General features: G+C 42.2%; 11 protein-coding genes across 37 annotated transcripts; 6 read left to right on the plus strand and 5 right to left on the minus strand.

Annotated features, from left to right (window-relative positions):
• The first annotated feature begins 31,750 nt into the window (after nt 1-31,750).
• C1QTNF4 (C1q and TNF related 4) lies at nt 31,751-50,661 on the plus strand. 2 transcript variants are annotated; one of them, XM_051621022.1, is made up of 2 exons: nt 31,751-31,880; nt 49,146-50,661. In XM_051621022.1, the coding sequence occupies exon 2, from the start codon at nt 49,151-49,153 to the stop codon at nt 50,252-50,254; it is 1,104 nt and encodes a 367-aa protein (XP_051476982.1). In that variant the 5' UTR covers nt 31,751-31,880; nt 49,146-49,150; the 3' UTR covers nt 50,255-50,661. The 2 variants fall into 2 exon arrangements, with proteins under 2 accessions (XP_051476982.1, XP_051476981.1); XM_051621021.1 differs by lacking the exon at nt 31,751-31,880 and adding an exon at nt 44,543-44,606.
• A 1,725-nt stretch (nt 50,662-52,386) lies between these two features.
• Nucleotides 52,387-57,150, minus strand: FAM180B (family with sequence similarity 180 member B). Its single transcript, XM_051621025.1, has 3 exons — nt 56,120-57,150; nt 54,203-54,282; nt 52,387-53,684 (listed from the first exon to the last, which is right to left on the minus strand). The coding sequence occupies exons 1-3, from the start codon at nt 56,184-56,186 to the stop codon at nt 53,241-53,243; spliced, it is 591 nt and encodes a 196-aa protein (XP_051476985.1). The 5' UTR covers nt 56,187-57,150; the 3' UTR covers nt 52,387-53,240.
• Nucleotides 57,151-62,707: 5,557 nt separating this feature from the next.
• Nucleotides 62,708-66,854, minus strand: NDUFS3 (NADH:ubiquinone oxidoreductase core subunit S3). The gene is made up of 7 exons (XM_051621024.1): nt 66,700-66,854; nt 66,504-66,578; nt 65,627-65,724; nt 65,216-65,365; nt 64,592-64,717; nt 64,167-64,286; nt 62,708-62,953 (listed from the first exon to the last, which is right to left on the minus strand). The coding sequence occupies exons 1-7, from the start codon at nt 66,758-66,760 to the stop codon at nt 62,786-62,788; spliced, it is 798 nt and encodes a 265-aa protein (XP_051476984.1). The 5' UTR covers nt 66,761-66,854; the 3' UTR covers nt 62,708-62,785.
• A 6-nt stretch (nt 66,855-66,860) lies between these two features.
• KBTBD4 (kelch repeat and BTB domain containing 4) lies at nt 66,861-74,775 on the plus strand. Of its 3 annotated transcripts, XM_051620999.1 has the most exons (5): nt 66,894-66,982; nt 67,832-68,038; nt 69,321-69,941; nt 72,469-72,575; nt 73,130-74,775. In XM_051620999.1, the coding sequence occupies exons 3-5, from the start codon at nt 69,350-69,352 to the stop codon at nt 73,988-73,990; spliced, it is 1,560 nt and encodes a 519-aa protein (XP_051476959.1). In that variant the 5' UTR covers nt 66,894-66,982; nt 67,832-68,038; nt 69,321-69,349; the 3' UTR covers nt 73,991-74,775. The 3 variants fall into 3 exon arrangements, with proteins under 3 accessions (XP_051476960.1, XP_051476958.1, XP_051476959.1); XM_051621000.1 differs by lacking the exon at nt 67,832-68,038 and having other exon boundaries at nt 66,861-66,908; XM_051620998.1 differs by lacking the exon at nt 67,832-68,038 and having other exon boundaries at nt 66,867-66,982.
• Nucleotides 74,776-74,938: 163 nt separating this feature from the next.
• PTPMT1 (protein tyrosine phosphatase mitochondrial 1) lies at nt 74,939-78,590 on the minus strand. The gene is made up of 4 exons (XM_051621026.1): nt 78,323-78,590; nt 78,173-78,253; nt 77,680-77,871; nt 74,939-75,202 (listed from the first exon to the last, which is right to left on the minus strand). The coding sequence occupies exons 1-4, from the start codon at nt 78,491-78,493 to the stop codon at nt 75,071-75,073; spliced, it is 576 nt and encodes a 191-aa protein (XP_051476986.1). The 5' UTR covers nt 78,494-78,590; the 3' UTR covers nt 74,939-75,070.
• A 57-nt stretch (nt 78,591-78,647) lies between these two features.
• On the plus strand, nt 78,648-138,020 carry CELF1 (CUGBP Elav-like family member 1). Of its 18 annotated transcripts, none has more exons than XM_051621013.1 (16): nt 78,648-78,775; nt 90,004-90,090; nt 95,365-95,405; nt 110,338-110,525; nt 111,302-111,384; nt 111,800-111,848; nt 114,872-115,006; nt 115,230-115,309; nt 115,668-115,829; nt 117,219-117,288; nt 120,276-120,404; nt 125,721-125,834; nt 126,020-126,205; nt 127,041-127,184; nt 128,742-128,910; nt 135,059-138,020. In XM_051621013.1, exons 4-15 carry the CDS (start codon nt 110,348-110,350, stop codon nt 128,867-128,869), a joined length of 1,458 nt encoding a protein of 485 aa, XP_051476973.1. In that variant the 5' UTR covers nt 78,648-78,775; nt 90,004-90,090; nt 95,365-95,405; nt 110,338-110,347; the 3' UTR covers nt 128,870-128,910; nt 135,059-138,020. The 18 variants fall into 18 exon arrangements, with proteins under 18 accessions (XP_051476973.1, XP_051476974.1, XP_051476970.1 ...); XM_051621014.1 differs by having other exon boundaries at nt 125,724-125,834; XM_051621010.1 differs by having other exon boundaries at nt 114,875-115,006; nt 117,207-117,288.
• A 4,270-nt stretch (nt 138,021-142,290) lies between these two features.
• RAPSN (receptor associated protein of the synapse) lies at nt 142,291-153,938 on the plus strand. Its single transcript, XM_051621027.1, has 8 exons — nt 142,291-142,772; nt 145,229-145,567; nt 146,844-147,002; nt 147,404-147,502; nt 147,599-147,721; nt 152,038-152,091; nt 152,730-152,929; nt 153,675-153,938. The coding sequence occupies exons 1-8, from the start codon at nt 142,521-142,523 to the stop codon at nt 153,745-153,747; spliced, it is 1,299 nt and encodes a 432-aa protein (XP_051476987.1). The 5' UTR covers nt 142,291-142,520; the 3' UTR covers nt 153,748-153,938.
• Nucleotides 153,939-154,127: 189 nt separating this feature from the next.
• PSMC3 (proteasome 26S subunit, ATPase 3) lies at nt 154,128-161,369 on the plus strand. The gene is made up of 12 exons (XM_051621028.1): nt 154,128-154,254; nt 154,329-154,409; nt 157,554-157,679; nt 158,422-158,526; nt 158,621-158,683; nt 159,118-159,255; nt 159,380-159,523; nt 159,736-159,884; nt 160,378-160,474; nt 160,615-160,760; nt 160,942-161,023; nt 161,146-161,369. The coding sequence occupies exons 1-12, from the start codon at nt 154,228-154,230 to the stop codon at nt 161,254-161,256; spliced, it is 1,269 nt and encodes a 422-aa protein (XP_051476988.1). The 5' UTR covers nt 154,128-154,227; the 3' UTR covers nt 161,257-161,369.
• A 588-nt stretch (nt 161,370-161,957) lies between these two features.
• Nucleotides 161,958-173,797, minus strand: LOC127385345 (transmembrane protein 178B-like). Its single transcript, XM_051621029.1, has 4 exons — nt 173,387-173,797; nt 166,484-166,597; nt 165,079-165,216; nt 161,958-163,506 (listed from the first exon to the last, which is right to left on the minus strand). Exons 1-4 carry the CDS (start codon nt 173,766-173,768, stop codon nt 163,262-163,264), a joined length of 879 nt encoding a protein of 292 aa, XP_051476989.1. The 5' UTR covers nt 173,769-173,797; the 3' UTR covers nt 161,958-163,261.
• A 2,223-nt stretch (nt 173,798-176,020) lies between these two features.
• SLC39A13 (solute carrier family 39 member 13) lies at nt 176,021-196,601 on the minus strand. Of its 7 annotated transcripts, none has more exons than XM_051621522.1 (12): nt 196,500-196,601; nt 191,050-191,167; nt 190,860-190,919; nt 189,678-189,977; nt 189,282-189,395; nt 187,676-187,794; nt 186,293-186,445; nt 181,257-181,346; nt 180,837-180,887; nt 180,502-180,634; nt 180,269-180,368; nt 176,021-178,788 (listed from the first exon to the last, which is right to left on the minus strand). In XM_051621522.1, the coding sequence occupies exons 4-12, from the start codon at nt 189,943-189,945 to the stop codon at nt 178,713-178,715; spliced, it is 1,104 nt and encodes a 367-aa protein (XP_051477482.1). In that variant the 5' UTR covers nt 189,946-189,977; nt 190,860-190,919; nt 191,050-191,167; nt 196,500-196,601; the 3' UTR covers nt 176,021-178,712. The 7 variants fall into 7 exon arrangements, with proteins under 7 accessions (XP_051477482.1, XP_051477479.1, XP_051477483.1 ...); XM_051621519.1 differs by having other exon boundaries at nt 190,860-190,926; XM_051621523.1 differs by lacking the exon at nt 191,050-191,167 and adding an exon at nt 191,168-191,272 and having other exon boundaries at nt 190,860-190,926; nt 196,500-196,598.
• Nucleotides 196,602-230,130: 33,529 nt separating this feature from the next.
• On the plus strand, nt 230,131-250,178 carry SPI1 (Spi-1 proto-oncogene). Its single transcript, XM_051622494.1, has 5 exons — nt 230,131-230,480; nt 236,913-237,006; nt 244,243-244,430; nt 248,475-248,631; nt 249,326-250,178. Exons 1-5 carry the CDS (start codon nt 230,436-230,438, stop codon nt 249,640-249,642), a joined length of 801 nt encoding a protein of 266 aa, XP_051478454.1. The 5' UTR covers nt 230,131-230,435; the 3' UTR covers nt 249,643-250,178.
• The last annotated feature ends 4,588 nt before the right edge of the window (nt 250,179-254,766 follow it).

Below are 254,766 nucleotides of genomic sequence, written 5' to 3' on the forward strand. Positions count from 1 at the left end.
AGCTCACCTGCTTCAATCAGATGCTGCTGGCCTGTTACAAGGGCAGCAGGAGCCAGAGCAGCAACACTACTTCAGTTGCATTGTCACACAGTTAGCAGTGAAAAGGCAAGTCCTCAGGATTTGTGAAGTGAAAATCCTAGCTCTCAGAAGTAATCTGCAGAACTGGAAAGGCTAGAGGGTGGCCAGCCATGTATTGTTTCAGGCTCTCCTCAGAGAAACCAGCTGCAGAAGCATTACAGAGAGTGGAGGAACAGCAATGAAACTTCATCTGTGCCTTTAATTATGTCTGACTCTGTCTTTCTCTGTGATTTCTCTAGTGGTGGACTTAGCAGTATGTCATGGTTTGGACTGTTGCTCTATCACCCCACCCAGGAAAGGGAATCAGGAAAAAGAAAGGAGACCCCTAGACTGAAATGAAAAGAGATTTAACAGAATAACACGAATGAGCTAATTTTGACCCTAATGCCAATCTAAGACACAAAGTTATGCTCAGCTGAGGCAGCAGTGACAAGCTGTGCACTCCCAGCAGCGCAGCCCAACGCTGCCCACACAACAGCTCCAGTGAGAACATGGCAGCCACTGCAAGCTGAGGAGGAGGCCTCAGGTACGGGATGACCAGTGAGACAGACGGGACCCTCTCAGGAAGGCAGCTGTGGTAGAAGCCCCCAAACACCTCCACAAACTTCCTGATTTATAGTGAGGGTAACATTAATGGTATGGAATGCATAGGTTGGCCGGCTTGGGTCAGCTGCCCTGGGCTTCACCCCTCCCAGCCCACTGCACCTGCCTGGGTCAAAACTACCCTCCACTTTGGTCGGTACAGAAACCTACCTACCAGGGCATCTTATCTCTTGTGTTCTCACAGAACTGGACTCTGCAGCCTTTCAAAACTACAGATTCTCTAAACAGAAAATTTATTTTAGAATTCTGTCCCAGTGTCCCAGCAAAACCAGGACACAGTGCTAGGTTAACAGTTAGACTTGATCTTGAAGGTTTCTTCCAACCCAAACAACTATATTATTTTTGTAAGGAAAAGGGTGGTTTCAGACTCACCAGGATGGGAAGGGGTCGGGAGGCAGAAGGGCTGGATGGAGGGTCCTGGGGCTGCCCTCTCCCCTCCTGCCACCCCTGCCCCTGAGGGAAGGAGTGCAGAATGTACTCATCTGCTTTTCCGAATCTTCCAGCGAGCTAGACAGTGGTCTTACCATTTCCGCAGGGATCTCCTCCCACTCCAGCCCTGCCCTGCCTCCCCACTCCCCCGCCCAGCACCTGTGGGGCCAAGGAGCGTTTCCACGCAAGTGGTGAGAGAAGGGCAGCAGAAACTGTCCCATGGCTCAAGAGAGCACTTCACTGTGTCTCGTCTGGTAAAACGCGGTTGGCTTTTCTCTCCTTCCCTGTCTCTTCATCCTTGCCCTTTCCTTCCCTCACAGCGTCAGGTGACTGACAGCAGTGGGGTCTTCCAGGAGCCATCTCTGCTCCCTCCCTCCCAGCCCTACAGCCAGCCCTCGGGAGGGTGAAGCCCTGCTGCAGCAGTGCCATGGGGTGGCACAGGGGACACCAGGTGCACCAGGGACACTGAAGCAGCTGATGGGGAGGAGAGAGGCAAAAAACTCTGGGCTGGCAGCACATCACGAATGTCTGTGCCAAGTGAGCCAAGCAGACATGGGGACAGCACAGCACAAGCTCCATTAATTTGGAGAGCTCAGAGGAATATGAAAGGTCCACTATGAGGCAATGCCATAAATACATGGTCGTGGCTTGGTCTCAGCTGGGTTGGTGGCAGGGGCTGATGTGACATTAGCTGCTCCCTGAGAGTAGCACCCTGCTACCCTCACCCCTCAACAGCATGTCACAGATTGTACCATTCCAGGGACAATGTTCCCTGTCAGGTCTTTTCTGCATCTGCCTGAGCTGGCAGCTGGCCTGGGACCAGTCCTTTATCAACTCAGACATCAGAGTCCTTCAACCCCTACCATTCTCTGATTCTGTGATTAATACAAATTACTAATGGCTGAAGTTTTTAGTATAGATCGCTCTCCATTGTAAAATGTTATCCAGTCATGAACTTCTTTTATTTTCACCGGTGACTCATCTGGTAAATCCTGAGTCTTTTCCTGTTGGGAGAATTCAGGAGTAATAGAAAAGGCTTCTCCAGTTAAATATTCTTTAAAGTAACAAACTGAATCATCTGTAAAAAATTCACAAGTACTGACCTGTGAGCAGTAGAATAGTAATTTATTAACATGGTATTTGACATCCAGAAAATTAATGTAAGTCATAACAGTCCTTAGTATAACTGGAAGGTGAGTAACATAAAATCTACTTATTGGAACAAGTTCTTGGTCAGTCAAACAATGTTATGAAAGGGTGATAGGATGAATCCCACTACAATATGCCTTAAATTTCTGTAGGAGTAGCAGCCAAGACATCAACTGATTATGCTAAACTCTTTCTTTGCTGCTCTGCCTAGTGCTCCAAGCAATAGTTGTAGGAACTTAACATTCATAGTCAGCTTTTTTCTGTAATGTCCTTGGAGTGAAAAATTAGCTTTGGTGAGAAAGCAAAATGACAAACACAAACCATTGGCACTTACTCTGGTTTTCTTATAGTTACGCAGTTACATAGTAAGCATTTTCACTGCTGTTTCTACAATCTGTTCCAAGAATCTCAGGAATTTGCAAAGCAGGCTGTTGGGTTTTTTCCCTACAGTCAGGAATCTGAGGAATCGATTCTTATTCCCCATGTACCTAATAATCCTCGGCATTCTCAATTAACAACAGGAACAATAGCTGATGTTACAATACTTATGATGATCCAAGATTTTTTTTCAACGTCTCTAAGCTGTTTTTTCGCCCTTTAACCCATCTCCCACCAATTAGGTAAGTTGGGACTCAGGTTTGGTATAATCTACATTTAAAAGAATGGTGGTAGTATCAAGGATAATTACATTTCTACACGTCTTGTGCAAGGCAGGAGAAACCCAAGGGAAAGACAGTAAGAACAGAACCATGATATATACTGTTTGTCAGCAAATGGCTCAAAGCCAACCAATCTCTGGACCAGACACAGGGCTTGGGGACAGCTCAGGCTGTTGCTGGGTTAAGAGGTAGAATTTAGGGGTACAAAGTATATAGATCCATGAGAATTCAGACTTCTGCTTATTCTGTAGCTCTTGGAAAAAATTGATTTAGCTCTGTATTTCACTAAAAGGTTTGGTGTATCTGCCAGATAAGGGTTTTTATCTTCTTTTTCCTCCATTTTTAAATGCACATCTAGTATTTGGAGGTCTATTGCAAAGTAAAATCCATATTCATCTTACAGATCTACATAGTAGTAAAACTGAATTTTGTGTTGTCATGCTTGGTTTTCTTTCAGTGATTTCTCTCAGCTTTCTCATTATTCTAAGGACACCTTGACAAGGAAAGGCTGTGCTGGAACTAGCAGACACTGGATGTCTGAAACTGTGCCTGAAAAGTGGTGCTTCTGGCCAGTCCTCAGAACCTTCCAGTTTTCCTGCCTTGTAAACTCTGATTTTACCTCAGAAATCAGCATTCAGTAGTTCTGACAACCTCATGACTTTAGAATATAACTCAATTAGCAATAAATTCATTTCTCTGTCATAATCAGAATAAGCCCTCTCTCCAGATTTTGCTGTGATTTGTGCAGGCACTCATTACTATAGGTCAGTTCTTTGTTTATTCTCTTCAGAAGCAATTACATATATCATATTGAGTTGCCCTGTAGCTTACATGAATGGTCCTTTCAAGTGGAATGAAATGCTAGATCTCATTTGATTACGTTTTGCTTTTCCTAGATGGCCAGTTTGTATGTCAGCAGCTACTTCTTTTCTCTGTGCTACTAAGACAATAATTCCCTCTTCTTTTAGTAAAATGCCCACCTTAATAATTTCTTCCTTAAAGTGCTGACATAGTACCAGTTTGTGCTCTAAATCTCTGCTTTCTTCTGATCAACCCTGTGAAATTCCAGTTTATGCCAAAGAAAATCTCTCTGTGTAAGTTGCAGTGTGAAATTCTGTTAATTTTGAAATTATGAAAGGAGCATGCTTCACTAAATAAATTTCATACCCATCAATATCTCTTTCATGTAGTATTGATCTGTTTATCACCCTACTCAAGAAATCCATATTTCCTCCCTTATTTATATTCTACAGAAAAATCATGTCCCTGTGGCTTTCACGTCATATGTACAACTTTAGCTGGTGGTAAATGGAAAATTTCTTCAATGTGAGCAAATCTGGAATTCTTGCAGGCTTGGTAGGTACACTTGAAACAACCAAACTGGAACTAGTTCTTACTAATTCCTTTTCAAACTTGAAACAGTTTCATTCACAGTAAAAGAGATGTCAGGGAATATACAACGGACTGTTCTGGCACATGCCATTGCTGAAAGTGTATCTGACAGGGGCAGATCCTTTGCACTTGCTGTTTGCTAGTGTGTTAAGTAAATCCTCCATCTGTCTTCCCAATATCAACAAAGCCCCTCATACGCCTCCGTTATATGAAAGGATGTGAAGACGTAATTCATTAAATGTGCTTATCAGCACATAGTTCATCCAATAGATCAGAGAACTGAAAGTTGCTCTTCAGTAGCCTTTAAGGTAAGACATATTTTTTCCGGGGTGTGTGTGTCTGTGTGTGTGTGTGAGAAAGGTGTTTCAGCACTTCCATCACTGCCTTAGATTGTCACCCTTGCTATGATTAAAGACTACCCCTACACAGACAAATCTGTTTCAATATTACTTTCACGGGGGAATGGGTTTGGGTTTTTTCACAAGCAAAGGTTTCTGAGCACCAGGGGATTTAGTTGCTACTCGATTACATAGAAGCTTCTATTGCTGCTTTGGCTCCTTGGATTCCATAGGCAGTGACTATCATTGAATGGACACAATTCAGAACAGCTTCTGTGGTGCTGTCCTTGTGGGAACCAACACAGTTACAAAGGCATTAGGGCCAGCTGCAGGACAGGCAGGGAAGAAAGTGAGAAGTGAGAAGATGTGCTAAATTGACAATTCAGAGGCAAAGATTTCAAGAGTAATCACCCCCTTTAACCTGCATCTCTCCATCATTTTCCCTTCACAGCATGCAGAGAGGAGCCAGCAGACCTAAAAGAAGAGATGCTGTTCCAGGCAGCTCCTGACATAGTTTTAGATCAAATCTATATCTGCAAAAAACAGTCTATGTCCCATCTTTCTACTAAGATCAGAAATGCATTTCAACACAGAGGTTTAATGAGCCATTTGTAATTGCCCAGAATTCACAGGTGTCATTGTATTGCCATGTTGCTTTACTTGGCTGGATGAGCCACCACTGCACAACCAAGTTGCTACCCAAGGTTTATCATTTGCAAGCCACATTGAAGATACAATTAATACCAGCCTGGACTCAGGCACAGATTATTCTGAACGAGGTACAAGCTTGTACTCAGGAGAATCCAAAGAAAGCGGAACTTCTCATGTAGACACTCAGTCTCACAAGTCAGACAAATAGACGAAGTCAGAGAGAATTTTAAAATATATTTTCCTTTACCATTGCTTTCTTTCCTTTGGTACAATGAAATAAAATAGCTACAGGCAGCTGGCTGCACCTTTTTGACGATAGCTTAAAGCTCAATGTTCTGGTAGAACGCCAAGTCTTTGGTTCTGTAAAACCCAAAATATATAGAACAGTCTTCAGGAACTAGCTCTTACTCTGTAATTCCATGGAGAATCTAATGCGAATATAATTTTCTGCTGTGTTTGCAGCCTAGTCAAAGTGGCCTTGTTCTAATACAAAAGAATAAAAAAGTGAAGTCTTAAGCAGAAGTGAAACTTACTGGTCTATTTTCAGCATGCATGCCTCAAGATGAGTGAAAAACCAAACACTACTAATTATGAGGAGCACATAATACTCATTCTTTCAGGACTAGCTTGTGATTTTAACATTTTAGTATTATTTTTATAGTGAGGGCACCTGCTTAAAATAAAATAATATCTTAATTAAGAAAGTGTGTCCATAAATATATGCATAAAAATTAAATGGCCCCATATTTCTTTGTGAGTAGGAATTAAAGAGAAAAAAAATGTACAGCAAGGGGTTGACCCGTACCATTTTGATAAGCTGCTATGAGGTGGAGGAAGAGGAAAGTGGACAGCATCTATTGCAGTGTGTACTGCAATATCAAGCCCATTGGATAAATATGCCCGTAAGAAAGAGAGAACAGGATTTTTGAACTGTGGCCTCCTTGCCATACTCTGGCCATGTAGAGAGGACCTCCCATGTCCTCCAAAGTGCAGAGGAGCAACTGGGAGGTTCCTGTCTAACAGTGTCAAGACAGCAGTGTAAGGGAAGTACTTATGTCTCCTGGATCCTCCCTGCCACCTTGGGGTTGAGAAGGGTGTCTAACGTCTTCTGACTTCCAAGGCAAGATAATGGCACAGGAAATGTCTAAGCAAATACCTGCCAGTTTCCTACAATTATTCTGGCTGCTCCTCCAGCTGCTCCCAAGGAAGTTAGTTTGAATCTCAGCTTGGTGTCTTTGGTTTGATTGAATATGCCTGCCCACATCTTCCCCTGGTTGTTTTGTTTGGCTCTCAGGATGGCAGGGCCCCACCTCCAGTCTTCTTCAGCCTTTGCACTGATCTGGAGAGATCACCTGTAAGAAGATAAAAAACATTTGTTCTCCATGGTCTGTTAAGCTTCTGGCCTCTGCCAGGGGCTAAGATACAATTAAGTAATACCAACTTTGATGATAGCTCTCAATTTAGAAGTTGGGCATTGACCTGTTAGAGCATTGAGGTGTGAAAATTTAATATAAATTTATCAGTCCTTTCTCCCTTGCATTTGTCGGTAAATATGGCCTTGCCAGTCACCTCAGCGAAAGTGAGCTGATTTGTCTGTAATTATTACTGGAGGAAGAGCAGACAGCTTTTTGAAAGCTCAAAAAGTTAGGGGAATAATTTAAATCACCAACTGATTTAGTTACACTCTGGCATATGAAGCTGAAAACACAAAAACTTTCTGTAATGTGCAATCATTATCCTCCTCTGATAGTGCTGTTAAATTGTGCACAATGGCAAGAAAAGCAAAGATCCCAAACCTACTGACTGCTGTGATAAGAGAGAAAATCCTGAAGTGAACAGGACTGCAGTGGAACTGTGACATTTTAATGATAGTTTAGAAATACAGTCTTCTATTCATCCTCTTTCTGTGTGAATAGCAGTCCTGATGGAAGCATGAGGCAAAATTCATCCACTAGTCTTTCAGTTTTGTAGACATAGATTTAAGAAACTATTTTAGATCAGAAATTATTTTTATGTGAACATAATGTCATGAGTTTTTGGTTTGCTTCTACAAAGCTTTGTCTATAACTAGTGATACAAATACACTTCACATGGCCATGTTTTCTCCTGGTTTTTTCCCCTGAAGTTCATAGAATCTGAGCTGTACATAACGACTCAGAAACCCCCATATGGGAAGGTAGCCCCCCTGGCACCAACTCACGACACCCCAAACTAATGGCTTCCTATATTTTTAAGATTTTACGGTAGATCTCATGGTGTAAGGTTAGAAATGCTGTCAGTGTCACACAAAGCTGTTATAATAGGCTGATCAATACAAAATTTTAGCTATCTGGATAAATTAGTAATAATTGGTTTGCCATTGAAATTGATTGAACTATGTAAGTAGATCAAGGTGGAGTGACAGGGAGAGAGCCTGAGTATAGGTGAGGAAGATCCAGGGTGGAAAGAGCGATCACAGCTCTGTGAGTCTCTTCCTCAACTGAGGAAGTAAATTCCGTTAAAAATGTGATGGTTTGGCCACTGCAGCCTCTAGGCTGCTTTCATGACTCATTAAAAAACAGTTTTCATCACTTCCACTAGGTCCTTAGGAAGTGTTTCGAAAAAGCTTTTTAAAAATACATCTTGTATCCAGGCAAGCTGTAGTTTTGAGAAAGTCACAGAAGGAGAAACTGCAGTAGAAGCTATTTCACAGAGTGCCAAAGGAAGGAAATCCAGTATGTGCATAGCAGTTTGGGGGAGGTTCTGTAGCATGAAGGCCTATTTGTGGAACATTTTATTTGCCTCACACCCAACCATACCACAAGACTGCTTGGTTTAGCTCAGGAAACAAAAAGTTTAGTAATATCTGGTTGCTTGAGATAGTTGCATAAAAATAGTAAAACAGAGATAATGGCAGCCAGTCTGCAGTTATTAGAAGGAATCAGGCTGGCACCAAGTCTGCAAGTAAGTTACACCCATCCAGTCAGGTGAAAATGGGCTGGCTTTCACCTCTCAGAAGAAGTAGCCCTCTGGACCATGCTTGTCCTCACCCATGCTGAAGGGCCTACAAACACCAGGGGCTAGAGGTCAGGACAAGATGTCCACTTCATTTCTAGTCTTCCTCATTAAACAGCTCTCAGTCCAGGCTAACTTCATCTTGGAGAATAAGAACCAAGACTTTGGCCTCCAGGACAAAATTGCATCAGATTCATGGTATACTATTCTGAAGACTTATCCAACAGGTTTGATAAGTGCTTGAACTTCAGCTGTTAACAGATGAACTGCGCAATTGGGTTTTTGACTTTGAGGTGTCTCGGTCTCTCAGGTGGTCCCATCACAGTGGCCCAAATTACATATTTGTAGTTGCAACAGATCCAGTGTGAGGAATTGTAAGGTTTTTGGGGAGACAGCTTCCATGTTTGAACAGACCATGAGGGAATTTGTGTATACGTGCTTGATTTTGAGGGACAGGATTTGGAGTTTGAAGGTGCTATGGCCAGAGACCTATATGGTTTCATTAGAACAGAGGAGCTGCAGAGCTCAGATATGTAAATTTTAACCAGTGTCTGCCTGTACGACTCAGTGTACCAGGCAGTAGTCAGTAGCTTCCTGAACTTGCAAGTAATTAAAAAAATAATAGATTTAATATAAATTAATAATTTATATATTTGGTAATAGAATAGATGTGACTGTTATTGATTACGTGTCCCAGGAGAAATACCATGGCTATGTATTAGAGGCTTTTGAGGTCTGCCTTCAGTTCTGCTCCATTGTATTGTGCTGTTATCAACTGTTCCTCAAATCATTCTCTCTCAAAAACTCCTACATTATTGTGCTAAAGCTAATAATGCTAATAATACATTGAGGTTCTAATAAATGTATCATATGAGATTTAAACAAATATGCCTCTTTTACCTCAAAGGAGGTTAGAGGAAGAGTAATCGTAGCTTTAAATACTCATCTTTTGTTTCCCTTTGCCTAGATGAAAGTTATTACAGCTTCTTTGTAGCATATGAATGAGAACAGGTACCTTCCTGTGCAGAGAGAACATAAAGGAAATACATTTCTGCCTTCAGCAGGTGAGCAACAAAATAAACAAAACAGTACTGGGATCCTGGCTGAAAAACAATGAAGTCAGGATTACTCAGTTTATCATGGATATTTAGCAGACTTAATCTAGGATGAGCACTTCCAGCAGCTTCTCAAGTGTTTTATTAACACCTTTTGCACTCTTACACTGTTGAAACTATGCTAGTTATTAGATATAAGTAACTACACTTTCTGTAATTGGGATTACATTTGCATTTCACTGTCTCACTGGGAAAGGCCCTTAAGGACTGGTGACAATGTCTTGGTGTGAGGGAGCCACAGAAGAGGGCTGCCCTGCAAGGAGAGCTGGGCACCAAGGGTGACAGCAGGGCAGGCAGGGCAGGGCAGGCAGGCAGGCAGGGCAGCAGAGCAGCAGGGCAGCAGGGCAGCAGCAGGGCAGGCAGGGCAGCAGGGCAGCAGCAGCAGCAGGGAAGGCAGGGCAGGCAGGGCAGGCAGGGCAGCAGCAGCAGCAGCAGTAGCAGGGAAGGCAGGGCAGGCAGGGCAGGCAGGGAAGCAGCAGCAGGGCAGCAGGGCAGCAGCAGGGCAGGCAGGGCAGTGTCCTCACGGGCAGGAGCGCTCCCTCCCCAGCGGGGCTGCCGGCACTAAGCCGGGTCAGCCGACAATCCGGCGGTTGCCGGACAAGTCTTCATGCATGTGACAGATGAAAGGGATTCAGATCAGCGGGTCTGTCTCAGGAAGGTAGATAGCCAGGCTACACAGCTGCAACCTGGCTCAGGCAAGGACTGAGGAAGGGCCTGAGCCTCAGAGGGGGCTCCAGGAGGCTCCTGGCAGCTCTGGCTCAGAGAGCTCCTGGCACAGCCTCAGCCCAGGTTACCCTGCAGGTATCAGACTGGCCATGACAAAAGCAGCCTAAGCCCCTGGGGGGCACAGGCTGTGTCCAGGGCCCTGACAAGTAGCTGAAGCCCTGGAGCGATGATAGAGTGGACTGATAAAGGGTGCACGTATGTTCAACAGAAAGTATGTTTTAAATTTTTGTACTTAAGAGGTGGAAATTGTCTGTCCTTAACTCCTCATTCACATTAAACCAGATTTACCAGTTAAGTTTGCATTGAAAAACTTATATTAACAGTCAATCCCTGGGTAATCCACCTTTTGGGAACTTTTGTTTATTCACAAAAACAAGCAGGGGTGGTAGCTCTTCCTTTCAGCCAGACATTTATGTGAGTCACACCACAGGTAATGATAATCCAGACAATGATAGCTGGAAAGAATGGCACTACAGGACTTCCAGATTCAGTTAAATGTACACTAATTTCAGTCCGTGCGTGGTTCCACATTTGCACAATTAATCACTTGTTCTTCAATATCTTAAAGCAAAACAGTTCAGCTCCTTCAGTAACACAGGACACATGGCAGTTGCCCAGGGCACACAGTGCTACAAGTGCTGGGCCATACTCCTGTGTGAGAGGAGGACTGCCTGAAGCCTAAATCTCTTCTCCCATGGAAATTCAGTCTTAAAACCCTCGACTTCTGCAAGCACAAGCTGATACGTTCAGCTGATTGGTCAAACAGCACACGCTGTGATCAAACACACACTTATCTCCTCGCAGGAAGCAGAGAAGGGCTGGGTGTATTGCATATAGTCCCTGGACAGCCAGCTGGACCGTGCTGAATTCAGAGGAGAAAGTCCCATAATCCTTATCTTTCTCTGCTAGATCCCTGTGGATTGCAAGATGTAATGAGCAACTAATTCTGAGAATAGACTTGTAAAGTCTTCATAGTTACAAGTTTGCTCATAACTGTTTAAAAAACATTAAATATTTCACTAGGAATCTGGAATGATAGTCAGAAAGCAAAATATTTTCTTTTTTATTAAACTTGGGAGGGTTAATTTAGGGGAAGGTTCATCCTTTGCAGCTCAATATTTGGATCTATGCTTGCTCTTTTTAGCTCTGAAAAGTTTTTTATTTCTCTTCTTTTAATGACTTAAGCATTTTTCTCTTCTGTTGTTTGTAATATGACTGATGGAATCAAATGCAAATAGCACGGGGGTAAATACTTCACATGTCATAGAACCAGAATCTTAAGTGTAGTTTAAGTTAATAAATTTATGAAACTTGTCTATTAGATCTCAAAGCCCATTAAAAAAAAATCTGAAATATCAACACCATTTTGAAAGACTGATCTTTTAATAATACAAGTTATATTAAAAATAAATAAATCTTGCAGCAGAAGAAATACTATATGCATTCAGAATGTCCAAAAACATAAAAGGCTGCCATAAAATGACTTTAAATTAAACATGAGAATCTAACAAAGATAAGTCTGATCACCTTCCTTCAACGAAAATTGCAGTGAAAGTTTTTGATTGGCTCCTGCCATCTACTGCATGGCGTAGGCAATGCAGCATAGATGTGTGGAAATCACTCGACGAGTATTTGCTGACACTGCTGCACAACAGAGATAGTCTCTAACACTTCCAAGGCTTAAATACCCTGCATGGCATGCTTTCCCTATCGCTGTGGATTCAGAAAAGAGTTTTCCAGTGTGTTGTCCATTCAGTGCATCAGAGTCATTCTGGTACCATGCTATGAGGTGCAGCTCAGTGAAACCACGTAAAGACTGAGAAAGAGTAAGAAATTGCATGCAGTCTTCAAGGCTGCACAAGTCCTGGAAAGAACATGGATCATCTCAAATGATGCTTGTGGCTCCAAGCTTTGCATAGTGTCTGACCTGATCTACTTCCCACTGTGAATTAGCAGTGTAGTCTGGACAAAGCTGTCTTGAAGGTAGGATGTAGAGAGCCATGGGTGTAGTGGGGCTGCTTAGAGCCACATTTCTTCATTTTGGCACTAGAAAAAGAGCGCACAGGGGAAGGAGGAGTCTGCTTCTTTGGTTCAGCAAGATGATGAAGTTTAATTCCAGATATCTTGCTCTAAGCAAACTCTCATGTTGCACAGTATCTGTCTCAGAAATATGTCAACTATTAAGGGAAGCACCTGTAAGATCAGTTAACATCTTTTTGTTCAGGAAACCATTGCCCCAGTTTTTAGAAAAGAAGGCAACATCTGTGTGCTGTTTAGACACTATCAAAACAAGTGGTGTTTTGCCTTAGGCATCCAGGTTTCATTTTAAAAAAAGTTTGTAATCTAGTTAATGGTGATCCAGCCCAATGCCCAGCCCACCAGCAGATCTTCAGAGTGTTGTGAACAGTCTTTCCATAACTGTCCTTACGTGACACCTAGTCACCTTTAACCTACTTTAACTGATACTCATTGTGAAAGACAGAAGATCATTTCTAAGGCTCGTAGACTGATAACCACCCAGACAAACACAGAAAAGGAAGCAACAGACCCTCTACTGCCTGTATGCAAAGTGTTGATAAAAGGACATCAGGACATCTGTTTCCAGGGAAGTACGTTATATGATTCAGGTGGCTTCTGTGGGGATGAGGTTAGTTTTGGTCTGTCAGGGCCAGTACACCATTAGGCCTAATGCACTTAATTGGCCTTAATGACTCTGACAGGTTTTACCTGGGGCCTCCACTCACAGCCCTACCCTGGGCCCTGGGGTCTGCATTTAACCTCAGGCCTGGGCGTTCAGTCCTGGTATGTCTCTTCCCAGTTTTGCTCTAGCTATGCCCATGGGCACTGTTATTCCAGGCCCTGGTAGCATGACTTCCCAGCTCAGCCAGGCCCCACCAGGTCCCCGAAGCTGCTGTGCTGCACCCCAGCACCCGTGCCTGTCGGGGAGCAGCGGCAGGGATTAGAGAAACCAGCCTCTCCCTTTCAAAGGTCAAGGAAAGCAACAGAGCCTGACTTCTTCAACTTGGAGCCCAGAAAATTCCCACCTAACTTTTTGTTAAATTATTATGCAAGATGGAAATGTTCAGGGATTATCTTGCCTATTAGCATCAACTGTTCTGTTGTCAGTGCCTCCTCTAAAAACTTGCTGTAAGTCTGTGGATTAAATTGTAAAATATTTTGCCTGACTACATCCCATAGACAACAGATTCAGCTATAAAGGGCTATGGTCTGGAAACAACTATATATGTGGCTCTCCTCAGGCAGAGATTAGACTCTGTTGAAGGCTCCATGTTGTCCTCTGGCTCTTGCAGAATTAGAGCCCTATGAGCATAGGACAAAAAAGGGCTAAATGGCTCATCAACTCTTTGATATTGCAATAGCCTTGTCGAAAAATCCTATGAATAAACTACTGTTCTTCCCAAGACTAAAGAAGAGGGAGAGATTAGAATTTCTTACCTCCAACTTTCCTCTATATTTTGAATTATCTTTTTCATGGAATGGCATTTCAGACTAAATTTTAAGTAGCTGGTTAATAGCACACTTTTGCTACTTTAGTGAGTTTCTAAATGAGAAATCCAATACTGAATAATTTCTAATACCCAAACTTGCAGGGCCCTCTCCAGGTTAATTTTTTTTTAATTATAAGCTCCCTATTGTATACTGTTCTTAAAATGTCAGCATTTAATGTATTAATAAGACTATAAATCTTGTAAATTCTGTAACTGCTTAAAATTAAAAGCAATTCAAGAAGCATTGTTAGAAATTGTCTGAAGACCTATTGACTAACTCTATGTAGTTGGGAACTGGTCACTACTATGAAAATCTATTAAAACCCACCACCATGATAAAGTATGTAATATAACTAAGAAGTTAGCTAGTGCTTCGATTTGGTGTGTGAAATTCAAACAGGAACAACTTCAAAACAGTTTGTTTGTTAGTGTTGCAATAAAGTGTGTGTGTCTGTGCAGATCTGCCTGCATGAAGGTGATGCTGTCTTAGAACGGTAAGAGCATTTTAGATCAGGTTAAGTCTCATATATTTGCAACCAAAGGAACTGGAGGACTGAAAGTAACAAAATACAAGCTGCAATGTCAAAGGTAGTTCACAGTAATTGTCCTGCAGTTCAAAGGGTAATCAGATTTCTTTGGGATTTCTATGTTTTTGGATGTCAGTAAGAGCCATGCATTAGGCACAGAACATGCTTTGCATTTCTACTCACTCCTTTGCAACAACGAACTCTAAAATGTGAGAGAAGCACCAAGAAAAGTCCTTGGCTTGCTATCTTTTTAGCAAAGAAGGGGTTTTTTTATCTGTAGCAGAAATAACGGGGCCTAGTGACTTGCAGAACTGTGTCCCTGGATTTTCCACCTCTCATCCACTCCCTCAGTACCTCCACATAGATTGCTTTCCCAATTCCTACTTGCTTAGCTAGAGAAAGGGCAGCATAGTTCACAAGGTTAGTAGTTTGCAGTTACATTTGAGGTGACTCTGCTCAGGACTACCAGGCTGACTCACTAGCCAGCTAATACCTTTTAAATAGGTAAGGAGGTGTCTCTCTCCTCGTGACCACATGATCTTTGTGGCATAACAAAACCAGATTAAAAAAAACAAGAGCAGTCACTAATTCAGACACCTCTATCTGAATTACTCTACCCTGCTGGTTCAAACCTTGCTGGTTCTCTATTTTCTCCCTTTCCAATAACTTGCAGGGAAAGACACCAGATAATTTCAGATTCAGGGTGTGTTAGGAAGAATTCCAGTAAGGCAAACCCTCATTTCTGTTCTTGATAACACTCACAATGTACAACATGAGAAATGTTATTACATTATCATTTGCATAAATAAAATTTTCCCCTCAAAATCACCACAATTCTAAAAGACAAAGGAGAAGCACTGATCTATCAGCTCGATAATTCTCTTGGAAGCCTTCCTTTTCTTTTACAACACACGGTGTGTCGCCTGGACATCTAGTTTGACAAGAAATACGAACTGAAGGATACAATATGTGGGAGGGATTGCAACAATTTTATGTGGCTGAGTTTGGAAGGAAGAAGGCATAAACTATCTGTGAGAATCTTAGCCTTTCACTTATGATACATTGTGAACTATTAGCATCTAAACTGTTTCTCCAGTTTTCTTATATGTTTTATTTGGAAAAGATAGCTGTGACTGGAAGTGTGACGCCAGGGTCCCTTCCTGGTAGTCCTGAAGAAATCCTGCATCATGTGCTGTAAGCCTGGAGGGGATTGGGAGATTTTTAATTTTTCCTGACAGCTCATCATCCTGCAGCATTAATGGATGCTTACTGTGCAGGGGAGTTGGAAAGATGAATTTGAATGCAAGATGACCTCTCCCTCACCTTTTAGGAACCTGAATCCAATGATCATTTTAGATTTATATGTTAAGGAGTTGTTTCTTAGCCTTTATTCCTAGGAAGCAGCATTTGTGTAGATACTGGAAGAGTGAGCCATTGTATATTAACTGCTCAAGGGTAACAGCTTTATTTGAGAGTAGATGTGACAAAATTTGAGATAGCTCACCCCAAAATGACCAGCTGCCCTCTCTTTCTGTTTTATTGCACATCATTTGATTCCTGACAGGTGTTCTCTGATAGTAATTTTTGGTACATGTTTGTATGTTTCTGTATTAAAAAGAAAATACATCTTCACTTCCTGAGAACTTAACCGAGTTCCTGTTTACCATCCAGAAGGAAGAAGCAGCAACAAAACAAAACTACTGACTGTTTTGGAGATAAAACACAGTAGTTTATTATTTAACCACAGACTCTTTGAAAGTATGATGTAGCAGCAAGAATTAAATTTGCATTACTCAAGATAAGTTTATGTAGATGACTGAATCATATTTTAAGAGGTTAAGAACTTTGACTCTGAAAGCTCTTTGTACCAGAAGCACTGCCTTCAGCTCCATTTTTAGCTTGTTTGTTGTTTGGTTTTGTTGTGGGTTTTTTTTTTCTCTCAAGGCAAAAGAGATTACAAATCCATTACACATCCTTCTGCATTTCTCTGTGTGTTGGTGGCAAGAACAGAAGTTTCTTTCTGCATCTGATGACTCATAAAGTTGTTGTCTGACCAGGCAGCCTTTGGCTTGAGATGCTCAAGAATCAAGCCAAACAGTAACTTTATGGTTTTACACCTAGGTGTTTTTTCCCCCTTGTCTCTAACCAACTGGTGTTTCAATTGTCACAAGAGTTCTCCAGTGGGTGGTTTTGATCTTACACATTAGTACATCATCAGTCTAGATGTCCACAATAATCCTTTCCTCCTCTTAAAAGAAAAATGACAGGCATTAGGTTTTTACACACTAACAAGCTATGTCAGACATATAAAATGACCATCTGTCTGTTTCCAAAACCTAAAGTATGGTCTGATTCTGACCATCATGGTTTCATGACTCATTGGCGAAAGGATGCCAATGAGAGGATGCCACGTAGCTCATGAGCTTGTACATGTGCCAGCAGGATGCCATTCTTTTGGACCTGTTTCCACTTCTGGATGGAAAAGACCAACAGCTTTGCCCTGCACAAGTGTCACTGCATGTTTTCCATCATGTGTTACAAAGCAGGCAGGAACAGCAATGCTGAGTTTAACTCACAAACTTTCCCCAGCTTTTTAAATGAGATCATCTTCTCTTGTGGCACTATACGTTACCTGTGCTAGTTTTCTGAAATTTCCACAAGGTAAGAGAAAAAAAAGAGGACCAATTATACATATCTGGAGACAGAATACAAAGCTCTGTTCCTCAAAGCTCACATGAAATACAGCTCTGCAATGTCTGAGAAAGAAACCACCACCAAATAAGTCCATTGGTCGAGTCCACTCCTTTCTTTATAGTTTCTACTCTTCTCAGGTTGGGGATTGTTATCAGGGTGGGAAGCTGTTAGTTATGAAAGATAGTGAAGGACAAAAGAGGTAAAGTCTCTTTTCATGCTCTCCTCATGCTATTTTTTACTTTCTTGCTTTGTGATACATTGTGTTGTACCACTGATGAGCTAGATGTTTCTGTTAGATGGAATGAGAAAAACAACCAAAGGAAGCAGCTGTAAGTAATACCTCGTTTTCCAACAGAGGATTACGTTTCACTGAGTTGGAAATCAAGACTCAGAAGCCTAATAGACTGTGCAAAACCTACTATAAATTCCATTTGCACCTTTGGCAAAAGATGCCTTTGAAAATTCTTACCTAAAGGACTTACCTCATAAAAAGAAAAATAAAAGGGAGAGGTGGCAAAAAGAAGTAGAAGGAGGGAATGTGAGTTCTCAGCATTACTCTTTATTAAACTTCATGTTGAAACCAAACTGAAAATTGGCAAAGCTTCCAGGAAATTTCAGCAAAGAAACAGCTTGCAGCAATCTAGCAACCAGGGTTACTATGGCAATAGCAGTACACTGTGAAATTTAGTAGATATAATTTTCCATGATTCACTGTATATTTTTAGCTAGTTTTCTTTTTGTTCTCTCATGCTAATTACCTTTCTGAAGAAAAGGAAGGACTGAAGGTCATGCCCTCAGAAAAGATAGAGGTGTCAGTGGATGCTTATGGGGAGCCTTTGTGTTCTAGCCTCAAATGATCAACAGTCCCAGGGAAATCTTAGGATCTCAACTACCCCATTCACCTTGTCTTGAGCCTTTAAGACCACTGTTCCCTGCTTCTTTAAAGCCTTGTTCACATTAATTTCCTTCTCTAATGCTTCTTCCTGCTAGTTCACAGTCTGAACCATAAGAATAATTTGTTTCCTTTCCTTCTTTTTAGCTGTTATCCAACATGATTTTTTTTCCATAACACCACCTGTTTTCTACTTGACGTGGTTTCAACTCAGGGACTCAAAAAAAAATCAGTCTCATCTCCTCACCCTCCCCCTTTGTGCAGTTCTCTCCTTGGCCTCTCTGTGGTTTGCTGATAACCTGGACTGACTGGCAATCACACTGCTTCAGTCACTTGTATAGCCATTTAGGTTTACAGTCATTATTTTACACACACACCATGATTTTTCTATGGCTGTAACATGCAAGCTGTCATGCTCTGTTTACCCTCATCATATCTCTAGTATCTGGCCTCCTCTCATTTGACAAAATCACAAAATCACAGAATCATAGAATGGTTTGGGATGGAAGGGACCTTAAAGATCATCTAGTCCAGCCCCCTACATAAGCAGCAATACCTCCCACTAGATCAGGCTGTTCAAACCTACCCTTGAAAACTTTCATGGTGGGGGTATCCACAACTTCCCTGGGCAACCTGTTCCGGTGTCTCACCACCCTCATAGTGAAAAATGTTTTTCTAATGTCTAACCTGAAACTTCCCTCTTCCAGTTTTAAGTCATTGCCCCTTGTCCTATCACTACATGCCCTTGTAAAAAGTCCCTCCCCACCTCTCCTGTAGGCCCCTTCAGGTACAGGAACACTGCTTATGGGTCTCCCCAGAGCTTTCTGTTCTCTAGGCTGTAAACCCCAACTCTCTCCATGTTTTTTCATAGGAGAGGTGCTCTAACCCTCTGATCATCTTCATGGCCCTCCTCTGGACTTTCTCCAGGAGTTCCAAGTTCTTCTTATGTTGGAGACTTCAGAACCAGAGAGAGTACTCCAGATGGGGTCTCACAAGACTGGAGTAGAGGAGGAGAATCACCTTCCTCTGCTATGCCAGGTTATAGTTCTGATCCTCAGCTGCATTAAGCACCCCTCTCTGTTATGGTTTTTTTATCATAAACCATCAGTGATCAACCGTTTAATTGTCTCCAGTTTTTGTTATTTTGTTCCACAGCTTGTGACACCGACCTTGATACATCATAGATGGGTCATGGAAGAAGTAAAGAATATCTCCTTTAGCTCTGTTTTTGCAGTTCACCTCTGCCACCTTCTATGAAGTAGTAGCATCAGAGGACATTTAGGCAACCAGAAAACTACACAGAATCACAGGCAGTCACCAGAACATGCTCACACTGTTACTACTTGACCTTCCTTACTCTTCACCTCTAACCATTTGTTTGTTGAATTCAGTTCTGTGTGGTCACTGTATTGTCAACAGTGTTTTTAAAAAGTGTGTCAGAAGTGTATTAAGGCTAGGACTGTCTGCCTGCTATATTGCTGTATATAAACAGCTCAAAAGAAATGAGGTTCTGTGAAGCCTCTGTGAACTTTGGAAGGAAGGCATAAATGGGAAGAGTGGCAAAAATGAAGAAAAAAAGCAATTCTTTAAGTCATTCGAGGCTGGGGAGGCTTACGAGGATCTCCAGCAGACTTAGTAAAGGACCAGAACTTGGATACCCACCATTCTCAGCTCCTACAGATTTTAGTCTTAGCTGCTAATATCAGCATACATAAATAAAAATTAACATGTAAAAAGTAAAAAAATATTCCTGGAAATTAAAAGCTAAAAACATACAGGAAAATAATTTTATTAAAGCATAATATATTTATATAGTCAAACTTCCTGCTGCAAGACACAGAAAAAAGGCTATATATTTGCTTCTGTATATTCATAAGAATTTAAAAGGACCACAGTGCTTCATTTCAAGGCACAGCTGATCAGTAGCTGAGACTATGGTGCAGTGTTATATAATGTAAGTTTATTACTTTGTAAGACATCATTTTCCTTTTCAGCATTTATGGGTTTGCTTTTTTCTGTGTTTAGAAAGTAAAGTATTTCAATTAAATACTCACTTTACGGGTTTTTTTTACACCATGTAGGACATACTAGATGCAATCACAGTATAAAATATAACAATACTAATCATCTTCTGTCACAGAGCATAACAGACTAAAGATGTCCTCATTTGTTCTGTAGCAGCATCCCTATGTCCCTAAAATTACAGTTTTCTTCTCTCTGAAACCCCCATGAACCATGGCAATATGGGCATAAGGAAAAGCAGAAGGAAAAGCTTCCCAGTTCTGAGCCACAATCTGTGCATGAGGAAGAAATGTTCCATCCCTCATAATTACCTGATTTAAGACAGGTGACTAATGCAAAACCCCAAAAATGCAGAGTGCCTCTCACAAGAATCAGCAGTAGTGGGGCTTCACTGGCTCCTCTGTAGCATCAGAGGACCCTCATATTGCAGCAGGCTCAGCTCATGGAGGGTCTCTAGTGTGGCAGGTGGCACCACAGGAGCAACTCTGGTTCAGCCCCCAGCACCACTGCCCTTCCCGAGGCACAGGGGCCTCCTGCAGAGCACGCAGCACTGCCCTTGCAAAGGAGCATATCCAGAAATGCAATCCTAACTGGTCTGTTTCCACTATCACTGTTCATGATTCCCAACATCTGTTCCTTTTTAGAGGGATTTAGAACAATCCCTGGTAGAGTTAGTTCTGCTGATGCTATTTTTCAAAAGTCTTTTCCATGCCCATGAAGTGCATCCCTCTTTCCATCCGCCAAATTTGCCTGACAACCCTTAAACCCAAGGCATTCAGAACTTCTATCTCCTACCACACTTCCTGTTTTTCTGACACAAACCAATTTTCCTTTTCCCCTCTAAGGTGACTTGGACTGCTGCCTTCTGTCTCTGAATTATTTTTCTGGGTTTCTTTGTAAAGATGCTCAAATTGTTCTACAGCTAAAGTAATTAAACCCCATTTAGTAAATGTTACATTTGCAATCAAATGCCAATATTGTAATTTCAAATGTCTTCTGCTCCTACAATTATTACTTTCTGCTACATGAAGCTAGGACTTTTTAGGCATAAAATCCCTACTTAAACCCCATGCTTTACTGAAGAAAAATCAAAATTCCAGAAAGAAAAGCAAATGTGAGGTGTTATTAGGAATAAAAAAAAAAAAAGTAAAAGAAAAAAAGGAAGAAAAAAAAAAAAGAGTTTGAACTGTTCTACCTATTCTGGATGGCTTGTCAAATACAATAAATATATCATGTGTAGTACTGCAGTTTCCAAACTGTATTACCTGCATCATCCAGCAGAGGATGCTAATGTATTACACATTATTCTGTGTTCAATTTTAGTCAGAGGAAAGAGGACCAGCTAAAAGATGTAGATTTGTCACATTCCAGACTTTTTTTTTTTATTGCCCTCTCTAATTCTTCTGTTTTCTAATATGTGTAATTCTGAGTCTCAGAATGTGTTATTTTTCTGAAACAGTTGTGTTACTAAAGGTAACAAGTACCTACCAATCTTTCATAAACCCTTTGACATTCCAGTGAGTTTCACACAAATTTCACCATTTTCAGATGTTCCTTGGCTATGTTTGCCATCTATTTATTCATATTTTGTGACATACAGCATTAGATTTTGTGCTGTGTTGAGGATTTATTCCTGTTTTCATTGTGCAGTAAATATGTGAAGCCAAATACACTAAAAAGACTAAGTTAGAAGGGAAAATAAAATATACCATGCCCATATATAAAGAAAAAGGCAGAACTGAGTTTCCATTAATATTCCAGGATCCTCAGCTTTCTAATATCTTTATTAGGATCAAGAACTTAAGCATACTTTAATCATAGACTATTAAAGGAAGCTTTATAATCACTTGCAATCCTCTCTCAGGGAGACTTGCTCCTAACTTCACAAGAAGCCTCCACAGAGGCGTTCAGAATTGCAGGAGCATTCTACTAATCATACATATCAGAGTCCAAGATATTTCAGAGTGACAGTACCTGCATGGCATTTATAGTCATTGCTTATATTTTGCTGCTGAAAGGAAAGTAGGGTATGAAGAGCAGGTTTGCCAAGGTGAGTTTTCTCTATCTCAGTCTTGACCTCATCCTCTGAAGTGGTGGGATGGTACCCAGCCTTCCTAAGAAGCTAGACAGCTAGTGACTGTTTCTCCTGTGCTAGCAGACTAGCACTTGTGGTCCCTCCAGCCACTGGATCCTATTGCAGTTGTTACCTGCTGGCTGAACTGCTGCACCAGTAGATGAGCCCAGAGGAACAAATCCCAACTTTCCAGGAGAAAAGAGAAGGTACAAAAGAGGGAATTGAACTGCCTTTCTTTGTCCTTTAATTGTTTCTCTGTCTCTTTTTTTTTAACTCTGCTCCCTTGGCAAAGGTATGAACCCCCAAGGACGTCGAGAAAGATGCAGCAAGCAGGTCTGATGTCTGTCCTTTCCAGGCTGTGAGGCTGAAACTAATTAGACCATTTAGCTTTTCTTATACGTTTTTTCCCCTAGGAGGGCTGAGTTATGTGAGAAAATTGAAGCTTCTCATGACACTCTGCAGCAGGCTCAAGGACAGGCAAAAGCCATTACTGATAATTGTATTGCAAGATTTGGCAGCATAGAGATCTAAGAATAGGCTGCCAACTGGCAGCTGGGACATGAAGTAGATAGGACACGCAGGATTCAAGGGTTTGTGTGCCTTTAAACTAGCAGCTGGGGAAAAAGTTCCTGAACTTACAGCACAACAGACTTCAGCAGAAGCATATTTAGTCATGTGAGTCATAGAGGCTCAGTTGTGCATTTAGTTGTGTAGTCTAAGAAGCCAGTGGGTGGGCAAACTGAACACAGAACACTCAGGAATCACCCTTTTTTGTTTCCCTGGCATCAGCTACCAACAAACACACCATGTGCAAGGCGAAGGGAAGAGACTAAGGGAGGGAAAGAGACAGGACAACACTTCAGCCAACAACTCGTGTCCTTTCTTTTGAACAGCAACCACTTGCCCAGCCAAAAGTCTGCCTCAGTCCTGGTTTTGTGATGTGTCTTTGGACATGAACTTCATTCAAGTGTATCAGAAGACATTATATTACTGTTAGAGATAAATCACTGGAGTACATAATACTTTGTACTGATAAGTGTTGAACACTTACATCTAACAATGCAAATGAGGTCCTACTACATGAAATACCTGCTTTTCTCCACAATGATGTGTTATATAGAGAGCTGGAGGGCATAACAGAAGAAGTACTTGAGTCCCCTTGTGCAGCAACTGCCTCAGTGAAGCAAGAAAAGGAAAAAACATTTTGCAAACATCTAAGAGAAAGGAAAACGTCCGAGAAAGCACAGACCTTAGAGGGAGTTGCCTTCAGCCATGGCAAGCACTAAAGTCATTGAACTGGAGTGACACATTGAAGAACTGGATTTGTGAGGTTTTTAATTTGAACTTTTGACACACCCTTGAGACAGGCAGACTCTTTTTATGTAATTGAGAGGAATTTTAACAGAGAAGTACAAATGGATGATAGGAAAGAAGCCACTGGTGGTTGTAGCTTAATTTGATAGAATTCATTATGAATTACTTTGCTTGCTGCAATAAGTAGGCACAGGAGACTTTTGATTGCTACTGTGGGGCTGGTTTTAATTCATTGGAGACATTCGGGTTTGGAGGCTGAGCTTTGTGAGCCATTGTCTTTAAGTAATTTGGGAAAATAGTTTGAAATATTATAGGGGAAGCTAGGTTTAGAGTATGTTGACAACTGAAGTCAGCCTGTATAAAGCTTTGGTCAGAGTAGTGTGCATAGCTTTGTGTGTGAGCTTCATTGATACATTGAGATGGGTAGTTTTTAGTTTAGTAGAACAGATTTGCCTTGAAATGGCCTAGCTTTAGGGTACACAAGCATGAATTGGTGGGCTGATGCTTGTATCTGGAGAAACCTTTATGTATTATGAAGATACAACCAAAGCAGCTAGGTGGTGGGAAATGAAATTAATTTCCAAACAATTAATAGGATTATAAATGTGCAAGAGATGTAATCTAAAATGGCCACAATGGAAAAGACGTTTCTCTCAAGGTATTAACTATTTCCTTAAGATAAACTGATTTTTTTACTGAGAAAAATGTTTACAATAGGCATCCAGTTCATGCAATATTAAGCATTGTGCTGGTTTGGTGGGTTTTTTGGTAGTAGGGGAGGGGCCCCAGGAGTGGCTCCTGTAAGAAGATGAGAAGCTCCCGCTGCTCCAAACCCAGCCAAGAAGCCATTAGAGGGACAGTAGATGATTAACATACAAAAGAACTGAGATAACACATGAGCAGAGCGAGCAGTTAAGGTAGAAGAGCTGTGCGTGCTGTGGTTGGTGGGGAAGAAGGTGCCCAAGCAGAAGTTTCCCTGCAACCCATGGCGAGATGGCAGCTGTCCCCCTGCACTCATGGAGGAACGTGGTGGAACATTCCCTGAAGGTGTCAGGAGGGGTGAACTTGGATTTGCTGCCAGTGGACTTGGATTACGCAGCTGTGGAAGACCCCGGCGCCAGGGGAGTTTGTTCCCAAAGCACCCGTGACTCTGGGAAGCCCAGGCTGGAGCAGCTCCGGACCTTGTGGGAAGGACTCATGAAGGAGAGGTTCGTGGAGGACTCTCTCCCATGGGAGGGACCCCGTGGGGAAGCAGGGAAGGACTGTAAGGAATCCGTCTTCCTGAGGAGGAAGGAGCAGCAGGAACCACCAGGCTGTGAACTGACTCTAAACCCCATCCCCTGTCCCCCTGTGCCGCTGGGGGGAAGGAGGGAGAGAAACCAGGAACAAAGTGATTTGGGCCCGGGAAGAAGGGAGGGGTGGGGGTAACATATGCAAGCCCTGCTCTGTGTGTTGTCTGTGTCCTGTGTGTGTTTGATTAGTGTGAAATTAAATTATTATTTTCCCCCAAGTTGAGTCTGTTTTGCCCTGGACCTTAATGGGTGAAGAACCTTCCCTGTCCTTTGTCTGGACAAAGGGTGGGGCGGGGGGTGGAGTTGGGAAGGAGGGGATGGAAGCTGAGTGAGCAGGCAGGGGGCTATTTCTTTGTTGTCCTGTTAGGCCCAAAACAAGGGGAAGGAAAACTGGGTTATCATTTTAAGCAGTGCACAGTACAAGTGAACACACTATAATTTCTATAACTTCTTGGTATGCAATCTCGGCATGCTTAAATTGCTTAGAAAATTATGTACCTAACAATCTGAGACTGCATAATTCATGTGTGAGATTTCAGAGGGGTTGAAACATACTGGTTAAGGAATTAAAACATTTGAAGGTGAAATTTTGGGATCTTGAAAAGAACTGTGAATGTTCTAAACAGATTAATGCAAGGAAATACTATGTACAGAGTTAGAACCTATCAAATAGAAGAAATCTGATCAGGCTTCCTTTTCCTAACGATGAACAAATCAAAAGCATTGCACTGTTTTTTTGTTTTTGTTGGCTTGGTTTGGTTTTTTTTTGGGGGAAGAAGGCAGAATTCCAAAGAAAGTAGGGCACGGTGACAGTTTCTGTTCAGTTATGTAGGATATTTGGAAGAACATGGAATGCAGTTTTTACTTAAATATTTTTGCTTCATTAAGTAACAAGAAAAGAAAGTTATCCGTGAATTATAATTAATGGAATGTGTGTTAAGTTCATCTTATGATTTCAATTAGAGATCTGAGTATCAGGAAAATTATTTTTTATTCAAATAATAAAGCTCTTTGTTTGCAGACTAATAAGCTGCCACAGATGGAAAGACAAAAGCACTTTCTTTAGTCTCCAGACTTAGATACTTATAGCTTACCATGGATAGCAGTTGTGTAGGAAATTTTTGAAGGAAAACTGTTTTTTGATTTATAAAACTGATGTAAAGCCATCTTCCATAGCACTGCAGTCTCAAGAATAAGAGAGAAGGGGGTTTCCAAGTGGAGAAATATGCTGTTCACTTAAAAAAAATGAATTGAGGTTGATGCTGCTCTCTGCTGATTCTCTTCAGAAACACATATAGTGAATGCCTTGGACTTTGTTACAGAAATCTGGGGTTATAGCAAATGTAGCTTTAACAGGGAAGGGGAAAAGAAGTCTGCTGTTTCACAGCACTGTTTGAAATAAAAAAATAGTGAAGAAATCGTCACTCAAGAAACGGGACTTATGGTTGTGTTCTGTTGAGTGGGCAGGGTAGTGCAGAGGGGTGATTTATTTCTGACACTTCTGTTGTGTCATTATTCACTCAAAATAATGTGACTTATCACACATGCAGACTGGTAGCTTATTCCAACAGAGTTAAGTGCTAACTTGAGAACTGTGGAAGTGAAAAAGGCTATCTTGAAAAGCTGGAGTTTTTGTGCCTGCTGATCATTGGTGTGGGATCAATTTTAGAGAAAGGGGAGTTTTGCAGCCATGTCTGACAGTTGAAGGAACTACCTAAGCACATCCAGAAGATTTATATAAGCCTTATGAAGAGACCTAACTTGATATTTGCAGGAGGCTGCATCTGTATTTGAGGATGCCAGGTGACAACTATTTCTGCGATGCTGCCTCAGGCTGTCCTTGCCCATGCCTGATTTCTGACAGATGCCAGGACAACAGTTTGTGGAAATGTGCTATAAACAGGACCAGGGAACTCATCCAGGTGATTAATTCTTTTTTTTTTTTCATTCTTTTTGCATTCTTTTTTTTTTTTCCTTGGACTGTTTTCCAGATAAATCCATTTCCTAATGTAAGTTACCACATGACAGCGGAAGTGTTTCATGCTGAAACATTTAAGAAGATATTTGAGGGACTAGAAAAGAATTGAAAAAGGTTAGAGGCTACTGCTTAGACCAGCACTGATTACTTTTATTCAGTGATATGTTCAGGTACCTTTGTTCAGAAATCCCCAGGTGTGTTGTTATCAGTTAAAAGAGCTTGGCAGGGTGTTTTCAGCTAACAAGGAGAGATCTTGAATACCAAGGATGCCTAAAGGAGAGTTGATAGTAATAAAAAAACTGTCAGTTTACAGAACTTAAAAACTGTGAAGGCTCAAATCTTAAACCCATGTAGATGTGAGGAATATGGCAGGGTTCTAATAATGCGTGGATTGTCAAATCGAAATATTGAAGAACTTAGTTACTGAAAAGGCTGATCGATCCTGTAAAGACTTTTCTCAGCTTCTATGACTTTTCTGTACTGGTTAGTCTCTTGGAGCGAGAATTAAGAGTTTAATATTCAGATTTTCAGGAAAACAGATCAGCTGAAAAGTAATTTTAGCTCCATGAAAACACCCACATAATTCAGAATTTAATTCAAGAAGCTTGTAGGAAAATCAAAGGTACAGATATATAGGTATATATCAGGCCTGTATACATGTTTGTAGGTGTCCCAGTGGGATTCAGATCTCTACACCTTTCTGACATATGTTAACTTCTTCAAATATTAAGGGAAAATGCTTAGTTTCTTTTAGGATGATTTTGACGTTCTTTTCGTATTTGGTCACAGTGAAATTCTTGGTAGAACTTTACATTTCATGGAATTATAACCACATCTTCCTTCCTACACAGATTATGTGAATCTTTCACATTCCTGTTTTGAGAATCATCCTGATGTTTCAGTGTTGTCAGTGATACAAAATTTATTTTTATCATCAAGAACGATAATTTTTTAATCCATATTTCTTGGCTCTAGCAGTAGGAGATAAAGAAGTGAAATATTTCTTCTCTTTAAATTCCTTGACACCATCTGTGTGCCTTGTACGGAGCTCAAAACAATGGCTCTTCTGCCTTCTTCCTGTGTCACTTTTGTGTCTTCCTGCCTGCATCTCCAATGAAAAGATCAGCATTCCTGTCTATCAAGTGCAGCAAAAAATGCATCATGCTGCCCTGTCGTCACGGTGCTTTTGGCTTCATCTGCCTTTTTTATCAGAGTCACCAGAAGCTATTGCTCACTTTCTTGCAAGATCTCCCATCAGGTGTCTGCTGCAACTGTCTTGTTAAATTTTGCCAGAGAAGTTCCTCAGTAGGTGACTTGCCTAGAGTCTAACACCTATTCAGTAACTTAAGTGTTTTCCAGATGTTTTTTCACCTCATGTCAGTCAGCTGCATGGGTTGTTTTTTTTTTGTGTGGTTCTCTGCTGCTGACCATTTTCTCTGTGTCCTCTGCCAGTGATTCCCAATCTAGTAATTAAAGGAATATTAATTTCCTCCCACTGTACCCAGGATTGCACTTCAATCACATGTACATAACTTACGCTGCATTTCTGATGGCCTGCACCACATGCACCCAAAATCTCTTTCCATTAGCAAAAAAGGAGTAGAGAGCACACCCAACACTGGTCACAACTGTTGTTCCTTCCTCCTTCATGCATGTGGCATAATGCTACTCCTCCACAAAGCATTAGTTTCCCTCTCTCCTGCCTTTTCTAGATGGACCTACAGCAGTTTTCAGCAATCTCAGAATATCTCCCCTCTTGGCTTTCTGCCATTATGACACACTCCAGATACCTGATATGATCAATGAACCCAAGACTCTAGCTCTTAATTTTTCTAAAGGAAACATGTATGTATCCCTCCAGAATTACAGAACTCCAGACTATGCCAAGAAATAAACCAAACAAAAGCTAGCCAGATTCCTCCATTTCCAAGAACAGGATTTGTAGATGGGCTCTCAAAAAAATCCTGTTAGCTATTTACCCATGATAGGCAATGTTGATATATTTTCTTTGCTGTTGAGAGACTTCCTTGTAAGTCAAGTGATGTCACCTGCTAACAGCTGGTCATTCTATTTCCAGGTTAGTAATAAATATACAAACCAGCAGTAGCCTAATACAGAATTCTGAGGCACCACTCTTAACTGTTACCACATCAAAAAATGAACACTCAGGTTTGTTACTTTTAGCCTTACTCTGTCCCACTACATGTTGGTTTACCTATTAGTGAGTCTTTATATATTTAGGGATTATCTTTTTAATTCTTAGCTTGTTTGAGTCACTACTTCCTTGAACATTCCTCATCTTTACAGTGATCATGGATTAAAAATATGGCAAGTATTGATTACCAAGGGTACAATCAAAGAAATAAGGTAATAAGGAACATGCATATATCCAGAAGGTCTGCACTGCAATAGAGCAACAGCAAAGATGACTTGGCAGCGGAAAGCCTAGGATCTGGTAACAGGAAGATGGAAACAAGGTTTCAATATGTCACATGGGCCATGCCTGTTATCTCAACAGGAAGGCAGCAATGATGATAGACAAAATAAGAAAACAAAGATGTTAGGCAGCAGCTTTGCCTACGGATTATGGAGGATGAAGAAAGCAAAACTGACTCAATAATCATGCCATAATGACTGTTTGACACCTAGAGGATATAAAGAGCTTGTCCAAATAGTAGTTTGTTGTGCCTTATCAATAAAAACCTAATTCTAAGGACTCAAAAGCTAGTGTCCCTTGTCGAGACACACCTCTTGGTGCTTGTGAGTAAAAGTGAATGAGTGAGTGAAACGGAAGTGAATGAGTGCACATGACTGAAACCAGTTTTATTTAAAATAATTACAAGCATCCTCTTCCATGCAATGTTGTACGGAGTTTCATCACACTAATACACTTCAAAGGCTATCATTTAGTAATGAGTTATGCCATGACAATTTTCATTACACTAACACCAAAAAAGCATCCCAGTACTCCCTTGGGGCTTCAAGGGATATGTCCTTCTGGGAAAGACTTGCATCTGCAATGCAGGCAGCAGTATGAGGTGGCACTAAGAGGTCTAGTACTTTTCCTTCTTCCTTTCTCCACTTTTGGGAAGTGTATTCATTTTCCCTAGCAAAACCCTTACCTTCTCCTGCCTCCTTCCTAGGGACCAACAGATAAGGCAGCTTTGTTCCATTTCAACACTTCCCCATGGAAGAAAATTAAATCCATTGGCTGCTACTGGGTAGAAGCACAGTTCACTTCTCAGCCCACTGCCTCCCCTCAGCTAGGGCAGGGAAGGCATGTAGCAGTATTGCCCCAGTGAGGAAGAAAAACTGATGGAGACAGAGCAGAGCTCATCTGGATTACACAGGACAAAGCAAAGTATGTGCTTAGTTTGTTACACTGTGAATCTTAGTTCTCAATCATTTTTACCCCAGTGGCAATGTCTGTAATTAGAATGGCAATTCTATCATACTGTTGATAAATTACTCGTCACTGTTATCTCTGTTAGATGATTAAAAGGAATGTGTTTGTCTCAGCTATGCTCAAGATGGGCATTCTCATCTCCTGGGAGCCAGTGGTCCATTCATTCCTCCAGGAGCCCTAAATGGGGTATTGAGTAATCTGTCCTCTGAAATGTGTGAAGAAGCTGTTAAGAGAGCACAAATATGTTTAGCCAGCAGTACCAGCTGGATGTGAGCCCATCCAGGATCCTCTGTTCAGCTGACAGCTGTTACCAGAACCACATGAGGGTTAGTCTCTAAGTCTCTCATGCCTCATTCTGCTTGTCATCATCCCCTTTGTTTTGCGCTGTAGGAGGGGAAAAGAAGAAAAATATAACATAGGGACAGATGCAGTTGCTGGTGGGTAGAGAGCTGAGCAGGATTTGCATGGTGGTAGGTAATTAATATGATGTGCACACCATGTTAGACGTGTTATTGGGGGGAAAAAAAAGTGGAAGGAGTTTCTTCCTATGCCACAAATTGCAACCTTGCACTAAAACAGAACATTACTTTGTGGTTATTCCATTTGCCAGTCCTCTTCCTCTCTGAGGAAAGCTATTCCTTTTTCTTTTTTTTTCCTTTTCATTCTCCCACTGTCTATCATGGGGATCAGCCTCAGGACTGGGTGCACCTGAGCTCTGACACCTTAGAAGGAAGGAAGGCAAGTGGAAAGGGGGGATGTGAGAACTGATTCAAATGTGTCACTGCCCAAGTCCAGCACTTGCTGCAACAGAGGAAGGTCCTGGTGCCTGCCACAAGACAGGGAAGTGGAAAAGGAGGCTGGGAAGCTGAGCACGCCAACACAGGGCAACAAAGGCTGTACTGTCCTCTAGGAGAAGCTTTACTAGGTGCCCCATCTGTACTCCGAAATGAGTACATTGGCATCTAAATTTCTCCTGAAGCAGGTGGCTATAGGATAGTGAAAGACCTTTGGTAATAAAGAGCTAGAACTTTTTTTAAACATTCAGATCTTTGCATTTTCTTTCTGGAACTCAACATTTGATTTTACAAGGCTAACAAAAAACTTGCTTTAAAAACCCCAAATTTCATCTTCAACATAGAAAGGTAACGTGAAAAGCTTGCTATTCTGTTGTCAGCAAAAATCTATGGCGACCTTCAAAGGAACAATGAGTAGCCTTGATGTTGTTATGTGATGATCTGAGGCAAGCCAAGCTTTCTAGAGAGAGCTTCTGTTGTACCAAATCCCAGTTGGTCTACAGACCAGCTTTTGGACTCTCAGTCTCCAGAGCAGGTCAGACATCAGCATGGCCTTGAGTAGCCAAAACCACGTCGTTTCCCGCGGTGACCTCGTCAGTTAGACTAAACCCTAGTCCCTCTCCCTCATCAGCGTCCCGAGGACCTCCGGGGTGGGAGCCCGGGGTTGGGGGTGCTGCTCTCCCGCCGCCCCACCGCGCCCCAGACGGGCCCCCCCGCCGCCCCTCACCGCCCGCCGCCTCGCCAGGCCTGCCCCGGGAGCGGTGCGGGGCGCTCCCCCGCCTCCTCTGCCGCCGCCACCGCCGCTCGGGTGCCCGGCTGGTGCACAATCCCACGGCGCAGGATTCCAGCGCCCTCTCCTCCCGGGCAGGCAGCCGGGAGCCCAGCTCCGCTTCCTCACCGCGCCGCATCGCCCCTTCCCAAGTCGGCGCTGCCGCTCCTCCCCCCCCGCAGCTCCCGGAGGCCGGCCCGCTGCCGGCTGCCGCAGGGGCTCCGAACCCCCGCGCCCGCCGCCCCCCGCCCCTTCCCCTCTGCCTCCCGCCCCCGGGCCCTCCTCCCGTCACTGATTCGGTGCCGGAGCCCCGGGTGCCCGAGCCCCCCTCCCCAGCGCCGGCCCCCGCCATCGCCGCGGCTCCCGAGCTGTCAGTGCGCAGGCAGCGCCGCGGCCCCGCACAGCCCCGCACGGCCCCGCACAGCCCCGCGCCGCCGACCGCCGCCGCGGAGCCGCCACCGCGGGGCGGCAGCAGGTACCGTGCCGGGGGAGCCGCTGCTGGCGGGGCCGGGCTGCACCTGACAGGGGAGGGATGGGGTCTGTGGGACGGGGCCCGGCGGCTGTGGGACGGGGCCCGGGGGCGGGCCTGCCCCGCGGCGGTGCCGGTGGCGAGGCCGTCGGTCCGGAGCGGCGCCGGGGGCGGCGGAGGGGCCGTCGGTGCTGTCGCGGCGGCGGCCGCGGTGGTTGCGAAGGCGGGCGCTGGGGACACGCGGCGGTGTCCGAAGCCGTGGCCCTCGGGGGCGGTGGGCAGGGCAGGGCAGGGCAGGGGCGGCCGCCCGGGCAGGCTGCGCTCCCTCTCCACCCCCGCTGAAATGCTGGACAATAGCGGGAAGTGCCCGAGTTACGCTCCGCTTCTCGCCCCTCTTTTATTTCTCCCCCAGGTATTAAATGGCTAGAGTTGATATGGGAAAGAGTATGACATTTTGGCCCCGCTTAGCATGCAGCCGAGGTAGGAGAACCTCCCAGGGGTCGGCCAAGGAGAAGGGCATCCTGGAAAATTTTCCCCGGGGCAGTTTCTCAGTAGGAAATAGCATTAATCTTGCCTGGATTTCTACTTTCCTGGGGGAACTGACTCTCAAGGGTTTTCCTGAGACAAGCACACAGGACTGATTCAGTAATGTACAATTTTCAGTCAGATAATGTAGCTTAATCTTTCCCTGTGTACTTGACAATCCCACTGTCATCTCCTCAACCTTCTCCCTAAAAGCTCCTAGGGAAGTGGGTCAGCATTGCCAGATGATGTTTCTCTCAGACACTGAGCTTCTGTACTGCTGGCTGATTAGAAGGCAGCATTGTGACCCTTCAGTTTATGCACATACTGAATGAGCCATGCTTCAATTATTCATTCTGATGCTATTGCAACCTTCTGCAGTTTCTCCTGTCCAGGGACATGATGTGTAACAAGACTTTGAAATACTTTGCCAGTGAAACTGCAAACCTATCTAGACTTATGGCAGCTGTTTGCTCGTCTAGCCATTCTTAAGGGTTAATTTACAGTAAAAGGTATGTCAAGGAAGAATAAGGATTCCCAGTGGGGCAGCATTACCCTCTACATTCCTTCTGTTCACCTCTAAAAATCCATAAAGCTGAGACCAGAGTAGAGAATGATTAGTGGACTAGGCTTTACAAATGGGCTTTGTATTTTCCACCTGGAAGAAGCAAAGCCTTCCAAGTGCATTTGGTCTCCACGATAGAGAACCTAATGGCTTTGACGTGGAATTGATTTAAACCTGATCATTTGTCAGCATGGTAGACATTTGGTCTTTTGTAGATGAAGAAACAGGTTCAGAAATTAAATACATTGGAACCAGAGATTTGGCGACCAAACTTGGAATCCCATTTGTTGTTATTTATGTTTTACTAGTGTGGTCATCTGTCCATTGTGCTGTGCTCTCCAGAGACTGCTCATTGATAAACTGAGATCCATTCATATTTTCCAATTATGGGAGGCTGGGTGGGCCCAGAGCGGCAGCAGCTATACTTGTGGAAATATAGGATAACTATACTGTGACCTGTGGTCAAGTAGGTTTGTGATAGATGTTATATTCTCTGTTTTATTAATAGGCATATTTCCAAATAGCAGCAAGGCCAATTGTTGAGCTCCAGATCTTGGAATACTCATTTCTGTATCATTAATCTAGATGAATGCAGCCACACGGAGAAATACTGTGTGTCTAAGGTGTATGGACCCAAAATAGTTTGAATCTTCTGTGCATAGCACCCAATAACACAAAGACCAAGAAAAAAAGGGACCAGTGCTGGAGCAAAGGGAATATGCAACAAACTTCTAAGTAAGTGATCACTGTTGTTCTGTCAACATTTCCACATTTTTGTGGTTAGTTCTAGGCAGAGAGCATTGAAATGAACTAATCAGGTAGTGACAGTAGGTTTCTAAACTGGAGAGTACCTCTGAGAATATAATATTCTTAACTGAGAAGTGTTTCCCTCCAAGAGATACAAATCTCTACGTTGATTCTAAGGCATGAGAATAGAGAAAAAAAATAGGGCTAAAGTCTTAAAATTATGAAGTCTATGGCTTTGTTAGCAGCATCGGAGGTCAAATGTTAGGACTTGGTGTGGTTTACTCCTGAGCTCTTCCATTCACCCATCCTTTTAATTACCCAAAGTATGAATTGTATATTCTACTCCAAGGTGCACAGCTAAGGAAAATTATATTCCATTTGCCTTTGAATTACTGACTAGTCTGTAGGGGTGAGGATCTTTGTACTACCTTGGAAGGCACACCAGGGCTTGGCAGTTTGATAGTCTGTCACACTTTCTTTGAAATAATCTAAGTGACTGACTTGGATTTTCACCCAGTAGAGATTAAAAGCTTCAGCTCTTCTTGATTGACACCCAGAAATTTAGTATAGATCCCATTGCCTAGCAGGTCCAAGCTGAAGTAAAGTCAGGACTTTGTTTTTCTTTCAGCTTTCCTTTACCTTTTCCTTTGCCCCTATCCCAGGAAGGGAAGTTTACACGATGCTCAAGTGAGACAAGCCAGTAATACACAACTGCTGTTCTGCTGGCTCTCTTGTCAATCCCTTGTCGAGTGCTTTCTTGCCCCTGTAAAGTCTCTCTAGTTTTATACTACCTCCAGACATGTTAGAGAACAAAGGCAGCATTCCTGCTGCATCTAATCAGAAGTCTGAGGTTTCCAGCAGAGGTAACACAGTCAGAATCAGGCAATGATCACAGAGCAAGCAGTAAGTAGCTACTCCGGAGGCTAATAATTGATTGTTAGAGCCCCACTGGGAAACAGTACAAGTGCATTAAGTCCTGTTTCTCCCTCTTCACCCTCCATTTGGTTAATTCATCCCATGCGTATTTTCTGCTGTGCCAGGGCCTCAGCTGCAGTGCCAGGAAAACTGTCCATATTGGGTTAAAGAATCTGGGGAAACTATGGAAGTGTTTACTAGAATGAGAGCCAGAGCCAGATGAGAGTCAAGCCACTGTTGTCAGGAGGAAAACGGGATCATCTTTATTCATATGTACACAAAGGCTTACTATCTGCTGGTGCCTGCTTGTGACCACCACGGCTGGCATTTGAGCTCTGGGGAAGGGAAATTGCAGTCCTTTGGTCAAGGGCAGATGCAAATAAAATATTTAGTCCTTTGAAATCAACCAGCTGCCTCAGTGCACCCCTTCTAAATGTGTGCTGCTCAGCTGACTACAGTGGATGTAATAAATGTTGACATTTCTAATATATCCCTAGGTCTATGAAGAGAGCTGCTCACATCTTTCCCATTCATTCTTTCAGTATTCCAACAGATTATGACAGAATTGTCTTTTGTTCATCTTACATATTAAAAGGTTTTTTGTGGCATAAGGGTGAGAGATTTAATTTGGTTTGGTTTTTGTTGTGGCTTTGTTTTGTTTTTAATAAAAGCTGTTTTCTTAATCATGGTTGTACATTAATTTTATATACTTACTTCGGTGAGGTGCAGGGCATAGAAGGTAAGAGAAGCTAAAAATTGGGTAAACATGATTTTCTGAACAGGAAGATCTTTAAATAATATCAGAAGCTTCAGAGCTCACAATCTGTATGATTTTATTCTGTTCCAGTCCTTCAGAGAGGCCACAAGCTGCTTAAAACTGATATGATAACTCCGTCAGTGTGTCCTGGATCTGCTTTTGTTCAGTGTTTTCTTAGATGACCTGGATGGTAATATAAAGAGTGGGTGTATCACATTTTTCAAGGACATAAAACTCTGAGATTTGAAATATGCTGGAGGAAATTAATTAATTAGAAATTATTCCAACAAATTGGATGAACTGCTAGGAAAATAACTGGGTGAAATTCAGTACGGATAAATGTAAGGTGCTACAATAAAGCAGGAATGATCATAAGCGAGAAGCAAATGACTAGGATGCAACTCTTCAGAAAAGAATCTGAGTGATATGATAGATCACAGGCTGAACATGAGTCAATGTCATGCTGTTGCATATGAAGGCAAACATCTTGCTGGGATATATAAAAGACGTATAGCCTGGAAGGCATGTGAAGCAATCCTCCTGCTTTGTTCAGCATTTCTAAAGCCTCAGCTTGGAGGCTGTGCAAAGTTTTGGTTATTACACTCTGAGATAGGTCCTTTTCAATCAGAAAGAGCCCAGAGAAGGGGAGCAGGACTCATCCAAAGTCTGAAAAATGTGACTTGCAATATTATTTGCAATTATTGAGCCTAAGGACCAGACAGCTGGCAGGGGAATATTACATTCTCCAGACATAAAATAGAGGAGGGAATTATCTTTTCTTTGTGCTCATGGTAGACGGAACAGAAAGCAAGAAGTAGCAGAAAGAAAGATTATTTTAGACTGTAGGAATTTTTTTTATAGGACCTAGGTTAATAAAAACTGATGAAATTTGGTCTGGGAAGGTTGTGAAGAGTCCATAATTTTAAGAACAAGTTAGACAATTATCTGTCAAGAATGATATTATGCTAGTGATCCTATCATGGGAAAGTACCATTGACTATTCAACATAATTTCTCTTCTAGACCATTCTTCTTTCTTTTTATGAAGGCAACATGCTCATTTCATGTAAACAGAAAAAAAAAGCTGTCTGCTGACCCTGTTCAGATGTTTGTCTGATATCCAAAGGGTAGCACAGCACCAAGTGCAGGACTTTCTGAAAAGAACCTGAAAGAAAAGTAAGAGCTTAGTAGAAGATGGTTAAAAGAGGTCTCTCCTTTTGGATGTGACCTATGGCACGGGACATTCTGATTTCCCTGGAGCAGGTGCTTAACTCAGTCTATGAACGTCGAAAACAAATATATTGAAGAAGAAAAATGAATGAGGATTAGCAATTAGCAAAATTATCTGAACTGAAAATACAAAGTATTCTAGTATTTTACTCCTCAAATGAAATATCGTAGTCCAAAACTGCTTTTGCAGAGACAAAATAAAATAATGGAATTCAGTATAGGAATAAAATAAAGAATAGTTCTACAATTGATGTTGTTAGGCATTTCCCTAGGGAGAGTAAATCTAGGTCCTGTAGCATTCATGCTTTAACATATATTGTTTAATGTAAATGGAACAGATGGTCCCCTGTGCATTGTGAAAAAATGCTGAATCTCTGTGAGGAGACAGGTAGAAAGAAGAGAGCCACGATGGTCTCTTTGGGATGCTGCAGTGGTGAGCTGCACGTAAGAACCTGAATCAAACACATTTTTAGTCCAACCAAATAATTTAATCCTCTAAAGGGAGAGGGATTTTTCTCTCTCCCCAGGTTTTAGACCTTTCCACTCAGACACAAAGAAAAGCTCTTAGGTAAGCTAAAGACATACTGGGAGGAGTGGAAGTGTTTTTAGATCAAGCAGGCAATAGGGATTTTTTTTTTTTTTTTTTTTTATGAAAACAGGTACTGTCTGGGACTTAGAGGCTGCAAAGCAACTGCTGGAAAGAATCTGTGATGAATGAACAAGACAAGGAGAAAATTAAGAATTAGGCTGTGCTTTTGAGAAGGCTGTTTTCATGGAGCTGTTAAGTGAACTGTAGCATATTAGCATTATTATCTAGTGTTGTTTAAACACTTTATACTGGAATTATCCATAAATTGATGGACATTCTCTTTTTTTTTTAACTCTGGGACATGTGAGCACTAACTGTGACACTAAGTTCTGATTGCTTCTCCCCCTGCGCTCATATTCCATAGCTGCTTGAACACTTAGGGAAAAATAATGATTGCTTAGAAAGCTGGTCACAGGTTTCAAAGTAAATTCACATTCCTTCCACCCAAGGACTGACCAGTGCTTCACATTAGCTTCTATTGCTTTGCCTGAGTTTATTTTATCACTCCTTCTCCCTTGGCTTTCTCCTTACATGAGCATATGAAACCCAGTCTTTATCTGGGAGACAGAAAGGATACCCAAAAGAAGGCTGACTGTGACCCAGTGCTAAAGTAGGTTCAATTTTGGAACAAGGTTGGTTCTGGAAGGAGGAGGCAACAAGGTGGAGAGGTTCTTCTCTATGAAACTTGGGGAGGAAATCTGGCAGAAAACTCCTGAACATGCTGGCGGGCATTCTGCAGATGGTGGTCTCCTGGAAGCTGTTGATAATTGTCTTGAAAAGGAAAGGTGCTCGAAGGAAAGTAAGGATCTGAAAGAGTTTGAGTAGTGGGAGCACTGGCATAAAATATGAACTGAATGTGAACATTTGGTTTTAGGGTGCATGGCTGAAATTTCTCAGTGTGGTTGTGAAGAAATTGTGTAGGCTATTGCAAATGGCACTTCTATCAGTATGAGCTGCATATTTAATGAAATATAATGATATCCAAGCCTGCTTTAAATAAAGCATCTGCATAACAGTGTTCAGAGCAGCCATATCCTTAATGTGAATTCATTTTTGTTATTTTATATTTTTTGTCCAGTTCGGGACTAAAAGTTACGTAGGGCCTGCCAGTGTGTTGCTGCAGTCTTTATTTTAGTATTTTAGCAGAATTCTTCTCCTATAAGCAAAAATCAGAAGCAGCAGCTTCAAGCTGTCAAAGGCAATTTTGCCTGCGAGGAAACTGGTTGGTCACGCAGATGAGCCTGGAATCTGTGAACACTTGACAGGCTCTCAGCACTTTCTCACTGTGAATGGGGAACTGAGGAGTGAACAGCAGCGTCCAGCAGCGCTTTCTGATGGTAATGCCAAAGCCTTTCACCGGCAGCTTCTCAGTGGAGATGGAGCTTTACAGAGAGAGTCACACAAGCATTTCAACTGCCATTATGAGGGGACTGGCATTTTTTAAAGACTGGAAACAACATAAAGCCAAAAAGCAGATATGGGGGAACTTCATAAAACTGTGTGTGTGTTGAGGAGATCATTCAGCAAATGCTTCTCTCTGTCCCCCCAGCCAGGGCAATAGACTCTGCCTTGAGGGCAGCAGCACTTGTGTGTTGGATTGGCACAGAAACATCAAAGTTCAAAAGCCCAACTGTGAAAACTTCACTTGTACAGGGTTTAAGGAAAGAACTTCATAGTTTGCTGTTGAAGAGGATGACAACCTGATTAAAACTATGGACCAAAATATACTCTGACTGTAAGCACAAACTGGGATTTTGCTGAAGACACCAGCGATGAATTCACACTCTTGGAATGTGTCATTTGCACCAGCTATAGCCTTCAGAGAAATAGTTGTTAGCAAAATGGCTAAAAAACTCAAAGGACCCAGGTTCCAGCTGCCTGTAGGCATTCCTAAGAGAGGTCTCATTACAAGAGATTTGGCAGGAAAGACCACTGGAAATGGGGAACTGCACATGGCTGATTGTGAAATCAGTATTAACAACTATGATAACTACTTACTTTGCTAACTTACTCTGCTACTTTTAATTGTGTATCTATAGACATAAAAGAAAGTATGCTACTGGCTCTAGAGTTTTATAAACCTGGTTAATGAAAAGCAGTCAAACTAAAGAGCTCTATGTGTACTGCAGAATTTAATAGTTAATTGATAACTCCTGTTCTCCCCAGGGCAAGACTGTTTCTCAAGTATCTGACTGTTCCTAAAATGTGGGTAGTTACATGCAATGACTGTTCTTTAAATGGTTGTTTCTTGATCTGTCTACCAATTCACTGCCTATGAAAGCAACAGGATTGTCATGTCAGACTTTTAGAGGACAGGACCAGAAAAAACCCTATTTAGCATACGTGGACTTGGACTGACACCTCCCTTTCCCCAGAGTTTGCCAGAGCAGTTTTCATTCTGGAGTAATACTGGTCTCTGCTTTGGTGTTGAGTGCACGTTTGTTTCTTCTCAGTTCTGTGTCTTGACCCAGAAGGAGGAGAAGCAGAAAGGAAGATGCCAGAGCAGAGATGGAAGATACACAAATCCTAGTGCCTTAGATCACCTTCTTCACTAAACCAGAGCTCAGTGATTTTCCAAATTGAGATGTTGCAGCATGTTGGCAGTGAAGAGCAGCACTGCAGTGCAATTTACAGTGTTATCTGAGTATCTTCACAGTAATTAAACAGCAGGGCATGAAACGAAGTGAAGGTGATGATTTGGCTGAGTGTGATGGCAGATGTTAAAAGGCAGCATGTTTTCACCTTACCTGTCAAGACAAGAAACAAAACTCCCAAGGAAAGCAGTATTCCTGTAGGCAAATGCCCCAGAACAGATAGTTTTTTCAGATGGATTTGCAGGGCCTACTGTCAGAAAATATCAGTCAATAGCACATGACATTTTCTCCACATATGTTAAAGTTCAGCCTTTGATGGATTAAAAAAAACCAAAGCAATTAGGTTTCCATTGATGAAACAGAGTGTTACAAGTTGATCTAGCAAGCAAAGGGAACTGGATCTCATCCAGTCTGAAAGTTGCTGTTAACTGTAGGTAATCAACAGGGGGACCAGAGCTACACAGCTTGTGAATATCTTTGGTTGCATTGCTAAATCAGCTCGCAGCAGTCACTGAGCTCAGACATGACTAGAAAACAAAGTGCTTTTTGTTGTCATTGCGTGTAATCCCAGCTGGCACTCCATGGTCCACTAATTCCCTTAGGGGATGATTACTGGACTCCAGAGGCTCGTCCTAACTTGTGATTTGATTATCAACCAGCAAGAAATGGCACAGTCCCTCTAGCATTTGCCCAGGCGGGTGATGTGGCAGGTCTTAGAGCAATGACTGGAGGGCAGCATTCGAGTGAGTGAGGGAACAGGTGGGAAGCAACTATTGCAAACATAGAGTTCCAGGAAAAATTAATTATGTTCCTACTCAACTGCAAGAGAGAAAGAGAAGGTGTGGTTACACAGAGAAGAAAACATACAAGAACAATCTAAAACTTGCTCTTTTTTTTTTTTTTTTTTTTTTTTTTTTTTGGACCTTACATAGCTGTTAAATGAAAATAATGTGTTGGCTGATACAAAGTACAGGAGCACAGACCCGCAGAAAAGAAACTGAGGACATAAAACCATTACAGAGAGGACAATGAACAGATTTTGAGAGTATGCCACAGATTCCAATATCTCTTATAATACCTCTGCAATGCTTTGTACAACAGTCTTCAACAGGAAGGGATAACACAAAAGTTGTAATTCCTGTAATGTGCAGACAATAAAAATTACTTTCCTATTTAGTGCACCTTCATGGGTGGCAGGTTCCATGGTTCCTGTTAGTTCCTGGACAAATAAACCTTCTATTAACTGTTGTTTTCATGCTTGATGAGGAGACAAGAGGAGAACATGAAAGATTATTCCCAACTGATGGTGCTCTACCTGACAGGTCTGCTGGACAAGTCATGTGAATGAAAGTGGCAGAATGGAACAGGAAACAAAGTCAGCATAGCTTGTGTTTAACTGTAACACTCTTATCCTGATGAAATTTTCTTTAATGTCTATTAGCATTTGTTCCAACTAAGGATTGAAAGAAAATTTATAAATAGGGCATCAACTCTGAGAACAGCATAGGAACCTCCTCTTCTCTTCTCCATGGTTGGAAGATGAAAATATTTATAGGGAAACTGCTGCTTAGATGCATGGAGGGAAATGTAACTTAAAAAAATATAAAACAATAACTACCTATACTTATGTCTCTAAACTGTTGCTAGACTTTCATTTGTTAACAGAAGGAGTGGGGTAGAGAGCTAAACTTTCCTTCACTGGAAGGAAATGGGGTAGAAAAAATGAGCCATGGTATGTAGCAATAAAAATGAAAGAATAAGAGGGTTAGAATCTGGGTTGACTCCAGAGTACTGATTCTAGTGTCATTCCACTCACCTGGTGTTTTCCCTTTGTCACTCACAGCTTAGTTTAATCTGTTGATCACAATGCAGAAATGTTTTTTAAAAAAATGTCCCTAAGGGTGTGAGCTACATGACCACTTCAGGAAAACCTAAGAACAACCTTGAGTTCAGTGGAGCTGCCTAAAAGGCCTTTTCATTCTTTATCAACCCTTTGAAGTCCCCATGCTTCAGTGTTTCTTGGGAAAAATATTCATCTTTTTCCTGCCCAAACTCTTACTAAATGAGAAAAATTACAGGAGTCTGTGATGATGGACCCATCTGTGTCTTCCTTAGGTTCACATTTTATGTTGCCAGCCCAGAAATGTCTTCTGCAAACATTTGTAAACTTTCTCTCTCATTGCCTCCTAAGAGAGTCTCTCATGGTCTGTATAGCCATTACCTTCCCCTTCCCATTCACCATTAACATTGCTGTGGTACTAACTGGATCTTGTCTGCTGAATTCAGCTGCCCAGATAATTAAATGGAATTATTGTGTTTGTTGACTCTTTCACTTTAGCACCTTTAATCCTGCATGGTTTGGTGTGGGGTTTTGTTTGGTTGGTTGTTTGTTTTGTGGTTTTAGTTTAGTTGTTTCTTTGGTTGTTTTTTTTTCCCCAGAGTTTATAATAGCATAATAAAAGGAAGAAATTTTATGCTACATTTGCTGGTTATTACCCATGTCCCCCATCCTATGTCTTCCAGACTGTAAGCATCTTTTAAAAGCTCTTTTACAGAGTCCAGCAATGTACAGTTCACGAGGCTGCCACCAGCTCCTTCTACCACAATTTAGGTATCGTAAGCAGGTTGAGAAGTTTAAAATAAAACCATCCCTGTAACTAAGTTGTGATAATTTTAAATAATAATTTCCATTTGCCTTTGTAATAGCTTGAATTGGGCTGCTTGTACTCGGCATGCTTCCTCGTAAAGTATCTGTCACCCCAGTAGGTCTGTTGCTGGGGCAGTCTGTCTGGCAGTGTCCCTGTGCTTCATGTGGTTTTACATCCACAGCCAGAGCAAAAATTAAACAGGACTGTCAAAAAGTCACCCTGCTACATGACTTCCAGCCCACTTACCTGAAACAATCAAATTGCCCCCTACTTGTCTGAGGTCTCTGTGCCTTTCTGTTGCTTTAGAGATAGCTTTGCAATGGCCAGTCTGCCTTCCCCTCTCTCAGTCTTAACTGAGATCTTTATGGTATATGCAGCCAAAGTGTCAGTTACTCCCTTTTACCTAGGAAAATACCTCCCAGTATTCCAGGACAAAACTGTCCCTGTTAATCCTTTATGCCAGTGTGATCTGCCTTCTGGTGCAGCAATCCCGTTCCTCTGGAGGGGTGGGATGCTTCAACAAAGCCTTGTTCCAGCTCAGCATCTCTTGTGCACACTAGGAGAAAGAAATGCACCCATAACCCAGGCTAAAAAAGGAAATTAGGTTCAGGGGTGGGAAAAGAGATGGTTTAACTTCTGCATTACTGTAACTGTAGCTAGATCCATGCATAAATTCCTACTGTTGAAATGGCTTCAGTGTTTTATGCCTAAAAGTAGCAGTGTTAAATGCTGTACAGCAACAGAGACTTCTGGGTTTCTTAAGCTGTGGTTTCCAGTCTTCCCTGGCCTGTCCTTTCACAGAAATTGTTTATCACTGAACTTACTCCCAGCAGTGGTTATGTTTTTCTCACTATTTATTGCTTTTGTTGTTTCAATGACAGATTGTCAACAATTTGTTTAACTGTATGTGCAGAATAACTTTACAGTATTCAATACATTTTATGAGCTACAGTTTAAACTCAGATGTTCTAACAATGTTTTCCATTATTCTACTTCTGATCAGTGTTAAAGTGTTTCTTTCCCATAGAGTTTTTAATCTTCTTTGGTTGAGAACTGTGTATGGGGGAGTGTTGGATATGTGTAATTTGTTAATTTAGAAAAAAATGTAAAAAAAATTAAAGCATTAGTCTGTTAGAATAACTCCTTGCTCACACCTAGGGTTTATTCAGCCATCTTCTTTACTGAAATACCACTTAGTCTAAATGAATATATCCACAGATCTTTGAGTTCACAGAAGCTGTAAAAGGACTCCCTTGACTCCAGGAAACATTTAAAATTGAGTACTTTCTAAATTAATGTGATATGATTCTGTCATTCAAAGTGTGGCTTTCCGTACCTAAAAAGCATCCCAAATGCTTCTGAACAGTGTTTTACCTCTCAGGGTTTTTCAAGAGTTTAAAAAACCACTTTCATCAGAAGCATAGAGAGGCCAAAGCCATAACTGAATCTCTGCTTTTGCCACACAGTACTCTTAATATATATTTTGCTTTTCAGGATCTGCTACACTTAAGTTCTCCTTGCTGTTGGAGTAGGTGATGCATTTGCATCATTATCTGATGCTCTTAATCTCTATGCAGTGAGTGGAGCAGACAGTGTGTGGTATCTAGGGAGAAAAAACACTGTGAACCATAGTCCAGGAAGGCTGTTCATTACACAGGTTCTCACTGATTCAAATCATTTCCAGCTGTCCTTAAATACTAGAGTGAGAGCTAGGAAGAGCAGAGCTTTGCTCTTGCAGCTTACAGGATTTTATGAACTTTTACTTACAGTTAATCCAACTGCACTGCTTTGCTTTTGTTTCATATCTCATTCTTCAGTGATCTTACAGGTAAAACTCCCACTGAAATTAAAGGGCTCTTGGTTAAGATAGGACCAGAGAATTTAGCTCATTAATATTTTGGAATGAAAAGAAACCCTTGTGAGTTTCACAGGATCTGGCCTACAAGTCTAGAAATGGGGTAACCTTTCTGTTATTGAAAGTCCTTTTCCAAATCCATGGATTTCAGTAGAAGAATGAAGCTAATTGTCTTTCTACTGGTGGATTGATTCTGTTCCAGGACAGAAAAATCACCTCCAGCAAGCGCAAAGCTATTGAAGTTTCCTGGGTCACACAAATTATGAATTCTGTCTCTTTCCAAAAAAGAGTTGCAACTCCTGCTCTGCTATGTGAGTCACTACCATTTTAGCCCCTTCTTTTCAGGTCATTAGTTTAATGTCAGTGCCTTTGAGAATTGTTTAGCTCCATCATGTGTTTTGTGTCTCCAATTCCAAAATTAGTTTCTTGACTTCTTCCCTGTGGGCTGCTGTCCCTGTTGGTACTGCCGAGATATCCTGTTCAGCCCTTGAGTCTGCTTAGCTTCATTGCATACTGCCATGGTGCTATCAGAGGGGAAAAAGGGGCCCAATTAATACGTAAATGTAGTAACACACATGCTGTGTAGGACATATGTATGACCCATGCAAAAGACCAGTTTCCACCTCTGGCCTGGGTCTTCCACCTTATTCTGCAGTTTTATAACTTATGGCATAGCATGAACTTAAGACTGATACCACAGTGTCCATGACCAGCCTCACATCCCTGGTGCTGTCTCTTTCCTGATAGAAGCAAGCTATCCCAGTAACAGGCTGGGGCACCAGAAGCATTTGTTGGGGGAGTAACAGAGAATTTTGAAGCTTTATCTTTCAGGCTTACTATGCTAATACTCAAGTCCAAGAGTTGTTGTGAGTTGCCTCTATTTATGGCACCCCTGTAGCTAGCTGAGTCTTCTTAATGATTGGCAAACTATTCTCAGACTAGTTTAGTGTGAAAGGCAGTTATTAGATACTTTCTAAATTATTTTAAATAGATAAAGAACCAAAATAGTTCTGAAAGTGGTGAGTGGGAGCTGTCAAGGAAACAACTTGCTAATGGAACCATGGAATAATTAACTGCCTTATTTAAATTACTTGCCAGGAAGTTATTGGGAAGAGCTGAGAAATAAGGGACTGCAGCAGCAAAGAGTCTGCAGCTGTGACTGAGTGATCCAACCTTTTTCAATGTGACCTTATTACAGAGAAATTAGCTTTGGGACAGAAACAAGAATAGTGGTCATCTGAAGGAGCAAAAGGTCAGGTTCACTACAGAGTTTATTAAGCCATTTTGTCTTTTTGTGGTTTTTTGTCCTGCAGTGAAATTCTTGCGATGACTCCCAGTTACACTGAGCAAACTCTGGAGTACAGGGAGCACTTTAAAACCGGGCTGGTTAGTGTGGCTAAAAACATAAATGCCAAATGCTCTCCTGTAATTTCTTGTCTTAAGAGTGTGCAGCCATGTCAGTCAGTTATTCTGGTTCTCCGTGAAGCCACACCATGGTGATCATTGGAATAATGATGGATGACTATTGAATCAAAAACATATAACAAATTTGTCTTTAGGGCTTGGTTATCTAAGCTGGAAGCTGAAATTAGCCTGCCATACTAGATGCAGCATTCTGCACTCTGCAGAAATAATACTGGTGAACCAGAGACTGAGCTCACAGTGTGACAGTTTGGGATTTACATCTGGGTGGGATGTTAGGGCCTTTAAGTATTGTTTAAATTGTAATAATGTCCAAATGCTGTACAGGCATAGGAAGAGAGAGAGACTTTGCCCTAAGGAGCTCACAAACTAAATGGCCAAGTGAGGAAAAATAAAGAAAGCATGGAAGCAGATGTGTGGCAATTAGCAATTAGCTATGGCTTAATAGTTCCATTGAAAATGCTTTCTTAAATTAATTTGCTGGATGAAAGATAGCCTGTCTGTCAGACCTGCCATTAGGTGGTTAGTTCCATGTGAGTGTTATGGATAGGGTGAGTAGCGAGTTAATTTTCAACTGTGAGAAGGCAGTAGCTTTGGAAATCAGTTGTAGAATCAGGAATCATGACTAAAGGGGGCTCCAGTCCAACGTTCTGCTGAAAGCAGGGCCCACTGTGAATGCAGACGAGGTTGCTCACAGCTTAATCCAGTCTGGCCTTGAAAACTTCCAAAGATGGAGATTTCACAGTCTCTATGGGCAAACTGTTCCATTCTTAATCGCCCTCAGCATGAACTTATTTTTGCTTATATCCTTTGGATTTTATGACTATTGCCTCTTATTCTCCAACCATGGACATCAGTGATGAATCTAGCTCTGTTTTCTCAGTAACCTCCTCATAGGTACTGAAAGGCTACTTCTAGGTCCTCCCAAAGATTTCTCTTCTCCGGGCTAAACAAGCCCAGTTCCCTCAGCCTCTCTTTGTAGGACAAGTGTTCCAGACCCAAACTGTCTTGGCTGCTCTCTCTGGAGTCACTCAGTTGTCAACTAAAGGGGAGTAATCACTGCCTGAAGTTACCGGCTACATTCTGTGGAGGTACCCCAGTGTGCTGTTAGTCTTCCTTACCTGAAGGGCAAAGTGCTAACTCCGATATAATTATTGTTCTCCAGGATCCTAGATCATTTTCAGCATCACTGCTCCCCAGCCAGTTACTTGCCACACAAGGTTAGTCCATCCCAGGTAGAGGAATTTATATTCATCCTTGCTGAATTTCCTTTCTGTCCATTCCTCCAGCTTGTCTAGGTCTCTCTGAATAACAGCTGTGCCTCCAAGAGTACTGACAAATCCCCTGTTTTGGTGTCATCCATGTTCTGGATGAGTGGGCATTCTGTCTCCTCCTCCAGGTCATTGATAAAAAAATATTGAAGAGGACATCTGACATTAAATATTAAACACTAGCCCTTGAGCCTGACAACCCAGCCAGTTTTTCACCCATCTAGTAGTCCACTTATCTGGATTCCAACATCACAACTTGGATATAGGAATGCTCTGGAAGACTGTAAAAAAGGCCCTGCTAAAAGGTAGATGACAACCACAGGTCTCTTCTTATCAGAAGGCTATCAGTTTCATTAGACATGATCTACCCTCAGTTGATCAACATATGCTAAATGTCTTGTCCTTTGCCTGGAAACGTGTTCCAAGAGTACTCTGTTATTTTCACAGGGACCAAAGTGAAGAGCTAAGTCAAGTCACCAACCAACCTATAGTTTCTCAGCTTGTCTCACTTGTCCTTTCTGAAGATGGATGCAACTTTTGCCTTCCTCCAGTCACCAAGGACCTCTTTGATCTCCATGACCCTTCAAAGATGATAGAGAGTGGCCCATGAGGACCCATGGATGTGTTCAGGAGAAGCAGGCTAAGTCAGGAAAACCATTCTGAATTCAGGGGCATGGAGGAAAATACTGAGATGTTTATGAGAGAAGGTGTCTGGTGTAAAATTAGGATATGGGTGGATATTTCTTTTTGTCTTGGCTAATGTGTCACTATCATGTCATTGAGAATAAAATTCATTCTTGGGTTCATATCTATTAGAGCTGCATTTCAGATTTCAGTTTTATTCTCAAGTGAGAAAGTGCAAGTGCAGGTCCAGTTGAATTCCTGTTGGTGAGTGATTCTATGTAACATATTTTGCCAAAACAGGATCTTTTGCCACCTCACAGCCTATGTGCAGTTCTCCTGGTTTACACCTGTTACAAAGTCAGCCCAGTTAATTCAAATATTTACCCCTTTATCCTTTTAATTCAGGATTTGTCTTCATCCCTTCCTCCAGTGAGCAGCATGTTTTGCTCATGTTCTGCTGGTCTGTGAATTCATTGGGGGCTGGCAAGGCACCAGTTCTCGGGTGACAGATGGGGCAGACTGCAAACCAAGCACTTGCCTCCCAGCCTGAATGATATTTTAATAAGCAAAGAGAGGTGACAGAGAGAGAAGCTTCTCACTTGAATGACTGGCAGTTTTGTTTTCAGCCTAAAGGCACTAAGAGACAATTTTTGGCCTCAGTCCAAAAAAATTAAAAAAAAAAAATTTAAAAATCCCATTAGTTCCTAACTTATCCCTCTTTATGAAGGGTCAAATAAGTGGGGTTTTTTTTGTCTCTCTCTGGTCTATTATCCCAGTAGGGAATTGTTTCCCTAGTTTTGGTATTTCAGCTCTCTCAGGGATTCTATACTTTGGCGGACTTGGTTTTTATTTATCTTTTGTTTTCCTTCTTTTTTTTCATTCATTTTCTCCATTGTCTTCCTTCCTTCCCTTAAACAACCCCTCTTTTTCTAGTTTCTTTCCACTCTTCACGAATTCATGGTGAAGTCTGTCTGAATAATGGGGTCTACCAACTGGCTTCCACATCCTGTGAAGCAGCTAGTGCAGTGCTAGGCAAGGGCATCTACATGGGAAGCTCTACAGCATATGTCCTATATTCCCTACCATCCAGCTATATCTCAGTTGCATAATACAGGGTCTGTGCAGGGCTTTGTTTCATCCTTGGTCTTAGGAATAAAGGCACTACAAAAGGGCTTTGCTCTGGCAGAGCCCCAGCAAACTCTGACATCCTGCTGCAGTGTGAGCAGCACAGCGTTTTGCAGACAAACTGTAGGACAGATAGGCTTTCAAAGGAGAAGAGTCTTTTTCTTCCTGTGAGTACAGGGGGAAAACAGGTCCAGCTCGTGGTAGGAAGATATCAAAATGGTGCTGGGATCTGAGCTGAGATATGGGCCTGTACACTGATCAGAGAAAGCACTGGAAACCTCTCAATATTTGGACATAGACCTTCATGTCTATTTAGCAAGTTTCAGGTTTGGGTTTTAACTAGAATATTAGAATATAAGCTGGAAATAGATGTGATTCCCGCTAAAATATGCTTCTTTTTCCTTCCAGGTACAATGATGACACTGAAAGTTCAGATCCCGTTTGTCTTCCTTTGCTGCATGTTTTTTTTGCCTACAGATGGCTTCCCAGCAGACACCAGTACTGAATTTCGCTCTGCCTTCTCTGTGGCCAGAACCAGCAGCATGGAAGGAAGCTCTGAGATGGTCATTACCTTTGACAAAGTGTATGTGAATATTGGCAATGACTTTGATCCCAAGACTGGATTGTTCCGCTGTCGGATCCCTGGAGCCTACTACTTCTCCTTCACTGTTGGGAAGTACCCAAAGAAAAACTTGTCTGTCATGCTGATGAGAAACAAGAATGAGGTGCAAGTGATTGTGTACGATGAACATCACCGCAAGGAGCGGAAGGTAGCCAGCCAGAGTGCCATGCTGCAGCTTGACTACGGTGACACAGTTTGGCTGCGTTTACATGGAGACCCCAAATACGCTCTTTACAGCAACGTGGGTCCCTATACAACTTTCAATGGCTACCTAATCTATCCAGACACTTCTGCTTTCTTCCAGAATGCTCTTAGCTCTCAAGAGCTGGGGCCACATCATCATGTTCTTCAGCAGCTTCCCAGAGAGCAGAATGAAGCTTCACAACGACACGTGTTATCTGATCAACCAAAGAGGGAACAAGACCCTCGCTCTGCGTTTTCTGTTGCCCGCTCACAAAGTCTCCTGGGGACAGATGACAAGCAAATCCAGCATGAGCCAATCACGTTTGACACAGAGTTTGTGAACATTGGAAAAGATTTCAATTCCTCCACTGGCATCTTCTCATGCCGTATACCTGGTGCATACTATTTCTCCTTCACCATTGGCAAAATGCCCTTTAAGACTATGTCAGTGAAACTTATGAAGAACCACAATGAGGTGCAGGCCATGATCTATGATGACAACCACTCCAAGAGGCGGGAGATGCAGAGCCAGAGTATCATGCTGCCTCTGCAATATGGGGACACTGTCTGGCTCTACAGCCATCAGCATGATGGCTATGGTGCCTATAGCAACCATGGCAAGTACATCACCTTCACGGGCTTCCTGATCTATCCAGAGGCTCAGACAAAGCAGCTTCCAGGTGGCAGCTCACCCCAAGGGTCAAATAATTAAATCAATGTGAAAGGAGCGTAAGAAAAGCCAAGATGCCATGAACTTGAATATAGCTCCTCTACCAGATATCATCCTCTACTTTGAGCATGCTATCATGTGTCCAGTGCTGTCCTTATGCTGCACGCTTGTCCCCTGTCTGCAGGGCCACTGCTGTGTCTGCATTCATCCTAGAAAGGTCTTTACAGGCTGTATGTGTGTGTCCTGTGTTGGTGTTTGATTTAAGCATAAAGCATGAGGTAGTTTTGGGGCAGGGGTGGGGCAGTGTAGTGAGATGCTGGGGATCAGAGAACCACTGCAGATCCCCAGCATCCAGAAAGCAAAGGATGTGGTAACTTTCCTTGCATACCTGGGGAGGGAATAAATGTAATGAAAATGAATGTAATAAAAATATAAAAGATGTAAAACTTTCTCAGACTGGAATTTGTTGTTATTTGTGCTGCTTGTGTGTGTGTCACTGGCTGAGGTACCAGTTCAGGAGAGAAAGAAGCAGGATGATCCAATGAGCTGCGGTATGTGAGCCAATCTGCCTGTGTACACTCTTTTTTATCATTCATGTGTGTGTAGTGCTGGTACCTCTCATTATTTTACTGCACGTTTCACAGTATTTGGTGCTTTTCTTCATCTGAAGTTGCTGAAGTAAAAAAGCCATGTTCAAGAATCTCAGTTTATATGTAATGAAAATAACACATTTAGAAACAAACAAACAAAAAAGTAGGCTTCTAGCCTTTTCAGTAAAGAATGAGGGCTCAGATCAATGAATGGACCCTTCTCTGGAAGACAAGAAGCAAAATAAGTAGGAAGAATTAAAAATGTGTTTTAAAATTTCTGAATACTTGGGTCAGGGGCAGGCTCATAATGTCTGAGTAGTATCATGCCATGCAAAGGCAGTGCTGACTGCAAGGGCACTAGGTTCTCCAGAAATCAGCTCCCTGAATACCAGGCTGTGGCTAATCTGCCACATGCTATGCAGGTAACGTAGTGCAAACGGGACCAAAGGTACCATTAAGTGATCTGTGCTCCTGTGCTTTCTTAAACAGCGTGTTCCACCGAGCCGCAGTGCTGCTGTTGAGAAACTGGTGTGGCTGTAGAGGGCACTGGTGTGTTCCTGCAGGACAGTCAGCACTGACGGCGTGACACACACAAGTGGGTAGTGGGAAAACAAGAGGCTGGAGGCGTCATCAAAGTGCGATTGGTGCTGTTTCAGTGTAGCTAAACTGTGGGTTGTCCCCCAAAATACATAAACTGCAAATGTGCATCATCCTGAGCATGCAGAAAACTTTGGAACATCACTTGGGTTTAATTTCTAATTGCTCAACAGATACCAATACTCTTAAACTGATTCTAACAAAATCCTGCATTCAAAAGAGTTTACTTGCACATCTGTGTCATCGAGTCAGCCTCCTCAGCCCTCAGGCATTCATGTAACTCAGACTGTATATTTTCCAGCAAGACAATATTTTCATGCACTCGTGTCACCCCAGCTCAGCCTTTGATGCATCATCGAAGCTCATCATCTGTGCTCAAACTGTACTTACCTGCAGCCACTCCCTGCTTCTGTCATTCCATCCATATCCTAGACATTAAAGCCTGGGGGCATATTTAGGAAAATGATGAAGGGTAAACATTGGAGTTATGTAAAAAACCCCAGTATAAGAATAGAAGAACATTAGGTGGGACACCAGTTTACTAGAAGTTGTTATTCAGATAAAATGCTGATCATAATTCCTACATCCTTTGAGAAAATCAGTAAATAAAACCAAGCACCAACCAACCTGCTTTATGAACTGTATAAATCTGTCTTCTGTCACAGTCCTAACCTGACCTCAAAAACCATTCTCTGTGGCATCTTGCCTTCAGGCTTCCTATCCCTGCCTCACCATTTCTCCTCTCCATCTGTTGGGCAACAATGGCTTAGAAAAAAATTAACTAGGTCAAAAGCTAGCAGTGCCCACTTTGAATGTCACACATGCCTCCTTTACTGAGCATGGAAAATTAAGAGTATATTGATAGGGAATTATGGATCCCACTATTCAAGTGCACACAATGAATGTTCAAAATGAATGTACCTATAATGGCAGCAGAACAACTAGTAGAGACAAAAAAAACCCCAAAAAAATCAAAGCAAAACCCTCCCAAGTAGATAATTGCATTTATTTAGTTCCACACTCCACTGTGTAAAACACAGAAAAGTTAATGGTCTCTTTCTATAAAATAACTCTATTTCTGATTTTGAGTTGTTTCTGATTTTAGGTTGTGTATTTGTTATGTTTGGCTTGAAAAGTGCCATAGCTGTACAAAATAACTTCATGGAAGAGGTAAAATCTGCAGAAGAAATAACTAGGTCACAATCCTTAGGAATTTAAATGAGATTTAAGGAAGTGTATTCCAAACTGATAACTGACACAAAGCTATGTCCATGTGTAAATATGATATGCAAATACTAGAAAGCTTCATAGGATATGTACATTTTCAGGTTACTTTTTAAAGAAAAATGAATACATGAGATGGGATATGGACATATAAAATGTGCTGCCACATGAGTGGAAAGCTGAAATTAAACATGTGACCTATATCATGCATCTGCTTAGCTGGTTACTAGACCGGAGAAAAGATAATGTAGTAGACTGAAAACACAGGGTGAATATAAAGAGGTTGAACTGAATTATCTGAAATTAAGTCAGCTAGGACACCAGTGTAACATCCTGGAAAAAAACTTTCAAGGGCATCTCCCCAGTAAGCATCCGTGATCATATCAGATAACACATCTAAATAGCACTGCCTCTTTCAGCACAGCCCAGTTTAAAAAATAAATAATAAAAGACAACAGGGGAAAGAAAAAAAAAAAAAAAGTGAAATGCACCTTACAGTTTTGTCCTGCTTCATTTAAAAATAAATGCTATTTGTACAAAGTCCTGAATAATGCAGAAAGCATTCAAAATAACCAAGGATGCAGCTAAAGTGTCCTTTCCTATGGTAGTTTCCCTTATCAAGTGTCTCTCTTGGTCCTGGCCAGGTTGGAATGATAGACATGTTTCAGGGATGCTAAATGTGAAGGCTTCTCCTTCCAGGGCCAAGAAGCCAGGAGTAGGGTGGTATTTGCTGGGCAGAGCCCCTTGCACAGATCACGAAACATTTCATCAACCAGTTGAGAGAAAAAACGAATCCAGATGTTTTTATCCACACCCTGCATGGAACGAACCTGGTAGGCACAGTAAACACTGGTGAAAAGGAGACGATCAAATTCAGTCAGAGGCAAAGGGGCATTGGTCAGTGAATAGTATCTCAGATGCTGCTCAATCTCTGTCGGTGTTTTAGGAACTTCATCCTCTAAAAGCTGCATGAGCCGCCGTGCTGGGCGCAGGGAGGCCAGCTCCTCATCCCGAAGCCACATTGTCCCATTGGCCTGAATATCCAGCCCTCCCCAGAGCATCTGGAAAAGAAGAGCAGCATGTGCACAGGAAACCTAGCACAAACCCTCCGCCAGTTATAGCTGAGCTGTAAAGCCACCTGCAACTCCGACAAATCTCAGGCCAGACCGAGAGGCGTCTGCTTCTTGACTCGCTGCCCACGTCCCGCCTAGTCCCACTCCATGTCATTGTCTGCCAGAACCACACCCTGTTTCTGACCAGCCCCATGCCTCGGTTTGCCCTTGGGACTTGTCCAGCTCTCACCTCCTGTTCTGCCTCTCCCACCACAGTCCCACCCGCAGCAGCTCCCTGGCACAGCCACCCTGGCTGAAGGGGGTCCCTTGTCCCACCTCAGAGCTGTGAGGTGCCATGGAGGGGGTTTAGAACTCCCTTCAGCTGCACCTCCCAGTGGCAGGGAGCACAAACATAATTAGGCCTTCATTGCCAAGGCATTTTCCAGGTGTTCCCAAAATCCAGCAGGGATGAGAAAAAGCAGAATGTGTGAGGTTTTATATGCAGGCAGGTAAACACCCCGGGAGACCTCTAACATGACGTTGGCGTCCTCTGGGCCACGATGGGGTGCGTTGGCTCTGGCACCATCTCTGCCACGAAGATGTTCATCTGGAAGAAACCAGGCAGAGTCTGGTAATGCAAGACCACGGCCCATCCCATGCATTTTTGTCATTTGTTTGTCAATAACATCCTCAGCATTTCTGAGCTGCTGCTGATAGTTTGCCAAACATGACAGATGTTTACCACGGGATTTTGATGAGCAAAACAAGATTTCAAGAGAAGTAGAGTGGTTAGGAGAAGCAAGTTTAAGTTTTGGATATGACGGCCCTTAATCCTGCCAGCAGAGCTGAAGCACAGAGCAGCAGAAGCACTTGCTTTGGCAGGCAGCAAGGAAGCCCTTCGTGCCCAGTATGGGTGGGTTTTGAACTGATGTGTTTTGGTTTCTTGGCAGTTTTTGCTGGAGAAGGTAATGCTGCCCAGTGGAAGGAGGGTGCTGGAAGGCTCCTTGACCCTCTGGTGTAAACATAGCCTGATGCTTATCCTGGTTTTATACTTCTTCCCTGAGCATCTGCTGCAGGTGGGGGGCATAGTGTGGGTATAAAAGAAACCTGATCAGATCCATTATGGCTCTTCTCCTGCCCAGCTAATTCCCTGCTGGGCCACCCAACATCATTTAAACTGAGAAAAATGGAGGAATGGGAGTTTATTAATTTGAGAGTCACATTAACCCTAAAAATTGTTCCATTTTAATTTACTCTCTAGTGCTTTAACTTTATGCATTTGTTTTGCCTTTATTATTTCTTTTTTTGTGTGAAAAAAGGAGTCTCAAGTACCCTCAGTCCAGGACTGCGGGAGGGAGGTTGCATCCTCTCCCTTCTCTCTGTCGATCAGCATAGTCATGTAGCCGGGACCCTCTTCTACTCCTTACAGACTCATCCTTCAGGTCAAGAAACATGAAATGGAAAAAGCTCATATAAAATAGTAAGCTCTCTGATGCATTATTTTATTTTTATATGGATTCAGGCTTTTTTATATAAAAAAGAGGGAGAATTTGTATTGAGCACTCCAGGTCAGCAGCTGCTTATAGAAAGAAGAAACATTACTTAATACTGTACGTGTGTAATGACTACTACTAAACCCAGCTTCTAACTTTCCATTCTTCATGAAAGCTTTTCAAGGAGATGTATGAGCTGCCTAAAGAAGTGCACTGCTACCCCCTAGGCTGAGGAGGTTTGTTTCTCTGCACAGCTGCAGGCTCCCTGATCCAAATCAGCTGTGGCTTTGGAATGTAAGCAGAGATGTAGCTGCTCTTTCCTACTCCTCCAAGGATGTGCCAGCAAGGCTTTTAGCTCAGGTAAAGATACTACATTATTTCTTTGCTGGTCTTCTCTCTGCTAACTGATCTGCTAGGTTCACAGACCTTCTACTGAGATACATCTGACTGGCTGCAAAGTCAGTTAATTCGTTGAATAGCTGCCAAGCTGTTCTTATCAGTAACTGGCTTACAAATTCATGCAGCATTAGATTTTCAAGTAGAGGAAAACAAAAGTTAAACAAAGCATAACAAATAATGTATTGAAATAATATATTTTTGGAGATGGGAAAATGGTCCCTTATTTACTTTATTATTCCAACAAGGTGTTTTCCTTCCAGAAAAGAATCTAGAAATCCACAAACATGATTGCAGGAGAAGGCTTTTTCAGCTAAAGACCTAAGAAAATCCTCCTCTGCCTCTGCCACCAAAGAAAGCATGGGGTCTTCATCCTGCAAGGAGGTACAAGTACCTCCCCACTGAGCAGCCCCAGCTGTGACCCCAGCTCCGTCCTGTCTCAGCACAGCTAGCTGAAGCATTTGACCACAGCTGAAGAAGCAGGCAAATGCTCCTGGTGTAGCGTGAACATTTGCCAAGCCAAGAAACTGCATCGCGAACAGGTGCAATTCCTACCTGTCAGCCTCTGGGATCCAGCCAAAATGCACAGGATCAGCCAGACATTGAGCTGCACCTGGGCCATGGCAGCTCTCCCCAGCGGCAGTCCCTGGTGGTGTCCACCACTCGGTGGACAGTGTCCTTTGCTGTGATGTCTCCCTGTGCTGTTCTGATCCCAGCAGCCTCTGTTGGGACAGATCCATCATCCTGTGTTTCTTGGTTGCAGTGCTGGGAAGGGCTTGCAGTTCAACTTGCTGACCCCAAGGGATATTTTCCATCATACTTTGGAAACTTGGAAGACATAGTTGTGACGTTTTTGGCAGAATTGTTTAAACTTCTTTTCCAAATACTGTTTTCCTGCTGCAATTTATTATATGAAGTTATTACTTAAAAGAGATTTCACTACACAATTGCCTTTGAAGAAGGGGGGACCCCCTGGTCCTTTCAGCCTCCACATGGTGCCTCTGTCATATTTCTGTGACACTTCTGCTCAGCTCCTTGGTTTTGTTTCCAGTTTTCCTTTTCCCTGAGTTTGAATGTCTGCAAACAATCTCACAATATCACAAACAGATAAGGCCATCAGTCTGTGCAAATTCATGGAAGGGCACTGACAGCCAAAATATACAAGCAGGCAGAAGAGATGTCATTCGTTCCATTCTGTATCAAACCTTCCAGAGGGAGAACTCCACATACTGACCTGGCAAACAGCAAGGGGCAGAGCCAGCCAAGTTTTAGCACTTCATTGTCCTCTCCTGTGACAAGACTTTTGGGTTACGATGAGCATGGTCTGCCTTAGACGTTGTGAATTACACAGACAAAACTTCACCTGATTCCTTCCACAGCAAATATTTGTACTCTACACATCTTTGCAGTTTTATTAGTGCCCCATCTCCAGTCAAGGTTTTCTCTATTTCTACTCCGTATGGCACAGCATTATCTTGGGTTCTCCAACAGGCTCTTGGATGGCATGATTATACACATAAATAATAATAAGTAATACTACCATCTCCCTCAGGCTAAAGGTGGTCTTTGTGGAAAGAAATCTGCCTAGAAAACTGATAAAGTGGAGCTGAAACACATACCTTTCTCAGCAAATTGCAGGGTGTCAGTTTGTAGTGCCCGTTGTGACCAGATAGGGTGAGGGTAGGGATGATGTTCCAGTTAGTGAATTGTCAGTGTGAAAGTGTGAGTCACCATCCTTGGAGGTATTCAAGAAATGTGGCACTACAGGGCATGCTCTAGTGGCCAAGGTTGTGGGGGTGAGGGGTTGTGGGTGTTTTTTGGTGCAGTGTATGTGGTTGTTTGGTTGGTTGTTGGGTTTTTTTGTGCATTGATGGTTAGACTCAGTGATCTCAGAGGTCCTTTCCAACCTTGACGATTCTGTAAAAACAGCAAGTCTTCTGAAACTTTTGGGATTTGCAGTTGTACCTGGCAACATGTTGACTCACACCAGCAAGGAAAAAGCAGCACAAGATTGAGGAGTCCCAAAGATTTATCAAGGAAGGAGTGGCTCTCAATATCCAGAGCCATTTTTACTCTCAGTTTGAATCAGAACAGAACCTGTGTTTCTGTCATGGCCTTGGCAATCTTCAAGGCAGACTATGCTTCTCTCAGTTTTCATTTTCTGCTGCTTATGTTTTAGTTGCATCCCTTTCTTCTGGGGTGAGACATCTTTGGTTGAACTCAATCACACCCTACTCAGGAGGCAGATGCTGATGGCCCATCTGTGTAGTGAGATTGATGTGCTTTCTGTTTTGTGCCAGAGTGCCCTACGATCCACATGAATTTGTCTAGAAGTTGCTATGCAAAAGACCTACATCTCATGGGCTATGAAATAGCCTCCCTTAGCATGCAGCATGTGACACAAGGAGGAATCTGGGATTTGGGCCAACACTTGCAAAGGCCATATATGACTTTGTCATAGGGAATCTTTCCAAGGAACTGCTTGCAGCTGAAGTGCCTAGAGGAGGACACCCAAGCTGGTGGGACGAAGAAGAGAGGAGGCTCAGAGGCTGTGCTTAGGTGATTGATACACTGGCAGGCATGAGAGAAGCATCAGTGGTAGATGCTGCCTTTGTAGAATTGCCTCACTATCCTGTACAGAAAGGTAATTGCAGGGTGATAAACATGCCTTAGCTGTTTGTAAAGAAGCAGTAATTATGTGGGGCATAGAAACAAGCTGGACTCCCTGACAGCTGCATGTAGTCCCCACACATGTGACTGCAAGGTTAGGGGTGCACCTGCTCCCCCTGAGGGGTTTTGTCCTTGCCAGATATTCACAGCAGAGTGTGCACAGCCCTAGCCCTCTGCAGCCTCCCTGGCCACATTGTCTGCTGCAGGAGCAGCTTCAAAACATCACACCCAGCCAGGTTTTGGCAGGGGCACCTTGCCTGGTTTCATGCTTTCCACCATGGCCTCCTGAAGGAAGAAGACAGGAAAAGGAAACACAATACAAGGGACAAAAAACTGCAGGAGCTGGTTGGATGCTGGTGCAAAATTTGCTCCCAATGGCTGAAGCTTTGCCTGTCATGGGGCAGCTAAGGCAACAGAGTGAGGAACTAGTAAGCAAAAAGAGCAGTGAGGCTGCAGCCACCCTAACCTCAGTTTGCCACGATCAAAGTGTCAGGATCAGCTGCAAAGAATTCCTCTGGTTCTCACATTACAAACTCCTGCAGGCCCTAATCCTCGTGTTTCTTGCCTTATTTAGCACCAACATCCATCGTTACATTATTTGTACAGACCTTTGACTTTGTTACCTCGTTTGGATCTTTGATTTTTCAATTGTAAACATACCCAGAGTGGTGGTTGCACAGCTGAAGCCACCTATCAACACAGCAGTTTTCTGCTGCTTCCTTGTCCCATTACAGATGACATCTGTATGCTGGGACATGCATCTTGCCACAGGGGACCTACACAGGCTGTTCTTAGAGACACATGTGGTCCAAAGCAGTGGCAGAAGGTACAAGGTGTGGTTAATACAGCACCAGAAGAGCTTCTTTAGGAGGTTTCTTTGAGATGGGACTGCAGAGAGATAGAAGCATCTTCACAAAAGGGTAACTGCTTACAGAACTGGAGAAATCTCTTGCTTCAAGCATCTTGCCCTGGACTTGGGTAGACCACAGGTTCCAGCCTGGGCCTGTCTGGCAGGTGGTTAGGGAAGGAAGATGGGAAGAGGAAGACTAAGGAAAGAGGAGAAGTAAAAGGACATACATGACTCCCTAGGAAGGTCAGGTTTGAGTCACAGTAGCCAAAGAAGAACGAACATTTTGAGGGAAGCACTGTCTGTAACCAGCTGGGACCTCCACTGTTGTACTGGTATTTTCCAGGTATGGTGCTGCTAGTCCTTACACAAATGCTTTCCTTATCTTTTTCTTTCAGTTTTAGAGCTGCATTCCTTGCTTGAAGGATTAATGGGCTGTGTAACAGTGACAGGGAGAGCCCCATTCCACTGGACCTACTGCATAAAAGGAACCCCCTCAGGCCTCACACAACTTGGAGAAGATGTACTGGGAGGTGGTGTGATGGGTGAGACATGGCATGGTGTCATCCAGCCTGCCCTACAGCAGTCCCCACAAGCTCTGTTCTGCAGAAGTGCAAGGCCCAGCTGAAATCCCCATCTGGATTTTGACTGGAGACCAATCATAAGGGCCTCTACAGACGGTGTGGCCGTGATGCAGGTGAATACCCTGACACCATCAACAGCCACATCCTCAGGGAGGAGAGTCTGCTCACCCAGCTGTAGGGAGAAATGCCAGAGTTCTGGAAAACAACAGCAAAACCTACTCAGCTGGGGAGGCTCAACATGGTGACTGTGAGTCATCACTGAAAGTCTGTCTCTGCAGTACCAGAGAATTTCTCTTCTAAACACTGTGTCTGGAAGTCAGTTACATCTGACTTGCATCTCATCCAACACCCTCCTACAGCTGGGAAATCCAATCCAGGCAAACAAGCTTCATGGAAGCTGGCAGTGTGGACCAGGCAGAAGCAGAGGATTTGGAAGACAGCTGTGTGTTTGACCAAGCTGACCACAGCCTTGAGCACCAGCCACAAGGAGCTCAGAGAGAGCAGGTTCCATGGGTAAGGATGGACCCTGGGGCTCAGGAGCAGTGGAGAAGGTAGCGTGTCAACACTGACAGCACTTTGGGAGGCTGAGTAAACTCTGGTGCCCTGGGATAATGCGTCTGGGTGAGTAAATTGCACTCTTCTTATGCTCCCAGGTTTCCCTAATGAGAAGAGATGTGGGTGCATTAGCAAAAATTCCACACATTAAATACCAGCTGGAGCAAATGTCTGTCCCCACAGGGCTGGCTACTTTGACTCCAGGACACCCATTCTTCAGCAAACCCTGCATTTTGTCTAACTTGATGGGGCATTGTGTCTAACTTCTTTTGATGTTACATCAATCAAATTCTCCCTTTTCACAAACGTTATGCTAAAATGGCAGTTTTTCTTTTGTTTCTGCTACCATCACTTTTCTAACTTACTGTACTGGAAAATACACATTTTTTCTGATACATAGGCTGTGAATCTTGGCACAGTGCCTCAAGCAACCTGGGATGGGGGAGGGAGAATCACAGAAAAGTTTGGGTTGGAAGGGACCATAAAGACCATCTAGTTCCAATCCTCCCTGCATGGGCAGGGACACCTCCCACTAGATCAGGTTGCTCAGAGCCCCATCCAACCTGCTCTTGAACACTTCCAGGGAGGGGGCATCCCCACCTTCCCTGGGCAACCTGTGCCAGTGTCTCACCACCCTCACACTAAAGAATTTTTTCCTTGTCTGATCTATATCTGCCCTCTTCTAGTTTGAAGCCGTTCCCCCTTGTCCTATCACTACACACCCTTGTAAAAAGTCTCTCTCCAGCTTTCCTGTAGCCCCTTCAGGTACTGGGGCTGCTATGAGGTCTCCTCAGGACCTTCTCCAGGCTGAACAATCCCAGCTCTCTCAGCCTGTCTTCAAAGGAGGTGTTCCAGCCCTCTGATCAACTTCATGGTCTTCCTCTGGAATAAGGGGGGGTGGCAGAAATGTGCTTTTTAAATCATCTTCATGATAACAGAAGTGGTGCCAAAACTTATCTTGTGCAATAGGCATTGACATGCAAAGAGCCACCACAACAGAAAACCACAGAACCAGCTGTGGAACACATAGGAAGGACTAAAAGTACACTTCCTATTTAATCGGCTCAATTGATGGCAGATCCAAAGTGGAGCTGAGAATTGTATAAAACTCGAGTTCTGCTGATTTGTATTCCCTTCTCTTTCCCATAAAAGAGCAGTAACTTCTAAGGTGAGTGGCAAATGCCATTAATTTTAACTAGAGAACACTGTTCTGAGTCACATCCCAAACACTGCCAGACACAGCAGCCTGAAACAAATTTAAAAAATAAAAAAATAACTAAAAATTTAAGCCCACGCTGACAAAGCTGGAGAGGAAAAAAACAAACAAACACGAAACCTGATTCTTACCGTACGGTTCAGCTCTTTACTCTTGCAAATGGATCAAATTCTAGTCACAATGAGTACCTGTCCCTTTTCTTTCTTGATTTAATTAATTATTTTCCTCTTCCTCCATTCCATTCTCTAACCTCCTCCAACCCTCTTTTTAATTAGTGCTCTTACAACTTAAAAAGCTTAAGTAGTGATTCAGGGAATCCCTACAAACAGCTTGTGAATTAGTTTATGAAATCTCTGGTACAATAGTTTTAAGATCTTTAAGGTCAGTCAGCTTTCTGATGCAGAACTGCATTACACATTTTCTGGACTAAGGACAAGGCACATTATTAATTGATGACTGCTGTAATGTCATCCCATTGAAACAGGTGGTGGCTGGACAGAAATGACAGTATTTGTGTTTTTTTTTCTTTTTTGGAGAGAGCTAAGATTTTCCACAGGATCAAAAATAGTGATAATGCTGTTATAGAATACAGCTCAAAATAAATGGCACAACAACAAAAAGGCAGACTCTTGTCTGTGGGACAAGAGAAGGGAGGTATTATTGACTGTAGGAAAAAGCACAGTCTAAAGATTCTGGAGAAAGTAAAGACAGCTTGATTGGGAAGAAAAAGCCAGCATGTGGAAGTGGCACATGAATGTTACCTGCAGCTCCTTCTGCCAGGAGAATAGGCAGTCACCTAATCCCTAAGGAAACAATGCAGAAATTTCAACAATTGTCTTAGTCTGGATACAGGTACATCTTGTGTGGTCCTAAGAACTGTACCAGAACCACTTATAGAACCATTTACAAGAGCTTTGCCTGTTTGCCACATTATTCTGGTCCTCCCAAAACCCATCTTGGAGCTGAGATACTGCTGTCCCATTGCTTAAGCTCCACAGCTGCTTCAGTCCAGTCTCCTAGGGAGTCCTCAGGTTAGGATTTGTGCCCGAGGGACAACTAGCAGCAGCAGGGTACACAAAAGCATCTTAGCCACACGGAATGCCTGGACTCCATTCAATTTGCTAACCAAAAAGACAAATCCAGAGTCCTAAAACTCAAACAGCAGGTAAGCATCTATCAGTTGGATTATCAGGATGCTAAATTAGCACTCCTCACCCTGGACTTTTCATCTAGTTTGAAAACATTATTCATGTGACAACAACAGGCAGGAATCTCATATGAATTTTTATTATTATAAATACTATGTCAGAACAGAAAGGATGGTGCCATGCATCAGCTCCGTTCTGTTGCTATTTTGCATCTTCTTTCTTGGCTCCTGCTTCTATTTTCAGGGGTTCTGGAGCTGCACGATAGGCAGGAAATGCTTCCCAAGGACTATTTAGATCAAACTTGCGAAATTCCTGAGATAGCTCCACAGGCTCTGCCACTACCCGTTTCACTTCATCATCATACCGCACCTACAAGAGCACAAAGAACTCAGGCCAGTCACTTCCACACAGTTCCCACAGCATCTCTGCTATTAGCTGTACCCAGCAATGACCCACAGCACCCCCTGGTGCAGGCAATCCTGCTTCTTATGCCATGAGTAGGCCACAGGCCTCCACCACAACTTCAGTTCTCCTCATTATTCAACAAGAGGCCTTCCTTCAGATGCCACCAAGATCTCTGGACTGTCCAGGAAAACCGTCCTCTTTGCTATTGCGTACCTCAGGTGTTTTGAGTAACCACCCTGAATACGGGGTGCTCAACTTACAGCCTGTATGAAGTTCACATGGAATAACACATTTTGTTTGTCGTATGACAAAGGAATTTCCCCAGAGTCACAGAAACATGGCAGCTTGTCCACCCAACGTAGCTGGGGACTGCTCTCATGAATCTTTACAATGTGGCAGTTTGTTGGGTTTTAGTTGCCCTTCTTAGCTAACACTCAGAACATGGGACAAAAAGACAACTGGGGTGAAGTGTAGATGAATGTCAAGACACTTCTCATTGGCTTGACTTCTACTCACTGTGCCAGTCCAGATCCCCAAACCACAGCTCAGGAGGTACCGTCCAGACGTCACTAGGATTTCTAGTTTTCTTAAAACCCTCTGTTGCCTGCAGAACCTCACTGTTTTCTCCTGAGACACAGCTCAGTCTTACAAGTGCACAAAATACAGCTGCTTCTGCAAGGCAGTCATTTGGGAACTAGGTAAGATACCGAATGCACTCATTTCACTTGTGGTTTGACACACAGAGGTCTGGCAAACGCCAACAGTCAGTTCAACTAGAGTTTTATAATCTGGGCCTACAAAACTTCACAAAGTGGAGTTCCAACTGCACCAAGATCAATTCAGTCCTTCATTCTTCTGGGACTTTCCAGTTTTGCAGTGGAAAGTTTAATCTTTCAGAAGACATGTTAAAAGCAGAAGCCCTTTCTCTGACAAGTGTCTTTGGTGATTAAGTTTCCTCAATGTCTCTGGCCTTAGGCTGCCTTATTACTGACACTACTTTGTGATGACTTCAAATTTCCATGCAGGAGACCTATACAACTCCTCTGGGATACAGACAAGTGAAACCTCCTTAATGCCTTTCAAAAAAAGGATTGCAAAGCAGTCACATTTCTGTACTGAAACTCAGGTGAGAGTATGGGAGATATTTGATAACTTCAGACATGAGCATATCTCCTACCTCCACATATCCAGACAGTGGAAAGTCCTTCCTGAAAGGATGGCCCTCAAACCCATAGTCTGTGAGGATTCGCCTTAGATCAGGGTGGTTGGCAAAGAAAACACCATACATGTCCCAAACCTAAATGAAAGGGAGCCAAGTAAGTTGTATTATATTTGAAAAACACAAAACCAAACAAACAAAAAAACTCTCATGTATAATGACCATAATATCTCAGTTCCATGTCTGGCTTTGTGCAATGCCAGAGAAATTTATGTAGCAACTAATTCCAAAGCAAATCAAACACCCTTTTATCTCCTATTCTGAAAAGGCAGCCAGGGAAACACTTTTCTCTTTCTTCTCCAGGGCATTCCAAGAACCAGTTTATTTAGGAAAACGCAGCCCCTCTCCACAAAGATTCTGCTCCCAGGTACACTGGCACTCACCTCTCTTTCATACCAGTTTGCTGCCTTGTGCACAGACACTGCTGAGTCAACAGGTGTCAGCTCATCCGTGTATGTCTTCACACGGATCCGACTGTTGAACCGCAGAGACAGGAGATTGTAAACAATCTGAAGCAGAATAAAAAAAGTCACTCGTCCTGTACAGTGTTTCCAGACCTCTTTGCAGTACAGTGCTGGCTAAGCAAAGGCACATAAAGATTATTTTAAATATTCTGTATCAGCAGAATCACATCCAGGAGTTCAGAGCTGGGCACTAAAAGACATGGTTGCAGCTGAGGTTCCAATAGCTTACCACTTTGATCTTCAGAAGTTGTCTTCATTTAGACAGCTGTTCTATCACCCAGTGACCCCTCCCCACCCCAGAAGGAGAACTGGGAAAAGGAAAGGAGACCCACGGGTTGAAATAGAAGCAGATTTATTAAAATAATAATAAAAACTAATACCAATACAAAACTCAGAAAGCTATAATCAGCCCATAGAGTGGCTGCAAGCTGTGTGCTTGGATTTTCCTTTTGCTGTCAGAAAGCTAAAGTGTAGTCAGAGCTGCAACAGCACCCACAGCACTTGTGAAACTCTCCAAGTCCTGCACCTGTGAGCAGTTCTTACCTCAAAGCGGTACTGCCGGGATGGGACATCAACAGCAGTCAAGTCAGCCAAGGATTTGAACTGGGCATTAGTGTGATCTCGAAGGAAGGTCAAAACTGGAATGATCCCATCTGGATGGATGAGAAGTTCCAGCTCATTGAAACACGTCACCTGATGAAAACAGTGGAAAGGGCATCAGTACAAACACCAACAGGACTGAACATTATGCTGAATCCAGCAGGATACCTAAACAAACAGAGTACAGCAGACACATAATGACATCAGAGAAAGGGGCTTAATAATAGCAGTAACTTTCATGGAATTCTGACATCTTTCTTCCCCTGAGCAACTTCTGAAAACAGCTAACAAACAAGCAGCGCGTTCACGGGGTCCCGTTCCCCCTCCAGGAACAATTTATTGAGCTGCACCTACCTGTACTTGCTGGATATACTTGGGCAGAATCTCAGCCACGTACTCCCCAAAAGCACACAGCTGTTTCTGTTCTACTTCATTTTTTGGTCTGACAGTAGCTAAAGAGAAAAATAAAGTTCCCAACATTAGGGCAGGGAATACAGAAAGTTACAGAAAGGAGTGACTCTCATCCCTGACTTAAAAATCTCTTCAAGCAGTCTCAGACCTGGTAGCCCTCAGCTGCTGCCTCTCAGTAGCTCTGGCAGAAGCCAGGCAGCTGCAGGCTCAGGTACCTGCAGAGTTTATTTATGGCAGATCTGAAGTTAAATACCACATATATGTATAGTGGAATACAGAGGCACTGTAACAGAACCATTGCAGGAGGAACACTCCAACAAGATGACAGAAAAGCAAATAACAAGATGAAAAAGAAAAGGCAGAAATGACAGAACAACCTGAACTTAGATACTGCTCGTGACGTTCAGCCTGGATCTAGAAATGATTTTTGCAGACAAAATAATCCCGGTTTTGTTTTAGGTGCCAGCACCTCAGCAAGGCCCCGAAATCACAACACACGTGGCTCTCGTATCGGTTTTCTGCTGCTGTTGCTTTTTGCTGCGGCTCCAGCTCGTTGCCAGCCCCCGGGGCGGCGAGGGGCAGGCTGTGCCGCCGGGCAGCAGGCGGGGGCACGGCTGCCGACACCGCCGCTCTCCTGCGCGGGAGCCGGGCCTCTCCCGGACGGGCGCCAACCGCTTCCCGACACACTCCCTGGGAAGCTGTGTCGCCCGGGAGCGCCCCGAGGCCCGGGCGGGACACGGGCGGGACACACACACACAAACGCGCACCCCGCGGCCCCTGCACCCCCCCCGCCACCGGCCCCGCCGCCCCGCTCACTCACGCCGAGTCTCCGCGGCCGAGCTCCCCGCCAGCCGGGCCCGCACCGCCGCCGCCGCCGCGCCCGGGCCTGCGCCAGCTGCGGGGAAAAACCGACACGTCTCAGCGGCCGCCCCGCGCCAGCTCCCCGCGGCGCCGCGCCGGCCCGGCCCCGCCGCTCCCCCGGGACGGGCAGGCCCCCCGGCCCCGCGCCGCCTCACCTCGCAGCGCCGCCCCGCCCCGCAGCGCGGCCCGCGCCAGCCCCCGCGCCGCCGCCAACATCCCCGCCGGGACACGGACCGGCAAGGGCACGCGCCGGAAGCGGAAAGCGGCGCTTCCCCCGCGGGGCGGAAGTGCGCGCGGGGCCGCCCGGGAACGCTTCCCGGTCGGCGGCCGGAAGCGGCGAGTGCCTGGCGGGGCCTGGCGCAGGGTGAGGGGCTGGGAGGAGCAGCCGGGGCGGCGGCGGGAGGCTCCGGGGCGGCGGCATGAAGGGAGGCGCCGCAGGTGGGTGTGGTGCGGCCGTGCGGGGACGCGGAGCGGGGACGGGGCAGCCACGGTGCTGGGGGGGGGGGCGGCGGGAGCAGCGCGGCCGCGCCCCGGGCTCTGCGGGGCGAGGTGACGCTCCCGCGGCTTTCAGAGCCTGGGTGCGGCCTCCGCCTCCCCGCGGGCCGCGTCCCGTGCCCCCGCGCCGCGCAGCCCGCAGCGGCTGTTGGGTGCGGGCGCTGCCGTGGCGTCTCGTAGCTGCGCCGGGTGTTGGTGCCCTGTGGGCTGGCGCACGGCAGGTCCTTGCTTCAGCAGTGCCAAACTTGGGCTGTAAGGTGTTGCTTTACGGGACGCTTTGCAGTTTGTGCACCTCTCTTTCTTTACAGTGGAGCTGCTATAGACACAAAGGGGAACTTCGTGTTTAGAAGGAAGGATGGGAGACTTATGTCAGCCTTACTTGCTGCTGGCATTTACTTTGTGACTTGGTACCAGTCCTCTTGGAATTGTGCAGGGGGGTGGGGACGGCTGGTTCTGCTGAGCCAAGAGGGCAGAGTGTTTCAGCCATCCGTATCATAGAATCATAGAGTGGTTTGGGTTGGGGGTTGGAAGGGACCTCGAAGATCATCCAGTTCCAACCCCCCTGCATGGGCAGGGATGCCTCCCAGTAGACCAGGTTGCTCAAAGCCCCATCCACCCTGGCCTTGAACAGTCCAAGGAACAAGGCTTCTCTGGGCAACCTGTGCCAGTGTCTCACCACTCTCACAGGAAAGAATTTTTTCCTAAGATCTAATATAAATCTATCCTCTTTGAATTTAAAACTATTACCCCATGTTCTACCACTACAAGCCCTTGTAAAAAGTCTCTCTCCAGCTTTCCTGTAGGCCCCTTCAGGTACTGGAAGGCTGCTATAAGGTCTCCCTGGAGCCTTCTCTTCTCCAGGCTGAACAGCCCCAGCTCTCCTGGTGTTCTGCATGGTTGCTTCGGCATTCTAGGCTGCAGCTTCTGGGCACCTTGGCTGTCAGGATCAAGAGCTTTAACTGAAGTGGGAACCAGTTTGCAGGATTAGGCTTGTACTTGGTAAGGCTGGAAAAGTAGTACTGATGTGTTCTGTGCTAATTGCAGTTACTCAGTTTCTTGCAGACTAATGTATAGTAACTTTTCAGACAGAACGATTGTAAAATCACACCAAAGGTACAATTAAGGAAGGTCATAATGAGGGATGGGACAGACTTGTCCAGCCAATTAGCAGAGTAGACAAAACTTCTTGCAAACGGAACTTGCACAAAGGACTTAGGAGCCCTCCTGTATCAAACAGAGCTACTGTAAGAAAATGCATGTTTGAAAAAATAAATCATGTAAGAAAAAGTATAAGTCTCCTGGAGAAAAATTCGGTCTTTGGGACACATTGTACTGGAAATCATCTTCAGCATTAATTGAAGAAATTTATTATAACAGTCACCATGGCTAATAGTTGAGGTGTAAAAATAAGTGTTAAGTTAATGTAGACAGGCATCTCTTTGCTCCTAATGCTGTCAAGAGCCATGTTTAAAAGGAGCTCTTTTCTACAGCAGTCCTTCTCTGGTTCAGAAGCATTTTCAACCCACTAACTGTGTGGACCTCTGCAAACAATGTCAGGTACCTCCTAAGAGGTGCTATCTTTTAAGCTGAGTTCTCTTTAGCAGTTGGAATTCAGTGGCTAGCAACATCTAACAGGTTATTTTGCATGCTGAAGGTGTCTGGCACATTAACAAACTGGAGTGTAACCATCAGTTACCTCATTTGATTAGCTTGGAGGACTGGTGGTTATGTCTGGCCGACTTCTCGTGCATCTTTTTGGTGAAAACAAGTTCACCTTACTTGTTTCCACTGCACAGACTCATCATCTTGATTTTAGATGGTAATTATCTCCTCCTTATTATATGAACTGCTGTCTGTGCTCTTTGTTAGTGTGGTACTGTAATCTTTTTTACATCTAGCCCAGCTCTGGTGCTGCCACATTCTTTTGGCTTCAAGAGTTTCCTAGGGCGGCTGCTGGACTTTCCACTTGAATAACTGCTGCTGCATTTCTTTGTGTCAGTGAAATGAGTGGTGAAAAGATATGCACATCTCCCACTCCTGCTGGGAGGTAATGCTCACTGTGCTGGAAGTTGGGTATATATTGTAATTTTAATTATGCCAGCTTCTCATTTGTTGTTTGAGATTCTGAAGCTCAAGCAGAAGTTTCTGGCAGCACTATTTATATTCGGTCTAAAATATGCTGGCCTCTTACCAATGTGTCTGATTTTTCCCTGTACCCTCAAGTACTGCATCATCTTGTTAGTTGGAGAGAGAAAGCCATCTAATTATTGTGATTTTACAGATTGCTGGAGGTCTGATCTGTGCAGCACCATGGACTCATCAGAAGAGACTGGAGGCTCCTCCACAGAAGAGAACTACTTTGTGAACTACACCTTCACCGACCGCTCCCACTCAGGCCGTGTGGCCCAGGGTATTATGAAATTGTGCTTGGAGGATGAGCTCTTTGCTGATGTTACAATATCAGTGGAAGGCAAAGAATTCCAGCTGCACCGTTTGGTCCTCTCAGCTCAGAGCTGCTTCTTTCGTTCCATGTTCACTTCCAACCTAAAGGAGGCCCACAACCGGGTGATTGAGCTGCAGGATGTTAGCGAGAGTGTTTTTCAGCTCCTTGTGGACTATATTTACCATGGGACTGTAAAGCTGAGGGCAGAGGAGTTGCAGGAAACCTATGAAGTGGCAGACATGTACCAGCTCACTGCCCTTTTTGAAGAGTGCTCTCGTTTCCTGGCCCGTACGGTGCAGGTTAGGAACTGTCTGCAGGTCATGTGGTTGGCAGATCAACACAGTGACATGGAGCTCTACACAGCTGCCAAGCACTGTGCAAAGTCACATTTGTCTCAACTGCAAGACACGGAGGAGTTCCTACACCTGCCTCTTCGCCTACTGACAGACATCCTTACAGGTAAGGAGTTGCTGAGACTAGCCAGGATGTGGATGTAGAAGGAGACTTTCAGAGAGTGTATCAGGGATTGAGCAAAATAGGTGGAAAGATCCAAGCTTTCATAATCACTGTCTGTTCAGAGGCTTAGTTAAGCAAAGCAAAATATTCTGGATAACTTAATTGGAAAAAAACCAACCCTATGAACTGTACATAAATCACCTAAGCTATAGAAGAGGGACATAGATGATGCTGGTAATTCTCAGCAGTTCCTGAGTCAGCAGGTCGGAAGCATTAGGGGTTTTTAAACATGGCTTACTGTCAACAACTTGTTGTATTTTTGTTTGTATTAAAAGTAAAACAAAGAGAAGCCTTAGCAGAAATTAACATCTTATGAAAGTCACTTTTTTTTTCCCCTTCAGTTTGTAATCATTTAACATAGTAACACAATAACCAAATGTTTGTAAGAAAGCTTGAGCACAAACAGTATTTTTAGACTATGTTAGTATTATTAACAATTGTATATAATTGTTAGGATTATCTAGGCTAGGCACTTGGCAGACTGAAATAGAGGCATTATAACATCTTAGGTAATACAGTAATTACCATTCTTGCAAAGGTTATAGCCTTCCACAGTAATGGAGGCAGTGACTCAGGGCTGTGAAGGATGTGTCAACACATCAACAACTGAGTCAAACTGCCAACAATTCCTGAAAGATTCTCTGCTACCCTAGTAGGTGCCGCCAGCGTCTGAAAACCACTCCAGGATGCTGCAGTGACAAATCCATTTTCATGCATTTATATATCATTGCTAAAGGAAGCAAGAATGTAGAAGCAGCTCATACATTCAGATGTACTGGACCTGGAAGCAGAGAAATTGCCCCTTCTGCCTTAAATTAAATAATTTTGTAAATGAGTAAATAGCTATGCTTTGTGTGTCATCTGTTTTATATCCTGTTACAGCAATGAACCTACCATGACTGGCTTCTTTGGAATACTGGTAAATCTGTAAGGCTTAAAATAGCCTTTAAAGTTTATGCTATGTATATGAGCATTTTTATAGATATTGAATTATGTTCTGTTGCATCTGAAGAAATTCAGTTAAAAACCTATTGAGATGTACTGGTAGCTCAAAAAAACTATGATAAGAGTAGTTTTGATAACTCTCTCTAGCTGAAGTTTTTTAACTAAGTTGTGTCTTCACTAAAGTAAATAAATGCCTAAAATTATAAAGTGAAGCTATAGAGGTCAATCACTCCATGTAGTAACACTATTTTTAGGATTGTGGCCTTTACTGCTTGTGGTTCTAAATTAAAACAATTGCTCAAGAGAACATTTTCCCATGCATCATCTATTTCCATATATAGAATAACATTACTCAATATTTATGCTGAAACTTAGCTTGTGAAATGGATTAAAATCCAAAATAGGTTTCCATTGCTTGTAGGGGAAATCTTACTGGTTTACAGTTCCTGCATCTTTATTTACTGAATGGACAGTTAAGCAGAGGAAGCTATTAGTGGCAAGGATTAAAAAAAAAAATCATGAAGGTAGTCATTGATTAGTATTACCTTTTGTTGCACTCTAGGACACATTTCAAAATCAAAGTTTTTCCATTCAGCCACTACATCGGATGACCAGCTGAAGTAAATCCCTTTTACTACTAAACAGAGGTGAAATACCTGCTTTTGTTCCATGCTTTTCCCCCTCCCTGCCAGTGGAGAGGAAAGTGTAGGAATTTGATGCCTTTAGCATCATTGAATTCAGGGTTTGTCATGAGAGGAGACTGCAAAATCAGAGAGCCTTCATAAGGAAGCCTCTCGGTGAATACAGGCATAATTGCTGGTGTTACAGCAGCAGGCTGGCTTTCAAACTGGAAGTAAATGCCTAAAATATTCTAGGTAATGTACCGATGATGATGATGCAATACTTTCTGGCATAACCAAAACTTCCAATTATGTGTGGAAACAAAACTGAAATCTGATGCAGTCTGTGGCGTGTTCCCTGCTGTCACACTGCTAAGGAAGGCTGTAGAGGCTCATTGGGGATTTCCAAATGTTAAGAGGATAGCAGCAACACCAGATGTTCAGTCTTGAAGGTCAGCTGTCTGACAGTGCTCAGAGAAGGAAAATTTCTGCAGATGGCTTTTGCTAGATAGGTTTATAGGACCAGCCAGAAAGAAAGGCAGGTGCTGAGAATCTCAAATAAGAGAATCTTTTTGTCAAAATGCTTAAATGAGAAAATATTTTTTGTTATCACAAAGCATGTAAGTTCTCTCACCCTCTTTCTCTTGGACATAGGTTCCTTTGTTGAAATTCATCCAAAGTGCTTAAGATTTGGCAACTCTGTCTTCAGATATTTATCCAAACTGATTTCTGGCTGGCAGTGCTCATCATGCCTGCCAAAATCTATAAACGTCTGTACCTCTTAACTCTCTACAAAGTACGGTTTGTGGTGGGAGTGGGGGGAGTGTGTTGCAGGAAAAGGATGTTCCTAAGCACATACACCTTTGTCTAGGTATCATAAAGGCTTTTCTGTCCCCAAACCACAGATGGCGTTCCATGTTCTCAGAATCCAACAGTTGCCATAGAAACCTGGATCAACTTCAACAAGGAGGAGCGCGCGGGCTTTTCAGAGACGCTACGATCAAGTCTGAAGGTATAAAAAGACCTTGTGTTCTGGGGTTGATGTAGAGCTTGCTGGTTTCACACTTCCCAAGGGAGGATATTCTGCTCACAGGTGTGACTTGAAAGTCACAAAGCACAAGTGCCATTGAAATTCATGGTGCTTATGTGAGGAATACTTTCATCCTCATAAACAGCAACTCCACTGACAACTTTTTTTAATTGAACCTGAGGCTGCTTTCTCTAGTGATTGGTGCAGGGCCACAAATAACTTATTTCACAGATGCTCAGTTATCAAAGGGACCATACAGAAATCGGAGTTTAGCATTGCCCTTATAATAATTCTACTCCATCAGTGATGTAACCAGTCCTTACCTAAACTACAGACACTTGGGTTCCAGTGAAGTCTGTTGCTGTTTTGCTATGTCAGACATTACTGGTATCTTGAAAAGGCTTTGAGGCTCTGAATCCTGAACACTGTAGGGTGTGGCAGGACTTGTGAAGCAGAAAAATTTGGTCTTAGGTGTCACTGGTGTTTGTGTAATCAGGTCCAGTTATGCTGGCTGACACACTCCTCCTTCCTCTCAGGTGATTGGAGAAAACGTTCACATCTACCTGATTGGAAAGGAGTCGTCTCGTACCCATTCACTTGCTGTCTCTCTGCATTGTGCTGATGATGACTCCATAATTGTGAGTGGCCAGAACAGCCTGTGTCACCAGATCACCGCAGCCTGCAAGCACGGTAGTGACCTGTATGTCGTTGGTGGTTCCATTCCACGGCGCATGTGGAAATGCAACAATGCGACTATAGACTGGGAATGGTGTGCCCCCCTGCCCCGTGACCGGCTCCAGCACACCCTTGTCTCCGTGCCAAGCAAGGATGCAATATATTCACTGGGGGGAAAAACTCTACAGGACACTCTCTCTAATGCTGTGATATATTACAGAGTACGAGACAATGTCTGGACAGAGACAAGCCAGTTGGAAGTGGCAGTCTCTGGAGCTGCAGGTGTAAACCTTAACGGTGTCATTTACCTGTTGGGTGGGGAAGAAAATGACTTGGACTTCTTCACCAAGCCCTCTCGGCTAATTCAGTGCTATGACACCAACACAGAGAAATGCCACGTGAAGCCATACGTGCTGCCTTTCGCAGGGCGCATGCATGCTGCCGTACACAAGGATGTGGTGTTCATTGTAGCCGAGGGGGATTCCCTGCTGTGTTACAATCCCCTACTGGATAGCTTCACCCGGCTATGCCTGCCAGATGCCTGGAGCTCAGTACCATCCCTCTGGAAAATTGCCAGCTGCAATGGCAGCATCTACGTCTTTCGCGACCGCTATAAAAAGGGTGATGCAAATACTTTTAAACTTAACCCAGCCACCTCTGTTGTAACAGTCACAAGTGGCATCAAAGTGCTGCTCACTAACCTGCAGTTTGTCCTGGCCTAAGCAGGAAAAATAGGGTCAGGGATAGGAAGGGCAGGAACGGTGTTCTGCTGTGTAGCTCAGAGGCACGCACCACCCTCGGCACCAGTCCCAATTGCCACGAGCTCACAACATCCAATGAAGACCCCATCCTCTGTACCTGTGCAGAGGAAGTACAGACTTTCTGGCTGTCGGCCTGTTCTTTGACATAGTACTATTAAAGTTGAACTGCTGCATCTTAGATTTCAGATCGACTAAATGCTATTACTTTGATCCCTTGATGGTAAGCTGCTTGTGTTTGAGACCCAAACTGCAGCAAATGGCTTTTTTATCTGGGAACCAATCTGCCAATAACAAATCCTTTAATACATGGACAATGTCCTCCTTGGCCCAGACTGCTAGTTTTAACTACCTGGGAGACTGTGTTGCTACCACAGAGTTAGATGTGTACTTTGTCCTTCAGGGATGTCCCCATTTAAACATTCCAGCGTCCCTACTGCAGAAGGAGGGACTGGCAGAAGTATTTACAGCAGACAGATTCCAGAGCTGACCCAAAGACCTTCAGTAGGTTGCATTATTCAGCACTTCTCCTAGAGGAGTGGTAAGAAACTAGGAACTTGCTTACTGCTCTAGCATAAAGGAGATCCTTTTTATAAGCATTGGCTTCCTTTACTGTATAGGGAATCTCCACCTGTAATGATAACATAGTGTTGGTGAAAGACAGAATTAAGATCATGTCCTCCTACACCTCTCTGTTGGCACTGTAACCATTTGGGTAACAATCTGAATAAAGTCTCTGATGAGACAAAGTTTTTTTTTTTCCTTTGCTGCAAATATTATAGAACTTCCCATGGATTGGAGTGTGGCTCACCACTGATATTGTGTGTGGGAGAGAAGAACTGTGGGGGTCTAAGAGAATTAAGATATATACCATAAGGAAAGAAAGCTTTAATGAAACAGCCCAACCTCACCTTTATCAAAATTTATGTAAAAACTTCTTTATTTATGGTCAAGAAGTACAGTGCTTAAGCCTTCCGTAGATCATTAAAAAGTAAGGTTTTTTTTAAAGCAGCCGAGATGAGATTTTGATAATTCTTACTGACATTATGCAGTTGTCCCAGCGATCACGTTCCTGTGAAATGTCTCCAGGACCTGGACTTGCTTCTGCCGAATGAGGATGTGGGAACGGATCTTGGCAATAGCCTCTATTGCTTCCTGAGGGCTCCAGTGATGCAGCTGAAAAGGCAGAAACCTTGCAAGTGAAAATCTATTCCATCCCTGCAACAGTTAATGGAGCGTTCCTGGCAGCTACAGGCACCATAAGAATTGTTAGAAAACTTGTTGCTTTGCTTGTTCCCTTTACTTCATGTTCCTTTTAGAGGGGCCTGAATGTCAATTAAAGTTCATGAAATGAGTTCCTCAGTTAAAGAGGGATGGTTGCTGCCTGGGACCTCAATTTTCTGTCTCACTCGTGTTTCCATGGTGTTGCCAATAGCTTCCTGCCCATGTCCCACCAGACAAGAGCAAATGTGCAGCTTGCTTTTTTGTTCGGTTTTTTTTTTTTTTTTTAAACTTTACTAGTACTCCCATTGCACTTCAGCACTTGGTGAGAAAATGTTCCCTTATCACTGAAGGAAATTTTTCCACTTAATAACACCAACAGAAGAATCCACAGGTGCAATGTTGTTGTTAGTGCTGGCTTACCCAGTTGGGTCTGTGGAGGAACTCGGAAAACAAAAATCACTTCTTTTGATCCTGAACTGTGTTTATTGAAAAGCTTAGAAAGCCATTTCAGTTAACCAAGGAGAAAATCTGAGCAACAAAAATGGATGTTCATCTGTTCAGTGAACCTACCCTCATGAACAATTTGTTATTCCCATCTCAATCTGTTCCTTCATAGAAAGAAGTAAGAACCACAGAATCACTCAAAACCTCTTGAGAACTGACTATATTAGTGAGCTTTCTGAAGTCTGACTCATCTGCCAGACCAGCAACAGATACTTAGTATCAGACCGGGTGTTTCAAAGCTTTGTTGCAACAACAGTTTGTCTTTCTTTTAAGATCAGAAGGTGTTTGCAAGTGCCTGTGCTAATAACCAAGCTGGGAGAGGCAGGCTGTAAAAATGAATTAAAAGACTACTTACAATGGCAGCTTCACCATTCTCTCCTTTCCAGGAAGCATTATCTTGACAGTTATCACAAGCACAAGGTGTGCAAATCACAGAATCACAAAATCATCAAGGTTGGAAAAGACCTTCAAGATCATCCAAGTCCAACTGTCCACCCTACAAACCCCTAACCACTAAACCATCTCCCAGAACACCACATCTACCTGTTTTTTTAACACCTCCAGGGACAGTGCCTCCACCACCTCCCTGGGCCACCTGTTCCATTGCCTCACCACTGTTTCTGTGAAGAATTTTTCCTAATATTCAATATGAACCTCCCCTGGTGAAACTTGACCCCATTTCCTCTTGTCCATTGCTGGTCACCAGGGAGAAGAGGCCAACACCCACCTCACCACAACCTCCTCTCAGGTAGGGAGAGCAATAAGGTCTCCCCTCAGCCTCCTCCAGGCTGAACAGTCCCAGCTCCCTCAGCCTCTCCTCATCAGGCTAGTTCTCCATACCCCTGAACAGACTAGTTGCCCTTCTCTGCACCCTCTCCAGCACCTCAATGTCCTTCTTACACTGTGGTGCCCAAAACTGCACACAGTACTTGAGGTGCAGCTGCACCAATTCCGAGTAGAGGGGCAGGATCCCCTCCCTGGTGCTGCTGGCCACGCTATTCCTGAGGCAGGTCAGGATGGTGTTAGCCTTCTTTGCCTCCTGGGCACACTGCTGGCTCATGTTCATCCAGCTGTCAATCAGCACCCCCAGGTCCTTTTCCTCTGGGCAGCTCTCCAGCCACTCCTCCCTAAGCCTGTAGCGCTGCTGCGTGTTGTTGTGGCCCAAGTGCAGGACCCGACATGTGGCCTTATTGAAACTCGTGCCATTGGCCTTGGCCCATCGGTCAAGCCTGTCCAGATCCCTCTGCAGAGCCTTCCTGCCCTCAAGCAGATTGAGACTTCCAGCCAGCTTGGTGTCACCTGCAAACTTACTGAGGGTGCACTCGATCCCCTCATCCAAGTCATCCATAAAGATGTTAACCAGGAGCAGCCCCAGCACACAGCCCTGGGGAACACCTCTCGTGACCAGCCCCAACTGGGTTTAACTCCATTGAGCACAAGTCTTTGGACCCGGCCGTCCAACCAGTTTACGATGCAGCAAAGTGTGTGCACATCCCAGCCACGAGCAGCCAGCTTCTCTAGAATGCTGTGGGAAGCCTTGTCAAAGGCCTGGCTAAAGTCAAGGTAGACAACATCCATAGCCCTTCCCTCATCCAGTAAGCAGGTCACCTTGTCACAGAGAAAGATCAGGGATCAAAGATAAACTAGATTATCAAAGAGAGCTTAGATGGCAGTTCAGGAAACATCAAGTTTCACTAGTGTATTTACCTTGCATTTGGGCCACATTCTACAAAACAGCTATGTAAGTTTAGGGCCTAGCTATGTATCTCTCCAAATGTGTCTCCAGTCCAAGCTCTGTAAAATCATGTAATATTACTGCCCCTGTACATGCTCAGGCTTCTTGAGAAAAAGCAAGCTGTAAAGGTTGGGTGCATTCATCCACACTGTATGAAAATAAACCCCATTTAGCACAGAATCTTTCTTACTTGAATTAAATATGCTGCCACCATGGTGGCACTGCGGGAACGTCCTGCCTTGCAGTGCACATAGACACTGTTACCGGAGGCTCGATGTTTCAGGATGAATTCAACTCCCTTGTGGAGGTTTTCCAAGGCAGGCACTCCAGTTAGATCCACAGTGCTGAGACGCAGTTGCTCCACGCCCATTGCCTCCCATTCCTGAAAGGGAGAGAGCAGGTGTGATCAGTTAACTTTTTGGGCTTATATTCTTGTATTTGCAGAGTGGTGTACGGGGAGTTAGTGCTCCCCTCCCCTCTCCCCACTGAACCTCCAACCCTTTATTGCCACCCTCACGTTTTACTGGTCTGTCGCACAGTTTTAGGAACCGGGTTACGAACGAGAAGGCCACTTCTTTGCTTTCAGAGGGCTTGGCGGTCGCGGCCAGGATCACGGCAGGGGCGGTTCGAGGCTCACCTGCGCCGGGACAGGCAGAGACCTTCCCGGGGAGCGCCTGCCTCACCTGGGCGGAGCAGCAGAGGAAGCGGGTCTCGTACTCCTCGTTCAGGGTGACCACGGCGCGCACGTTCTCCTCCGCCACCAGCTGCGGGCACAGGCACCGTCAGGCCCCGCCGGCCCGGCCGCGCCGCCCGCCCCGCCGCGCCCGCCTTACCCTGCGGCTGCGTCCCCGCAGCGGCAGCGCCCCCAGCAGCACGGCGCTGTCGATGCGGTGGAACCAGGGCCGGCGGGACGCGGGCAGCTCAGCCCGCACCGCCGTGTACAGCAGCGTCGGGTAGAAGAGCAGCCGCGCCGCCCCGGCGCCCAGCGCCGCCGCCAGCCCCATCCCCACCGCGGGCCGCGCCGGCCGAGGGGCGGGGCGGCGGAGGACGAGCGCACTGAGCGTAAGGAGACGGGGGAGCCCCCGGCGGGCTGGTGGCGGGGCGGGGCGGGGCGGGGCAGGGCGGGGCGGGGCGGGGGGAAGGCCGCCCGGGCAGGGCGGGCGCGCGGCCCCGGCCCCTCCACCTCGGGGCCGCCGTGGTCTCTCCCGGAAGCGCCGCCATCTTGCGGAGCCGGCCTGAGGCGGCGCAGGGAGGCGAGCGGGGCGCGGGTGGATCCCCGGGGGCAGGTGAGGGCGGCGGCCGCCAGGCGGAGCCCGGGCCGGGCAGGGACGGCGCGGAGCGGGAAGCACGATCCTCCTCGCGCGGGTAACGGCTCTCCTCTTCCCCCTGCTCCCCTGGGCTCCCGGCGGGAGGGCCACCCGCGCCGGGCCGCGGCAGCAGCCCGTGCAACGGCCGCCTCGCACCCGCCCGCCCCTTCCCCCCGCGGCGCGGAGGGGCTGGGCCCGCGGGGGAGCCGCCGCCCTGCCCGCGCCGCCCCGGGAGCGGCGGCCGGGAGCCTCCTCCGGGGCCCGGAACCGGAGGCTGCCGGTTGTCGTATCTGCTCCGGGCGCTGACAGCCTGGGGCGCCGCCGGGCGCTGCAGGGGGCGCTGCGGCTGCGAGCGCAGCCCCGGGCGGCGCCGCCGTGGGGGTGAGGGGGCTGCGGCGGCCCGGCCGGCCCTGGGGCTGGGAGCGGCTCCCCCGGGCTGGGCTGGGCTGGGCTGGGCGGCCGGAGCGCTGCGGGGCGGCCCGGGAGCTTATCCTGTGGAGGTGGCGTGCGGCGGGGGTCTGGTGTGGGCTAGGGAAATAGCTGCTGGTGTACGGGGGGGGGTGGGGGGTGGCGAGTCGTGTGTACCGGGCGCACGAGAAGGGAATGGGAGTTCAGCGCAGGGTGAGGATTTGCAGCCTCAAGTGTGAGAAGGAGTGGTGGGCGCTACTGGGAAGAAGTAACGAGGAAAAGAAAACAAACGGGAGAGGCTGAACACAAAGTGAGTTATAAAAGCGTGAAGAAGCAATAGAGGCTGATAACAGCATGAGATTTTTATAGGATTATTCATGAGTAGGGAAGCTGAGAGCCAGCATTACAATAAAGTGTTCAGCTTTCACTCCTTTAAATTCCTGAAGAGTTGTGGCCCAGACGTTTTCGCCTTTAATGCACAGGTATTCTTTTCTGCCTGAAGTTGTCGGGGAGCATTTTTCAGATGTTCCAGCTCTTTTGTATTGTACTGCTTGACTCTAGTCATTGGATGTGTTTTATGGGAAGCACACTTGATTTAGAAAAACGTTTGGTGGGGATTTACATCTTGAAATATGCTTTCCTTCGGGTCTACAAGAGTTTTGACTGAGTATCTTGAATTTATTTGTTTATTCGTGTGTGTGTCTATCCGTCCTTCTAGTCTTAACCTTTGAACTAGCAATCACAATCATTGCTAAATATTCTCCTGGTGCCTTTAGCCATCTTCTCTGTTGCATTTCTATAGATTAGTTCATCAAATGTTGCTGAACTGACTTGGCATTGCATATCCCTAAAAAACCCATCGCATTATTTTTTTTCCTTCCCCTCAGAGATGTTCTTGGGAGCTTGGCATAAGTGAGATACTGTACTTCCTAGAGTTGTGTCTGGACCCAAGTCTTTAAGAGGTAGCTTTGTTGGAAATACTACTGTTGTGGTAGGTGTTTAAAAACACTACTTAGGTCTTTACGCTGTGATAGGAAACGTTACAGTGTTCTTTTACTGTTCTCTTGCAGCCTGTCCTCACTTTCAAAGTTATTGCTGATATTTATTCTGGGAAAGTGTATGCTGTTTTGTAGAGTGGGTTCACCCTTTCTGCATGATCACTCTTGAGCGTCTGTGTTTTTCCTTTCTGATGTTACATGAGAAGAAATTCAGTCCCAGAGCCTAACTCCTTAGTTATGTGTCTGCCCTTATGTATCTGCTTCTTTTTTGTATATGAAACCAAATAATAGATGCAGGCTTAGGAAATTGTGTTTACATGTGAAAGAAAGCAGGAGCACAGCATTTGTAGGAAAGTATGTGGTTGAAAAGTGACTAATAAAATCAGGAACACTAAAACATTAAGATTTATGTGTTAGGTACTACAGTTTTGAAAGTATATGGCTTACAGCAATGAGAAGAACTTACCTGTCTTTCATAATGGGAGATATGGTAAAGAAGCCCACAGTAGTACTGTGTACATATTTGCTGTATCCACCTTTTGCTAGTCTTTCAAAACTAGATGCATTTGTAAGATTGCCATTACATGATGGGGAGAAAGTGTGTTTAACTTCTATTTCTTCTATCAGTAAGGATTCTGAAAACACATTGCCTGGCATTACCTCTCTGAAGGGAAAAGCAAGAGAGGTGACAGTATCATAGATTTGCAAAAATTGTGTATCTCATCAATAATAAATCCATAATTTGCAAGGTCCCTTGCAAGTGGCCTTTCCGTCAATTGAAGAATCACTGAATGAAACTAATTGTGGCTCTTGGAGTAAGAGAAGTATTTATAATATTGTGTAACTTCTCTTTTAAAATTACTGCAAATGCTATTATGCTGAATTAGTCGAATTTTGTGAAAGACAAATGTTTATGTGGTTCTTAAATATTTTAAACTTGCATTGAGTTAAGTAAAACAGTGCCTATAATACACTCTCTAACTGAACTTAGTAAGAAATTTTGTTATGAACAGGTTGTTACTTAACTGTTTCTTGCATCTTTCTGAAATGTTATTACTGATTATCAGTGACTACGTTTCTTAATTTCATCCGTTTATCTTCTGGGTTTTCTGCTGCAAATCTCTTTAGTGGACTTGCTCTAATTTTTTCTTTAGTGCTTTTTTTTAGGCTAGGTGGAAAATTATGCAAATTATCTTTCTTTTTTTTTTTTTTTTTTAGATTTCCTGATTATTAGTGTCTAACTTTATTATCCAAGAACCCACTGTTCTGACTTTTGAAATAGAGAATTGTTTGGCAATATGTCCATGAAGCAATGTAGTTTTCCAAATTACAGTGTGAGTTTTGCTCCTGGAACAGAACCAATATAGTCCAACAGGTGTATATTTCTGTTTCTTATTTATCAGTGTTGCCATGAATGTCTTAACAGTTTTAGTTCAGTTTAGGCGTGTTTAGTGTTGCTCCTTGTCCTTTAGTTTGCTATTTCCCCAGACTACTTGCAGAGTTATTCAGGGGCTTCAGGCAAGAAAGTAGCATTTTTATCCATTAATCAGTTATTTGGCAGAGGAAAAACCAGTATAAATCAAAGCAGAGTAAAATGCTTCAGGATGTATTAGAATGGGAATTGCAAATTGAGAAAAGTTATCTAGGTCCTCTAATGGGTATTTCTCTTGAAGCCTATGCTTCACCTTATCTTGAGTTGTGATTCTGTTACAAGTTTTCTTAAGGCAAGAGATTATCTTGTTTGGAAAAGGTAACCTGTAGTCTTGTCATTACAGATGCTTGTGTTATACGAAAAAATGCAAGACACCACCTTTTCTGCTGTTGCTGTCTACACCTAATTTAGATTGTCCTGCCAAGCCACTTTGGTTTTGGGACATAACAGTGTAAAGAGAGAGCTTTTGCATTCATGTGTTCAAGAGAAGATTTCACTAACATCAACTGAATGTCATCTTGTTCGCACCTGATGCAAGATTCAAGCATGTAAAGCTAAAATATATGTTAGGTCAAAGCAGGAAATTTGGGTAGAGCAAGGGAGAAAATGTAAACTGTGTTAAAGCTCCTATGCAAATTAGTCTGTAAATGCTTTCCTGTAGGGATGAATAGCTCACAAGTCTGAACTGTGATAGACAGAGCAGGGTTTTTTGTCTGACGGCAAGAAATTAGGGCACAGTCATCATCCCAGGTAACAGTAGACTTCTTTCTAACAGCTGGAGTAGCATAAAACTTCCAGCCATCTTAGCTCTGTGCATTTTAAAAGAGAAAGCATTGTTGGTAACTGAATTCAGGATGAGCAGTGAGCAACTAGATAGCTGAACAGAAATCTTCAGTACTTTTCAGTTCTCAGTGAAGAATTTCAGTTCAGGTGAGGCACTTTGTGGAATAGGTGTATGTGTGTGAAAGCTTTCTGCCAGAAGTAGAATCATTGTCCATAAGCCATCTTCTCTGTCCTGTGTACGCATGTTACCCTTTTACTTTCAGTATTTGCAGTCTATCATGGTCTGTTTTTTTGTTTTGTTTTAAGAAAAGAGATAAGAGGATATGTGTTTGTTGGGTATCTAATGTCAAGCTGGTAGGATATCTGGCGGGTGTTCTGGTTTTTATGGTTCTATGTTATGTGTTCTCTCAGAACTGAATTCTCTCCTGATTCTCATAAGAGCTCACATGAAGTTCTGTATTGTCTTACATTGTTTGTACTTGAAATTCATTTGAGTTTTTCAGGATGCTGGCTGTTCGGTTTGTTGTTTTTTTTTTCACCTCCATCAAAATTGTTCTTTCTGGTAGCTTTCACTTCCATCTGCAGGCTGTTTAGTACTACATCTTTCACCAAAAAAATGTACTTATCTTCTAGATCTCAGTATTTCACATGTCAGCGTAAAACTATTTTTTTTAAACATCTTTTTGTTTAAAATTCTGGTTTTCACTGAATCCATTAATATTTGCTATTTTTGCCTCAAACTATGCAGTTAAAAATATATTCCTACATATGCACTATGCACAAATCCTTCAGAATCTGTTGGAAAGGTAACACTCAAGTCTGGGTTTTGTTTTGTTTTTTTCAAAGAAGAGGAGCTGGTTGTTTATGAAGTCTGTAATTCAAATTAAGTATTTGTCAAACAACACCTGAGTCTACATACAAAAATGATAGCATTGTTCTTAGTTTACTCTATGTAAAGATTTGCGGGATGGACACCAGGCATCTTATTATCTCTGCAAAATCTTACAATATAGACCTTTGAAAAATTATTCTTCAGAAGGCAATGAAGTATTGGTCTTTCAGGGAGACAGAATACATTTTGAATATCACATCTAGCTCTTGTATTTCCTGTAGGCACAACACAGTGTAAAAGTCATTATTCTCTCATTTATAGCCTTAGATTCCTAAGCAGAACACCATCTCAAATATTTTTGCCAACTCACCTGCGCCTCCTTTTTATTTGCCTTCCAAAATTTCCTGGTTTTCCATTTCAACTTCTAAATTAAAAAATTCACACCTGAGGACAGGCCAGCAAGAATTGAATTTCTTTTGTTCTTTTTTTCTTGCCCATCATTGTGTTATAGCTGTACAGTATCAAGGACAATTTATAAGTGAAATAGTAAAGATTCCTTGCACAGTAGTAAAAGACATTAGACACTTGAAAATGACCAACATGCATTTTTGGGAAAAAAAAGGTTGTGCATTTACTTCTCTAAAGCAGTTTCAACTGCTCATAAATCTGTGCTTATATGCTTGATTACCTAGCAAAAGATGTGAGAATACTCTGATATTTGTGGAGTTAAGCCACCCATATTACATTTTGAATTGTGCATTCACTATCAGAGACTGGCTGTAGGTGGTACTATCTGTGTTTCACAGTGTGGAAGCTGCTATGACACTGATTCTCTGATGCAGAATTTTATTTAGGTTTTCTTTTAATTTTAAACAATTTTTCTTTTAATTCAAAACTAAGTTAAATGGGTGTTTCATTACTGCTTTCAGGGGAGTAGGAAATTTGAAAAATATAGAGATTGTTGGTTTAAATACCAGCACTTTTATGTCTACTTGCAAGTCACATAAACAAAACAATCTGACTAGTGCATTTCTAGTTCTGAATTGGTTACTACATTCCTTATACAGCTGAAAGTTGCAACTTCCACTTACTTGTATGACATAACTTTTCTGGTAACTTCTGTAAGATAGTTTTGTGTCACCACATAAATGTAGGATACGCCAAGTATAAGGAATAGGCAACAGCATAGGCTAATGAATCTCTCTTGTGAAAAATTATGCTTTTGTATATAAATGAAACAGTTTTCAAGTTTGCAGACTGCCATATCTGTGTATTAAAAAAACTATGCCAGTTTTATGGGGTTTTTTAATACCTAGGGATTCAGGTTTTCACTTTTTTTTACTTTTTTCTTTCTTTCCGGGCCAGAACATGAAAAGAGAAGGAGAGGAAAGGGAGAGGATGCTGCATAGAAATGGATTTCTTCTGTTTTTAAGAAGAGTACATAGAAGAAGGTTTAGCTTGTGTTAAAACACTGGCAAAAAGGATTACTAGGAAAGCAGACATGATACAGCAGGTCACCACAGTAGTTTGTATCAACTAATGGGAAAGGTCATGCTTACTGGTTTAGGAAAATACTTAAAAAGGGAGAAGGCTTTAACAAGATTAATTTAATTTGGGGTGGGGAGGTTGGGTGGAAGATCAAACCAAGTGCTTGGTATGTGGATGTGTGCATCCAAAAACAAGAAGGAAGACCTGGCCAGTTCAGTAGTTCTTGAAATGCTAGTGGATGGGGGGATTCCTTGGAAGAGATATTTTTTTTGTCTTGTGTCTGAGTTGCTGCTCAGATTCTGTTGGATGAAGAGTGTTGGATGTTTCTGCATTATTAAGGTGGGCTGAAGCAAAATGGACTTGGACCTCATATCAAAACTTCTTTAAGTCTGTATACTTTGATTCTTTTTTTCCCCTGCACAGTGTGACAGTGAGTGAGGGTGTGTGTGCATAAAGGAACTTGTCTTAGCAATGATCTCTCTCAGAGACCATGTATGGGTAAAGCAGTTTGGCTGGTTCAGCTCCCTGCTCCTCCCTCTCAGAGAGCTGAGCAGAATCTCTTCTACTGAAACGGTTGTTCCACTTTCTGCTTTCTATATTTGTACAGCAGCAGCATACTAGCTAGCTAGGTTTGTGTGCATTCAGCGTTTGCTGAGCAGAATTGAGAGCCAGGGCTTACAGTCTCTGTTGTTACGTCTGTCTGTCTGTCTCTGCGTCTCTGGGGAGGACTGGCATTCCAAGTGAAAGGTGATCTGTTTGTGGATGTTTTATTTCTTTTGTAAAATGCAGTTCAGGGAGTCTAGGGACAAGGAGTGGAGGAGGAAAGGCAATTATTGTGCAGGGTGACTATGTAGTGGATGGCAGTGGATTCAGAAAGATAAGAGTTTTAACCTCCAAAAGAGATGCTGTCTTCTGGAATGAGGATCTTAATGATCCTGCCTGCTTTGGGGAGTGGTTAGCCTGGACCTGTATCTTTCCATAAAAGGTATGTTGTCACTGTCTGCTATGAAGATAAATGAAAACTAGATCCTGTCCTGGGACAACTGAATGCTCTCTCTCTCTCTCCCCTCCAGCCAGAGGGGATTAATGAGCTAGACCCTGGCCAGCGTAGTTTGGAATAAGGAGTTGGTGCTGAGAGATGGTGTTGTAGGAAATACCTTGTTAGGAAGAGCTGTAAACTTGTAGCTAGGATGTCTGTGACTGCGTTTGCATGAATTTTGTATTAAGGCCCTGTACACGTTGGTATGACTGCTCACAATTGTTTTTCTTAAGTATTAGATCAGGTGAACGAACAGTGCAGAAAGTCTCTTAGTTGCTGACACTGTAGTAAACTGTTGATATGATGTTCTTTGAGTCACAGAAAGGTACTGAAAATAGCGACAGTACCCTTAACATAGGTAATACATTTTTTGAGAAGGAGAAAGAAGGAAATAGGTTATAGAGTGCTTTTTCTGTCTTTTAGGGGATGCTGTTCACCCACAAATTCTGCTGCCTTTTGAATATCTATGCAAATAGGCATCAGGCCTTTTGTTTCTATAATTTGTGAAACGGAAGGCAGCATCTTGCTAAAATCATTCTAGAGGACCATGTTACATACACTCAGACTGAATTATTTTTCTTTCCTACCACTGCAGTGTATTCAGCATATTTCTTCTTGAGAAAGCTATGGGCATGTCGAATTTGGAAGAAGTAAATTTTGCAGGCAAATTGGGGGATTTCAGTTGCCCGGCAATTTCTGAATCGCACTGTGCATGCAGGCAGAAAACTGTGATTGATGTGTGACAGAGGGTCATCTCAATCTTGACCTACTTGATCTCAAGCAACTTCATTGTGTGGCTATTTTTTGATAATTCTGTGTTTAACAGGGACACGTTGTAGTAATTGTTCCATCTTATCTGGAAAACCTATGGAATTCTTTGTGAATATGCAGCTTCTGGGACCTTAAAGCTTCTTGTCTTAAGTGCCCTGAATGTTTCCCAGTTCTTGCATTCTCTTAAAACCCCCTTCCCTTCCCTTCCCCGCTTCCTGACTCCTCAGTTGGCATCCTTTCACTTATACTAGCCAGAGGAAAGTGGCAAAAACATAAGCTAAACTCTTACTGACTTTGCAATACCAATTAAAAGCAAATCTTGCTACTGTTTGATGCCAGCTATTGTGCTTGTACAATTCCTATACTTTAAAGTGTTTTCTAGTAGCTTACTTAATTTGTGCTTGTAGTCTTGTAGCAGGAGTATGATTGGGCAATTTCGAAGGCCTCTTGGAAGTACATGATTGTATGTTGAAAAAAATACTGTTTGTCCATGCCATGGAAGAGATCATGATAAATGACAGAAGTATATGTTGACCAAGGGCATTGAGTAGATGAAAGATAAAGCCAGGCTGTAGAATGGCACTAAGGGATTTAAGTCTTCCCCATTTTGTAAGAATCTTCTTAAAGACAGTATGTAAGAAAGTGACATTATTCAGAGTTAACCTAAGCAGTCAGTTGTGTTTCTTGGAAGGCAGATGTTTTGAGCTACCGATACAGTAGATTTGTCTTGCACCTATAGTCCACAAATACAAAATGGTTAACTCGTCTGCCTGTTTGCAGGAGTTCAGTTGATTCATGTAGCAATATATAGTGATTTAGATGTAGAAGGACAGGGAATCATATTTGCTGTATCTACTTCAAGGGAGAATATCCAGGAATCCATCCTGGATTGCCTGCATTATTATTCTGTTTATAAAAAAGGTTTCATCAAGGTTGGAGACATGTCAGAAATTAACCTTTTTCTGACATCCCTTGAAGGTCCTGCAATTACACAAGAAAGAGTAATTTTTAATTTTCTTTTACATTACTGCTTTTATTCTTTATGAAAAGAGTTTGTTCTCTTAATGTTACAATCATGCAGCTGAATAAAAATTTAGGTTAAGGATGGAGATGTGGGAAGATGACAGGAATTTGGAATTTATTCCTGTGTTCATTTGAAGTTAGTTGAACTTAAAGCTGCTGTTGAAGAACAATTACTATTAAACTCCAGGAAGAACAAATGAAAACTGGAAGTTGAAAATAATTTTTATGTGGTTTTATAAAGCTGAATCATGTAGATTAATCAAGGATAGGGAGTGACATGTCTCTAAATATCGCGGGCAGTCCACTGACAAAGAAGTGGGACAGTGAAGGTGATTATATAGAAGAGCATACCCATGCTTCTTACAAGTATAGTGTTTTCTTAACGGAAGTAGGGGAAGACTTATTTCTCACTCAGGGCCTTTTAAAAGGATCAATCAGTAGATAATTAATTATGTGAAATTCAGCACCTAAACCTGATGGTGTAATCCCATGAGTAATTCAAATGAGCATCTGCCAGTTTTACTCTGAAAGAGACTTGCTCCGTCTTTCATGTGTTTTCTCTTTCCTTCGTGCTACCAAGATCATCTGTGTGGTGGTGCAGTGAACAGAACCAGGGAACAGGTCTGAGTTTAAACTATTGTTTTCCTGTTGTTGGTAGATGAAATCACACCTGGATAATTTCCTTTCTCAGGCTTGTTATACAGAGATGGGGATGGATAGCTGGTGAGGAAAGAGTTTGTGCTTCATTCCTTTTGTAAGAGCATCAGCTTAAACTGGATTCCTACAAATAGGAATATCTTGATCTATTCCTTTGTATTTCCATCCCCTTTCTATCACATCTTTATGGACAGCTTATATCTAGTCTTTTCTAGTAACATAGTGCAAAAAAATAAAATAAGAATTGTGTGTTTCAACTGTTGTGGCACATATTGTTAGGCTCTATATAGGGAGGTGCTAGATGTTGTCATAACAGACTTTTTATGAATGCTGTATTTGATACATGCTGAGTTTGCTGCTGCTGTACGGAGAAGCCTGCTCTTTATTTGGGAAGAAATTGGTAAACTTCCCTGATGTCAGGACAGAGAGAAGGTAATGTGCCATGTAGACAGTTACATGTGAGGTTTTGATTCAGGAAGTATAAGGTACCTCCAGAATCTAGATAAGAGGTATAGAAGCCCTGAGAATCCAAAAAGGTATGTAAGAGGGTATTATGTCCGTTTGGAGTCCTCATGTGGCCAAAACTGTATTTATAGCACTTGTTTTTGTCGTGAAGTTTCTGGAGTTGCCTCCTGCTAGCAGTGGAAACCAGCTGATGCCATACTGTGCCTTCCAGGAAATGTGAATGGAAAGAATTGATGGAGAAGTGTGTTAAGTGAAGAATGTCTGAAAATACGTGCATAAAGCTACAAGCAAGTACTTAAGTCTCTCTAGTTTTTGGCAAAATGATCCTTCCTACTCTCTTCTACCCCCACCAAGCTGAAGTCTAAGATTGGTGACAGATCTAGCCTTGTACAGCAGGGAGGGTTTATAAGGCCTTGGGAAGAGAATGCAAATTTGTGCTGGCATGAGAGTCAGTGAGCATTAATCACCACAGGCAAGCAGCCTGAAGGGGATGTTTCAGGGTCATGAAATGGGCCATGAAGGTAGTTTGTGGAGTAAAAGGCTGCTCATATCAGGACTAAAGACGTTTTGTTAATTGTCTTTAGATATTTGTAACTACAAATGAAAGTTAGGCTTCTTCAGACAGAGAAAAGTTAACCTTAGGTGTGGCGTTACATTTATGAAGGGCATTCGGACAAAAAGAATGCTTCAAGGTGCTGTGTGTGTTTATGCAGTGATGTTTTTTTTCTGTAGCTAATAGCTTGTAAATTAATTACAGATTTTTTTTCTGTTTTTTTATATTATTTACAGTGGTTTGTAAGCTTCAGATGGTATATAGAGATAACGAAGAGGAGGTAAATACTGCAAAAAGGAAACCAAAGTATGTGCAAATGACATTGCAAATGGTGACAGATGAAAAAACTTCAGAGATTTTAAGTAGAAGCTTAGGAAGAACTGTTTGCAGTGAAATGGTTAGATTTTATTTCACTTGGGTTTTTGAACAAAAGTCAGGACATTCCTAAGTTAACACTCCCACAGTGATGCCAGTGTTTGCCTCTGAAGAAATAGTATGAAATATATTGTAGAGCTTCAGCTCTATACACCCAATATTAGATCTCATGAAGCGTTATAGAAAATTATTTGCTGTTTAAAGTGATGTGATTCAATATTCTTAAAAATACAATATTGACTCCAGTTCTTTGCACATGTAAATGAGTGTAATTTGAAACTTGTATCCATTTACTTCTGCAAAGGATTTGACCATGTGTCTATTACCAAAAAAAAATAAAAAAGAAAAGAAAATTGAGCATATTTTTACTCTTTGGTTTGCAGGCGTGGCAATGGCAGATCCTGCACAGTAGAGTTCATGGCAAGTATTTGTCTAACATAAGCCAAGAAAGAAACACATACAATCTTAAGGTAAATCAGTCTTTCTTAGTTGCGCTTTGTTGAAATAAAATATGTTTATAATTAAACATTACAAATGCAGAATTTCAGGCCTACTCAGAATTTTGTATCTAGTTTGATTCTGATCTTTTAAAAATTTGGACACCTTAAAATTATTTTCTCATTGAAGCCATCAGTAGGTGCCGGAAATTGTCATATGCTTTGTGTCCTCTTTTAGTTTTTTAATTGTAATAGTACAGAATAGCAATTTAATTTGAGGATTTTTGTTGTAATACCTGCAATACATCTTTCTTCTCTGTTTGGATTTGAATCTATTACTTTTGTCCAATCAAAAGTAAGAAGTGAGTACTGTGGTACCATTATAAAAGACTTACTTTAACACAGAGCTGTGCAAGCTCTAAACACTGCACAGAGATGACTTTCCCCTTGAGGTTTTTTTATCTTGCCTTTAGTGATAGGTAAATTAAAGGATTTGAATCTTGTGGCTGAGATAGGTGAAGTTGTTAAAGTTCAGCTTAATGGTCTTAGTGGTCAAATTGAGAATATTGTTTCTGATCATTACACCTCAATCTTTTACCCATAAAGTGGAACAGGAATGTGTGTTATGTGAATATTTTGAATCCTTATTCAAAAAGTGAATAAAATGTTGTGTAGGTGCATACAGTCTATCTTTGCAACTCTTGAGATATTTTAAAAGTCCCTTAATGATTCAATCTGGAAGGATGTAGCCAGCTTAAATCTTTTGCTGGTGAGATTCTTTTGATTTTTATTAATAGACTGATGTTTTGTGGAAACTTTTTTTATGAAGTTGCTTACTAGGTTTGCAGCTGAGGTGCAGCTGGAACAAGATGATTATACTCTCTGACTCCTATTGAATACATTCTGTCAAGTTTCTGAAAATATCTTTCACAAAGAAAACAAGTAAGATGATAATACTGTACAAATGGAAACTCTTGAGACCACAAAGTGACTTGTCCAGTGCTATTCAGTCACACAGTAATAGAATGCATGTCTTCTAAGCCCCAGTTTCATGTTTTCAAGAGTAGACCATACAACTGTTTTGCATTCTCAAAGTGTGTTTCTTGATGTGTTCTTTATGGTTTGTAAGACTATCAGTCTTGGGAATATTTGAGTGGTAATTGCTGAATGGGCATGGAATGCACATTTTAGATATGGTCTACATCACAGATCTTTTAAGTATTTTAGGATGTTCTGGTTACAGTAACTTTAATCATGGCGTCCCTTTTTTTTTTCTTAATCTGCAGATGTCCTAAAATGTGTACCTCATCTACTCATTCTGTTCTTCCTATTATATCTTAAGTTCAGCAAACTTCCATTCTGAGAGTCAAACATACTGTCATGAGTAATTCAACTCGTCTGCTTACTGACTATACAGATTGTCAGCTAACCTGTATGCATATTATTATTTGTGCTGACAACATTGAGGAGAACATATTTGACAGCTCTGTCTGCAGAAATAAAGAGGGCGGGCGCAGTGACTCGGAGCTGTTGCCTTGCATTGAGCAAGTAGTTTCCGGTGCTGAGAGGTTCGGGTAGTGTAAAGATTGCAGTAGAAGACAGGCATTCCTCAGATAAGAAAGTATGGCTGGTTCCTAGGTAAGATTTTGACACTATAGGAATTTCTCGTTCTTGCTGTTGCTTTGCTCTTTCATAAGAAACATTGCTGGAAATTGATGCTTTGTGTGGGTTGTAGCCTAGGCTGTAGAGTAATTAATCTGATTTGTATGGGCACCTCTGTTCGTAATCTGACCTACCTAGTGCACTTGTTCCTTCACTCTGGTGCATCGTTATCTCCCTCCTACACTTCCTCCAGGGAAATAGCTGTATTTCCAAATTTTTATTGCTGGCCATATTGCTACTTAAAAGTATGTACATCCATAGTGAGTCAAGAGTGAATGTTGATTTATGTGAGAGACTGTTGACGCCAGGATGTATCTGAGGTTGAGCTATATGGTCTGTTTTACGTGTTGGCCTCTTTAATCATCAATGGTAATCTTGACATCTCACAAACATAAGTTCCTGGAACATGTAATAAGAAATCAGAACTGGTCTAGACAAGTGCTGACTGTAAGAGTAATTTCATTGATCAGAATCCATTAAATGATCCAGTACTCTTACAGACAATTCCAGGTGCTGGTGAGACACTAGGTATTAAAGCAGTATCGCTGGCTTTTTTGGTCTTGTATCCATTGTCTAGTACTTAGGGGCCCAAGCCACTTGTTTTAATTTCCACCTGCAGTTGTGTTTATATTATAAGGCGTACCAGAAGTTACAACTGTTTGCTCACCAATGAGAGTGTATTTTGCTACTCTTAGATCTGGCACGGCTAAGCGTTGAATCTAACTGTTAGTTGCTTGTTTTCTACATGGAATTGTCAGGTGGTGTCCTAGTTCCACCCAGCTTGTACAGAAGAAACGGCATGTGTACTCAGAAGCAGCACTTCAGCCAGGGGGGCAACTTCAGGAAAAATCTTCTTTGCAAAAGATGTGATGAGATGGCACAATTTATACCTGTTAAGTGTTTTGCTGTCCCCACTAAGAACCTACACTCAATGCAACTATGACAACAATTTGTTATCGGCGTCTAATGTTGGGCTGGGGTGAATCTGCAGTTTACACAAGAATTTATTGCTATGTCAGTTAATTACAGAAATTGCTATGCTATACACATTGCCAGCAGCACACCAGCTGCCTATACCTGGATCAGAGGTATCCAGGTTGTGATTTCTTCTGAGAAGAAATACAGTCACCAGGTTCCTTGGGCTAGGTTTGTCTGATGTATAAATTTGGATAAAGTATTCAGTGTATTTATGTTCTGCATGCAATTAAATGGACCATCCAATTTTGGTTTAAGAAACATTTATAATTTAAGAGCATTCACTCCAAGGCTTTCTACAGATGCTTGTCAGATTTGCTTCTTGCTTTTTAAAAGTTTTTATCATCTTGGATTTTACTTTTGACACAGTGAGGTGTGTATTTTTTCCCCAAGGTATACAAGAGATCTGGCCATGTTAGCTATACTTTTGGAGTTTGTAAATTAATTCTCTAGAGTGTTACATAGTTATATTAAAAAGTTGTTAGCAGTGAATTCCTAAGCTTTTCATAGAATGGTTTAGGTTCAATGCAACCTTGAAGATCATCTAGTTCCACCCCCCCTGCATGGGCAGGGACACCTTCCACTGGAGCAGGTTGCTGAAAACCCCATCCTACCTGGCCTTGAACACTTCCAGGGAGGGGGCATCCAAAACTTCCCTGTTTCTGTGTCTTACCACCATCAAAGTGAAAAAATTCTTCCTTATGTCTAACCTAAATCTACCGTCTTCCAGTTTGCTCACTACACTCCCTTGCAAAAAAGCCCCTCCCCAGCTTTCCTGTAGCCCCTTCAGGTACTGGAAGGCTGCTATGAGGTCTCCCCAGAGCCTTCTCTTCTCCAGGCTGAACAACCCCAACTCTCTCAATCTGTCTTCATAACAGAGGTGCTCCAGGCCTTTGATCATCTTAGTGGCCCTTGTCTGGACTTTCTCCAACAGCTCCATGTCTTTTGTGTGTTGGCAGGGGGTCCTTCCTGTGTTGGGGAAAGGGGTACTTCCTGTGTTGGGGGAAAGATTTACAAGATCAATGAGCTGTTTACTTAATTTTTTTTTTTTTTCTGAAAGTTGAATATCATAGAAATACAACTTCAATATTTATGACAACTTCCATTGAGCAACTTCCATCTGACAGAACCTTTTTTAAGGAAGGAAACAAAAGGAAGAAAACAAAAATTTTGTGTTACATAATGTTTTGAAGTTCCTGTTAGCAGGAATCTGAGACAATTTTTTGACCATAAACAAATATTCTTTTAATTAAACTTCAGAAAAGCAAAGGAATGTGGGTGAGGTTGTCCTCAGAGATGTCATCAGGTAACGTATTTCTCTTAATCTCTAGTAGGACCTTCATAATCCAGAACGTTATTGTGAAGCAGAACAAAAATAAGCATCTAAAGTGTGTCCTGACCAATAGTAAGTTCTCAGTAATATTCTAGAAAAGGTAATATAAAATTTTGAAAATAAACATTTCAGATAACTCAGTTATGTTTTCAGGATTCAGGATTGATTTCAGTTTGTAACTAGTATTATAAGAACAGTTATTGTTGTTGTTGTGTTTAGGATTCTGTGTTCCTTTAGAGGGTATAATATTTTATTAAATTGAACAAATTAGGAAGAAATTAGAGCAATTGAAAATTGCTATGAAGTAGGGATAAAAAATTCTCAAGAGATCTCCCTCTGGAAAAGAGGGCATGAATACATGTGGTAAATATCCAAGTATATTAAAACACAAGTTAGAAGAGGTTATGGATCACTTATCTACGGTTCTCAAAGAATATAGAGCAAAGGTAATGAAGTGGCTTGCAAAGCAGTGAAAGTGTGGGAACTCAAATCACCTCCTATAACTCTTCTTACAGATAGATGCAGGTTTTGATTTTGTACATAGAGGTAAGTAAATGGATTTGGGTTTTCTGTAAAATGCTGGTAGACAACCATGAGTGTAGTTCTGCAAAATAACCTCAGAGGAAGCAGAGAAGAAATTCCTGAAAACCTGAAAAATTGATAGTTTGTATTTAAATATATGCTAGCTTGTGTCTTGGGTCAGTTACTAAATCTGCAAAAAGAGAACTCTGAATCAGAGAGTAGCATCCCCTATTTATGAGGTGCTAGTACAGAAGTTCAATATGGTTCCTGGTTGTTGTAGAAGTAACATTAAGATGTAGAAATAACATCTTAATCTTGTGGTTTTAGTTCTTAGTGTTCCCTAATTTTGAGCTTTTTCATACATTTTCATTTATGCTGTCTTAAAGAGTTGCTGTGTGCAGATTTATTGTCATCTGTTAGCGTTGCTGCTGTCAAAATAATGGGATGTAGGACTTTAGGATTGTGTGTACTGCCAGTAACTCCACTTCTGCCATGAGAGCCAAAAAGCCAAATAGGTAAGGTAGGATAAGTCTACTGCCTCTTATTAGGAAGCTACAAGACTTTTGTTTTCATCCATGTTATGTTTGCAGTACTTTCTTTTGCACCCTTTCATTCATTCTGTGTTTTTGGAATATGCCACTTCATTTTTGAGTCTAATGAGGACTGTCACCACCTCATGGTGACTTCTATTATTAGAAATATGGTTAACTTCCTCAGTCCTCAGCATTTTACAAGATGGAGTTAATGTTGTGATGATTGTTACTACATTATTTTAACTCTGGAGTGCTCAATGTCTGATTTTCCTTATCTTTTAGAGTGAAGACTGGAACGGCTAGAGGGAGGTGCACAGCTGCAGGTATGAACCAGCTACAGTTTGTATCCTGCAGTTGTGTATTGGATCTTCCTTTCAGAGGTTTAGAGAGAAGCTGTTTTTACTTTCAGTGATGAAAGCGGTCCTTTTTCCACTGCAGTGAGCAGCATTCCCTGAACCCTAAACTCTTGGCAGTTTCCTGCCTTTGTACTTCTGAGGGGGTTGTGTTAACAACTTAGGACTGTGAGTACCAAGTCAGTAGGCTTCTTTAGCTCCATCTGTAGTGTAATAATTTTAGAAACTAACTACAAAGTAAAAATGAGTGTCTTCATATTAATTTATTGAGCAGAATATTTCCCAAGTAGTCTGTATAGTACATGACACCCAAAAGCTGAGTACTAGTGGAATAACTCTCTTTGGGCTGAGACAAATTTGATAATGAACAGCAGAATGGGAACATAGTCTAGTGTGAAAATGCTGGGAGCCAAATGCAGGGATCTTCTGATGCAGTTTTCTTATGCCTGATGTCCAGTAAGGATGTAGTTTCATGAGACAACTGAGACAATTCCCCCTTTCTCTGTTACTGTTGCCAACAAAGTAGTCCTCTGTCCTTGATTATTCTTGGTTCTTGTGATAGTCTGACTGAAAGGTGGACAAAGTCAGCTTGGCTACCAGATAAAAAGCTCTTTTGTGATAAAGTTATTATTTCTTTATTTTAGCAAGTTGGAATGATTTACTGTATTTCAGAGGAGTACCAAGAGAATAGATCAGACTGTGCACCTTAAAGAGTTTCAGTTCACTTTTGAGGACAGTTAACCTGTAACTGCTGCATTAAGTAACATGGCTATGCTCAAAGTGTGGTCTTTGTTGCTTTTCTGATGAATCGCCTCTGCTATGGCAGAAATATTTAAGGTGTGATTTAGTCTATAGGCAATCAGGGAGAGTTGAATTTTTATATTTTCCTGAGGAAATACTTGTTTTTCTACTATGGTCAGACAGTTGCTACAGTTTTTGTAAGTACATTGGAAAATATTTAGTTACGTCTATCAGAAAGAAAATCACATTTGTCTTCAAAGTGCAGATATCCTGTGTCTCAGTATGTTACTCATCAGGACAGAAAGAGCTGGTTGGATTAAGAAATCCAGGAACACCTTAATTTTCAAGTGATTTTTAGAGAATAGGTGATTTGCCTCTGTGTTTGGAAGTACAGTTTGAGGGTACTGATATCCATGCATTGTGGATGTTGCAAAACACTCAACTTATTTCCTAAATTACTGGTGCTCTGTACTTTGCCCTTTCTGCTCCTTTAATGCTCCATTAGCACCAAACAGAAGAGAGGAGAGAGAAAATACTGGTCATTATGTTTGTGGTTTTGTCTGGAGAGTTTGTATCTTTTGAGATAGAGTAATCTGTGATTTGACCTAGTTTTTCAAACTGATGGGATTCTGCCAGTTACAAAGCACATGTTCAGAATCAGTAGATTTGGCTCGTTTAACAAAATAATCAGATTATTTAAATAGCAAAGTAATCATCAACTTTATGATTGTTGAAAATAAATCATGAAACAGAACACTTCAATTTGTTGGAAGATCCATGATTTATCATCTGAAAAGCAACATAAAGTTAAATTCATATGCATTAATGTGAATGTAGAAAGATGTCCAAATTAAAGAGAACTGAGTCTTGGACAGCTGATGCTGGTTTATTAAATTGTATGCATCCTGGTATTGAATGCCTCTTCTGATTAATAACTCTATAAACTAACTCCACAGGGATATATAAAAATAAAACTGATGACATTCTGCTTCTGGAGTGATACAAAAAATAGAACTGAGGAGTGGTCAGTTTTGCTTTTAAAGAAGGAATCAATCAGTATTTGCAGTAACACTTGGTTTTGTTGCCCACTTTTCTAGTAGCTGGTATCTTTTACCAGTAATATTTTTTAATAGAGAATTTACCGTGAGATTCAACTGCTTCTTGTATTCAGAAATGTATATGCCACACTTTGCTGAAGCAGATTAAACAATTATTGTTCTGTCAAATATTTTTGTCATAAAAGTGTCTTGTAAGCAGTGACAGGTTCAAAATGGAGGAACTCCTATCTGTGTGTTGACTCGTCATATTTGTATTCACCATTCTGATACTGTGCTGAAGGACAAACAGCCTTCAGACTGTTTAAATGTCCTCTGAATAGGGAGCACTGTAGTGTTCATATTGTTCTCGCTGCTCTGCCCTTCATTTGTGGTGATACTGTTGTTTTCCTGAAGGGAAGCTCTAATTCAAACTTCACTGGAACAGATCTGTAGGGGTTGCAGATTATCTGTTTTTACCTGAACCTGTCTGTGTTCACATAAAATTTCTGCAGATCTGAGCCCCTTCCAAAATGGAAGTCTTTGACATGAAGATGCAAATGGACATTAAAAGATTATAGATTTGTCTACTTGGGAGGAACTTTGGTTCTTCTGCCGTAAGAGAAGTTCATTCTTTTTCAATACTTCTAAAGCTGTTTATGGTTCAGGAAAGTCAAAGTAAACTGTTTTGGTTATAGATTTATTTGTTTGTTTGGAGGGACTGTTCTGGATCAGAGGAATATTCTTTCTGGGTTTAGCTCTTCCTGAAGTTGAAACCTGCTGTCTAATCTAATGGCTATTTAGACCTAATTAATTTAGATAGGCATGGCTGCATTTTCTTAGCTGATTAAGAAAACCGAGGCACGTGTATGATACTGTTTCTATAATATTAACTGGTTCTCATTTGTATTTGTCACTATTAGTGGAAACAATTCAAGATTAAAGCACTCCTCAAAATGGCTTACATGTCTGTTCTGAAGGCTGCAAAGGACAATGAAACTTGAGACTTGTTGATTTGTTTAGTCCAAGAGGTCTCTTGAAACTTAACAGGTTAAGAAAAAAAAAGCCTCTGTCATACTTCAGGAAGTTTTCTACCAGATCTGACTGCTATTCTAAGACATTTCAGAAAGGAGAGGTTTTAAAATAATGTAATAATAGGAAGTTTGTTCCTTTGAGTTAAGATTGCATACTGTATTTCTTGAGAGGAAAAGAATAGTAACTGAGCAGTTCCTACTTTAAGGTTTTACTTTACACATGCACAAGGTATGTTGCTTGCAATAAACTGTAGTTAAAAGCATTTTTTATTCACTACAGTTCTTGTGTAGGTAATACAACAATCTTCCTATGTGATGTTGCCCTGGAATTATATAGCTGGTTCTGTAGTCTCCCAACATACAACCACTCAGCAATTCTCTGTGTAAATGTAGTTCCTTTGCCCACTCTAGTGCTTTGTGGCATGTTTGGCTTCAAGATAAGCAGACTGTTCAGAGCTTTCCAGGACCCAGTGGATTTCCAGTTCCTTAGCAGAATATTAACTTCTGTTTCAGAGGCAGAAAACTAACTTAAAATGTGTAGTTGATTTGTTAAAAGTTTTTCTATCAAACATTGCAGAGATGACAAAATGTTTTCAGCCTTTTTGACTAAGTAGAGAGGTGCAGACTCCTGTAGTATAGGAAAATACAGCAAAACAGAGGCCTAATTGAAACCAGATTTCTAGGTCTTGTGTTTGTATTTACAGAGTTTAAAAGTTGAAGGAAATCTAAAATATTCTTTTGCATAGAATTGCTTGCTGGGTTGTTTCTCAAACAAAAAGCTTGAAATACCCAAAGGTAAACTTCTGGCTAGTCTTAAGGAACGCAAATATTAAAGAAATTAAACCAATAGTTTTTTAAGCTCAGACAATATTTGAGAAGAGGAGAATGGCAAAGGTGATGTAAGTGGATCTGTACCTCTGCTTTCAGGGCATGATAGCTTGTAAGCATTGGTATTCTTATACTCTTCAGCTGAAGATTTAAGGGTTGAAATGCAAATAAAATTTATCATCCTTTGTGTGTGTGTCATGGTCTGAATTCAGTCAAACAAAAAAAAAGGGTAAAAAAACCCCCGAACCCTTAAACATTGCTGCTACTTTAAATGTTCCATCCTGTCTTCTTTTAGTAGTTCTCTGTCCTTTCATAGAATAGAAATGCGTGTCCTCACTTCTTATACTCTCATTTCCTGCCTTGTCTCCTGTTCTGTGTCATAATGCTGCCTTTATTTCCTCTTTCTATTGTTGTGACCAAGCCACTTTTCCTACTTTCTGAAGAATTTTTTCTTTCTACAGTGCCAAAGTGTCTACAGGTCTTTTAGATCTTTCTTAGGTACTTAAGATTTCTGTGGTTTGTCTCTCACCAGATAAAAGCATTATTGTGTTCTAGCACTGTACTGATGAAAACTCAAAATGTTTTCCAGACCATGTCTGCTGGAATGTTGGCAGATGTTTAAAAAAATAATAAATTTTAGCTGAAATTTTATTTTGCATACCTTCCTGTAGAGCTTAAGCAGTATCTGAAATACACATCTATTTACAAAAAAAACAACCTAAACCAAACAATTCACAACCTACAGATAAGGATAAAAAGATTAAATCTTTTACAGTTGTTGTTTTTAACATGTCTGTATCTTCCTAGAATGAGAGGAAGTAACCTATAGCATTCTGCTTTAAAAGCAATTGCCCTGAAATTCATACCTCAATGTTTCTTCCTCATATTTATTATTAATTTTAAAACTTCTGGTGAAGAGGGATAAGTGTGATGATTACTCCTTGTCTATGATTTGCTAAAATTAATTATTTTAGGGAGCCTCCATTTGAGGCATGTTGTTAGCTGTTCTGTGTAGACAGATGCTCTAATAGGTTGTCATGCATTTATTGCTTCAAATTCATGACTTGGTCTTTTGCAGTTTGTTCATCTGCTTCTTTACTTCCTGTCTAGTATATTTCATACAGTGTCTTCTCAGCCAGGACTTTATTACTGTCTTCTTTGCATCACAGTAAGTTTTACTGTGTTGTGGTTTTTTGGGATTTTTTTATATTCACTACTACTTCAAAGAAATAGCTGATTATACTGTTTTTTGTCTCCCTCTCTGTTCCCTTAGTCTGAAAAAAAATTAGGAAATATGCAAGATAAAGAAACAAAATTTAGCTGAGAAAGACAAATTTAATATACAGTTCAGATCACTATTCTGAAGGTGGCAATTGAGAACTTTGGTTACAAAATTGAGGTCTGAAGCTAGCAAAAGAAAATTTCATACACTATAAGAGAACGACAACAATCCAGGTACTTCTTGTACTTCTATGAAAATTTATGGAAGCATTTAATGTATCATTGGGGAACAGGAATAGGAAGGAGATAATTAAACACCACATAGAAGATGAAAAATAGTTTCTAGGAAAATATTTTCATTTTAAGATTTTACTTGCATGGACATATGTTTTATTTGTTGCACTGTGCACTGGTAGTAGACTACCCTAATGCTGTATAGATAAAGGGTGGGCAGGTACTGACTGCCTTTGGAAAAAATGGGTAAATGCTAACCAAAGTTGTCTGTTACTCTGTAAATGACACTGCTGCAAAGTGTGATATTTGAAGTTCTTTGGAGTTTCTGCTTATGTGTAAAAAAAGAATTAAATAGGGACAGTTCTGGAAATAATAATGCCTCAAAGTAATGCAAAATTTTTGGAGTAATCTCAAACCAGAGATCTTTGGAGGCTATCAGCTTTCTTATTCCTCATTGCTGTAATGAGAACTTTTATGATCGTAGTTGGTTTGAGGTCATTGTCAGGAAGCAGCATCATGGCTGGACTTTTCCATTTTTTTCTTTTTTTGGTCATGTCTGTGCGAGCCTCTGTAGCATCATCACAGAAGCAGCAGACACAGCTGCAGCAGGTCAAGCACTGGCGTAGCAGACTTATGCTGCCATGTTAGCTGACAGCTTTGCACTAAGAAGGTAAAACTCAGGATAGTATCATTGCAGCTGTTCTGCCCTGGAGAAGCAGATCATTGTCTGCAGAGCTGTGGGTCGTTCACACTGTGGAATTCCAACACCCACAGCCCTGTCAGCATATGCACAACACACATCTCCTCTCAGGCAAGCAGATGAAGAGGCAGTGTGACAGAGGGAGTTGTGAGGAACACTGAAGAAGTTTGGAGGCCACTGTCTTAAAGTCTGTGAACTTCATCTCTCTGCTGTAAGAGTGTCTGAAGACTGAGAATTGACCTTCTTCTGAGTTCTTGTTATGCATCCTGTTATTAACAGTTATTGGCAGAGCAGGACTTAGTTGCAGGGTTTTTGGCTTCTTGGATTTGAACAGATGTTGTAACTGTTCTCTGGTAGATAAGCTCTCATATTGCAGACTGCCATCTGCCACTTGGTGTAAGTTGTCCTCAAGAGTGAGTTAGATGTTTGTTGTACCACAGACTGAATTTGTTCATCAGTTATATAATAGCATATTGAAAGCAATTGCAAGTCATTTTAAAAAGAGGGGAAAGTTTATATACTGGTTACTATCTGTGCTGTGTGTAACATTTCCTGAAGTCCAGATGTGTGTTTTTTTGGGTTTCGGAGTTTTTTGTTTTGTAGTTCTGAGGTGGCTAAAGAGGGTTGGCATTACTAAAGCAATTGAATATAGTGATAATAATAGCTGAGCATTTTTAGTTAGCATTTACCTCGTATGTGTGTAGTTTGGTTCTTGAGTAGTTTTCACAGGACAACTCTTCTTATTTTCAATAATACTTTTGTCTGGACACAAATGCATAGCCATACTCCTGTTCTTTGGCATGTTTCAGACATATATTTTCCATAATCTGTAGTGTTTGTTTCACCACAAAACTGTTTCAGTGGTCTCCCAGCCTCCCTGTTTTCAACTCAGGAGAACCTAAGCTGTTGTGATTTATCTAATAGCTTCTGATGAGTCTCTTCCAAGTATTTATCCAGTCTGTTTTTGCACTCCTGTAAGTTTGTTGCGTCTGCATTATTCTGCCAACAAGGAGATCAAAAAACCTACTATCCTTTTATATGAAATGTCATCTTTCCTTCTCAGAGGAGGAATGCTGTTTTATCAGTTAAGATTTTTCTTTCTTAGCTGTCACTTGACAAGTTACTGTGGAGATACCAGCTGTGTAAGAAGATACTAGCCACACACAACCTGTTGCAGTTGATATGTGCATTGACTGTATTTCTTGTTTTTTGAAATGAGCAAGAGGGACATCTAGACTGGTCAAACGAATGTGTGACAGTCAAAGCAGAACTGTTTACATCATATTGGTATGTGGATAATACTGTAGGTACAAATCTTCCTTACTTGTTTTTGCTGTTGTATTAAAGTCAAATAAGTTTTTATCAGAGCATTAGTTGATTCCTGGACTTAACTGTTTGTACTTCCAGTGAAATGATGGCATAAAGTCACTGGTCTATTTGAATACCTGGTGTTCTAAACTACTTTGCTGGTGCCCTTTGCACTAATGCATGCAGCCTGGGGAACAAACAGGAAGAACTGGATGTCTGTGTGCAGACTCTGCTCTAATTTAGAAATATTTTGATTAATATGTATTGCTACAGAGAGCACAGCTGGATTTTTATTGGCCTGTATTTAAAAGAAACAATGCTCAATCCTTATACTGTCATTCCTTCCTGAAAATGTCTCAATCCACTGTTCATATTGAAATGAATTTGTCAGAGCAGTAATGGTCTCAAGGCATTAAGTTCCTAATAATTTAGCATTAAGTTGGGGGAAGACAAAACAGAGTATTCAGCTTTTGCACTTTGCCCATTGGTGCACAGGTAGCTCTGAACTAGTCTGTCTATTAGCTACAGTCTGCATAGCTAAACAGATGGTCTTGAGACTCATTGAATTTATTGTAAGGAGGTAAGACGCAGCCATAGGAACGGCTTTTGGTATGGAATAGTGTCCTTGTGTTAAGGGTTACCTATCTAGTGTATAGGTTTATTGTATTGCAAACTGTATTCTCGGTTCTCTGTGTCCCAGGAAAGCATCACTGCATCCTGGTTTGCCTGTGTGACACTTGGAAATGGAGGAGCTAAGGGAAGATGGGTTTTTGCACCAGCACAGAGCTGGGAACAGTGTGTGCTCTTCTATGACAGTTTACAATCCCTTGATGCCTGTCTGAAACAGCATGGTCAAGTTATAGGACTTTTCCAACTGGCATAGTTAATAACCCCTTCATACCTCCTCATAATTGTGATTTCAGTTGCCACAGACAACCAATAACTTTTGTCATTTTAATCCAAACAATGTCTTCCATACCTGTTTTCACATGAGGATTTTGCATTGGATGTTTTAATTTAGAAAGTTAAGAAGTTGTGACTAAGGAACATGAGAACTGCCACGCTGGGCACAGTGTAATTTGTGGTTTCCTTCTGATACTGCATAGTACTGTGTGCATTAAACAAATAAGGCTAAAATCCTAATAATTATTTGTTTGTGTTTAAATGTAAGGTTACTTAGTTGTTCCTTCCGAATGATATCTAGAAGGTGGTATTGTTTCATGTGCAGTATTTTGATGCGTGTAGCCCATGGATTATCTGTTTAAAAAAACCCACAAAAACAACAGTTGGGGTTTATGTAGGTGTGCAGTAAATAGAAATGGAAAAATGTATACCTCCAAGCATCCAGTTGTGCTCAAACGCTGTCAAGTTTTAACAGGATTACAGAAGTCACCACCACTAAATCTTTCTTGTATCTATGAATTTAGTAAGAAGTGTTCTCTCTTGCCAGTTTCAGGTTTGCCTTTGCCAGTCTCCTCCTTTGTTCTTATGAACGCAGGAAACTAAAACTGCTTTGTGAATTGTGTGGCTTTAGATTGTGTTTCAAGTGAATGATACTAACAGTAAGAAGGCAGGAAGAATACAAGTAGAGCTTTCAGAAGAAGCATATGAGGATGCCCATAGACATTAAAAAAAAAAAGGACCTGTATGTGTTTGTCTCTCTTATAAGTTCCACTGTTTAGCGTTCATTAGAATAACAAATTTGTTTGCTTCAGTGCAAAGTTTTATCTCGTTATACAGAAAAATGGGACTTCATTCACAAGCCAGAGATATAGGTCAAGAATGTATTTATTTACCTCAAATATTATTTTTTTTCCCCCCAGAAAACTTTTGAGAGAACACCATGAAGCTCTGCTATTTCTGAGATAAAAATTGTCATCCACTCCTGTCCTTTTTCTCCACCTGGGAACTTCTATAAAAATTTAATATAAATGCAAGTGTTTTCCAGTTAATACAGTCTGAATTATTGGCAGCCCAAAGCTTCATGTACTTGGATGGTAAATTCAACATTCTGAATGTGTCAGGTTTGTGTACTCACAGTGCATAACTGTCATAGAGATTGGCAGAGGAAGAAACTGCAGTTTTGGCAACTAGGTAAGGGGCTTTTTGTACCCAGCGAGGCATGGGGAGACAGTTTGGATTTCAACATAGGCAGAAAAAATTCTGACCACATGCTTACATTATCAACTATGAAATAATAAAATATTGACAAGTAGTTACTGTATTTTGATGCGTGTAGCCTCGGGGTTAAATGTTAAAAAACAAAACTGCAATTCAGCAACATTGTAGGGATCTGGATATGCATAGATAATACAAGGGGAAGTTTATTCTAGGACCTGTCTCCTTCAAAGCTTCACAGAGTCTGATTTCCCCATAGCCTGCATCCTTTCCCATAGTTCATGCTCATCATCCTGGTAGTCCCTCAGCTTCAGTTCTGTGTGTGTTGTCAGAGTTTCAGACTGTATAAAATAAAAGATGGTATTATTGTTAGGTTTCAGAGTTAATTGCTCATCGAAATAAACAAGGCTTTCTTAGGAAAGAAAGAAAGAGACATGGGGCTTTTTGTTTTGTAAGGGTTAGTTTGTTAGGGTTTTTTTGGTTTTGTGCCCCTGGATGTGATGTAATTCTGTAAACTTAAAAGCAAAATTTTTAGCATTCATATTCTGCAAGATCTGAGGAGCATATATAATGATGTGTTCTGCAGCATAATCTAGGGCTTCAAAAGTGCAAAAAAGTGAGATTTCATCTGTAGTATGTATAAATTTTTAATGTTCGCATTGTCAGATTAGCACCACATTTAAATGTGTAGTTACAGTCCATAGAGATTGGAATTTCAGACATTGTTTCTATTATCCTTTGAATAGAAACAGTCAAAGAATGGAAGCCAGCAGGAATTTGACATCTGAGCAAAAAATAAGTGTGTTTTGCTCACGTTTTGCTTGCTTGCTTGCTTTGTGAGCAATGGCTAGGATGACTTTTGTGATTTTTTTTTTTTATCATTTCAAAGAAACACTGCTTCCTCATTTAATTGTTATTTCTGTGCAGTAGAGAAATACCTTTTTTTACTCTTTCTGGTATTTTCACAAGTGAAGTCTGTAAGTCTAGTAAATTCTCTAGTCTGATGCCTTCACCTAAATAATCTTAAAACAAGCCTGTTAGTACACTAGTGTTTTGTGGCTGAAATTGCCATTGTTACTGCACAAGTATGGTGCCCTGAGGCACTGAGCCTTCTCTAACATACCTTCAGGTATTCACCATTCCAGTATTGACTCTTCCTTTCCCCCAGATTATACAGAACAGCATGTGAAGTGTTTTTGGCACTGTTCATTAAATGAATTGAGCACATCATGGGAGAAATTAGAAGTATGTATAATAAGAATCCAAAATTACTATGTAGCAGGGTAGTTGCACAAAATTAATATTTTAATTATCAAAGCCAGTAGACTGAATTTGATATGGAGTATAACAGTGTGACAATGCCTATAACTTGTTTTTTTTTGTTTTAATGGAGATATGACTTCCATTTTAGGAAGCAGAGATATGAGGGAAAGGGTGGGCATAGGATCAAATAATAATGACTTACTGATTTTCTTAAGTAAACAAATCAATCTCACTAATGCTTAAAAAACCCAACATTTCCAAGAGTAGTTGTTGCCACTGTCATCTTTCATTGAACCTACAGAGAATATGGCTGCTGGGGTATTTTACTTTCTGCTCAAAAAAGATAAAGATGACTGGAAGACCAGAAGGAATGAACTCTGGTCTTCCTACCTAAGACCAGAATGTACAGTGTTGGTCTGGAGATTTACGTGAACAGTGGAAAGAACTCCACAGTATCTTCTGCTGTTCTAATAATACAAATCTGAAGTGTGTATGTGGGCTTGTTTTAGAGAAATCCATAAAGTAGGCTCCAGGCTCAATTTAACATTTGAATATGATGATTTTTGCACAGCATGGCATTTGTCAACTGGGAAGCCTGTAAGATGTGCCTGAAAACAGATATAAACAATTCTCTGAAGGATAAAAAATTGACTTGTGCTCCCTAGTGCCTATTTGCATGCCCTTAGCAGTAGTGCTTAGCATGTAGCTTACACTTTTTTCATTAAAGAGTACACTTTCTTGCATTTACCGCATAATGAGGGTATACATGATATAGTTACTGATGAGTATCTGATGTGTGATAAATTAATGTCTTCTCATTTTGCAGTAACATGCATAACTCTTTGTATTATGAGGCCTAACTCCTTTTAATAACCTTTTAATTAACGTCAATGTAGGCAGAAGATCATAGAATCACAGATTGGAAATGTTATTTTTTTCAGAGGCTGAAAATGGTTATTTGTGAAAAAAAGAATTGACGTGCTGTAAGTGTGCAAGCACAAAGCAAGCTGTTTATAGTGGCCAGTCTAAATAACTACAAGTATGTGTTGCAGTCATTGATGGACAAGAAAGAAGTGATCACAGCTGCCCCAGCATGTTTATTTTGTGGTTACATTGACCGTATACGTAAGGCTTATATGGATTCACGTTGGGCTTGAATTGATCCTCCCTCCTGGAGTGCTCAGACACACCCAGCTGCCTCTGCAGCAATCACTCTCTGCAATCAAATTTATCTGCATTTCCCAATGCATCCAGTGTTACCTACATTATCTCCCCATTAGTTTGGGTACTGGATATTTAACAAGAGATCTGTATTATGTGTATAAATACACCTCATAGTTCTCTGGTCAACATACTATTCCTGCTTTAATGATGAAGCAGTTGAGGTGTTCTGATCAGTGTTTTCAAAGATTGTAAAACAGCTTTCAGCAAGTCACTGTTTTTCCCTTTCTTTAATCATCTATCTATAGGTTATGTTTATCTCTGTTACAGATGCATGATGGGCAAAATGATGTTTCCAGAACAACATATGTTTAGATCCTACAAAAAGAGTAGGTTTTTATGTTCTGTGGTAGCTAAGGAATTTTTGAGTCATCCAGTCTTCTTAGCTTTGACTTTTGTGAGATTCAGAGAAACATTTTAGTTGGCATTTTTCTCCCTAGAAGTTAGGAGAGTGTCAAAAATGGTGCACAAGGTAAAAAGAATGAGATCTCCCATTGGATTTGTTTATGGTGAAGGAAACTTTTGACTTTGCATCTCAATGTTGGAGATATGGGAAGTGACTGAACCTCAAGGCCTTGGACTGCCATTTTGGGAGGCAAGGAGTTAGTTGGGGATGGAAAGACTGGAGTTTGTATTCTTTCTGCTCTGTTACCCATTGCTATCTTCATGCATCTGACACTCTGTTTATCTGACAGTGCACTCAGTACTGCTTCGCCAGGGAAAATTGCACAAAACAAGCCCAGTGCATCAGCATTTTCATTGTGTTTTAAGCTGAGCCTCCCTTCACATGGTCACATCCCCTTTTTAATCTGGGATTCCATGTCCCTTTCCCAGTCCAGCCTGTTTCTGTGGTGTCTATTGCTGGTCTCCCTGAGCTTCTGTTTCTGTGGTTTGAGTGTTTTTTGTGTGGCTGAGTGTTAAGACCTGCAGGACTTTTGGAAGTGGTGTTGTTTGGGGGATAGGCAATACTGATTTAGTGTTAGTAGTTTGTCACAGACTGAGGTGATGGCTGCGTTCAAGTTGGATTTCCTCCCAGAGATGATGGTGGACCATTGCTCCTTGAATGCTAGCCCTGTGTAAGTACTTTTTCTTCATGTCTAAGTTTATCACTGAAGTGATAGTTGCATTAATTGGAATTGGATGGTCTCTGAAGTCTCTGCTGTCTGATGAACTCCCGTTGAGGGGGGAAAAAGTGAGATGGGAGAGCCTGTAGTTTGTTTTCTAGAAGTCTTGGGGCGTTGTCAGTTGATGCTCGATTCTGGAGGATGAGGGGGAGAAGATCTGATGATTTGGGGGATGACTGCTAAGGAGGAATAAAGCTATTCAGCAGTACTGTTTATAGCATGCTACAGGTGCTGATATTATAAAATTGGTTATTACATCAATTGTTGGGAGAACAGGTTTTGTTCTTCCCTGTTAGTGACTCTCAGACTAAACCTTTTAATTAGAAAAGAAAGATTCCTTGAATGTATGAAGTCTGGTTAAGAGTTGCCCAGTTAACAGGAGCCATGCTGTGCATTTGAAGGTACCCATGGCATAGAAAGCAGGACTGAAAATTATTATTGGAAGAGGGTAAATTATTTCCAATTGTTCTTAATTGGAATGAAAAGACATTGAATGAAAAGGGAGAGCTTACCTCTTCCTGAAAGGTATTGTTTACCTTGGATATTTGGAGAGGTGCTGACACTTTTTGAGTAGAAATGTGAGAGGAGTGAAAGGATTTATGACGATTCCTTTCCTTTCTAGTAAGAAGCTTTATTGTACCTGACTTCTGTTCCTACAGTTATAAAATTATGAGCTTTCCCTAGCATCAGTTTTTTTTCTTAGGCTCTGAACAACGGTGTATTAAGGGGAAAAATTACTAAACACTGCCTGGTTTGGAATATATATATATACACACACATACATTTATATATATATTTAACTCTATTTAGGGCTGAGTGTGATTGCAAGTGGATAGTGAGAGGAACACTGTTTACTGCAATGTGCAGTTAATAAGCTATTCAAAAACTACCTTTAAAGTAAAAAAGCAAAGAATAAGAGATCTTACTACTCTGGAAGAAAATCACCTGGTATTCTTCAACAAAGGGTTTGGGGGCAGAGGGAATCATTGTTTTTACTCTTCCACTCCCCATGTCCTTTCTAGATTATTCATGGGTTGGTCAGCAATTTTAACCTACTGATCACGATAGCTACAATAGGCAGTCATTACAGTCAGTCTTCCACAGAGATAGGTCCTGTGGTGTGCCAGGCCCTGACAACTGGCAACAAGACCTCACATTGCACTTGGCAAACAATGAGAAGTCAATACAAAAAGCAGTGTAGGACTGTCAACTTGTTGGGTGGAGTATAACACAGTGTTACTAATAGGCTGTAAACTGTTTGTATGGCCAGACGCAGGGCCTTGAAGCCTCTTGAAGATTCCCAGACTCAGAAGTTCTGTGTTGTTGGAGTCTAAGAGGTGACCTTTTTTTCTGTGTTAACACCCTTCTATTACTCACCTTGTCACTAACTAGATTGTCCAATCCCAATCTGTTCATGAACAACCTATGGCTGTTGTTTGGGGTTTTTTGCCAAATACTGTTGAAAACTCCCTAGTTTCACAAAGAGCTATTGCCTTGTAAACCTCTAATGACACTTCTAATCTGTTCAGTTGTACATTTTTCTCTGTTTTAAGCTGGATCTTCACCTCGGAGAACAGTTCCAAATAGTCACCTTTAAAAATAATGAAAAAATGTTATCCTCTCATTTTCAGTGATTACTGCTAACTTCAGGTCTGTGGGCAGACTATGAGTTTAGGTTCCTTCCTGTTCTGGCTTACTTTTCTGTAAAATTTTACATGGTTAAAATACTTCTATTTTTCAGTCATATCAACAGATTGATGTCCTGAATCCCAGATGTTGACTAAATAATAGAAACAAACGTGCCTATAATGTTCCTATAACTTTGTTTTAAACAGCTGTTTTGTTTCCAAGTACATAGCTTGCCAATGAATGCGAATGGTGTTTCTGAATGTGTCTGGTATGCAGGGCTGGGAATGTGCAAGAGTCTCTCTTTATATGTATTTTTGAATCATATATTTATATATGTGTAGAAATACAGTATTTTTAATCTCACTATAAGTATGCTGCTTCTAGCTGCAATAATGTCTAGAATCCGTGGAGAGTTATAAACCAGAAATTCCTTCTTGTTTTTCATAGTTCAAAGAAAATGAATGGCACACTGGATCACCCAGACCAACCTGATCTAGATGCTATCAAGATGTTTGTGGGTCAAGTCCCACGGAGCTGGTGTGAGAAGGATCTAAGAGAACTTTTTGAACAGTATGGTGCTGTCTATGAAATCAATGTCTTGAGGGACAGGAGCCAAAACCCTCCTCAAAGCAAAGGTCAGAACTTCTGTACTTCTCATGTGGGACTCAGGGTCCCTGCTGCTTTCACAGAGCTACAGTCTTAGCTGTTTGCTTATTCACAGATCCCTGTGTGTTGGAGCTCTGTGTAATCAGGTGTGCATGCAGACTCAAGCTTTATAGTCTTTAAGTGTATGTGTCTCGTTATACTTGGGCTGATCCAAGTCATTAGCTGAGCTGAGGAAATTCATAAATATTTTTTTAGACCTCAGAAGCGATGGGGATGTTTGAAGAGTATGGATTATAACTGCAAAGCAGAACTTCAATGTAATATTGTGATGCTATGATATGATGAAAATGTCGCTGGAAGCGTCACAGTTTCAGATAAAATATGAAATTGAGGTCCTAGTCATTTTTGTACATCAAATACTGTGTACCTCAAATCCCGACTAAATGCTGTACCTGAATTTGCAGTTCTGTTACATGCAGTATCTTTATTTCCTGTGAAACTAGATAAGGTTTTGGTACTAGCAAATAGTTGTTGAGTTTGATAATGGAAGTAGCCAACAATTATTTGGCAGATGTATTTACATGTTTGTTTTAACAGTGTGTTGGTGATTTTGTGTCAGTTCTGAATATATCCTGCTTTATTACTCTGAGAAATCTTTTCTAAACAATACCTACCTGTTGAAATATCTGACTTCTAATTCTCATATCTTTTGCATTGGAAGGATAGAAGTGGGACTTGCAATTTCTGTGCAGCACTTCAAGATTTGTAGTGTTCTTTCTTTGCTATCATTGTGTTTCAATTGCAGGGTGCTGTTTTGTTACGTTTTATACCCGTAAAGCTGCACTAGAAGCACAGAATGCTCTTCACAACATGAAGATCCTCCCAGGGGTAAGAGAAGAGCTACACTTTCTTTGCAACTTTATCTTGTTTTTCTGAGCTCTGGCACCGCTGATGTACAAACATGTTATCTTGCCCTCAAATCATGTTTTAAAAAAAAATGTTCAAAAACAGCAGTGTCCTGAGATATGTATGATAACAGATCTTAAGGGAATTTCAGAGCATTTGGGAGAACAATATGCCAGTGAAGTGGGTGGGCATGGCTCCTATAATACCCTTGGAGGAGGAATGATGTAATATCATTAGGAAATCTTTTCTGGCTTAGAGAAATTGATGTATCGTTACGGATGCATTTCTGAAGAGGCAATTTAGGCTACTGTTTCTTTCTTCCACAATTCTTATGGTTTGTATTTCATATAGTATAAAGTGAATGCATCTAGGACTAAATAACCTTTTTACATTTCAGATGCACCATCCTATCCAGATGAAACCAGCTGACAGTGAAAAGAGTAATGGTAAGCTTTATTAAAATCTGAGCTTAGTGGCATCGTTTGTGCTAATAGGGAAGCTTGAGGATTTTCCTTTTGTTGATTACCTTCTGATCAAGACTGCTTGAATTGGAGACTAATTCTTTTCAAGGAAAAAAAGGTGTGTTTTCAATATAGTAGGGTAGTTTAAGTGATGTCTCTAAAATTTCATGACTCAGTATCTCCCACTGCTGGTGCTTGTGGTAGAACCATGTTGTCAGTTAGGGAAACATCCAGTGAGTTCTTCTTTGTACAGAGGTGGTTTAAATCTTTGTTGGGGACATGGAGAGCAGAATTGAGTGCACTCTCAGCAAGTTTGTGGATGACACCAAGCTGAGTTCTGTGGTTGATGCTCTAGAAGGAACAGATGACATCCAGAGGCACCTTGACAGGCTCGAGAGGTGGGCCAGTGCCAGCCTCGTGAAGTTCAGCAAGGCCAAGTGCAAGGTCCTGCACTTGGGTCAGGGCAATCCCAAACACAGATACAAGCTGTGCAATGAGTGCATTGAGAGCAGCCCCAGGGAGAAGGACTTGGGGGTATTGGTGGATGAAAAACTGAATAAAAGCCAGCAATGTTTGCTTGCAGCCCAGAAAGCCAGTCATATCCTGGGCTGCATCAAAAGAAGGGCTAACAGGTTGAGGGAGGTGATTCTCCCCCTCTACTCCTCACTTGTGAGACCCTACATGAAGTACTGTGTTTAGCTCTGGGGCCTCCAGCAAAAGAAAGACATGGACCTGGTCAAGCAGGTCCAGAGGAAGGCAGTGAAGATGACTAGGGGGCTGGAGGACTTCCTCTGTGAAGACAGGCTGAGAGACTTGAGATTCTTCAGCCTGGAGAAGAGAAGGCTCCAGGGAGAGCCTTACAGCGGCCTTCCGGTACCTGAAGGGAGCCTACAGGAAAGATTCTGAGGGGTTCTTTATCAGAGATTGTAGTGATACGACAAGGGGTAACAGTTTCAAACTGAAAGAGGGCAGATTTAGAATAGATACCAGGGAGAAATTCTTCGATATGAGGGTAGTGACACTGGAACAGGTTGTCCAGGGAAGCTGTGGATGCCCCCTCCCTAGAAGTGTTTGGGCCACACTGGGTGGAGCTTTGAGCAGCCTGGTGTAGATGATCTTTAAGGTCCCTTCCAATTCAAGATATTCTATGAAATCTGGAAAAGTTTATTTAAGTGCTTGATCAATTTGAATCAAGGTCCTTTGCAGCTAGGTAACAACTTACTGTGGTGTATAAGGGAGATTGAGAATTCCCAGCAGTTCAGTAGAGAAAAAACTTTGGATATGTCTGCATGTTGACCATTTCAGTTGGATTAAGACATTTAGCATCTACCATTGGGAAAATGATCATTTATCCATGTATTTCCATGACTAGTATGTACATACATAGATACATGCTCAAATGTATGTGTGTATATATATTGCTGCAAGATAAGCAAATAAAGTGTTTAGCATTGTAGTTTCAGCCTTTTTAGGCTTGGCTGAATTTTATTCATTTGCTGTAGTTACTGTAGGATTAGCTTTGCATCACAAAGAAGATAATCCTCGCTCTAGAAAGCTTACATCTTAAGATAATTGAAAACAGAAGATGAGATATACAGTTAACATATAGTACAAGTAATTCCATATGCAAGTTCTTCCATGTGTATATAGAATGTTTCTGAGTAAATATATCTAGAAAGGAGTAATTCTTTTTTGAAGTATTGCTGGGAGTAGAACAAAGTAGGTTCTCCAAACTAAAACTGATCTTGCATTATACACATACACACACACAAATATCCTGGAAAAATAATGGAAAGAGAAAAAAAGTATTTAATGGAATTGTAGGGTGACAGTTCTGAGACTTATGTGAGTTTTACTAAAAAGGTGTACTTGAAAATATAAATAAAAAGGCATGAGCTAAAGTATTTTAATTTGCCATTAATAAAAGAGATTCTGGGTCTCTCATCCTAAAATGGACTGCAAGAAAGATTTGAAAGCAGCTTTCTGCTTTAAAAGCTTGAAAGTGAACTGCATTCAACATTAACATTTAATAGTCAAAGTCACGTTAGCTGGAATAGTTTGGAATTTTCCTCCACACCACAGAAGACTCAGCAAATAAGTTGATTTCCCCTCACCATGATGCTAAATAGAAGACTTTCTCTCTTGAAGCTTTGGATTGTGCTACAGCCTTCATCATATTATATTTATATTGTGCTGAATATTGCATTTGCTAACTGTTTTCTATTTCTGAATGTTCTAAATTTCTAAATATTCTGCATATTTTGCTTCAACCTTTAAAAGCAAGTATTTAAGTGGTGTTTAGCATCTTTAAATTAGTAAAATGAGGAATATTCTACTCTGGATTCAAGTTTACTCTAGCCCCTTAAGTCACCTTAAACTGGTGCTATTGAACTCCAATGTATGTAGTAGCATCAGCATTTAGAGGCAAGATACAATAGCACACAGTCCAGTGCTCTGATTTGATGTGTTATTTTCATGCATTCAGTACAGATAAAAATGGATGAATCTGAAACAGAACTAAAACTGTTCTTTTGCAGCAAGTGCTGTTTCTTCTACTGTTGAGACCAGAGCATGAAAAAACTAAATTTAAGTGATTGACGTGATAGAGGCTAGAAAGAAGCTTTCTGCAACTCAGTTGCTTGTTTTGATACAGCTAGGTATGTTGAAAATAGACCAATAAAACACATAAAGGCCTTCTCTCACTCACTAGGAGATGAGTGTAGGAGATACAGGGAAGTGCTGAATGTGATACTATTTTATTTCCTTTTCTTGCAAGCATGAGGATGTAAGAATGTAAGGAAGAAACAAGTCAGCAAAATGTTAACCTAAACCATCATATAACAGGCATCATTCAGGTTCATCAAGGTATCTCATATGCATCCTCTTTAATTGAAGAGATTCACCCCTACGCTAAATACAAGGGAAAACACTGCAGGTGATGGAGACGACAAAATAAGATCTAGTAAGCACGTATTTGCTGGTAATACTCTTATCCTTTCATTTCTTAGCAGTAGAAGACAGGAAGTTGTTTATTGGAATGATATCCAAGAAGTGCAATGAAAATGATATCCGAGTGATGTTCTCCCCCTTTGGGCAGATTGAAGAATGCAGGATATTACGGGGCCCAGATGGTCTGAGCCGAGGTAAGCAGGAAGCTTTTCCGACAGTTCAGGGTTCTCTACTGGATGCTGCATTTTGCAACTTAAGGTAGTATTTCAGCTCTTTTTGTGATTCATTTGCACCCCCTTGCCCTTCCCTCTGCCCTCCTTCCCACCACACCACCCCCTCAGGCATTTTAATTTCTTTATTCATCTCAGTAACTGTGGATATAGTGACTAAATTAGTTCCTTTTTGTTCTTTCCCTAGGTTGTGCATTTGTGACTTTTACAACAAGAGCCATGGCACAAACAGCAATCAAAGCAATGCACCAAGCACAAACCATGGAGGTAAAACAAGTTAGTGGTTGTCAGAAGGTGTAATTTGTCAGGCAGTCACTATGGAGTTCAGAGGACTAGAGAGCAGAGAAGAGGATAGGTGCAGTTTATGTTCTTTGCAAATACTACTCCTGGACCTTTGTGCTTGTTTGTCTGCTTTTAGAGCCCGAAATAGAATCTTCATCTGCAGAGAAGTAGAATTAAAAGCAAATGAGATTTTGAATCTTTAATGAAATGTTCTGTTGGAATATATCCATACATATGTATACATCTGGGGGAGGGGAATGCTTCCAATGACTGAGTCTTAATGCTATATTTTTGCGACTGCTGGGGCTAGCAAGTATGTAATTGTTTGAATTGCTGTTCGCAGGGTTGCTCTTCTCCCATTGTGGTAAAATTTGCAGACACGCAGAAGGACAAAGAGCAGAAACGAATTGCTCAGCAACTCCAGCAACAAATGCAACAGATCAGTGCTGCCTCAGTATGGGGAAACCTGGCTGGTCTCAACACACTTGGACCCCAATATTTAGCAGTGAGTTTCTTATCTGGATTCTTTTCAGCTCTTCAGGGATTACAGTGTCTTGACTGTCTTGTAGTGTTTAATGTATTCCTTTTTAGAAGGCTTCTGATATAGAAACAGAGTTCTTAATCCTCATTTTGTGGATGAGGAGGCTCAAATTAAGTTATGTGCTAACAGCTAGTCAGGATACATTTAAGTAAGGATTTCAACCCCAGTCACCAGCTACTGAATTTTTTTTTCTTATGTCTTTTGTAGAGTGACTTTGTGCTAGAAGGATTCTCTTCATATATTATGGCCTTAATGTTTATCCACATAAATGCCCTTTTCACATGTCTGACATAATTCTTGTATTCCTTTTTCAGCTTTTATTTATTTTACCCCCTACCAGTGAAACTTAGAACAGTACTTGTTGCTATCCAAATAGAAAAGGTCATCAGGTTGGAAGCACCAAGTATCTGACAGTGCACAGTTTAAAAAAAAACAAACACAACACAAAGTAAAAAAACCCAAGAACATAGAAAATAGAGAGAAACTAGTCTCTTTAGCAAAAATTACACAGCAGAGAGCAGTCTGTGGTTTGTCACTGATTTTAGTTGATATTGCTGGGTCCCTAAAGTGTGAACTTTTCATAAACTGATGTGCTCTGGCTCCTGTGTGTTGCCAGAGTAGCTAGGAGAATTGTATTCATGTCTGGAGAACAAAAAAGGAAAATTTCATCTTGGTATAGTGTACCATTGAAGTGGAGGCACTTTATCTTTTTTACTACTGGTTTGGTAGATTGAAATTTTTTATAGCATAGAATCATAGAATAGTTTGAATTGGAAGTGACCTTTAAAACTCATCTAGTACAACTCCCAGTTGGACAACACCACCAAATCAATGCAGAAAGGAATAGGAAATCCTTCTAAGTAGTGTCTGAGCTGAGGCTTGAAATTTCCCTCATGCCTGCTGTGCTTAAGGAGAGTGGAGTGGCTTTTTGGTGTTGGTGTGGCATTTGGCAGTGTCAGCTATAAGGTCTGGCTCGAGGTAGTATATCCATAGTAGTCCTTCCTAAGGCGCTTTGAATACTCCCTCACTACTGGTTCTGCTGGTTTTGTCTTGGTGTATTAGCTATGAAATTCCCTCAACATGGGTTGTGTTGAGTGAGGAACGCATTGTGCTGCTGCTTTGGCTGCAATGTGGTGCATGGGCAACCTGGATTTTCATTATGGTGGTGCTCTGGCTGTATTGTGTAAGGGGAATTCCCTTGATGCTTTGCTATGATGTGGTGCCTGGGCAGTGGGAATTCCCTTTGTGACGGCGCTCTGGCTGTGGTGTGATGCAGTTTCTCCCAGAAGCGGAGCCAGCCCTCACTCTCACTCTTGTTTTGTTTTTTGGTGTAATGTCTAGCTTTATTTGCAGCTCCTTCAGCAGACAGCAGCTGCGTCATCTGGGAACCTGAACACATTGAGCAGCCTCCACCCAATGGGAGGTGAGTTTTTTCCATCAGAAGACAAGTTCAGTGCCAAAGAACAGAGGAGGAGGGTAGAGAAAGTAGCAAAATGGCTGTAGACACATTAACCTCATTTGAAATAAATAGTTCTGAGTTTACCCACTACTTTGGAATGACAGGAATCCTCTGCTACAAGTGTGGATGTTCTTTCTTAATCTTAGTTAACCGTTGTCCCCAAGGTAAGTTGTGCTATGCAGGTAATCTCCCCTACCTCTGGCATTTAAAATTTCATACCCGTTTTCTCATGTGTATGAAAAGATGGCTCTGTATTTTCACCCAAACAGGTGCATATTTGAAGCAGTGTGTTTTGAAATAAGCACTAATGCATGTTTCAGTGATAAGGGATTTTTAGGGTTCCTGTTTTAAAATCAAAGTTGAAAATGCAGTGTTGGTATGAAAGTGAACCAGTAATTTATTCAAGTTCTTTTATTCCTTTGTTTGAATTACAATTGATTATACCATTGCTGTTAGAGAAATGTCAGCTTAATAGGTACGAGCCAAATTCCTTGCTGTGGACTGCTGCTACTCAGAATATTAACTAAATATAGCAGTACTGGAGCTGCATATGGATTGTCCCATCTGTTTTCCCAAGGTGGGGAATGAAAAAACACATGTTGGTACCTCCATACGCTACATTCTCTAAATTCTTCTGCTGGCAGAAAACCTAAGGTTTTGATTTTCATATTGAACATTTTAAGCTTTTAAAATTGCCTCCTGGAGTTACATGATAGCTCACAAAATTGCATGTCCTGTCTCTGCAGAGGTAGATCTAGAAGTCTTTAAGTGTCTTTGTACATCTGACTTGTGTTGGTGCACCTACCAGTAACACTTAAAAGCTCTTTTGCAAAGTGCCGTATTTTCAGCTGTAAGAATTTTAACTTATACTTTAGGTTAATTCTAACCTTAGGTTCCTCTGTGTTGACTTTTTTCATGTTAGACTTCTTCAGAGCTCTAAGACTCTGGCCAAAAGCATTTTTTTAAAAAATCAGTTTCACTAGCATCCTGTGTGGTGGTGATCTACAATAGATTTTGTTACGTGTGTGACTTCCCCCCTCCTTGTGTCTTTTTAAAAGCAAGTGGTAATAAAGGAGAAAAACACTGTAGCAGTTCATTTTAATTGTTACCACAATAAGGATTGGGCCAGGGAAAGGGGCTAACTAGCTGAGGTTGCCTTTGAAATTTCCAGTGTAATTCTGGCTTTGCTATTTAAAAAAAACACCTTAAAAATAGAGACCGCAGGCTCATAAATAGCATGTTGCATGGAGTTTTGAAAGAATTACTCCAAGTCTATGATTCTTCATAGAAATAGTTTTAGTTTCAAAGTCCTGTTAATATCTCAGCTGATATCCTCTCTGGAAATTCATAGGAAAAAAAAATGGGTAATTAGATCTAAAACTATATCAGATTTTGTAGACAGAATTTTATCTTGACCCTATTTGAAAGCAGATGGGAAAACAATGTGATGACAAGAGGACAGGTGCAACACACACATGCCAAACTGCTTCAGAGAGGAAGCAAGCTGCTCTCTACTTCACTAGCTCTAACACTTAAATTTTTAACCCTCTGTAGCATAAGAAATAAAAAAAAACCAGCAATTTTTTGGTTTTTACTTCATGCTTCTAAATTGCAATGGCACCTTTAGAATCTAACTAAAAGCCAGAATCATGTTGTTTCAGGCACTAAATGTGGTTAGGGAAACAGACTCTGTCACAAAGACAAAACAATTGAAAAATATTTAAAAACCCAAATGAACCCTTGCTAAAGATAGAAGTTTTTTAGAAAATAAGTAGTTTATACTTCATTGTCGCTTACATTCTTATGTTGTCTTATGTTTACGTACTTAAATTGCAAAACTTAAAATTTTCTTAATTTGAGATTTGTGCTTTTTCACCAAGTACTTATTAAGCATCCAAAAGATGAGACACCACATCTGCCTAAGATGTTTCGATACAAATAGTGATTAATTTAATTTTTGTTTTAATTTTGTAGGGTAGAATTACTAGGGATTGTCTGAAGTCAGATGAAAAGAGGAGGAATTGTTAGAATAAGCAAAGGTAGAGAGAAAAAGGGGGAGTAAGGAAAAAACAGGCTTAATTGGAAGAATGAAGCTAGCCTAGCAAAGGATGGCTAAAATACAGAATTCAGAAGAAGACCAACATTAATGATAATCCCATGGCAGGAAAATAGGGCAAACTAGTGTCAGTACTGACTGGTTTCGTCTAAAAATGGTTGCTCAAACTTAAGGTGAGTCAAATGAGTAAATTGACCAATAAAGTTCATCAACACAGGGATACCTTTCTCCCCTGCAATATTCCTGACTGCTTACTCACTCATAGTTTCCATTTTTTGTACCACTTTTGTTTGACCACCTGACTAGCCCGTGTGTACCTTAGCTGTTCTTGTTGTCAGGAGTTGCCACTTAACATTGTCTAACAATGGACTGTTGCTTCTTGGCCACCAAGGAGACCAAAGAAAACATGCTGATGCTCAGCTGATGGTGGGTTAAAGGTGTGGTTTTGTGGCCACAGTTGTGCAGGCCTTCTTGAAAGAATTCTGCAGCTGTTGCTGTTCCCATAAAAAGAGAGTGGAGGGACATGAGAGGAGGTTATTGGCCTGGTGACTAGACAAGTTCTATTGCTTACAGATGAGCTGTCAGACTTTCTAGCTTAACTCTCAGTTAAATCTGCTATGTTTTGTGACTGGAGAGAACACTACTTGAAAAATTCTGTGGTTTGGGATCATGACTACCTGGTCTTTTACATAAATCCATTTATCTGGGAAAAAAACCTCTGCTTTTTTAGTTATAATAAGGAATTGGAATGCAGAAAAGATCAGTAGTGATACTAAGCCTGTTCTTAAACACCTTCCCATTACTCCCTTTTGATGTGCTGAGGTTGCTCGATCTGTTAAGTTTGGATGATGGTGACTGTTATAGGAGAAACTCTGCATTCTTCACTGTGTTGCAGGACTGAACGCGATGCAATTACAGAACCTGGCTGCGTTAGCAGCTGCAGCCAGTGCAGCTCAAAATACACCGAGTGGTACCGCTGCACTCACTTCCTCCAGCAGTCCCCTGAGTGTGCTCACCAGCTCAGGTAAGAGACTGCCTCTGCTGTCGTGTGTTGTAACATGGGTTGTCTTAGGAGTCATTTCAGGATGAAAATCCACCTGTTGTGTCTGTCCCTTTTTGGCGCATTCGTGTTGATTCTTTAATAGGTAAGCAGTTTTACTGGTAGGTTCACTGGCCTTTGTTTAGGGTAGGTAGGTATCTTTGCCACCAGCAAAGGGTTTTTTCCCTGCTGTGTTCCTTCCTCCAAATGGTCAGTTATATTTAGAGTAAAAAGAGTTTTTGAGGTCGTCATGAAGGAGAAAGGTAGGTGACCTCTTTCCAGTCACATTATTACAATCTCATCACTTACTCAGTTTATCTGTGATTTTAGGAAGGTGCCATGGCAGATGTACCCTATTCCCTTGGACAGGGAGATATGAGATAACTTAAGCATGAAGTAATACATTCTGTGCACTAGAAGAGTACAGTTTATTTTATATTATAATTTTAATTTAATTTAATTTAATATAATTTTATATTATACAGTTCTTCTGGCATTAATAAAGACAAGGATGCTATAGCTAGCTCATAGAAGCAGAGTAAATAGACTCTAGCACATTCATTTGAATGTTATCTAGAATTGAGTGGATAAGTTGCACATTAAAATCTTGCTCTTCTGGGATTACTTTTTTTGTTTGGTTGGAGTTTTTTTGAGGGTTTTCTTGTTTGGTTTTTTGGTGGGGTTTTTTTGGTTTTTTGTTTTGTCTTTGTTTTACTTTAGGTTATGCACATTATAGAGAAAGGACAGAATGTCCAAGTAATTTTTGCTGTCTTAGCGTTTAAAATGATCATTAAATGCAACAAACAGGAAAACAAAATAGAAATTGTGCTTGCATCAGCCATGCTCAGTTTTTACCACAAATGAGGATCAGTGTCCTGCTCAGTTGTTTCTATCAGATTTTCGGTTATTTCAAAATCCTGACATGGAAAGGGATACCCTGTATTTTCAGGGTGTCAGTTTCCCAGAAGCTACAGCATGTTATGTGGGTTTGGTGTTGTGGGGTTTTTTTGTTTTTCAATAAAAGCCAAATTGCTTGTCCAGTTTTGAAATCCAGCCTACAGAATTAGCATCCTGAGCTGTGACTGTGAGAGACTGAAGCAGGTTGGGGGTGTTTTAAATTTCCACAGGTAGATTTTTGTATTGCGTAAGGAGCTGGAAAGACACTATAAGGAGATTACAAGGAAAAGCTCTTTAGAAAACCTTATGTCACACAATCAGGAGTTAAGCCATGGGTGCCTGCAGTTTTCTGCTTAGAGAAATTACCAAGAAATCAGTTCTAAAAGTGTTCTGTTGCTGAACAGGGCTTTTTTTTTTTTTTTTTTGCATAAAAACTTTGTGGTCTGCGATCCATAAAGATTAAAATCTCAGAATTCGTCTTGACTCCCAGCTATGGTATCTTATTCTATAATTAAAAAGAAACAACAAAGAGTTGAGGCTACAGAAGAGCTGCATTTGTAACCCACTACTGCTGCTTCATTGCAGAGGTGAATTTATCTGAGTATTCCTTGCATATTTCCTCATGCAGTAGCAGAGCTTAAATTCTCAGGTTAAAATTTGCTGTGGCAAGGTTTTTCTTGTTGGTGCTCTCATCTACTGACTGGGGCAAGTTTGTTCTCTGATTTGTTGAGGTGTGGAAAGGGACTGGCAGGTTGTGAAGTTCAAATGCCAGACGTGCTAGAAGAGGCAGAGACAGCCTATTCTCAGAAGTGTACAGTGAAAGGACATAAGTTGCAACAGAGAAAACTAACTGCATGTAAGAGAAACATGAAATTGATAGTGAGTGATTAAGCTCAGGAGCAAGGTGCCAGAGGGGCTATGGAATCTCAGGTTATTTCAGAAATTCACAATGCAATTGGAAAGGACCCTGAACAGGCTGACTTTAATCAGAGGTTAGACCAGCTCTGAGCAGACCGTCAGACTAGATGATCCACAAAGGTCTCTTTCAACTGAGCTTACACTTACTGTTGTATGATTCTTTGGGATAGGTCTCCCCTCCATTAATTTTGGCTGCATATAGTAACATAGAAGGCTGCTGGACTCGGCTCATTAAGAGCATCCTTCTGAAACCATATCTAGACCTTGAAAAAACTCAGTGTAGAGCTTGTCAGTACCATGGGTACTATAGTAGATGCCTTCATTGTCTGTGGCACATATGGCAACAGTTACTGTGGTAACCTCTTAAACCTAATTGCAGATGAGGTGACTACTGGCATTAACTTATATCCATCTGTCATCCAAATGTTCACCTCATGCTTCTTTGGACATCTCTCCCAGATTGTTCTCAAGCTGAATAACAGGTGGAAAAATCCAGACAATCATTATTGATTTTTTTATTATCTTTCATCTGCACAGGGTATTTTTTGTGTTTGGGGAACTTGGAAGTCCACACTGTGGAGAGTCTCTGAACTAGGCATAGGTTTCATGTCAGAACAGTTGATTGGAGAGGTGTGAGGTATTATTGTTGTCGTGTCTGTGCTGTCTTCCTGCTGACTTCAGGTGATTCTGTTTAGATCTTTCCAAGCAGTATTGTGTATTTTCATATAGAAAAAGGTGGAGCAAAATCTTCAACTTTGCAATAAGGCATCTATGCTTTAGAAATAAACAGACTGCTGCTGCATCCACCTATAGGTAATCTATGTTACAGGGACTGTGACCTTAGATAAACTCGTTTAAACTGCTAACTTGTGAAGGGAACATTCAATAAAATGTTAAAGAAGTTATTTCCAGATTGGAGTCTCGTCTGCCATCTTTTGAACTCGGACATCAATAAGAATTGTCTGCTTCAGAGCAAAACAGAATGGTGGCAAAACCTGATATATGTTTCTATTTCTCCTCCTTTCAAAGGCAACAATTAAAGGTCCAGCAAAGACTGTATGACTTTGCTGGCCTTAGTGTGTCTCCAGCATACTTGTTTTCAGAGGAATCATAGTCTTTCTGCTTTCACTGGAACTAATTCTGATACAGTTCAGTCAGACTCATTGCCTCAATTTTAGTGTTTTTTAGCTCATTGCTTGGATGCTAGGTGACTGAAATAAAACAGATTTACTGTTTCCTCAGTTTACCTATCTCCTCAAGTTGGTAGTTGATGTCCTTGTCCAAGTGTCATTATCGTTCCTGGATATTCAAATTTTCTGAAAAACTTTTCAAGTATTTTCAGCTAGTCCTTTTAAGAGTAAGCCTGAAAAACAGAAGACTGGCATAGGAGGAGGAAATGATTGAAGCCTACAAATACACTAGTGCTGTGATGAAGAAGGACAGGGAAACAAACACCAGTCATTAGATATTTCAAGATGAGAATGACAGGTGAAGTTGTCAGCTGACAGTTCAAAAATAACTTGTATTTAGATTTTTGTCTTAATTAAGCTTTGGGCTTAATTTATTTAAAATCATAAGCTTTTTAAAGTAGGCAAGGCATCCATTCTCTCTTTTACTTTGTTCTCTAGCCTTGGATTAATTTTTTTTCCCATATTGCTACTATTATTTTGCAGGTGGTTTTTTTAAGAAAAAATATGTTCTCATCCATCAATTGTAGTGTCTTTTTGAATTCTGTAGATTAGCAATGAAATGTTGCAGAAACAAGTGATACTGTAGAACTGAGGCAGCTGTATAATTTCTGATCACTGGTTTTTATTCAGCCAGCTGTGCTATTTTTTTCTACCAAGTTGAGTGTTATACTGTAATTTGTTCTCTGCATTTTTCCAATATTTAATATGCTACTTTGAGTAAGACTGGAAATGTCCCCTTGTCTTCAGAGTAAGCATCTTAAAATATAGTTTAGAATACTGTCTTTCAGTTTCTGGCTTGTTCAGAGAGTTTGTCTAGAACTTTTCCTAGAGAAGGTCTGTCATTTCCTGTGTCAGTACAAAAACTAAACAGTGATACAAAGTGCAGCTCTCTGGGTTCTCATATAGCTTTTGTTAGGTACAGCTTTTGCTGAAGCTAGTTAGGCAAGTTTACTGTTTTCCATTTAAATACTTATCATATTCCACTCCAGCAGAGACTTTGTGCCACATCTATGAAGCAGTGAATGTATGTAGTGTGTGAGTCTGTTTGAAAGATGCTAACAATTCTTGTCAAGGTTTTAGTGAATGTGCACACCATAACTGAGAAGCACAAGAACACTGAAGAAATTGAAATGCCTTAATTTCAGTTACTCTGTTACACACTCGATCAGGCAGATAAATTCCTCTTGAAAGCAGACTACAAGATCAAAGAATTGTAGGATGGTTAAGGCTGGAAGGGACCTTAAGGATCATCAGGTTTCTCTCAATTTGTAGAAGCCATAAATAATTTCCAGTGCATCTTGTGCAGTAAATTTAAACTTGTGGATTAATAGCAATATGCATAGCTTTTCTTCTTTGCTTTCTTCAGATTTCTTAGTCCACAAACCTCTTAGCAAAACCACTGCTATATAAATATTAAAAATACTGTTATTTTCTGATTTTTATTATGGCTGTGATCTTTGTAGATGACCTAAATTTGAACTTCTGTTTCTTTTGGTATACCAGGTTGGCAAACTTCTTTCTAGTGGTTTTAAGGTCTATTTCCATAGAACTAACTCCACCTGTTGTAGAATTTGGCAGGCCATGTGAGCTGTTTTTCTGCTGGGTACTCTATCTGTAGACTTCTCTTACTAAGTAAATGTGATCGGAGATGTCAGTGACACAGTCAACAGAAGACAGACCATGTATTTTGGATGTACATACCAAAACTTCTTTTGGCCCTAGTTCCAACAGCTGCAGTGGGATTTTTAATGGAAAAATATTTCATGTGTCAGAACAATCTGGGCATCTCCTTTTCCTCTTCTGGCGGTGTGGGAAAACCATATATGTTCAGTTTGACTGGAGCTTTCTTTCATGTCCCTAGTATATCTGTGTTTCAGGTCTTTTTCACCTTGTGTGATGTTTCAAGGATAAGTGTTAATATGTAGCAATTCTTATGTCAGTTAGCAGGAGAGGGGCATTGCTGCTGGTCACCTTACATTGAGGTACAAAGTTTAGCTAACATTGGTATATTGTCTGAATCTTCGTTGTCTTACAAGTAATAAAATTATTATTGGTACAAAGAGGAGATGTTGTAATGAACTAGACATTTTTAAAAATGTAGGAAGGGATTAAAAGATACAAGCAGTATGATCAATCAAGTTGTGTGGGTTTGGGATATTTATATTTTTATATAAAGCATGCTGTTTTGCCTTGATCTGTTCCTTACTAGCTTTTCCTACAGCAATAACTCAATGAAAAACTGGAATTATCAGGACCAAAAAATACTGCTTGAAGTCTAACTGTCTTATTTTAATAGCAGGTTCCTCACCTAGCTCCAGTAGCAGCTCTTCTGTTAATCCTATGGCTTCTCTTGGAGCATTGCAGACACTGGCAGGGGCTACAGCAGGCCTCAATGTTAGCTCTTTAGCAGGTAAGCTATGGGTTCTGGTGGGCTGGGGGAATACCTAATTATCATTCCTCAGGCTGTGCTAGTTCTGTGGGGGGTTTTCTGCCCCCTGCCTTTTTGTAATAGTGCAGAGTATTTGAAAGGTAATTGCTCTGGCTCAGTGGAAGAATCTTTATTTCGATCATCTTTATTTCCTCATTCTTATGCAGGAATGGCAGCCTTAAATGGAGGACTTGGCAGTGGTGGTCTCTCAAATGGGACAGGTAGCACAATGGAAGCCCTCACACAGGCTTACTCTGGAATCCAGCAGTATGCTGCTGCTGCTTTGCCCACACTCTATAACCAGAGTCTTTTAACTCAGCAGAGTATTGGTGCAGCAGGAAGTCAAAAAGAAGGTAGGTAGAAAGTTGTAGAAACAACTTGAGAGGGGTTCTCAAAAGGGCAAGTTCAGCTGCCTTATCTGCAGAGCTTTTCTTTGGTGGCATATTTTGAGAACCTGTGAGGTGTCTTTGTTGAGGGCTGTCCCAGGTAGTTTTTGTAGAGGAGGTTTCTTTCAGGATGTGTCTAGTCTTAAATGCTTAGTAGTAATACTCCCCCATTTTCTCAGAGGACAGGAGAATATGAGTCTGTAGCCTGATACATCTCACTGACAAAGAATCTGTTTTAGTTTTGTTAATTTTGTTTTCTTGGTCCTTCACCTCTTCCCACAGACAGTTAATGCCACTTTCTTCCCTCTTCAGATTCAGAATCAATTTAACCTTTAATGTAAAGTAATGAAGAATGTAAGAGTAAGTTTTCAATGGAAAGTAGGATGACACTTGAAAAAGAATCTGTTAGAATAAAAGTAATGCTATTACTTGCATTTTGTATTGAGATTTACTTAGTTTCTTTTGGCCACAGGCTTTGCATAACCATTTTTGGTTTAGTCAGCATCCAAGGCTCAAACTTAGTGTTCAGCTTTCATCACAGCAAAGATCTGTGAAACAGTTTTTGCATAATGTGGAAATTACAAGCAAAAATGGTGACAAAGAGCTAGAATTATTTGAATGATCAATCCCAGCAAAGGTCATGCTGATGTATTCTGGAATCAAGCATTCCACAGAAGTGCAAACAGCAGCTTAGTAGTTTTATCTAGAAAATGTGGCTTGAATAGCTCTTTCACCTTTTTTTTGTCAAGTGGGCTTATGTTATCCGTTTTCTTTCTGAATTTGTATTTCTGCTTGTTTGAAGGTCCAGAGGGAGCCAATCTGTTTATCTACCATCTCCCCCAGGAGTTTGGGGATCAGGATCTGCTGCAGATGTTCATGCCATTTGGAAATGTTGTCTCCGCCAAGGTTTTCATTGACAAGCAGACCAATCTAAGCAAGTGTTTTGGTACGTAGTCTACTCATTACCTCTAGAAAGGTGGCTTCTTTCTAGTAAACTCTTTTCCAACATATTGTCTAGTCTAGTTCTTAAGTCAACTAGTGGCTCTTTCTCTGTATCCATAAATAAATAAATAAATCTGAACTCTTTCAGCAATGAACTGTATTTCCCTAATTTTCATTGTGACTTTTTGCTTTTCCTGATTTCATACTATTATGCCTCATTATAATGTTGTGGCACTAGATAATTCAATGTGATTTGTCTTTGCAGACTGTAATCATGGTATGATTCCTTATCTTCCCCCTTTCTGTTTTTTCACTAATTGTTTACATTGCTGTATATACTACTTCATTATCATTATGAATTATTTCCATTAATATTTTATTTGTAATTATTGTGGCTACCACATAATACAGGAGCACTTTGTTCTGTAAAGGCTATAAAGGTGATTTTTAATTTTTCCTCCTAATTATGGAGAACTTTTAATAGTAAAACCAATTCAGATGTTATTTCCTGCCTAACTTTGGTTGCATCTCTTATTCCAGCTTTTCTCTGCTTATTGTATATTTAGATGGGAGGCACATCAGGGTGGGAAATGTATCCTAAAACTGTGAATCAACCTGTCGTGCTACTGTTACTATCCAAATAGATTATTTTTTTTAATTGCTTAAGTCTGTGTTGCCAGAAGAGCAAAGAATGTGTTCTTCCTTAGCTTGTATAGTAGGAGGCTGCACACATGGATTGAAAGATGAATGGTTTTATTTTCCTCACTTTGAGACCTAAGATTAAGATGTTGTAGCATTTTAGTAATGCTGTAAGTTCTCGTAACTATTTTGATAGGTGGGGATTTCTTGTGACCGTGTAGGAGAGATGAGCCTTTCTCTATGGTTTAAATAGCTTTGTGCCTACATAATATCCTATATTTTTTTAGTATTTGAGACAAAAGATGTGGACAAACTGATGTTTTGTGAAAACATGGAAGTCTGCTGAGCATCAGGCTGTAACACCTACTTATGGAATGATGTCCCCAGGTAGCGATGCCAGCCGTTGACTGGAGCTATTTAAAATGGGTTCCTTCAAAACCCTGGAAAGTTTATTTTGAGGATACTCTTTCCCTGGAATAATATACAACTTTTCATCAGAGAGAAACATAATAGTGGTATGAGTGCCACGGCACCTTTACAGCTACTTCACTCCAAACAAGTCTGCTCCCAAGAGGATGATTTCAGTCTTGTATGTTTAATTAGCTTTCAGATATAGATTAATATTTTCCAGGTTTGGTTTTATCCCAGATATGAATTCTTATAAAATAAACAGCAGTACTCTTTTAAAGACTAGAAAATGTTACTTCCTGAGCTTTGTATATCCTTTGGCCAGAGTTCCACAGGTCAGAAAGCAATGCTTTTTCTGAGAGCCCTTAGTAAGAGTTTTTTACGAAGAGTATAAAACACTAAAGCAGCATTTCATGCAAGTCTCTTTTACCCTGTAAGTACTTGCATTTCCAGTTGTGAGTCGTTGCTGTGGACAGCTTTGGCATGGTGTAATTATGTCTTTTCCTCTCTTCAGGTTTTGTAAGTTACGACAATCCTGTCTCTGCACAGGCTGCCATACAGTCAATGAACGGCTTTCAAATAGGCATGAAGCGTCTGAAAGTGCAGCTCAAGCGCTCTAAGAATGACAGCAAGCCATACTGAGCGCCCCTGCCCTCGGGGACTGGAGTGAGAAGGATCTTCTGGTAAGTTGGAGAGGAGCGCACTTAGTGATTCGAAGCCCTAAGGCTGTGTTTTTACAGTCCTGGAAGCTGATCATGCCTTCTGTCTGGCGCATCTTCCCCTGAAGATTCGGCTGCAGCCTCTGCTGAGAATCCCACTTCGGATGGAGGACAAGTTTGTGCTTTTGTTTCCAGTGTTTTATTTTGGAGTTTAGGTGCCATAACACTGAGGTGTTTTATTTTTGGGGGGTTGTTTGTTTTTTTTTTTTGGGGGGGGGGGGGTGTTTATTTTATTTTTTGTTTGTTTTGTTTTGTTTTTTCCCCTTATTTGAAGTTTGCTGTGTTTGTAACCAGTGTGTGTTGAGAAGGACCAATGCCAGCTCCTTGGGGGAGGGAAGGTTAAAGGGAGCAGCAGAAACTGACACCACACTGCCTTGGGCTAGAGAGGACAAGGGGAAGCAGAACTGACACTAAACCACCAAGGGGGGAGAGGCGAAGGGAAAGCAGAAATAACACAGAACAGCTGATGAAAACAAAGATGAGGAGGGAGAACTGAGTCGTCCAAAGTGGAGTGAGCAGAGAATAGACTCCATGTAGCCTTTGTCATGCCCCATCCACTCTGAGATTTCCTTCACTGTATGATATGGTGGCGATTTATTAAATCATCTCTAAAGCAGGAGACAGACTAGAACGCATTAACAAGCCAAAGGAAAACTGCAGTGATCTTTTTTTGATGTATATAAAGTAGTGTTTATATAGCACTGTGAATGTACACAGCACTTTATAAAATGAATAGATCATGTTCCTTCCCAGAAATTTCACTATCCATTTACAGTTGAATATTAATGACATGCAATGAATGTCTCTGTATTTAAGAAAACTTAACCTAAGTACTTTATCTAGATTTTGTGGAAAGGTATATAGAGGCAGCTTAGTCTGGATGAATACACCAGGGTATGGAAACAAGAAACTTTTGATTCCTGGTAACCTGCATAATTTTTTAATGATTTTTTTCTTAATAGTTCATCATATTCCCCATTTCTTTGGAATAATGTCCTTTTCTTTGCAGAGTATTTGCATTCATTCTGATAAACATCATGTAAGTGCTGTTTGTTTCTCTATTAAAATAACTTAAACTGAGATACAGAGCCCAGAGTTAGACTAACACAGCTCTTGAGGCTCTTGTTTCATTCATGTTCTCAGAGGATTTGATATCTCTCAGTCTCAAGTTTTAGCAAAGATAATTTTTTCTTAAAAACAAAAGATGAAAAAAAACAACCCAAACAAACCAGAAAACAATTAAAAAGAAAAAAAAAAACCACAAGCAAATTGTGCAGTGATTTGGTCTAGTAATTAGGTATTTCTTTATACTGCAGTTTTCCTTTAAGATGGTGTGTGCCAGTGCAAAACAGGCTAACACAAGAGGTGTGGAGCCAGGGTAGAGCATTGAGCCATTCAATCTTATTCTGCCTTTTGGTACTAGCTGTTATCTTCTATATTGATAGAAAATTGAACACACCCCTTCAGTGAACACACACTTTTTCTGCACACTGTGAAATTGCTAATTTCATTGCTAAGGGCCTTTGTTATACACTGGTTTTAGGGGGCTCAAAGGACTTTTGACACTCTGGCCTGAGTTGTTTTAAGTAATCAAGAGTGGAGTCCCCATTTTATGGCCACCAAAATCCACCTCTATCCCGAGAGGAAGTTTACAATTTCTGTACATCTTTAATAGAAGTTCCATTTACCTCATATTTTCTCCTTGTCCTTGTTTTCTTTGTATTCCTGGTTTGTGACGCTGTTTCCCAAGGCACCAGCTAACACTGTAATGTGGGAACCAGATGCTAAATAATGTGTGGGTCAAACACAGGGTTGGGACTTTCTGTTCTGCTCCAGCAGGAGGAGCACTAAACCCATCAAACCTGAGATCCCATTCAGAATCAGCACCCATGTGAGGTCATCTGTTGGGAATGTTGAGTGTTCTCAGGGACTGGGTCCCCTGGGATCTCAAACCTCAAAAATACAAGGCCTGACCTGTAGCATCCAAGAAGAGCCCTTTCCATTCTTAAATTGAAAATCAAACAGTTAGTTGATGCCAGTCTGTCTGTATTGATGGCAGATAGGTAAATCTAGCAGTATTATTTAAACTATTTTGTGGTGGCAAAGATTCAAAGGCCAGATTGCCAAATTTCCCAGTTATGCTGGCATGTGGTACCCTTCTATGTTAATTATTTGAATCTCCTAGAAACAAACATACATTTAAGTGAACCATGTACACTTGAATTCTGCACGATGGGAAAGATGTGTCCTGGTTTTCTGAGAAGAGTGTTGGAGTGTGAAGGCCTCCAGGGTGATATGGGATTTTTTTTTTAATAAATAATATACTTTTCAAAAAAAGAAAAAAAAAAGAAAAAAAAACACAACACAAATACAAAACCAAAAACAGAACATAGTTGGGAGCAACTGCTCCAAGTGCAACCTGCTGTAACCAAGAATGTTCTTTCTATTTTTATAGAAGTTTTATACTGCTCCAGGGTGGAGAATATTTATTGCCTAAATTATTTCACTGGAAAAAAAAAAAAGGCCAGGGTTTTGTAGAATCCTGAATGTGATTGTTTTACACACATAATGATGTGCATGATTGAAACTACTGATTTTCAGTGGCCTGTTTGCAGCCCAGCAACTGCTAAATGGGAAAGACGAATGCTGTGAACCAGTGGAGGAGAGCACTGTGCTCTGGGGTCTCTACAGTCACTCTTAGCTTCTTTGCACCCTACCCCACTGTACTATCCAAGATCTTTGTCCTGTTTTTCTTTTAACCTGATGCTGTGGCCTCTTAACTAGTCCTTTCAGTTACCCAAAATTAGATACTCAGTTTCTACGTCCTGTAGTGTCCTCAGTTCTGTAACTTTGGGATCAAGCTTGGCATTGTTGCAAGTAGGTGCAACTCCTGCTGACTTCAGGAGATTCACCCGTTTATGCTGTGGTGTAGTTTGATCAGTGACTCCTCCCAGACATAATCACCTTAAGACATCTAACTTGAGCTAGTTCTTGTGCCTTACTGGCATAACTATAAGTATTGCCAAAAAGAATCTATGCAGGTTAAATTTTAAAATGTGACCATCAGATGGTTTGAATCAATGCAGTTCTGCCCTCTTCAGTAGACCTGCATCAGTTTTCACCAGCTGAAGATGTTGCCCTTTTTGTGTATTTGTTTCAGATCTCCCTTTCTTTGTGTATCAATGTATATGTTGCCAAAGTTAATAAATGTATCAAGTTTGTGACCTGGGCAGATTTTTTTTTTCTGGTAACAGAACTGATCAGATAAAGTATCTGTTTGGTGGCTGCTGCTGACTCTGGAGATTTAGGCTCTTCTTGCCTTCCAGTTTTAAGCCAGTTTTCTTCCTCACTCATTGGCAGGAAAATCTGGGCTTTCGGGGACTTGGGGCTTTTACCTTTAAATTTGTTTTTAATTACTATCACAGTCTCATTCAAGCACAAATCAAATCAGTGTTAAGTGCTTTACTTTCTGGATAGTAGGGTGAGTTCAGATAAAGTGCGGAAGGATTGGCTTATGTAGCCACATGAACAAAGTATTCTGTATGCTCATAAACCAAAGAATCTGAATTTTCTACAACAAAAGCTGGTAGGACTTCTGATGAAATAGAATTCCTATTCTATGTGCCACCAGAAAGTACTTAGGTATTTTTGGAAGCAAAATGGAATGGTCTGGTTCATAGATTTCTTTTTTTTCTCAGAAGACATTAGATTTTACTAGATGTGCCATAAAAAGAAGAAGAATTATGAAGAATTGAAGTCTTAGTCTGATGCTACTTAGAAACAAGTACTGTAATAAACAAAATCATAGATTCTTTAGTCCCCTAGTTAATCAACAGTCCAAAATAGGATATCTCTTTGTAGTTTAGGGTTTTTTCTATCAGTAATACAAAGCTTACATCATTAGAAGATGCCTTTGATATGTAGTGATTAAATTTTAATCCTAAACAGAATGAGGATTGGAATTTTTCAGAAGTATTTGAAACAATGATTGTGAACCTACCTGTATTTTAATGGTAAGGCAGTTTGCTAGGTGTAGGTTCTACTGTCTGGAGAATAAGCGTCTCAAAAATTCTCACTGGAAGATATATCTGTCAGGATAAAGCTTTTCATTGGAATACTGAAGGTCACATAGCATGATAGATTCTTCTTGCACAATAGAATTAACAGAAGTGTTTCTTCTTGTTAATGGCTGTGAGTTAGGGAAAACCAGCCAAGCAGAATTAAATTATTCCTATTTCATTGGGAAATATCCAAAAGCAATTCGGATAAAACAAATTGCAAATGAAGGGAGCAACTATGAACATGTAAAATGCTTTGAAAGCTTCTTGTTGCAAACATTTAAACATAAGGACGTTGTACATCCCTGAGCATACCTACCAGAAAATATTAGAAACAGAAGGCAGAATTATCACAGTTGTGAGAATAAAATGAGGACAAACTGGAACAACTTTCCCAAGTCATTAAGTTCATATCCAGCATTTCATGGCTCTGCTTTTGTAGACCAGTCCTTTGTCAGGGCTTTAATGAAACTTAGTCTTTCCCCTCAAAATTGCTGAGCGAAATACTTGAAAAATCTCTGTCAAAAAACCCCAAACAAACAATAAAACCGACCAGACAAATCACACTGAATTTCTGTGGTGCATGCTTAGATGTCACTTGATTTCATGTCTCTTGGTGCTTCTCATGCCTCAGTGCATGATGGATTTGCCTTTCTGCCTTAGGACTGAAACCTTACAGCTATCTGCAAACTATCTAGAGTATTTCTAGAACTATAGAAATAACTGCAAGAGTTGCATTGTACTCTGTTTGCTGGAGTGGATTGAACTCCATACTAAGTCCTTTCTCTGAATTGGAAAGTAGGAAGAGCAAATTAATCTCAGCAGTTCTAATAAGTGGCGTATTGCATGTTTAGTGGACAATGAGCTTCTTGTTGCTTTGTAACTAGAATGCAACAGTTGCTATTCTCAAACATACTATGAATGCTGCAAGATACTATACAAGGCTTGCCTTGCACTAGCCTCTAACCTGCAGTTTTATGATGTGCTGAAGAATAAAGCCACAAACATGGAGATAAAGGGGAGCTGGGAGCAAGGAGGAAGCATGGGGAAGGAGGAAGAAAACAAAACAAAAACATGCTTCTTCTCTCCCCTACCTCCCACATTCCTTCCAAAATGTTCCTTGTGTCTCGTAGTTTACAAGCTGAGGGGAGGAAACAAAAGTATTTATATAACTTAATGTAAGAATTATTTTATTTTTAAACTCATCAAACTGGCGACAGTGACTGTAGAGCTTCTCAGAGCCCAGAATCCCCTCCTCATGAAGTCAGGTAGCTGGGGGCTGTTTATATAAAATACTGGGAATGGAAAATCCCTGTGCAGGTCTAATAGTATGAAAAGTGCTCAGCTAGGACAAGTCCTAACCTTGCAGTCAAGTCTTAAGGAATTATTTTCTAATGTGTGAAGGTTTTGGTTCCATTTACTTGTATGATTTTTTTTTTTCTCCCCTATTCCAAATCACCCACTCCCTGTTTCATGGGCTCCTAGGGAATGAGAAGGGACTATAGCTGAAGGAAGGAACATGAATTTCCTGGGCTACCACTGCCTAAAAACTTCCCATGTTAGGATGCAAGAAAAGTCTCAGCCGTCAAACCACCTGTGAATCCCTTGTGTCCTTTGTCTTATCTCTCATGGTCTCAGTCTCTGTGGGCAAATGTTAGCCCTGGAGCCATATTTTTTCAAGTCAGTCTCCTGGGGAGGGAGCTTGCTCTGTTCCTCTCAACAGAGCTAGTGGAGACACTGAGCATGGGGCAAAGTGAATGCATGCAAATCAGCATGTCGCTAGGCTGTGGAGTGCTCCACAGATTGGGTGTTGAGGACGAAGTCCAGGCCTCTGCTTCCATTTGGTTTCTGGCAGTTTGATGTTTACTTGGTGTCCTTCATGTACTTCAACTTTTACTTGTCCATCGTTGGCATGTCCTGCCCTTCCCTGTCAACTCCCTTCCCCAGGAGATCTCATTGTACAGTGCCCATTCTTGTTCTCTCTCTCTGTGTTTGGATGTACTGCTCTGTGTAACTCAGTGGGTCTCCCTCTTTCTGGTTTGTTTTTTTTCTAGATTCCTGCCGTTTGTTCATCGTTGTGCCTAAAGCATGTCGATGTGGCGTTCAAGTACATCGTCCAAATCCTTGTCTCTTCAGCTTCTCTGATGCTTGAACTCTCACCTTTGACCTTGTGTTGACCTTTGATGCTGATGTGTATTTTTATTATGTTTGTTTCTTTCTTTTTTTCTTTTTTTTTTTTGTGCTGCCAAATTGGTTTTGCTAGAAAGACTGCTGAAGGGGAATATTTAAACTTGCATTTGAATATAAAAGAATTTCTATTTTTCTAGACCTTCGTAAGATAACCACTTGATTTTGTGAATCTGATTCTTTGTAATTGTCTTCAGAGCAGCCTTGCTAGCATACCTTGTGGAGTATTTGTATTTCTGTGAACATACAGCCAATCACTTTCTAGGCTTAGTTTTTTCTGTGTGCTTAGTTTTAAAAACACAGTTTTGAAGAAAAAGTCAGTTATATGGTGTGACTCAATCTTTCAGGAGACTTCCTTGTCACATTTTGCTGATCTGGTTTCTGTGCTTGAGGAGACAGCATGTGTTTTCATGAGTTCAAACTTGTGACTTGAGTGGCATCAACAGAAAACACTTGAACTACATTTTCTTCTGATTGTAGCTACATTTTTGCCCTGGCATTTATTGATTTTTTTAATTATTATTTTTATTTTTTCTTCTGCTTCCCTGTGTGATTATCAGTCTGCAGTGAAAATTTGATCAAAGCTAATGTTGTATTTTGTTAAGCCCCAGCATGCTTGTTTTTTTTGTAACTACAATCTCCTCAGCAAAATGTGATGTTTTTGTTTTAATCTTTCAAACTAAAATAGTGCCCAGAAATGTTCTGCATGTTTCCTGCTGTTTTCTTCACACCCTCGTATATATCACCTTCACCTCTCTGTTTTCTATAGTTTGTGCAAAAACTGAGCAATTTAATGGGTTTCAAAGGTATCCTTTAAATTGGTGATTTTGGTATGACAAATATCTGATCAGAAGCCACCCTGAGGGCATCTACCTGTGCACTTAGACTGTCTGCCTGACAGAGCACCTGGACCTTGTTCCATCTCCAGTGCTGTCAGAGGCTCCCAGGGCACTTGGTTGCGCTGTTCCTGTAGTGGAAGAGTTGGTTGAAAGGGATAGCTGGGGAACAGGGAGGTGGGAACTTCACAGTGTTTCTGCTTCCAAAGTTATCTGAAGCTAGGGCTCCTTTGAAACACTCTTTGTGAGCCTTTTGTACAATCCAGGGCACATTTTTGTGAAGTCCAGCCCCAGTTTGATACCATCAGTCAGACCTTGGTGGCAGGATCCTGGAAGGATCTAGGTTAGCTCTTGAAATAAAGTGTTTGAAGTATCCCAGAGAAAGCATTTGTAAACCTGGTCCTGCAGCTGCTGGCTCTTTTCCCAAGTTACAAGCACAATACAACAGCCTGTGAAGCTGTTATGTGAACAGGGTACCATCCCCAGCTCTCTTCTCAAGGGCCTTAGCTGGGGAATCTCTACGGAGATTTTTTAGTTTTTGTTTAGTTTTTAATTGGGTAATGAGCCAGTTTTTCTGGCTTGCAGGATTAACTAGAACAGGTTACTGCTTTCTGGGTAGCAGGCTTCCCCATACCCTACATACCATCTGCACAGGTAGAAACTGGGATGTAGCTTCTAGATGAAAGCACCTGAAGAGTGTGTGCTGTGATGAAGTTTAAGTCAGAAGGAGAAGCAAGCTAGTGTAGGTATCATAACAGTAGAAAATAATGTGAAATTAAATCCCAGGAGAAGGGTTTTTGCTGAGAATGCAAATAGTGTTTAATCGGGATAATGCAAAGATAAAAAAGGGTTTTTTCCTGTCCTACTCTTGAGTTGGCTGAGGATACTATATTCTCAAGAGATACTGGCTGGACTTTTGCAGACAGACCTTAGTCTGCTTGTGAGACAGAACATACTTGGATATGGTTCATATACCTGGGAGTGAAGCATGAGGCTGGATGAAAAAAGGATAGAGGCCTGTTTCTTGGGGAGGTAGGGTTGTGGGCTGGCTGCTGTTAGTCCCACAGTCTGAATGCACAGGGCTGTGTGTCAGTGGGGGGCACCCCTACCCTGCGGGGTATGGAGCAACTGCCAAGCCGTTTCTGCACATGCGCGTTTGGTTCCGTAAGGAACTTCAGGGAAACCTGTGGAAAAATATCTGAAGAAAACCAAAATGCCAAACTTTGGATGTTTCTTTCCTTTCCTCTTTCCTTTTCTTCCTTTGGTTGTTTTAATTGTTCTGTGGTGGTTTTAATGGATTTGAGACAGTGGAGCAGCAGCTGCCTTTCTGAATTTTGGCTGCTTTTTGTGAATAATTTAAAAAGAAAATTTACATTTTGGAGACAAACCTGTGGGCTTTTTTATTGGTACAAACATTGTATTTAACACTAGGGGTTTTGTACAGTTTTTTGCCTTTTCTACTAGAAAACAATGTAAAGTGATTCACAATGTGATGAGAAAACAAATTGCCACTCTGACCAAATGTAGAGTCTGTTCTGCAGTAATGGGATTTAATCAACTCGAAGTCGTGGTTCAGTCGTAGAAATGCTTTTCTTTACCTTGTTTGAGCTGTTTGTTTTTTTTCTTGTTTTGATTTGCAAAACAAAATGTCTTTTTGTGTGAAATTGTGTTGTACTCTGTAGAGATTACAGATTTTACTTTAATGGTTTAAAAAGCAGAGGAGCACAAGTTGCTTTTCTGATCTGATCGCAGAGTTTGTGTAGTGGATTTAAAAATGAAAAGATTTGTTACAAGTTTGAAACGAGCGAGTATGTGTTAAAGGAATTTTCTTCCTTTTGTGTGTGTGTGTGTTTTTTTTTTTCTCCTTTTTGTCCCAGAGGGCAACTTAAAGCTGTTTTAATTGCACAGACACACCGACAATAAGTCATTTTGTATATGCCAAGTGTGGTACCTTCCTTTGTTTATTTGCTATTAAACTGTTTGAGAAGAGTCATTGTGTGTTGTATTTGTGTCTTAAACTTGAGGTTCTTTTTGGGTCTAAGTGTGGGATGGTAAAGAGACAGATCAAAAGACTATCTTTCCATTTCTTAGCTGTGAGCCAAAAATTTGTGGCCCAATACCGCTTGTTCTGAATGTATAATATAGCCTTTGTTTTTTAGCTCTATGCAGGTGAACTACTTTGAGTAGAAATGGAAAAGGTTTTTTGGTTGTTTAGCCTCCATTTTGTATAATTTGGTAGTCAGGTCCCCTCTAGACATTAGATACAGAGGAGCTGACAATCTTGGATAACGCAAATATGACACCCTGCAGGGTTAGATGTGGGCATATCCAGCCTCACAGAACTGGTGCTGTGTGTGGCCACTAGCCTGCTCATGCACTTTGCTTCCTGGTGCTTTAGGGGCTTAATAACTTTGGAGTAACACTAGACTTCAACTATATGGCAACAGCACATGTGCAAGGTAGTGTGGGGGACTTGACAGGCACCAGCTCATACTGCTCCTATGAGCCCCATTCCTGCCACTGCTCCCTCACCCCTTCCAGGAACACAGCCTAGCTCACTGAACCTGTCCTGGTTCTGTAGCATGAAGGTATCTGCAGTCCCCAGTGCTCCTGGTCCCGGAAATACAACACAGGGAAAAAATCAAATGGGTTGGGATTACTTACTAACTGAGGTTTAGTGATAAGTGCAAGTTACCTGCTTTCCATCTAGAACTAAGATATGTTAAAAATTTAAGATAAAAATAGTTGTAAAATTACATATATTTTTTGTGTGGGCAAAGCATAATTAATCTAGAAGCTTGCCACAAGTTTGACATTAATATTACCTCTCTCAGAAGGAAAATACCACAATGGCCATGACTTCACATTTCTGAAAGCTCCTAAAATTCAGTGGAGTTACTCCTTCCTTCTGCCATCTTGCATCTCAGAGACTTGCAAGCTTTTTCAGGACAGTTATGTTTCTCCTCCATGTCCTTTTCCTCTGTTATCTGACATACTCTGTTTCACCCCATTACTTCCTCCATGCCTGTAAATCTGAGAGCACTTTGCAAGCATCAGGATTCAGTGCTGCATTCCTCTCCCAGCAGCGCAGCAATTGCCAAGTGAGGCACTGAGCCACCTGTTGCAGAGTATGCTGGGATCCCTGCAGCTAATTTGCAGCTGTTGAGAAGGGAGGCTGGAGAGATTGCAGTTCAGATATGTCTGAAGTGAAAGATGGAGAGAAACAATTGAATCAGAACAAGGGTTTGTTTAGGTGGGAGGGAAGATTCCTGCTTGTGCAAAAAGCTGGCTAGCCTCATCTTGTGCAATCAAAGCTCTGTCAGTTGCATCCTACAGAACTGGTACTAGATCCCTCTGGGTAGGTGGCTTTTCTATTTTTTTAAGGTTTTTTCTTTAATTTAAAAGGCCACCACCAGTAAGTAGGCAAGTAAACTACAAATAAGAGCCAGTGTATTAATCTCTGAAATTCATCAGCATTTCACATGAGTTGTTGTATTTATCAACATCAATAGGAAATATACAAACCTATAGATTAAGTCCTGATGTTGAATGTTTCAGGAGAAATTGTATTCCTCTCACATCCACCTCCACCTTTCACTACTTGTTTTGACTCCAGTCTCCAGTCTTCCTGACTTTACCAGCCATGTTCTGCTGTCTTCATTATGGCCAGGAGTCACGAGGGATACATTATGAAAAGCAATGGGGAGGAAGACAAGCAGCTCAGTGTTGTCACTCTGAAGAAGTGACTGCATGATTAGCTCCACTGCATGACAGGTGAGATTCCCTGATTTGGTGTTTCCATGCACTTTGCAGGCTTACTTATTTGCAGTTCCTGAGAAGAAACTGAAGCAATTTTGGGCTGCAAACTGATGATCACTCTGCAATTATTTTCTCAAAGCAGCAGAGACAGTCAGTGTCTTGGTGATCCTACCCATTTACCCCTTTTTATTTAGACAGCTGTGTTGGGCTCAGAGTCATATGTTCTGTATCAGAGTATGTTTCTTTTTTTTGAAAATGACCAATTTGAGCTTGATGGTTCTAGCTTCTATTTTACTGGGGTAGTTTTTATCTCAATAGGTGAATGAGTTGATTCTTAAGAGATTAAGCACTGTTTCATAGATCTCAAAACTGAGGAAGTGCAGTGTGATCAACAAAATGCAGAACAGATCACTTCTCTCCTATTAGATGCGTCTTGTCAGACTACAAGGCAATCTTTTCTCACTTTGCCTATTCTTTATGGGGTATGAGACTGAATATTGAGGGGAGCAGTGCTTTGGTGAAATGGTCCAAAAGCATCAGGATGAGTTTGAGTTACAGGCAAGCTACTTGTGGAGGTTGAATTTTGCAAGCTAGTCTGCTCCAGCAATGAATGATATTATTTTTATTTTCCCCCTTTTTGAGTCCTGTCTTGATTATTTAATGGTTGCTGACTCTGGCCTCCAACTTCTCCAAGTCCAGAAATCTGACAGCCTCACCATTATCAGTGCATTCCATGGGGACTGGTTTTCTGCATCTTCTGTTCATCCCACCACCCACCTCCAGTCCAGTTCCATATGTGACCTAGTGCAAGGAGGAGAGACTTTTTAAAATTCAGAATCAGATTTTTATGGAAGCCCTGCAGTCTCTACCTAGATAATTTTATCTGTGCTGCTGAAGTGATTTTTTGCACATTAACCAGCTGTGCCTCAGTGCTACTTCTCTTCAGCCTTCTGTAGATTTTTTCACGGTTTCTGCTTCCAAAGTTTCAGAGTACAGAATCTCTGCTGAAACATCATCTACCACATTGCAGTTCTAAAACACACTGCTAAATTAAATAACGCAAATATCACAGAGTATATAAGCTTCCAAAAGAAAATTGATCTGATTGTAGTAAGACTTCTCTACCATTTAAAATGCTTCTATTTTTTAAATAAATTCCTGAGGAAAAAGGTATGGATGGCATATCTTCAGATCATGACTGCTACGATGTAAAGCCTCTGGCTAGACTGTGATTCCTTATTCTTTTGTGTCCTGCTTTCCTTAGGGATATTACCTTAGGAAGGCTTCCTTGGGTTTGTGTTTCCTTAGATGTGACATGGGCCAGGATGGTCCAGCTGGTGGCCTGTGAGATGATTCTGTTGGTATTTAGCTTTGCTTGGGGAAGAGCTGCCACCATATTCACACAGAAGCAGGGAAGCAGCTGGAGACATGTCTGGGTCTGTATGTGGGTCTGCTTTTAAAACTCTGAATTGCTATTTCTTCTCTTTGGCCTACAAAAGGATCCCAAAACAGGTGTCTGGGGCTTCTGCATCTGAAAAACATTAGATGTCCCTGAGGCATTCCCCCTGCCCCAAGTTTGGTATCACTTCATAAGAAGAGCAGTAAATCTACAGATAACCAAGCCTGGGTTAATTAAACATGCGGCACATCAAGAGGGTATGACTCCTAGAGGAACCAGTCAACCTTCTACTCTTTCAAAGGTGTCTGGGAGTCAAAGCTATCTTCTAATGGGGCTAACAATCCTCATAGGCAATCAGAAGGTGCAGAAATCTGTTGTTTTGGGTCATTACTGTCATTCCTCATAAAATATCAGCAAGTTCTGGATGCAGAACTAGCCATGCCTTTGACAGCTGTTGGTAACTCTTGGAGGACTGTCACAGGTATCCAATGACAGTGAGCAACAGTCCATCATGGACAGAGGTTTTCAGGATGGTTAGCTTCTTGTCCATGATATTATAAGTCGGTGCCATATTTGCAGCAAATCTATGACAGACCTGACCTTTGTCCAGAGAAATTTCCATATTGCCATCAGGTCCATGAAAGAGAGGCCGAATTTTGTACCTTGCAAAGTATCAGGCACACGGTTGCAAATGTAATAGTGCAGATGCGTACATGCCCTCTAGTTCATACCTGGCTTTTTAAGGCATGTGTTGTTCCTAAAGCTGCTCACTATCCTGGCAGAGGCTGCTGCCTCCTAGGCTAGCCCACCACCACCACTGCTTGTAAAAGGGGATGTCCAGAGAGAGAAGAAAGAGACAATGGAGGCATCCCTGTGACTGTAGCCAGTTGTCTCTCCCAGGGGTATTTATAAGCTGCATACTGGTGGGCAGGGGTGGGCAGCTGGCTAGCTGTGACCTTGGGAGCTGTGGAGCCTGACTAGCATTCCTGGAGCCACGTGAGCTGGACTGGCAGGCACAGCTGTAGCCAATGCGGGGGAGACCAGTGCTGGCTGCTCAGATTGAGTTTCACTCCTGTTGCTTCAGGTTTTTCTCTTTCTGTTGTGCTTTTCTCTTTGCTTACGGGACTGGACAGGCGAGTGCACTGACGGTGTCCTAGCGAGCAAGATGTTTGCCTAGTGGATTTGGGATTCTGCGCCTTCAGTGCTGAGCAACCACGTCCTGCCATTGCCTACCACAGCTTCAGCCCCCTGACATGCCTGGGCTTTTACAGCTCCAAGCCTTCTGAGCACACAACCCGCCCTCCTATTAGGGCATTTTACGTTGTGTTCTCTTCTATGTACTTCCTTTTTGCCGTCCTTAGAGGTTGGTGTATGAGGCTTTTTAATGCATGGGAGATGGGTCAGGACCAGACAAAGCAACAGATAGAGAAAGGACTGCATCTTTACCAGTCTAATCAGACTGAAAAGGCCCTGCAAGTCTGGATGAGGGTCTTGGAGAAGTCTGCGGATCCTGCTGGCAGGTTTCGGGTTTTGGGTTGCCTCATCACTGCTCATGCAGAGATGGGCAGATACAAAGATATGCTGAAGGTAAGGCAAACTGGAGATGAATGCATGCCATCGTGTTGCACCCATTACAGGGAGTGCCTGGAGATCAGAATGTGAAAATGGGGGGGTTTATCTTGTATGTAGTAGAACATGACAGCTATTGATGCATATTGTGGGCTGCCCTAATCACTGTGTTGACCAATAGCTCCAGCCTGCGACATACACAGAGTACTACTTTCCAGTGGGTCTGGTCCCTCAGCATTCCCAGGTTATTGAGGTTCTCCAGTTAATCATGAAGGCCTTTCACACAGGCACACCATGTTCCTGGATTTCAGAAAAAGGTGTGAAAACATTGTTGCTCCACTTAAAACTGGTTAATAGTGTGTATGTCAGTGTAAAATGAGATCTTCAGGTGGATTCTGTAGAATAAGCAACAGTCTTGTGGAGACATCTCTTATCTTGTTGCTCACCTGCTGTTTGATATCCATAGATCTTACATTGGATTTTATTACAATTATTTGTTTGCAGGGGGGCGGAATAAGAGGGGGAAAGAGGATGCTTTTTTGGCAGGGGGACTGAGAGATGTTCCAGTAGAGGTCTAACCATTGAGGTCAGAGAGGGTATCCCAGTTGTCAGGATGCCATAAAAGAAGGATATGGGGCTTAATGGAAGTAGTGGTAAAAAGAAGCTGAAGTTATGTTTCAAGACCATAAGGATAAATGTGTTTGATTAAATGAACAAAAAGATGACGTGAGTCTCAGAAGTAACAGGATGCATATAGAGAGCAACAGGCAGTGTTTGGGAGGGTGACTCAGGAATCTGGAAGACAAGGCAAAAGGATGTTGTAATAGTCTTAAGAAACTATCCCAGCTTGAAATAGGGTCTTGCTAAAGCGCCTTGATATTCTTGTCCTGATGCTTTTGGTTATCTCCTATGAGACTGCAATCATCCAGCGTTTAGCATGCAATGTGAAGGGCTGCCCACATCTCATGGAAAAGTTTTCAGTAGCTCTTCAGAATGGGGAGAGGGGCAGGAAGCACATCTCGCTAGTAAACCCATGCACGTATCAAAGCTCTGCCTTACAACCAAACACTTAGAATGAAGAAGAGGGATATTAATGTACTTGGAAAACTTTTGAAGAAAACCAGTTCTGTTAAGTGATGTGGAATTAGGTGGTGGCTGAAACAACAGGCTGATAGGAAAGAAAGAAGCAATAAAGGTAAGATGTACCTACCTGAAGGAAATATTGAAGGCTTCATGGAAAACAAGAAACAGGCAAAGGAGTGGATTCTGTATACCTGAACCTTAATTTGTTACCTGAGAAAAGAACAGGAACTGGGATCAGAGTAGGCAAATTTTAGTTCTTTCCAGTATTAGGAAGAAAAAATGGCTTAAGTCAAACTGAAGATTATACACCATGAGTGATCAAAGATGAAGGAAGGAGAATTTTAGCAATAAACCACTGGGAGAGGAAATAACAGGAGTGATTTAAGAAAGGTTATGATGCTTAACCTCTTCTGGAGAGAAAAATTACTTCACACCAAGGAAAGAGGCTGTGGCAATCAGGAAATAATGAAGAACTTGTACAAAGGTAAGGGAAGGGGAAGCATGAGCTAATGCACATTACTGGGTCCACACAGCAGCTTTCCTAAAGTGCTGAGAACATATATACCCAACTATACAGGTAATCAACTTACAGGGCTTTGTTCTGTTGGAATTTTTTGTTTGTTTTTTTTTCTTGTTTGTTTTTTATTATTTATTTATTTTGTGGAGAATGTAAGATGTCCTAGTAGCTTACATTATTACATGTTGCCATGATATGAAAAGGAAGCAGTTGCTGCTCTTGGGAATTGTTTTCCATAAATTGAACTGCTAACCTCCAATTTAAACACATTCAGAGAAAATGGTTACATGTTTAGTTTATCATCACAAATCACAGAAAGTAGTCCCTGCTCCTAAGAGTTTGCAGTCTAAAAGAAACACTTCAAGAGAACTGTATGCAATGAATTCTGAAGGTTATAGAACAAAAACTGTCAAGACTGCAATTTGTTAGTATAAAACTGATGAAAGAAGTAGCTTGCTTTCTTTCTGTTATTAATAGAGTACTTTAATATCTTAAGATTGTTTCAGAGAAAGTGGCATAGTTTAAACTGAGTGAAAGAAAACTATGCTGCATTGTGTCAGATGTTTCCTGTTTCACCTGCTTCTCTTCAGGGCCATGTAACAGCTTTTTTTCCACTAACTGCCAGCCTGGTTCATCTCCATTGCCCCAGAGGCTGTGTGGAGACAGGGAGAGGTTTCTTCAGACTGTTTGTAGGCCTTTTAAACCAGTGGATAACTGCTCAATATATATGGTGCTTCTCAGTCTGTGCTGCTGGACTTCTCTGCCCTGCTTAGAGTTGAGCCATTTCCCCAGTGCAGCATGATCCTCTGTGGGTGTTTGAGCTATATTTAAATAAACGACACACTTTTATAAACACCGTCTTTTCTACTTAAAGTTTGCAGTGGTACAGATTGACACAGCACGGGAACTGGAAGACCCGGATTACCTTACAGAGAGCTACCTAAACCTGGCTCGCAGCAATGAGAAACTCTGTGAATTCCAGAAAACAATCTCTTATTGTAAGACATGCTTGAACATGCAGGGTACCTCTGTGAGCCTGCAGCTGAACGGCCAGGTGAGCCTCAGCATGGGCAATGCCTTCTTGGGCCTCAGCATTTTCCAGAAGGCTTTGGAGTGCTTTGAGAAAGCTCTACGCTACGCACACAACAACGATGACAAGATGCTGGAGTGTCGAGTCTGCTGCAGCCTCGGGAACTTCTATGCCCAGATAAAGGTGCTGTAACCTAAGGGATGGAAGGGGGATGGTCTCCTTAGGGATTCAGGAAAGAATGTCAATGTTGTGAATTTCAGCTTACTTCTTTGGTACAGGAAGTGAAGTACTGAGAGGGCATTTTAAGCTAAAACCTCTTCTCTGTAAAATCATCAAGTACTCTCACTCACAGTGAGGATGGATTAGTATAATGTTTACATAGCACAGCAGAAGCAGCTGTGAATATGCCTGTGTGCTGAAAAGATCAACCTTAGCTTCAAAGAAGATCATATCAGAGGAGATACTGTCAGCACACAGGGCTGACAGCCAGAACTCATGGATTCTCTGTCTACTTCTACCACTATCTCAGGCAAATCGCTGTTTATATGAGCAAAGCCAGGCAGGAACTGAGGATGGGGGTGATTTGGCCAGTTCCAACTTTTATTACAAACAGCAACAAATAGATTTTCTTCACAAAGTCTTGATTTTTGTCACTAACAGAAGACTCACTGACTGAAGTGTTGAAAACTCTCGGCAAACTTCCCTCATACCAAAAATAAATACAAGAGCACTGTAGTTGATACGTTTAAGGTATGTAATAAGAAAGGAGAAAGGAAATTTTTAAAAACTTGTGGTTTCATTCACGCATCTTAGAGAATTAAAACATTTGAGGACTTCATCATTTCTGCAGTCTCATGTAAGTTACTTGTGAACGGCTTTAGATACCTAGATAATAGTTTTACATAATTATTGTAAAATAATATTTCTAAAACTTTCAATGCAGAATGATGCTTTAAAAATATTTTGTATTATTACTCATTGTGGATTCAGTGAGGCCATGTTTTTTTTGTTCCTGCTGCCTGCAATGATGAATAACCAGCCTCTTAGAGATTCTGACTCACTATATGGAGAACGTGAGGGCTCCATGTAGATATTGAAAGCAGAGAGAATGTAAGTGCAGAGAAAATTTTCAGCCTTTAGTTAGAGAGGCGGGGAAATGGTTCCTGCAGAGTGAAGCTGGTAGCATACTAGAAAAAAATTAATTTGTTGTGCCCCAGTGTTCTGAACCCAGAGAGTAATATGAATTCAGTATATTGCAATTCTACCTTCCACAGTTTGTTTTCCAGTGAAAACAACTACTGAAATAGGGCATGTAGAAAAGGAAACAGAGCATGTGGAAAGCTGTACAGAAATCTGCTAGCTGTTGCAGTGTTAGTAAACTAAATGGTTGGAGGTTTTTCCTTTTCTTTTTGCTTTATTTTTGGTGTAACTGCTCTCTTTCTGCTTGTTTGCCTTACAGGACTATGAGAAAGCCTTGTTCTTCCCATGTAAAGCAGCTGAGCTGGTGAATGATTATGGGAAGAGTTGGAGCTTGAAGTACCGTGCAATGAGCCAGTACCACATGGCCGTGGCGTATCAGAAGCTGGGGCGCTTGGCAGATGCTATGGACTGCTGTGAGGTACAGGGTGCAGGCAGATGCTATGGACTGCTGTGAGGTACAGGGTGCAGGCAGATGCTATGGACTGCTTTGAGGTACAGGGTGCAGGCAGATGCTATGGACTGTTGGAGGTCTCTGCAAGGGGATCTTGCCTACAGAATTGGGAGAGAGATACCATGGCATTCACACTTGACTCTAGATGTTCCTGCTGCCCCCCAATCTTAGAGCTGTGGTTTCAGGAGCCCAGGGGGCTCAGAAATTTGGCCTTGGTTTGGGAACATGTGAACAACAATCTACTTGCCTTAAAAAGATTGTGCCATTTCTTTAGAGCTAACCTTTCAGGGGCTGAAGTGCACAGTCCCAACCCTGCTCTTTTGAACCAGGACAAAGTTTTTTAACTGACCAAAGACAATTTCTTTCAGGAGTCCATGAAGATTGCCCTGCAGCATGGTGACCGGCCTCTGCAGGCGCTGTGTCTGCTGTGCTTTGCAGATATCCATCGCAGTCGCAAAGACACGCAGGTATGGCTCTTTTCTGCCATAACTACAGAGGGGCTGGCAAGACAGTGTGAAAAGCAGTCCAGAGCAAAACATGTGAATTCCTTCCTACTTCTGCAGACAGCCTTTCCTCGGTACGATTCCTCCATGAGCATCATGACAGAGATTGGCAACCGCCTGGGCCTGATCCAGGTGCTGCTGGGAGTGACTAAGTGCTGGATGATCCAGAAGGAGCTGGACAAGGTCAGTTACAAAGTTGTTTCTACAGAAATTTGTTAAACGAGATTACAGCATGCAGTCTTTTTCTGAACCACATGCCTTTCAAAGTGCAGTAGAGGCAGGTACCCCATGGTTCTGCCAACAGGGCCTGTTGTTTGTATAGTTGCATTTCTCTGAATGGTCCTTCTTGGCCAGGAATTTGTTACTAACCGTATGAACATTCATTCTGAGTCAGACTCCTAACTTACAGAATTGTCTTAGTCAATCCTGATGACTTCAAATACTGCACTGAGAAACCAGCACTGAGGGAAGGAAGCCTACTCCTGCTGTTGTAGGCAATCAGTTTATGCTCTGAAATAGATTCCACTGCATACTTTTTAGCTATGAGACCAAGCCTGTTGATGTGACAGTGATGATGATTAGACAGCTCTTCAGCTCCACCATGTGCTGCGCATACAAACACAGCATCAAATTCCTAGAGAAACTTTGAAGGTATATAAACTGTGATGTGAAACAGAGAGATGAGAGCAGAGCATCATTTGGGCATAAGCAACTGGTCAATATAATACAAGGGGGTGATATTAGTTACTTAGAAAATGCTTAGGCAGTATATATGTGTTAAAATGCAGATTACACTAGATGCAGCAAATAGCAGTACAGGAACATTACTGGGCTGCAGAATGAGATGGTTAAAGGTTAGCCTTGAACTAGTGCTGAACCTGGAATGCCTGCACATGAGGATGCTGTTTTGGGTGTTGATACAGTGAAGATTCACTCTTACCACTCATGTGAGATACAAAGAATTTTAGCTCAAACAAAGCATGTCAGATATTAGGAAATCAAGTATGTGTCTGTCAGAAAAGACAAGTTCAGGGTGCTATCAGCATCTGAGTTGCCTACAGCAGGGTGAGATACACTTTGCAATCTCTGTAAGTTTGCAGTGGAAGAAGAAACTGTGGACTTAAAAACTTTGCTCAGTGTAATCCCCTCCCAGCCTCATATTCAGACAGATGGGACAGGATACAGCTGGTCGGCCTCTACATAAGAGAATATTCAGAGCACTCATCACATTCCTACATCCGCTGACCTCACCTCCAGCCATTGCCACCCTCTGATATCATAAGCAGCTCTCGCCTATGAGAGCCTGGTGAGGGCTTTGCACAGAGGTCTAATCTCACCAAAACCCTCAAAAGAAGAGAATGAACACATGAATCTTGTAGTCTGCCCAAGCCATTAAGAGGGAAGTCTGCCCAGGTGGTCAGAGAGACCTTAAGCCCATTGCCCCAGATGTGACCTCCTCACAGCCCTGAATACTCATTCAAGCCTGTTCCTCAGCTTCCCTGCCCCAGTTTCCATTTCTCATGTCACTCATCCCAATATCAGTTATTTAATGAAGCCGCTTGCTAATTTTTCACTTGCAGATATCCTGCTCTTGTTGTAGGTTCTTCTGTCTTCCTGATCTCCTTAGCTAGTTAGGCCATTTCCTTTCATTTGCATGTAGTCAATACTATTGCAGATCCTCCCAGGCTGCTGTCACAACCTGCTTGCCCACACACTTGTGCAGGCTCCTATTCTTGCCAAAGGCTCTTGTGGACTTCTCAGCATCTCTTTCCCCCACCCTACGTGCTTCACTTTGATTCCTAGTCCCAGTCATTAATTTCAGGGTTGTCCAATACATAGTCACTCTTCCTAGGCACAGCTCTCAGTTATTTCTACCTACTAGCCTTCAGTTCCTGCTTCATAGAATCATAGAACCGTTCAGGTTGGAAAAGACCCTTGGGATCACCGAATCCAACCATCATCCCTGCTCTACAAAGTTTTCCCCTTAACCACCTCCACCAACACCACATCCAAACGACCCTTAAACACATCCAGGGATGGTGACTCAACCACCTCCCTGGGCAGCCTATTCCAGTATCTAACCACTCTTTCTGTGAAAAAAAATTTGTCCTAATGTCCAGTCTAAACCTCCCCTGTTGCAGCTTGAAGCCATTCCCTCTTGTTCTGTCGCTAATTACCTGTGAAAAGAGACCAGCACCAACCTCTCTACAATGACCTTTCAGGTAGTTGTAGAGACTGATGAGGTCTCCCCTCAGCCTCCTCTTTCTCAAACTAAACATTCCCAGCTCCTTCAAGCATTCTTCATAAGATTTATTCCCTAGGCCCTTCACTAGCTTCGTTGTCCTCCTCTGTACTCACTCCAGCACGTCGATATCTCTCTTGAATTGAGGTGCCCAAAACTGGACACAACACTCCAGGTGTGGCCTCACCCGTGCTGAGTACAGGGGGACAATCACCTCTCTGCTTCTGCTGGTCACACTATTTCTAAAACAAGCCAGGATGCCATTGGCTTTCTTGGCCACCTGGGCACACTGCTGGCTCATATTCAGCTGCTTGTCAATTAGAACCCCCAGGTCATTTCCTGCCAGACACTTTCCAGCCACACTTCCCCAGGCCTGGAGCGTTGCCTGGGGTTGTTGTGGCCCAAGAGCAGGACCCGGCCCTTGGCCTTGTTGAAGCCCAGACCATTAACATTAGCCCAATGATCTGATCTATCCAAGTCTCCCCACAGAGCCTCCCTATCCTCATGCAGATCAACATTCCTGCCTAGCTTGGTGTCATCTGCAAACCTACTGATAATACACTCTATGTCCTTATCAAGATCATCAATAAAGATGTTAAACAGAAATGGTCTGAACACCGAGCCCTGAGGAACACCACTTGTGACTGGCCCCAGCTGGATTTGACTCCATTGACCACCACTCTTTGGGCCCGACTGTCCAGCCAGTGCTTGACCCAACAGATTGTATGCTCATCCAGGCCATGAGCAGCCAGTTTTTTTTATGAGAGTTCTGAGGGGAACTGTGTCAAATGCTTTTTGGAGGTCCAGACAGACAATATCCACAGCTTTTCCCTTGTCCAGTAGCAGGGGCATCAGGTCATAGAAGCAGATCAGGTTCGTCAGGCAGGACCTTCCTTTCATAAACCCATGCTGACTGGGCCTGATCCCCTGGTTATCCTCTATATGTCTTCTAATAACATCCAAGATGATCTGCTCCATGACCTTCCCCGGTACCGAGGTCAGACTGACAGGTCTATATTTTCCCAGATCCTCCTTTCTGCTTTTCTTATAGATGGGTGTTACATTTCCTACCCTCCAGTCCATTGGGACCTCCCCAGTTAGCCAGGACTTCAGGTAAATCATGGAAAGTGGCCTGGCAACCACGTCTGCCAACTCTTTCAGCACCCTTGGATGTGACCCATCCAGTCCCACAGACCTGTGTGCATCTGACCACTTCCTCTTTAATTCTGATGACCTCATTCTGCATTCCCTCCCTGTCTCCTAGCTCATGTGGCTGGGCATCCATGAAACAGCTAGTTCCACTGCTAAAGACTGAGGCAAAGTAGGTGTTGAGCACCTCAGTCTTTTCCTCATCCTTTGTTACTAAGATTCCCTCTTCTTCAAGTTCCTTATCCTAGGCCATTGCTGCCACCACAGTTCTAATGCCATCTCCTCTACATTCAAAGTGCATTCTTTTATTCCACCCGGTCCTCTTCTCCTAGAATAGCAGTAATGCCAGATTATAGAGTAGAAATTTCATAATGTTCTTCCTGAAAAATACTGTATCATGAGAGAGACCTCTTCTTATCCTTGGACAAACCTGAAGCAGATCTCGATACTTCTGGAAAACAGTGTCACAGTTTGATCAGAACAGTAAGGAACCTTGTGGCATCTAGGGTGAAGTAGGGACTCATTTGATGTAACAGCTGCTGTGATAAATACTTTCCTTCAGATTGAAAAAGATGGATAGCAATACACTCCTACATCACACCATGTGTAAGTAGGATGAATTGGATACATAAACAGCAGGGAGAAAATGGAAGAGTGTGATGTGTTGGTAGTGCTGATCCCTTTCCTCCCCTCTAGTGCTACTGAAACTGGAGTTGCCCAAGAATTAGTGACCCTGTAGGGCACGACAGGGAGAAGACTCACTTTGCGTGTGCACCATGAATTTAAGTTGGTATTTTCTCTGCCTGGAAACACCAGCCTCTGCCAATAACATAACCCTACTTTGCAGGGTGTGGCTGCAGCAGAAATGCAGCTTTTGGATTATTTGTGGTCTTTCAGAACGAAGTTTTTCTTACAGATGAACTTTCAGGAGGGGAGGAAATCTGTCAGACACCTATCTCTGTCTCCAGAGTTTCAGGATGCTTTTTCATCCAAAATTTACTCTGTACCTCTATACCTCTTTCTTGTATGAATGCCCTAAGGGAATTATTAAAAATCTGGTTTTGATGTATCAGACTGAGAACTGATGATGCATGCTCTCCATCTACAGGCTTTGGAAAGCATTGAAAAGGCCCAGGAGCTGGCAGAGGGACTAGGGAACAAGGTAGGATCCTACAGCTTCTTTTGAGTCTGTAGTCTTCTGCTAGACAACTTAAGATGCCAAGCATTAAAGTATCCAGACTTGTTATTGCTTATTAATGTGTCTGTGTTAACGAGTTGGTGCTTGGGACTTGTTTTGTTACGAAGTGTTCAGCTGTGGGCAGTTGCACAGATGATCATCAGTGTGCAAATCTGAAGAGTGAGGGTGGAGTCACAGAGGGATAAACAAAGGGGAATGGTAAGCACTAAAAATGGGGTATGAAGCAACTGAAGAGCAAGAGTATAAGGGTCTCCTCCTGAAAAATATTATTGCCCTGAGCAGCAGCTGAACTATGTGCTGGCTGGAGACAAAGGGAAGTGAAAATACGGTGTGTATCACAGATAGGTCAGGAAAAACATCTTGATGAAAGACCTGCAGGGTGTCTCAAACTTGTCGTTCCCTTTTGTGATACAGAGAAGTAAAATTAATGGCAGGAAGGGCTGAGACACCAAACGTCCTTGTGACTGATCCTATCCCTTGGGCATCTGTGCTGATGTTTCTCTAGCTAGCTGATGGGGCTGTAGTGGTTTCCACTCTTCCTGTTACTGGTCTGTCTTCACCTTTTTGTTCACTTTTCTTATGTTTCTGCCCTTCATGTGCAGCTTGGCCTGCTGAAACTCCACTGCCTGTGTGAGAGGATCTATCGCACAAAGGGGCAGCAGCAAGAATTGCGTGACCATGTAGTGAAGTTCCATGAATGTGTGGAGGAGATGGAGCTGTACTGTGGCATGTGCGGAGAGTCCATTGGGGAGAAGAACAACCAGCTCCAGGCGCTGCCTTGCTCCCACTTCTTCCACTTAAAGTAATGAGCTGGAAGTCCTAAAGATCCTTGTCGTGACATCAGTAATAGGAAAGAGCTGTTCATGCCCAGAGCAGGGCAGTCGTATGCATGCTGTTCCCCAAGTCACTGTCCTGCTTACTTGTGCCCTGCAGGATCCCATTGCGGTGTTGTGAATCTCACAGCCCTGAAGGGTGAGATTTACCCGCAATATCCACCCTGCTCCTTCCTCTGTCCTCTAAATGATTGTTCAGTGATGTCCTCACCTTGTAGGTGCTTAGCTCAATTCACAGATTCTTATTTAATTCCTCTTGGGGAAAATCAGCCCTTGGCTCCCAGGGCCAGCTTGGATTTTTTTTTTTCCCCTGAAGGCCCCACTTTCTCTTCTCTGGAGGTGCGCTGAGGTGGAGCTGTTCAGTCTGTCGCGGTGCTACCGCCCTGAAGGGAGCTGGCTGTACCGCCCTCTCATTTTTAGAAGAAACACGAGTGTGAGAAAACACTTAGCTCAGAAAACAAAGCATTCAGAAGCACAGCCTCACAGTGACACCAAATCTAGGATCTAAGTACGGGCCCGCACCAGGTACCCCGGGAGCTGGGTGGATCTGTGGTTCAGAACCCCCCGCTGTGGAGGAGCTTGAAGCGCCTCCACGGAAGGGGTAGAAAAGAGGAGGCCTTTGCTTCTTGCCACGCTGTGAGAAGAGCAGGGGCGGGAGCGGGGGGAGCCCGGGGCCGCGGCGACCCCCAGACCAACCACCTCCTCCCTTCGCAGGTGCCTCCAGACCAACGGGACGCGGGGCTGCCCCAACTGCCGCCGCTTGTCGGTGAAGCCCGGCTACGTCTGACTGCCCGCGGGGCCGGGCCTCCAGCCGCCGGGACCGCGGGGCCCCCCGGGGCCCTCCCGGGGCCCTCCCGCCTCTGCGCTGGGCGGCCAAGCCCCCGGTCTCCCCTCCGCGCGGCCGCCTCGGGCGCGTCGCGGACCCGCTCCTCTGTACGGGGACTGACGGTAATAAACGCTACGGCCAGCAGAGCGCCCGCCTGCCTCCGCCCCCGGGCCCGGCCGCGGCCTCACGGCGGGGCCAGCCCCGCAGCGCCCGCCCCGCCCCGCCCCAAGATGGCGGCGCCGCCATCACTCAGCAGATTTGGCCGGTGACACGTGACTCCCCCCCCCGCGGCGGCAGGTCCGGCGGAGCCGGGGCCCGGGAGCCGCAGCGGGACCCCCGAGCCGCCCCCAGCCCGCCCCGCCCGCCCCGCAACCCGAGCCCCGAGGCCGCCCCGAGGCCAGCGCGGAGGCTGCGGCCGGAGTCCGCCGTGCGGCGGGGAAGATGGCGTCGGTGTGGGACGAGTCGGAGGTGAGGGCCGGGGCCGCGGGGCTGGGGAGCGCCGGGGCCGGGCCCGGGGTGACGCTGCCGTTGTGCCCCCGCAGGACGGCGTCGGCGAGGAGGTGCTGAAGATGTCCACGGAGGAGATCGTGCAGCGGACGCGCCTCCTCGACAGCGAGATCAAGGTAGCGGCCCAGGGCCCGCCGGGGGTCGGAGGCGCGGGCGGGCCTGCCCCGCGGGCTCGGCCCGGCCCGGGGGCAGCGAGCGGGCAGCGGTGCGCGGGGTGCCCGTGACTAGATCGAGAGCGGCGGGCTGAGCAGGAGCGAGCCTGGAAGGTAGGGAAGAAACGCTAAAATAAAGGACCCGAAGGAGCTGAGGGGGTGGTTGCTCGGCGGAGCCTCGGATGCTTCAGGTAAAGGCTCACAGGCCCTCACAGGTTCTGTGGAAGTCTGCCTGCTCCGCGGCCTGCGCCAGGTAGGCTCCTCAGGAAATTCAGGTCGGAAGATCTCGAGTGCAGCCTCCTGCTCAGAGCTGTAACCCAGGCTGCTCAGGGCTCTGTCTGCATGGATCTTGAAAGCTTCTGAAGCCAGAGCTTGCACCACTTCTTCCTGCGGCACTGCCTGACTGTCCTCTGGAGGATAAAGATTTGCGTTACCTACAATGCGAATGTCTTTTTCTTCAGCCTGTGTCAGTTGTCTCATCTGACCACCATGCACTGCTGTGAAGTGCCTGGCTTTGCCTTCCTCAGGAGTTCTCTTCTCCAGCTGGGCAATCCCATCTCCTTCTGCTGCTTTTCCCAGGGCCTGTGCTCCAGTCCCGTGGCTGACGTGGTGGACCCATGTTGAACTCAGTCCAGTTTATCATTGCTTTTGCTCTGCGGGCCCCCCAAAACTGGACGCAGTGTTTTAGATAGGATCTAACAAATGTTGAGTAGGAGGGAATAATCACTGTCCTTCATCTGCTGGCTGCACTCCTGCTAGTACAGCCCAGGGTGCTGTTTCCCACCCTTGCTGTCAGGGCACATTGCTGGCTCACATTCGGTTACTGTCCACGGGGACCCCCAGCTCCCTTTCCACAGAGCTGTCGTCCCAGCCAGCCAGTCAGTCAGCAGTGTGTGTCATTGCAAGGTGCTCTTCCTTCTCAGGTGCAGAACTTTGTGTTTGTCCATGAATTTTTTAAAGTTTCTGTGTCCCTGTTTCTCCAGTCTCTCAAGGTCCCTCTGAGTCGCAGCCCTGCCCGTGAGCGTACAGGCTGTTCCCCCCAGTTTGCTGTAATCTGCAAACATGATGAGAATGCTCTCCATCCCCTTGTCTAAGCCATTCATAAAGATGTTAGATAGGACAGGCCTGGGTAGGCTTGTCCCAAAGTAGACCCATTTCACATAAAAGAGCACTTACAACTTTAGTATATAAAGTTTGTATCTACTTCCTGATGTTAGCAGTACTGAGATCAATTATTTCATAAGTTCTACTGGGCAACTTCATCATACTGCCTCAGGCTGAAAAAGTAATTCTAACTTTTAACATACTTTCCTACATTTTAAAGACAGCAAAGCTAGCTGTGCATCTTATTTTTAAATTGCAGAATAGAATAAGGAGTAAAAGCAGCCTTCTCTATTTCATAGTAAGAGCATCATAATTGAGGTGGCAGAAATGTTTATTGGCATCTTCCCTTCATGCACTTGTCCTTGAATGTTTCCCAAGCTGTGTTAAATCAAATTTCTAAATTTTTGCGTTTTTATATAACAGATTCTGTATTGGCTGTTGTGATAGTTGGGCCCTGTGGATGATTGTGTTACAGCACAGCCTTACTGTTAGGCATCAAGAATTTCTAAAAGTGTTTTTTTTAGCAAGTGGACTTCCCATTAAACAGAATCATGTGAACCAGTTCGGGTGGAACTAGTTCTTCTGGGACCATTTGGTTGCTTCAGGGGGGATCACAAACTGTGTGACTAACCAGGAAAGGGAGGGAAGTCTAAGTGGGCGGTGTCAGCCAGACCACGCTGGGACACACCTACATCAGGTGCCTTAGTCTTGCCTGGAAATGTACCTACTGTTGGATGACAGTTGCAGTACTTTCTTTTCTTAAAGGTGTTCTCCCTTACAGTTAGTAGTAAAAGCATCAAAAAAGTTAAAGTTTATATATAGATGTAGGAATTGGAGCTTTCTGTCATGCTACTAAAAGCTGTTTGGTTTGTTTCTCTGGGTTTTTTTCTTATAGAAGGGTTTTCTACCTTATCAAAGCCTAGGCCAAGGTTTATTCAAACCATAATTTACTGGTCATAAATTGGAAAAGAGAGCTTCCACAGGGGTATGAAGATAACGTTACTGTGAGGGCAGTGAGACAGTGGAACAGGTTGTTCTAGAGAGATTGCGTAGTCTCCATCCTTGGAAGTTTTCAAGATTCAGTTAGGTACAGCTACCCTGCTTTGAGCAGGAGGTTGAACTAGAGACCCCTCGAGGGTCTCTTTCAACCTGAGTTCTCCCATCAGCCCACATTCCATTGTTTTCCAAGGGACCTGGCTGTCTTTGTGGGGTACAGGTACTGGATGTTACTCCAGTGATGAATGTTTTGCTTTTAAGGAAAACAAAAAGTGTTTTTCCTCTGCAGAAGCAGCTGATATGTTTATTTCTCATATGTAGGTCTTGATTTGTGTGGTCTTATCAAACATAATGGCTTTATTAAAACAGCACCTCTTTTTCTCTTTATGCCACTGGAAGCTGTGGTGGTACATCTCTTTGTAAAGGTGATACAAGTCCCACTGCTCTCGGCAGACACAAGTCTCAGTTTTGCTGTTGCCTGTTCATACTTTCAGTTCACTTTGATTTTATATGGGGATACTTCCAGTTTAGGGTTTTTCTGGCTGCTTGTTCCATGCTATTGCATGTCATTACTTTAGGGTTCCAGCACACAATTCTTCTTAAACCCAGCAGAACAACTTTGAAACAGGTGTATGTATAGGGATGCAGATAGATATACAGGTGTGTGTGTTTCTAGTTACCTGTGTGTCTGTATATATTAAAGGAAAAAACACACAGTTGCCTTATCTAGGTCATACTGCAACCCTGTGAACTGATGCATTGATGAGGCTACAGTTACACAGTGTCACTGGGATTAAATTACTTAAAGACATTGATTAGCTGGACTGAACTAACCAATTTTGGCTAATTTGTTGGCTTTTTCTCTTTTTATATTACCTTTTCCTTTATACCCACTGTTCCCTCAGACTTTTGTGTTTTTATAGCTGTTTTACTTCAGAATAATGTATGATTTTGATCTCTCCTTAGTCTTCTGATATGATTCCTGTCTCTTCTGACTCCTGATTCCAGATCATGAAGAGCGAAGTACTGAGAGTGACCCATGAGCTTCAGGCCATGAAAGACAAGATCAAAGAGAACAGCGAGAAGATCAAAGTGAACAAAACCCTGCCCTACCTTGTCTCTAACGTTATTGAGGTGAGGGCCATGTGCTCTTCTGTAGCAGTGTGAGAGCAATATCTATTGGGAAGGTGAAGAGCAGGGGAGCTCATCAGCAGTTTGAGACATGATATATTGTCAAACTACTGATGCTCCTGGAGCCAGGACCTTCAGGTTTTTCTGTTGGTTTTGTTTGTGAATGGGAGGTGTTTGTCACTTGCCCACCTCCTGTCTGGGTCGTTGGTAGGTGCTGGCTGCTGTTCATCTGTACATAACGTAGCCATTAGAGGGTGACACAGCCTTGCGTAGTGTAGACTTGGGCCTGGGAAATTCAGGATGTGCTTTCTGGATCTGTGACACAGTGAAAGAAAAGTGTCTCTTTTACTACATCACCATCTTTTTGTAATTCAGTAGATAGGCTTATAGACTCAAAAATGCTGACAGTTTTTAATTTTTTTAAAAAGGGGTTGTTTTTTACTAGTGTTTTGAAATTGAATTAATTTAGGGCTTAATGTGAGCTGTTGTCATGGGAGGAGAAATTTGTGCCATTAGTTACTACTTTGTTCTGAACTTTATAATGTCTTTCTGTGGCTGTCGTGTGCTGCTTCATGAGGAAAGGAAGAAGCTGATTTTTATAGGGGGACTTTAATGCTTTCAGGGTTCTGCTGTTGATGGATGATGGGAAGTTTTATTTCTCCTGCTGAATATCATTTAGAAGTGTTAATCCTGGGCTCATGCTGCCCATTAATGTTGTCATGAAACCATTCACTCTGGTTTTCAGCTGCTGGATGTTGACCCCAATGACCAGGAGGAGGATGGAGCAAACATTGACCTAGATTCCCAGAGAAAGGGCAAGTGTGCTGTGATCAAGACCTCTACACGCCAGGTACGACCCAGGTGTCCAGCCAGGAGTGAGGAATGCTGAAAAGGACCTTCTCCTAGTATGGCTTGTTTTGCTTACTTGGACTTCTTTTCTGCAGACATATTTCCTGCCTGTTATTGGGTTGGTTGATGCTGAGAAGCTGAAGCCTGGAGACCTAGTGGTGAGTGATACTGGCCAGAAAATTGCATATGTCTTCTCCTTTAGAAAGGAGACAGATCTGTCCAGATTTCTCCAAGACCATTTATGTACTAAAATCTTAATTAAAATATATTATGAGTTCAGTTGTATTTGTAGTATCAAAAAGTATTTTAGGAGTGGTTTCCTTATATATACAATTAGGCTTCAAATTTAGGTATTGCCTAGTAAGCTTTCTCAAACCAGTCTTTTGTATCATAAGTAAATTGGACTCCTGTTTTTAAGAACATGCTAGGTTAGCTGTGGCATCATCCACGGTGCCAGGCTGTGGTGATTTGAAGAGAGCCATTGTCAAAGCTGGTTATTCCTGTATTGGTGAGGTCTGGTGCATCATCTCTGATTGTGTGTTTAGTAATTGCTCTGGAGGGCCTGTGGAGAGCAAAGGACTTGTCTTTACAGGGGGTGAACAAAGACTCTTACTTGATCCTGGAGACTCTACCTACTGAATATGATTCCCGGGTGAAAGCCATGGAGGTGGATGAGAGACCCACAGAGCAGTACAGTGACATCGGAGGGCTGGATAAACAAATCCAAGAGGTGATACTTGATGTTTAGTTTCTGGTGTGACTGAGGACAAGTCTTTGATCTTCAGCTCAAAGCAGGCAGCCTGGATCTGTGGCATAGGTTGAGTTTACGTGTTAATATTTTTCTTCTGCTGTAGCTTGTGGAGGCCATTGTCCTGCCAATGAATCATAAGGAGAAATTTGAAAACTTGGGTATCCAGCCGCCCAAAGGAGTCCTTATGTACGGGCCTCCAGGAACAGGGAAGACGCTACTAGCTCGAGCATGTGCTGCCCAGACCAAGGTAAAAGGAACCTTTGAAAGCATGAGCTGCTGCAGAGCAGCACCTGGGAAAGAGTAAGAATGCCTGCAAGGGAGGAGGGTCGCACATCCAGACTGGTGGTACGATGGCAGGGCTTTTCCTGTCTGCTTGCTTACGTTAATGAAGGCCTTCTTGTAGTACTCAGAACTGGCCCTGTTGAGAAACGAAGCACAGGACTCTCTCTCACTTCCCAGGCTACGTTCCTGAAGCTGGCGGGTCCGCAGCTCGTGCAGATGTTCATCGGCGACGGAGCGAAGCTGGTGCGCGACGCTTTCGCTCTAGCCAAGGAGAAGGCTCCTTCCATCATCTTTATTGATGAGCTGGATGCCATTGGCACTAAAAGGTAAGGCCACGTTGTGAAGCTCTCAGGAGCTGCCTCGCAGCCCGCTTTGCCCATATATGTGAGGGAAGCCTAGCTTCAAGCATGGCGTATTCAGAAACAGAGCCTAAAGCCAGCAGACAGCAGTTGCCACAATCCTTGGGGCCATAAGTGAAGTACATGAGACTCAAGATCCATCTGATGGTCTCCTGCTGTAGAAAACCTGTTTTTTGGTAATTGTGTCAGGCACATGGAGGTGTTTACCCTCAATTTACTACTTAGGCCTGGACAACATTAGCCCCATTCAGCTCTAACATTATAAGACTTAAGCTGCTGCTGACAGTTATTCTAGTCACAGTCCTCATCAAGGTGGGAATTCCTGTAGTCTCAAGGAGGAACTTGGAAGACTGTGGCCAAGGAGTGTGATCTGCAGTTATTAGGTCTTTGATGTGATTAGAAACGTAAGGGCAGGGTGGGTAGGTTGATGCTGATAGTTTTACTGATGTTTCCTCCTCAGGTTTGATAGTGAGAAGGCTGGTGACCGAGAGGTGCAGAGGACCATGCTGGAGCTGCTTAATCAACTTGATGGTTTCCAGCCCAACACACAAGTCAAGGTTGGGATCTAGCAGAATGCTACTGAGGTCCAGGGAACTCTAGCAGGGGCTGGAAAAAAAGGGAGAAAGCTTGCTGAATCCATGGGGAGGAGAGACACCTGCCTTGGGTGCCTCAGACTGATGACCCTGCTTCTACTTAGGTGATCGCTGCAACCAACCGGGTCGATATCCTGGACCCAGCCTTGCTCCGCTCTGGGCGATTGGATCGCAAGATCGAGTTCCCGATGCCTAACGAGGAGGCCAGAGCCAGGATTATGCAGATCCATTCACGCAAAATGAATGTCAGGTATGGAAGAGGCATGGCTTTCTGGGGCTATGTTTGTCACTCATGATCGTACCTCAGGGCTGTGGAGTGGTAGGAGCTCTTTTGTTGAGTGCTCACTGTTGGGTTTTAAGGGAGATCCATACCTTGCTTTCTGTATTTGGTACATGTTCTCAGACTTTCCCCCCTCTCCTGTTTGTATCAGCCCTGATGTGAACTATGAGGAACTGGCTCGCTGCACAGATGATTTCAATGGAGCCCAGTGCAAGGCTGTGTGCGTTGAAGCGGTAAGTTTCCCCTACAGCCTCTGGCACTGGTAGAAGGGAAATGGGGAAGGGCAGCCTGGAGTAATTACTTTGAACTGATGTGGTGCTTACATGCCTTCTCTAAACACGGTCTTGTTGGGCAGGGGATGATTGCCCTCCGCCGTGGAGCTACAGAGCTCACACACGAGGACTACATGGAAGGAATCCTGGAGGTTCAAGCGAAGAAAAAAGCCAACCTGCAGTACTATGCCTGATCTCTGCCCAGTCAAGGTTGTGGCCTTGGCAGAGGACAGGACTAGACTGGACTGTACCATGCTTACTTTCTATCTGGAAAAAATAAAGTGTTTTTTTTCCCCTGTAAAAACAACTCCGTGATGTGTTGGGGCTGTCACCCTTGCTCAGTGGTTCTACATCTGCAAAAAGGAAGGTGAGAACCTCCTGTCCATGATGCCCATCGTGCTGCCTTTGGAGCTGTCTCCTGCTAGAACTGACTTAAATCCTGCTCTGCTACTTCTGGATGAGGACTAGCAGGTTCTATTGCAGTAAGTGTACTTCGAAATGGATTACCTGCAGCTCAGATAGCATCCCCTGTTTTTACCTGTGCAGCCAGTTAACGGACTGTACAGCTTTGTTAGAGCTTGAAACTTTTGAACTAATGCACACTTTGCAAGGGAGAAGTGAACACATTTCACACATGAATGATGTTTTGTCATTTAAACTTAACTCTGGAAGCTTTAACACCATTGCTGGTATGTATGTGAGCTCTGGTGAATCAGTCTGGTAATTAGGCAGAAAGAATTAAAAGTTTCATCCACTGAGCAAGTCTTTCAGTACTTTTAATGCCAGTTGAGAATTACAACTTCCATTTAAAAATTACACTTTTAATAAATACACTGACTTTAGCATTAGTTATCTTACATGCCACTGTATTGTATTTTAAATACAATGTAAACATCTCCAAATGCTGGCCGTCTCATCTTTACCTGTGCAGTTTTTGGACACTTGGGAGAGGGGTGGGGGTGTGAGGGAAGAAAGAATAGAGCAATGAAAGAAAAATATACCCCAAAGTACTTTGGCTGATGTTCCTGAGTTAGCCCTAGTACTTGCACTGGCTCCAAGGTCCTTACTGCTCATTTTGGAGAGGGAGCTTGTTCCAGTGGACCATGGTCTTGACATGCTGTGCTCAGGGGCCATTTGACATTAGAAAGGGGTGAGTGGTGAAGTGAGCAGAAGCCACGTGTTCCTGAGGAAGATTCTTTGTGGTTCCTTTGGACGTTAATATTAGAGGGGCTGTACATCTCTGCTGTTCTAGCAGTACTGCTGTTTGAGCTTGGGGAGAAGTACTCATCTCCTTTCACAAAACTTTTTTCACAAAAAAGAAGTTGCACCCACAGGTTAGTTGGAGGGTGAAGCTGATCCCTGCAGCTCAAACTGACATACTTTCAGAAATGTACTCTGACCTCCAGTGGACTAGTTAGAAGCTGCATACAGCTCCTTAGTAAAACAAGGGTATGTTTGTTAGCCAAATGAGTAACCTTACCTGTGTAAGAAGTTGAGGAAAACTTTCCCCTCCTTTCCTTTCCTTTCCAGTAAGAGATTTTTGTTTATGTTGTTGTTGTTTTTTTTTAAGAGGCTTGCCACTCAGTTACAGCTGGCTCCTTTTGGAAACAGCTTTAGTAGTAAATAAATAGCTGATACTACAGCATGGAATAGCACAGATTGCAGATTTAAATTAATTAATACTAAGAATGGGCTAATTCTTTGGCCTAAACCTCGGCTTAGATCAAGGTTCTTTTGGGAAATGATGGCCTGAGCCAACCTAGACATGCCTGTTGCAAAAGTGTTCAAGCTAACGTCACGTAGCTCCTTGCCCTAATTTGGGTCTGAATGACACAGACCTGCAGCAATAGAGTTGGTGCGTAAACATCCCTTACAACTGGACACTAACATGACCATGGAGGTACAGTTCAAAAAACAGCACAAAAAAGACACAGCCTTGGACTTAATCCCTTGTAAACAGAAGAAGAATCAAAAGAACTGTCCCCCTTAACCCATCGATGAGCAAATCAGCAATAATTCAAACCTGGAGTTACTCACAATGTCTGTCTGTGACTGGAGGCTGTAGCAGCGTCCCACAGCCTGGTACTTCCACAGCTATGGCACTGCTCTCCACACGCTGACATGCCACCTCTTCTTGGTGTTAACCCACAGCTCTGCCCAGGCTGTGCTACCCAGAGTCTCTTCTCACTCCCTCTGAGGTCACACGGCCCCATTTTCTTGTCTGGGTTTTTGTACAGATGCCCGAGAAGTGTTGAGTGATGGTGCCAATGTGCAGAGGAACCCAGCCAGCAGGGTGAGGCCCAGGCCTCCCCAGGCACAGAACATGGACCAGCCATAGCCATGACTGATGTCCTCTGGCAGCCCGTAGACGTAGCGAGGGTAGCGAGATAACTCAAAATTGATCCCAGCTACGCAGGTGCAGAGTGAGATGATACAGCATGTACCTGCAAGAGAAAAGCAAGAGAGTTCTACATTGCCCTCAGAGAGGTTAGTTTTGCTCTGGTTGGTTGGTGTGTTTGTTTTTTCCCTAGATATTTTTGAAGTAATGAGTTTTCAAAATCAATAATTACCCTTTTTTTAAAAAAGTAAAATTATTTAGTCCTACTGGTCTCTTCTTACAAGGCAGGGGGAAAAAAAAAAAGCATCAGAATTTTAGGACTGTAGGATACCTCACTGCCCATGTAACCTGTATTGCCTTAGCTCCCTAAGCTGCTATTTCAAGCGCAGTCATATGTCATTTGTCAGGCTTTGATTCTCCTGAGACCTTATTTCCTATGACTAATGTAATCAGGTCCCAGACAGTTCTTGGGCAGTCCCTCCTATGGCAGGTAAACAGCTGAAGGCCAGGGCTGCAAAGTGCACTGCTTGGTTTCTGCTAGGAACATCCAGACTCCTGCCAGCCATAGCCTAGGGCCACAGAAAGCGCCCAGGCTTTCTTCACCTGCTACACATTCACTAAGCACCTACATAGAGGAGTAAAAAAGCCAAAGAACCCTACAGTACAAAGCACTTTCCTATGTCTAATATACACTAGTACACTAGACTCAAGGTTGAGGTGAACATTTCACTCTCCAGCACTGGCTCTGTGTCGAAACACTAATGACAGCTCACCATGGTAAGGGCAGAGGCAGGACCAAGTCCACTTGCTCCACTTATGTTCTCACTGAGGTGTGATAAAAAATGAAAATGTTCCCAAAGGAAACTGCAGTTAAGCAGCACAGAAGATGATCAAGGACAGCACAAGCCTAATTTCCGGCATTCCTCGCATCACACCATATCAGCAGGGTGGTTTTTCTATGCAGCTGCCCAAAAACACTCTTTGAGAAGGCTTGCTTGTGGCAAGGGAAAATTCTGCCCTCTCCATCCCTCCCCAGAACAACAGCACTAAACCAGTGTCACACATACTGGTTTAATTGATAGAGATGCTGTTATATCAATGAGTTTCATGTTTGAGCTGAATGACAAGCTGAAAGTTCAGAAAAACCTTCAGCAATGCAGAAAGTCTGTTCCCAGCTAGGAGGAACAGATGTAACACCTCCAGCAAGCACAGACCTCATGTCCTTACCCCTGGGCCACTGTTCTCCAGGCTTGGCTGGGTTCGAACTTCATTGTTACCCAAAGATGTGAGCACCTTTGAGTGGCACAAAGGTGCCCTACATTGATTGTTTGTTAAGATTCCCTAGGGAAAACCCAGATGAGCTGTCAGCCAGGAGCCACAGGCTTCACACAGAGCAGGTGACTGTGCTCGTTGTGTACACGATGCCTGTGGCTACGCATCAGCTCTCCAGAGCAGAGGGTCCATGTGTATATACAGCAGGGTCTACTCAGAACCATGCCCATGCAGGCACAGGTCCTGCCCCATGCTGGAAGTGGTAACTCTGCAGTGTGCCAGTGGGTTGCTGCACTGAAGAACTGCTTCACCTGTTTGCTGTGGGCCAACTTTGCTTTTAAGAGCACCTCACTAGCCAGCAATACTGCCTGTGGTGACTTCAGGAGTAGAAGCAAAAAGCTCTCACCACCCATTAGGAAGAGCAGCCCAGCCACGTACTGCATGAGCTCCTGCTGTTTGCAGCAGCCCAGCACACCAATGATCCACCCAAACAGGATGATGGAGACTGCCATGCCAATGAAGCCAGCTGTCATCCTCCGCAGGTCTGAAGAAAGAGAAAGGAGAAAAGCAAGAAAGAAGACATGAAGATGGCAGAACCCAGACAGGACAGCCACAGGAGAGTTTGGGCAGATTTAGGTTTGCTGCTTCTAAAGTTTATACTTCACGCATTGACTCCTCCTCCTTAAGTAGATTCTTTGAGGTAGATAGTTTGCCTGTTACACTGTAACGAAGGGAACGCAGCACACTGGACTCCCTTCTGCTGGGCACTGTAAAATGAGAGCATTCCTGTCCTGACCAAGAGGAATACTCCAGTTGGCACCAGTTTGGAGTATTACCAAATACTCCACAGCACGGGACAGAAGGGGTGCATCATTATTTGGCAACAACTTGCAAATGTTAGTACTGCAAGGGCTGTGTGTGTGTGTGTGTGCGCGCGCGCATGTGCTTCTTTGGGATGGAATTTGTTGGGTGCCTCCTGAAAACAGAAAGAAAAGGAGTGAGAGGGGATGCTGAAGAGAAGAACTAGTGCATGGAAAACAGATAGTGTGAAGTGAAAAGAAAACTAGTGGGAGGACAGAAGCAGACAGCAGATCAATACAGTATGATGGGAACAACTGCAGTAACAAGCTCTAAAAAAGAGCTTGGACACCAGTGATACAAACAGTACTTTGTTATCCGTAATACAAGTGCTGCTTTTGTCTCCTAGTTCAGTCTATACCTGGATTTCCTCAACACTGAGGCTCACATGACAGTGGCTAGGCAGAATTAGTGAGGCAACAGAATCAGACAACAAATACAGAGAAGCAGAAGAGACTGATTAAATAATTTTCAGTGACAAGCTACAGATCAGTCATCCACATGGGAAGGACTTGGGGCATGAGGCAGCTTGTGGGTCAGAAGCTGGTAACATGAGGTTGCAAAGACAAACTGAGATGTCCTGTAAAAGAGCTGGTTGCCAGAGTTGCACCAGATCACTGGTGTGTACACAGAAAAACGCAACAAGCTCTGTATGGTAATGCAGCACCCTTGCTGTAAGTCAGCTAGGAATTGTCTGTCCCCAGATCCAGAATATGATTACACCTTGCAACATACTACACACATGCCTGTACTCCTGAGTTCACCCCTTAAGCCTCTCCAAATGTCATGTCCCCCTTCCAGTGACACTGTCAGCTGCTCGCCCTTCCTCACTAACAAGTAGGTATCTCTGCCTGGAGCCCAGTGGCAGCTACCTGACCCAGAGCCCACACGTGGCATGGCATTAAGGCATCAAGTAATCCAAACAGTCTGGGATGCTGCCCTGGGTTACTTACGGAGCGCGTGCCACTCGTCCTGCCGGATGGTGTTTGTGATGTTGATGGGCAAGTTGCGAGGCAGGGAGCTGGAGGTGTAGTGGTACTTCACAGCAGTGCAGCGCTGAATAACTCCTGGAAAAGAGACATCGGTGTGAAACCCCCGTGCTCTGCTCTTCCTGCTGTGCTGCCTGGCCCAGCAGAGCTCACACAAGGAAAGCCTGACTCGAGCAAGAGAACAGATGTAAACCGTTTTTGCTTCAAAGGCTTTGGGGATTCAGAGGGAAGGGATCCTTGCTACAGAGAAACACCAGCAAAGAGAGAATAAGGTGCTGACCCAGGCAGGCTCCAGGAAGGAATGACTGAAGGTAAACTGTAACAACAGTCATCAAAACCAGATCCAAAAGCTTCCAAGAGGAACTGGTACGATCTCTTAGGAATGGCTGAGGCAGCTACTTGTCTCTAAGAAGACAGCTGAATCACTTTGAAAATGTTGACTGAATGCTGGGAAGTGAACTGCATGGGAGAAAAGTTTGAATTTTCTCCAGTAGTCATTGTTTCTTTGCTTTACTTTTGATAAACAATAGGACCCAAGTAGGTTTGTTTCCATTATAGCTTAAAGAAAAGCATACCCCAGGGGCAAATCTGAACCTGTGTGCACACTCTTCTTGAAAGGGGTTTTTAGTTTAGAAAACAACTGATAACAGAGCAGACATAGGAGGTGGAGGGAGAGGAAAGTGCTTTGTCCTCCCTGTTATAAATAAAGCCAGGGCAGGGGGAGGGGAGAATAAATGTGGATGATGGGGTGGAAGAGAATAGCCAGAAAGGTAGAAGAACTAAACAGTACAAAAAGTTTCCCCTAAACAATGGCTAGAGGGTCATTATCATTATTTGAAAGTTGGAGAGAAAAAATGTTCAGAAACAATCAGTTGGCCAGTGAGCTAATTAAGCTGGTGCACAATCACTAGCAGGGAGCTGCAGGCTCAGTGATCAGCTTTGCAAAAGACAGTAAAAAAGCCCAGGAGAAGGAATGGGCTTTGTGCTGCTCCCACAGCAATGGGAAGCGTGATTTTGTTCACTGGGACTGTACTGACCCGGTTCCTGCCAGGCCCTGCAAAGAGGAAGTCCCCGCTTCACAGTACCAGGAGTTGCACAAAAGGGGCCCTGCCAATTCCAGCCATCAGGACAGGGAGGGACAGGTGATCTGAATTTGCCCACGTTAACAAAACAGTGAGATTTATTACTGAAGTGCAACAAGCAGCCATCCTCCAAAAGGGGAAAACTCAAAGCTAGAGTTCCAAAAGCCCCTGAACAGCAAAGCATTTAAAGAGGGCCTACAACCTTGGCTGTTCTTTCCACCAACTCTTTCCCCTGCTGTGGTTCCCTGCCACCTCCCTAGGCACCACAGAGCACTAGCAGGGACCCACAGGACACAGAGTTGCTGCCCTTCCCCTTCAGCCATTCCCCTCACCCTGCGGAACAATATGCCCTCCTTGTGGTTATTTCAGAACAAGCCTGTGGTGCTGCCTGGGCAAATGGATCAGCAAGACAACCCAGTAGCAGGAAGCCAGTTCATTTGAATTAAGAACTTAGGCAATACACATCACATCACAATATCTAATTAAATGTCACCTATGATTGTTAATTGAATTCAATTTCAATACTGACGTGATTTACATATGTTGTTGAAAATACGTGTATGGTACAAGCTAATGACATCAGACTAGATAAAAATGCATTGGATTCATTAGAAGTAAGATCTATGCACTTATATATTCTGATTATAAAAGTACTATGCATATGAAGCAGTATTTTATATAAGAGAGAGGATTACTCCTTTTATAGCTCATTAAAGAAAAATCAAAGACTAGAGATGTTCATCCCTTATGATCAAAGCTACGGACTCCTCAGCTAAAATGTCACCAAGAAAACCTTTGCTCTGTAATATTACATGAGTTTACATGTAGATTAAAAGTAAAACCTCTCCTCCTTCTTATACAAATCTGGTTATTCAGAAGTTTTCAAATATCAATTCATCCTGCCTCTGGTTTAAAAACTTTACTCCTAATTCCTTCTTCTCCAGAATTCAAAGTGCTAATTTTATGTAAGTAACACATAAAATTATATTAAAAGAGAGAGTTTGCAATGCAAAGAGCTCAGGAGTTAGCAAATTTTAGGGTTTCTGCTCAACTCTGACCTCTAATCCATGAGCTTGGTGACAGCCTTTGATGATCCCACAACAAGCTGTTTTTCCAATAAGAATCCTATTTCTCTGCAAGCACAGGCTGGACCTGCTCTGGTATGAGCCACCATAAGCAAAACAAGGGAGGGCTTCTGTGGGTCTGCTAGAAAAGCTGAAACAGGTAGGCTAGAGAGTCAGGAGATCAGGTAAGCAGTGAGGGTGATTTCTCAGCTGAACATGCACCCACCCTCTCCCAGAAAATTATCCTCAGTAGCCAGACTTTGCATCTGCAGTCACTAGTTCATGCTTCCCATTTTCTGAGTGAGTCTCTACGTCTAATTGGCAGAGATGCTATGCACTCAGATTATAGCCAGGTATTCCACAGGCTGCTTTTAGAGTGATATATTACCTTGTTCTCTAAGAACCAACAAAAATATAAATAAAATTTAAAAATTAGTTCTCCAGTCTCAAAGGTATGGCAAAATCAAAGGTATTCCAAAGGTACTCCAGCAGAAAATCCTTTGTTCTAAGCCCTTACATACCTTAATCCCAGTCTGTAAAACAGACAGCATCCTGCCCTCCATTTCCCTTTTTTTATAACACCCTCAGATGAGCACCACAAGAAAGCCTGCCATCATTAATAGCTTTGCCTTGTGAACAATGAGTAAGCGAGCATGGTCTTTTTTGGCACCCAAGTAAGTTGTGAATACGGGACAGAAGGTGGCAGGTGCTCATGTCATGAACTTACCATACAGCACAAGAATAAGGTTACAAAACCTGATCCTAGCACTTCTTTGGGGCATTAAAAGAATACTGTGAAAGCTGCAATGCATGTAGATTATTTTTAGTAAAAAACAAACATAAGAAGCAATGAACTGCCTCCAGCAGGGTTCCATAGACACTTCCATGGTTGAGGTACATGCCTGGGTCCTCCCATGGCCAACACGGTTTCTCACACTTTGTCCTCAACATGTTGGGATTTTTTTTTTCCTCAGGATTGCAACCACAGACAGGTTCCTCTCCTGTACCCTCTCACAACCTTTGGGATGCTGCATTTCAGTGCCCTGGACAAGTCTTTTCTGGCTGAACATGACAGCTGGAACAGATCAGAGAATGCTGGTTAGAAAGAACTTCTGTACCTCCAGATAGCCAGGCAGAACTCGGGCCCCTTGTCCCTGGGCTGCCAAACAGCTGGAAACCCAGATCCAGGCCTGCTCTAACACATTCAGTTTGTAATCCTGGGCTGAGCACACCCCAACTTTATCTCAGTTTAGTTCTCATCTCTCTGACTTTGAAGCATGTGGTTTTCTTCTCTGCACTGCTTACGCACCAGCATTATCAGGAGCAAAAAGGGGTCACCTCTCATTTTTAATTCTGCTACCTGGCTCAGTCCTATTTAGAGCAGTTTGGTTCTCATGCAGTTGGGAGAAGCCCTCTCCTGACCATGAGCAAGACCAGGGAGCAGTCAGGGGCAGATAACACTGAGCTGCCACATGAGGTCTGGCCCTGCCTTCCCTTATGCCCCAGGACCAAGTGGCTGCTGAAGCTCCCTGGCCTATTCCTACCCAGGGTTGTGGAAGAGCATCACAGCTATGGGTTCACTCTGTCCACATCATCACCCAAAGGCCACTAGATCTTGTAGGTCAACCTTCCTTTAAAACACCATGATAGCTCTTACAGATCATATTTACTGAGAGATCATACCAACAGCCATGATCAAACAGATGAAGCTTATTAAATATGCCACTCTAATAGATGCTCTACAGACCTCACAGTCATTCCTGTAACTCTTCCCATGTACCATCATTTGGAAAGGATGGGAAGTACAGGCACCAGGACTAAGTAGTTTTCCCTCAAGGGCCTCATTACTGATACAAACTGTTGTGTTCCTCTGCTTGAGCATCCAGTGGTTCTTCTCACTTTCTCAGCTACATCATGCTACTAAGAAGTAATTTATGCTCAATATCCATGAGACCTACTAGTCCCATCCCAGTCTTTTCAGAGCAGGCCTGAAATGCAATAAAATCCCCAGTTTCTGAAGAGTGATGAACCTTTTCTAATTCCTTCAATTTACTGGTGTTGAAATGTATGTTGTTCAAATGAACCCACCAAGCTATCCAAAGCAGCCTATTAGAATGGATCTTTCCTAATTTATCATTGTCTATTGTGACCACTTGGTAAGCAACTCTTCTTTCATATTAATAGAGAAGACCACTAAACAGCATATAATCAGTCCCTGCAGGACTTCACTACTCCAATTCTTCATGCAAAATATTTCTTGTTGCAGCATCAGTTATCCACTGTGCAAACCACAGAGCACAGGCTGTGCAAGACGATGTTTAGTGCTCAAGTTCCTACACCCACGAAGTCCCTCCCTACATGCAGATCTCTTAGTTTCCCCACCAAGTGCTTTAGCCCTTATCTGCATCTTTTACTGATTACTAATCTCATCTTTCCCCATTTGGTTTGTACATTATTTTTTCTTTTGCCTTCCTAATAATATTTTTTAAATGAAACTGTTTTTTTCACAGTTCCAAATTAGTGATTTTGCTCTAGGTTTTTTTTACTCCCTTTTAAATATATAAAGCAAATATATTTTTTTTAAAATATGTAAAATATATTACACATAAATGCATGCATGTATATGCATCCTTGGCTAAAATGCTCAAGTATTAAAGTTTCCACAGAACTTGCTTTGTATTAGTAGCAGTTGATAAATATCAGATTAGAAATCCATGGAATTACCTACACAGATATGGGCACTTGTGGATTTTAGTAGTTTATTCAAAACATAAGAGACTCAGAAAGGAAATAAAACTTATCCCAGAGGTACTAGAAAATGAAAAGTATAAATCCCAAGGAAAATAGCCACTGGACTTTTTATTAAAAAAAAGAAAGAAAAGCCTCTTCACTTGTCTGTCACTAAAAGCCTCTGAAAATCTCTAGTTTCAGGAATGTTAGGAACATAAGAAGGCATCATGTATCACCAAAGAGCTAGATGAAAACTTACTTACTTATGAGGAGAAAGTAAAGACTTTCAGAGGTGCATAGTTGTGATCTTCAGCTCACAGAAGGGAAAACAAAAACCAACACCTTTTTTTTTCCTCTTTGGAAGCCCCAGGAGGAGTATTGTGCATGAGAGAACAGCTCAGCAACCACCACACCTGACCATCAGCTGGAAAAGGCTCCTTAGTCACAGTTGGCAGAGAAAAGATAGACACAGCAGGAACAAGGAAAGGCTGCTAGTAAAGCAGGTCAGGGGAAAGGATAAAAGAGTCATATCTACTTAAACATCTAACTCTACAAGAGCTATTGTTAATAATTTCCCTCGATAAGATACATGTAAATCTTTACAGCCGCAACTGCAGACCTAACAGGCAAATAATATGAGGGAAGCAGGGCTTGTAGAGGGGCAGGGTCTTTTACTAGAACTGTTAAAGAAAAAAGAAAGTAGATGGAAAACCTTTTAGATTCAGAGTCTCTCCAGTTTTACGCATCAGACCCTGAGGAAGATAATTTACAACCCTGTGATGCCCTCATGCACGCAGAATGCAGACTGGCCTCTCTGATAGTTTTAGTGTTGGGAAAATACCTCAGAAACAGAAATACTGAGGATCAAACTCATATTCTTCCCAACCTTTCCCCCAACCTTTGCTGTTCTTAATGGGAGCTGAAAGCATGTGGATTGATGTGAAGCAAAAAAATAGATATATATTTTACATGACAGGCTTGATTAACAGAAATAAACTAACGATCTGCCTTTCAGTGAAATGAGATCAACATGGCAATAAAACAAAAAATGCATAAAATGGATCCTAGGAGATTAAATAGAGAAAGAAGCTAATCACATGGCACTAGAGTTTCTGAAAGTAAGAGTCGCTGCTGTGCCTTGGGAAGAACAGGCAAAGCCGAGCTCCACTTCCCAGTGCCAGCCTCTCCATCCTCTGCTGTGCAGGGCTGGCGTCACAGTTGGAAGCCACGCTGAAGAACTGCTCCCACTTTCTTAAGATAGCATTTCCATTTTGCGCCTCAATGGAAGCACTTCTCCCAACTCCTACTCTCCCTGTGCTAATACCTACCTGCTGGAACAGCAAGTCCTGTTATTTATCACTAACCATACATGGCATTTCTTACCCCAAGTAGTTCTAGATGTCATTTATTTTGAGTTAGTGGGTCAGCCAACTGCATTATTTGTATCACCCAAACCAAGATTTTTATTCATACTTTGTGAACCGCTTGGATTTATACTGTGCTCCACAGTCACAGAAGCTTCTCCCCTGTCACCCCCGGAGCCCTGAGTGACACCTGCCACCGTGAAGGCTCGGCAACCCACTGCAGCAACTCCCGCACGCCGGCACAGGGAAAGCAGGTCCCCCTCCCCTCGCTGCAGACACCACAGGGCTGTAAAGAATGCCGTACATTTCTCCATGCTCAGTACCAAGAAGGTGTCAGGGTTGGGAGAACGGCCAGCCCGAGCGCCAGGCCCTGCGCCAGGCCACGGAAGGGGCTCTCGGAGGACGCGGTCCCACCCAGCACTGCAGCGCTCGGAGCAGACACGAAGGCTCCGAGACCCCGGGACAGGCTCAGGGCCCCGCCGGCCGCCCCCCGCACGCCGGGGCGACGCGGAGCCCCGCGGCCCGGCCGGGCGGCGCCGCGCTCAGCACCACGGACAGCAGCGGCCCCGCCGCCCCCCCGCGCGGCCGCCCCGCACCCCGCGGCCGCCCCGCACCCCGCGGCCGCACCTTTCCGGATCAGCTCCTCGCTGTCCGGCTCGTAGCCCGCGCGGTGGCAGCGCCTCCAGAGCCCCGAGACGGTGGAGTTGAAGCGGCGGCCGCAGTGCGAGTCCAGCGCGGCGGCGGCGGCGGCGGCCGGGGCGGGGGCCGGGGGCCGCCCGGGCAGCAGGGCCCGCGGGGGCCGGGCGCGGAGAGGCAGGTGCGCGCTGGGAGCCGACATCGAGCCGGGCGGGTCGCTGCGCTTGTGCCCGAAGCCGCGGCAGCGCTCTCGGTGCCGCCGCGCGTCCGTCTCGTACCAGGAGTCGGTGCCGATGGCCACGGCCAGGAGGGCGAGGGCGGCGGCGGCCAGGAGCAGCCCGGAGCCGCTCAGCGCCTGAGCCGCGGCCGCCATCTTAGCGCGCCGGGGGCGGCGGGGCGGGCCCTTCCCCTGCAGCCCGGGGCCCCCGCCCGCCGCCGCGCCGCCCCCGGAAGGGGAGCGGGGCCCGCGTCCCCCGCTCCCGGGCGCCGGGCGGGCCGCGGCCCGAGGGCCGGCCTGCGGCGGGGCAGCCCGCGCGGCGCTCCAGGCCCGCTGCCGAGGCCGCTCGCCCGCCCGCCCGGCGGCTGCTCCGCGGCACCAGGGCCCTCGTGGCCCGCGTGGAACGGCGGCCCCGCGGCCGCGGGAGCAGCCCTGCCGGCCCGGGGCCCCCCGCGGCGCCTGCGGGGGAAGGGGCGAGCGGGGCCCCGGCCGGTGTCGCGGCCCGCTCTGGCCGGCCCCCGGGTCAGGCGCGTCCCAAAACCTGGGTGGAAAACCAACGCCCCTTGGAGCAGCGTTTGTTGGCATTTTGGTCACTGGGTCTCCTCACCCCCTCACTACACGTTGGTGGAAACCAAGGCCTTAAGCGCTGAAAAGATGTCGATTTCATGCAACGAGACGCAGGCCACATCCAAGCCCTTACCTAAACGCAGCATTTCCAAGGGCACAATTATCCCTTTGGTCTTGCTCGTCCTACGGGACTTGTTCCTCAAGCTGCAGCACTATCCCACCCCAAAGCCTTTTTTTAGGGCATCATCTTTTCAATTCTGGCCTCCAGATAAAGCGACCTGGTGATACAGTAAGTCTACCTTACAAATGGAACCCTTAGTCTTGTTAAAAGTACTTAAAATTGATTCCCAGGAGCAACTGTTCAACAGTCGGAGGCAACACACGCTTTCTTCCCTCTTTGCCACCTCCTGCTCTCTCAGCCACACCAAGCACAACCTACATGCCCTCCCCAGCACTTCTCCCGGGGACCCTGCCCAGACTAAGTACTACTTCCTTCCCCAGAGCCCTATGCCTGGTGGAAACGTGCAGCACCCACTGATAAAGCTTGTTTGAACCACATTTCAGCAGGATCCTCTTCAGCACTTCACCCTGGACAGATGGGATTACCATGCATGCAGCTGCACATTAGTGCCTGCAGGGCAGACAAACTGAAAGGACTGCTGTCAAAAGAATTTTCTTACACATACTACAGCCAAATTAAGTCTTCCACATCAAGAACTAGAAATAATTTTCAAATAAAATCACTGCTTTAGATAACGGGGGGGGGCGGGGGGGGGTGGGAAATAATCCTTCAATTAAAGCAGCTCTTTCTTGGAAATAGCCTAATAGTCATGTTTCCTAGGTCTGCAGTCCCTATTGTGTCACCTTACTCTTCACAACCTCAGGCCGTTGTTTCAGAAGCAAGACAATCACCTTAGAAAGTTCCCATGTACAAGACGCCTTCTTCTTCCTTCTACTACTGCAAGTGTGCCAGAGGCAGTTGTTGTGAACCCTATGAACCAAACAGCTGATTAATCCATATGCTTTTTTATTACTTCTAAGAAAAAGGAATGGGGGAGGGAGGCTCAGCCCCACACGCAGGGCTACCAGCACAGCCAAGACAGCAGCATGACAAAGCCACAGAGATTCCAAAATGTACATTGCTGGCACAGGCCTCAGACCATGAAATCATGCTCTTTATCATCTTCCAGCTCTGGGGTTATGATTTTTCATCTTCTTAAAGACAACTTCAAGTAAGAACTGAGAGCCATGTTCTACCATTAAGTATTTTGGGCTGAAAATCTTTTTTCAGCCCAAATCTTTTTTCTTTACTTCCAAGTAAAGAATGGAGTAAGACATGCTCTGAAGCTGTTTTTGAAGGGCAGAGAAAATCCCCTCAAGTCCTTTCTGGGCAATTCCCATATACAATGCTTGATGAGTGTGTGTTTATCCCACATGGCAGGTAGCCAGCATAGTGTTAATTGATATTCCATAGTCTTCCAGGTTCTTAGCACAACAAAGTACAGCTCAAAACTCTCTGGATAGTGAGCTACTATGGAAGTTCTCCCCTCAAAGAGGAACAACTCACTTAGCAATGCTTTTCAGAGAACCCACACCAGCAGCCACCACTTCTGATCAGACCACACCGCCCCTGGCCCACAGTGCAGTGGCAGCAAGAACAGCAAACCAGATCAGAACCTCTTCTGTCATCTGTGAAAGTCTGAGGAGTAGAAAGGAGAGCGAGACAGAGCCCAGACTCCTTTAGACTACTGTAGAGATACTGCTCTGTAATTCAAATGAAATCTGAATTGGATTTGTGGCTCAATGAAAAGTGGTAGCTTCAACAAAAAAACACAAACCCACAAAGGAAAACCATTTATTTCATCTCTATTGTCTCCATGCAGAGCAGACCAATACAGATGAAGGAGGAAAATGCATAAGAGCAGCTGAAAATATAGAGCAAGAATATACAATTCTCTCTGCATTTCCAAAAGTGACAAATGTGGTGGAGTGATGCTCCATTTCCTCTCCCATCTTCAGCCCTTAGGGCTGATGTAGTGGAAAACTAATGAGCCCCTCCCTCTCAGTAGCCCCATGCTACCTTCCCAAGAACTACAGACAGTCCAGGTCTGTGGTAGCAGCTAAGAAAAACTCAGAAATTCCTTCTTCACTATCATCCGTTTCACATTCCTGAACACTGAGCACAAAATCCTGACTGTGGTTTTCAGTCTTGGCAAGGCTCAATGCTGATGCAACAACGGCAGCTCATGGGCATTCACCTGGCAATGCCTCAACTTAAATGCCAGCACCATTTTGAGAAAGACATTTTGGGAAACAGCAGGCACATCTTTCTGTGCAAACCCACTTCCTCCATACCCCCACCACAGGGTCTGCTTAGCTTCAGTCCCTGGGGAAGGGGGAGGAAAAAAATGCCCCACAGCCAGAACCAGAGGGTTTGCATACTCCCCCAGTCCCTGCAGTCTAATCAGATTACTCTTCTTTCCAGGAAAGCAGGAAGCTGATGCTACCTTCAGACTTCGTGACAATTGAATGATGGAGCAGTTGGCAAAGGAAGGCAACTTGGTAAGGAGGAATTAAAAATTGCACTAAGCCTCCCTCACTGCTACCATGAAACTAGTTACTGATGTAAGCCTGGGGTAAGGAAAGCTGCAAAAAAAATTAAGACAGCCGTTCCTGGGCAGAGAGAACTGCAAGCATGAGCTCTCCAGCACTCTCTGAAAAGTAGGACAGGCGCTGTCATAAAAAAAAAAAGAACTGTGTCAACAGTTCAAGAATCTCTTAGGGAAGTAAATGCTTCTGCTGTGGGCAGCATACCTGCCTCGTTGCTCTGACCCAAATCGCTCTCTCAAGGGACAAGCCCTCTTGGTAAGGTCCTGTGCAGACTGGAGAGCTGTACTGATTTACAGAAGCAGTTTAAAGACAGAGTTGAGTTAGTGCAATTCACACTGTGGCACCTGTTCTGTGTCCAGTGACTCACTAGTTTAATCAGATCTGTTTTTAAACAGATGTAAGTGAAGTGAGGATAAGCTCTGCAGGAGGGATCAGCTAGTAACTCTGCACATCTCTGTGCACCCTCTGGAACGATGGCCTGGACAGCCCCCTCAGCTGGGGTGTGGGCAAAGCACTAGAAATGCAATTTATTTTTATTGGTTTCAAATGACCAAAATTTTTATCCCAAGCATCACACAACATTAAACTTATCTTAAAGCATACCTATTGTCACTCTTTCATATCCCTTTCTCTCCTTACTTAGCACACAGTTTTTCTAGACCTATCACCCTTCCCATTTCACCCTCCCTCCCGTACTCTTTGTTGTTGTGCCCCTTCCTTTAAGGGCTGTCAGTATTCCTTCTTATCTGTTAATCCCCAATAGACTAACTCCACTGTGAGGTAAGAAGCCCAGAAATAGGCTACCATCTATATTTTTGGTTATAGCATGCTCTGAAATAGTCTACACTGCACAGAGGAAAAGCTAACCAGGGGTTATTGGTTGCTGACCAGGCTGTAGTGTTCAACTATTGCCCAAACTGCCCAGACTTCTGCCATGACAGTCCAGGGCTGCTGTAGTGTGCCAGGCAGGGCCAACATGCTGCACCTTTGGAGAGCTCTAAAATGAGGTGTGGGTCAGATGTTGGCCAAGTCAGGTCTCAAGAGCAGGCTCAGAGCCATGTTCAGCTAATGGTTACGAGGGGAAGAAGCTCAGTCACAACAGCTACATGGCTTTCCTTCCAGATGTAGGTGTGTTGGTGGTATGGAAATAGAAGAAACATTTACTGACCATTTTTCAGATAAACAGTTAGGCTGTGCTGGCTATTAGAGTGATGAGGGCTGAGGCAAATAATCTCCAAGATGAGCCATTTAATTGTGGTGACCTATCCTAAAGTGCCTCAAGCTTTTGGCTCGATTTCAACATAAAGATACAAAATAAACCAAAGAAGTGGACTGCTGAGGCTAATGCTACCTTTAGGAACAAGTGACATCAATGAAAAGCTGGAGAGCAAGTCAGAAAGGGCCTTTTCCCCTCTATCTCATAGCACCGTAACTTCTCACGGGTAGGGAGCTCTGGCTAAAGCTATTAGTTTATTCTTGCTTTGCCATCCCTGTTCTGCCTCCAGCCCTTAAGAGTGGTAGAAAAAGTCCTTCCTCTTCATCAGCTACAGGTATCACCTCTGTTGTTTTCACACGAGAGCTTGGGAGGTGCAGTTCCATCAAAATTAACTGAATGAAACAGTGTCCTTTTGCTGTGGAGCAGTTGTTCAGTTCATCTCTGCTCACTGTATCTTTTGCTCCATTAAAAATAAACAAAAAAAAACAAACGGAAGCCCTGATGTGTGGATTTTAGCAGAACAGGGACAGGAGAGCCAGGGAACGAAGTCCTGCACACCCAGACCTCTTTCTCACCTGCTTCTCACACTAGCAGCCAGATCTGCACACACACACACATAGGAAGTAACATTAGTGTTCCTTATTGCTTTGTAACAGCTCAGCATCCCTGTGGTGGCTCTGGGAGGCATCGTGAGGTCTGCGCAGAGGTCACTCCGTTGTGAGCGAGAGTAGCACCATGACTGTAATGCCTGTACACAGGAGCAGAATTTGCTGCAGGGAGTTCCTGGGAACAAAAAAGCAAAATTAGGAGGAGCCACAGACCAATCCCAGTAGGCAGCAGTGCAGAGGCTCATGAATGTTTTTTACTTTGTCCTTCCAAATCTACCACAAGGAGAACACAACAGCTGTATGAAGCCACTAATACAGGTGAGAAGACTCTTTCCCAGCACTCCAAGCAAAGAAGCTGGCTATAAACTGACATGTATTTGTTCCACTCAGCTGCAAGGCCCAATTTCAGGTTTTAAAATCAATTTAAGCTGATTCAATCATGCAACTACAAAGGTCCTGTCCTCTCTCAAAATAGAAGCAGCACTTGTGCAGCATGTTTACAGATATTTTAGGGACTTCATCCAGCTAACAACTACAGTTAGGAAAATTAAATAATTTAAAAAGCTGATGAATTTTGCCACTCTTTTAGCTCTATCTCAGGTTTATGCTGGATTGAAGTGACTATGTATCTACCACCTCTACATACTCTGCTAACAACTCTGCCAGCACAAGAAGTTACCAACCCAAAAGCAAACTCCCAGCTGGTCATTAATATTTCTTCACCAAAGATTCCTGCCTTCTCAGATATAACTGTGGAGGTGTGTTTTGAGCACTTCCTTAACTGTTGCAGTCAAAATGAACGGGGTGAGCCAAGTCCTCTTGTTTAAACTACTGAAGTTATCTGTGTCATTGCAACTGAAATAGGAGGAAACATTCAGGGGCAGCTCTGCCAGCAGATCTGAGAGGGCCTTTACTCTGGCACAGCTGGATTTGGACCTGCTATAGACTTAATCAGGCTACAAGAAACTAGAATGATACAGATGAGGGGAGGTCAAATACACCAAAATATATAAACCAGTGTGTAAGACAGATGACTGAGGTGGGATACAAAAACAGACTATGAAATGCTGAATGATAACGAGAAGAAAACTGTTATTTTCTACTCACACAGCAACAGAGCGGCATCTAATCAAAATTAATAAGCAAGAGGCTAAAAAACAAATAATAAGAAGCATCATTTAACACAGTGCAGTCAAACTACACAAACTTGCTGCTAATGGGAGATCACAGAAGCCGAAAGTAACAGGCAGGGTCAAAAAGGGATGAGAAAAGCATATGAAGGATCAGTTCATGTGCAGTTATTGGACACACACACCTCTACAGGGCCCTGGCTCAGACAGTCCCTAAATTAGTACATGCCAGAAGCTGACAAGATGGACACAGATCACCTTACTGGACATGTTTCTGAGCAACGTGCTCGAGCTGGTCATGCCACATACTGCAATAGCACAATCTTTGGGACTGACCCAGTTGAAGTTTCTCATGTTTTAGAGGGTCTTCTTAGTCCCATAAACACATTAGCTAGCGCAGCAACCCATCTGATTCCAGCCTTGCCTGTGGAACTTGGAAAGCTGGCATTCATGTGCTCCCAGAACAGGCATGGGGAAGGGTTATATCCCTGCCCCTTGGCAGCAAGAACAGAAGGGAACACTTACCAAGGATTCTTTTCCTCCAAGAGATCAGGCACAACATTTACCAAGGCAATATATAGAAATCCTCCAGAAGTGAAAGGGAGGATCCAGGCTACTGTTTCACCTGCACAAAACCAGAAAGCTTTTGTTATTACTGGGACAAAGTCATCAGAGTGAACAGAGAAGGAAAAGAAGATGCACACATGGAGACAACAGGCTTCTCCTCCTATTCCTGCAGAGGTCCCAGGGAGCTTTACCTGCTCCTTTTGGTGACTGAGCACATATTGCAAAGCAGGCTCCTAGAACTCCCCCCAGAGCTGTGGAAAGCTGCATCTTGGCTGCACTCCAGCGGTCAAAGCCAGCCCGAAGTAGGATTGCAAAGTCTCCAACCTGAGAAAACCAAGAGCTGACAGTTAACTAACATTCTCAGTAACAAAGTCCACCAGTAACAAGACGTAACAACCCGTTGTAAGTCTCTTAGAGGGAGCAACTTTCAAAGGGAAGAGAAAATGTTAACCATACCCAGCCCTCCTCTTAGTAAATGAAGCACCCTTGTAATCCCTCATGATAGCAGGACACAGAGCCCCCTCACCTCATGTGGAATTTCATGCAGGAGAATGGCCATTGTGGTTAGGAACCCAACCTGTAGCAGAGGAGAGAAGGTGATTAGGAAACAGACCTCCAGCTTTGAGAGATGAGACGTTCAACAGCACATCAATACCCCTTCCTCCAAGTCAAGACCTGTTACTCAGAGTTCAGAACTATTCAACAAAAGGGAAGATGAGTTAACCCTTCCCCTAATGCCAGTACAAATGATTAACATGTCCCAAGCTTGAAGAAGCTCTGCATCAGAGGATCAGAATAGGGTTGCTTTTTACTGTAGTCTCCATTTTCTCAGAAACTTCCAGAAAATAGGAGGGAATTCCTCACATCTTTGGGGTTTTTTTGCACATTACCTCACACTTGAGAACAGGCCTCCAGTTCAGTACACAGCTGGAGACAGAAACCTTACCTTTCTGCTGACCAGGAAGCTGGCTGCTACCGCCAGGCCATGTGTAAAGTTATCAATGGTGTTGGCCAGCAGATTGAGGTACCCACTGATCTGCAAAGAGAAGGAAGAGCCCCATGATAAAGGAGGAGATAGAACATGATGAAAGAACACACAGGTTATACAGAGTCAGGATCCAATGGAAAAGGCCAGGACATGGCACTTCTGGTGAAGATCTTAAACTATGTCAGTGCTCAAGTATAAAGTAAAAGTTGCATTCTGTTTTAGAGTAAGACTTAGGGTAGGCAAGTCTTGTCTGAGATTAGGATAATCATCTTATGCAAATGACAAAAAGCTCTACAAACAGAAAAAGAGAAAGAAAAAGGAGAAAGCCAAAATGCAAGAATATATTCAATTCTAAATAAAATCAAATTCAGGTAACACTGACTAATTTATACAGGTGACTGGCTTAAAATATGATCTGATCTTGTTTTCTAGTCATGTACTTCAATATCCAACTGTTAAATATCTCCTCTTTGAAAGATGGCAAGAACAATGCAACAGAACAAATGCTGTTGAAATTGCTTTTTATAACTAAACAAATTTTCAAGCATTGTACTAAAAAAGCTTGTGCTTGTGGGTTTGCTTTCCCTTAAAGAAGAAGAAAAGAAGATAGTGATGACAGTCACAAAAAAAACTACCTACTAGAAGGCTGGACAGCATGTATGTGCATTTGTATGTAAACACATTTCTTAAAATTCTGAGCATAAAGCAGCTTTCTTCCTCACAAGTCCATCTCCATGTTAGACTTCCCTATCACGAGAACTAAGGTCACCTCCAGACAAATTCTGAGTATTTGACCTCAAGTGATTTATCAAAGTGCCACTCCAGCTCTTTTGTTCACAGGGTTTTTGGTTTTTTTCAATGAGATTTAACAAAAACTACTGCATGCAAGTCCTGAGATACTGCACTAAGTAAATTATCATCAAACCAGGTGTCAGCCAACACATCGGGCTGTGGCTGGACTGCAAGAACGAGGCTGGTATAGAGTAACTCCAGATACAGTGAGCCCAGAGACTATCTAGAAACTGTGAGGCACTAATCTCTTATTTCACCATAGCATCAGGTGCCCAAGACCAGCTGGAGATGTGTTTCAAGCAAGTGCTGATGGGTTTCAAGAACCCTTTTTTGTCTTCTGCTCTTTCCTCCTATCAAACTCTGCTTGGGGCACCTTTTCTTCCTGCTATCTAAATGCCAGAGCTCAGGTGGTACTTTCTGTCAAGTGTCTCTCTCCAAAGCATCACTTTTCTGCAGAGCATTTCTACTGAACAATCTCCGGACATCTTTATAGACTCTAAACTTTAAAAAGTCCATTGATTACTAATATTAAAATTAAGAATTAAGCAAAGCCTAACTACAGATCATGTTTAACTAATAAACTAAGTAACATCTCCACAATGGATGCAGAAGTTCCCTGCATGCTTTTGTAAGAACACAAAGGGATGCATGCAGGTAGACCCATGAACACAGCAGTTACACTCCTCATTCTTCATTTTTAGTCAAATATGACTGTCTAAAATTCCTCCTTTTCACTTGGGGATTTTACATGATTGCTTTTTCCCCCACTAGCTAGTAATAATTACTCACGTAAGTTTTACACAAAAATGCTGTCCTGTACCACTGATAGGGAAAAAATAGACCTGATGATTAAAACATTATGACTAGTCCTTGTCAGTGGCTTGGGCAAAAGCTGTCACTGAAAGACGCAAAACCTTGGAGAGCTCAGAAATAAATTGGGTTGATTTGGCAGTTATGAGCCTCTGACATTTACATTCTGTGAATTCCTAATAGGATGTTCTTGTTGCTCATAAAGAGCACAGCCAGATGAAGTGTTTATGTTCACGCTTCAGAATTAATGTCATTGTGCAATAAAACATACGTCTACAAATCGGCAAGAACTCCATGTGCCACAGGGAAAAAGAAAGAAGCAGCAAGGCAAAAGAACTGCAAAGTTTTCACTTGTGAGGGAATCAAGGCTGCAATGCAGGCCAGAACTGATCTATGTCTGGGTGCAAAGGAAGCCTCCTACTTGCAGTTTTCACACTAGGACTAATTAATACAGCAGTACCTGAAGAGCATAAGTTCTAACACATATGGACAAAGGATGACAGATTACAGCTTACTAATTGTTAAGCCCTAAAGGGTGACTTTGTCTCTTTAAATAGTGTATTTTCCCCCCCTCTTTTTTTTTCTGAAAAAAAAAGGTTACTGAGTGAATAATACAACCAAAGAAATCTGGCTTGCTATAGCTTGCTTTCTTTTCTTTGCAAGCACCTACTTTGCTCACTTCCAGGCAGTGCTGTTTCCCTGCATGTCCCTGCCCTGCCCTGCGTGACAGTCACTTCCCCACCAGGTAGGGGGGTACTTGCTGACCTGCCCACCAGGCAGACCTGCCCAGCATCATGCAGCATCTAAGTTCTGCCACAGTTTTTCAATGGGGCATTGGTTTGCATTCCTCCTCTACCACTAGGCTGATTTTTATGGAACTTGCTGAAATCTGATTACCCTCAAGACTTTTATCCTCTATTGAACTCAAGTAAAATTAATTATGGGTTCAAAAGTTATTGAAAGTGAAGGGCAGAACAGATGGACAGGCAGATGGAATGACTGCTTATGTTGTTGCCTAAGGAAACAGGCTAACAATGCAGAAATATCTTGCTAGTTTTGATAATTTCCCCCCTACCAGAAAGACTATAAAAATACTCAGATTATATGCTCAGAAGGTAGAAAGTTAAAACAACACACGTTAACTCCTTAGCTTCTATTTCATGCATATTCACAACAGCCTCTAAGACTGAACAGATGTGTTAGGATTTTAAAACTAAAAGGGCTCTCCATGGTTGTCTAGATCTCCTACATAACAAAACTGAAAGAATCTCATCCCATTTCTGCAAGAAGCCCATTGTTTCTTAAGCCACAGTGTACTTAGTAGAAAGCAGCTTCAATCACAGCCTAAAACCCACAAGCCACAAAGAATCTACTACATCTCTAAGGTAAGTTGTTCCACTGGAAGTTACCTTCAGTTACAGCTGTCCTTGATTTCTTGTCTGCTACAGTTTGGTATAGCCTTGACTATTCAAATATAGTCATGCCTCTTACATGGGTATTTATATACTTCAAGTCACTCCTGATCTGTCACATCTACAGATCTAGATAGTAAGTGGTTTTCTCTCGTCTCATGGGCTGCAAACCTAAAACAATTATTTCAACTCTTTCCTGACGCTTTTATAAATTATCAGTAGCATTTTGGATATTGTGAATAACAGTACTGGAAAAACTCAGATAGCTGTTTCATTACTGCTATATAGAAAGAGGAACACTTGCCTCCTCTGTTACATACTATTTCCTACTCACCCATTCTCCTGTCTGTACCATCACAATGGAAGAATGTGTTAAAAAAATTTCCTACTGTGATTCTCATACATTTTTCCAGGGCACTGACTTCCTAGAAACTGCTTCTATCTTATAAATATGATCTGCACTCTCTCTCTCTTAACCTATTCCTTAATACTTGCATGTATCAAAACATGTTAAAAATTCAGCTCTTTTGATGAAATTACTCCATTAAACTCGTATCACTGACCTCATGCAGTCACAATGTGCCATTTAAATAATATAGTAATATCTCCAAATGTAAGAATACAGTGTTTTTATAAATAGTCACTTAGAAAAATCATAAACCACCAAAGGTGGTTGCCCTGAGCAATTGTGGCCCCCATCAGTGTTTCATTTCCACTTGAAATCAATTGTAGACTAACTATCCTCTAAGTCTGTAGTTCCTTACATAAACCCTTCTAAAATAATGGCACAATGTTTCATAACCCAATAATACTGGTTTCTTCACCATTAGCACTTTTAGAAACACCTACATGGCATCTTGTAGTTTGTGCAGTGTTCTGTGCAGATTACATAAATGTGACAGATATCAAAATAGCCACTGACCTCAGCATATCTTTCACATTGTGTAGTAAGAACTATACTACAAAGTCACAGCAAAAGAAATTTAAAAGAGAAAGACTGAAGAGCCTCTGACTGACCACATATCCAGATTTGGGCCAGTTCATGCAACCACACTTTCTCTTCATAGTTACTCTCCTACAATCTTGCACATTTTCCTGGGCCTTCAAATTCAAATTATAGGTTTGAGTTTTTGAGTTTGCTTTAGCAAAGCAGTAATTTATTCTCTAACTTGTAATGCTCACTCAGACAGGGCTTCCTGCAGTGCAAAGATAGTAACATAAAACTGAAAGCAAAGCCAATCTAAAGGTTAGCCAGTGCCCCATGGTACAGCAGTCCCTTATCCCAGTGCTACAGGTGCCTGCCTACATGCCAAGCTGATTCAAGAAGTTAAGTTAGGAGAAAAACAAACCTATGGAAAAGGAAAAAAAAGAAAAAAAAAACTGAGAAAGCTAATTATGTGCCTGTTTAGCTCCCTGAATACGCATCCAGGGCAAAGGAAGTGATGGCAAATACACATTTGGAGGCACAAGTGGACAAGAAGCCCTTTTAGGTAGCAGATTAACAGCTAAACTGGGAAACTGAACTTCTGATTTACAGCAGATAGCTTCCACTGTCAAAACATTTCCAAAAGGTGCCTTAAAAGGACACATGCCACTCACAATCAGGACAATGCAGGCACTAGAGGACAGAGAAATCATGGCACAAAATTTTAAGCAAACAAATAAATAACAAAATGTGAAAGTATGTGCTTTGGCCTCAGGATTCAGCCAAAATGCACATCATCAGACTTATGCCTTCACAGTAGTGACTTTGCCTCTGTTGCATAAGCTGCAGTGCAGATTTTCTCCACATCTGCTGTTTCCTCACTGGTGGGACTTGGACAGACACTCTGACATAGCAAAATTAAGCACAACTCACTCAAACACTGAATTCTGCACTTAAGACACAGTTCTTAACACAGACAAATCATCTACCTAACTGACTTTTAAAATATGTGCCAAAAAACATAAGATGTGAAGGTAATTTTTTGTGTTTCTTACCTTGATTCTGTTGCCTGTTGGACAAGACTGGAGAGAGGAGCCATTACACTGAGTTGAACCTGCTCCTGCTCTTTGGGATTGGCCTGCCACCTTTGGCAGCGGGTAGCCACTTCCATTTGGAACCTTTCCACCTGGTGCTTTGGAATCACAGCCCTAAGTTAGAGGAAAACAACCTGTCACTGCCTTTTTGTCAGCAAAGAATGAGCATGAATCAGGGTCAGAAATCAAGTCTTCACCTTTAATCCTTTTCTCCACGCAATGCAAACCAGCAGCTTTGGTACCCCAGCTTAATACCAACAACTGCCAGAAACAAGACTGATTTCAGAGAGCATTGTGACATCTGCACTGTGAGACAACAAGAATAAGGACTTCCCAACCATCAAGAGAAGGAAATTAGAAAGGATGAACTGGAGTCACAGCCTGGCATGAGCTAGGTTCCACTGGGAACAGGACAGACTGAGCCTGCCCCTCCTGCTGGTGACTGCTTCCCAAAGAAATACAACTCCATCTGGGCAGGGGATGAGGGAAAAAGAGTCTTGCTCTCTACACCGCATCAGAATAACCGAGTCTAAGGATCGTAAGCTTCCAAATAACAAAACGTTTACCTCAGACTTCAGTCTCTCTGTAAATGAGAAGACTAAGTTCCTTTCAGATTTTAAAGTCTCATGTTGAGTCAAATTAACACCTAACTGCTCTTATGCAGTGCCTGACCTGCAGTTTCACCTCTCAAACATCATGGCACAGCAAGGACTGAACAGTCTACAGGAGTTGCTGCTAGGAGTTATGCAGATGTTAGAGGACTAGCTCTTTATCTCAGAATTACTTCTAGTACCTCTGTCTATGTTGTCCCTTTGTGGCCAAGTGAATCTCTTCTAAACCATTACTTAGTATTACCGGGTCAACCATAAACCCCTTCTACCACACGAAGTTACTCGAACAAATGCCTGGTCCAGGCCACACCCAAGAAGAGTGGGCAGTGAGGAACACCTTCCAGTGTCCTGACTAAGGACCCAGAAGGAGAGTGAGTCACGACGGCTTGAGAACATGCATCATCAAACCGTCATCCCTCAAGGCATACTTGAGCAAAAATCTCATCTGCAGAGCACTACAGCTCCCAGTCCCTGTAAAAGGGGAGTTATCTTTCACACATACCACATGAAGAACAAAACCAACCCAGAGGTGAGAAGTCTCAGCTAAAACCACAAAACCAAAGCCTGGAGATGAAACACCTTCTAGAGCCCAGTGTGAAAGCTCCCAAAGGGCACTGACAAGCTACTCACAGCTTCAGGATCATTCACTGAGCCTGTCAGATAAGGTAGATGAGGTGTTTAGTACAGTGTTCCAAACACAACAGCACTCCCTGCCCTCTGGCTGCTAACTTACCACACCGGGGCACTCCTCTTCTTTCTCTAGGAAGATCTTCTCCAGCACCAGGAAGGTGAGGAGACCAATGATCACCCAGAGACCCAGAAGCTTCTGCTGCTGAAAGCTCTGCCCTACTCCTGAGGGACAACAGAGAAATCTTCACATCATTATCAAGTACACAGTGTTTCCCATATGTTAACCCAACCCATCCCAGTTTAACAAGTGGTTTCAAAAATAAATAAATAAATAAATAAATAAATAAATAACGATGGAAACAACTCCTGTGAGGAATAAGGAGCAAACATATCTCACAGCAAAGTAATTTAACTTGATCATTCTTGATCTAACAGATATCCTTGTCACAGGACACTCAGAGTGAGATCCCCCCCAACTCCTTCTGCTTCAATAGTGCAGTCCAGAATATTTCCTGACAACACTGGGAATTTCCCTGAGCTCCACAGACAAGTGAAGATTACATCAACAAAAATCCTGCAGCTGCATCTACTGTGCAGCAAGTCCTGACATGAAATCTGCCATTAATGAAGCTGTTCCCCTTTCTGACACACCTGGATAAGTTATTAAGCCCAAAGCTATGAACTTTCTTTTCAATTACAGCCAAGCTTGTTAGATAATCATCCACTCAGCCTGACTGCAGAAATGGAGATTGCATTGCAGTGGAAGAACAGAACGACTCTGTAACGGGGCTTACATGGGTCAAGGAAACCTTTATGTTTCAGGACAGCCCAGCAGAAGCAAACAAGCTAGAGCAGGAAGACAGAGTCATTTGGGAACCATTGGAGAAAGGGGAAAAAAAGGACAACAGGTTCTGCTGGTAGTGCCAGAGCCATGAGAAAGAACATGACCGAAGGCCTAGCAGATTTGAAATCCCAAGACATGGGTGCAAGGAAGTCTGGGAAGCCCAGGGCATCCTTTTCCATCTCTCACATTTTCAGCAGGGAAATGATTTATTGGTTTCTCAGCAGGTGGGATGCAAGAGCACTTGCCTTCATTGCCATCAGCTCAGAGAGGTATCATCACTACAGGTTTCAGCTCTGGCTATCTGAGGCGTGCAGGAGATACACCGATACCACAAGCTCTGTCCCAACCCAAACAATGTTTAGTTCACTGGCAAATGCAGATTTCTGTCACCTGCATTTTCTTTTCCCCCCCCCGCCCTTCCTCCGCCATCTTAGTAATGGCTTCATGGACACTTTTCCATGAATTCTCCTTGAGCAAAGACTAAGAGGCAACACATTTGGATTCCCACAAGCTGAAGTGTCCGATGGAGGGGCCCCAGCTAGTTCCAAGAAAGAAGCTCTAAGAGTAACACTGTTACAGGGACAGATTTATAGACAAGATGCATCTGATGGGGCAGAATCCCCACCTGAGATGGTGCACATGTTCATGTACCAGACCACACACACATCCATGACCTCCCATGAAGTTCAAGAAGCATTCCCCTTCCTTACAGAAAGGACAAAGGAAAATTAAATCTCTGGAGGACTGCAGAGAATATCAGCCTAGGCTAGTTTCTGGGCTGATGCAGCCTGGCTGGTCTTATGTTTTCAAGATGGAACAGACTCAAAAAAGGTACCAGTAGGCATAGCACACACAGCTTTCATACCTGTCGTTGCACTGCATGTGTAAGCCCAGGCTTCAGGAAGCAGGTGCAGAAACACATTGCCCAGTAGTCCACCGATTGCAAAGCTCAACAACTGCTTCAAACGGTGTGAGCCAGCTGAAAAAAAACCAACAAAACCAAAAGGAAGAAACAAAAGCTGACCACAACTCAACCTGGAGCCAAGGCATCCCCAGCTGTGACCTAAACTGGAAGCATCTGCAAAGCAAGCTTGCAAAGGAGAGAGCCCAAAACAAATAGCTAAGAGTGCAAGAGAAAGCCCTTGTACCACTCAGCTGGGACAGCAGTATGTGGGAAGGTCCTGGAACAAGCAAACCAAACAATACTCTTTGTACAAGCTCTGTCCAGGGCTTGCATATGTCCAAGGACTCCCTATCTTACCTTCTGACCGCAAAGCAGCTCCCGTCTCAAATGGTATCACCAGCAAGGGGAAGACGCCACTCAGCCCCACCATGAACGAACCAATGAGGGAACAGATCCAAGCATCCAGCCGCTCACTGCTGAAAAGGTTTCCCCAGGACTCTGCCTCCTTCTCACACAGAGGACCAGAACTAGCAGTGACATGAGTCCTCGGGAGCTGCTGAGCTTCACAGGCCACGATCAGAAACAAGGAGAGAGTGCCATCAAGCAGAAGCTTGTGTTTTGTCATCGCTGAGTGGTCTCAGCTGGGCTGGCCGATCTCTGAAAAGAGCAGGGAAGAGCGATTCAGAGAGTGTGTCCAAGACTCCCTCCCACCACCCCAGGGGAAAGGCCTCAGTCACACCATCCCCTCCCTCAGCACAGGTACACCCACAGCAAGGAACACCTGAAACTCTTCCTGATTTCCACACAGCACTAAAGAACAGAGAGGCTGTTTATCATCAGCTGTATGAAACTGCACATGAGACATCTTGTGAAAGAGTCTGGCTTTCAGCATCTCCCCTCAGATGAACTGGACAAGGACTCCAAGTACCCTTGTCAATGTCCTTCAGTGTCCCAAGGCTTCAGAGAAAGGTACTGACCCGAGACACTACCCAGATAAATCTTCTCTTTGCTATGGAACAGCATCCTTGTAACAAATTAGGATGCAAGACAGGCAACATAACAGAAGTCCATAAAATAATGCATGGTGTAAAGATGGTGAACACAGGCAGATGATTCACCATCTCTTCAGACATAAGTGGTAACAGCCATTACATAAAGCCAATGAGGGTCAGCTTAAAAACAAACCAAACAAACGTGACTCTTCACTAGCAGGTAACTCATGTGGTAGTATTCAAAAAATGATGGAAAATTTTACATGGATTTAACAAAGACAAGACAAGTCTAAGACAAGAAAGACAAATCTATTGATTGCTCATGGTTAGAAAGTTCACATTAGACTCTTGAAATTCCTTTATCTGAAAGAGGTTGGAGGCTGCAAGAGTAGTTGGAAAATATATCTTGTTTTTATTTTTTCTTAGAAGGTTACTGGGTTAGATGGTCTCTTAGTCAAAATCAGCACAGCTGTTACTAAGATCTCATTAATCACAAGCAAACCAGAGAGAAGTGGGCATGTTAGAAGAAGAAAATAAAGGTACTTACACTCCCATTGCCAAACAGGAAAGGAAAGCAAATGATGCAAAGGCTGAAGCACAAACGCTCCTTCAGTCTCCAGAAGAAAAGTGACAAGTAAGATTAATTTGGAAAAGGGAGAAAAGAGCAGGTTAGAAAAGAACAGCTTAACAAATGTTCATGAAACAGCTGTAGATTGAGAGGGAATAAGAACATTCACCTGAAAGCATGTAAGAAACCAGTCAAAGTAATCTCTGAAGCATTAGTGACCATCTTTGAACATTTACAGGAATATGGGAAGGCCACAGAAGGCTGGAGAAGCATCATGCCTCACCTACCTTTATAAAAAGAAAAAAAAGGTTGGAGAAGACTTAAGTTACAGACCAGTAACTTCAATCCTCTGAAAGATTCTTGATCAAGTTAAATGATCAGTTTGTAGTTACCTACAAGATAAGAAAGTATAAAGATAGCAAAGCATTAAGTAACAGCCAGACAGAAAGGGGCCTGAAATTATCAAGACAAAATGCAGGGTGTTGGAACCAATCTAAGGGCTCACTGCAGCTGAAAAGGGCAGTGTACCCTCTTGACCCACACGTCCTCATGAAGTATTCCCTCCTCATGCTCCCACCTAATTCCGTAAGAGAGCAGGGTCAGAACAAACTAGAGGGAAAACTTTTTTTTTTTTTTTTCCTTCACAAAAGGCTTGGCCGTTTTCCAATTTCAGTCCCTGAACTAAAGCACTGCAGGAGGAAAGCCCAGCTGCAGTGAGAAATTAAGAAGAAAACTAAAGGGCAGAGTTCCATGGGTCCCGTGAAGGAAGACACTGAGCTCCAAGCTCAGTGACAATGGACATCAGGAGAAGGGAGGACACACTAAGGAACAAGTGAAGACACTGGCTTGGCTATCTGTGCAAGAACCACTAAAGCTTTTCGTGGCAAGATAACATCTGACCAAGTGTAAACTCTACTGACCCATACAAAACCCACTTTTTTTTTTTTTTTTTTAACTGACAACAAAAACTTATTAAATCCCTCAACGTATCAAGTTCAAACCAGCTCAAGATTTTGTGGCATCTTATTGCAGCACTTTTATCTGGCTGCAGGAACCCTAGACCTACTTAAAGCATACTATCAGCCAATTTCAGTAAAATACAGAATAGTAGGGATTAAAAAATAAATTAATAAAATGGACATGACAGAAGAGAACTCATATGTGCCAGGAAAAAAACCTGCATACATGCCTTACATTAATTCAGAAGTTAATTCCAAACTAGCTGGTTTCTGTTGCTACAAAGTAGGCAAATGACACCTTGGGACATCTTAGTAGCTACACTGTAGATGTGACAGAGGCCCTGGTTCCTTCCACTTCAGGTAGGTGATACTTTAGCCGACTGACCGCACCCAGCCTCACATAAGCTTTTTTATAAAACAGATGCAAAAACCAGAGATGTTCCAGTGCAAAGAAACAAAAATTAGAGGGTAGAAAGTGTGACTTGGAAAAAACAACAGAAGGACTTGGGTGTGTTTAGTCTTAGAAAGATAACACTGAAGGGAACAGAACAGTCTGTAGACATGCATGCAACATAAAGTCACAAGAAAGGGGGAATGTCTTCAACTCTTCTTCCACATTGTAGGATTAGCTCAACTGGTAAACAAGATTCAGCCTGAATATGAAGAAGCAAATTTCTGTAGTGCCAAAGTGGCAATATACTGGAACAGGTTATCTGTGACGCACCATCTCCAGCACTGTTTAGTTGTTTTTTTTTTCTTTTGAGAAAAAGAATAAACACCTCATGCAAATGCTATTGCACTGCAAAGAGTAGATCCCTTCTTGAAATCCCTCTAGCCTTACACCTGTAACTCAATGTAAGCTGGTGAGATCTTTGTTCTACCAGCAGGACCCCAAAGTGGGCAGTTTTTCAGCTGTAAATCACTATTGACACAGCCACTTCTAGCCAACAGGGAAAGGAGAAGGGGGTGTGGAAGCATCATTTTCATCTCTCACTGCATTCCATGCACCAATTCACCTCAGGCACTCAAGTGAAAAGGCACTGGGCTGATGCTCAGAGCACTAGTGGCAACTGCAAGGAGAGTCCGATGGGCCAGAGATGCCACCCTCTGCCCACCTCCACCACACAAACATACCTGGGACACTGTCAGGCCTTCTGCCTCCCATCACAGGGATCCAGGCCCTCCCCACAACTATGCAAAGAGACACTCAGCTATGGGAAAACTATGATACAGAATTTCCCAAATTTCTCCTTTAAAGAAAACCACAAAAAGATAGGAAGCTCTCAAAATGTTTGCTCATGTCCCCAAACTGAATAGTTTCTTCTGTCCTGAGTATCCATACAGGCTGCAGCTATCAGCTACAGAGGCACCTGCACAGGGAGGTGATGACTCCTCAGGGAGATTAAACCAGCCACAGCCTTCTCTCTGCTTACTGGCTGCTGCATAACAACCAGCAGTTAAAGAGAATTTTCTGCTTTAAAAAAGATGTGTACCCCTTCCAACTCCAGAGCTGGCCTGATGGATGTCTACTTCTGTTAGGACAGGATTAGACCTAGAAAATTACTGCAAACAGCTTCTTTATGAGGTACAGAGAAAAAAAAAAAAAAAAAGCAGGATTTATACAACCACCACGTGCCTATGGAGAGGCAACAGAGACTCAGCAAAAGCACTGCTCTATGCAGCTTGGCAATGATGGGAAGTGGCACAAACTGGGCTCTTCTGCAACGTCCTTGTCACTGCTTTTGACAACCAGCCTAGAAAAGATATCACTGCAACTGACACAACAGGTCCATTTCTTCCATCTCATTCTCCACACTCACAGCCCACATCTGCTTCAGGGGACACCTGAAAGGGTCTTTGAGACTAAGTAACCAAAATCCTGGAGAAAGGCAGTAGCACATAGGATGAGCACACCTCCAGCTCCCTGAAAACAGGGTGAATACCTGGCTTTGCGTCCTTCTTCCAGCAGCAAAAGGGACCAGGCTCCTCCAAAAAGGGATGATGGTGGACAATATATGGGCATAAAGGGGTAGAAAATCTGACTCCTCTAACTCACACTTGTGTCAGTCAACTTCCTGCGTCCCACGGGTCTTTCTTCTCTTATTACTTGTGCAAGGGAAAACCAGTACATTTCTTTACAGCCATGCTGCCTGACCACCATTATTACCTTGTGGCTCAACAACATCCTCTATCTCGTGCAATACATTTCTGATGCTTCCAGAACATCTAGAAATCAGTGCATCGTTCAGTACACACCTGCACTGATCTTTGTGCCCAGCTAACTATTTGGAGCATATTCCCAGCACTTGCTTCTTCCAAACATATCATAAGCACCTGCTTTAAAAAAATGCACTTTTAATCTCTGTAGTCCTTTGCTTCTCTATCTCATTACTATATGCTCCTCATGAGACATGAAATTTACTTAAAGTCTCTAAATTCAAACTGACTGCTCCGAAGTCAAATATTTAAGGGGAAGAAAAGGAGCAGTCAGGATCTAGTCCCAAGATAAAAAAAGTTCAAAAGAAAAAATAATAGTTGCAGAGGGTGGGAGAAGTATTTACCTACCCTTGATTCTAGGCAACAGCGTGTCTTAGGAACCCAGCTAAAGCCTGGAGAAATTTCTAGGGAAAGAACCTGCAGGTTCTCAGAGAAGCTTGTGGTCACTGTGAGGCAGAGGCATAACCAGGTTTATAGAGGTACGCTTCTCTCAAGAAACCTGTATGACCTTCTTAGGAATACACATGGGAGAGAAATAGCCAGTGCATAATTTACTTGCCAGTTTTGACAGTGATACCACTTGGGATCACAGCTCCTAAACATGCCAGATCAGAATCTGGCCACCATTACCACTGGCAGCACCTTCAGGTCACAACGTGTCCCACGCCAATCGCGGAGCTGAGCATTCAGGAGTCAGGTCTGCTCAGCTCCTTCTGCAACAGGCTCAGGACTGAAATCACTGTGAGGTCTTCCCAGCTCAGGAAGAACAAACAAATGAGAATTTGCCATTTACACATCCCTGAGCTGGGGCACACCAGGAAAAGAGCTCCTGCCCTCCTCTTGGGAGACTCTCTGAGCCTCTCACTGAGCACCTATGCAGCAGGCAGTGCCTGAGAAAACACAGAGAAATCTCAGAATCAAGGTAAAAAACTGCTGGAAAAGACAAAATAAAATATTGACATGAAGGTGATTCCTGCAGCAACCTGTCTCCTTCACTGCCTTTTCAGACCACGCAGCTTCATCTCTGTCTCTGCCCAATTGCTCACTGCCATACAGTGACATTTTAGATGTTGTTAGGGGAAAAAATGAAGAAAAGGCTTTTTTACAAATGTTTTCCACGGAAGCCAGTTGCCTGGTCTTACAGTTGCAAGAGTACTGCATGGAATGGGGGGGGAAAAAGTAAGTTATTTTCCAGGGAGGAAGCACAATTTTCAGCCAAAAAATTCTCCACAAGCCACCTCCCTCCATTAGCCCCGTGGAGCGCTCTGAATTCCTCCTTGACCTCGGTGGAGGCAGAGAGCTCTGAAGTCCCTCCTTCTCTTTAAATCACTGCCCATCTCTAGGGAACGCACTGCTCCGGCGGGACCCTTCCCCCTCCTCCCGATCCCTCTCATGGAAAGACACAAAACGCTCTGCACAGAGACTCGCATTCCCGCGGATCACGCACATGGCAGCACGCGCAGGATTCGGAACACCGGGGCAGCGTAAACCGGGGCAGACCACAGAGCCCGGGCGAGCCGAGGAGCCGGCAGGGCAGCTGAGCACTGATGATGAGACGTCGCCGTCATTCGGGAAACAGCGACTCCTGCCCAGAAAGCCTGCGGACCAGGCGGCGGCCCTGCCCGCCCAGGGCTCGGCGGGACCCCCCTCCTCCCAGCGCGGCCACCGCGGCACAGGCCGGGCGGGACCCACCGCGGCCACCAGCCCGGGCCCCGCTCCTGTCACTGTGCCCAACGTGAGGGCGGACGCGTCTGACGGGGCAGACAGCGCAGGTTTTCCATTAGGGAACGCTGACCAACGCAAAGCCAGACATAGTTGCCCGGGGCGGTAACGAACCCCCTTCACGCACCTCCACAGAGCAGCCCATCAGCAGCCCCGCGGCCCGCGTGCCGCACAGCCCCGGGCCAGCCCCGAACCCCGCCCCGCGGGCAGGCAGCGAGCCGCCCCGCACCGCCGGGGCCGCAGAAACAACTCCTGAAACTTTCTCCGCTGCGCCGCGCAAGGGCTGAGACCCCAGCCCCGGACACCCCCGCAGCCCCGGACACCCCCGCAGCCCCGGACACCCCCGCAGCCCCGGCGAGCTGCGGCAAAGGCGGGCTGCACGGGGGGAGCCGGGGCACCGGGAGCGGGCGGCGCGGAGCCCGCTGTCTCCCCGGGCCGGGGCACGGCTCCCGGCAGCAGCGGCCCGGTCGGGCGCTGCCCTCACGTCTTTCCCAAATTTGTCCCGCGCTCGCCTGGACCGGGCCGGGCCCCGCCAGTGCCGGACTCGGCTCCTCTGCGGGCAGCGCTGCTCACCGCCCCCGCTCACCCCGTCCCGCCGCCGCCTCCCGGTACCGAGCTGCGCCCGCAGCTCCCCCCCCCGCCACCGCACCAGCGGCGCGGGCACAGCCCGGCGACCCCCCGCCCCCCGCCGCGCCGGTCCCGGGCCGCCAGCCGCCCTTACCGAGCGCCGCCGCCGTGCCCCGGGCCGCCGCTGCCATCCAGCTCGGCTGGACGCGGGCCTGCCCCGCCCGGCGGCCCCTCAGCCCCGCCTCCCCGCCCGGCCACGTCGGTCCCGGCCTCCCCGGCACCCGCGTCGCCGCCCCGGCGGGGACCCGCCGCCGCGCGAGCTTCCGGCCGCCGCCGCGGGGGGGCGGGCCCGCGCGCGCTTCCTGCCGCCCCCCCGCCGCGTGCGGCCCCGCGGGCGCCGCGCCGGGACCCGCGCCCCGCACGGCAGCCCCGCACGGCAGCCCCGCATGGCAGCCCCGCATCGCAGCGCCGCATGGCAGCCCCGCATCGCAGCCCCGCATCGCAGCCCCGCATGGCAGCCCCGCATCGCAGCGCCGCATGGCAGCCCCGCACGGCAGCCCCGCATCGCAGCCCCACATCACAGCCCCGCATCGCAGCCCCGCATCGCAGCCCCGGCGGCCCCGAGGGGCTCCGGCGGAAAGAAAGTCCTTGCGAATCGCCCTTGGCAGTCGGGCTGCGGCGGAGCTGGGGAGGTGCTGGTGCGTGTCCCCGGGGCGAGCTTCTGGGCAGGGAGCAGAACCACGCACGCCGTGTGAGACCTGCCTTGCCAGAATGTGCTGGCGGAGCTCTTTTTACATTTATAAAATGTCTACTTGCATTCCACATTCTTTGGGCTAGTGCTGCGTGGACACGAGCACAGCAGAAACCTGGTTTTGAGCAGAATTTCTGGAAGTTGGTAGAGCAGGAGAAAGTAGTGGCAGCCTCCTCTAGGACTTAGCCTCCAAATGTTTTTCAAAGATACAAGGACTTTTAAGCGTATTTGCCTCTTCCTCACAGGTTCCTTCATGACGACACTTCCGTAACCCTAAGTCCCGCTTTGCAGGGACACCAGTGTCCCTACTATTAAGGGTGAAGAATATGCAGGTTCTTACAGAGATGTGCAGAAACTGTGTGCTCAAGAAACTAGATCAGAGAAGAGAGGTTTATACAAGCTGAACTAGTTGGGAGCTGTAAGGTTTCCTATACAGACACTTCCCAAAACATCCTAATGAACCTTTTAGTTCCACCTTTTGCCATTTTCCCCTGAGACATGGAGCTTGTTTTCCACTCCAGTTTTCAGATTGAATCCCGTTCCCCAAGAGACGCTGCTGATGCCGACGCTTCTTTCTACAGTTTCTCCCTAGTCTCATTACATCATTCCAATGTCATGCCCTGGAGCAGGAGGTAGGAATTAAGTCAGCCACAGCAGCCCTCACTGCTGTAGCTGTTCTTCCTGTGTTCTTGTAACGGGAATGCAATCCTATCTGCTCCAGTGCTGAAAATGCAGTTTAAGACAAGTTCTGCTTTTCTCACTTGCAAGCAGAGTGTATATATGGAAAGTTGAATTCTGAAAGTGAATTTTCAACAGAAAAGTATTTTGCATTTTTGTTTTTCTGAAGCTCTAAGTTTTATGGTTCCTGTGTTCTGCAGCTGCCTGAATCACTATCATCAGCCTTCCCAGTGGCAGGGTTCCCTGTGCTGATGGATTACACATGTAAATCTCCTCAGGTGAGCCAGGCCACACTGCGAATTTCGGACTGTTGCATTCAATAGTGGTATATCATGGTCTCGGAGAAGTGACTTCACATCAGTGATGTGGGATTTCACTGTGAGGCATTCAGTTTAATTTGTATCCTGCCGTAAGCCAACACAGCAACAATTCTATATGAAATGTGCACTCAGGAGCTCCTGTCATCAGGTGGCAGCTGCCACTATCCCTGCATCAAATGGAGCTTTTCCACAATTGGTGCCTGACTTCTTAACTATAGTGAATTTTCAGTAACAGTCTAGAGATCAGTATGGTGAAATCAGAGTCCAGCAGGCTGGGATCAGAAGAGGCATTTTGTCACAACAGCAACTAGGCAACTGGAGCTGGGACCTTCTCCTGCCTCCCCAGGCCAAAGAGCCACTTCAACATGATTCCTCTGAAAGTGACTTTAAGGTTTCTGTATTTTTTACTAAATTATTTCCTCAGCTGAGAAGAAAAGAAACAAGTCACTTCTAAAGGCAGACAAACAAAACCAGTCACAATGTGTCCAGTTCCCATCAACTGGTAACATGTTCTTGCCTTTCTAACATCTTTACTTGTGTGTCTCCAGTGCTTATCCTTGTTTACAGTCTTTGTGGTGTCATGTCCTCCTTGCCAGAGTGGGCAATAGTGGAACTGAAGCAGCTTTCCATTAAAAAAATGTCAACCTGTTATAGCTCACTGGCACCCGCGAAGACAGACGTGTGGGGTACACTTCTTGCACAGCCCCTGAGAGCTGGTGTGCTGTGCATCCACAACAGTTGAGTGGTAGCACTGGAGCCTGGCACATCTTTTGGACAAAGTCTTTGCTTACTGAAAGCTTATAAAGTATTAGTCAATTACTGACAAATGCTGCAAATAGATTGATTTTTAAAGCATGACCATCCATCCATCCATTTGAATTTTAAAGTCCTACTTTGATTGAAAAAACAGTACACTATTGGCTGGGTCATCAATCTGAAAAATCCGTTTAGAGCATTCAGGCTGAAAACAAACAAACAAACAAACAAACAAATAATGATGGGGTAAATATAAAAGGAAAAATGGAAAATCAGTTGTCACGAACCTTATCGGTTCTTGAGGTTTCTGCGCTCGCAGCTGACAGCCGCGGGGGAGCAGCTTCGGTGCCAGGAGCAGCGGCCACGCCGTGGAAGCTGCGTTTGTGCCGAGCCCCCGCACGGAGGTGCTGCCTGCCCGCGGAACCAGATCGCTGGGCCCGCAGCAACTTCCCCTTTCTCTGCCGGGGTTGGAGCTGAAGTGGCTGTCGATGTGGGAACAGGGAATTTCATCGGCGTCAGGGCAGGGAAGAAGATGTAACCTGGTAGGTTAGATCTGATCGTTCACACAGCTGCTGGGTACAAGTTATTAAACCCAAGGGTGATGCTACACGAGTGGCCTTTGTAAAAGTCTCACAGTGCCCCGGGGGGGGGGCACCCTGCAGCCAGAGCTTGGTGATGAGCTGTCCTGCCATCAGAGTTCGTGGCACAGCTCTGTACCCAGGCTGAGTGTGCTCAGGGCTGGGACATCAGGCTGGTACAGCTGTCCCAGTGCTCGCCTCCCCCCGTAAAGGTCAGGTGGTGTTCTGGCAGGACAGGACACCCGAAGCCCAGGGATTGTGCTAAACCTTCTCTTGGTCACTCTGGCCCTGTGGGAGACTGTCCTTTAGCCATGCACAGCTTCCGTGGGAGTTAGGCCCCGTGTGTCTCGTGAAAACCTGGCCAAGCATCTGCTTTGGTTGAAGGAGGGGATCCTCCAGGGGAGTCCAGCTCCCTGGCCACCATGGGGGGATGTTCCTTCTTGGGAAGATGTCTTGGTGGCTGAATTTCTACCATAAAACTTAAATGGATCAGAGTGGCTCAGTAATTTCTTGTTTCCTCACACTCTTGTCCCCAGGACATTCTGAAATGTATTTTTTCTTGTTGTTCAGTCAGAAGATCACTTTTTGGAAAAGAGTGGGACAGGAAGGGTGCTCTGAAAGTGCACTAACTGCAAAAAGAAGTTACCAGAACCTCAGCAAAATCTTCGGAGAAGGCATGTAAAAAAATATCTCGAGGGACCACATGTGTAAGAGCAGATGTTAAGCACTGACAGATGGGGCATGGGCAAACAGAGAAACAGGGACAGACCATAAATGTGGAGGGCAGGAAGATTTAAAAAAGTTCTTCCTCATAAAGGCAGGCAGGCATTGGAAGAGGTATCCAAGGTTGCTGTGGTATCTGTTGGAGATTTTCAGAAGTTCAGCTGGCCTCGACCTTCAGCAACCTGATCTAATTCTGAAACTTTGAGCAGGACTGTGGACTAAGTGACCTCCAGAGTTCCTTTCCAACTCAATGTTTTCTATGATCCTGCAATTCAGAAAAAAACAGCATCAAGGGGTAACAAATGAATCAGAGAGAGTCCTCTACATGTATGAAAGGAGCTGTGAGGCCCCAGCAGTAGGCATTTTTGCCTGCAGTTTGGTGGGAGCCAAATGCAGTAACACGAGTGCCTGGAGGTCCTGCTCTGACTCATCCCAGGACACATTTCTGCAAGGCACAGCAGAAAAGAAGAAGTGACTGCTGAGCCCTCATTGGTGGGGGGAGGGGAGCTGGCCCCATGGAAGCTCAGAACAGGGAATTTTAGTCTTACTCATCATATTATTTTTATATTTGGTTTTTCAGATGTAAACCTCAGTGTTTCTGTCAGCTTATTAACTCTGTGTGCACCACCAGTTTGTCTGCCAGCCCCTTGTGCTGGCCTCTGTGCACAGACACACGGCTTCCAGCTGCACCTTGCTCATGTTTGAAGGAATAAATGGAATGCCTGGTGAGTGCTATTTAATCTGGGCAGGTTTCAGTGTCATGCTGGAGAAAGAATAAAAAAGATGAACCTGGTCTGAGAAAGAAACAGCCAGAGAGCAGATTGAGGCAGACAAGTGAAATGTGGCAGATGAGCCATAGAGGATTTACATGTTAGAACTGAGATTCATCCTGAAAAGGTGCTCTACCAAGAATTAGCAAATGTAAGCAAGAAAAGGAAGGGAAATCTAAATAACCATGAACAATGAGTAGTGCTGGAAGGTCCAGCAGAAACTAGACCTCTAGCAGAAGACCAGCATGGGTTTATTCTTTGCTGAAATTTCAGACTTAAATAATGAGGCCACAATATCACCCTGCCAAGCTGGGCATCAGTATGTGTTATGTGTTTATCTTATATCTAAATGCTGGATTCTGACCATGAAAGATGGATTTCTTATGGTCTTCTGTGGTCTATAACGAAAACCCTGACTTCTACAACTTTGTACATCTTCTTCATCTCTCTGGGGTACAGCCCAAGCAATGGTTCCTGCCTTTCACTTGACAGAGGACAGGCTGCAGTTCAGTATGGATATTTCAATATCAGTGCTGCAGACATACAAATACTTCATAATGAACATTCACCTTTCATTCTCTGCAGAGAGTGAGCTCTACACCCCACCCTATTGAGGTCCATATTCTGAACATCAGTGCCAAGATTCACTCTCTCAGCTACTGGGAGTAGTGAGACCTGAGCTGCTGCTCACCCTGAGTGCTGCAAACTCCAGGCTGTACAATGCTACATACTCTGGAAGTGGAGTGGCCATCAATCAGCAGAGTTGTTAGAGTTGTGCTTACAGTCTAAGGCATGGTGTGCAGAAAAGGTTAAATGTCAGGCCCCTGAAATGAAGGAGCTGAAGGGGTGTAAAGGACGTCCAAAGCAGTAATGCTGTGATTCAGAACAATGCCCACATTGAGCCAGCAGAGACAGAATTAAATTCTCCAGCTTCTTAAATGGAAGAGGATCCATTATTATTATTTACCGTGCAAATTTTAGGTCCAGATATTGGACCCTAGTCTAGTTTCTTATGAGAAAGCCACAATGGTGTAGAGGTCAGTGGCTTGCTGTCTCCTTCCAGACTCTTGATAGATCTATGCAGTTTCTATGTGGATAAAATAGAAAACTACTCAGCAGGTTGGTACAAACAGTTCTGTTAGAAGACCAAGGAGGACATAATCTGCTATGTGTTCAGTCTGACATGCTGCATTATGGAACACATTCTCAAAGAGGGAAGAAAATTATGAGATATGGGTTTTTCCATTTCTGTTTGTCTAAGGTGACAGAAGTTGTATAAAGCTGACACTAAATAAAGCGCAGTTGATAGCAAAGTTCATCTGAGGTACTTCAAAGTAGGTGGGGGAATCCCTTTTTTTTTTCTTTTCTAGTTGGCAAAGAAGCCCAGGACTGGAGCAATAGTGGGAGTGCCAGAGGCAACACTGAAACTCAGTGTCAGAAATTATTATGAAGGAGAATTCAGAACAAGAATAGCAAAGAGAATTGCCACTGAAGCTCAACTAACATTCACTGTTGTCAGTCATCTGATAAGCTTGAAGTTTTGGTTAAACAGAACAATTCACACGCAATGTCCAAGCTGAGCAATCCAGTGCATAGCAATGCTTTCCTGGTGGTGTGATCAGTGATGAGAAGTTGCAGACAGAAGTAAATTTAGTGCAAATATCAAGATGAATGATTAGGAGAAAGAACCAAGTAGCCATGGGCAAGAAAGGTTGTGTAGAGACCAAAGTCTTAGGAGGAGAAAATTGGGATACAGGCATAGAATCACAAAGACAAGGTCTAGAAAACTGATCTTAGTGTAGTTAGATATGGATGGTATCAGTGACAGAGAAAAGATAGCTGAGAAAAGTGGTGAGATACAGTGCTGCAAAATCTTTTTTTTTCCCCACAACTTCACACTGTGTTTTGTATTTTATCTTTTGCCTTATGTTCTCAGAAGCCCAACCACTTGGCACATTGAGAGGTCCTGTGGAATCTCAGTTTCTCTTTCTTTCAGAAGTTTTTTGTCATCATTGTCAGGCAGCTTGAAAAATTTGAAAACATGGAACTGGCAAAATTGAAAAATCTGAACACACACATACACACACAAGAGAGAACCCCAAATTAATATTGCAAGGATGTAAAAAGTGTTTTAACGGACCATGATATTTTTGAGCTTCACAAATTTTGTGCTATCAGAAATGGGGTGTGCCCTGAACAGTGCACTGAACGTTTTTTTCCAGCACAGGCATTTACTTACACTGATCAAATGCATCTGCTGGTTGGCAGAGGCAGTGGCCCCACAAAGATCACAAATCCTGAGTTTGAAAGCTTATCTACCACCCTCATTTCTTGCTATTGCCACAGACCTCTTCTCAGCAGTCTGGGGCTTTGCTCCCCTAATGCTGGGCTTGTCCTACACAGCTGCCCACCCCTGATAACACAGCTGAGGAGCCCAGAGGAAGTTGTACAAGATGCTTTTGTCAACACTCCTTCCCACACAGACCATCTCCCATCTCCTTTGTTACTGTAAATTGACATCAGAGCTGCTGAATCATGATATGGGAGTCACAGAAATGTTATTTATGCTGTAGAAACAAGGCCCCCTCCCTCTCATTGTTTCCTGCCTGTCTCAAAATGGAGTCACTGATTTTTGTCCCAGCTCCTCCCGCCCTGGCGCTTCGGGCGAAGCAGACTGAGCTCTCCTCCGTCAGGCTGTCTGTACAGATGCAACCAAGATTTGATTCTGGCCTACTAAAAGACAGCCCTGCTGAGCAGACAGTGTCTGGACAGTTCACCATGAAAAGCCATTTGGAACCAGTTTCTAAGAGATTTGCCTACAAGGTCAGAGCCCCAAGGGAGTTTTTCAAATGATACACTGCACATTTGAAGAGCTGGCCTCCCACACAGAGGACTTCTTTGCACTGCAAAAATATTTTGTTAGGGTGCTTAGCTACAACAGGCTTTATTCCTAAGCCTGTAAATGGAGCTGAACTATGGTTTGCCTTTTCAGCACTGTAACTGGATTCCTAACAAACCAGAGTGCTCAGGAAAGAAAATGGTGCAGTAGTTGGGAAGGGATGCATGGAATAGAATGACTTGGAAAGCATTAGACAACATAAAAAGACACAAGGACACAGAAAAGAGAAGAAAGAGGCAGAGGGGGCCATTGTTATAGTCAGGGAGACACTGATGCCCAGAGACAAGAAGTTACTGAGAAATGACTTATGTAAAATTTACAGGGAACATGAGTAAATTATATCAAAAAGGAAGTCTGAGAGGCCTGGCAACACACAAGGAAAGGAAGACATTATCATCAAGCCAGCCAAGAAGGTTCAAAATTATCAACATTTTCTATGCATATAGTCATAAGCATTTAAAAATTTTAAGTGCAGATAAATGTTTTTCAAACTGTGTTTTCATAGCCTAGTGAGGTTTAACTTTCCTACTTTAAACTAATACATAGACTCCATACAGATTTTCTAAAGTATGCATGAGAAAGATCCAGACTTTGGCTGCCTAAATAAATTGATCAAGAAAAGATACCTATAGTTCTCTTGAAGAAATGAAATTTAAAAGTGTGACATCAGTTAGAATAACCTAGGAAAAATTAAAAATGAAAGTTCTAATTTCTTTCACTGGAATACTGTTCCTCTGCTGTTCTCTTCCTGATCCTTAAATTACAGCCAGCTAACAAACAGACAAAGCTGTACTCAAGAGGAAAATATGGAAAAGCAGTAAAGATTTCAGTTCTTCATTTACTGACATTCTTTCTCACTAACTATGACTCACCCTAAGATTATCAAAATACATAATAAATTCAAAATAACAAGCTACTCTGGAATTGTGAAATACTGTGGCTGACACAAATAATTGATTTTCAACACATTACAAGATTGTTAGTGTTGCTGCTATTATTTTAGCAGTAAGTGAAAACAACATTTGGATTAAATGATAGGCATGCAAGAAAAATCTTGGCATGCAATTTGAAATCAGATGCAGAAAGTGAAAGACAGAACCCATAGAAGAAAATATTGGTGAGAAAAGGAGAGAAAAAAACATGGCTAGTGTCTTACATTAGCTGCATGACTTAGGTCATGTGAAAAAAAATCTTTTTTAATAACAAATGAAATCATCTGACTTGCTCAGTTCAACTATCATTGTTTGGCTCATAGCACACTAAAACAAAGCACAAAATTAAATACACTTTCATAGTCATTACTAAGTGGTTATTTAAAAACAGACCTTAAGAGTCCACATAAACTTCCCTATCATGTGCTTTGTGTCTTTCATAGTTTCAAATATATCCAAATATATCCCGATTCTATTGAGAAAACATCCTGTTGTACCACTGTTACATGAAGGTTTATAGAATTGTGCTATAACATCATGGGCTGTTAATGATTTTCCCTTTTAAGTTGTTAGCTTTTGGCACCATATTTCCATGAAATGTGGGGCAGACTCAAGATGGAGTGGCTGATTTATGCTCTGTAACTGATAAAGGATGAGTGACAGCAGTGACAATGGGAAGAAATCCTTCCCTGTGTTTTTTTCCCAGACCTGTATGGATTTAGAGCTCTGTAGCACTGTTTCAGCTGACTTTTCTTTGTGGTAATAGCATTTAGTATGCCTATTGTCTGGCTTGGTTTTTTAAATCAACAGATCTCAAGACATTTTACTCTTCTCTAGACACAGTATTTTTCTTCAAACAAGGCACTGAAACTGTACCCCACCATGTGACAGGGAAAATAGAAGCATAAAGAGTGCAACTGGCTGGCTAATGAGTCAAGGAGCCATAAAATCTACCCCATAATCCTAGATTACAAACCAGACTCCAAGCAGTGGATCATACTCTCCTATGTTAGCATTTGCAATCTCATATTCTTCCCAGCCTTTCCACAAAAGTAATTTGGAGGTTACAGGTGATTAAATTGAGAAGTGCAAGTATTTGAAGATTGAAAAAGAACATGAAATGTAGTAGGATGAGATCTCAAGAGAGAGAGGTTGTCAGGAAAAGAGCACAGGAATGTGGCTTTAGTACAAATACAGGTAAAGGCAAAGGAAATTTTTTTGTGTTTTGGCTACATTATTGGAAGCAACAGATTAGTCACCTTTCATGTTGGGGAGGAGTTATTTATAGCTCTTTATTTTCCACATGGTTTGCTGTGGGGCTTTGACAGAAAACACATGGTATTCTATGTTTGGCAAGATGGGGAAGATGATAGACTGGGCTTAAGAGCCAAAGAAAACTTGAGAGCTCTTATTTTGCCAATGCAATTAGTAGTTTTTCAGCTGTGGCTCTTAAAAATATTAACAACTTCCATTGAGTATCTTCCATTTAGTTTGTAATAGGATAAAATAAAACACTTGCATTTGGGGTAGAATATTCTTGGACACTGCATGGCCATGAAATTTATCCAGTTACACATGGAACATTTACTTCGGAGTTCCTTCTCAGAATTAATTTGAAATTGGTCAGATTATCAGCAGGAAATCAGGATGACCCAACTACAGAATTGTCACTAAGTCTCTGAAATTTGAACTTGTGTTTATCAACCATTTCATACTCTCCATTCCTAAGGGACTGAAAGGATAAGCAGATGGTCTGCAAAGCAAAACGATAATATGTGAGGCTTGATGAGAGGTGTGCTTTGGCCAAGAGGCATGTACTGTCTTGCCTTCTATTTATTTCCTCTAACATTTAAGACACAGATCCATCACTCAACAAACTGGAAGCAACATCTGCTTCTAGTCATCATATGCCTAGCCCAGGATGGGCTTCGTCATGTAATTGAACTTGCTGTAGAACAACAAAGGAACAGTAATTAATTAGATAATACAGAGCAAAATGGTAGTTTGACAGATCTCTCAAATACACAGCAGAGGCCCGTTTCTGTTGCAGGATGGACACAAGTTGGAGTTAGAAAAGAGGAGGCAGAGACAGATATTTGAAAGGCCTTTTCCCTGAGAGGTTATTTAAGAAGAACAAAATGTTAAAGTCACCCACATCTGTCAAGATGGAGCTGCTTTTTCAAAGTCTGCTAAAAGGGGGCTGGCCTTGCTGACAGGCGAGGAGATGGTCTCAATGCACTAATGGTTCTTTCCATCCAAATTTCCTGTGTATGTCACAGCTGCCGGTCTGTGCAGCTGTCTCCGGGTTGTGTGGTTTTTTTGCCTACCCCATCTCATGTTTATAAACGACTTCATAATTTTATGTTGCAGATCAGGGAGATGAAGAGTAAGAAATCCTATTCTGATTTCTGCAACACATTGATCATGAAACCCTCAACAACCAAATACCTGTCCTGTTTGTTAGTAATTCAGTAGTAAATACCAACACATTCTTACTCAGAAAGACTTTTAATCTTGAGCTTTAGATTTTACTTTGTGGGTTTTTTGGTTCTCCAGGCATGTGTTCTGGGATTTATCCCCTGTGCAAGGCCTCATTCCTTGTGAACTCTAGTAAGCAGCACTTTTACCCCTTGAGAGATTACTTAGAGAAAATGCATTGAAGAGTACAAACAGTCTCCCCGCTTACTTGCAGGGTTCAACAAATTTCAAATCAGATGTGGGGGGATGTGACCTTTTAGTGTTGTGGCCTTAGGGAGCTGCCACCAGCCTCTGGGTACAACGCATGTATCCCCCTGGGTCATGGGGGGGCACTGGTTTTAGTCATTGGGGGGCTTCCGGTGGGCTGAAGCAGGTGCTATCACCCATTGATTCCTTCAGCTTTCTCTCATTCTGTTCAGCAGTTCTTAGTTCTCCTTACCTAAAGGTGAAGATAACAGCTTGAAACAAGCAAACAAAATGAACAATGGCCCATCCCAACCCCTCCGAAGCTCACACTGTGTGGCAAGTAGTAGATTGGTACTGGATTGTAAAAGCATTGCTCCATAGTTGTTAGTCCTCATGCTGCCCACCCATCTTGTGTTCATGTTATCCTCCTTTTCCCTTTCAATTCCTTGGGCAGATAGACCTCAGTTGCTGAGTGTTGCTTCAGTGTGCAATAACACGTGGTGCTTGTGGTGTGGGAAGGAAACTGGCTGTGAGAGATAAAGGTTGAGGTTAAGAGCAGACCGACTGTTATGCTCCTGGGGCTTTGCTGCTCTTTGTATAACCCTGGTGTGGCTGAGTGATACAAATCAGCACTACCCTGGCTGATAAAATCCATCTACCAGAGGCAAGCAGCAGCCATATCTCCACAGCTTTTTGTGGTTTGTTACAGCCCTGGCGTTCCAGAGGGTCTGGATAGGTCAAAGGTTAGTTTTCCACTATATTACAGAAAGAGATTGGCTAAGTTTGGTTGGGGCTTAGAGACTTAGGAAAGAAACCGAAGAAAAAGATGTATCAAAGGAGCTGGAAGAAGCCAAAGCCTTTGGGGAAAATCCAAGATTGCCAAAGAAAGAACAGTCGCTAAGAATGTTTGTGCAAAACGACCATCTCCTTCCTTCTTACAAGAGCTAGTGCAACTCACTTTGAAAGAGAAAGAAAGAAGAAAGTGAGCACAAGCATTTCACCCAGCTGTCCCACTCTGCAAAGCTCCACTGCTTTACTTCACCCAAGCCAGCACAGGCAGGCAGAAATGCAAAATCATGCCATTTGTGACCTACAGAAACAAAGCTCAGTGTTTGCACGGGTGGGGGAGAGATAGTCAAGCTTATCACCAACTGGAAAAAATGCAGAGTAGAAATGTTCTGGTTGCTGTATTTTTTTTTTTTTTCCCCCTTCACACAAGCCTTAATTATTTTTCTTCCCAGGAAATGCAAATCCTAAATGAAGCCCAGCTTCACTGCACATAATCAGAGTCCGAGACTGATGGTTTTAAAGGCTAGAGACTGAAAGTCATTGTTCTGGAAGATGCTGTGCCAAAATAAATCTTTAGCTCTTTAATGGAAAACAATAATTAAGACAGGAAGCATTGAAAAACTAGAGATCTGAGCTGATCTCCTCAAAGTGGTCCTTAAGCCATCTTAAATAAAAACTTCTCACTGATCTTCTGCAGTTTTATGCAGTAAGGAAAGTTCTTACATTCCTGAGGGCTATAGTATAAGCAAGTATGGATTTACTGGGTAGTCTCTCCCCTTGCAATGTCCAGAGTAGAACAAACATTGTCCTTGAACAACCTTGTCCAACCATTCTGTCATCTAATTCAGACTGAAGCTGTCTGCTCAAAGGGAAAAAGTACTATGAGCATCAGCATAATAGAAACCTGGGACAAGCATAATGTTAAATAATACTAAAACTGTTACAATTTTCACAAAGAAGGGAAACAAAAAAATCTGCTTTCTCTGAGGTCATCTATCCTGAACATAGCTCTAGTTCTGTCATGTAATCCTGACATTAAAAAGTTACTCTCTCTAAAAAACTGGGTGGAACTAGAATGGAATTGGCATGTAGAAACCCTCTGTCATTCAAAATACACATTTTGCATGTTTTAGATACTGATTTTATTAAACCAACGCTAAAATATTTGCTTTAAGCAATAAATAAAGCTAATGGTGCTTTTTCCCTTAAGTTCTGATTATATCAGGCAAATTTGAAAGATTTTTTTGTACTGGTTTAGCTTCAAAAGTGCTACTGATCCTATAAAATACTTTATAGATCATATGCAGCTCTGAAGAGGATTAGATTAGGGTAGTCTAAATGCTCCAACAACTGCACTTGAAATTAAGAGAGGTTGGGACCTATGAAAATCGAGTTTTAATTATGTAAGGGGAGAACGAGCTGTTTCCCTTTCACACTGTAGAAACAGTAAACAGAGTTTGAATTAAACAAAACTAAGCTTCAGTTAATGCAATAAAAATGTTCGACCTGAGGTTGAATTGAGAAACTGATGGACTAAAATACGTGCTAGTCTGAAAGTGATTAAACTGTGTTTTGAGCTTTCAGTCTTCCTTTCATGTTTCTCTTTCTCCATGGCTCTGATTTTTTTTGGTCTGTCAGTTTTGTCAATTAATACAGACAGCCAAACAACAAAATCACTGAATAAACCTGAACCATATTTCACATAATGAGTTCTAAAGAGTTCTAGCTTAGCAAAATTAGGTTCTGAGGGATTAAAAGAAGCTGCTGACTGCTGAAGACTCAGTATAGGTACAGCACAACCAGAGTCATTACCTTGTCAGTGAATTTAAGAGAACAAATTAAGGGACAGGGTGAAGTGTGCAGAATAATTTTCAAATTAAAAACATTCAAACCAGATGGATCTGAAGTAAGAAATGTTTATTATAGAATGGTTACTGGAGTATCGATGCTTCCTCTTGCTCTCACTGAAGGCCTATAAAGCAACACATTTATAGTCCTTACCTTAGGCTTTCTATAATCTTGGGAACAACAGCTGAAAGGAAAATTAGAGGAGCCAGCTCAGAGACTGCCCAAATAGAGTCATAGGCAGGAGGGATACCAGCAGATTGGCATTTTGAAAAAGTTCTCTCTGAAAAAATAGCAAGAAATACTTGCTTGAAATGTAATCAGACATAACAAACTTAAGTCTCCTGTAGGAGAGATTTTGTTCTGCAAAACACTGATCATGTCCACATTCTAAAGACTGCTTTCTGTTTTCCATTTTCCAATCTGTACCCACATGATACAGTTTAATGCCAGTTACACCTTTTTTCACAGAGGGTGTTTTTTCTAGCTTTATGGCATTTTTGTACCTACTTGACTTGCATGGGGCTTTGTCAATCCAACCAACCAAAGTTTTCTCCACCGAGAGGCACAGAAAAAAGTCTTTCTGACAAGAAGAATCTCTCAGCTTCCTAAGCACTTAAAAGTCACTAGTCTTGAACATTTTCTGAGTTCATTTGCATGAAATGCACCCCTTACCTTCTATTTCTTGCCTCACTCATTAGATTATTTTCATACTGCATATTAGACCACTAATAAGATACAAATTTCAGAGAGCATAATCTAGTCTAATATACACACAAAGTTTAAGAGGACTGAAAACCCCCAGTTTCCCTGATCATCTTCATTGGCTCCATGTTTTAGTACAATGACAATTAATGATAATGTGTGGTTTTTCCACTCAGAACTCAGATTTTTATCTGCAGAAGTTAGTAGTACTCACTTCAGATAGGTCATAAGGAAAAGCAGTCTCAATAAATGTTAAGCTAGAAACAGGTTGAGATGAATCATCAAACCTCTGGAAAACATCTGGAAGCAACTTGTGAGTTGTAGTCAAAGCTGAATAAATAAATGAGGAAGAACAAGTGGAAGAGTTTGTTTCTCAATGTTTAGTTTCCACGACAGATTTTCACCGTAACAGGCATGATAAGGATCTCTTCCTTTCTTAGGACGGGCTATTTTTCACATTTACATGGCAAAGAGATGGGGTCCCAGAAGTCCAGTCCTAAGTACCTGCACAATATTCCCAAAGGGACAAGAATTGAATGCAGACCTAAAATTTAAGTGAGCTAGTGATTTTTTTTGGGGTGGCTGCAGAGTGGTAAGACATCTCTTGGAGTTCAAGGATATGCTGATCCGTCCACAGAAAAAAATAATTCATTAAGACCTCCATGGAAAATCTGTGACAAGTCAGTGAACTGGGATATTTTACTAGAAACAAACAGAGTCAGCCATAGATTTTGCCTAGTCTGCCAAAAGAATCATAGTTTTCAAGAGAAAAGACATGAACAGCACAGCAGCATTCTGTCCAGTAAACTCTGTGATTTTTTAAACTATTTCTAGAACTTTGAAAATATCCAGTAGGCAGAATAACCAGCAGAAAGAGATGTTAGATCAAAATGAAGAGATTATGGATGTTAATAGTCGTGTCGCTAATCTCTGTGCACACTTGAAATTAAAATGCATTTCCTGACAGGAAAGAAAACACTGTTATAAGCTTTAGAAAAATTCCTAAGCGTGTGCTGTTAAGAGAGTTAATGTCATGAGGAGAGTTACAAGACAAACTGAACTTGCCTGCTGAATGACAGTGCAAACCAGAAGCAATCTGTATAGAATGAGCTACTTCAAAATGAAGTATTAGGAAGTTTTCATCTTAAATCAAGTATTTTCAAAAATAAACTATGCTGCGTTATAAATTCCGTTCTGAAGCATTTTGGAGAACAGAAATCTGGATAGATGTCCCCATAGTAACAGCAGCAGGTAAAATATTTTTGATAGAACTGCATTTCCATTTGCCATAGAGTAAGATCATTTGAATGGTGACAGGAAAAGAAGACACCTAGGAGCTAGTGGTGAGAAACAAAGAAATAAAACATTTATCCACTCAGCTGAAGAAGATATTTGTCTGTAATTCACATCCAGCCGACATCGCTTAAAGATTCTACATACAATTTTGCTGCTTTAGTAAAACCAAGCCAGCTTCTTACGGATATTTGTCTAATGTTCTGATGACATGGTTTCCAAATCTGCATTTACACTCTGTGTAGGACTTTCAGCACTCCTACAATATAGCTCTTAATATTCTCCATTTTCTAGTAATGCTTAAGACCAGATTTCAGGAATCTGACTGCTAGCTGGAGTTGTGGAAATAATTGACTTTTACTGGATGAATCAAAAAAAGAAAAAAAAAAAAGGAAAGAAAAAGAAAAAAAAAATGAAGGAGTTAATTTTCACTCTAAAAAACTCTAACTTTCTTACAAAAATGTAAATCTCCCAAGATTTAATTATGAGCTGAATGAAACATTTCTTTCAAACCAAAATTACATAGTTCTCATTTGAAATTCTGTTAAATATTGAAACAAATTTTTTTTCAGTTTTGAACACTTTCAATTGTTGACAAAACAATTCAGGGAATTTAGCAAGAATTTACAAATAGTTTGGCTTCCTGGGCCAGATTCTCAAATCTGCATTTATTGGACAAATGAAACATCTAGCAGAAAAATAATACCTAGGCCCAGTCTCAATAACTAACATCATCTTCCATTCCTGATCATCTTCTGCCCTTTTATTATTGCACTTCTTTTGCAGCAGCTTCTTGAATTCACAAATCCTGCTTTTTTTAATTTAAAAGCCCCTGTTAACATTTTACTTGTCCATCACCCAGCATACAATCTTGCTTTTTTTACACCTTTGATTTTGCAGAACAAATTTTCAAGATTGTTTTAGTATCCAAAACACAACAAAACCCCCTCAAATTTCAAATCTTTTTGCATCTTGTAGCTCTCTTGTCTCTTTTGCTTGTTGTGAAACACCCTGTTTTCATCTTTCAGCCATTCCTAGTTCTATTCCATGCCCCACAGCACCCCCAAAGGATGGTGTTTCCTACTTAGAGCAGTTCATTGTGCTCCTTTTGTATTATAGAAGGCTCCTCTATTCTCTGAAATGTTACGGTTCAGTCCTTTCTCTCCAACCATGACAGTGAGAAATATTTTTTCTTGTTTAATATGAAAAACATCCAAATCACAAGATATATGTATAAATCTCCACCCTAAACCCACCCATTTCTTCCATGTTGTCAAGGAAATTATTACATAGTTAATCACAATAAACAAAACACAGTCCTCTCCTCCTTCTCTATTTCTATCTTTCAGCCTGCCAGCCCTCCAGACAAGAAGCTTCTTACTGCATTTCTGTAGAAATGTTGGGGACAAAAGAACATAACTAAGAAAAAGTCTTCACGTTCTGGGTAAGAGTGTCCTACCATGGGGGATTTAAGCTGTGATGACTGAGAAAGACAGGACATGTTGGTGACTGGGTTATACTAGAGGCCTGAGAAACTGCAGCCAGGAATTGCACAGGCACCCAAAGGTCAGCAGATTTCTCATCTTTTTCTCTGTGTACCCTGCAGTGTTCTGTTAACATTTTGCAATAGGTTCAGCAGCTAAGTTTTTGGGGTGGGTGTAAGAGCGCACCACTTCCTGTGGTGGCCGTTGTGCTTCCTGTTTTCTCAAGGCTGATGGAGCCGAGCTGGCGGGGCTGCTGATTTTGAAACAGGGGCAGCTGCATGATTGTCTTGTGAGAGCTCAGAATGAATCACCATACTATCCCTAGAGAAAAATCCCAAATCTTTCCAGAGTTGGAATTCTGGTGGTGTTGGGCTACCTGCCTGTGCATTGAGAAGAGGGTGGGGTTGCTGGGGAATGCCCAGAATGCCGAAAAGTCAAAAATCAAGAGCCAGACCACAACAGATCATGAGATTAGTTCAAAAATCATACAACTTTTAGAAAATATTTTTTCTGTTCACTGAATATCCATTCTTTGAGATACATCCCATTCCCTCCATTAAAAGCCAGAAATATTTTCTTTTTTAATGTGAAAAACAGCAAGTACCATGCAACTTTTTAATAAAACTACAAGTCAGCAACTGTGGATAGACAGGAAAGTTCCTGAAACACAGAACTACCTTTACACAGACTTTTGACCAATAAACATTCAAACCTTTGCAGGGTTCAAGGATATACTAAATTCAGTTTGTTGGTAAAAGGAAAGGAAGGGAAAAGAAATAGACAAAAAAACATTCTCTGATGTAGGATCCTGTTACAACTTTATCTGGTTACTATTATTAAAACTTTCATATCAATAGGAGACATTCCTCCTACCTATTTACAAATGACTACAATATAACCAGGATTACAGAATATGCTTCCCTGAGCAGGACACTCTCAAAACTGGAGTGAATATTTGAAGCACCTGCTTGCAAGAACAAAAACAAAACAAAACAAACAACCAACCAAATAAAAAAAAAACACACCAGGAAAAACCAAACCAAACCAAAAATAGTTAAATTCCTACTGTACTTTGAGCTCCAGACTCACATCAGCCCCTGGATTGTCTAGAAAAGGCTAACACCTGCTAGCTAACATATACTCATAAATATGCTTGAGAAATCTTGCATAGAAAAGACACTGTGCACTTTACCATGCCCTAAGCTCTCTGAATTAAAGATTAGGCTTTCCTATACACTTTAAGTTATCCATCACAGCACTAGAAATTTGTTTCAAACTAAAAGGATTTTTTTAACCTGTTCCAGTTCAGATCCAAGTTCCCTAGCCTGCTCCAGATAGTTTCACAATTAAACCCTTAATTCGTTGCTATTGTCTTCAGTGCCATTCCCAAAAGCAGCCCAGGTCCACATTTTGGAAACAAGACCTACACAAAATGAAAAGGAGACAGAGGGAAAATAAGAGTCTAGAAAATGTCTCTTAAGGTGGAAAGGAGCAGTGGTTAAAGAAAGAACTGGTGGCACTGTCTTGGGGAGATTTGTGTAGTCACTCCTGACATTTGGAGCCAGCCCAGAGAAGAACAGTAACTACTATTTAAACCAAATATTTTCCTTTCTCCTTGATCTTGTTCTAAGCTTCATGCCTCAAAGTGATTGTATGTTCAAGCCAACTGACTGTCAAACATTTTCATTGTCCTGGATGCATTTAACACACAGATTAGAGAATGCTTTTATGTTCCATTACCTGTGTGCTAACTCCTCTGCTTTCAACTATCTATTTGAACCACATACAACATTGTCTAAAATACTCCCAAATATTTGCACATCATTTTCCACTTCCTGGGCTTTCACACCCTCCTACGCTTGCCTGGTCCCCCATAGTCTTAAACTGTGTTTTACATAAATATTCAATATGGATGAATGTCCCTTTGGTTTCTGAATTCTTGTCATGGGCCTGCCCTGAGTTTTCACAGAGAAGTGAATATGAAAGAGCTTGAGTTCCTCTCCCCACACTGCATGTGTTTCACTTTCTCCTCTTTTCACTCATTGATTTATTCTGAAGCTCTCTGAGCTCAACTGTAGGGTTCCAGAGTTCCCAGTTCATAGGATGAAGACATCAGCACTGTTGGAGGATACAAGAAATGAGGACATGCTTTCAGATGTCTTCCTCATATGGCTCTGGGGCTCTCCCTTCAACCATCCACTTCTTTACTCACATTCTTTTCTGAAAATCTCATCCAGCCTGCTTAGCAGTGTGTACACAGGGTTTTGCATACAAAGCACTAGAATAAGAAAGTGCACATCCCAGTTTCTCTACCATACTACTGAGCAAAACTCTATACTGAGAATCAGTTTATTGTCCATTATAAGATAACTTATTTATTTTCCCTTTATTTAAAAGCAGAAGGACTGCAGTTCCCAATCACATACATCTTGGACGGTCTGGCATGCAGCTCAGTTTGCAGCAATGTGGAGTTAGCATGGTTCTTGCAGAGCAATTCTGTATAACCTCAAGTGAGGTGTTCACAAACTGGAGAAGCAGCGTAGAGAGGTACAGACAGGTCTCAGAACTTGAGAGGAAATGCAATGCTAAAAGATGTGGAGGGTCGTAAAATGGACATGGATGGTGGTAAAGAAGACAAATTCTAGGGTGTGTCATCTATGGATTTATTAGTGTCCACAATTTTGGATGACATGATGAATGATACTAACTTTCCCAATATTTCCAACAGGTGTTTTCTGGAACTGAACTAACACAGAGGATCAAATCACATGACTTTGCAGTTACTGGTGCACAAAAGCAGCTCCAAAACTTCTGCAGGAGGAAGCAGGCCTTCGCAGACCTGTGTGATAAACCTGCCCAGTCCTTTGGAACCGCATACCATGAGTGACAGAGCCCATACTGACCAGAAAGGCAGACTGCTATCTGGAAACTGGCTACCCAAGACTGCTACAAGTCCGTGGCTAACCATCAAGTCAACTGTCAGACTGCAAGGTGGGGGCAGGGGGGTTGCAGTGTTGTTATGAAAGTTGTTTATCCACTGATTATCAGCGGCAAGAACATACACGAAGTAACAGCAGGCTTTTACAGAAATGGCCTCTAAATTGCATTATGGTAACAGATGATGCACTGTGTCCATGGTCTGTGCTCCAGCAGAAGCTCACGAGTAAGTTAATTATAACCAATCCTACTCCTCTCTTCTTCAAGGCTTGATAAACATGGAGTGATCAAGAGCAGTGTGGACAGCACTGGATGTGGGTGTTCTAGGGAAATCATGCATATGCAGTGTTGGGCAATCTGGAACCTTATTCTTGCCCATTGAGATAATCATCAGACACTCCTGGTCTGCAGTCTTGTCCTTCCACACAACATTGGTGTTTTCACTTCAGATAGTCAGGTGGTACGGGCATGAATAGAAGCTTGAGCTTGTAGCTATCAGTTAGATAAATCTGAAGTCTGTTAAAGAGGAAAAGTTGCAGTGACAGAATTTCCCAGAATTTAACAAATTCATATCACTGCATAAAAGAACACATTTGTGAAAAGTTGTGGTGCTGGGCTGGATCACAGTTCAAAAAGAAGTAGTTAGGAATTCAGGGCCCAATTATCATTTTTCCAAGTAACCTCTTTTCACTGCTCAGGACTGAGACCATGTGTGTACATCAAACCTACAACATTTTTAATTTGGACAAAATGGTATGGAATCTGGAAGAACAAGAGCTGCTGCTTCTGTGTGAAAAGTAAAAAGATACTACTACTTTTAAAAAGTCCTTGTCTTCATCTTGTTTTCACTCGTGCTCTTCTGGTTTCTTTCCTGATCAAATCGGGAGAACAAGTAACATGCTCTCAACACTGTTATAAGACACTAGTTAAAATAAACCTGCCTAGCCTGGGTGAAACTTCTTTGACTCCATTCGATATAGAAGTTTCTGCCTATGAGCATAAGCACATGCTGGAGACAGATGGAACCAAAACCACTGCAAAATAATAAAAGTAGCAAAGCTCAGCAACAAACTGTTCCAAGGTATGTTTTCTTACTGGTTTATGACAGTTTTATATGCAATTTGAAGAAACTGGACCCAGGGGAAAAATTACTAAAGAAATACTTTGTGGAAATTCCTTGCATTTCCAGTTCAGTCAAATACAATAAACATGTTCCCCTGAAATATATATATATATAATCTAGATATAAGTAATCTATGAATTTATCAATATCCAGAGAAGGAGAGGCCCTCTTGTAAGAAAGAAAGAAAATTCCTCATCTGTGCAAGGCTGGTGAATGTAGATCATACTTTTGGTACACGTGTGTAAGAGGCCTTAACTGTTTGACCAATCATTGGTAACAAACAGGATGTGTGTCCTTTATCCTTAAACAGCTGGAAGAAAATAAAGTAGAACTTGGTCCTAATAACCGTATATTCCACAAGAAATTCATCATCTAATTACTAAAAGGCATGTAATAAATGTGAAGGAAGAAAGTGGCTTGGGGATCCATGTGCTCAAAAACAGAAGAACCAGAAACTGCGGAAGTACATAATCACTTTAAAACCACTTTAAATGTTTTGTTCATTTTTATTCCAAGTGCATTTCCCAATGACAAATTAGCAATTTCTGAGCTATAAGAAGTTTATCACTGGAGTCCTCACTACAGATTCTAGAAGAGGTGTCCTCCAAATCTAACATCTGATCTGTCATTCAGGTCACAGAGTAATGTAGTAGATCTAAGACAGGCCAAGAAAAGAGTTTTAGCCTCAGTGGAGTGTGCTAAAATGATAAAATAAGAGGATGGTCCTGCTGGCTGACAGGATTTCTGAGAATATAGTCCTAGGACTGAGAAAAATTCTCTGAGGTAGACTTTTCTTCAGTGTACTACAATTTGTGACAAAGCATGTGTATCCTTCCAAGGATCTTCAAAGTGATACCTGGGGGGGTACGGGACATACAGTGGGAGGGCCAGACCTGTGGCTGAGCTGAAGTTTCTTGGTGCCTCACTATGTAGGTATGCCAGTTTTTCTGGAGGATTTTCAAGATGCTGATGCTTTCTGTGGTGTGGATAATCTTACTGTGGCCCTCCAAACTTTTTGGTGTTATTCTGAGAATAGAAAGAACTCACTGTCCTAGGTGTGTGTTTAGCATCATAACATGTAGGAGTAAAATTTGGGGAAGATTCCCTGAGAGGTTGTAAACTCATTGACATTTACATTAGCATCTATTTTACTTACTTTTGTATGAGGCCTTATTGTCACAAGATCACCCTATAAGGAGGATCTGCCAAGGGATCTTATTTTTGGTAAACTCACCTTCTCTGAAGTAATAGCAACAATAAATAGTTTTTGATGGAAAGGCGGTAAATAAACAGACTATCACAGATTTGACAAAATTTGACTTATAAGATATCTGGATTTGCAAATGTAGGTGTTTCTTTCGAGGAAAATAAACATGATTAAAAACAGAATGTCTTTTAAACTGATGAGGAGTACAGGCTAACACATCTAGATTTAAAAGTTAAGGCCTGATTGTTTCAAGAATGTAAAGAATAAACATTTTGAAAATTGATCTGAGATGGATTAAGACCTGAAAAAAAAACCCCACTGAAAATTGTTTCCATTTAATTTTGTCAAAACAGTATGATAATAATAGAATTATAGAATTGTGACTTCCTGATTTAGGTTATCCTTTATATTTCAATCAAGCATCTTTCATCAGCGATATTCCCAACACCAAGCCAGATGCAGACCTTTGGGGACAGGGAAGAAAATTTGTCCTTGTTTCTTTGAAAGCATACGTGGTCCCTTTGGTGATGACAGACCATGAAGGTGTTGAAGATCTGTTCACTATCCTTGACTCAGGAATCATGCTTTTATGAGTAACTACTATAGCTGCATTCAGTTTTGATCTTTCTAAGAACTGACTGGATCAGGACAATAACCAGAAAAATATTTAGGAACCTTTCTTTCCATGATAGCAGAAAGGCAGCTGGGAGGGATCCCAGGCTAGTGCACATGGCAAAAAACTAAGTGTATTTTTGGATGGAAAGGGAGCTACACAATGTCTCTCTCCAAGCCTACACATACTGGCAATTAAAAGAATCCTGGTCTCTTCTGCCCTCATGCAAAATAGGAGTGGAAACAAATGGAGAATGTTCTCTAAAGGAGATTCTGAGGAAGAATACATATTCACTAGGCCATCTTTTCATTGTCAAGAATTAACATGTGAAAGTAAGTGATTTTACCATTGTCTCTCTTGAAAGTTTGATGTTAGTGTTTCAGCAGGAAGGAAAAAAAAAAAAGAGCAAGGAAAAAAAAAACCAAACCCACCACAGATCCCACTACCAACTCATCTCTGTTTGCTAAATGTAAAGGGCTCTAGCACCAGAGCTGGAAGCACCATGGTATATACTGATATCTCAGGCACTACGAGCAAATGTGCTCCTAGGTTTGGTGCCAGAAAGTCAATGATAAAGAAGAAATCATTATTACAGAGTTTGAGTGCTTGAACAACCTTTTGCAACTACCCTTGGCAGTCCAGCTGCCAGGAAGTCATGGGATTCACGTGTTCTGTTACTGCCCTTTGTCTCCCACTTCCAGAGAAGAGCTGGCTAGTATTGTGACCCATACAACAACATAGCCTGGTTGCAGATTAAACGTGTCCTCAGTTTATCCTCAAGGATCATGCCAAATAATTCCAGGGCATGCCAACAGCAGCCCTCTTACTAGGAACAGCACAGCTACTGAAACAGATTATGACGTTTTTGTATGTTTTTCATTTTTATTCTTTGTGTTCTGATTCAGATCAATGAACATGCAGGGAGATTCTGCCAGGTCCTTCTTTCAGAGAGCTAACTGTACAGTGTAACACAAAATGCAGTTAACCTCCCAAGTGCCCAATGCTTTCCTCTTCCTGAAATCTTCTGACTAGCTCTACAAAATGTTAATCCCATCTCAGCTAAAATACAGAGAATCAAAGCTGTTATCCCAGAATGTCAAAATAAAGGAAAGCAATCCAACTAATTTTAATCATCAGCCATTCTGACATTATTCCTCTGCTTTCTGGGTTTAGCTTTCCCTTTAATTCCCTTTTCCCTTTTTCTTCGATCACCTGATTTAGGAAATGCAGTAAGACTCAAGATACAACCTCATAGGAGACCTGCTTTTGGGCTAGAGATCCTCTGATCACCTAGACTTCCTTCCCAAAGTGAAAGGAGTCAGTCTGTGTCCCAGTTCCCAGCTGAACTCTTCAAGAGCACCTTCCCATAGTCCTAACAAGTACAAGGTGATACTGTCAATGGTGCCTGAGATGATTTCCTACTACTAGTGGTCTGGGGATGAGAAGCAGTCTTTCACTTTACATAGGACAAGAGGAATAATAAAGTGAAATCCACAGCCCTAAGTGGATGGGGACATCAGGAAACAACCTAAGAACAACTCAATGTACCATGCAAAGGAAGAGTAAAAGGTTTGTAAAGTAAAAGCTGTTCTAGTAAACTTCTTTTTACTGGCATGCTATTGAGAAATAGTTTTAGTAACATGGTGCATATTCATACTTATATGCATACACAGATTCTCACATTTATGCAAAAAAACCATAAAGAAGTCCCTTAGAATTGGGACAGAGTTTGCAGGTGTTTAGAATGGGACAAATACTGTGGGGCTCTCTGTGAGGTTATCACTGTTCTTCACAGCATTCTCAACAGCAACTTAGAGCCAAAACTATTTAAAAACAGTAAAGGCAGAGAAGTGAAGTTGCCTTTGTGCTTTTCTCTCTTTCCCGTTGCAGCTTCCTCTTTCTCTTCACCAGCTCAGCACTGCTGGCAGCTTTTTATAAACCACGATTCCTACTGCTGTCAGCTTGTTTGGAAACTATATGGTGAGCTCAGTCCAGCAGCTACTGCTGTGGGTTTGTGTTTAATTGCAGACCGGATTTGCTTCAGATTCTGTACCCACCACCATAATTCTCATTCCAAAACACCTAAAGAGCTCTGCATATTGAAAAATATTCAGTACAAAGCAGAATTTTTCACTATATGTATGGAGTTATGTAGCATAAACTAAAAGTGAAAATGCATTCCTATATATAAGCAGTAAAGAACTTCTGCATGATATATGTGGGAGTGGTGGCCTCTGGAAGGTTAAACCATGTCAGGGCGGTCAGCAATGCTGGGTTATTCTAGGCTGACAGGAATCTGCACTGAACATGCAAAGTGATAGCCTGACCAGAACAATAGCTGTGAAGCAAAAAGCAATACTGAGAAAATCTTCATTCGTAGAGGTATCTTCTACAATACTTCAGATATCTTTAACACCAGAGGCAGGGTGGATGGGTGAGTACAGTGCTGTCCAGAAAGATGATTACATGAATGACTAGGAACAAAACAGTGAAAAAGCTTAATTTAGCTATAGAATTAAGGAGAGATTAATATGAAAGTCAGCAGAAGCAGCAACGGGGAGGAGCAGGAGCAGGACTGAGGAAACAGAATTATAGAATCACTAAGGCTAGAAAAGACCTTTAAGATCATCAAGTCCAACCTATGACCTAACACCACCACAATTGGCTAGACCAAGGCACTAAGTTTCCTTGAACACATCCAGGGATAGTGCCTCCACCACTTCCCTGGGAAGTAATTTTCAATGTCTAATCTCACTCCCTGTGAGGAAGTGCTTCCTAATATCCAGCCTAAACCTCTCTTGGAGCAGCTTCAGGCCATGCCCTCTAATTGTGTCACTAGTTGCCTGGAAAAAGAGCCCAGCCCCCACCTGACTACAACCTCCCTTCATGTAGTTGAAGAGAGTGATAAGGTTCCCCCTGAGTCTCCTCTTCTTAAGGCTAAATAACCCCAGCTCCCTCAGCCTGTCCCAGTAAGACTTTCCTTCTAGTCCCTTCACCAGCTTCATTGCTCTCCTCTGGACTTGCTCCAGCACTTCAATATCCTTCTTGAGGTGAGGGCCCCAGAACTGCTCACAGTACTCAAGGTGAGGTCTCACCAGTGCCACGTACAGGGGGAGAATCACATCCCTACTCCTGCTGGCCACACTGTTCCTGATACAAGCCAGGATGCCATTGGCCTTCTGGGCCACCTGGGCACACTGCTGGCTCATGTTCAACCAGTTGTCAACCCGAGTTCCCAGGTCCCTCTCTGCCAGGCTGCTCTCCAGCCACTCTTCCCCCAGTCTGTAGTGTTGCATGGGGTTTATTATGGCCAAAGTGCAGGACCCTGCACCTGGTCTTGTTGAATTTCATGCCACTGGCCTCTGCCCATTGACCCAGCCTGTCCAGGTCCTCCTGCAGCTTCTTCCTACCCTCCAGCAGATCGATGCTCCCCCCCCAGCTTGGTATCATCTGCAAACTTACTAAGGGTGGACTCAATCCCCACATCCAGGTCGTCAATAATGATGTTGAATAGGACTGGGATAGTGAGATAAACAGCAACCCCACTCCTGAAGTCCTTGTCCTCTGCCTGCTGCTCCAAAGACAAACTTTGCCATTTGTTTGATGGAGAAAATAACTTGGGACAGACAGGTTATATTTCTTCTCACCACAGTAGAAGTTCTACAGCCAGCTAGGGCCTGGGGGATGATGGCAAGACCTTGGCTGGGGGCAAACAGTACTCAGAAGAAAAGCCATACAAAGAAAATAAAATCAGAGCATCCCCTAGGTCACAGAATTCAAAAAACATTTTTACTTGCAGATCTCTAAATTGCTTCTATGTAGATGCAGACATACGTGTGATTCACATGGTCAGATTAAGCCCACTGATAATGGGGTCACTTTTTGTTATTTTTCTCAGATCCCTCAGAAATACTCCATGGACTTGCAGAGGCCTGCAAACCATGAGTTGAAAAGTCACTAAATCATGACTGGAAAATGTAGGTGTATTTGTACTACTTAAACTAAATTTAACTTCTGTATTACTGAATTAAATGAAAACAACAACATTTGAAATAGCATGCTGCAACTGTAAACCATGTTAAATTTAGTCACTGCTTAAAAATACATTATTCAATAATTGAATTAAATTTTAAACACACAGTTAAGGCTTTCTATGTAGGTGAGGTCTGTGACTGAAGAGACAAAAAAGTAAGTATAAGGACATAGGACTGGGAATAAGGGGACTGCAGAGGTGTTGAAGCTCCATTTATCAGCAGAGCACATTTTATCAACAGCTTTACCTATATTTGCCCTTGCTGTACTTCACTGCATGTAGTTTTCCTAACAGAACTGTAACTATCTCAGCCTTTTATCAGTCACAATGAGTCATGATGGTTACTAACAAGACCCTCCTCAACAGACAAAGCCAATAGGAAAAGTCTGTCCCCTTCTCAGCTGGCAGGAATCTTGTAATCTGGCAACAGAGTCAGCTGAGTTATAAATACTCGGCTGTGGCACTGTTTTGATGTCTACTCCTCTGTCTCCTACCCTCTCCTGCTCAGAAAAGAACCATTTCCCTTTTCTTAATGACCACTGAAATCACGTAGGGAATTTCCAGCACACAATGTACAGATTCTGATTCACTTTAACCCCAGAAAATGTTTAACTCCTTCTGGGAATCATTGTAAATTGATCCAGTTCTACAAACTCAGATACCCCACCTTGTTCCTTCCCTTTCAGCCATTTGCAAGTACTCAGCATCCAAAGCATTCTGCTCCTCTGCACCCCACCGTCACTGCAGTGAAATCTTAGACACAAAACCTTGGGCTCTCCACACTGTTGATTGGGTCAGATTTGTAGAGGTCTCTTCTAAAACAGAAAGATAATTTTATTCTTCTCATTTTCTGAGATATGTCCCATAGCTCATTCTTCTGTACATTCTTTAAAATGTTTCACTGCTACCACTGCTGTAACATGGTCAAAGCAAAACCTCTCTGTTTTCCTTCCCTTCTACCTCCTTCTTTTTGCAGAGCTCTTCTTGTTACTCTAGCTGTCTCTTGGGTACTGTCTCTGACACTATGCCAATCTACACAAGCAGGCATTATCAAGGATGTGCAGCTTCCTCTTGCAGGACACCTGGAAGAACAAATTTTGTCACTTTCCTTTCATTGCCTAAGTTCTCACCTACCAATGGTCTCAACTATGGCAGTCTCCTCTCTGGCATCCCTGACTTCAAAATCCCTTTTCCTTTCTCTCGTTTCTCCAGTGTAAGAAGGGATTAAAATACATTTCAAATGCTCTCTCTTGTATTTTCTCCACTGGATTCCTCTCAATTACCACATAAAAAACAAATATTGAAGTCCTTTTAAGACCCTTTGCACAACTGGTCCTCCTTAGTCTTTGTTGGTTTAATGTACAACATAATACAGTAATTGTTTAATGCTTGATATAATACTCTTGGCACAAAAAGAAGAGTTAAATACAGTTCAGTACAGACAAATGCTGGACTGCAGGTACAGAAAATTGCTTGTATTAAAAAAGATTGCAAAATCTGAAGACTAATAACCACAGTTGTGAGGACATCAGGAGAGAGGAAATAAAGTGTCAACTCATATATTGTTAGCAGAACAACTTTTCAGAAAACATAGTACCAAAATACAGAGCAAAGCAACTGCTACCAAATACAAAATTATCAACTTCTTCAGTAGGCCTGCAGTCTTTACATGGCTAATGCTGATTTGTCAAAGCAGTAAGCAAACGGTTCTAGAAAACTGAGCAGCCTAAGATGGAGCTACTTATCTTTAGACCGTTAATTTTTGCTACCAGAAGATTAGTAAAAGATACTGGCTTTTTATCAAACCCTACAGATTTCAAGGCACCTGAAAAACCCCACAGGCAAGACAGAAAAAACGAAGACTACGGAATCTAACTGCCTGTGACTTACATAGTAAAGATGGTCTACGGTTACAGAAGAATGAAACATAATTAATTCAAATGCATTTTTTTCTTATCCAGAGTGTGTCATACACAAATCATACACACCTGTCCTAGTCATGAATGTCTGCTGTGAGGATGCATAAAGAGCACTGGCTTCTAGTACTTCAGTTCCTCTGTTTATGCAAAATTCCAGACACAAAGTCCTTGTGAAAGTGGTGGCAGAGAACAGGAAGCGCAGTTGTAAACCCACTGGCTACCTAAAGATGTTTTTATTTGTGAAGAGAGTTTTTCTCTTTAGAACTCTGAGAGATTACTAAGAAATATAATCCTAATAAGATGAAAGTCTGCAAAGTTGTTATTTACATTGGGAGAGCAAGACTTCTTCCTAGTGTGATAGGGAGTGCAGATACAGCTGCACTCTCAAGAAAGAATTCCTGTCTAAATATACAAATCAAACTCCATACAGCAGAGGAATTTCTGACAGAGCTTGGCAGAGGTCACTACAGACCAAGGGACAGAAACCTCTCTAATGGTGGATGTAGATCAGCAATGTAGTTCAGATCATAAGTGCACTTCTAAAATTAATCTCCTGAGCCTCCCCACTTACTGTACTTTAATTTGCACTGCATAGCAGTATTAGAGCGCATAAACTGGATTTTTTTCAGATGAAAACGAAGATGTGGCTCAGGATTCCTGCTGCAAATGGGAATTCAGTCTGTGGCATCAGACTAGAGGAGGTCTGAAGTGGCACTCCCCAAAAAGGAAATAGAGAGTGCCTGTTGAGCCTTAAGCAGCAACAATTTTTTTTCAATTTTTACTATTAAATTTTCTGATTTGGGGGCGATGGGGTCTCAGTTGGACTGTAACTTCAAGGCACAACTCTAGGAAGGGATGCTAGACAATACTGCTTGCATCTTACTGATGGTACTGACTGTACATATTATGTAGACTGGATGTAGACTTCAAGAGTAGATGGTATTAGAGCACTCTTCCATGTTAATTGCTTGAAATGATACAAAAGTTTTGAGAGATTGGATTACTAGAAATGAGCAGAAATGTGTACATTGGAAATCTGCTGCCTGCAGAATACAGATCATTAAAAACTGATGTCAAATTGTATAGCTATTTGAACATACCTTAGAGCCAAAAAAAGTTTTTCCAAATACAGTAAATAATAAAATGTAGCTGAGGTGTAAATAGATCTTGAAGCCATATAAAGTGCCAAAGGGACACCTTTGTTGCTGAATGTTGCTTTATGGACTGTTTTAAAGTTACTAATAAAATGATAAATGAAGTGCTTTTCATTTCTTTATGTGATTGCATATCAATAGTTCCTAAAAATGCCACGAGGCTTTCGGGGTTAGTATTGACTCAAATTACTTCTCTTCCTCCCAGTGAAAGTTGTTATCTTCATTCTGATATGGATTTAGTCTAGTCTGTGCTTGAAAACCTTTGCCAATATAGAGAAGTTAGTTAAGATTGTGATGTTTTAATGACATTTTAACGACATTTCCCACTGGCAAAAGTCCTTGCACAGATGTCACTACACAAAACCCAGGAACTCATGAAAGGTGGACTGTCTAAAGCAAGTTTTTGCCACTATAGACTGTGTCAACTCTAGGAGGGGATGCCCACATAATGAGAAAAAGTCTTTGTTCAAATGTAGCCATGGCAATAAACCTGTGGTTATCGCAAGGGAACATCAGTGTGTGATAACCTATCACAGTGGAAAGGAGAGCACATATTTCAGTGGAGACTGTTAAGGATCCCAAGGTAAGATCCACAGGAGAAAAAGGGGTAAATTCTTTATCAGCCAGTAACTTGCAGCAGCCATTTTCTGGTTTCTACTCTCTATGAATAAACACAAAACAGATATTGCAGGTCAAAGGTATCTTCAACTCAGTAGCAGTATATGTAACAAAGAGTTAAAGGCAGAGGATTATGCTCTAGAGCTCCAGCCCCACAAGTTCCACAGTCAGAGAGACCCACAGAGTCTCTTAAGAGGACAGACTTCCCCATGTTGTCTGAATGGATATTCAATGTTTAAAGCATGGTGTGCAAGATCCACAACCCATATTACCTCTAGATAAAACAAGTTCAACAGAAAACAGCCCTGGGAAGAATATGGAACATACAAGGGAATCCCTTGATAGGATGTCTTGTCGTAAAAGAAAACTCAGTAGCAGAATCTATGTAAACACCTGTTTCTCATTAAAACACTTCTGGATGAGTGATGTTGTATGTGGTTTTAGTAGGGATAAAAATTACCTTCCAAGCACCAAACAAGGTTTGAGGTGATGGGACCTCTCTGTGATGTGGCTGCGAGCTGAAACCCTTTAGCTTTGGTAGCTTGTGGTTAGAAATATCTTGAAGAATAAATGGGTAGATGTGGGGGAAGAACTGCTTTAAAAAACTACACACTGAGAGGTGATGCTTAGAGGGAGAATCTCTCAGATTAATATGAATGTTAAATGTTTTCAAAAACAACCTTTCAGAAATGTCATCTTTCAACTCAGCAGGTTTTTCTCTAGTTCTCCAAATTCCCATCATGGAGAAGGATCTCTGCCCTACATCAAAAGCATTTTGGAAGGTTAGATTACACTCTGTGAGTAGCAGTTCACATCAGATGCCTCTGAAAATTGGTTCCCTACTATATAATTGTTTGGTAACTTCTTCTGTTTTTTGCACATAAGTATTTTGATAAGATACTGCAAGGATCTGGGCCAAAAGTATCATCTCTGATAGGCCTTCCTTTAGGAGAAGATTCTGTGATTACAAACATAGGATAAAACACCATGCAACAGTGAGAAAGTAATCTGTGCTGAATTCTAGCAAGACTGTTACTAGTGGTGTTCCTATACAAATACGATGGTGTAAATAAGCATGTTATTTTGCTTTTAGCATTTCCATTTATGGAGACAGTCTTCTTCCTAGGAAGCTTATTTTACCTCTGGACTTGCAGCTGGTTCTCAAGCTTTATGTCATATTATTTGGTTCTAATTCATCATACAGAGCATCAATTTCATTATTTATATTGATAATCTTGGTGTGCTTATGATTACTAAACACTGTTGATAATACTGGTAATCTAGCGTTCCCTGAGCACGGTTAGGCTGGTGCACAGTATCTATCCTTATTAGGTAATTTCCTGTGCTAAGAGACAGCGCAGAAATATCCTCCAGCACATGAAATACAGTTGCATTCAACTTCAATCGAAGCCTCTCTGTGTAAAACACTACATTTTAAAATGCATTTTTAAGATTCCGGTAGGTGCTTAAGTTATCTTTCAGTGTACAATGAATCAGATAGCATATCTTCTTTGCTCTGAATAGCCTTTTTAATAGACACACAATTTCCACAATTACTTTTATCACCTATTATCAAATTACCCACTCTAAGATTTGTGGATGCTATTGTGTACTCCCTTCTCCTTTGTTTGCACTTAATTTTATCATCAGGAGTGTACTTTGCTTCTCTCCTTTCCCCCCAGGTGATTCTGATCACTTCCAGGCTGGTATCCAAAAGGAGACTTGAGGATCATCTCAGAGACAAAATAAGACTGTTTAGCAGCTTGCTTCTTTCTAGGTTAAACGAAATGCTTATGTATCAGCTGATGCTGGTGAAATACAGTTTGTGCCTTCAAAAGTTAATCTCCCATCATGTTCTTGATCTTAGTCCATTGCTAATATGGTTTACTTGTTGAGTTCCTTAGGGTGGGGAATGAGAGGAACTTGTAAGTGGCCTCTGGTTTTACCAGTGTACAACGGAGGAAGTCTGTAGTGGCTGAAATTCCCCCTTACACATAGACCCAGGTGAGTGGTGAACAGGCTACTTTCAAAAGCAGAACCTGTGGCACAAGGGTATAGATTGAAGGGAAACAACCCAGACAAAGAAACTTCACTTTTCCAAGACATACAGTAAGTAAATGCAAACCAAGAAGGCATTTTGCAGAATGAGAGTGTTCTCCCCTTGTAGCAAGGCTCCTCCCTACATCCTGCCCCGTGGCCCACTCACCCCTGCCCCTGCCAGAACCTCAGTACGAAGGGCAGTTGTCCAGTACAGCCACATGCAAGCAAAACAGTGGGACAAAGAGAGGGGAGAATACAATGTGAAAAGAGCTAAAGCAAAATCTCTGCAAGAAATTTCGGCAACTGGCTACTTATATACAAGTCTACAAATCTTGCTCTCTACACCCTGTTAAAGGCACTCAGAATCTGAGAGAAGTCAGGTCATTGCATGGGACATGTAACACCTCCTTCTTCTCCTCACTTACTATCTCCGTGCAGAAGCTAGAAAATAAATCGCAAGAAACAAATAAGAGGACCAAGTGCCCTTCCCTGAATCATGTTGCTCTATTGCAAAGTTTATGGAGAAAGTCTCACGGGCTTAACTTCAGAGTCCTGTAGAAACCCAAGACTGTATCTTTGAAACTGCATACTCTTTTCCCATTCTGCTAAGTGTTGCCACCTAATTCCAACACTGGACTATTATTAAAACAAGTGTCTGCCACCGCACTGTCCTCACAGAAGTTGTCAGGGCTGTGTATGTTATATTATGAAACCAGAGAGCAGCACCATCGTTATGGTTCACCTACAGTGGGAAGCACATAGCCTTCCACAGAGCACTGCACCCATATGCTTGTTTATTGGTGGCAGGCCCAGGCTCTGGGCTGCTGATTGTACAGTGAGCACCTGCCCATGGCAGATCTGGCTCGGGGCAGACTTCCTGTTGCAGCGCTGCAGCTCCCTGAAATGAGATTTATGCAAACTGGCTACAAGCTGTGATGTCACAGCGCACTGATAGACCCAAGGGCTATCTCCCTGCTACAGACATTTGGTAAAATCAGGAACTTCACATACAACTCAGGAAGAAGTTCACCTCAGAACCTATTAGGGAGAACTATGAAAACTTGTTAGGGTCCTTCTCCTATCCTGAGATCCGTCACTGCCAAGTGACTTCACAGAGTCCAAGGCTCTCTTTTTCTTTCTTTTTTTTTTCCTTTTTTTTTTTTTTCTCTTTATTTTTGTTTCATGTGATTTTTTTTCAAGTCAGTTATTCTGGATGTTTGAAAACTGAATTAAGAAAAACCCACTCAGAAGTTGGCTGAATGTTGCAAGCCTGCAAAATGGAAGGATTTCCCCTCATTCCCCCTGTGAGTATATGGGGTTTATTCCTAATATGGATCATTGGGCTCAGTAGCAAAAGACAAAGTAAATCAGGTTTTATTACTTGAGAAAACTTGTGTTTGGGTCTGTATTTGTAATGCCAGGAAGTTGGGCTTAGGTCAATACGTAAAGCCAGTGACAACATGGCAATTAATGGCAAATTAACATTTCCTCTCTAAACTTGTATCTGATTTTGAACTCCATTTGTTTTCACAGATTAAATGCGTGGTATTCATGTACATTATGTTTATAGCAAGTCAGTAATTTTATTTTTTTTTTCAGTGTCAGCTTTGTGATAAAAGGCCGAGTCTTTCGTCAGGTTGTAATTCTTAATAATCTGGAGTCTCAGTTTATGTACTTAGTATATGTATTTAACTATCTGTCTATCAGTCTGTGAGAGAAGAGCTGTTGAATGCTGTTGATTTTAGGTATTGCAGCTTTTAGGACTCTGTGCTCTTTGCAAGGATGTCATTTTAGTTTCTAACTTCAGCTTCTCTTGAACTGAATTCTCTTGAATTCACCTACAATGAAAAAGCAATTGGTGAATGAGGGAAAAAAAACCCACTGCTCTTAATCGGGTCTTTCTGTGTTTTCTCTGAGTTACAAATTTTTCTGTATGTTTATGAGGCTGTTTATATGATTTACCTCTGAAGCATTGTTACACTGCTGTAATCTATTTGATGGTGAGTTCAGAAATTATTATTCATGAAGAATGTAATGTCTCTAACATGTTGTTCAGAAACAGCCCTTAAGGGGAAAAATCTCTAAGCAGAATGGCTAAAAGAGGCCCAAACTGGAGAAATGTCAGCTGAAGTGTTTTACTTGGCTTTTTATGCAGTAGATGATTTATGGTAATTGCTATACATGTTCAGAAAACAGAAGGAGACAGTGCAGATCCAAGAGTCCTTTTAACAAAACTTGTATCAAGTTCTCTCTTTGTCTTGTCCCATCTAACATGGCTAAAGACGTTTCCGTATCTTCCACCCCCAAAAATGGCCCTTGGATTTCCTTTCACGTTTGGTATCCAACTTGACTGAAAAAATAGGTCTTCTTTTTGGGATACCCTTTATTCTTGCAGTTCATCATCAGTGTCCCTGAAATCCCTTATCTACCCAGAGGGTGAGAAGGTCCTAAAAATCTTTTTCTTACGTAACCAAGTTGCCCAGTAGATCTACTGTAAATGCGTCAGTATGGAAATGTGAAAAGAAACAGAAAATGAAAAAAGCACTCACAGATTTTGCAATATGTTACTTGTTTGGCTTAAAAAAGAATTAAAAAGAAAAACAAACCTTGTCCTCAACTACTCCAGAAACCAGCATTTCCATTAAAAAAAAACAACAACAAACTAATGGTTAATTTTGTCTCATTCACTCATATCCACATTTTCTGGAATATTTTTTTTGCATTGAATTTCAGTGCATATGTTGAATAAATGGAGAGGAAAATCTAACACAGTCTGGGCCACATTCTAATTTCTGATGCAGTTAATGTTCTGGCTGAACTCTGTTCAGATGAATGATACAACAAGCACTGAAAATACAGTTATGTTTTACAGGAACGCTTGAGAGAGCAATTTGGTTTTTATTTTTGTCATTAAAATCCTCCGTCCATAATAATTTTGTGGTTTGTACTTTGAAAATTCTTTTAAGTGCACTTTGAGCACTGCCAGGTAGAGCCCCGCATGGCATTGTTATAAATGTCTGTGCCTCCTGGTACTTTTTCAGAGGGGAGACATGGGCCAGTTTTTAGGCAGGGGTTTCTGTGAAGCAATACTTCCCTCCTCTGCCCCTCCTCTGTCAGTTGAGGGTGGGTCAGTAACTGCCTTCCTCTTCACTATGCGAGGGGACTCAACCTTTGTTTGGAAAATGCTGCTCAAATGCTTAGGGTACCGCACTTTTCTCTGAAGATTACAAATTTTGCATGGAAAAGTTCTTCAAACTGGGCCCATGCCTTCCAGTGCATGGTAGAATCAAGTTGTGCTACTGGGCGAAAAACTATTAAGTCAAACAACTTTGCCTAAAGAGGGCCCCAGTTAAATGTGAATCCCTGAGTAGCCACCTGTAGAAATCACAGCTGTGAAGGGAAGTATAATTGTAGGAGAGAGAAAATGTCCCACACAAGTGTTCTATTCCACTTAACTGAGTTGCCAGCATTGTCTAGGGAGGCTGGCCCAAGGGGTGATCATGCTAATATTTTTACTCATCTTTTTTGAAATACTTAAATAGCCACTTTTTTCCAAGGAAAAACAGTTAATTTTAGCCTTAAAACTTGTCTCAGCAGTTTCATTGGAAACTGTGTACAGTATTTCTGAATCACATGCCAGTGAATAGTTATGTCAGGATTAAAAAAGATCAGCATTTAGTGAATTTACAATCACCTGGAATTGTCTAAAAAATTCTTAGTAAAACCAAGAATTTTCAGATTGCTATTCAGTTGAGTCCCTGGTATCTCTCTTAACCTATGCCAGCCAAGCTTTCTTCAAGTAGTTTTGTGGATTTTCCCTCCATTTTCAGGGCAAAGAAGGCAGATAGACACAACTCTCTATTTATAAAAGTATTGTTTGTTGACCTCTTGCTTGAGGTTGCAATATGGTTTTAGCTGGCATACTGCACCTCGTGGCATGTAGGAAAGGAGATACTAACTTCAGACCACAGCTATGAGTTGCTAACAAAGCCCTCTGTCACTCTCTTACGTGAAAACAATTGCTAGAACAAATGGCCATTGACATCAGTTATATATTAAAGTGGAACACAAGCCATTCTTTACTTTTTGTCAGGAGAAACAAAGCAGTTCAGTGTTATGGAAGTACAATTAGTAAGGTGATGAAATGAGTGTGTGGGTGGGGAGGTTCCAGAGAAGGATGGGGCAACTGAATAAAGATTGGTACAAGAGCCAACAGCAGAACATGGTGAAACCTCTTCTAACTAGAGAAAAAGCTTTTAGTTTCTCTAATTAATAGAGGAAAATATCACACCTTCCTACAGGATAATCAGAGAGAACCCATGCTGTACTGTCTCCTTTGACCACCATCTGATTAGGGTTATGATATATAAACTTGTAAATATTTAATATACTTCTTCCTATATTAGTTATTGTACCCTTGGTGCAGTGGTGCTATTTCAAGTCCTTTGAAGGGAGGGATTAGTCCAACTTGCATGAGTTAACAAGGATGTACACATACATATTTTATCAAATGGATCACTGAGCAGAAAACAAATTCAAGACAGAAAGTTCCCACAGTCCATAAGAAAGAGATTTAAGTCCCAGACTTTCAAAACAGACTGTGTAAAAAATCAATTATCTGTGTAAAAGCAGACTGTTTTTCAAATGGTGAGTATCTGCAACTTGCTCTGCAGTCAACCAGATCTTTAAATATTAAGAAAAGAACTTATTTTAAGAGTTTATTTTACACATTTTCCTTCAGCTCTGGTCATTCAACACACATCTGAACTTGTAAAAAATAGCTTTTGAATGGTAGAAATACTTAATTCTCAGCTCTTAGATTGTGAGACACTATTGCCTGTCACAGCAGATTGCACTGAAATGGGGGAGTTTGGAAAATCCCAGGGAAGAAGGGACAACAATACAAGATCACAACTAAGAAAAGTCAAACCTTCTTTCTCATGCCTAACGTATGTGCTGTTTATCTACTTCTGGACCGATGCTTAGCCTTCCTGCCAGGCTATACTTCTATAAAGATGTGAGTGATAGAGCTTTCCTTGTAGTAGTGGAAATTCTATACATAGCAAAATAAGCCTAGATTGACAGGACACCAATTGTTTTGGGTTTTTTATTGTTTGTTGTTGGGGTTTTTTAAATTGTTTACTTTGGGCTAAATATTTATCAGAGCTACAAACTTTGAAGCTCTTAGATATTGAAACATTTTATAATCTCAGTCAGTTTCTAGCATTTTAGTTGAACAGAAACAGATTTTTCTTTCAAACTATATATATTTATATGGCTTTTTAAACCTCAATTTCTCCCAACTAGCATGATGTGCAGTTTCCATTTGGAAGTTGAGGTCTCTCCTGTCACAGAATATGAATGCTTTCCTTTCAGTTATGACAAATTAACAATTCTGATTATGAAGGCAAAAACTTCATACATTCTTCAGGTTGATATGATTTAACAGGAAGCATATATTTATGGAAAGGAAATGGAGGAGTGGGATTAATTAATTGGCAAAGACAGTGAAAAGCAGAAACTCCATTCAGAACATTATCCTGAAAAAATCAAAACACAGTATTGTTACCTTTCCTGTCAGAGATCTGGGTAAACCATGGTTCTAAGGAAGGGGGATGAGTGAATGTATATGACCATTCACGGTTAGAGAGAACACAAAGAAAATATGTAGAGGAAATCCAGAAGCATCAGAGAGAATCCATGCTGCACTCTCCTTTGAGCACCCTTCTGAAATCTGGAAAATAGGTTATACTTCTCATTAAAACTCTGTGTAGATGAAGGGCAATTCTGCTGAAATTGTTCTGATTCAGAATGGGAGAGTGCACCTACATCCTCTGGAGGCCAAAAATAAAAGGAGTTCCTTCGCTGGTATGCCTGCTGTGGATACAATTAAATGATGATTTGATCCTTTTACTTAGTCTTTCCCTTAGATTGTTTTTATTGTGGGTTATCAACTGCTCAAGATTACCCCAAAACAATTATCCACCACTATGGATTATACTGGGAGCTGACAGCCAAGCAATGGATTTGCTCCTGAGGCTTTGAATATTCCATGGATCTGATGTCCAATTAGTGTGTATTCTGGAAGTCGTGGAGTCTTAGGCAATCTTACCAGTGCATTTTAATATGATATGCTAATACAGAACACAGCTGCTGGTCCACCAAGGTCCAAAGAAATTTCTAAAAAGTATTTTCTATTTTTTTTTGTGTGTTCTAACATCTCAATCCTCTGATAAGTCTCTCTTTTTCTTGACCTAATGTCTTCAATGTAATCACAAATATCCCTAGAAGAGGACAATATTTAAAACCCCAAATTCAATCAGAATGAACTAAAGGAGTTAATGAGAAGAATTAAAGCATAGTTTTAGACAGCAATGGTAACTGATGTAGTTTTCACCAGAAAAAAAAAAAATTAAAAAAATCCTTTTGCTTATCTACGACCTCCATCTGGATCTTAGTGGCAGCTGCTGCCTTAGGTTTCATGTTCTTGAGTAGTCTAGAGAAGGAAAAAAAAAAAGCAGCTTGTCTGCATTTCTGGCATGCTGTCACCATAGCCTAAGCTTACAAAATGCTGGTGTTCCCAAAATGAGACAGATTTATGGAAGGAGTTAAGGGTTTGACTCATACAGATAAGCATATGAACCTATAAACATATGAACATCAAAAATATGTACATCATGTAACTTATATTGTTTTAAATATTTGTCCTTTTCTCTTAAGTTAGTTATAGAAATAATTTCCTTGCAGAACAAAAAGCAAGAAGGTGTTTGAGTTCAACATTGCTACATTGAGTTCCACTGTTGACAGTGTAAGACTATGTTCAGATTGGAAGAAAATATTGTAACAGACTTAACTGGACATAAATTTAGCAAAGCCCAATGAAGGACACTGCCTCGATCTAACCCTTCATTCTGGAAAAGGATAGAACCAAATGTGAAGCAACACAACAGTACAGAATTAATAATGAACAGACCACCTTTACTGAAACAACATATATTAAACAGCATTAACATTGGAGTGCTGGGCATGGAGAGAAAGACCAGTGGGAAAGTTATCCTGTGTCACCTGTTTTAAGATAGAGAGGACTTTACTTCTACAGCTAAACATCCAATAGGTCACAACTCAGTATCTATCCCACATTTGGTCTTCTCTGTGCATACTTAACAGCCCTGTGCAGCTGATTAGAACCATCAAACATTTACAGTTCACCTTGGATAAAAACTGAGGAAGAAAATGTTTTTATACCCTCTGTCAATGTCATTACCCTCTTACAAACTGCCACCACTTAGCGAGACCTCCTAGAAACACTCAGGATAAAATGCCTAGGTGAGAAAAGTTTGTGCTTTCTCTTTTGTGTACAGGAGAATAAATAATAAATGTCTGCTATCACCAAATAAAAAGTTTCTCTCCTATGCTGGTGTGATGGTATCTTGGCTTGGGCCTGATGTCCAAGGCCTCTCTAAGTAGTTTCAGGGCAGCATTTCAAGAACTTGTGTAATACCACAGGACAAGTTCTGCTATACAGACTGGGTCTAAGGAGATAGATTATTTTTTTTGCAAACCAGGGTTGGTGTCAAGCATTTCATTCCTGATGATTCAACAAGAACTTGAAGCCTTCCCCTGTTTTCTCTAGGCAGTATAAAATGTGTTGGCATGTCCCCTTCACTAATTATATGAATAATTTTGGAGGGATTTGTGTAAGCTTACAGTTCTAAAAATTCCTCTTCTCTTTGCAGCCCTCTGAAGATATTGTACCCTATGAGTCAGACCTCTACCGACAGCCCCATGACTATTACCAATATCTCAACAGTGATGGAGAGAGTCATGGTGGTAAGTTAAAAAATATCGCCTTGAAGCATAAAGTCTCATGGGGTACTAAAGGAAGAAACTTAAGGCATTCAGGAAAAAAAACAACCATGTTGCTGTGATCTATAATGTATATGGTCATACTTCCAAATCAGAAACCAAGAATATTTTATTCTGCTTAATGGCACTGTTCCAACCCAGCAACTGCAACACAGTTTCTCTGAAAGAGAATTTTGGAAAGCACTGAGTGATGCAAGGAGCTTCTAGGACATTCAGTGTATTGCCAGGAAGGTGGGATCTCATGGTCTTCATCCTTCATTATCTTCACTGTGTTTTTACTTTCATCTGCAGATCAATAGCACTCTGCTTGTTTCAGAAATCTTTGAGGACATGCATTTACAAGAATGTATTTCTCTTCATGTGTGCTCATCTTCAATTCCTTTTTGGCTTAGGTGCTAGACACCTTATTTTTGCCTTCATTTTGATTATGTTTCTTTGGTGTTTGGCCTTTTAAAACTCCAGATATTTCTCTCTTTCTTTTGATCTCTTTTGCATGCTGCCACACCTAGCTTTAACTTTCACTCTTCCACCAGTACACCCAAGTACTTCCTCTCTCTAAATTTACGTAAAACTTCCTTGTAGCTGTATGTAAACTTAGCTCATTATAAAATTACTGTATGGTTATTTATTGCTTCAATTTATGTATGTGATTTCAAAGTTTTGTTGTCTTTATATTTTCATGTTGTCTGGGCACTAAACTCTAAATGAATGCAGAGGGGAGAGTCTTGCTCTGTGGATTTTCTCTCTGGTGCAATACAATGGTCCATCAACACCACCCTGGAAATATCAGTCAATATTGACTCAGGAAGGAAAAGCACCGTTCTACTGTATCATTCGTGGCAGTCCCTTCAGATCCTGGAGTTTCCCTAAAAGACTCCCACTGATATAGCAATGAGACCCATCACTGCTTAATTTAAGACATCTAACAAGTTCACAGCGTAGCACTGTTTTAGCTATGGCAACAGAAGCGACCTTAAGGGACAGCAAGTTACAGAATAGGATTGTTCTGAGCATTTAACTGAAAAAGATTCCTACCTAAATTTGTTCTCTACTTTGCATTCAGGTAACACCAATGATACTCTTAATGCCTGGAGACAAAGAATTAATTCAAGTTTCAGAAATTATCTCATGGCATCTGTCAAAGCACATTAATCAAACCCAGCAAATTCCACATGGAAATTCAGGGTTTTTACATTATAACCTGTACCTGTTTACACACCTGTAAAATGAGGACAATGTTTATTATCTCAAAAGGCAATTGTGACAATTAAACAATAAATATAAAAATGACATGTAGGAAAAAGCACTGGGAAATAACTTTTCTGTCATTAAATCTAGGCTACCTCAAGCAACAACATCCTTTTATCTTTCATAAACTTATAATCCCATCTGGTTTATTGCCCATTTTTCTTTGGAAGGCTGTTCCTAAGCTACACTGCTCAGATCATTAACATATTTTTACTCATCATAATGGTCACAACAAAAATTCAAAAGTCACCCAGATGGGTTACAGCCTAAGTAGTACCTAAACACCCATTTTGAACAGAAATTTGTCTCTTCCTAAACTCGTGTTGCACTTGTCCTAAACACAAAAAGAAACATTGTTCAATATTTTAACTCCTACAATAAGTGGTTATGGTAATCCCAGCCTACAATAACATTTTTATTTATGAAAGCACCTGTAACGTAGTTGGTTGTGTCTAAATATCTATTATACCCTATACTTCCATGAATTGCTCACAGTCTCAAGGAGCAATGAACAACCAGAGAATACAAGAATACAAACTAATACATTTTCCTTCTTTCCTATAAACATTGACAAACCCAAATTTGGCTGTCATTTTATTAACAAGTTTGTTAGAAGTAGTAGGTTTTGCAAACAGCTGTGCGGAAGAGCAGGGAAGGGAAATACATGTTCAGAACAATGTGGATAAAAGTACAGTGATTGAAAAATGGTGGGGAAAATAATAAATAGCCATCTCATATAAACTATACTAGTACCCAGAAAGGTTAGACCACGTGATCCTTGAGGTCCCTTCCAACCTGGCATTCTGTGATTCTATGAAATAATAAATAAGTGCTGCAGTGACAGAAGTGAGGTGAAATCGCTGAGAACACGATTAAATAGAAAAAATGAAGAAATAAGTAGGACAGAATTGTGAGAGCGGAGTTCAGCTTGAGGTATAGTGAGATCTCTGGTAATACATACAAAATAATTTGCAGGTCTACTCAGTACCACTATGGACCTCAAAGTAAAGCTACTAGGTAAAACAAAGGGGTACTACAAGACAGAATAATACTTCTGACTTATGCTGATAATGGACAGCTAAAGAAATAGCTCAGGCGTCAGACTCTCTCACTGCCAGTACATTAATTTTGTGAAGGGGAAATGGCAATATCTTAAGCTGTAAATCCGTGATTACTGACACTTTTTTAGAACATAATGCTGAAGGCAACCCTCACTTCATGTTTAAATGATTGGTAGTACGGTACACACAACAGTGTGTCACTAATTTAATATATAGGAGATCATTGCCAATACGTGAACAGTAAATTTAACAAGGAAAAACACAGCATATGTTCATCACAACGTGCATTGTTTGAATTTGTGTGGTATACTGTATTTTAACTATTTTGTAAATACTGTAATAAACAGACACAGTCATGCGGGGCAGAAACTACTTCAAGTGGTCATGTATTAGCCCATCACCCTGCTCTGAGCTTGTATGCTAGTTAAGTCTGCAAATGTAATACAGCAGATTTTGTAACACTAACGCAATCTTAGTAATTACAAAATTCCACTGCAGCTTTGTCTCTAAGTTATTACTAAACATTATTGGTTTAGTAAAAATCACTTTTTGTATGAGTCTGAATGCTGACCCTTGTTCACTAGCCTCAAGGAACTTACTAGGTTTCATGATGTGGGATTTTATTTTCACCCCACCTCCTAGAGTAACATGATAATTTAAGAATCTCAGCTTCAATTTTTTTTTTAGGATTTTAGCCCACAAAGAAGTGGAGGAAAGTCCAAACATGTGAACCTTAGTCTTACATGCTATAAGGAAAATAGAAAGAACTCCAAACTTCACTAAAAAATCCCCTCACTCCAAAGCCATTCTCATGATTTGCTGGGGTCTGACTCACAGGTTTTCAAACATTTGGTATTATTAAAATTGTGAAGTCTGTAAAGTGAGAACTAATGAGATCCTACTGTCATTACAGATAAGACTGCTGCACTGCCAAGGAACACAGCATTTCACTCAACAGAGAGCTATTCTGTAGGGAATCAAGACATTCATTTTCCAATGTCCTTCAGTATTTTTCTTACTCTCCATGCTTTTTTTCTTGGCTTTAGTTTTTCAGATGAGCAAAACACAGTGGGAATACCTAAGCTTTCAAGTGTGGCTCTGTGTAAGAAACCCTCTCTTAGTTCAAAATGAATTGGAAAATCTGTAGAGCCCAGATCAGAACCACCCAGAGACACTAGCTCAGGGCTCACAAGTACAGCCATGTCCTCACTGCCATCTCCTCAGCCTGGGCAGAGCACTGTGCTGACAGAGCTGTCATGTTTCCGCTTCAGGAGCTGGCTCATGAATTTCTGCGTGGTGCAGATTTAGCCAGTTACTCTACTTCATAATAAATACCTTCCTTAAACCTGTTTAGTATTCTAACTACTGGTTCTAACATTATTCACCTATTAAAACAGAGGCAAAGTAATTTATGTTGGTCAGAAGATGACTGAGAAAGTTCAGTTATGTTTGCTCACATGTAGAGCAAGAATCCATGGTGAATGTTAACCCAATGCCTTGAGCTCCACTGTTGCTTCCCAACTGGCTAACATCCTCTCTGTCATGGCAGGGAGTTTAGAATTCATCATTGTCCTTCCTCTAACCTTTCATTACATACAAGACCAAAACAAACATTATATCCATGTCTCTATAAGAGAGAATTTTTTTCACATCCTCTTTCACTTCACATGAAATTTCTCATAATGACTCCATTGTGTAGCTATAGCTTGACTTTTAATCACATTTGGCTTTACCCAAATAATAGACACTTTCCATTTCTAGATTTTTTTCTCTCCTTTCTTTTTTCTTCTTTCCATCTTTTATAAGAAAAGAGCAGAATTGCTATGCATTACTGACATAAAACTAACAAAGTACATGGAAGTAAATAGCTGCTGATAACTCTAGAAACTGCAGACACAGATACTTAAAATTTTTAATGTATTTTCATGTGCAATAACTTAGCCAGGATGGCTAACTGCAGAGGAGCTTGTGGAGACTGAATTTGGAATTTATTTCTTAAAGTAACTAAAACAACATTCTTTTTCCTAAGCATCGTTGTGAAAGTATACCTAATTTGGAAAAAAATATCAACTTTTTCTCCTGTCACAGCTTGAATATTTGGACATAAGTTTGTGCTGAAGTAATTTCTGATGTAGATTTATTTTGTAACGTATTAGTATTATGTGGTCACTGCAAGTCCCTAAATGCTGTGCTATTAGTACTGTTCTATTATAGTATTTTTACAGCAGCACCTAATTCCATAAAAAAGGAATTAAGTCATGAGTAGGCTAAATATTACATAGTTATTAACATGAATATGCATAAATAATGTTTCATAGGTTAATTTATTTGCTAAGAAAGAGTTTAAAAGAACAGTTCTGGAAGCAGCAGGTACCTTGTCATAGGCTCCAAAAAACTGCAAGGTATCTTGAAGAATATAAATGACTGCTGATAAAAATATATTTAAGCAGAATCAAAAGTAGGTCACTTAGAGCATGCACAAATACTCACGGCTATACAGGCTGGAAATGTACTGTTCTTTCTTGACCACCATAGTTACTACTAGTAAGTCACTGACAGCCCCAGAGACTTTTGCTTGGGCTTTGTCATCCTCACCATTATGCATTGATCTCATTTGCTGTAGTGGAGCATCAAAGACAATGGGCCTTTGACAATATGCCTTGCCATCTGACAGAGGTCTTTCAGCACAAGGAGCAATGTATCCTCAACAATTTATTATACAGGGCTGCCCATGGTATATAAGGCCTCAATGGTTGGCTCTACTTAGAGAAATCTGCAGTAATTTAACAAACATGAGTTAGTGTGGCTCAGTCTTCCAACTAAACAAAAAAGGTTCAGATTAAAAGTGCCCAAAGCCTCCTACCAGGACACAGCCTTAGAAAACCTGTGGATTCAAACTCACATGCACTGCCATTTCCTGGCTTGGAGCAGATGGGAATGTAAAAGCACCTGGGGGTTTGCATCCATAAATAACCCACTTTTTTTTTTACTGGAGAAAACAACATATTTCTCTAGCACTACAACATGAAGAAGTGCTACTGTGCATTGTAATGATAACTGTGGGCTATAAAATCCACACATAGTGCTATAAAACAAAGCAAAGGAATTACCAAGTAATGCAGCAAATCCCCAGATGCTTTTATAAGCTCCTTTCCATCCCTGTCACATGCAGTGGTATGGTTTACCCATGAACCAGAAAAGCAGGAAGACCAAAAAAGTAAGCACTCGTGTGGTAAATGGTCTGATAGAGCCTCCAAATAATTATTTCTAGAGTCCTGGGCCATGAAAGCAGCTAGAAGAGCTAACAGTTTCTCAGGTACATTATGTTTGGTACAAGCGTATCACTGAGTTCCCTCTAAAGGAGGAGTCACTATCCCAGATTTCAAATCATCAGTGAGATTAGACCTGATGTTTGAAACATAATGAGGAGATAGAAGCTAAGAGAAAGAATGTAACTGGTATTTAAGAAAAAAACATATTGACAGCACATTTGTATCCAGATCATATCATACATAATAGCATCATACTGCAAAACAAGACAGTTGCTCTTCTATAAATGCAGTACAACTTCACCTGGAGCAACATGCTCAGTTCTGTCCATTGCATTATTGGAAGTATGTCAGCAGCTGGGAGAAGTGCACAAGTATGACTGCAGGGGTGAAGATACTGATTGATATTGAAAGACTAAGATCTAAATACATACTGCTGGGTTATGTGAGAATTTGGAGTAGATTATAAGGGTAGATGATAGCAACCTGAAAGACGTGAAGAGTAGGACAGCAATTATTTATAGTAATACAAGGGAAGAAAACTCCGAACAGTAAGACAGAAATTAGAACTACTGCACTGAATATCAAAAAGACATTTCAGCCATGCATAAAATGATACATGAAAAGTTAAACTATGGAAGATTAGTTCTTAGCTCAGTCAGAGCAGAGGATGGGATGTTGACTTTGATTTTAAAAAACAGAGTGCCCACAAATGTGCATATTTATGCATGCTGCTACTGTATGTAAGAGAGAAATGCTTCATGTTTCCTCTATCAGATTTTAAATTTTGTGCAGCAAATACAAAATTCTAAACATTTTGGAGGCTTATATTGAACTAAAAAAACAGAGTGACATGGCATTTAATTTCAAAAACAAATGAATCAGGAATCAGGCTAGTGGTTATCTGACTACTTTTTTATATATTTGAAAAAAATAGAAATTATCACAGAAATTTCAAACATACTAAAGAAAGAGATAAAAAAGGTAGAGAAAGAGTCTGCATCAAAATTTAACCTCACTGTAAACACTGCTGCAACAGTTTATGCTTTTACTCTCCAGTACTGGTACTGAAAAATGTATGAAATAGCAATAAGGTTATGGGAAATATCTAGCAAAATGCAGTGCCTTTTCTCCAGCATTCCTGAAATTTTGCTATCAGATTAAAATAAAGAGTGAAGATATCTGCAGAATAATCTGTAAATTTTCTCCATCTCCTCATTTTCATGCCATGAGGAAGAGTGTAATGAAAACATGACAATATGTAAACCAGTAGAATTTGTTGCCTCAAGAATAAAAATGTAAGATAACAATCTCCTCTTGAGAAAGGTGCCAGCATTAACGTCTTTTCCATATTTTGCTAAATTATGATTGAAATCCATCTCTCCAGGAGTATTCTAAGTAATTCTGATTAAAGTAGCCTAAGTATTACTTTTGAGCAACAGGTTATTATGAGATTAGGAAAAGAAACTTTGCAGGGATCTGTATAGATTGTCAGAGACAGACAGGGACAGTGTTGAGAGCACAGGAAGGACAGTGACAGGCATAGGAACCAATAAAAGACAGGTAAATGCTGTGCTTTATCATCTTCTAATGACAGACAATCTGTTATTTATTTTCGTTAGATCATTACTGGGATTACCATCCACACCACATGCACAGTGAGTTTGAGGCCTTTGGAGACAATCACTTCACGGAACTGCAGAGTGTGCAGCCTCCCCAGCTGCAGCAGCTCTACAGGCACATGGAGATTGAGCAAATGCATGTATTGGATTCCGCAATCCCAACGACACATATTGGACTCAACCATCAGGTATGGTTACCAACCCTTGCTCTGAATTTAGGATGATAGGTAAGGGTAAGAAAAATAATGCATCAAGGAATGTGTACTCTTACATGAAACAGTTTTGCTGAAGTAATTATACAAGTTGTTGCACAAGCACTTGATTTAAAACTCTTCATTCTCAAGACAAAGCATTTTTTTTAATCTGGATAACAAGGAGTCACCTTCCTCAAACTGTCCTAAAAAGATAATGACATTTCGTGGAGGTTTTTGGAATTTCAAAATGTCATTTAATATGGAATGAAAATCAACTGGTTTAAATTCTGCAGAGGAACTGGACCTGAGTAACTATGCATTGTCATAGCAGGGGTATCCATGATTACTGGAAAGTATCCTGAGTCTCAAAGTTTTAAACATTCCCAAGAAACCCTGACAATTTTACATGACCTTTGCAAGAAATGTTAACAAAGACAAATCAACAGAGTGAAACAGGCTGAGGAAAACCTACTGATTTTTACCTGAAAGTAATTAAGTCACAGGCTAAGACATGGTGTCTTGTCTTTCTCTGCTAGATTTTACACTAAGCCAGTCATAAAATCACAGAATCATGGAATGGTTTGTGTTGGAAGAGACTGTAAAGATTATCTAGTTCCAACCCTCCTGCCATGGACTGAGACACCTCCAGTAGATCAAAACCCCATCCAACCTGGCCTTGAATGCTTCCAGGGAGAGGGCATCCACAACTTCCCTGGCAAACCTGTTGCATTGTCTCACCACCCACCCAGTAAAGAATTTCCTCGTGCCCTGGAAAAAAAGGATACTCCATTGTGCAGCAAAGATAGTCACCAAAGTGCCAGTGAATTCCCACTAAAGCTGAATAGATAAGGTACTGCAAAGATACTAAGCAAAGTGGGTGTGGAGATCACTTTTAACTCCTGATGCTACAAGAATATGCCCAAAGTCACTGCTGGGAGCAATAAGAAAGCTGCGTGGTCTTGTGCTGAGGAGTTTCCCCAGGCAGGCAAGCTACACACAATGTGCTGAGTACCAGACAGGGTAGGACTGAGGTTAGAGAAAAAAAATGTTTGCTGATCACAGTGCTGTACATAACAGTGCCAGTGCTGAAGTTTTGTGAGTGGAGACACTCCATGTGCATGCATGGAGTGGTCATTTTGGGCTTCTTTGTTCAAAGCAAACTGAAATTTTAAAGAAACGCTGTATTAATCAAAATCAAGGAAAAAAAATGAGTGAATAAGTTAACACTGTCAACAGGAAACTGCATGACTGCAAGCCATCAAACTTCTCATCTACTACTCATAAAAAAAGTCAGGAATAGAATATAAGATGTAGATACAAACAAAGATTTAGGAACAGAAAGTTACAAATACAAAAAAATGCTTCATGGAACAGCAGTCTGTGGGAAGCTTCAAGTCGTTACAGTTGCTCTCTGCAACTGCTAATGCGCAACGGCCAACCTTTACCTCCAACCAAAGGCGAAGAATAAAAATTAGACCCTTTCTGGGCGTCTCTGGAAGCATAACCAGAAAACAAGAGAGGGAGCTTCTGCTTATTCCACTTCATTCTACTCAGTTATCATCTGTCGCTTCAGGACAAATGGCAGAGAATTACTTTTGTTGCAACTTCCAATAAAGAGCACTGGTGCTCTCTCTGCCCTACTCCATGGCCAGCTGCAGAAGATGTTAGTAGGTGGAATTCACCACTACCCTCCTCTTCCTTACCAGCTGGGGATCTTTTTTTTTTTACTTCAACCTACAGTAGTTCATGCAAGTGGTACTTGGCATGCTCTGAGGTTCAGACTCTGGTCTGTCTCAGCCACAGTCCTAGGCAACACATACTATTATTCAAAGCATTTTCAAAGAAACAGAAGCAGGAAGCTTTAATCCTACATTGAATTTACTAACTACACCCATGCTTGTCATGCAATATCAGAGTTACAGTTATCAAATAAAGGAAGAACATACAAAGATATTCTCTAATTTTCTGTTGATACCACATGATTTTGTGAAATCAAATTTGAGGCTCAAGCTTTTCTTGGGCAAGATTTCTTTAAGAAGTGTTGTTAGCCTGCCAACAGGTGGCCTCACAAACAATACATTAATAAAAGAATGATGGAAAAGTCTGGAAAACTGTGAAGAGCTTAAGAAAGAGGAAAATCTCAAATGGATGCCACAGATTCTGAGACAACAGTAGAATATGGGAAGTATCTAGCAGTTTCTTAAGCTTTCTTTCTCTAGAACTGTAGAATTAACCTGGCTCTTCCGAACACACTAGCAGGTCCTCTGTGACTCTGTGTAACAAAGCTGTGTGACCTACGCTGAGCGTCAGGCACAAAGTAAGTGTAAGCAAAAATGGAGTGGACAGGAAAAGTGGGGACAAAGAAAATGGGGGCAGCAGGGAGGAAGCTTGCTCAACTCCCCAGGTTGGCCTTTGCAATTCCCTTTGCTCATGAGACACTGTCCCCCTCCCTTCTCAACAGCACTCTCCCACTGTCCCACTCAGTCCCAGAGGAGCGGTTTCTTTACTCTCACACCACCTCACAATGTGCTCCAGGGTTTCCACAACCTTTTTCTCTGCAGGGGCACCAATCTCTGTTCTCCTCCCATGTCAGACATTGTCCCACCTCCTTATTCCCCTTCCCCCATGGCACTGTCTCTCCCTTCCTTCCTACCCCTGAGGCCACAGCTTTCTTAACTGTAAAAAGCTAAAGGTGACTCTGACAGGAAGCTTACACACACTCTTACCCAATCCTGGCCTTCCTGCCAGATTGGCTCCAGCCAATCTGCCAACTCATTAACCGCCAGCTGCTGCACCCCAAAACCAGCCCTTGGCACACTCCTTATTGGGACATTCTAAGCTGGTGCAAAAGTCATCTGAAAAGCACCACTTGGCAAAGCCCAACATGGGGTGGGTGGTGTGACTCACAAAGGGAACACTCACACCCCAGTGCAGTGCCTCTGGTCCCCTGGAAAGGGAATCAGGCTCAAGACATTCTTTCTTGGTGGAGGGAAAGAAGAGCACTTCAAAAGGAGCTCACCTTCCAGGACTGTTGATCTGGTTCATTTAATGAAAACCACATGCTGTAGGCTGCTGGGTTTGGGAGATGTTGGGTGGATTTTTTTAATGTAGGAATGTGGCTCTTACTCCCTGTACCTCAGACTGATCTGTTTCTCATTCTTAAATAAGAAGCTGCAATAATTCATGGCAACTGGTCGCAATCCCTAACAAACCAGACCGCAACCAAGAATTTACAGAGCTGAGGTATATTCCATGCTGCTCTTGACAAGACCTCTATATAAGGGCAAGAGAATTGAGTAAAAAAACTGGCTTGCTAGCTTTGCAGATGAGAAATCCCCATTAATGGGGAATTTTCAGAGCGCCAACATGATGTACCCTTTATCTTAGTGCTAAGGCTATTCCCCTTCTCACGGGGGAAATTCAGGACAGGAAGCTGACAGATCCATAAAACTCCATTTGCAGTGCTGGATGAAGTTCTGTAGGGATTCACCACTGTCAGAAGGTACTGTGCCTAAGAAAGGAAGAGGACAACAGAGCCAAAGCCAGTTAAAGCAGCCATGCTAGGGCAGAACTGTTCAGCTCTTTCAAATCTAAAGAGTAGTTCCAGAAAGTCTGTGTTAGTAAAAAAGTTGTTCTGAAAAGCTGTTTTACACTGGGGTTATTCAACAGGGATCAGAAACTCATTAGGAAGAATGCCAGCTTTGGAGAAGTATGGGGGAAGAGGGATAACATCACTTGCACAGGATGTAACATGCGGGAAAGTTCTGACTGTGACAACCTTATATTCCTCCTTCCCTCTTGTAAAGATGCATATTTGTACATGTACAAGCATTGACGTTTAGCTTGAACTGTTTCTTGATTGCATAGTATTGATTATAAACATCAACAACTGAGTTACTCAGTATTGCCCTAAACAATCTAATTTATTTCTTACTTTCTAACCCCCTTTTCTCTGTCACTCTCTTGTTTTTCTTTTTTATTTTCAATGCCCCACTCTCTATCACTACCTGCCCCCTCTACTACTCTTTTCTCCCAAAGGTGTCCTATTTGCCCCGGATGTGCCTACAGTACTCCTCTCCACCACAACCCAGTTCTGATGAGGAGGACATAGAGAGGCAGAGCCCCCCATTGGAGGTATCAGATGGGGAGACTGATGGTGTGGACCCTGGGCCTGGAATTATGCATGGAGAAACAGGTCAGTGAAGACAGAGGGACTTTGTCAAGCTCTCTGCTGAGCAGCTGTTACTTTACCATGATGATAATGAATAAAACCATAGAACTGCTGGGCTAGTATTTTATCCCACTGCCAAAGCTTCACTTTCCCTGTCTCCTTGCACTCTCCCATCCTCTGAATCTTCTATGACCATATCTCATATCTCATTTCTTCACATCCTCCCACTTTCTCCTTCTGTGTTGCCTATTTAGGCTTCCTGAATGGAAATGGCGTTTGCCTTTTCTACTCCTGTTTCCATTAACTGATGGGGAAACCAAGGGAAGAAGGTCAATGAACTGATTTTGAAAAATATTTAGCTCTGTTTGCTCACTACCTGAAAGTCAGGTTCTGTATAACCTGCCCAAATTACCTTCAGATTAGTTTCAAATTAGCAATGTTTTTCAGCTAGCTTCACATTAGCAAATTAATTTCAAAACAAGGGTTTGTCCTTCAAAATTTATTATTCTTGTGTTTTCTTTGTGGTACCTCAATCCACATGATGTCCTCACAGCGTGGCACTGTTTACTGTTATAAAATTTGCAAACTGAAGAAGCTGCATGACTGACAAGCTGGCTGAAACAAAACAGTTATATGAATTATAGAGTTCTGCTGTTTCACTGGGAACTACACACTAGTACTAATGCACCACTGCCTTTCTTCTCTGACTCTCACACAGGCAGCAAGAAAAAGATACGTCTGTATCAATTCCTTCTGGACCTTCTTCGCAGTGGAGACATGAAGGACAGCATCTGGTGGGTGGACAAGGAAAAAGGCACTTTCCAGTTCTCCTCCAAACACAAAGAAGCATTGGCACATCGCTGGGGCATCCAGAAAGGCAACCGCAAGAAAATGACCTACCAGAAGATGGCACGGGCTTTGAGAAACTATGGCAAGACAGGGGAGGTCAAGAAAGTCAAGAAGAAGCTGACCTACCAGTTTAGTGGAGAGGTGATGGGAAGGGGGGTCACTGATAGGAAGCATTATCCTCACTGAGGCCATGGGACCCTAAGCAAGAAAAATATTAAGACCTCCTGGCTGAATACCAGCAGAGGAGATGGACGCATCTTTCTCTTTGCTTCCTGTGCCCCCTTCTCTGCCTTTAAAGGGCCTTTTACCATCAGATGTTTCTGGTACGAATTCCCTTCTTCAGCATCTGAGAATCTTAAACGTGACCGAATTCTTTGCTTCCACCCTACAAGTTGGACAGAGTTGGGAAATTTAAACAGTGTACAAATATATTATTGTCAGGAAAGATTTTTTTTTTTTTGATTGTATTGTAACTAAGGAATACAACTGATGAAGTTTTGCCTTCAAATGTGGTGCTGTGTCATTCCCAGTGACACTGCATTAGCTTACAGCTTTCAGACTAGCATTAATATACAGGCTCTGCCGCAGCTCTCAAAGCTAGAGAGAAGTTTGCAGATCTTGGAATGATACTCGTTCTTTTAAATAGTAATAACATGTACATATTTAATAAAATTTGATATAATAAAGTTCTGGTGTTTGCATAATAAATGATTACTTCACAAGCAAATCGCATGTGCATTCAATTACACAGATACAGCTCATGTGTGGTACCTGAACAAAATGCACACTGGCTTATAGGGCCTTATCCATCTGTCACTATTTACCTGAAAACACCATCAACATTATCAAACTAAGTAACAAAGACAATGGGAGAGATACATTACTGTGAACAAGACTACAGTACTGAAGCAAATTTTAACATACGTATGTTTATCTGTCATTATTTTTTCTGCCAGTTGAGTAACTTCTATTCACTTATACCAAGAATGGCATTTATAGCTCTATCCGGTTTAGAATATAACAATTAACAATGTTACTTTGTGGTTTCATTCATTTTCCTGCTCCTGTTCTTTCCTCTTGCTTGCTTGCTTGCTTCCACGGTGATATCTTGATTTTAGCTTATGAGCCTTTCTGGGAAATAAGCTGCATTTAATTGTGTCTTTGTGGAATTCTAGTACAAAAGGTTTTCAAGCTTTTAACTGGGGATTTTAGTCCCTGCTGTAAAACAAACAGTAACTAATAACAACTGCATTGTATGGATAACACTCAAAATGCAAATTAAAAGATAATTCGAGACCTGAGTTCTAATGGTAAAGATACCCAGTACATCTAAACACAGGAAAGAAAACCAAAGTCAACCGACACCAAGATAAATAGTGTTTTAACTTTTAACATTATTTAACATAGCTCACAGATCAAGCAATCAGAAATCAGAAAATATCATAATGAATCTCCCAAATTAGATGAGGTGAAATAAGATAGGTCTAGAATGAAGATATTTTTTTAACAGTATTAAAATTTAGTAGAATATGCCAAATGTGACAGTTTGCAAGTTGTAACTAACTAGTAACTAACTAAACTGAAACTTTTCAGAACTTGCTCCTCACTGAAACCAGAAATAGCTGAAAGTGATGAGCTGCTTATAGACCTGAGCTCTCAAAATAATATCTAAGTCAGTTTTATCTACACTAACAATTTTGCTGTGGAAGTGAAAGGTCTGGTGATGTCACTGGGCAACAGTGTCTCCTTGGAGCTAAAAAGAAAGAAGCTCCTGATTAAAAAAAAAAAATCACAATGTAGTTCTTCCCAATTCTTCTTCCTAGTTCATGAACATGATAAATACATCAGATAATGCCAGAAATCAACTGAATGTTGAAAGTGGGTGCGGGCTTCAGAATTTTTCTATGCAAGACAAGGATAGTAAATAGAAATTATCTTTCAGTCTTCCAAAAAAAATCTTGCAACCCAACTTTTACTACTGTTCTTTAAGGATTATGTATAGTATCCTCGTCCAATATTTTTTCATTCAATCAGGGTTAGGATATGTCAGATCTATAAAACAACTTAAGAAGCTTTTTCTAAAATTATACTATAAGAATTCACTTTCTGATGGACACAATACTAAATTAGACTCATATAAACTCCATCTGCATCTATATTGCAATTGTAGGATGGCAGCTGAAGACACTGAAGGTAGCTCTTGGAAGACAACACTGAACACTGAGGTAGGGTTTCTTCAGTGCTGAGCTAGAAACTCAGAACTTTTCTGCTTGGTACTGGTGATGAATCTCTACCTCTGATTTAGAACTAGAAAGAAATAGAAGACAGCTGCTCTCATCAGACTTGCAGGCTTGATATTCAAGAAAACCAGAAGATTAATTTCTCTCTTCATAAAAATATCTGTATCATAAGCACAGCTTGAAAAGCAGAACTGGTCATTCATATGACATGATAATTTGGAGAAGAAGGATCGTTTCCTCTCACAGAAAACTACGATGACTGAAAAGAGCTAACTGGTGAGCTAGTTGTAGAGATGTTTATGATACTACAAAAACAGTTTTAAACTTGTCAAGACTTCTTAGATCTCAGAAACCTAGTTTTCAATTTTCCTAGCAACTCTTGCATAGAAGACAATTAGATGCTTGAATAATATTACAAGATTAAAATAATCATTCAAACAGAAACAACAAGAATCTTTAAATGACTGATTTGAGCACTGCATTGCTATAAAATATTATTTCAGAGCAGCTTTATATTTGAATTCTGAATTTTGCATTTTACACTGGTTTTGGTCATAATTATCATGGAAATGGAAGCATCTGAGGAAAAATATTTCTGGTAACAGTATTGTCTTATAATTAAAACATTTTACAAATACTATTGAATATACTTTAACAAGCAGATTTACAATTCTCTTTGTCTCCAAAGTTGAAATATTTTTCTCTTCCTCTTATTGATGCTTTGAAATACTGTTTCTAAAAATATTCACCCCCCATCTGTTTCTGGTTAGGTTTTTCATCTGTGGCATAAAGAATCTGAAATCATGTGTTGCAGCTGTGAAGGAGACCCAATTATGATGCTTCTCTGCCACAGTACCGTTTGTATCTCATACAATCAAACTGGTCTGGCTAGTAGGCTCTCTAATCAAGATAAATTATTGCCATTCAGTTGCACTTTCAAGCAGAAGATCTTTGGCTTTTTAGAGAAAGATGCCAAAATTAATGTGACAACATCACTGTTCCAGGAAAATTACAGAGAAGCAAGCATTCTACTTTCACTGAAAATCGTCAAGTACCAGACAGGCATATATGCTGCAGAAAGGTAGGCTGGGTCATTATCTCAAGAGATGGCCTATGATTAGCATAAGTTTTTGGAACATTTTACAGCCTACTGCTGTTAGAGACCATCAATCCTCTGTCAAAGTGAGCATTCATGCTACAGCTGTATATTCAACTTACATGTGACCTTTGCAGCCTGCTTGAATAAAAAAAATTACACAATCTTTATTAACTGCTGACTAGTTCCTAATCAGTTCTTGTGGAAAGATATTATCCAGAAAACTATTGCTGATCTAAATTCAAAACACTGAACTTCGTACAGTATTCTAGACTCCCTCCAGCCATACATCAGAGGTGCAGAAGGTAGAACAGGCTGTACAGAGGGATAATCTGTATAATAATAACAATAAATAATAAATTTACAGAGCATATATTTTTAATTCTACCTAGTCAAAGGGAATTTTAAACATTTCTAGATCTGAGTTCCTACTCGCCAACATCAGACAGAACTTCAGTTAAAGATGCTATCATTTGGTTTTGCCTGACAGTCTACATTTATCAAATCATAGAATTGTAGAATGGTTAAGGTTGGAAGGGACCTTAAAGACCATCAGGTTCCAACATCCCTGCTATAAGCATGGACACCTCACACTAGACAAGGCTGCATGAGGCCTCATCTAACCTGGCCTTAAACACCTCCAGGGAGGGGGCATCAACAACTTTCCTAGGCAGCCTATTCCAGTACCTTACTACCCTCATAGTGAATAATTTCTTCCTTATGTCTAACCTAAATCTACCCTCTTCCAGTTTAAAGCCATTTCCCCTTGTCCTATCACTGCCCTCTCTGCTGAAAAGCCCCTCCCCAGCTTTCCTGTAGCCCCTTCAGGTACTGGAAGGCCGCTATAAGGTCTGCCTGGAGCCTTCTCTTCTCCAGGCTGAATAGCCCCAATTCCCTCAGCCTGTCTTCACAGCAGAGGTGCTCCAGCTCTTTGATCATCTTCATGGCCCTTCTCTGGACCCTCTCCAACAGCTCCATTGTCTTTCCTGTGCTGAGGGTTCCAGAGCTGTATGCAGTACATACCACAAACTGACTGAAAAACATGTATATATATGTGGCACTTGGGGACATGGCTTAATGCTGGACTTGGTAGAGTAGGGTTAGTGGTTGGACTCGATCTTAAAGGTCTTTTCTAGCCCAAGTGATTCTGTGATTCTGTGATATTGTGTCCAGTTCTGGGCCCCTCAGTTCAAGAAGGACAGGGAAGTGCTTGAAAGAGTCCAGCGCAGAGCCACAAGGATGATTAAGGGAGTGGAACATCTCCCTTATGAGGAAAGGCTGAGGGAGCTGGGTCTCTTTAGTTTGGAGAAAAGGAGACTGAGGGGGGACCTCATCAATGTTTACAAATATGTAAAGGGTGAGTGTCAAGACGATGGAGTTAAGCTTTTTTCAATGAAGACCAGTGATAGGACAAGGGGTAATGGATACAAGTTGGAGCATAGGAGGTTTAAGATGAATATCAGGAAACATTTTTTTACTGTAAGAGTGACAGAGCACTGGAACAGGCTGCCCAGAGAGGTTGTGGAGTCTCCTTCGCTGGAGACATTCAAAACCCGCCTGGATGCCTTCCTGTGTGATGTACTCTAGGTGACCCTGCTCTGGCAGGGGGGTTGGACTAGATGATCTTTCGAGGTCCCTTCCAACCCCTAGGATTCTATGATTCTATGATTCTATGATATATGTATCCTAATTTATTTACTGGCAGTTTTGTCTCCTCCTTCCTTAAATTGTATCTCCATAGCCTCATTTTGAGATCCATACACTGCCCAAGTCATCAGTGTCCTCTTCCAATGGCTGGAGAATGTGAACTTTTTCCAAAGAACATGAAAACAACAGTAGACTGCAGATATTCTTTCTCATTTTCTTGCTTATAACTCATCTGTTTCTACTTTAGCCCTTTATTTTCTTACAACACCTCACCAAGCCACACAGGATCACAGAGTAACTTAGGTTGGAAGAGATCTCTGGAGATCC

The sequence above is a fragment of the Apus apus genome, chromosome 5, assembly GCF_020740795.1.
Source record: "Apus apus isolate bApuApu2 chromosome 5, bApuApu2.pri.cur, whole genome shotgun sequence".
NCBI lineage: Eukaryota > Metazoa > Chordata > Aves > Apodiformes > Apodidae > Apus > Apus apus.

Coding starts and splice junctions, on each gene's coding strand:
- C1QTNF4 (XM_051621021.1), top strand. CDS start 44,558: ATGAATTCTGTCTCTTTCCAAAAAAGAGTTGCAACTCCTGCTCTGCTA. Junction 44,607..49,145: donor TGCAACTCCTGCTCTGCTAT/GTGAGTCACTAC, acceptor TTTTCCTTCCAG/GTACAATGATGACACTGAAA.
- FAM180B (XM_051621025.1), bottom strand. CDS start 56,186: ATGGCCCAGGTGCAGCTCAATGTCTGGCTGATCCTGTGCATTTTGGCT. Junction 54,283..56,119: donor TGGATCCCAGAGGCTGACAG/GTAGGAATTGCA, acceptor GGTTTCTTCCAG/ATGAACATCTTCGTGGCAGA. Junction 53,685..54,202: donor ACGCCAACGTCATGTTAGAG/GTCTCCCGGGGT, acceptor CTTCTTTTCCAG/ATGCTCTGGGGAGGGCTGGA.
- NDUFS3 (XM_051621024.1), bottom strand. CDS start 66,760: ATGTTGGCGGCGGCGCGGGGGCTGGCGCGGGCCGCGCTGCGGGGCGGG. Junction 66,579..66,699: donor GGGCGGGGCGGCGCTGCGAG/GTGAGGCGGCGC, acceptor TTTTCCCCGCAG/CTGGCGCAGGCCCGGGCGCG. Junction 65,725..66,503: donor CTCGGCCGCGGAGACTCGGC/GTGAGTGAGCGG, acceptor TTTTCTCTTTAG/CTACTGTCAGACCAAAAAAT.
- KBTBD4 (XM_051620998.1), top strand. Junction 69,942..72,468: donor ACTGACAGACATCCTTACAG/GTAAGGAGTTGC, acceptor CCCAAACCACAG/ATGGCGTTCCATGTTCTCAG. Junction 72,576..73,129: donor CGCTACGATCAAGTCTGAAG/GTATAAAAAGAC, acceptor CCTTCCTCTCAG/GTGATTGGAGAAAACGTTCA.
- PTPMT1 (XM_051621026.1), bottom strand. CDS start 78,493: ATGGGGCTGGCGGCGGCGCTGGGCGCCGGGGCGGCGCGGCTGCTCTTC. Junction 78,254..78,322: donor TGCGGGGACGCAGCCGCAGG/GTAAGGCGGGCG, acceptor CTGTGCCCGCAG/CTGGTGGCGGAGGAGAACGT. Junction 77,872..78,172: donor TCCTCTGCTGCTCCGCCCAG/GTGAGGCAGGCG, acceptor TCTCCCTTTCAG/GAATGGGAGGCAATGGGCGT.
- CELF1 (XM_051621005.1), top strand. CDS start 110,348: ATGAATGGCACACTGGATCACCCAGACCAACCTGATCTAGATGCTATC. Junction 117,289..120,275: donor CAGCCTCCACCCAATGGGAG/GTGAGTTTTTTC, acceptor ACTGTGTTGCAG/GACTGAACGCGATGCAATTA. Junction 125,835..126,019: donor CAATGTTAGCTCTTTAGCAG/GTAAGCTATGGG, acceptor ATTCTTATGCAG/GAATGGCAGCCTTAAATGGA.
- RAPSN (XM_051621027.1), top strand. CDS start 142,521: ATGTACTTCCTTTTTGCCGTCCTTAGAGGTTGGTGTATGAGGCTTTTT. Junction 142,773..145,228: donor GATACAAAGATATGCTGAAG/GTAAGGCAAACT, acceptor TTCTACTTAAAG/TTTGCAGTGGTACAGATTGA. Junction 147,503..147,598: donor GCAGTCGCAAAGACACGCAG/GTATGGCTCTTT, acceptor CTACTTCTGCAG/ACAGCCTTTCCTCGGTACGA.
- PSMC3 (XM_051621028.1), top strand. CDS start 154,228: ATGGCGTCGGTGTGGGACGAGTCGGAG. Junction 158,527..158,620: donor TCAAGACCTCTACACGCCAG/GTACGACCCAGG, acceptor TCTTTTCTGCAG/ACATATTTCCTGCCTGTTAT. Junction 161,024..161,145: donor AGGCTGTGTGCGTTGAAGCG/GTAAGTTTCCCC, acceptor CTTGTTGGGCAG/GGGATGATTGCCCTCCGCCG.
- LOC127385345 (XM_051621029.1), bottom strand. CDS start 173,768: ATGGCGGCCGCGGCTCAGGCGCTGAGCGGCTCCGGGCTGCTCCTGGCC. Junction 166,598..173,386: donor CGAGGAGCTGATCCGGAAAG/GTGCGGCCGCGG, acceptor TCTCTTTTCCAG/GAGTTATTCAGCGCTGCACT. Junction 165,217..166,483: donor GGACGAGTGGCACGCGCTCC/GTAAGTAACCCA, acceptor CTCTTTCTTCAG/ACCTGCGGAGGATGACAGCT.
- SLC39A13 (XM_051621522.1), bottom strand. CDS start 189,945: ATGACAAAACACAAGCTTCTGCTTGATGGCACTCTCTCCTTGTTTCTG. Junction 186,446..187,675: donor AAGAGGAGTGCCCCGGTGTG/GTAAGTTAGCAG, acceptor CCTCTAACTTAG/GGCTGTGATTCCAAAGCACC. Junction 181,347..186,292: donor CAACAGGCAACAGAATCAAG/GTAAGAAACACA, acceptor TTCTCTTTGCAG/ATCAGTGGGTACCTCAATCT.
- SPI1 (XM_051622494.1), top strand. CDS start 230,436: ATGTTGCAAGCCTGCAAAATGGAAGGATTTCCCCTCATTCCCCCT. Junction 237,007..244,242: donor TGATGGAGAGAGTCATGGTG/GTAAGTTAAAAA, acceptor TATTTTCGTTAG/ATCATTACTGGGATTACCAT. Junction 248,632..249,325: donor AATTATGCATGGAGAAACAG/GTCAGTGAAGAC, acceptor ACTCTCACACAG/GCAGCAAGAAAAAGATACGT.